This window comes from Schistocerca nitens, chromosome 7, assembly GCF_023898315.1.
Source record: "Schistocerca nitens isolate TAMUIC-IGC-003100 chromosome 7, iqSchNite1.1, whole genome shotgun sequence".
NCBI lineage: Eukaryota > Metazoa > Arthropoda > Insecta > Orthoptera > Acrididae > Schistocerca > Schistocerca nitens.
This window is the reverse complement of record NC_064620.1, coordinates 190,404,287-190,692,644: the sequence shown is the minus strand read 5'-3', so window position 1 is coordinate 190,692,644 and position 288,358 is coordinate 190,404,287. Positions and strand designations below refer to the sequence as shown.

At 42.0% G+C, this 288,358-nt stretch overlaps 1 protein-coding gene and 1 non-coding gene across 2 annotated transcripts; one reads left to right on the top strand and one right to left on the bottom strand.

Moving 5' to 3' along the window:
* Nucleotides 1–37,017: 37,017 nt before the first annotated feature.
* On the top strand, nt 37,018–37,092 carry Trnas-cga (transfer RNA serine (anticodon CGA)). The gene has a single exon. It is a non-coding gene; the product is annotated as a tRNA-Ser (tRNA).
* Nucleotides 37,093–135,742: 98,650 nt separating this feature from the next.
* Nucleotides 135,743–277,496, bottom strand: LOC126195061 (thyrostimulin beta-5 subunit). Its single transcript, XM_049933508.1, has 3 exons — nt 277,437–277,496; nt 229,982–230,198; nt 135,743–137,309 (listed from the first exon to the last, which is right to left on the bottom strand). Exons 2-3 carry the CDS (start codon nt 230,195–230,197, stop codon nt 137,064–137,066), a joined length of 462 nt encoding a protein of 153 aa, XP_049789465.1. The 5' UTR covers nt 230,198; nt 277,437–277,496; the 3' UTR covers nt 135,743–137,063.
* Nucleotides 277,497–288,358: the final 10,862 nt, after the last annotated feature.

Genomic DNA, 288,358 nt, shown 5'->3' with positions numbered 1-288,358 from the left:
CTCTTGATATTCATACAAGTGGTTCTCTTCTCTCCAAAGGTCTCTTTAATTTTCCTGTAGGCAGTATCTATCTTACCCCTAGTGAGACTAGCCTCTACATCCTTACATTTGTCCTCTAGCCATCCCTGCTTAGCCATTTTGCACTTTCTGTCGATCTCATTTTTGAGACGTTTGTATTCCCTTTTGCCTGCTTCATTTACTGCATTTTTATATTTTCTCCTTTCATCAATTAAATTCAATATTTCTTGTGTTACCCAAGGATTTCTATTAGCCCTCGTCTTTTTACCTACTTGATCCTCTGCTGCCTTCACTGCTTCATCCCTCAGAGCTACCCATTCTTCTTCTACTGTATTTCTTTCCCCCATTCCTGTCAATTGTTCCCTTATGCTCCCCGGAAACTCTCTACAACCTCTGGTACTTTCAGTTTATCCAGGTCCCATCTCCTTAAATTCCCACCTTTTTGCAGTCTCTTCAGTTTCAATCTGCAGTTCATAACCAATAGATGGTGTTCAGAATCCACATCTGCCCCTGGAAATGTCTTACAATTTAAAACCTGGTTCCTAAATCTCTGTCTTACCATTATATAATCTATCTGATACCTATTAGTATCTCCAGGATTCTTCCAGGTATACAACCTTCTTTTATGATTCTTGAACCAAGTGTTAGCTATGATTAAGTTTTGCTCTGTGCAAAATTCTACAAGGCGGCTTCCTCTTTCATTTCTTCCCCCCAATCCATATTCACCTACTACGTTTCCTTCTCTCCCTTTTGCTACTGACGAATACCAGTCACCCATGACTATTAAATTTTCGTCTCCCTTCACTACCTGAATAATTTCTTTTATCTCGTCATACATTTCGTCAATTTCTTCATCATCTGCAGAGCTAGTTGGCATATAAACTTGTACTACTGTAGTAGGCATGGGCTTTGTGTCTATCTTGGCCACAATAATGCGTTCACTATGCTGTTTGTAGTAGCTAACCCGCACTCCTGTTTTTTTATTCATTATTAAACCTACTCCTGCATTACCCCTATTTGATTTTGTGTTTATAACTCTGTATTCACCTGACCAGAAGTCTTGTTCCTCCTGCCACCGAACTTCACTAATTCCCACTATATCTAACTTTAACCTATCCATTTCCCTTTTTAAATTTTCTAACCTACCTGCCCGATTAAGGGATCTGACATTCCACGATCTGATCCGTATAATGCCAGTTTTCTTTCTCCTGATAACGACGTCCTCTTGAGTAGTCCCCGCCCGGAGATCCGAATGGGGGACTATTTTACCTCCAGAATATTTTACCCAAGAGGACGCCATCATCATTTAATCATACAGTAAAGCTGCATGTCCTCGGGAAAAATTACGGCTGTAGTTTCCCCTTGCTTTCAGCCGTTCGCAGTACCAGCACAGCAAGGCCGTTTTGGTTAATGTTACAAGGCCAGATCAGTCAATCATCCAGACTGTTGCCCCTGCAACTACTGAAAAGGCTGCTGCCCCTCTTCAGGAACCACATGTTTGTCTGGCCTCTCAACAGATACCCCTCCGTTGTGGTTGCACCTACGGTACGGTCATCTGTATCGCTGAGGCACGCAAGCCTCCCCACCAACGGCAAGGTCCATGGTTCAGCAGAGATATATTTCCTCAAGTGAGCGTCTAATCGATATAAAAAGAAAGCGGGAACGTTACATTACGACCACGAAAGTTAACGGTCTATGTTATTAAAATGGTCGTTTCCGCTGTCAAATTTTTATTTTTTCAATAAAAAATGTATTTCTTGATAACCATAAGTGCAAACAATGATGATTACTAATTATATGAGTACTGAGATTCCATCCAGCATCATATTACTGGATTGTGTAATGTCGCAGGTGGTGGTGTCTAAAACAGATATCAAAGAGGTAAGAAAGTATGGAGCTCTATATGATTTTTCATGACTTCATATAACGACAGAGATCCACTATAATTCTAGTTTGCAAGTCGCTACTGGGAAGAAAGAAAGCTTTGTAGTGAATATTAGCAGACGATAAGTCCTACGTAATCGAAATATTCGCCAAGGTTGGCTGCGATCTCTATTGTTAGTGCGTTTCGTTACTCGCATAATTTTCAGTCAAATCAGTGACAAGGGATGGTTCGAACTCCCACGGCTGCGAAAGCGTAACATCAGTATAACAACGCAATCGCAAGCCATATATTTTTCAACATTCCGCTGCAGAGAAAAACTTTATTAATTCGTTATTTACTCATGACAAGTTCCGTTTTGGGTGCTATGCCGATTTCAAGAGATCATGCAATGTTAATGTCGGTAAACTTCTTTTAGAATTAGGCACTCACGGTCGCCACGGTAGCTCAGAGTGTTCGGTCAGAGGGCTGTCTGCCCTCCGTAATGAAAAAAAAAAAATAATGAGTGAAGTATCCAATGATGAACTTGAAGGGGTGTCATGTGACGAGAACAATGAAGAAAAAAAGGGGGGTAGCGTTGTAAGACGTATGCTTTGCCGGCGATGGGCGAGGCATGACAGAGTCTCTGACCAGAGAGTAGTATGTCGTTAGTTGTTGCTTGTCGCTAGTCTGTGCTTGTCTGCGCGGGTCGACAGTCGGCTTGAGTAGCGAGTCGACAGTAGTCTGTAGTAGTCTGCGTGAGTCGGCGGGAGTCGGCGCGTGTCCGCTGTGTGCTCTGCTCGGGACTCTGGTCAGGACTCTGCAGGATGGGTATTGTTGTAGAAGGTAAAGAAGCAGCGTTGCGCATATCTAATAATGTATGTTAATTGTCATTTAATTTGCTGCAAAAAAATGCCCGCAATAATAATTTTTACAATATGGAGTAACTTTTTTAAAGAAAAACATTCATTTCAATTTAAAGAATATTTCCTATGCATTCCTTCCAAGAATCAAAAAAAAATATACGCCAGCATTGCACGAAGCTGTGTCAAAAAATTTCTACATAAGAGCAGTTATATTTGCAGTCTTTTCTTGAGATAAGAATTTTTGCTTTTTTATTCAGAATACAGGGCCGAAGGGCAGCGCTGCTGTCCTCATAAAATTTACCAGGTTACTAATTTTTTATTATTATTTCCGGATTTACGAATTGAATTTTGAGGTTACATTAAATGGGAATTCATATCTGCACACAGATTACAAATGGGAGCCAATTTTGTTCAGAGGTTAAAATATTAGAAAAATCATTTAATTATTAATTTTTGGGGGGTTTACGCTTGGTTCATGGTTAATGGTTCATGGTTCATGGTTCATTATGTAATTAATATTACATGTGGTTCATGGTCCATTATTTTCATTATAAATTTTTGTGTGGGGAGGTTACACTTGGCGACATCCGGCCAGGATCGTATTTCTTTGTGAATCTTCTGAGAAGTAGTCATATATCTGCTCTTATTTACTTAAATGTAGTTTGCATCTGGCGCAACGCATTTACTAATTTGTCACTCTTGCTTTCACAGATCATCGGCAATTTGTTGCTCTTTCTTGTAATTGTGTTTGTTGCATTTTGCATTGTCCTTGTTTTATTTGTGATTAATTTTGATTTGTGGAAAATGCCGCGAAAAACTGTTAACAGTACATCGCGATGTGTAATGAGTGAAATAGACGATTCGAATAATTTGACCGATAGTACTTGCGACACTCAGTGTAATGATGACAATCCTCCATTTACAGACAATCAGTGCGTACCGACAACTAATATTGATTTTGATCCTAGTGATGAGCAAACAAATTCAATTGTGTCCTCTGTTAATTTAACGACAATTGATGACACGAGAAGTTCTGTTACAATGAACACTGCCCAGCTTGATACACACGGTTTGCAAAATTTACGTAATGAACAGACAAATTTTTGTAACGAAAATGAACAGTGTAATCAGAATACCTCAGATATATTTGATTCCGGTGTAGTGACTAACAGTGCACATTCGATTAACAAACATTTTCATGAATCACAGAATAACCAAATGGTTACAGAGAACGTGACAAATGCAGATACACCAACACAAAGCATAGAAAATAGAGTCGCTAATTTTGGCTTGGATCAAATTATGGCAGTATTGCTACAGTTTAAGAAAGAATATGACAACAATCACAAACAACTTAATGAAAAACAAGACAACCTTAATGAAAATTTCAAACAACTTAATGAAAAACATGACACCATTAATGAAAAATTAGACAACAATTCCAGACAGCTTAGCGAACAGATTACAGCCATTGCAGTGCAATGTCATGATACTAAAGAACAATTACGTGTGGAAATTGAAGCTTGTGCTAGGAAAAGTAGTGAAGAAATTAGATCTGTTGCTCAAGAATTAAGGATTATGCAAACAGCTACAACAGAAACACTTAGAGACGAAATTAATGCAGTCGGTAAACAATGCTCTGAAAACACAACACAGTTACGCGAGGAGTTTAAATTAATGTCAGCAGAACTTTCGCGCACTCTGGATGCAAAATTAGACGCGAAATTCGACCAACAGAACAATCAAATTGACGAACGTTTTAATCACCACCTACAAAACAGTGAAACGCGTTACCGTAAGTTCATACAGGAACAAAATAAAGTAAAACGACAAGTCATGGAAACAATTACCGCACAGAGACAGGAAGATAAACGTAAATTGTTTACGAAAGCAAAAACATACGTAGACAACAATATTGCTCCAGTATCAGACGAAATTAATACTATAAAACAGTTGAACACCGAATTGCGTGATGAAATTTCCGATCTTAAATCAAAAACAGACAGAGTAGACTTTCAGACAGTGACCGACAGACTCGAACAATTAGAACTAACACAGGATTCCGATGTCATCAAAGCTGACATTAAAAAATTGAACGAAACCACACGTAAAATAGAAAAACAAATTAATGCTTGTGACACTAAAAACGATGATCAGGTAAAAATACTGACTGAAAAATATGATGAATTGGCCAGTCGTATTGACGTTATTGAAAGTAATAATGACAGCAAATCAGACGATACTTCATCGATTTCGTTTAATCAAACACCTGAATTCCAAAATTTACAGCAGACGATCAGTGAGATAGATTCGTCTAATAATACATTACGTAGAAAATTGTCAACTTTACAGCAAGAGGTAATAGAGATGAAAAATGTTTCAGCGTTTAATACATCACAGCAGACGCCACTTTGCGAACATTTGTCAGACTCACACAGCCAGTATAATTTAGGTAATTTACAGAGAGTACGTGAGTTAGATTCCGAACAGTCACAGACAAATAGATTATCATACAATCGTGAACCTGTTCAGACATACAGAGACGATAATTTTGATTACAAGCATTTTCTATCCGTGAGAAAATTTAAAGTATTTAAAAATGACAGAACACAGATTCACCCATTGGATTGGATACAATTTAGCTTTGCTTTTCCACCGACTTGGCCTGTAACACATAAACTTGAATTTATTTGCAGTTTTTTGGAAGGCGAACCGGCAACTCGTATGAGACCGATCGCGAGACAATGCTACTCGGTAGAAGAATTTCAGAATGCTTTTCTGTCAGCGTATTGGTCGAAGACGACAAAGCGCGGAATCAAGGATCAATTAATTAGTTTACCGAATTATGAGAACTCAAATTTTCCCAGTGTCACGCAATTTTTTGAACACATGGTCCAACAAAACCAGTACTTAAGTGAACCATACAGTGAATCTGCACTTATTCAATTATGTTTTTCTAAGTTACCACGATCATTAAGAGTGTCACTTTTAACGGGTCAGCAGAAAGAAAATATTTCGGCATTCAGAGATCTGTTACAGCTTTTGGAAGTGCAGCAATCGGATTATTCCTTCATAAACAAAAGTTTTTCATATAATGACCAAGGTCAACAAACATACAGCAGTTACGATCAGCCACGCAATTTCAATAGTAAAGGTAATAGACGCTTCAGGAACGACAACCACCAGAACTTTAATAACAGACGAAATTTTAATTATCAGTATCGACAAGATTATCAGCAATAGCGAACGCATTTTGGTAACAATAGAGGTTTTTCTCCGCAACAGCAACAAAACCAACCGGTTAGCATACCTAACCAACAATGTAATGTACAAGGTCAACCAAGCTTTAATGTTTCGCCGCGTACGCGTATAGCGTCGGCCCCAACAAATAGTAACGCACAGCAACAAGGAAATCAGTACGTACAGAAAACACACTATTTCAATTCCTATCGCAATGCACCGTATAGAAATGACTATCATGACAGATGTAAAAATAATGAGCACAATTTTCAGCGTACGTTTAATAGCAGTCAGTCTTACTAACAGCAAAATCCTCCGCAACAACATATTATCATGAATGAACCAGACAGTAGGTATCATCCCGAACGTAATACGTCAGGAAGAAATAACAGAACAGTGCAGATAGTTGAAATGCCACAGCATCCTCCCGAAAAGAATAGCACATCAGATAGAATTTGACTAGATACTGTACAGGTCGCATCTTCCAGCAACACAAGCACTACTTTTGACAAGCAGAATGTTGTTCAGGAAAATGTTATTACTTTTGACGACATCCGAGACACTCTCTTGCAGGAAAGACCAGTTATTCAAAAAACCATTTCACACCCTGTCATCGAAGTTAAAATTGGATCATCGAAATTTTCAGCAGTAATCGATTCTGGATCACCTATGTCAATAAATGAAGAAACTTTCAACGAGTGTAACAAAGAGAATACCTATCCTACGTTACCATTAGGCAAAGCGAAAGTAAAAGGAGCAGTATCTAGTAAAGGAGTGGATGTAAAATTACAGACACATTTATCATTTTGTATTGCAGGTCATATATTTCACTCAAATTTTTGGATTATTCCCTTATTGACGACAGACATTATTTTAGGTACGAATTTTCTGGTACAACACGATACCATTATTGACTTTCAAAACTCCTATTTAATGTTAAAGGATGAAAATGTACAACTGGCTTTAGAATTTCAGCACTCGTTATCTGCAGAAGAACAAACAATTAATCGTACAGAGGTCATTTCCGCATCACGTAACATAGACTGTAATTCCACATTGTTCACAGATACGTACGTACACAACTATAATACTCCAGACGAAGCCGTCTATGACGTTAGACAGATGATTTCTGATAAAGTTAAACAGAGCAGTGCAAACACAGACGACGAACTCACACAACTAAGCAAAATTCTTTTACAGCAAGCTCCAGTTTTTGACAACGTTCCTGGTACTATGTCCGGTTTTATGTATGAATTTCAAGTTAAACAGCACGACACATTTAAAGCGAAACATTATCCCATTCCGTATATTCACAGAGAACAAGTTTAGAAAGAATTGCAAGTTATGCATGACCAAGGAATTATTGAACCGGCAGTTAGTCCGTACATAAACCCGCTCCATATTGTTAAGAAAAAGGATGGTTCACTTCGCCTCGTACTTGATTCGCTTCACATCAATGACATTATTATTAATGAAACAGATCGCCCACAGACACTAGAAGAACTTCTACAAAAACTTCATGGTACTGCTATTTATTCCACATTAGATTTGAAATCGGGATTTTGGCAAATTCAACTCCATCCGAACTGCAGAAAGTACACGGCTTTTCTCTGTTTTGGTGACTGTTATCAATTTTGTAAATTACCATTCGGTTTAACTATTTCTTCAGCAGCATTTATTCGCGGTTTGAATACAATACTTCCGACAGAACTTAAAGACAGAATCACAACGTACGTAGACGACATTCTTATTGCAGAAGCTAACTGGTCTGAACACAATCTAATTCTTCAACAACTGTTACGAACTTTTCGTGCACAAGGACTCACAGTTAATCTCAGTAAATCGCACTTTGGTAAAACCTCTATAAAATTTCTTGGACATGTAATTTCAGCAGAAGGCATTACGCCTGACCCGGAAAAACTTCAAGCTTTACGTGACATTACTGTTCCTACAACGAAGAAACAACTACGCAGCTTTTTGGGTTTAATTAACTTTTTTCGTAAATTTATTCATTACTCTGCTTTAGACACCCCTAGATTATGTCAATTGACAGGTAAAAACACTATTTGGTCCTGGGATAGGCAAGCACATTCTGAATTTGTGAACCTGAAAGAAGCCTTGTTGAATGCACCACTTTTATCGCACCCAGATTTTACTAGAAATTTTTCCATTGCCACCGAGAGTTCTAACACCGCTTTAGGCGTACACATTTTTCAGGAAATTGAAGAAGATGGTTCTACAGTAATTAAAAACATAGCCTTTGCGAGTCGCATTCTGTCACCTGCTGAACGCAATTATTCTGTCACAGAACTTGAAACATTATGTGTTGTATGGGCATTTACGAGATTTCGGCGCTTTCTTTATGGAAGACATACTATCGTTTACACAGACCACAGAGCGATACAGTTTTTACTTTCGGCTAAATTCACACACGACAGATTAAGTAGATGGAAACTTTATTTACAGGAATTTAATTTTACAATTGTTCACATTCCCGGTACACAAAATATTGTAGCAGACGCACTATCCCGTTCTCTCAGCAACAGTCACCAAGACATCGCAACCAACTTCTGCAAAGCAAATTTCAGCGTCATGTACATTCAACAAGTTGCATTTGAAAATTTCATTTCGTCGTCATTACAAGACATAGCACAAGAGCAGAGTAAAGACAACGTGTGGAAAGAAATTAAACACCTTTGGCAAGATAGGAATAATGTTACCATTAGAAACCATTACACTGTATGCAATAATATTCCGCTTCGCCGCTCTCATCCTGACAGCAACAATTGGTTATTATGCATTCCTGACGAACTTGTTAACAAATTAATCTGGTACACTCATTTAAGTTACGCACATTACGGAGCCAGAAAATGTTTTCTTATACTGAGACAGAACTGCTATTTTACCAACATGGAGAAACGTATACGACGAGTTTTAGCGTCATGTAAAATCTGCCAGAAAGCTAAATCAGACACGACTTCACATATTCCTCAGTTACATCCTATTGTACCGATTAAATTGAGACATATGGTCGCTGTAGACATTTTTGGTCCGATTCCCAGAACTAATAGAAGTTTTTGCTACATCTTTGTCGCTGTTGAACTCACTTCAAAATTTGTTACCTTCACTCCGTTACGCAAAGCTACTGCTAAAACTGCTTCGAAAGCATTTGTAAAACATTTTTTATTTCATGTAGGGCATGTGTTGAAAGTAATTTCCGACAATGGATCACAGTTTCGATCTGCTATATGGACACGTATGTTACGAGCTAGAAACATTTCTCCGATCTATATATTCAGGTACCATGCTTCTTCGAACCCTTGTGAACGATTAAAGAAAGAAATTGGTAAACTGTGTAGAATATACTGCCATAAAAGACATATTGATTGGGACACATACATACTCTCATTCCAGGATGTAATTAATTCCATACCAAATGAATCTATTATGCTATCTCCGTCTGTTATACTGAAAAATGTTGAACCACCTAACAAAATTAAAGAATTAGTAACCTTTCCTACATCTCGTCGACTAAGACACCATGAAATAATTGACATTGCGCTGAACAACATCAAACGTGCCGCAGAGCGCCGGAGAAGACAGCAAAAACAGGTTGGTATACGCCGTGACTTTCACATTGGACAGAAAATATTAGTACGTACACACTATTTATTCAACAAAGGAAAGAGTAGATGCAGTAAATTTGAGCTTCTATACGCAGGTCCATATCGAATTCGCAGCATTCCTCACCCCAATGTAGTACACGTCGAAACTTTGAGAACCAGAAAAACGAAAGGGAACCACCACATCTCCAACATTAAACCTTTTATTGAATGAACATACTTTATGATTTATCACACTGTAATGCCATTTCCTAATTTTTATGACCACTTATGGAATTATATTCACATGAACACTTACTGATGATTATCGTATTTTTTCTTGGCTAGTGCCCGGCAAGATAAGGTTAGCAGGTCGCTCTTCTTGTCGTTACACATCAGACCGTGCATATTTTTCCAGATGAACTTACACATTTTATGACCACTTATGCAATTATGTTTATGTGATTACTTACTGATGATTGTCGTATTTTTTCTTGGCAAGTGCGCGGCAAGGTAAGGTTAGCAGGTCGCTTTTCTTGTCGTTACACATCAGACCGTGCACATTTTTCCAGATAAATTTACGTATCTTGTGAATAATTATGCATTTCTATCTAGTGACATATTAATTTTATTACATTCTCTCTCCATTAAAGTCTTCAATTCTCGCCTCTATTAACTACACAACATACAAGCTGAACACAAAGAAGGTCACATTTCTTGTCGTTATACACTCCTGGAAATTGAAATAAGAACACCGTGAATTCATTGTCCCAGGAAGGGGAAACTTTATTGACACATTCCTGGGGTCAGATACATCACATGATCACACTGACAGAACCACAGGCACATAGACACAGGCAACAGAGCATGCACAATGTCGGCACTAGTACAGTGTATATCCACCTTTCGCAGCAATGCAGGCTGCTATTCTCCCATGGAGACGATCGTAGAGATGCTGGATGTAGTCCTGTGGAACGGCTTGCCATGCCATTTCCACCTGGCGCCTCAGTTGGACCAGCGTTCGTGCTGGACGTGCAGACCGCGTGAGACGACGCTTCATCCAGTCCCAAACATGCTCAATGGGGGACAGATCCGGAGATCTTGCTGGCCAGGGTAGTTGACTTACACCTTCTAGAGCACGTTGGGTGGCACGGGATACATGCGGACGTGCATTGTCCTGTTGGAACAGCAAGTTCCCTTGCCGGTCTAGGAATGGTAGAACGATGGGTTCGATGACGGTTTGGATGTACCGTGCACTATTCAGTGTCCCCTCGACGATCACCAGTGGTGTACGGCCAGTGTAGGAGATCGCTCGCCACACCATGATGCCAGGTGTTGGCCCTGTGTGCCTCGGTCGTATGCAGTACTGATTGTGGCGCTCACCTGCACGGCGCCAAACACGCATATGACCATCATTGGCACCAAGGCAGAAGCGACTCTCATCGCTGAAGACGACACGTCTCCATTCGTCCCTCCATTCACGCCTGTCGCGACACCACTGGAGGCGGGCTGCACGATGTTGGGGCGTGAGCGGAAGACGGCCTAACGGTGTGCGGGACCGTAGCCCAGCTTCATGGAGACGGTTGCGAATGGTCCTCGCCGATACCCCAGGAGCAACAGTGTCCCTAATTTGCTGGGAAGTGGCGGTGCGGTCCCCTACGGCACTGCGTAGGATCCTACGGTCTTGGCGTGCATCCGTGCGTCGCTGCGGTCCGGTCCCAGGTCGACGGGCACGTGCACCTTCCGCCGACCACTGGCGACAACATCGATGTACTGTGGAGACCTCACGCCCCACGTGTTGAGCAATTCGGCGGTACGTCCACCCGGCCTCCCGCATGCCCACTATACGCCCTCGCTCAAAGTCCGTCAACTGCACATACGGTTCACGTCCACGCTGTCGCGGCATGCTACCAGTGTTAAAGACTGCGATGGAGCTCCGTATGCCACGGCAAACTGGGTGACACTGACGGCGGCGGTGCACAAATGCTGCGCAGCTAGCGCCATTCGACGGCCAACACCGCGGTTCCTGGTGTGTCCGCTGTGCCGTGCGTGTGATCATTGCTTGTACAGCCCTCTCGCAGTGTCCGGAGCAAGTATGGTGGGTCTGACACACCGGTGTCAATGTGTTCTTTTTTCCATTTCCAGGAGTGTATATCAGACCTTGCATAATTTCCATTTTTTATGTATGTATGATTGTTTTCCTGTTTTGTTTGTATGCACTATGAAATATTTAAGCTATAACAAACACCAGTTGACTTTGACATTTTTGCCTGATGATATCACAACATCGTGTCTATTTTACACTTTTTTTTTTGCTGCTACATTGTGATACTCTGTGTACATTTTTTGCACCTGCACACTGTCTATGTTTTTGACATATTACTTTTTCTGTCATGCTATGCCGTATGCTCAATCATGTTGCTATAAACCAGTTTTTATTTAGTGGGTATATGATTTAAATGCAAGACATTAATCTTTGTTCATCATTTTCAGAAAGAAATAACGTGTAAAAGAAATAAATTAAACAGAAATGGGAATTTCACCTTCGTAATGAACGAAAGAAGATACAATACCTCGTGACGAAGAGCATATGGATCAGAATTAACAAGCATTAACAAGAATATACTATACACATCGTAGAATAGCAGTCTTAACTAATTTTTTCTTTCAGAATACGAGGCGATTGATGCAGGCTGTCAGACAGAACTACACATCTTAGTTTTAGTGATGAAATATGATAGAAATAAGGAATAGTTGTATAATGAATAATGAAGTGACTTTTTTGCAGATGATAATGAATGGTGATAAATAATGATGAAGAATATGCTAATATGGATAATGAAGTTTTTCTTTACAGGTGATGATAATAATGGAGTTATGACGATATGGATAATGAAGTTGTTCTTTGCAGATGAGGATAATGTTGAAGTTTATGTATTTATGCTATGTAGTTATTGAAGTATTTGTTGCAGTTCGTTTTGACAGTATGTCTTATGTCACATGGTATGATGACTGAAGGTTTTGGAAGGGACAGCTAGAGAACATATATATTTCATACACATTTCACTACCTGTTAATTCGAAGTTCACTACTTTTCAGCATAATATGCGTTTCTTCTTTCAGTTTAATAATCCATTTTGTATATTTTGCAGGAGAAATTATTCATGAAATTAATGTGCTATAAGCAGTTGGTCATTAAACCTGTGTCATTTATGAATGTGATCACATATACTCTACTTGTTTCATAACCTTGCTACAGGTGACTCATGACGAATGAAGTTACACAACTTCATTTGCAGCAATAACTCAAAAGCAAATATTGTTATGCCCCAGTAATTAATTATCGATCTCAACGCAGTGCATTGCTAGCACAAAAAAAGGAATTCTGAGTAATGTTTCTAGTCACAGACGTTGAATACTAGTTACAGTATGTTACATTTTCAATATGTTCTATGTCACTGAAATGATCAGTTCTGAGTAATATGTTTTGAATGATGATTTCTGATGGTTTGTAACTGGTCAATGAATGCCAATAATTATTTTAAATATGTCGTATGTCACTTGAATGATGAAAAATGTTTTGTACTATTCAGTACCCTCCCATGAACCATGAACCTTGCCGTTGGTGGGGAGGCTTGCGTGCCTCAGCGATACAGATAGCCGTACCGTAGGTACAACCACAACGGAGGGGTATCTGTTGAGAGGCCAGACAAACGTGTGGTTCCTGAAGAGGGGCAGCAGCCTTTTCAGTAGCTGCAAGGGCAACAGTCTGGATGATTGACTGATCTGGCCTTGTAACAATAACCAAAACGGCCTTGCTGTGCTGGTACTGCGAACGGCTGAAAGCAAGGGGAAACTACGGCCATAATTTTTCCCGAGGGCATCCAGCTTTACTGTATGATTAAATGATGATGGCGTCCTCTTGGGTAAAATATTCTGGAGGTAAAATAGTCCCCCATTCAGATCTCCGGGCGGGAACTACTCAAGAGGATGTCGTTATCAGGAGAAAGAAAACTGGCGTTCTACGGATCGGAGCGTGGAATGTCCGATCCCTTAATTGGGCAGGTAGGTTAGAAAATTTGAAAAGGGAAATGGATAGGTTAAAGTTAGATATAGTGGGTGGTACAGAAATGTTCAGTAACTGAGCGATGAGTGCCACCAATTACTCAAATCAATTATTAGACTAGTGTAATTCTCAATGAAGACTAGTATGTGACTTAATGTCCTTCAGCTTCTGACCAAATTACAAGAAATTACTGCAATATCCGTTTGTCCTGTCTATCCTCATGATCATTGAGCACTATATTTGGTTTTTGCACTCATTCTACGTTGGTGTACCTTGCAAGAACGTGGTATTGACACGACATGCTGTCCACCACCTTGAGCGATGGAGATGCTATTATGATCCCACTGTTTGGTGTACCTAATGTACTACCAAATTCTTGTAAAATGATAAAGACATAATCAGTGCGTGTGCACTTTATTTCATTTGTTAACAAGATCAGTTGTCCTAAATATGCTAAAGACTTATACAGTGTGTGTGCACTTTATTTCACTCTATGATATGTTATGTAAAAATGCTAAAGACTTCTACAGTGCGTGTGCACTTTATTTCACTTCTTGATATGTTTATTTGTTGTAAAAAGGCTAAAGAGTTTTACAGTGCGTGTGCACTTTATGCCATTTGTTAATATGATTTGTACTCATTACGTATACATTTTGTGATTTCCTGATATGTTCTGTACTACAGGGCGTGTGCACTTTCATCATTTTGTTAACATGATTTGTATTCATTGCATATACATTTTGTGATTTCCTGATATGTTCACTACTACAGTGCTTGTGCACTTTTGTCATTTGTTAATATGTTCTGTACTCATTGTGTATACATTTTGTCGTTGCCTGATATGTTCTGTACTCAGTGCATGTGCACTATATTTTATTTCATGTTCTGCACACACACACACACACACACACACACACACACACACACACACACATATATATATATATATATATATATATATATATATATATTTCTGTGATTGTCAACTTACTTAATTAGGAAAAATTTGTTGCTCATGGCAAGTCCAACTGACTCACCATCGCTGCCAAATTTTTGCTCCCCCCAGTGGAGGGTTATGTAAGACGTATGCTTTGCCGGCAATGGGCGAGGCATGACAGAGTCTCTGACCAGAGAGTATTATGTCGTTAGTTGTTGCTTGTCGCTAGTCTGCGCTTGTCTGCGCGAGTCGACAGTCGGCTTGAGTAGCGAGTCGACAGTAGTCTATAGTAGTCTGCGCGAGTCGGCCCGAGTCGGCCCGTGTCCGCTGTGTGCTCTGCTCGGGACTCTGGTCAGGACTCTGCAGGATGGGTATTGTTGTAGGGGGTAAAGAAGCAGCGTTGCGCATATCTAATAATGTATGTTAATTGTCATTTAATTTGTTGCAAAAAATTGCCCGCAATAATAATTTTTACAATATAAAGTAACTTTTTTAAAGAAAAACATTCATTTCAATTTAAAGAATATTTCCTATGCATTCCTTCCAAGAATCAAAAAAAAAATATACGCCAGCATTACACGAAGCTGTGTCAAAAAATTTCTACATAAGAACAGATATATTTGCAGTCTTTTATTGAGGTAAGAATTTTTGCTTTTTTATTCAGAATACAGGGCCGAAGGGCAGCGCTGCTGTCCTCATAAAATTTACCAGGTTACTAACTTTTTATTATTATTTCCGTATTTACGAATTGAATTTTGAGGTTACATTAAATGTGAATGCATTTCTGCACACAGATTAGAAATGGGAGCCAATTTTGTTCAGAGGTTAAAATATTAGAAAAATTCATTTAATTAATAATATTGTGGGGAGTTTACGCTTGGTTCACGGTTAATGGTTCATGGTTCATTATTAAATTAATATTACATGTGGTTCATGGTCCATTATTTTCATTATAAATTGTGGGGAGTTTACGCTTGGTTCACGGTTAATGGTTCATGGTTCATTATTAAATTAATATTACATGTGGTTCATGGTCCATTATTTTCATTATAAATTTTTAGTGGGGACGTGACAGCGTCTTTCACTTGAGTGTGCGATAGTTCTCTCGCTCATCTCCCCTAGCTGCTTTCGGAATTGTGTTGATGACATTTTTCCGAGATTCAAATTGTACGTTGCTAGTCTCACAGATTCTACTCATCCACTTGAGAAGTTTTGTTTCCACTTCCCTCAATGATTTTAGGAATTCCGATGAAATGTTATCTATCCCTTCTGGGCTTCTTGATCTCTTCAAGTGCTCTTTTAAATTCTGACTCTAATATTGGATTTCCTATGTCTTCCATGTCGACTCCAGTTTCTTCCTATACCACATCATCGGAGACATCCTCCCCATCATACAGGCCTTCAGTGAACTCTTTCCACTCATCCGCTCTCTCCTCTAACAGGAATTTCTATTGCACTCTTAATGTTACTGCCCTTGCTTTTAATTTCACCGATGGTATATACTGAGGCAGTCCACACGACGGACGTTTCTTTTCGATTTGCTCGTTCTTGCAGCCATTGCGCTTGCCCTGTCCTGAACTTTCTAATTATTTAATTCATAAGGTATTTATATTATTTTAATCCTATTTTTGGCTCAACATTTTTGTTCTTCCTTCTTTCATCGATCAGTTTCTTCTGTTGCCTAACATTTCCTCCCAGTTACCCTCTTTGTACCTATGTTTGCCTGTACAACGTCTGTGATTACCCTTTTTAGAGATGTCACTCCTCTACATCTGACTACTGTGGTATTTAGAGAGATTCAAAAGCTTTTCATCACTGTTCACTCCTTCAGTTTCGTACTTCCTTCCACACTGATACCTCCGCACTATTCTCTTCGGTGTATTATTAACCATGACCAAACTGTGAACTGAGTCTATATCTGGTACGCCTTACAATGAACTATCTGATTTCGGAATCTGTGTCTCGCCATGATATAATCCAGCTGGAATCGTCCAGTGTCTCTGTGTTTTGGTCACGTGCCGGGTGATCAAAAAGTCAGTATAAATTTGAAAACTGAATAAATCACGGAATAATGTAGATAGAGACGTACAAATTGACACACATGTTTGGAATGACATGGAGTTTTATTAGAACCAAAAAATACAAAAGTTCAAAAAATGTCCGAGAGATGGCGCTTCATGTGATCAGAATAGCAATAATTAGCATAACAAAGTAAGACAAAGCAAAGATGATGTTCTTTACAGGAAATGTTCAATATGTCCACCATCATTCCTCAGCAATAGCTGTAGTCGAGGAATAATGTTGTGTACAGCACTGTAAAAGATATCCGGAGTTATGTTGAGGCATTGGTGGCGGATGTTGTCTTTCACCTTCGCTAGAGATGTCGGTCGATCACGATACACTTGCGACTTCAGGTAACCCCAAAGCCAATAATCGCACGGACTGAGGTCTGGGGACCTGGGAGACCAAGCATGACGAAAGTGGCAGCTGAGCACACGATCATCACCAAACAACTCGCGCAAGAGATCTTTCACGCGCCATCTGTCGGATATTTGGGAATCGTTTTTTTTTTTTTTTTGTTCTAATAAAACCCATGTCATTCCAAGCATGTGTGTCAATTTTTACCTTTCTATCTACATTAGTCCGTGGTTTATTAAGTGTTCAAATTTACACTGACTCTCTCAACCGATTATTGAATGGAGTACTCGCTATTAATAGCTGAAATTTATTCCGGAACTCAATTAGTCTTTCTCCTCTCTCTTACCTACTGCCAGTCCCATTTTGCGACAAATACTTTCTTCCGTTCCTTCCCCAACAATCACGTTCCATTCCGTCATGTTTACTAGATTTTCATATTTCTGTATACACTGTTCAATAACCTCATATGTTTGCTGTATCTCTTCATCTTCTGCTTGCGACTTGGCATGTATACCTCAACCATCGTTGTCGGCGTAGGTATATTGTCGAATCCGATGACAACAACACTATCACTGAAGTGTGCACTGTTGCTCACTCTCTACCCAACCTTCCTATTCACAACATATACTACTCCCATTATACCACTTCTTGCTGTGCTGCTGTTGATATCACCCTAAACGCCTGGCCAGAAATCCTAATCTTTTTTCCACTACACTGTATCTACATTGAACTTTTGCAATTCCGTTTTCAGATTTTCTAGTTTTCCTACTACGCTAAGACTTGTGACATCGTATGCTCCGATTCGAAGAATGTTGGCCCTTCGCTGGATATGCCGTCAGTTATTCATGGGCACCACCTCCTTGGCACCTCCTAAGGTGCCGAATAGGAACTAGTGTGGAATCTTTTTTCAGATGAAAAACCATCAAGACACATTTTAGTTACTGGTCATATGCCCTGGTGATACTCATTATGTGTTCTAATGCCTTCAGCATACCCATCCCGTTGATCATTGCTGATACCTCCGCATTTAGGGGCAGTTTCCCACTCCAAGGGCAAGAGAGTGCCCTCAACCTCTATCCGCTTCTCCGCCCTCCGTGACAAGGCCATTGGCAGAACAAGGGTGACTTCTTACGTCGAAGGTCTACGGCTGGTATTGCTGATGATTTTTATTCAGAATTTATGACCGGCTTGGTTAGAGCCCGAGACCCAGGGTGTTTTGATTAGCAGTCAAAGACTTCTCCTAGAAAAGAACGTAAATGCAAGGTCATAAATACGAGTGTTGCCCAGAAAGTAATGCACTACATATTTTTCTCAGCTGAAAATAATGCTACCAATGCGAAACGTTACGTATGAATTATTTGAGATCTCCTGAGTGAGCGCACCAAAGTTTCCGTCACTTCCAACAGATATCGTAGCTGCAGGACGGTTCGAAAATGGCGTCTGTAGGTGATGTACGTTACAAGCATTGTGTCGTCATTGACTTTCTCACTGTAGAGAAAGAAACTGTGAGGAATATTCACAAGCGCTTCTTCAAAGTCTATGGAGCATGTTCTGTCGACAGAAGTACAGTTAGTCGCTGGGCACGGAGGGTAAGGTCATCAGAAGCCGGTTCGGCGGAGATCCACGATTTGCAGCGATCGGGGAGACCATCCACGGCTGTCTCACCTGACTTGCTGCAGCGAGCTGACGTTGGCATTCGTGAGGACAGACGGATTACAACTCGTCATATGTTAATCAGCAAAGGAAGTTCACACAGTTAAACACTGTCTCTGCCACCGGGACAAGTATTGGTACTGACAGGGTGCACACGCCCTTGTTTCGCGCTGGAGGAAGGCCAAAGAACGGGATGGACATTACTTGGAAAAACAGGGTGTGTACGTAAAATACCATTCTTTTGTGTGTGATTCTCATTATGTACAATAAAGAACTGTTGAAGAAAAAAATGCGGTGCATTACTTTCTGGGCAACCTTTGTATTTCCGTGTCGTGTGGACTGTCAATCTAGATATTCAAGACAGTTTTCGGAAAAGGTGTTCAGATTCGTTTTCCGAGACTTCTAGTCTATACCACCTGCAATGAAAGCATAGACGTAGTATAGTAGGTGCATGGTTGCAAAATACTGACACCAAATCTTTACAGAATAATAGAAAAACTAGCAGAAGCTGGCCTCGGGGGAGATCAGTTTGGATTCGGAAGAAATGTAGTAAAACCGGTGGCATTACCGACCCTACGACTTATCTTAGGAAGTAGCTTAAAGAAAGGCAAACCTACGTTTATAGCATTTGTAAACCGAGAGAAAGCTTTCAACGATGGTCACTGGACTATTCTTTTTGAAATTCTGAAGGTTGCAGGGATAAAATATAGTGACCGAAAGGCTATTTACAACTTGTACAGTCATCAGACGGGAGTTACAAGAATCAAGATGCATAAAAGAGAAGCAGTGGTTAAGAAGGGTGTGAAACAGAGTTGTAGCCTATAGACGATGTTATTCAATCACTACAATGAGCAACCAGTAAAAAAACCAAAGAAACATTTGGAGTAGGAACTAAAGTTCAGGGACAAGAAATAAAAACTTTGAGGTTTGCCGATGATAACGACTCTACTGGGGGCAGGGAGTTTGCTCCCAATACCGATGAGCGCTCTTTTAAAGTAAGTGTATATGGCATCACAGCTAAATCTCAACTGATGTAATGGTTTCAATATTACTTGTTTTTACGCATTCATCAGGAGAAACATTAGACAGAAATGACCACAGAGATATGAAGTCTTAGTAGCGTCAAAAAACGTAGAACATCCGGTTCTTGTCAGTGAAGCATCAGCACAATGTTTCAGGTGTCTCACCTCTCTTTACTAGTCAAAGTAGTAGAGAGAATTATATTTTTTTAACATACCTAACACAGTAAGTGCCACATGTTCCTCGAACTTTTGAACTGACAATCCCACATTCCCTGCATTTCAGCATTACCTCTGGTGATGTGTTACAATAAAAACCCCACGAAATCAATGGATTTTGGGTTCGCTTATGAATTTAAGCAGATTTGTACTGGTAAACACTCTGTCTAGTAGTATAGTTAGGCTTTTTTTATGAACACTCCGAGTCCTTTCATGTGTGGTTTTAAATACGGTCCTTTACAATAGCTCGAGTCTCCATTGTCTTATTACACCTTTTAGCTTCACTGAGTTGTTTCTCTAATTTTTGAGCATTCGTCACTGTACGAGCTATGGCAGCAGCTCCCCCGACCAAAGAACGAACTGTTGACAGCCCTGTAAACGCTGGAATTGGAAACGGGATGATCCCAAGTGATGTCGTATGTTTTTGTAGAACCCTTGGCTTTTGAAGTGTACTGTATTTCTGCTCCAAGGCACCGCTGACTGGATGTAACTTTTTGTTATTTTTCAAACACCTTACATGTTTCTTCTGTGGTGTACAGCGATTAGATCTCATAATTTGTTGGAAATTTATTGCAGCATCTTATTTAAGTTTGGCTCACATTGCTTTATCAACTGCGAATGCTGCAATACATTGCCTTATGCCTATGTCCTATCTTCCTCATATTTGCCTAGTTGTATCAGTTAGTATTCGGTCTCCAATGTGGCGATCTTTATTTGTATATAAGCAATATCATTCTCCTTGCATGCGTTGTCTCTTATATTAATTCCCTCGTCCTATTCACACTTCAAGAAGAAAGCTGGTGCTGATGTGAAAATTACCGAACTATCAGTTTAATAAGCCATGGTTACAAAATACTAACAACAATTCTCTATAGAGGAATGGAACAACTGAACAACTGGTACGAGGTGCCTCAGGAAAGATTAATTTGGATTTTGGAAAACTGTAACAACATGAGAGACGCTACCGACGCTAAGACTTATCTCAGAGGATAGATTAATGAAAGGCTATAGCTATGTTTATAGCATTTGTAGATTCAGAAAAAGCTTTGGACAATGTTGGCTGGAATACTTTCTTCTCTGAAGGTAGTAAGTGTAAAATACAGGAAGCAATATGCTATTTACAACTTCCACAGAAACCAGCCTATCTCCAATGTTATTCAGTCTGCACGATTAGATTGGGAAATGAGCCATTAGAAGTAGTAGACGAGTTTGGCCATGTTGGCAGCAAAATAACTGATGATGGCCAAATTAGAGATAATACAAAGTGTAGACTAGCAATGACAAGAAAAATGTTTCTCAAGAAGAGAAATTTGTTAACGTTGAATACAGACTTAAGTATTAGGAAGTCCTTCTGAAGGTATTTGTCTGGGGAGTAGCCATATATAGAAGTTCAATATGGACAGTAATCAGTATAGACAAGAAGAGTATAGAAACTTCTGAAATGTGGTGCTACAGAAGAATGCTGAAGATTAAATAGGTAGATTACACGGCTAATAAGGAGGTACTGAACAGAATTAAAGAGACATAAAATTTGTATCACAGCCTGATTAAAAAAGAAAAAGATCAGTTCACAGGCACATTCTGAGACATCAATGGATCATACATTTAGGAAGGGTGTGGGGAGGGGGGGGGGTGGATTGAAGTCGAAGAGGAAGATCAAGAGATGAAAACAGAAAGCAAATTCAGAAGGACATAGGTTGCAGAAGTTATTCAGAGATAGAAAGGCTTACACAGCACAGAGTAGCACTCAGAGCTGCGTCAAACCATTCTTCAGACTGAAGACGACAACAACAACAACAACACTACAAGCTAGATGCTTTTTATCTTCGTCGCAGGTTCACAGTAGCTTTCGTAGAATTCTTCCAATAATCTGAAGTTTACCATTCGTTTTTCCTACAACCGAACTTACGTTTCGCCTAGGTACTTCATACAAGTGATTGTACCAAGCACCGCATCACTAATACTCTACTGGAACATTAGAGCACTATTTTTCACAGTCATCTGCATTAGTTCACATTTTTCTACGGTTAGAGAAAGTTACTGTACATCACGCCAAATAACAGTTGTGTCCAGATCGTCTTATATCCTCCTACAATCATCACTGACGAAACCTCCCCGTGTTCTTCAGCACCAATAGCAAACAGTCACTGATTGGGGCTCACCCTTTACGTCATTTCGTTTAGATACAGCCTAAGACCGGCTCACCACAAAGGAATTACGCAAATGGGGCTGAAATCGGTAGTTGTAATGTACGTACGCAGACAAACGATAAAAATTTCAGAAAAATTATGCAAGAGGAAGAGTTTCACAAATTGAGCAAGTCAATAATACGTTGATCCACCTCTGTCCCATATGCTAGCAGTTACTCGGTTAGCGTTGATTGACAGAGTTGTTGGATGTCCTTCTGAGGGAAATCGTGCCACATTACATCGAATTTCCACATTAGATCGTCAAGTTGATTCGAGGGCCTTACCGATAATACTCCAAACGGTCTCAGATGGGCACAGATCTGGCAACCTCGTTAACTAAGATAGGTTTTGGCAAGCACGAAGACCCGTAACAGACTCTCGCTGTGTGCAGGCGGGCATTATCTTGCTAAAATGTGCGCCCACAATGACGTGGCAGCAAAACGGGGAGTAGAATATCGTCGACGTGCTGCTGTTCTATGAGGGTGCCACGGATGACATCCAAAGTGGTCCTGCTGTGAACATAAATGGCACTGCAGACCATCACACCTGTTTGTCAGGCATTATGGAAGGCAACAGTCAGGTTGGCACCTCCAGACACGCCTTCGGCCTGGAATTTCATTGACTGGAGTAGAATTAGCTCCAGTAATAAGTTCCACTTCGAACAGAGGCCCGATGAACAGCGAAGTCGTGTCTGGAGATGCGCCGGTCAGTAGTAGGATACCAATCCGACTATCGCCCGCCATACGGCCTGACAATCAGGAGTGATGGTCTGGGCTGTCTTTCCTTTTCATAGCAGTACTCCTCTAGTTGTCATCCGTCGCACACCTACACACAGCGGTACATCGACAGCGCACACGTCAAGAGTTTCTACTGCTTGTCTTCGTACTTGCCAAACCCTACCTTGGCCATCGAGGTCGTCGGATCTCTCCCCAATTGAGAACGTATGGAACATTATGGGCAGGGCTCTACAATCAGCTAGGGATTTTGACCACGTACCGCTCCAATTGGACAGAATTTGGAACGATACACCACAGGATGACAGCCAACAACTCTCTCAATCAATTCCGAGCCGAATAATTGCTTCATAAGAGCCACAAGTGGTCCAACACGATATTGACTTTTTCAGTTTGTGAAGGTCTTTCTCTTTAATCAATCATTTAATTTTCCTGAAATTGTGATCATTTGTTTGTCAGCATATGAACGAAATATCTACCGATTTTCGTCCCATACTGGTAATTGCTTCGTGGTGCATCGTTTTTTTTTTTTATCTTAGACTGTATGTAGAGAACAAGTTATTTGTACCTTTGTGTCTGATAAACACTCGCTGTCCAAGACAACGTTCTATATCAGTTGACGTAAAACTGTTTTTGCTCAAGAGCCAATACTGGCATTGTGGAGTGGCATCAAGGCACCATATGTACCTATCTTCTTATAAAAGGTGAATAAAGAGTTTGCGTTCAAAGGTCATCCAGTACAGAAGCAGGATGTCAGTCAGGCAAAACTGCCGTGATAATTAAGGCAATCATCTCACCGAAGCTCCTAGTTGGAGATACCTGTTTGATGAAACACCGTGTCCTGCTGCGGGGCGAAGTCGGTAACTACCTGCTGCAAATCCTCGTCCAACAGGAATTGTCGACTCTTCAGAACCTTTTTAACGGGATAAAGGCGTGATAATGGTATGGGAAGAGATCAGAACTATAAGGCGGGTGCTCGAACGTCTCCCACGTGAATTGGCGTAACGTCTGCGTTACGACATTAGCGATACGGGGACGTGCTTTATCACGAAGCAGCAGCATCCCTTGTCACAGGGATTTTCGACAGTCATGCTGCCCCATAAACATTCTTCATTCTCCGATGTATGTCCAGCAGCACTTCTGCAGCCAAGGAAAGAATAACAGCATGTTTGTCCAGTTTGGACACATTTGGTCGCCATAGTTCACGTTTTCGCATTTACGGCACACATGTCGGAAAGACACGAATGTCACCCTAACCTCTGGCTAACCGCTGGCTGTATATCAGTGCTTATATACCCACATCTAAGTCACGCTACGTTGCCTCTACGCCGCAACAAGTTCCTCAAACTGATACTTTCTGATCGTCCTTTATATTAAGTGGTAACTTATATGAATTAATATGTTGTGAGCCTCCAAAACGCCAGATATTAAGGGCACGATTAGTTGGCAATCGGCGCCCAACTACTAATCGTTAGAAGTCGGCACCATTCGGAACAATTTGTGTTGACCGTTTTCTGTTTCAGATTGCTGCCACTCTTAGTGTTCCCAAAATCATCTTACTGTAATTACCTGACGAAGTGTTGCTGAGTTGTCTGTGTGGGCGGATGATAATTTGATTAATAATCGTTTTTTTACTTACGTTTAAACGCCCTATTGAGTATGAGACCCCAACACAAGAGACCCCAACACAAGAGACTGGTGAATGATCTTGAGTGCTGGTTCCTAAAGATGGGGCAGGATAAGGCTACGATTGTAGATGGAGCCATAATCAGTTACACTCGGTTACACAACAGATACGTAAACTTTATTTAAAGAAATTAAAATTTTAAAACAATATCTTAAAAGAACACAATTGACTGTATGACGGCTAAAGGTCTTATTACAAGAAAAAAAAATTGCACAATTTTGGGGCCAAAGGCCACCAACAATAACCTCAAACAACAAATGGCTGAAGGCCTGAATTAGAAGTAAAAAGAACAATTCAAAATAGCACATATTAAGATAAATACATCACTTTAAAACAAACTGTAACACGACTTAAGGCCTTTTTATAAAAGAAGTAAAATTATTATTAGGCTGGAGGCGACAAACAGTTTCAAATAACCAATGGCTGAATGCCTGAATTAGAAGTCGGGAAAACAATTCCAAATAGCACACATCTCAACAAATACTTTGCTTTTAAAACAAGTTTGCCTTAAAAAAACTTATTGTAACACGGCTGAAAGCCTTATTATAAAAGAAGTGAAATTATTACTCAGCTGAAGGCCACAAACAACTTCAAATAACAAACGGCTTAAGGCCTGAATTAGAAGTCAGGAAAACAATTGCAGATAGCACCTTTAAAACAAATACCTTGCTTTTAAAACAAGTTTGCTTAAAAAAAAAACTTACTGTAACACGGCTGAAGGCCTTATCACGAAAGAAGTGAAATTATTGCTGGGCTGAAAGCCACACCAACATCAATTAGAAAATTACAAATACCCTTAAAACAACATCACAATCTAAGGAATCAGGCCAAGCAGTTTTCAGCAAGTGTTCCAAAGGTCGGCCTGGGAAGGTAACTCAAACATAAGGCAGCCAAGAGTTGTACTCACGTAACAGGATGACAGCTCAACTAGGGGCAGCTTAAGCGCCGACCGACCGACTAACCAATCCGCCTAACGTCCGATCACTGGTACAATGATGGAACATTTTTAGGCAAGGGTAAAGAGACAGACAGCACTACATCTTCAGAAAACACCCAAGGCAGAAGGAAACACAAGAACAAAGGTAGACCTCCCAAAAAAATATACACAGTACAGTAAAAGAAGCTGTTGAACTACACGCCGTGTCAGACAGCATGAACACGACGCGGAAAGGTACACTGCCGGAAAAGTACGCTAACCTCTAGGGCAGGGAACTGGGGCGTTAGCGGCCACAAGGCAAAAAATACCGCCGGCTGCACTTCACTAACAAATTCTATGATGAATAACAAATAGAGAAAGACGGCTGCAATATTTCCTCACCTCGAAACACTTCACTCGTTGCCACCAGGCTCAGCGTCCTTCGGAGCAACAACTCACCAACAAAAGGAGAGATCTCAGAATAGTTGGGGTTATATTAGCAGTTAACTCTTTGCTCAACTTAAAAACGTCCAGGGTTCGGTGTGCAACGAAGTCATTGCTCTTGCAGCTAACCCTCCTCGATCCGGCAGTGGCAGCACGCCGCCAGCAGCCCCGGCTTGCGCCCACACTGTGCGGACCTGCTCGCTGCTGCACCCCAACCGGACTGATGTCTGTTCACCACTCCCACCAAATCCAGTACACAGACAGCATTAAAATAACTGCTCATTCAAAACCACAAGATACACTCGTATCCGGGAAAACAATTCCACCAGCAACTCACATTACTAAAACCAGTCACTGTGAAACAACATGGGCGAATTATAAATCGGCGCAAATGCAGAGAAGCCAGAAGTGGTTGGAAGACCGAATGCACGTCGTGCGCTGCGACGACCAACCGAACGACCGACCAATCGTCGTCCCCACCCAAGTCGAGACATGTGGAAGATCCCAGTGTAAATCGTCGACTGACAACTTATGGCCATGAGGTCACTTCGACGGGCGGACACACACACACACACAAGTGAAAGTTGCACTACTCGAATATCACGGTCCATTCAACTAAAACTCGCTGAATCCGGTCCTTGACGTGGTCGTGCACTCTCGCGACCACATCCTTCGTCGGACAGTGCATGTGTGTCGACAGAGGTTTGGCGGGTACTGGCTGTCCGTGACCTCACTGCTCCTCTGTCCCACTCGCTCAACACACGATGACCCTGAAATACTAGAGGCTGCTCCAGAGATGGTATCATAGTACGCGCTATCGGTAAGTGCTGCTGCTGCCACTCACAGACAGAAAAGGCCGGCAAACGTAGTAGCGCCAGTGAACACACTAAGAAAACGAGACGCGACTATCGCTATTACTATGAATGGCATCAACGCGAGCCACATATGGTTCAGATTTAAATGCCAGTTTTCCTCTACTTACTGCATTGTTTTACAAGGCCCTTAATTATTTTAACATTCTTAACATAAAATAAGTACGCCAATTGAAGATGACCATCTCTGTAATTCTCGTTCACGAATCCATGTTACTACCGTGTCAAAATTTATACCGTAGCAGCAGATCCCCGTCATGTCCACAGTATTTCCTCTCGCCCCAGAGGTAAGTATCTGACTTTACTTATCCCATGGCCGAATTAACCAAAGTCAATTAAAATTAAGCACATCTTAAAATATGACTATCTCTCCGAGTTTCTTTTTTTTTTTTTTTTTTTTTTTTACTGAGCAGGAAAAGTACACTCTTAACAAACTGGTACTGTTAGCTGACGTTTTTGGATTTGGCTTTCAGTTGCTCTAAGGGCATTATTATGAAATGTAGTTGAGAACTGCGAGCCGCACTAATTATCATATACGAAACTAGACGCATGTGACCCGCGGGCCGCAGTTTGACGATCACTATTCTACTACTTAAGAGTCTCGGACCACTGACATATCTGAGAACCTATTTCATATGCTCAGACCTCCTTTTATAAGTCTCCAGTGTGTTACTGTGTCACATGCTTTCTGGAAATTTAGGAATGTGAAATCCGCCTGCAGCCCTTCACTCATTGTTTGCAGGAAGTTGTGGAAGAAAAGGGCAAACTGAGTTTCGCACGACTGGCGCTTCTTAATCAGTGTTTATTTTAGGACAGAATCTTTTCTCCCTCGAGGGAAATATAATGCTCCTCGTAGTTGGTGCTTTTTTAAAGAGTAACAAGATTGGTTTGACCACATAATGGGCAATATGAGGCCCCATACGCCAGCGAAAGCTGAAGATCGTACAGCTTCGAAACATCGTTAGCTGTAACAAGCGATGGATTCCTGGCCCCATTACCTGCCACGTAAGCTAATTAGCGAGGGCAGACGCAAACAGCAGGCCCAGCGGTAATAACAGCGATTCCTTCGCCTGTGACCCCAGGTCGGTAAGGTCGTAATGAGCGGCAGCCTTTACCCGTGGCCCCCTGGGAGCTGGACTCATTAGGAAGAGCGGCTGGACGGCGGAGCGGCCCAGCGACCCAGCCAGGAGTGTTTTACTGCGGAACACTTTGCGATACACCTGCTGTCATAACCTCAATAGTAATGATCTTTTATCTATGGTGGAACTAGCCTTCTCATGTACGAACGACCAACCACTAGGCAGTTGAGCATCACTAGCAGACACTTTAGTGTGAACTGCTCTACTTCTTTGCCTCTACAACGTGGAAGTTTCTGGAACAGTCACTGACTCATTTTCTTTAACGCAATGAATGCAATATACCTCTTATGTGATGAGTAAATTATCCCATAACAAACTGTATCCCTGGGGTGCAATTCTCAAAGGTCTGCAAATATCAGCCTACAGCTGCCATCACTCATTCGTTGGACAGAAACCAATTGTCTATACGTGAAATTTTTTGTAAATAAGATGTTGCACATTCTGATGAACATGTGAGGCTTTCAACTATTCCTTGTTCAGTCCAATAACTTTTTTTTGCACTGCAGTAGCGTATTCATGGGCAAACACAAGTCGCTAGTGATATCAATTACGTGAGATTGTTTCAACATTTGGGACCCCTTTCAAGTAAATATTACAGCAGACATCGAACGAATTCAGAGACACAGCTAGGATCGTAACAGGTAGATATGAATGAAAGTGTAATTGTTGTAGAGGTTTCGAGGGTTTCAAATTGAAAATTTTAGAAGAAAGGCGACACAGCTAACATGATTTTTTTTTCCTTTATTGACTTTCGATTCCCCCCCCCCCCCCCCGAAGGGGGCGGCCTGGCAGCAGCTTAGTACGCCGCTGATCAGCCTAGAGAATTTAAAAAAAAAATGAAGATAATAAATAATAAAAGCAGGCGATAAAATCGGTGACTTATATAGTAAAATGGCGGAAAATTGTGGAATTTAAAACATAAAACAAAGGAATAAAATAAAATTATAAACAGCCGACCAGTTGCAATGGATAAAGAATTCTTTACCTAGGTTTCAACAAATTTAAATTTGTCTTCTTCAGAAGGTGGCAATTTTACATTGGTATGGACTGATGTATCATCGCCGTTTTTACAAATGTCGGCATAGATCCATTTGTCAAAATTAAAATATAGCCCTAGAAATAGGGTTTGTCACGTAAATATAAATTAGTACATGGATGTTGCAGAGCTCACAACCGACTTAAATGTAAAATTGCCACCTTCTGAAGAAGACAAATTTAAATTTGTTGAAACCTAGGTAAAGAATTTTTTATCCATTGCAACTGGTCGGCTGTTTATAATTTTATTACGTGGAACCGTTGCTGTTGTGCAGCTATGTTTAAAATACTGTTTAAAATAATAAAACAAAGGGTCGGTGATGCAAATAAAATACACAGGAAGCAGACAGGTAAAATAATAGACAGACAATTAAAAAACACGGCGCCAGTCTGGTTTCTGTTCGCAAGAGATATAAAACTCACAACCAGCGACAGAATGATTTTTGTTCGCAACACTTTGGAAAGACGCACAACACTGAACACTCACTTGAACACTGCACTAAAAAGTTGGCACAAATATGATACACACAGCTAGGAGCAGATGGGGGGAACCTGGACAGATGATGGGAAAGAAAAGAAGGGAGGGAGAGGAAAAACGAAGTGGGGGGAGGGGGGAAGGAGCCGACGGAGGACGAGGACTCATAAGAGAAGGGGGCTGGGCAGACGTGAGGAGGAGTGGGGAAAGGCAGAGGAGGGAAATATAAAAGGATTTGGGGGGGGGGGGGACAGAAGGGAGGCAGAGAGAGGGTAGGCAGGGAAAAAACAGGGTGGAAGGGGGGGAAGAAGGAGCTGGGGAAAGGACAGAGGGAAGGAGGGGGAGATGAGGATCAGAGTTGATTGGTGGGATAAATGGAGGGAGAGAGGGCGTCATCCGGGAGGGGGAGTTGACAGAAGCCACCTTGGGAAAGGAGATGAAAGGTGTAGAGATGGAGGGTAGGGGGGACACAACACTGGAGGTGCGGCAGAGGGCTGGGGTTTGAGAGGAGTAGAGCAACCAGGGGATGAGGCGGATAAGGCAGCGGATATGTTCGAGGAATAGGTGGGGATGGGGGAAAGGAATCAGGTCATAGAGGATCTGCGTGGGGGACAGGAGGTGTATACGGAAGGCGAGGCAGAGTGCATGGAGCTTGAGGATCTGGAGGGACTTACAGAATTTCTGGGGGTGGGGGAGCGGATATCCATGTGGGACTGGCATGACAGAGGATGGGACAGATTAAGGATTTGGTGTGGAGGACGGTAGAGGCGATCAACCCCCATGTCCGGCCAGAGAGGTGTTTGAGGAGTTGGAGGCGATTGTAGGCTTTGGATTGGATAGAGCGGAGATGAGGAATCCAGGTGAGGTGACAGTCAATGGTGAGGCCAAGGTAGGTGAGGGTGGGGGACAGACAGACAGGATGGGCGCAGATGGTAAGGGAGAAATCCAGGAGCCGGAAGGAGCGAGTGCTATGACCTACGATGATTGCCTGGATCTTGGAAGGATTGATTTTCAGGAGTCACTGGTTACACCATGTGGCAAAAAGGTCAAGGTGATTCTGGAGAAGGCGTTGGGACAGTTGGAGGGTAGGAGCAAGGGCAAGGAATGCGGTGTCATCGGCATACTGCAGGAGGTGTACTGCAGGAGGGGGGAGGGGGTTGGGTCATATCTGCCATGTACAGGAGGTAGAGAAGAGGGGAGGTTATCATGAAACCGCTTCAGGTAAATTTAGAGGACATGCATTCTAGAAAGGTTATGAGAACATTATACCACTGTCATCGTAAATCTCTCGTAGCTGTCCTAAGAATAGTGTAAGTGGGATTAGTGCATCTACTCAGCCAAACAGTGAAAGTCTATAATACGAGGGGCGCTCAATAAGCAGTGCAACACATTCTTTTCTCGGCCAGTATCGGCTGAAGAAATGAGGAATTTGTGGTTTGACGTTGGGGAATATTCCCGCTTCAGCACCTATAGATTCATGAAGTTTCGACAGGTGGCGGTACTATACGTAACCTTGAAAACGAAGTCTGTAAGGGAGGTGCGTTCCTACCAGTGAGCTTGTAACACTACTGCTCTGCTTTGCAGTTTAACCTAGTGACGACAAGGTTTATTTCTGTCACAAGGCAGCCAGAGATAACTCTACTGCGATAGTACATTTGCTAAATATGGCCTAAACTTGCAGTAAATGTTACCCACCGAGAGGAGTTCAGAAAACTGACCGCGTTTGCCTAGCGGACAAATTGGTATCGAACCTTAATTTTGTAATAATAGCTGTAGGTAGACAGCAGAAACAAATGATTTTGCAAGAAGTAACAGCAACTGAGTACTGTTAACTGAAATAGTTATACAGTCGCCAGTCTAATTAGGCATAATAATGTAAAAACATTATCGATCAAAAACCTGTTTTTACTACTTCAAAACGAACTTTCATTAAATAATGTTCTATGAAGTACAGTGAACACTCCCAAATGGACAAATTGCACAGTGGGTAGGAGCAGTTGTCACTTTAGCAGTTAAGCGGTCACAAAATTTGCAAATGAGCCCTTTCTCTTGTTTACTTTAATCATTACTTTTGCCTCTAGCTAATACAGCTTAAACTTGCCCTTCGCTACCCACACAAGAACAGCTAGCACATGATAATAATCAAGTACAGTTAATACATACGTTTACTATACAAAAGTAATAAGGAAACACAGTATACAAACCTTATACCTTTATTTCTCAGTAATCACTTCAGGATTCATTAGCCAGAAACCTAATAATCTGATTTATCCTTTTTGTCATGATGGAAAAGAAATGTGGTTCCACAAATTATCCCTTTCATTGTAACAAGAAGACTATATACACTTTCATAATTATGTAGCATTAAGTTAGAATTTGGTTACTCTTTCATCTGAGATCATTAAGTTTATGGTAATTTAACACTGTTTACCCTGACAAAAACTTCTACAAAATCAGAGACAACCTCCAGTAAAATCTTACTTCAAACATCCTCAAAACTAAGTATTTTACCATACCACTTGTGAAGCAAGTGGTTTTTGAAAACAAATTTAAAGCAGTAAATATGAGAACATTCTTTTCCAAGTTAATCTCTTTCCTAAACTGATATTTAAGTTGCAAAATATTCAAAAATAGATAGTCTCTGTTATATGTTTGAGAAACAAGTAATTCTTGGCCATGACGTTAAGTGTACTGGCATAAAACTTTGCCACACATCAATAATATGAACTGTAAAATTTTTAATGCTTTTTAATGCAAAGAACGCTCTCGGATTTCATCACTTCAAGAAGAGGATCCTACTTGGATAAGTGCATAAGATGGACACATTGTTCAAACATTTTTTGAATGCTAGCATTATATTTTCACGGAACCAAACACGGCATTACTGGTTCATACAGTAATACAGTTCTGACCTTTCGTATGTGAGATTGAAGTGGTTGCGCAATTGTGGTGGTGAGCATGTGGCGGCTAGGTGGTCTTTCCATTGACAATAATTAGCTCTAATTACCTCTTCTTGGCGTTGTTAATATCAATTTTAGAGCTTTTCCCAAATCAAGAGCACCATTTTACAGCTGTATATTAAATCCGAGGTCATTCCACTCCAATTGCAATACTGTAAGCCTCACTCGGCACCTGCACTGTTTACTCGTCAATTACTTGCTGCCGACTGACTACTGAGCTCTCTCACTTGCCGCCCAGACTCATCGCCACATCCACGTTTTCCTAGTGCGCCAACTCACTTCCGTTGCAGAGGGGAACTACTTTGGATTTCTCTTTATACAATACAAAGTCCGTAAGTACGAACCAGTTATTACATAATTGCCAACAAACATATTTTTAAAAATCTCATTACTTAAAATATTAAGAAGTAAACACAAATATACCTCATTAAATACCACTTCCCTCCAAATAATACAAAGAACTTAACTTGCAAAGGGTAAACGTATCACACTACCTCTCCACGTCTTTACAGTAGATCAAAGACATCACATAGTACAGAATATACACTTTACATGACGCATAATTATTCAGTAAAAGTTATTAACAATTGATTGTAGTGTTACAAGCTGTCACTGAGTTTCTTTTGGAGGAAAACAAGAAAATCGCAGATGTTCGTAGATACCCGCAGAATGTCTAGGGAGGCCTGCCAGTGAAGAAAATCACGGTGAGACACTAGGGGGAGCCGTCTGTCATCGTCGCAACAAAGTCGCACAAATCAGTCCGATCTTGCGCTTGCCAGCTGGCCGCACACAGTTGTGATGCCTGCGAAGTTGGAACGTGCGGACCGAGCGAGGTGGCGCAGTGGTTAGCACACTGGACTCGCATTCGGGAGGACGACGGTTCAATCCCGTCTCCGGCCATCCTGATTTAGGTTTTCCGTGATTTCCCTAAATCGCTTCAGGCAAATGCCGGGATGGTTCCTTTGAAAGGGCACGGCCGATTTCCTTCCCCATCCTTCCCTCACCCGAGCTTGCGCTCCGTCTCTAATGACCTCGTTGTCGACGGGACGTTAAACACTAATATCCTCCTCCTTGGAACGTGCGGACACTCTCATTCGAGGTGATCAATGCATCACAAACACCTCGCTGCTCAATGGAAGTCTCTGTTGGCAGTGCTGACACATTTACCACCAGTTGGCGTACTTAAAGATGTACGCCGCTGGGTTCCTCGCTGCCTAACAGAAGACCATAAAGACCAACTGAGGGATCATCCGCGAAGATTTGATTGCGCGTTACGAGGCTGATCGTGGCAATTTTTTGTCGACTATTGTCACAGGGGGTGAAACATGGGTTCATGACTTCGAACTTGAAACAAAAGGGCAATCCATCGATTGGCGCTACACCACATTTCCACCAAAGAAAAATTTCAAGGCTTCACCCTCAACCGGTAGAGTCAGGGGTTATTCAGTTTGGTGCCCTCCTTCAGGGTACAGTGATTAATCCTGAAATGTACTGTGATAGTCTCAAGAAACTGAAGAAATGAGTTCAGACTATTCGTCACCACAAAACTGCAAATGAGCTTCTCCTTCTTCATGAGAATGCAAGGCCTGAGCCAAGTCTGCGCCCCCCAGAGGAGGTCAAAACACTCCATTGGACTGTTGTTGCCCATCCTCTATATAGTCCGGTTTTCCTATCTTCCGACTTCCATCTGTTTGGCGCAATGGAGGGTGCACGTGGATGATGGGAAGGTTATTGATGCAACAGGAAATTGGTTCAGACGTCGACCAGTAGCGTCAAACCATGTGGGCAAACAGTCCCTCCCAGTAATGTGGCGCAAGGCCGTCACATTGAATGTGTTGAAAAATAGAGTTTCGTAGCCAAAGAGTGGGAAATAGTATGCCGTATTACAATCCTGAAAAGAAACCAACCCGCTTTCAGAAAAATTATGTTGCATTACTTATTCAACACCTCTCGTAGTAGCACCGAGTACCCTATACCGTGTACTACACAGCGGTAAACTCAGTGTATGCAGACTGTTAAAAAAGTATTCCATATTTTGAGAGGTGGTGCTATGAACCAAAACAAGACAGAAAGGTTCAGTAAGGATGAGCTCTAACATTCATACCTTAAGAACAATGAGCACCTGTTCATCTTTGCTCCTGCGCAAAACGTCTCTTCTGCTGCAAGCATTTTGCTATTATGAACGACATATAGAATCTATTAAACAAATAAGGACACATTCCTCTGTTGTTGTCCGCCGATCCAACATGCAGTAAACATCTGTTAGTGTCATTACAGTGTATTTACAGATCTGCGGGAGAGCAGCGCATATATTACTTCGAATGTAACCAGTTTGTGTTCTGATAAATTTTGAGATGCTTCTAATTTGTAGTTTCATCTTTGCATGCACCACGTGATCGCCAATCTGGATGATCAATTTCTCACACTGATCGTCGTTAAGCTTACCTTCACAGCTGAAATTTCGTGCAAAGAACGGGGTATTTATTATAATAAACAAGGGGAAACCACTTGAGAACTGAAACGCTGCATCAGCGTTGTTAAATTCTAGTGTTAAGTAAACAAAGCTGGTAACTTGCTGCACGTGAACACGAAATAGCATTTGTAGACATAGAGAAAGCTTTTCACAATGTTGACTGGAATACTCTCTTTCAAATTCTGAAGGTGCCAGGGTTCAAATACAGGGAGTGAAAGGCTGTTTACAATTTGTACAGAAACCAGATGAAGTTATAAGAGTCGAGGAGTATGAAAGGGAAGTAGTGGTTGAGAAGGGAGTAAGACAGGGTTGTAGGCTATCCCCGATGTTATTCAATCAGTATATTGAGCAAGCAGTAAAGGAAACAAAAGAATTTGGAGTATGAATTAAAATCCATGGATAAGAAATAAAAACTTCGAGGTTTGCCGATGGCACTGTAATTCTGTTAGAGACAGCAAACGACCAGAAAGGGCAGTTTAACTGAATTGACAGTGTCTTGAAAGGAAGATACAAGATGAACATCAACAAAAGCAAAACGAGGATAATGGAATGCAGTCTAACTGAATCTGGTGATGCTGAGGAAATTACATTAGTAAATGAGACCCTTAAAGTACTAGATAAGTTTTGCTATTTGGGGAGCAAAATAACTGTTGCAGTAGATAGTATATAGAATGTAGACCGGCATCGGCAAGATAAGCGTTTCCGAAGGAGAGAATTTATTAACATATAGTAAAGATTTAAGTATCAAAAATTCTTTTATTTGTATGGAGCGTAGCCATGTATGGATATGAAATATGGACGATAAATAGTTTAGACAATAAGAGAATAGAAGCATTCGAAATGTGGTGCTATAGAAGAATGCTGAAATGTGATGCTATAGAAGAATGCTGAATATTAGAGGGGAAGAACACATAACTAATGAGGAGGTACTGAATATAATTGGGAAGAAGAGGAATTTGTGGCACAACTTGACTAGAAGAAGGGATCGTTTGGTAGGACATTTTCTGAGGCATCAAGGGATCACCAATTTAGTATTAGAGGGCAGCGCGGAGGGTAAATATCGTAGAGGGAGACCAAGAGATGAATACACTAAGCAGATTCAGGAGGATGTAGGGTGCAGTAGTTACTTGGAGATGAAGAAGCTTGCACAGGACAGTAGCATGGAGAGTTGCATCAAACCAGTCTCTGGACTGAAGACCACAACAACAACACATGCAGTCAGATTGTATCATAGTGTCCAGAATCAAGGTATCATCGGATGCAAGCTCCTTGGCTTATGAAAAACACGTGGACATGTATTGGGAGGATAATCAATCACAGATACTCAAATATGTTTGCAGTGAGAAACGAGATATGTTGACGGAGTGAGTGAGTGAGTTGACTGCATAGTGCATCAGAGGAATGTTAAGAATGCGATTATGTAACCAGCTTCGATCTCAACGAAGTCTTTAACACAAAATTTTTAACTCTGTTTTCATAGATACGTGCTCGCTTTCCAGGTTCAAAGCTAGTTTAGCCCACGAAATCAGTAAACATTAGTTCGTGGGGTACAAGTGCCACACCAATTAAATGAGAGAAAAATCTTCCCAGTGAGCAACCACATGAATAATGTCAAGTAAAATAAACATTCTCACTAAAAATTGCAAACATGTCATGCTGCATCTACCATTGAGCCCTATCTAGCCGAGCTATGTCTAGCCGCTCGAATACATCAGACTGTTTCAAAGCCTATAGCCAGCTTGCTGATTGACTGAAAGCCCCCCCCCCCCCCCCCGATGCCGTTTAAGGCGACACGCTTCCTCCACAGTACCGCAAAGAGACAAAACCAAAGAATCTTTATGGAATTTATCGGTACTGGTTACAGAAACGTATTTGCCGGGAATCAGCAAATATCACACCGAGAGTTACTGAATGAAAATTATTGACAAGTTGAAAGAGGTCGCTTAACAAACATCTTTGACAGTGTGTATATCACCGCTACTCTCTTTGGCTTTTATTCTGAATCTTGAATGAGATTTTCACTCTGCAACGGAGTGTGCGCTGATATGAAACTTCCTGGCAGATTAAAACTGTGTGCCGGACCGAGACTCGAACTCGGGACCTTTGCCTTTCGCGGGCAAGTGCTCTACCAGTTAGGAAGGTAGGAGACGAGGTACTGGCGGAAGTAAAGGTGTGAGGACGGGACGTGTGTCGTGCTTGGGTAGCTCAGTTGGTAGAGCAGTTGCCCGCGAAAGGCAAAGGTCCCGAGTTCGAGTCTCGGTCCGGGACACAGTTTTAATCTGCCAGGAAGTTTCATTCTGAATGTTATTTACGAAGTAAATTGTGTAATGTCAACAAAGGAATCATATCAATGATTCACATTCAAACAACGTCCGTTGTGTAGATGTCTTTCTCATTCTACGTCGTTTTCTTGTGCCTTTGTCCCGTAATGGCGCAGTTCGAGATGGTAATTAACGGATTTGTCACGGTTAATGTAAGAGGTCGTAGGACGCCCTTCCTATTGCCACATAGCTAGCCCCCGTGGACGGAATTTGAGTATCTCAACTGCATACGTGTGGCGTTATTCATGTGAAAGTGAACGAAAGTTTTCCAAATGTTTTGCGAACCGTATAACTGAAGAATGAATTGGGTACCAGCCCCATAATCACCTAGTTAGATGTGTGAAACCACCTAAACATCGGCACGGATTCAATCGAGGGTTGGAGAACGTCTCCGTCCCGAAAGCGGCGATTTAACACGCACGGCTATCCCTGCAGGTTTTGGGCGGATGACTGTGGTACACTCTTGTGACGCAGAAGACCTTCAGCGTCTTCTAACCCGAAATAGCATCGAGGTGATCCATAATTGTACGTATGGTCGTGGCTATATTGAACTAAATTGAACGCTCGGACACAAACAGTGCAAAAGCGCTAAGTAAACTCGATAAGAAGGTACGTGCCTTCATCATCAGAACTACGAGAAGGGTTCAGCAACTAATGTAACACTTTCTTTCTGAAAACAGGTTGGTTCTACTCAGGATTCCAATACAACATATTATTCCCCACTCTTTTGGCTACAAAACCCTACTTTGCAACGTAATCTCCGTTCAATGCGACGGCCTCACGCATCCTGACTGGGAGGGGCTGTATGCCTGCTCGGCTGCTCGGTACTGCTTTACTGGACGACGTCGGAGCTAGCGTCTTGCTACATCAATAACCTCCCCATTGTCCATGTACTGCTTCCCGTGGAGTGCATCCTCCAATGGGCCGAACAGATGGAAGTTGGGAGGTGTGAGATCTGGGCTGTAAGGTGGATGAGGAAGAACAGTCCAATGAAATTTTATTAGCTCCTCTCGGATGCAGACTTGTGTGAGGCCTTGCATTGTCATGGAGAAGTTCGTTTGCATTTTTGTGATCTGTCCGTCACCTCGAATGAGAGTGTCCGCACGTTCCAACGTTGTAGGCGTCACAGCTGTATGGCCGGCGACACTCAGCAGACCGGACAGATTTGCACGACTTGTTGCAATGATGAGAGACGCCTATCCCAACTATTCACTGCCAGGTCTCCGTAGACACTCTGCAGGCGCCTATGAATGTCTGCGATGCTCTGTTTTTTTGCTAAAACGAACACAATGAGAGCTCTCTGTTTGGAATGCACCACATTGACGCAATTTTGAAGGATACGTATAGCGCCGCCTCCTACTGGAACATAATGAAATACAGAGGATGAAGAGGGAATATTCCACGATGTCCCAGGCCAATGTCCGCATGTTTTCCTTCCAAACCGGCCGAGGAAAAGATGTGTTGCATTACTTACTGAACGCCCCTCGTATCTACGCACAAGAATCTTCATTCCATGAAATAGACTTAGAAACATTCATCCATGCGAATTCTTCATAGTAGTCCTGTTATTGTATACAGGTAAAATGACAAAAACACATAAAATTCAATAAAAATTCTTACTGACTTTTATGCGTCTTTGTAGTAATGTCATCGTTGTGTAAAGGTAAAGAACAAAATTAAACTTTCTCAAAACTAGAAATGATTGTCTTAGTGGGATTGTCGCTATCGTTCTTTGAATAGAAATGTGGCATTTCAGTCTTTGATCGCCATTTTTTATTTTCAATGACCGGTTTCAGGCTAGCTGCCCATCTTCAAATCTGTTAGATAAAGTTAAAAATATAATTAACAAGAGAGATATAGTTACTGATAGAACTATCTTAGTTTACAAAAAGAAATTTTGGCATGTACTAAATGCCAACATACCATATATTTCAGTTACAGAGTAACCTGTCTGTACAGAACTATTGGTTCGCTGTCATAACTAAAGTAATTTTTAATCTGTTACAAACTTATATCACAGTTTGGAGAAACGTGATTAGTAAAAGTAAAAAGTGCCCTCTATCTGTAAGAATTGTGCATTTGTACTAAGATGTTATTTTTTCACCATACATATTAAAGGCGAATATATTTTTTTTAATAATAAGACGATTTTTAAAGAAATAACATATGAATAATCTTTTGGAGTGGACCATGAACTGAAATAATTTACAATACTTTTCTTTTTTTTTAAAAAAAATCTAATAATATAATTAAAACATATATATATATATATATATATATATATATATATATATATTATTTCGAAAATGTGCGTTTTCTCTTCTTTGTATTGATTGGTGGTGGAGAGGATTTCCCTACGTCAGTACGTATACAGCGCCTCGCCAAGTCCTCTTCCGCCGCGCCCAATTCACCTCGCCGCCAGTACGCTGACGGCCGTTCCGCTGCACCTGGTTCTTACTGGAGCATGCTGTTGAAGCCTAAAACATGTCTTTAAAAATCTCATAATAATTCCTGTACATAAAATCACTTGATGAGCGTGTATTTCAATATCTTCGAGCACGTTGAGATAGAGACTTTTTGGAGCTTTATGTAACACCTCCATTTCTTCATATATATTGCTCACTTCATGTTTACTATCCTTTACATGCGCTCCAAATGCTGTCAGATTGCTATGACTGCATTGTTCCCTGTATCGAATTTCAAAATTCCGCCCTGTCTGCCCTATATAACAACTGTCACATTCAGCACATTTGATCTTGTATACTCCGGAATTGTTGTATTTCATTTTTTTTGTCGTTGTTGGTTTATGTCTTAGTCTATGTGCCATTTGCCCTTTATTCTGGAATGCCATAGCGATGTTTTTTGGAAAGCATTCAGCAATTCTTTCCGACACACACCCTTTGTATATCAGGGTGACAAAGTTCTTCTTAACTTTAATTTTCCTAGTATCATTACTGATACCCGCGGATTAGTTTGTGTCCTGAACCCACTAGCTGCTGCTACTTCTGCAACTCATCTTCCTTTAGTGGCAATCGCAGGGCTCTGTTGCACATTGCATGAAAGTACGCTCTTTTATGCTGTGCCGGGTGGTGCGATGTCGCTTCTATAATGCTGTCGGAACAAGTGTCTTTTCTATAGACGCCGAGAACGTGCCTACCCCCGTCCTTTCTCACGGCCAAATCCTAATAGTTAACCGCCCCATTGTTCTCCATTTCTAGCGTGAATTGATTGGATACTGCTCGTTTAAAACTTGAATCATATCCTGTACTTCTTCTTTTTTCCTTGTGAATAATAAAATAGTGTCGTCAACATACGGTCTGTAATAAATTAACTTCTCCTTAAATACCGGTACTGGAAAAGAGCTGAAAACTTTGTTCTCAAAGTCATCCATAAAAATTTCAGCTAAAATGCCTGATAGACTGTCTCCCCTAGCTAAACCTTCATCTTGAATAAAAACCTGGTCGTTAGAGACGAAACTATTAAAACTCAATGTGAACTCTAGCATATCTACGAGTTCGACGATTTCACTCATGCTCGTTGACGTATTTATCAGGTTTTTCCTTATAATTTCCAAAGTTTCTGCAATTGTATATACAGATTTTAACTTATGGTACAAAGCCTTATTCAACAGCTCATTAAAGGCTTCCTTCCCATTACAAATAACACGCATTGGTTTGTTCTCCTTGTGCAACTTTATTTGCGCTCTCGCTTCAGGCGTTCTTGGATTCATCTTTACTAATCTAGCTTTTTCTCATGGAGTGAATAAAAATTGTATTGCTTCTACCCTAGCCTTTAAATCTGTCTCAAACAACTTTGTTAGATCCTTTTTTGATTTCTTTAATTCCATTTTCTTGAAAAAATTGCATTGTCTTATCTACATAATCTTGCTCGTAAATCGCAACTTAGGTACTGATCTTATCTGACGTAATCACAATTGCATTGTTAGAATCCAGTTTTAAGTTAATTTCTTTCACTAACCTCAGCTCACTATATATACCGTTACGTAATGTTTTCTGGCATTCAATTGTCTCTTTGGCTTTGATGGCGATACATGTCTCCTGGAATGTAGTTAACTTAGCGTCCCTACGTGCTACCTTCACTTCTGCGACCATTCTCTTGATGTCTCGATCTTGCAAGTTCGTTCGCGGATTAAGCTTACGCCCCTTATCCAAAAGCTTCTGCTCTTCATTAGAAAAGACAATATCTGTTAGGTTAATGGTTCTTTCACAAAATTTATGTACATACTGTACTTTATCTGTTTCCCTCTCTGCATTTGCTATTGCTCTACACAGATTAGTCATTTTCTTATTATGTCTCTTCATGATTTCGTCCCTATGTACCTGAATCCTTGCTTGAATCTCATTTTCAGCTTGTATAAACTGCACTGGCGACAATAGGTTACCTAACTTCATATGTAAATTGAACGTTAGCCTATTGAGATTGTCTTTCTAAATCTGCCCTGATTTGATCTCCTGTCTTATCCATGACTGTACTGCTCTCCTCTTTACTTTTCTGGCTGCGGTACTGCTGTTATATATATATATATATATATATATATATATATATATATATATATATATATATATATATATATATATATATATATATATATATAAGTTTTTTTTAATTTTAACTAGTGAAAATTATTTCAATTCACGGTCCACTCAAAAAAGATTACTCATATGTTATTTCTTTAAAAACTGTCTTATTATTCAAAAGTATATTCGCCATTAATATGTATGGCGAAAAAGTAAGATCTTAGTAAGTATGCCAATTATTACAGATAGAGGGCACTTTTTACTTTTACCAATCAGGTTTCTCCAAACTGTGACAATAGGTTTTAACAGATTAAAAATTACTTTAGTTATGACAGCGAACCAATAGTTCTGTACTTACAGGTTACTCTGTAACTGCGATATATGGTATGTTGGCATTTAATACATTCCAAAATTTCTTTTTGTAAACTAAGATAGTTCTATCAGTAACTATATCTCTCTTGTTAATTATATTTTAACTTTTTCTAACAGATCTGAAGATGGGCAGCTAGTCTGAAACCGGTCACTGAAAATAAAAAATAGCGATCAAAGACTGAAATTCCATTTTTTTTAAATTAAACTTGATAACTTGTTTATGAACTTTCATGTGTCTTTACGTTTTTTACAACTATGCAGTAATGACACTATTGTGAGGCCTTTCTGTGGACGACCGTTTGTAAATGTATTGCACGCAATGAACGTTCTTGTACGTAGATTTTTCTGATACTGACGGCATATACCTTCGAATCACTCTAAATAAGTGATACCTTAATGTGTGTGCTGAGCTCACTTACATCACTACTAAAGAGCTTGTGCTGAATATCATTTCCTACAAAACAAAAATTGTGCTGATTAGCTGTAAGAGAACAGACAACGTGATTATCAAATTGGATTAGAAAGAGTTTTGAGTCAGCAAAATAAAATGTCTATGATGTGGGTTCACAGAAAAATGAGATCATTGTGCTGATACAAAATAAAATAGCACTCGACTACACTTACGACATTACGAAAACTGCATCGTCTGATCTCGATGTTACATTTATCGGACTTAAGTGAATTGTAAACTACTACATGTAACCCGTACTTCTGTAAGAAATAGAATCTCTCATTCATGAACAGGCTGGACGAATTTGACAGGTAGATGTGTTTCAGTATGATATAAAAGTGTTCTCAGAAATGGAAATTTGGGGGGCTGGAGGGGGGGGGGGGGGGGGAGAGACACATCATCCGAACGTAAAGTACAGCTTCACGTGTCTCATATCTGAAGGGAAAATAGAAAAGAAAATGTCGAACTCGTCGGAGAAGAGCCTCGTGGTCCTAGGATCTCCAGGAGTGGCACGACATCCAAGGAATTGTTAGGTTGATACGAACAGTTGAGAACAGAGTAGAGAGATCTATGAACCTCGCTAACCTTCCGTAAAAACACCCAAAGACGAACAATGAAATCACCTCTAACGCAATCGTCATAACTTACTATTTAATGTGATCTACTTTTCTATTTTCATGTCACAACAGAAAAAACAATACGTAGTTGTTATTTCATATCCAAGCACTACATGCCTGACTTATTACGCCAACAGACTTAGTGGTATTGCACTTGTTTTCTACGAGAGTGAGACACGCACGATACGACACCAATCGGCAGGCAGCAATATTTTCTAGGAAATGGTTTTGACTGTTGTAGTAGGATATGTTTAAGAACCTTAATTGATGTCGAAAGCTCAGCTCGCTCATAACGTTTTTCATTACGGCCGCGCCAGGAATGTGTTCCACGTAAAGTGAACTATGAACTACGCTCCTGCTGCTGGCAGTACCGATCAGTGTCAAAATCGACCACAATTATAAGAGTAAAATCTGCAAAATGCTCAGTAGCACCCTGTTTTTATGCTTTCGATGTCCATTTAAGAAAGAGAAATAGAAATAATGTTTTATGTGTGACAAACGAGTGGTGTTCTGGAATGTAATCTATGTTACTATCAGCATGGAAAACGGATATTAACCGCCAAAAATCGAAAACAGTTATTGTATACTGCCTCTTTTCTAATAGTTATTTACGCTCTTAGTTCTATGAACTCACTTTTTGTCAAAATGAATTTGAATGTTGTTTTGTTATTCATCCATAAGAATCTAAATCACTAAGGGATTCTTAAGTTTTCCATTAAACAGATCTTACTTGAGTACCCTGCGGATTTAATGTTTTTCCTTAACTAATCTTCGTTGCAGTCTTATATGTTTCTCAGTAATTAATGATGTCTGATATATGTCATGTGAATGGAATTAGTCATCTAAATAAATCACCTACATTAAATATCTTACGTTGGTCCCACAGTAAGATATATTAAAACACTCAACACCCGATTTTGTACATCATTAAAGCTCTTTATATGACTTCAGTCGTGCGCTAGACTGCCTCGTTACATAGTACTATCCGTTAATCAATAAACATCAAGAAGTGTCAGACCGGAAGAAAGAAAAGTGGTAAACAGTTTTACTTTTTCCTTGGAACTGTTTGTGTTGTAGGAAATGACACCAGTACCAGGAGAAAGCAGCCCATATCGTTCTAATATATTCAGTTGTTTCTGGCAGTTGAGGCCTTGGGGTTGCTGTCCAGTCCGGAAGACGTTGCCCGATCTCGCTGTTAGGACTATACTGATGTTCATAACCTAGTCAAGAATAAGCCGCGTGTCATAACATCATATCGAGACGCTCTTGGAAGCATGCATAATCAGTACTCACCATAACATTAAACTAAGGGAACACTGCACCTTGAGGTATTACTTTCGTATACGCACTAGCAAATCACAGTTTATACTTCCTCCAGCAAAAAAATGGCTTTCTCTAGGACTCTGAGAAGTATTAGTACAAACGACGAATCCACGCTGTATAACCATTCACTTTTCGTAATGGAACAGTTCCTACACGACGAGAGTGTTCTCTTGAATCCGAAAAAGTCATTCTGTCAAAACTAGATCAATAGCTTCTGCAATATCTGTCTCGGGTTACTTACGTGTCTACATACACTTGTCCAACAAAAACAGTCAACCGCTAAATCTTTGCCTATTGGGCCCGCGGCTAGCCAAAAGTAAACAAATACCACCAAAGAGCAAAAACTCTCCTTCAGTCCATATTGAAAATTCCTGAAGACTAGAAAAAGTATTGCAGTAGTTTAGTAAATTCATGTTTTCGTGCTTTGATGCTCAGATTACTCATACGGCACATAGCAGGACACGCAGAAACATGGATCCAGAGGACTACTGTGTGCCAATGTTTACAAACACTCGGCGTGCGATAATTCTAGAATATGTTTTGCCGCGCAACAGATCAGGCATGTATCAGTATTTATTGACAAGGACAAGGACAGAAGTTGTGAAGGGCGATATATATCAAACATGCTTTCTTAGCATGGAAGACTGAAAAATGCGAGAGCTTAAGGTGATGATTGTGCTGGTGGTATCGTCGTTAGTGGCGGGTGTGGCTTCTGGTCGATGGTGGATGTCGAAGACTAACGGCTCGTTATCGGTTCGGCTGGGCTAAATTTAGCAGCACATAATTTGTAAAATTAATTAAAATTTGGACCGTCTTGGCCGTGTAGTATAGTATTCGGGCTATCGGTTACCGTTTGCATGGAAAGAGGTTTCAGTAATACGTTCCGTGTGCGTGCATGCACAGGCGCTCGAATGATCCTAATAATAGCGTCTGGAAGTATTATTTAGGTGACAGGAAGTTGTTATGGTCAGCTGTAAGCCAGAAAATACTATCAAAATAGGTGATATACTAAATCGTTTCCAGCGGTTCCGAAATGAAATATTGTAAAGCCTCCTGCGCCGTCTCCCCTTCCTCTCTCCGCAAGCGTTTTTCTTCAACACGCGGTTATCCTTATCAAACACACACATACACAAGCACCACTTTAGTTTGGATGTGACAAGAGACAGTAAAATCGTTCGAACAGTGTGTGTTCGGTTCCAGAGCCCCTAGGCCCTGCTTACACTACCGCCAAAAGTCGAATGAAAAAACAAAATAGTCACAAGCGATTTTTTAAACAGATATTAACAGAGTGTATCATAAAGGACATCGAAAACTGACAAGGGTAAAATCACACGGTAATAGAAGGAAAACCGCTTCAGAAAACAAGGGCCCGCGCAAACAGTTCGCTTTTTTGTCTCTATTATCGTATACTTGCACTCGTGTTAGTTTCCGCTATTAACAGTTATACGTGGACTAGGAGGAACATGTGGCATATTGCACGACGTACTACCGATTGTTTGCATATCGACGAAAGGGGCCTGTAACTAGGTCAGTCCTTTCATTAGATTAGTCCCTCTTCGATTTTTTTCCTGTAAAACCTAAAAAGACACTGTTTACAAGGGCATACGAACTACATCAGGTCATACCAAACGACGTATTACTGCTGCCTGCTCTGAAATTTCTAATCAAGTGCCTGAAGGTGTGTATCATCCTCTACAGGGCAGATCTGAAGCCTGTAGTCCGACTTATAACATTTCTGGCTCTTGGAACCAACGCTTTATTCCCACGTATCATCTTACTGACAGAAGGTACAGTAGGTGACACATCAAGTGATGTGAGGAAGGAACGACAGGTGCTATTGGTCGGTTACAACAGTTGTGGGGAGTTGCGCCGATGGAATGAACCTTAATAAAAGACAGAGGGGCTTATGCTCTGGTCTGTACGCCAAAACAGTTATTTTCGTCTATTCAAATTTTCAAATGTGTGTGAAATCTTATGGGACTTAACTGCTGAGGTCATCAGTCCCTAAGCTTACACACTACTTAACCTAAAGTATCCGAAGGACAAACACACACACCCATGCCCGAGGGAGGACTCGAACCTCCGCCGGGACGAGCCGCACAGTCCATGACTGCAGCGCCCAAGACCGCTCGGCTAATCCCGCGCGGCTTTCGTTTATTAATTACAACTGCAGCAACCTTCATATTATGTTCACAATAATATTGGAGAACTGCTAAATACTACACTATTCTTACATGATTAGAACGTTCTTCATTATAAACTTCTAGAACCATTTGAGTAACTAGTGAAAGGGTTTTATTACGGCCCCTTTCGTATTTTATTTCATTATCAAGTCTTATTAAAATGCCTGAGAGAAACTGTTCTGTTGTCTGATTAAGTACTTGAAGAAACTTCTTTATTTCATCTTGACATCAGCAGCCTCTTTCCTTTCCCCACGTAACCTTGAATGATCACTGTAAAGCGTCAATGCTCGGATGATTTTTGTAGCACCAGCAATAGTCAGAGAAGTTTCATTTCCTCAGAGTAAAGTAGTAAAGTAGCTTCACTAGGACTTTTCAAATACATGCAGCCGATTCTGTGCCTCCCATCTTTCTTAGTGGGTGGCTAGGTCCAGTAACGGAAACCACCCACAGCACGCTAGAAATCAGTCGCGCTCCCCAACCGTTGGCCGTCTTTTAGACACTCCGGTGCCCTCCGCTGACCCGTGAGTACTCTGTTTTTAAAAACATAGTTTAGGCGAAAGGTCGGGTTTTGTTTATGACGATCAAATTCTGATTAGTGTTAGGGAATCATTCACTTATCTCAACTACGTATTCAGAATTGTTTATTGCTTTAAATCGCGGTATTACGTGGTTAAATCTTGGTGAAATGCGTGGACTGCTAATCATGCTATGTTTCTCGGCCAGACTTGACCATGTGCCTGCAGCACTTTTGCTTGTTAGATTTAAAGATTTCCCCCGACCCTGCGCCAGTTCGCAAAGTATTAATATCACCGGAGCTACCAATTTCAGTGTAATTTTCGTGACATAATTAGATTCGTGTGATTTGAGAAATGGTCTCCGGTACTTGTTCAAATTGTGAAAAGTCTTCGACCATTCTGTTAGTAACCGCTCTCAGTGATTCATTAGTAGTATTCGTGCATGCTATTTATTGATTTTGTCGTGCGTTCATAGACATTTTTTCTTTATTATGTGCTGGTCCTCTGTGTCGATCGCCCACCAACTGTAATAAGAGAAATGGATTTTATTTTGGTTTAGATCTAACCCCTATATGTATGGAGATATTTCCAATAATAGTAAATGGTGAAATTTGATGCATTTTTGCCGAAGACTCTAAACTCGACTTCGATCCACTATAGCTTCCATATTTTGGATCATGAGGATTTCTTAGCCAGGAATAGTGAGTAGAAGCTCTTTTTTATTTCTTTCGTGCGGCTGAGTGCGTAAATTGTGTAACAGAATCATTCTTCCTTTAGAGACCCCTGGAGTCCGTGTCGTAATCCTTTCGTGAGGCATTCAAGTTGATATTCATGCACACGAAAGTGATCAACAACCCCATTGCACGTTATCTGGAAGTACATAATCAATATCGTATCCGTATCATGTTGGGAGTCATTCTGAAGTAGTCAAAATTCGATTGTGATTTATCTCCATCTATTCGTATAAGATCTGCTATTGTTCCACATAGCGAGGTGGCGCAGGTCTCGCATTCGAGAGGACGACTGTTCAAACCCGTGATCCTGATTTAGGTTTTCTGAAATTTTCCTAAATCGTTTCCCTGGATGGTACTTTTGAAAGGGCACGGCCGATTTCCGTCCCCATCCTTCTGTAATACGATTGCACCGATGACCTCGCTGTTTCGTTCAGATGGCTCTAAGCACTATGGGACTTGTCTGAGGTCATCAGTCCCTAGACTTAGAACTACTTAAACCTAACTAACCTAAGGACATCACACACATCCATTCCCCAGGCAAGATTCGAACCTGCGACTGCAGCAGCAGCGCGGTCCGGACTGAAGCGCCTATAACCGCTCGGCTACAGGGACCGGCTCCTCGATGCTTGGTCCTCTCCCCTAAGTCAACCAACCAAAATTCCACATACTTCGACTCTTGTAGCTGCCATCTATTATCGTTCTCAGCCTCCACTCATTTCTCTCTCAGTAGGCCACAAAGCAAAGCATCCAAAATCTTAAAGAGGTTCTGTTGTTCACTCAGATTTTCAGAGAAGAAAAGATTGTTCTGATGTGCGGAATTATAATGGTACTAATGTGGTCGCAGCAAAGCCATGGCGATGTCCGCTGGCACTTGAAAGATAGAGATTTTTCAAAGAAAAGACAAGAAACGTTACTACTGGCTCGCACGACATTGCACACACAATGAGCGAGAATCATAAAAAAGGGCAAGTTATCCCCTACTTCTTGAGAGATCAATGTGTTTAAATAATTCCATGCTATATTGCAAAAAGAGGTAATTTAGTCGCTAAAAACGGGATAGATTGTGCCCTCCTTAAATAAGGAAGCTCGTAGTAAGAAATACGATACATACATTTTATTTCGCGACTCATAATGTTTTTTATCGCAAGTAACAGAAATTGTTGAAAACAACACACACGTCTTTTACTTTTTTTTTTTTTTTCAAGCTCGAATTGGTCGTGAAACCCAGTGTCTCTAAATATGTCTGTCGATCGCCCCACGTAGCACTTTTAACATCTGAGCGCACAGTAAAGATACCTAGAAGAAAAGAATCTTCCGCCAAGGCCTTCGGTTTCTTGGTGCCGGAGTATTCCGAGGGATTTCATGCAGTTCACATGATTTAATTATCATGTCCGTTCTTCTTCATGGCAATGCTCAGCAGTAACCTGTGTGTGACGATATTTCTAATTACGAGAGATAACTTGTTTTCTTTACTTCTTTCTTTTTATTGTACTTCATTTCCTCTGTACGTCTGTCTTCGTTAGATTACAATATTTGTTGTTTTGTGTTCCATAGTGCGAAATGTAAGTGTCCTCTTTTTTCTTACTTTATTAAAATAGTTACATGAACCTCTTTCAATTGATTATTCAAAAGTGTCTTTCGTGAAACACGCTGTGTGAAACCAAACGTAATATACAGGACAATTGTATGATGTATGCATGACCGATATCGATAGCTGGTGGTTGGGCAGTGACACTGTGTCGGTGTGCGCGTTTCTTGTGTAATCATGCCAGACACAAACACTCGAAAATTTATGGCCGCATTCTTATTTTTCAGTCTCGTTATAAACCAAATTTCGACGCTGGCCTCACGAAACAAAATGATAGGCTGTGAATACAGTGAGATTCATTGGGTACTATGAGCAGCACTGACTATTCCTATGTGAATGGACTATGTCATGGTTATAACCGAACTGCTTTGTATATAACCGAGTTGCACGAAGTAATGTTCTTTGAAGTTATTATCTTACTGCCAGTGTCCAAAAAGGCTTGCTCATCTGTGGTAGAGAAGAGAAAGCCCTTTTTGGACACTGGTATTCAAATTTGTGTGGTTGCTAAGAGGTAATTTAATAGTGTAATGGAGTATAATGATGTAATAGACGTGCCAGTAATGGAACTAAAGATGGTGGGTCCTAATGGTAAATTAAGAACAGTTGTTAAGCGAAAAATAATTTTGGAATTTGAAACTGGGGGTACAAGTTTGGTGCACAATTTCTTGTGGTTCCTGGTCTGAGTGTACCTATCTTCATGGACTTGCAGAAAGACAATTACTCAGGAAAATCACATTCGTAAAATATTTATTTACAATGACCGGTTTTCGTAAACAGAGTTACCATCAGCGTACTGTACATAAAGTGTAAAACGTATCTCATTTGAAAACTAGCGTACACGCCATTAATATAATACATAGATTGAATTATTATTACACAAATTTCTGTACAGGTTGATATAAGTGCCAAACTCGCGCTGTAAATGTACTCAACATCTTAATTAGCTGGACAATTGACATAAGCTGCACTGACATGTCAAAATTAAGATCAGAATATGTGTTGAAAGTTAAAGCAAGTCTTTACAAAATGTTTCTCCAAGCGCATCCGTCCCGTATTACGGATCATGGAGAAAATCACTGATGCAAAAGCACCACTGAACCGACTAGCAGCGAAAATGGCTACAGGAGATCTTAATGTTTAGTGCCGCTAGAGGTCGCTTGCGTATTCATGTCACCGTCAGCTGATAATGTAAATATGTAAACCTAGTAAAATTTGGTAACTGGTATACGATTATAATTTTTTGTAGGAGGTGGAAAGTGAAATATTATCTAAAATCAGAAGGAAACAAGTAATCGCATGGAAGCAAAACTGGAAGTCAAAAAAGACCATTTGCATCTAATATTACAACCTAAATCGTATTTCACAATCCTATCATTGCACAGTGTCAGATAAAAGACAAAATAATCACACACTAACATTTATTGACAATATGCTTGCACAGAAGAAAACTAGCTGAGGATGAGATTGTGCAGTATAGAGCCCCATATGTAACTCATTAAGTAGGTGATGAAGTGACAATCATTCATTAATCGATTTTAACATCACTGTCCCCAGCAAGCACATGCAGTGGCAAACACATGACAGGAGGCAACACCTCCATCTAGATATACTACATGATATGTAGCCTGAGGTCTATGTATGATTTTGGATTTTCAACAATTGTTGTAAAGGGATACCATCAGAGTCACAAAACCAAAATAGTAGTATTACAGTGATGACAAAGGAAATTCAATAAAACACTAAAAGATTTAGATAAAATAGAGATATATTCTTAAGCATGAGGTGTAATTACGCAGTGTATTGCCTAAGGAGATAAACAAGGACAAAGGAAGTACCTATAGGTCATGGCAAAATAATACCGAATGTAACTTAGACATGCCGATGGATCTTACGTCAACTGTCCAGCTAATTAAGATACGCAGTACATTCACAGCGTAAACTGTCCACACATCAAAACCTGTACAGTATTGCGTAACAATAATTCAGTCCAGTATATATTAATGATACGTATTCCAGCTTTCATAATATGAAATGTTTTACGCTTTACATACACTATTCACACATCAGATGATGGAAACTCTGTTTATCGAAACTAGACATCATAAATAAAGGTTTCACAAATGCAGTCTTGGCAGAGTAGTTGTGTTTCTTAAAGCTGAACATTTACAGATTGCTCTACTAGTACTCAGCATGGGCAAGTTGACTATCGTCTTGAGTATGGACTGGTTAAAGGAGTGTGAAGCAAAAATTAACTGCTGGGTAAGTTTTGTTAGTTTTGGAGCGAAGGTTCAAAACTGAGTGCGAATTTTGAGGATTTGGTAATAAATAGTAACAACCTAATGTGACGAAATGAAATAAAGATGATGCTGATAGGAGCTGATTTTGGAGAATTAGAATTGAACCTGGAGCATGACTGTGATACATATGAGAGTGCGATTATACAATAATGAAAGAACCAAAGAACCTTTATGAGTTGATCCAGAAAAAATGAAAGTGATCAAGAAATGTTAATCTCCAAAAAATGGAAAGCATCTTAAGTCTTTTCTAGGTTTTTGTATTTTTTATAGAAATTTTTTGTCTGCTCAAGTCTTTAACAACCCGTATTTGAATAAGTTATCGAGTTCTAAGGTAGTTTTTGTTAGGGCAAGCAAGTATCAAAAGGCTTTTTATGAACTTAAGAAGACTCTGAAGAAGCAGATTTTCCGCCACCCTGAAAGGAAGATCATGGGACGATAGCTTTTGCAAGCAGTTCATTAAAAGGGAATGAGGAAAAATATAATGTGAGTGATTGAGATGCATTGATGATAATTTCAGGGTTCCAAAAGATCAAAGATTACCTATGGGGAAATAAATCCATCACTTAAACTGACCACAGAGCCCTTATATTTTTCAAAAAATTGAATGCAAGTTTAACTAAATGACCATTGTTTTTTAAATAATTTCAGTTTGAACTCAGATACATCAAGTGTGCTCAGAACAAGGTGGCAGATGCCTTAACCAGACTGCCACTACAAGGGAGTGATGTATGATATGAGGAGAGCGAACATATAAAACTATTTAATATATTATAAAACGAAATCAAAGGGAGAACAAAACTAAAAGTATCTACAGAAATTTGAGTAGGTATCAGAATTAGGATGAAATATGGAAGCTGACAAAAAGGAACTTTGGTAATAAGCATAGTGAACATAGATTTACAAAATATTACAAGTTATATGGTAGTCAATTGTTTAGGTGAACAAACGAAAATCTGGATGTCTGGAAAATATGCTGACCCAGTGAGCACAAAGATGATTAATCGATTACAGTCATTTTAGTTTTCGACATGTGGATCCTAAAAAGTGTATAAAGAATTTAAGAGAGTGCATAATTTTTGAAAATATGGTAAAATGGGTGAATAACCATAAAGAAACAGAAACATGTGACCAATGTCACAGAGCCAAAGTTGCCAATCACATGTGCAGACATGCATTGCAGAACGTTAAACTGAATGATTTGATGGAATTGCTAGCCATGGGTTGCTTTGGCCCTATGCCGAAGACAGAAGGGGGATCATGCCAATATTTTTGTGATGTTGGAGGCGACTATAAATTTATTAAGCTGTATCGTTTATAGAAAGCAACCGGTAGAATAAATCTGACTTAGGTAGGAAACGACTGTTCTGCGAAATTTGGAAAAACTAAAGCCGCACTTTCTGATAATGGATCACACTTTACCTGTAAGAAATGGAACGAAGGTCTTGCCAGGCATGAGTTAACGATGATAAATACTTCAGCTTATCTTCTAGTAGGAAATCCTGTAGAACATTATATGAGGGAATATGGTAGGCTGTGCTGCAAATACTGCAGCAACAGTTATAGCTCATAGGGTCATATTGGAAGGGACATTGAGGATGTAATGAATAATGATGGTCATGGTGTAATGGCTTCTACTCCTTGTCAGATTAAGAAAGGTAAAAGATCTTCGAATTTGGTGGAGGAGAAAGTATGTTTCCCTGCTAGGAACTTGTTATGTTGGGAAGAGAAAAAGAAGAGAGTGAGAGGTAGTGGAACAAACGACCTTATGAAAAGACAAATAATGTTGATATTGAAGTCAGAGATCTGTTATTAGTAACGATATATGAGAAATCGAAATAAATAATGGAATATCGAAGTGTTTGGTGTGTACAAAGGACCATTTGAAGTCACCAGTAAACCTCACACAACCACATTCCATTTAGTTTTCCCAGATTCGATGAAGATGTTTGCACTTCAGAATGTAGTAGATTTGAACCCATACAAAGCAAGAATGGCAGCAGTAAAATTGTGAATGTAATGAGTGCAATAAATTCTCAGTGTGAAGCTTGGATCCAGGAGGAGAAATGAATGAAAATTTAGGGAGTACATAATTCTGTTCTTGAAGTAAAAGTGAAAAATTTAATTATTTCAGTTTGCAAGGATATTTAAAGCAGAAGATATTTCATGGTGGGGTTAATTTACCGCTAGGTCAATGTTCCTAAATTTGTCTACAATAAGGAACTGGAGAAATAGCACTAGAAATAGTAGGAAAAAATAACATAGTAATAAGCTGAAAATCAAAAAAAGACAAGTTTTAGTACTGTCGTCCATGAGTAGATATATTTTCTCACTAACATTGTCCACATAGAATGAGTTGAGGTATTGATGAAATTTTCTCTTTTAAAGGTAAAGAATTTGAATATGAGGAATTTGGTAGTTAATGAATGTAGTTAATGAATGTAATACTTGTGATTCAGATGGTGGACCCATTTCCGATATTGGTGACCAAATTGAGGGATATACTTAAAGTTATATAGGATTTTGAGTATTGTGTATCAAAATATTAATTTGGTAGTGAAAAGGTAATCTGGCCCATGGTGTGAGATGTTTGGCAATACGATGAGACATATAATTAGTAGCTTTGGTAATCAGACCTGAGGTGTTACAGTGTACTACTCAGCAGTAGCCTCCAACAGATATGAGACAAAATAAGGAAGATGTCTGCAATGACATAGTGTAAGAGAACGTACTGTTTTAGCATGTTAAACTGCATTAGAAACTCACCATGGTTAGTACCCAGCGATTACAGAGACATATATGTGACCAAAACATTTTACCTTGAGAGGTTCTTGGGAACATCTAATGTTAAAATGGGGGACACATGTGAAGTTACTGCTAATTAGAAGAGAGAAATATTTTCTTTTCCTCTTCCTTTTGTTCTGCTTCATTTATGCTGTACACATATCTGTGATAGATTAGAATATTGGTTGTTTTGTATTCTATAGTATGAAACGAAACTTTCCTTTTTCTACTTCATTAAAATTGCTATATGAATCTCTTTTAATGGAGTATGCAAAAGTGTCAATTTTTGCTTTTGGGAAACGCGTGAAACCTAACGTAAAGTTCAGTACTGTTGTATTAACTGTGATGCGTGAGCGATATCGATAGCTGGTGGTCGAACAGTGACACTGAGTGGGTGTGCGTCATCGTGATGGGCGCGCGCGTATCGTGTAATCGTGCTAGACAGAAACACACGAAAGTTTATGGCCGCATTCCTATTTTTTCGGTCTCGGTATAAATCAAATTTCGATGCGGACGTCATGAAACGGAATGTTAGACTTTGAATATGTGAGCTTCCTTGGCTACTGTGGGCAGCAATGACAATTCCTACGCGAATGGACTGTGTTTGTCGTGGTTAGAATCGAACAGTTTTGCACGTAACTTAGTTGCACACACTATACTATACTTCGAACTTATTATTTTGTGTACATCTTAATGATCTGATGCACGAGTTACAACTTGTCTGTCGCCGAGGAGACTTTTCAACAGTGTTTGACCTCGTTATTGTTTTCAGCTGAATTGTGAATTCACGATCGAGATTGCTAAATGTGGACGGACTGCAGCTTCGCGATCGGCTAGCAAAAGTGCATCGTGTACTGTTTTAAAACTGTTTACCGGACATTAGAAACGGAAATTCCGTGTAAAGAATTTTGGAATTGTACACATATTGACGTGGGTTTACAGCGCAACAACTGCGTCTAACCAGTCTGTGACCAAAGGAGCTATACATATAGTGATATTATCCCCTGGAGAATATATTACAAGCGAGGAGACAAATCCATTGTAATTTCATGGTTCACGGAGGTGCAATAATTACACCGGGAGCATCACCGAGCCGCCGCTCATGCTACAACGAATCGTCTACAAAAAGATAAGTTGCAATGGCAAGTGCTCTCCCAAAGATTTCGTGTTGTTTCAGATTTAATTTCTGTCACTTATGTGACAAACTTTTAGCAACATTTACTTTTCTTAGAAATGAATTTAATTTCAGTGGAGCGTGTTTACCCTCTATGTCGACATTGTTGACCCACTATTAACAGTAGTTTACTACAAACGTCTCATTCGATTATTTTATTGTAGTTGGTATTGCATTAGTTTTACGTATTCCTTTGAAGGGGTATGTCTTCATGCATGTCTGCAGTGTTTTTATCGGGCGTATTTACGTGTTTTATTGTGGTATGTGGTGTATTATGTAAGTTGTGGCGTCCGTCGTGAAATTACGATCGTCGACCAATCACGAATAGGCAGCGCGTCCCCTATTGATGCAAGGCACGCTACATGTGGGGATTGTGAATCTGACAGCAGTCAGTTACGTAAACTGTGTTTAGATTCAATAAGACATCATAGTGCCACATACTCATGACCAAGTATGAGAATGTTCAACTGTTACAATTATAATAAAACAAAATTATATCAGTTCCTGCGTTATTTACGAATTTATTTTCAGGATTTTTCGTGTTTTGTGTTATTTCAGTGTCTTTTGTTAAACTCTGACGTGGTCACTTTCGATAAGTTTAAGTAATCGAAATTCACGGTCAAAGTTTGGCCAAGTAGATATCTGAGAACCATTTTCTTCACAGCTGGATGCGCATAAGAGAGACTCCTGCAGCGTTTTCGATGGGGTTGTGTTTAATCACACGTCATACCACTAGGATTTTCATTGCTTCATTCACAAGAACCGCTGACTATGAGGTCAGCATTTTTGCACAAACAACGAGCTGAAGACCAGCGTGGAGATTGGCGGAAAGCGTAGGCGGCTGTCTTATATGACGGGGCTACTCGAAAGCTGGTACCATGCTATGACAACTGTCTACGTCAGAGCGCCGACTACACTATGCGATGAAAAGTATCCGGACACATGGCTGTAAATGAATTACAATTTCGTGGCGCCCTCCATCGGTAATGCTGGAATTAAATATGGTGTTGGCCCACCTTTAGCCTTGATGACAGACTCCACTCTCGCAGGCATACGTTCAATCAGGTTCTGAAAGGTTTCTTGGAGAATGGCAGTCCATTCTTCAGGGAGTGCTCCCCTTGGGAGAGGTATCGATGTCGATGAGTGAGGCCTGGCACGAAGTCGGCGTTCCAAAACACCCTAAAGGTGTTCTATAGGATTCATTTCAGGACTCTGTGTAGGCCAGTCCACTACAGGGTTGTTACTGTCGTGTAACCACTCCACCACAGGCCGTGCATTATGAACACATGCTCTATCGTGTTGAAAGATGCAATCGCCATTCCCTAATTGCTCTTCAACAGTGGGAAGCAAGAAGGTGCTTTAAACATCAAGTAGGCCTGTGCTGTGATAGTGCCACGCAGTGCAGTCCCCTCCATGAAAAACGCGACCACACCATAGCACCACCGCCTCAGAATTCTAATGTTGGCACTACACACGCTGACACATGACGTTCACTTGGCATCCGCCATATCCACGGCCTGCCATCGGATCACCACATTGTGTACCATGATCCGTCACTCCACACAACGTTTTTCCACTGTTCAATCGTCCAATATTTGCGCTCCTAACACCAAGCGAGGGGTCATTTGGCATTTACGGGCGTGATGTGTGGCTTACGAGCAGCCGCTCGACCATGAAATCCAAGTTTTCTCACCTCCCGCCTAACTGTCATAGTACGAGGATCCTGATGCAGTTTGGAATTCATGTGTGATAGTTTGGATAGATTTCTGCCTATTACATATCACGACCCTCTTCAACCGTCGGCGGTCTCTGTCAATCAACAGACGAGGTCGGCCTGTACGCTTTTGTGCTGTACGTGTCCCTTCACGTTTCCATTTGATTATCACATTGGAAACAGTGGACCTAGGGATGTTTAGGAGTGTGGGAATCTCGCGTACAGACATATGACACAAGTGACACTCAATCACCTGACGACGTTTGAAGTCCGTGAGTGCTCCGGAGAGCCCCATTCTGCTTTCTCACGATGTCTCATGACTACTGAGGTCGCTGATATGGAGTACCTGGCAGTAGGTGGCAGAACAATGCACCTAATATGAAAAGCACTATGTTTTGGCGGTGTTTGGATGCTTTTGATCTCATAGTGTATTTAGGGAAGTAGCTGGAAGGTGTAGGTAAATGTTGCACATAAAATATTTTTAATTTTCGCTTAGGTCTCCATTTCGCAACTGTCGGAACATTAAAAGAATGGCCCTCGTACAAAGTGCCGCATCACTTCATATGTCATCGTCTACGCGCCGAATGAACCCACTAGCGAGCTAGTTCGAGCCAAACTGTTCAGTGTTAAGTGTAAGGGAGCACAGCTGAGTTGCAAGTTGATGCACCATAGGTGTTAGCACGGCTGATTCGCTAAGTATTTGCAGCAAACGCAGATTATAACTGAGTTTAGGAAAGTGTAATTTTGATTGTGAAATGTTAACAATATTTGGTACTGAGCTTCAAAGTGGAAATAATTTAATATCGAACAATACGAATTGTCAGTAATTTTGTGTGTTATTCCAGTAGGAGTACGCATCATCATAGATTTTCTTTGCTCGATTTTAATTTTATCTAAAAAAGTGCATTATACAATACATTTCTATAATTTCAGTAAAAGCGGGCTTTAGTATGTGTTTCTTGGTAGTTCCATTAAAGCCTCACAACATAGGCATTGAAATCATCTACTCGCTATCTCTGTAGTAGGACGACAACTTAATTTGATGACGCCAAGTTCTTACACATTTAAAAAACTCTATGTTTTGCTTTGACGCTCCAAGACACGACTAGGGCCTTTAAAGCCGTGCTACCCCTGTACAACTGCAGACATTTATGAGCCATATGTGGTAAAAGAGAGAAGACTCGCACTGGTGAGTGACTCTCTCAGTCAAACACATTTGCGACTGATTGATCTTTAGGATCACAGTAAGCTGGTTGTAGGCGCTGTAAAAGCAGTAGTCCCAAGCCTAAATTCGACGGACACTTGTTTTGACTGTGTTGACCACAAAATATTACTGCAGAAGTTGGACCATTATGGAGTAAGGGGAGTAGCTTACAATTGGTTCGCCTCTTACTTTAAGAACAGAAAGCAGAGGGTAATTCTCCGCAATATTGAGAGTGGTAGTGATGTTCAGTCCCAATGGGGCACTGTTAAGTGGGGCGTTCCCCAAGGGTCGGTGCTGGGGCCACTGCTGTTTCTTATTTATATAAATGATATGCCTTCTAGTATTACAGGTGATTCAAAAATATTTCTGTTTGCTGATGACACCAGCTTGATAGTGAAGGATCTTGTGTGTAATATTGAAACAGTAACAAATAATTTAGTTCATGAAATAAGTTCGTGGCTTGTGGAAAATAATTTGATGCTAAATCACAGTAAGACTCAGTTTTTACAGTTTCTAACTCACAATTCAACAAGAACTGACATTTTAATCAGACAGAATGGGCATGTTATAAGCGAGACGGAACAGTTCAAGTTCCTAGGCGTCCGGATAGATAGTAAGCTGTTGTGGAAAGCCCATGTTCAGGATCTTGTTCAGAAACTAAATGCTGCTTTATTTACCATTAGAACAGTATCTGAAATAAGTGACACTTCAACACGAAAAGTAGTCTACTTCGCATATTTTCATACGCTTATGTCGTATGGTATTATTTTTTTGGGTAATTCTTCTGATTCAAAAAGGGTATTTTTGGCTCAAAAACGGGCTGTTCGAGCTATATGTGGTGTAAGTTCGAGAACCTCTTGTCGACCCCTATTCAAAAGTCTGGGAATTCTGACATTTCCCTCACAGTATATATTTTCTTTAATGTCGTTTGTTGTTAGCAATATTAGCCTATTCCCAAGAGTTAGCAGCTTTCACTCAGTTAATACTAGGCAGAAATCAAATCTGCATGTAGAATGCAGTTCCTTGACTCTTGTGCAGAAAGGAGTGCAGTATTCTGCTGCATCCATTTTCAATAAGCTACCACAAGAACTCAAAAATCTTAGCAGTAGCCCAAACTCTTTTAAGTCTAAACTGAAGAGTTTCCTCATGGCTCACTCCTTCTATTCTGTCGAGGAGCTCCTGGAAGAGCTAAAAAATTAAGCAAATTCCGGTGTTACATTGTTGATTGTCTTCATTTAAACTTATGACTTGTCACCTGAATATGTTTTTTTTCTATATTTCATTTTATCTGTTTCTAATATGGTGTTATAATTTCATGTATTGACTCGTTCCATGACCATGGAGATTTCTCCTTAATTTGGTCCCACGGAACAATAAATAAATAAATAAATAAATATACAGGCTGTCCAGTCACATTAATGTGACCACCTGCCAAAACCCTGAATAACCAACTTGTGTAGAACGGACCGCTGCAAGAAGTGTAGGAAGAGAGTCAGCAAGGTTCTGGAAGGTACGGACAGGGATGTGGATACATACCTACTCCAGTGCAGTGGCCAGCTGCGCTTGGTTTCTTGGTTAAGGACTCATGGCGCGAACAGTCCGATCGAGGTGGTCCACAGATTCTTGTCTGGGTTTACATCCGGGGAGTTTGGTTGCCAGTGGGGTAAGATAAGCTCATTCTCGTGCTCTTCGAACCACACACGTTTTGTGCGAGTTATGAGACACTTTGTATCGTCTTGCTGGTACGTGCCATCGATCTGAGCAACAAAGAACTGCATTGTGGGGTGGACCTGATCCCCAGTGGTAGATATACACTTCTGTTGATCCATTGTGCCTTCAGGAATGACGATACCACCTAGGGAACGCCACGAAAACATTTCCCACATCATAACACCCCCTCCTCCCGCTTGCACCCTTCCGACAATTGTCGCAGGGCGTTTGCTTTCAGACGTTTCACACGGTACACGCCAATAGCCATATGTCCAATGGAGCATAACACAAGATTCATATGAAAAGGCCAACTACCGCCACTCAGTAGACGTTTAGTTACGGTACTGGTGTACAAATTCCATACTTCGTGGCCGACGAACTGCAGTCGGCGTGTGTGCATGAACCTGGCGCCTGCTACAGCGGCCCATATGGTCCAACGTTCGCCGAATGGTCGTTGAGGAGACTCTGTTGGTAGCCCCTAGGTTCATCTGGGGGGGGGGGGTATTTGCTCAACAGTTGCACGTCTATTCCCCCGTACACAACTCCGCATCCGTGATTCACCCTTGTCATCCATGGCAAATGGCGAACCACAGTCGCCTCGTCGCCGGTTTCGGATAGCGCCACTTTACCATGTACGGTTTACCTTAGCCACGACGACACGAGAACAGTTCACAAACTGAGCTGTTTCTGAAACGCTAGTGTTGCCACCGGCCGTGTCTTAGTGGTTATGTGCGTTAACTTCAAACGTAGGTGGTGGTCTTTAACTTTTTTAACGGTACATCTAGCAATATTTTCGAATCTTCGGCTGTAATGGAAGTCTATTTTAGCTTTATGTGAAACGGAGAAAACTTGAATAAGATGATGAGCCGAAGGAATGCAAGAGTTTTTAAAAGTTCAGCATTCCGTTTTTGATGAACTGTAATAGGTGTGGAACTCAACTTAGGCACACTCATTGCCAACGGTTGTAAGAGTGAACAAAGAAAACTTCAGGAAAATCTGCTAACATTGGCTTCAGCAGCTCGTTCATTAGACATCAAATCTCGACAATTGCTAATAAAATCAAATAATTAGTAGCTTTAAATTGCCTCAGCTATTCTGGATTATTCCGGGCCTGTCCAGTAGAGAGTTCGTTCCGCCAGCAAACAGTCGCAGAAAGTCCTCCTTAATCGTCATGGTACTTTTTACGAAGTGCGCTCGAGTGTCAACGAGTCTTACTAGTTCTACGTGCATTGTGGGAACCAGCAGGTTCGCTAGTCCCCGGTTGTTATCCCGTTACACCTCTTACAGATCTTGGCGGCAGCTGTTATGTAATTAAGACTGTGGCGAGATTACAAGAACGTCTGAAGGCTGTACAATTACAAATTACTGAAATGATTTCACAGAGTTGCTGTTGATACATTACTTGACATATTGTCACCAGGCTTTGTACACATATACAAAAAAAATTGTTTTGACATATAACCAGTCCCCTGCTGATTCTGCACATGTCAAGTTTCATTCACATCTGAAGGCCTTATTCACCAGAAATTCAAATTATTTGTTGGCTGAAGGCCCCAATAGTAATAACTCAAAAAACAATTTAACGGCTGAAGGCCTGGATAGAAAATTCTCAAGAACAGTTAAACTTCTCCAAGAGATACTAAAATATTTTTAAAAAAACACAATCATCAAAATTCCACTATTAAGCGACAATATCTAATTCAGAATTCTTAACACAAATTGCTTTCATGGCTCAAGGCCTTATTGGCCAGAAATTCAAATTATTTGTCGGATGAAGGCCCCAATAGTAATAACTAAAAAACAATTTGACAGCTGAACGCCTGGATAGCAAATTCTTTAGAACAATTAAACTTCTCCAAAGGTTACTAAAATATTAAAAAAAACACAATCATCACAATCTGATCAAACCAAGAGAGAAGTGGGCCTCAGACAGTGCTCCAAGGATCGGCCTGGGAAAGTAGCTCAACTTTGTAACCGATGAGACAGGCAGCCAAGTGTTGTATTGACTTAACTGGATGGCAACTCAAACTAGTGACAGTTTAAATGCAGACCAACACTCTTGCCAAATCTACCTAATGTCTGGTAACAAATACAACGATGGAATTACCCAGGCAAGGCGAAACCGGCAGACAGCACTGAGTTTTCAGAATCCGACCAAAGCAGTGCAAAAGAACAATATATCCTAACACAATCAAGGAGGCTGTCGAACTACATGCCTTAACGGACAGCAGAAGCAAGGCAAGGAAAGGTCCACTACCGCGAAAATATGCTAACCTCCAGGGCAGGTAACTGGGGCGTTAGCTGCCACTAGGCAGCACAAGGAATTCAATAATTAATAATACGAAGTGAAAGCGGCTAATTAATTTCAGCAACTCCAAACACTGCACTCGTTGCTCTTCGTCTCAGCGACTCTGCGAGCAGCAATGCGTGAACAGATGGCGTGATCTCAAAATAGTTGAGGTTTTACTACTGGGTTAATGTTCACTCAACCCTGAATCCGATGGACAACGAAGTTATGGCCCTCGCAACTATGGCCACTCGATCCGGTAGTGCCTGCGTGCCGCCAGCAGTCCTGGCATGTCCTCGCACTGCCGAACCTCACTGCTACTCCGTCCCAACCGAAATCCTGCCACACTCTGATCCAGAAAACACTTGACGCCCTTCCAAAGATAGTACTAAGGTACTAGATATCGATAACCGCTGCTGCTGCCACTCGTGGACAGACAAACGCAGTGGCGCCAGTAAATACGAGAAGAAAACGAGACGCCACTATCCCTATTACACGATACCAACCTACCTACGGCTCCAATGCGAGCCGCAACATGGCTCATTAAACACGAGAACTGATTGGATAGTGACGCCCCATAAAAGGACGCCAAGGAGACCCCTAAAGAGCTATGCATGGTATAGTCAAGAGTATTTGAGAGTGCATTGAGGTTGAGCATGGAATTCTTGAAAATCAACTTTGAACTCAATCATTTGTTTTGTTTAACACATTTCTGTTTATCTGTTTGGACTACGGTCTAACAGCTGTATCTCTGTAAACGAGAAAAATTTACATGTGGTGTATGCAGTTTCATGCGATTTAGTCTGTATCACCACTTCCTGAAATTTTAACACGTCTCTTGAAACACCTTATACAGGGTCTCCCACAAATATTGCGACAAGTTGCAGGGGGCTATAGAGGGCGTCTTGAGAAAGTAATCGAGGATAGGAAACCATGTCCGGAAGCGTCATCCAACGACACTACAAAGCGTCGAAGCTACAGGCGCCGGCGCCTGCCACTAGGCCACCCCACCGGCGGCAGTCATGAATTTGTACGCTGGCGGACCGTAGGCGGAACATCTCGCAATGTTGTTGGTTATTTAGTGATTGCAACTTATTGCCATGATTGTCAGTGGAGAAGATGGAGCTACCTGCTGCGTAGACAGGCCTTGTCTGTTATGAATGCAATGTTCTGCTGCCTTGGTGAATGACGGTTTCGCAATCGGGTTTCCAACAACAGTGTATGTTTCTGCTGTATACCGGAAAAATAAAGGAAATTTTGGGGGATTCCATGAAAGAAATAAACTGTGCAATGAAAGCGGTGTCCGAAATCGTGATCCACGGAGGCAACAGAGCATCGGGTTCTTGGTGGGTGGTGGTGGTGATGGTAAGTTCCTATAAACTGCGGATGTCATCGTTCCCTAGCCTTACACACTACTTAATTTAAGTTAAACTAACTTACGTTAAGGACAACACACACACACACACACACACACACACACACACACACACACACACACACACACACACATGCCCGAGGGAGGACTCGATCCTTCGATGAGGGGAAACCATGGCACTGCGCTTTAACCCACGCGGCTACCCCGCGATGCTTCTTGCGAGAAAAGGCCTTTCTACACAGAAATTTCTTCCGTCTTTTCCACTGGCAATCGTGGCACTCAGTCACGATCGCTGAATAACACACAAAATTGCAAGACGTTTCGCCCACTGTCCGTCAGCGTACAAATTGATGACTGCTGCTGAGGTGGTGGCCTAGTAGCAGGCGCCGGCGCCTGTAGCTTCAACGCTCTGTAGCATCATTGGATGATGTTTCCGGATTCCAATTCCTATTCTCGATTAATTCCTCAAGACGTCCTCTACAACATCTCTAAGTTTGCTGAAACATTTCTGGGACACCCTGTATATATATATATATATATATATATATATATATATATATATATATATATATATATATATATATATACTTCTGGAAATTGAAATAAGAACACCGTGAATTCATTGTCCCAGGAAGGGGAAACTTTATTGACACATTCCTGGGGTCAGATACATCACATGATCACACTGACAGAACCACAGGCACATAGACACAGGCAACAGAGTATGCACAATGTCGGCACTAGTACAGTGTATATCCACCTTTCGCAGCAATGCAGGCTGCTATTCTCGCATGGAGACGATCGTAGAGATGCTGGATGTAGTCCTGTGGAACGGCTTGCCATGCCATTTCCACCTGGCGACTCAGTTGGACCAGCGTTCGTGCTGGACGTGCAGACCGCGTGAGACGACGCTTCATCCAGTCCCAAACATGCTCAATGGGGGACAGATCCGGAGATCTTGCTGGCCAGGGTAGTTGACTTACACCTTCTAGAGCACGTTGGGTGGCACGGGATACATGCGGACGTGCATTGTCCTGTTGGAACAGCAAGTTCCCTTGCCGGTCTAGGAATGGTAGAACGATGGGTTCGATGACGGTTTGGATGTACCGTGCACTATTCAGTGTCCCCTCGACGATCACCAGTGGTGTACGGCCAGTGTAGGAGATCGCTCCCCACACCGTGATGCCTGGTGTTGGCCCTGTGTGCCTCGGTCGTATGCAGTCCTGATTGTGGCGCTCACCTGCACGGCGCCAAACACGCATACGACCATCATTGGCACCAAGGCAGAAGCGACTCTCATCGCTGAAGACGACACGTCTCCATTCGTCCCTCCATTCACGCCTGTCGCGACACCACTGGAGGCGGGCTGCACGATGTTGGGGCGTGAGCGGAAGACGGCCTAACGGTGTGCGGGACCGTAGCCCAGCTTCATGGAGACGGTTGCGAATGGTCCTCGCCGATACCCCAGGAGCAACAGTGTCCCTAATTTCCTGGGAAGTGGCGGTGCGGTCCCCTACGGCACTGCGTAGGATCCTACGGTCTTGGCGTGCATCTGTGCGTCGCTGCGGTCCGGTCCCAGGTCGACGGGCACGTGCACCTTCCGCCGACCACTGGCGACAACATCGATGTACTGTGGAGACCTCACGCCCCACGTGTTGAGCAATTCGGCGGTACGTCCACCCGGCCTCCCGCATGCCCACTATACGCCCTCGCTCAAAGTCCGTCAACTGCACATGCGGTTCACGTCCACGCTGTCGCGGCATGCTACCAGTGTTAAAGACTGCGATGGAGCTCCGTATGCCACGGCAAACTGGCTGACACTGACGGCGGCGGTGCACAAATGCTGCACAGCTAGCGCCATTCGACGGCCAACACCGCGGGTCCTGGTGTGTCCGCTGTGCCGTGCATGTGATCATTGCTTGTACAGCCCTCTCGCAGTGTCCGGAGCAAGTATGGTGGGTGTGACACACCGGTGTCAATGTGTTCTTTTTTCCATTTCCAGGAGTGTATATATTCCTGGAAATTGAAATAAGAACACCGTGAATTCATTGTCCCAGGAAGGGGAAACTTTATTGACACATTCCTGGGGTCAGATACATCACATGATCACACTGACAGAACCACAGGCACATAGACACAGGCAACAGAGCATGCACAATGTCGGCACTAGTACAGTGTATATCCACCTTTCGCAGCAATGCAGGCTGCTATTCTCCCATGGAGACGATCGTAGAGATGCTGGATGTAGTCCTGTGGAACGGCTTGCCATGCCATTTCCACCTGGCGCCTCAGTTGGAACAGCGTTCGTGCTGGACGTGCAGACCGCGTGAGACGACGCTTCATCCAGTCCCAAACATGCTCAATGGGGGACAGATCCGGAGATCTTGCTGGCCAGGGTAGTTGACTTACACCTTCTAGAGTACGTTGGATGGCACGGGATACATGCGTAAGTGCATTGTCCTGTTGGAACAGCAAGTTCCCTTGCCGGTCTAGGAATGGTAGAACGATGGGTTCGATGACGGTTTGGATGTGCCGTGCACTATTCAGTGTCCCCTCGACGATCACCAGTGGTGTACGGCCAGTGTAGGAGATCGCTCCCCACACCATGATGCCGGGTGTTGGCCCTGTGTGCCTCGGTCGTATGCAGTTCTGATTGTGGCGCTCACCTGCACGGCGCCAAACACGCATACGACCATCATTGGCACCAAGGCAGAAGCGACTCTCATCGCTGAAGACGACACGTCTCCATTCGTCCCTCCATTCACGCCTGTCGCGACACCACTGGAGGCGGGCTGCACGATGTTGGGGCGTGAGCGGAAGACGGCCTAACGGTGTGCGGGACCGTAGCCCAGCTTCATGGAGACGGTTGCGAATGGTCCTCGCCGATACCCCAGGAGCAACAGTGTCCCTAATTTCCTGGGAAGTGGCGGTGCGGTCCCCTACGGCACTGCGTAGGATCCTACGGTCTTGGCGTGCATCCGTGCGTCGCTGCGGTCCGGTCCCAGGTCGACGGGCACGTGCACCTTCCGCCGACCACTGGCGACAACATCGATGTACTGTGGAGACTTCACGCCCCACGTGTTGAGCAATTCGGCGGTACGTCCACCCGGCCTCCCGCATGCCCACTATACGCCCTCGCTCAAAGTCCGTCAACTGCACATACGGTTCACGTCCACGCTGTCGCGGCATGCTACCAGTGTTAAAGACTGCGATGGAGCTCCGTATGCCACGGCAAACTGGCTAACACTGACGGCGGCGGTGCACAAATGCTGCGCAGCTAGCGCCATTCAACGGCCAACACCGCGGTTCCTGGTGTGTCCGCTGTGCCGTGCGTGTGATCATTGCTTGTACAGCCCTCTCGCAGTGTCCGGAGCAAGTATGGTGGGTCTGACACACCGGTGTCAATGTGTTCTTTTTTCCATTTCCAGGAGTATATATATATATATATATATATATATATATATATATATATATATATATATATATATATTAATTTTTTTCCGCAGATTCGGATAAGTTTTGTTTGGGTCAACATTTGTAAAACTCTAATTCCTCTCTCTCAAAACCCACCCTATGGGGAGAGAGGGAGAGTTTAATTTTAGCGAGTCAAAATTTACGAAGAAAATAAGTATTATTTATTTATCCGTAACCATTTTCCAAGCAAAAATGAGAACATGGATTTCCTTGAATTACAGCGCCAACTACCAAGAATCAAAACAAATGTTTAAGACAAAATGTTCGTAATTTATATGTAGAATCTGATTCTGCGATAAAAAAATGGGGGTTCCCATTTGAAATTTTAAAGTTGCCTCCCGCCCGACCCCCAGGGGGTGGCTGATTTTAGCACTAGCAGATGTCCTCCTCGAAAGTAATCAACTCTGTAATCTACACATTTTTTGTGTGAAGTTTATTTTTCGAGTTGTTCTGGTTTGTAAACCTAAAAATTACACCCTTTATACAGGTGTACACAGCGTATCTCGCAAGTGTTCTGTAGCTACTAGGGGGCTGTAAAAAATCCTGAACTACTTGTCTTGTAACTTTGTTGATTCCAGAGATACGAATTTCACTACATCTGAACTTTTGTATTGGCAATCCACTTCCTCTCCTGAAGACCTGGTCAAAAACTTTTCACTGTCTACCATTGACGCAAACATGATGTTGTTAAGAACGTAGCGCAAAACTGACTTTGACTGTGCTGTACTAGCAGACATTGTAAGTACTAAGTGTCAAGCAATCCAATCCACTTGATGGACCTGAGAGTAAACATTTGGAAACACAAGGAAATTGCACACATATCATTTACTCAGTTGTCGTCAGTTGAAGGCTTGTGTAAGTACAGTTCACATCAACGAAGAGAAGGAATAACACTATTCATTTACGGGAAATGTAAAGCAGCAGAACAGTAATTGTGTTTTCATTTGTTTAGTGTCAATTAAAGCAAGTGGACGAGTTACACACCTGTACTTCGCGCTAGTACAGGACTGTCAAAGTCAGTTTTGTGTTACGTTTTTAACAACGTCGTGTTTACATGAGTGATATACTGTGATGCGTTTTTGAACAAATGTTGAGGAAGTGTCTCTATTTAAAGAAAAGCACAACTTCGTAGCCTAATGAACAAAGCTACAAGAAAGACTGCCATCCACGTCGCGTCCCAAGGCTAGCGAAACAACCATTTGTTGTACATTCTTTTTTATTTCGGTTCTGGACAAAATGTTATTAGGTGGGGTCATGATAAATGGGACGACCTGTATATTCTTCTGTGCGCCCGTATACGACACACGACTGACTCGTGTAACGTTTTTGTATCTTCGACAAGAGAGTAAAAGGACTGTGATCATTGTGTATTTGTGTGCAGTGTTGTACTGTTCCTGCCAACAGCGATGCCCGGACGTTTACTTCAGTCTCCATTTGCTCTAAATTCTAGGGAACGGCGTAAACGTAACACATAACTAGCCAAGCCTACACGTCCCGCCAAATTCAGTTTCATGTTCGCTGTGGAGTTAATTACGCCTTGCAAAGATCAACAAAAGACCAAATGCTCTCTCTGCAATAACTGATGTGTGTTCTCTTCCCGATTATCACAACAGCGTCCTGGCGAAACATAATTCAGCTTCCGTGAGCTACCTTCGATACGAGTTACAAGGACTGAATCTACATACTGTATGTAAGCTTAGTCAGTGTCTCCCGTTCACAGGAATCTGTTGCATAACGATCTGCCTTCCGATTCCAGTTTTATGGCACCATTCCATAAGATTGTTAATAAGATAAAAGCCTATGGGGCCTGAAGATGGCAATATTGAGTTGCCGAAACTGGTAGCATTTGATATACAAAATAATATAAACCAAAACATACGGCAGTTGGTAAAGTTTTTTGAATCAAGAAATACTTACTAGCCGATGTCCCCCAGGCCATAATGGACCGACAAAGACCAAACTGACAAAGGACCTCGCCTAACTGCTGTTGCTTCTCTCTACTATTCGATTCGTTATACCCTCTCCCCCATCTCTCTCCAGCATATGTTGCTCAAAAATAGTTTATAATGAATATGAGTTAGAAACTCTTGAAGATACTCTAATACAAAACAATGTTGCACTACGAATTATCCGTATGGGACCCAAAGCGGTATATGTGATGTACAGACAAACAAATGATTACAATTTCAGAAAAATTAAATGATTAATTCAAGAGAAAGTGCTTCACAAATTGAACTTGTCTGACCCTTCTGCAAGCAGTATTGTGGCTTGGCATTGATTGATAGAGTTGATAGATGTCCTCCTGACAGATATCGTACAAAATTCTGTTCATTTGGATCGTTAAATCGTCAAATTCCGAGATAGTTGGAGGGTCCTGCCCATTATGCACCAAACGATCTCAGCCGTTGAAAGATCTAGCGACCTTGCTGGCCAAGTTAGTGATCGGCAAGCGTGAAGACAAGCTGTAGACAATGCTCTCCATTTGCGGGCAGGCGTTATTTTGCTAAAATGTAAGTCCAGTATGACTTTCATACAACGGCAACAAAACGGCTCATAGAATATCTTCGACTTATCGCTGTGCAGTAAGGGTGCCATGGATGACAGCGAAAGGGGACGTGCTATGAAATTAAATGGCATAAAAATCGTCACTACTGGTTGTCAGGCCGTATGGTAGGCGACAGTAGGATTGGTATCCCACAGCTGTTCGAGGCGTCTCCAGACACGTCTTCAGCCTAGAACCTCATTAAGTGGAGTAGAATTGTGTTCAGCGATGAGTACCGCTCCGAAATGAGCCCCAATGACCGGCGAAGACGTGTCTGGAGCCCTCGGTCCGCAGTGAGATACCAAGCTGAGTGTCGCACCGCACGGGGTAGCCGCGCGGTCTGAGGTGTCTTCTCACGGTCCGCGCAGCTCCCCCCGTCGGAGGTTCGAGTCCTCCCTCGGGCATGAGTGTGTATGTTGTCCATAGCGTTAGTTAGTTTGTTAGATTAAGTAGTGTATAAGCTTAGGGACCGATGACCTAACAGTTTGGTACCATAAGATCTTACCACAAATTTACAAATTTTGAGTGTCGCTTGCCATGCAGCCCGACAATCGGGAGTGATGGTGTAGAGTGCTACTTCTTTTCACAGGAGGACCCCTTTTGTTGTCATCCGCGGCATCTTTACAGCACAGTGATACGTACACGGCACTCTGCACTCCGCTTTGTTGCCCTTCACGGCAAGCCATCCTGGGGTTACATTTCAGCAAGATAGTGACCGCCAGCACATACCGAGAGTTTCTACTGCTTGTCCTCGAGCTTTCCAATCTCTGCCTTGACCAGCAAGTTCAACGGATGTCTCCCCAACTGAGGACCCTCCAAGCAACTTAGGATCTTGAAGATCTAACAGGCCAATTGGACAGAATTTGGCACGATATCCCTCAGGATAAGACAGCCCATGGTCTAGGGGTAGCGTCTTTGGTTCATAATCAAAACGTGTTCGAATCCCTCCGCTGCTTGAATTTTGATTAATAATCAGCATTGGTAGCCGAAGACTTCCGGCATAAGATGTCACTCCTCATTCTGCCAACGGCCTTGTCAAAAAGAACGGACTAGCGGACAGAGGTTCAGGGCACTCTCTTGTCCTAGGGGTGGGAAACTGCGCCTAAAGACGGAAGAATCAGCACTGATCAACGGCATGAGGATACAGAAGGCAACGAAAACCACTGCATTAATGACACGTAACGCAAATACACAGAGCATGTGACCTGCAAGTGAAAAGTATCATGATGATCTCTCCACTGACAAGATATTCCGTAACAGTCCCCCATTCGTATCTCCGGGAAGGGACTGCCAATGGGAAGGTTACCATGAGAAAATGATTGAATAATCAACGGAATGATAACATTCTACGACTCGGGGCGTGGAATGTCAAAAGCTTAAACGTGGTAGGTAAACTAGAAAAATCAGGAAAGAGAAATGCAAAGGCTCAATATAGATATAGTAGGGGTGAGTGAAGTCATTGAAGTGAAATGGAAAGAAGACAAGGATTTCTGGTCAGATAAGTATAGGGTAATATCAACAGCAGCAGAAAATGGTGTACGGGAGAAGGATTCGTTATGAACAGGAAGATAGGGCAGAGAGTATGTTACTCTGAACAGTTCAGTGACAGGGTTGTTCTCATCAGAATCGACAGGAAACCAACACCGACAAATATAATTCAGGTATCGATCGCAACGTCGCAAGCTGAAGATGAAGACATAGAGATAGTGTATGAGGATATTAAAAGGGTAATACAGTATGTAAAAGGATATTAAAATCTAATAGTCATGGGAGGCTCGAATGCAGTTGTAGGGGAAGGAGTAGAAGAAAAAGTTACAGGACAATATGGGAAAGGGAAAGGGAATTAGAGAAGGAGAAAGACTGAGTTCTGTAATAAATTTAAGCTATTAACAGCGAATACTATGTTCAAGAATCACAAGAGGAGGAGGTATACTTTGAAAAGTATCCAGGAGCAGACACAGACTCAGATCACAATGTAGTAGTGATGACGAGTAGGCTGAAGTTTAAGACATTAGTTAAGAAGAATCAACACGCAAAGAAGTAGGATACGGAAACACTAAGGAATGACGAGATACAGTTGAAGTTCTCTAAGGCTATAGATACGGCAATAAGGAATAGCTCAGTAGCCAGTACAGTTGAAGAGGAATGGACATCTCTAAAAAGGGCCATCACAGAAGTTGGGAAGGAAAACATAGGTAAAAGGAATGTAATTGCGAATAAACCATGGGCAACAGAAAAAGTACTTCAATTGATCGTGAAAGGAGGAAGTACAAAAATGTTCCCGGGAACTCAGGAATACAGAAATACAAGTCGCTGAGGAATGAAATAAATAGGAAGTGCTGGGATGCTAAGACGAAATGGCTGTAGAAAAAATGTGAAGACATCGAAAAAGAAATGATTGTCGGAGGAACAGACTCAGCATATAGGAAAGTCAAGACAGCCTTCGGTGACATTAAAAGCAAGGGTGATAACATTGAGACAGCAACGGGAATTCCACTGTTAAATGCTGAAGAGCGAGCGGATAGGTGGAAAAAATACATTGAAAGCCTCTATGAGGGGCAACATTTGTCTGATGTCATAGAAGAAGAAATAGGAGTTGATTTAGAAGAGATGTGGGATCCAGTATTAGAATCAGAATTTAAAAGAGCATTGGAGGATTTAACATTCCATCAGAGTTTCTAAAATCATTGGTATAAGGGGCAACAAAGCGATTATTCACGTTGCTGTGTAGAATGTATGAATCTGGCGACACAGCACCTGACTTTCTGAAAAACACCATCCACACAATTCCGAAGACGGCAAGAGCCGACAAGTGCGAGAATTACCGCACAATCAACTTATCAGCTAAACAGCTCATGCATCCAAGTTGTTTACAGGAATAATATACAGAAGAATGGAAAAGAAAATTGAGGATGTATTAGATGACGATCAGTTTGGCCTTAGGAAAGGTAAAGGCACGAGAGAGGCAATTCTGACGTTGTGGTTGATAATGGAAGCAAGACTAAAGAAAAATCTAGACATTTTCATAGGATCTGTCGACCTGGAAAAAGCGTTCGACAATGTAAAATGGTGCAAGATGTTCGAAATTCTGAGAAAAGTAGGGGTAAGATAAAGGGAGAGACGGATCATATACAATATATACAAGAGCCAAGAGGAAATAATAAGAGTTGACGACCAGGAAGGAAGTGCTCATATTAAAAAGAGTGTAAGACAAGGATGTAGCCTTTCGCCCCTACTGTTCAATCTGTACATCGAGGAAGCAATGATGGAATTAAAAGAAAGGTTCAGGACTGGAATCAAAATTCAAGGTGTAAGGATATCAATGATACGAGTCGCTGATGACATTGCTATCCTGAGTGAAAGTGAAGAAGAATTACATGATCTGCTGAACAGAATGAACAGTCTAAATAGTACAGTGTATGGGTTTAGACTAAATCGAAGAAATACGAAGGTAATGAGAAGTAGTAGAAATGAGAAGGAGAACAGGGAGAAACTTATCAAGATTGATGGTCACCAAGTAGATGAAGTTCAGGAATTCTGCTACCTAGGCAGTAAAATAACCAATGACATACGGAGCAAGAAGGGCATCAAAAGCAGACTAGCAATGGTAAAAAGGACATTCCTGGCCAAGAGAAGACTATCAATATCAAATATCGGCCTTAATTTGAGAGGAAGAAATTTCTGAGAATGTACATCTGGAGCACAACATTATATGGTAGTAAAACATGGACTATGGGAAAACCGGAGCAGAAGAGAATCGAAGCATTTGAGATTTGGTGCTGCAGACGAATGCTGAAAATTAGGTTGACTGTTAAGGTAAGTAATGAGGACGTTCTGCGCAGACGAAAGGAATATGTAAAAGCACTGATAAGGATAAGGGACTGGATGATAGGACATCTGTTAAGACATGAGGGAATGACTTCCATGGTGCTAGAGAAAGCTGCAGAGGGCAAAAACTATAGAGGAAGACAGAGACTGGAATACATCCAGCAAATAATTGAGGACGTAGGTTGCAAGTGTCACTCTGAGATGAAGAGGTTAGCGCAGGAGAGGAATTAATGGCGGGATGCATCAAACCAGTCAGAAGACTGATGACAAAAAAAAAATGCCTCAGGGACGCATCCAGCAACTTTATAAATCAATGAAAAGCCGAATAACTGTTGTATGAGGGGCAGAGATGAACTAAAGTGTTAGTGACTTCCTGATTATGTGATGCTCTACCCACCGAATAAATCACCCAGTTTTTCTGAAATTGTAATAATATTTTTGTCTGTAAATGTACATCACATCTACCGATTTCTGTCCCATTCGGATAATTCCTTCGTGGTGCGACAATTGTTTTGTCTTAGAGTGTATTAACATTAATTCAACCGGTTGTATTCTTTCCTCCCCCTTGTCGGAAACGTAATTAAAAAACGCCCTCCTCCAGCATGCACACATTGGCAGCCCAATAAAATAATATAAAAATGTAACTTTTAATAATCCCAAATAATTTTTGCAAACAGCTCTCGTTTTCCCCATCTTTAAATTTAATTAAAATTGTTGCAAAATATTTAGACTGTATGCATATTGCTAAGTAAATATTCACAATACCTTTTAATCAAACACTCTCTTAATGTCAGAGATAAATTATTTCTGAGAGTTCCATTGTTTATATATCGTCTGCAGCCACATTTTGACAGCCAGCACGTTCAGGTGCGTTTCCCCTTAATTATATGTGGTATTTGTACATCCATCACATTATTCTCTACTGGCATAACTTTTTTAGTTATCGTCAGCGTGCTGCGTAGGGTTAACAGCTCTTGACATTGCCTTTAGATTGACTTCTCGTGTAACGATGTGTCATTATTAGTTTGGACAGGTGATGTGTATTAATTAGGTCGTGTAGTAGTATGAAATATAGATCTGGATCGCTCACTGCGCGGCAAATTCGCCGCCTAAGTCTGCTCATTCACCTGACTCTATTTACGTATGTATAACGCTTAAAGTAAAAAATAAACTTTAATTGCATCGTCACACTGTTGGCATCTGTCGACTGAATCCGATACTCCGAGGGAACACCCACGCCATCTCGAAGGCAGGTAGACCACTCTCTGCCATATCTGTTGCGGCCCAAGCATCCTCACAGCTGATTACGTTAACAGCCCGTACACTGTGTACAGGGCCATACTATCAAGCTCACCCGTATAAGGTCACTCACCACCATAAAAGAGCACAGTGGCCACCCTGGAGTGCTGTATGTGGTGTACAGCTGGTTCAAATGGCTCTGAGCACTATGGGACTTAACATCTATGGTCATTAGTCCCCTAGAACTTAGAACTACTTAAACGTAACTAACCTAAGGACATCACACAACACCCAGTCATCACGAGGCAGAGAAAATCCCTGACCCCGCCGGGAATCGAACCCGGGAACCCGGGCTGTACAGCTGGTGCCAGACCGTTATGTGGTCACTCACCGCTAGTGACAGTCAAATCAGTGAAGTGATTTGTGCCCGTGACGATATTGAGAACGAAGTTGCACAACTAGTTGATGTATCAACGCTGACAATACAGCGTGACTACGAAGAATGTAGGAGAGACGTTCAATGAAAAATGCGACAATTTTTTTTTCTACAAGCTGCTTGGTTTTGTTCATGATTCCAATACACAATATTATTGGCCACGCTTTTGGCTACAAAATACTATTTTGCAATATAATCTCAATGCGACGACCTTACGACACCATACTGGGTGGCCTGAATGCCCACATGGTACCACGCTACTGGTCGACGGCGGAACCAACGTCTTGCCGCACAATGACCTCCATGTCACCCACGTAATGCTTCCGGGGGAGTACATCCTTTATTGGGACAAACAGATGAAAATCGGAAGGTGCAGATGTGGGCTGTAGGATGAGTGAGGGAGAACAGTATAATGAAGTGAAATCCCATTGGCTGTGTAGACATGTGTGAGGCCTTGCGTTGTCATGGAGCAGGAGAAATTCGTTTACATTTTTGTGGCAAAGAACACGCTTAAGTCATTTTTTCAATTTCCTGAGAGTGGCACAATACACTTCAGAATTCATCGTTGCACCATAAGAGAGGACATCAAACAGAATAGCCTCGTCAGAGTCCCAGAAGACGTCGTCATGACTCACATGCTGAGGATGCGGCTTTGAACGTTTTCTTCGGAGGACAGGTGGCGTGGTGCCACTCCATGGGTTACCGTTTTGTCTCCGGTTTGAAGTAATGTCCCCACGTGTCATCACCTGTGATGATCTTCGCCAAAAAGTGTCATTATTAGAATTGTAGCGCGCAAGCAATTCCGCACAGATTGTCGTCCGTTGCTCATTATGGTCTTCTGTTAGACGGTGAGTAACCCAGCGTATACACACTATACGGTACCCCAACTGGTGAACAAGTGTGTCAGCACACCCAACGAGACGTCCAGTTGTGCAGCGAGGTGTTTAATTATGATCCATCGATCACTTCGAATGAGATCGTCCGTAAATTCCAACATTGCAAGAGCCGAGACGCGGGGAACTGGTCTGGTTTGAGCGACCTTGTTGTGATTATGACTGACACCTCTTCCGACGCCTCAACGTGCTTTTGGCCATTTCCAGGTCTCCATAGACATTCTGCAAGCGCCTATGAATATCTGCGACTCTCTGGTTTTCCACAAAAAGAGACTCTATGATAGCTCTCTGCTTGGAATGCACCTATTTTACAGACCACACTTTGGAGGCTATGTACAGCGCAGCCATCTATTGGAACTTCATGAGACAATAGGGGCTGAAGCGGAAGTTTTCCACGATGTCCCATACAAATTCCGCATTTTCTAAACCGAAACTGACCGAAAATAATGTGTTGTATTACTTACTGAACGTCAGTTGTACCTTTCGCAGTCAACTAACTCGATGCAATAACAGTGGTCAGGATCAGGGATCAGAGAATAACGTCACCATCTACTCAACGACACTCAGTTTCGAACCCGACAGATAATTATTCAGTTGTTCAGTTACACATTCCATAGAACATTTAAACAATGTTTTAAATAAATAGAATGGAACGAGTCAGTTTACACGTATATGTGTATGTGGTCAATATTAACATTAATCAACACATGAAATTTAGCATCGCAATAGAAGGTGTTGCCAAGGAAAAATGATTGTAAGTCATATTTAAAATTTGTCTTGTTACCTGTCAGATATTTCATAGTTCTGGGCTAATGCTCAAATATTTCGTTGCTGTACATTTAACACCTTTCTGAGCCACTGACAGCTTTAATAATGCGGTATAAAGGTCATTTTCTCCTGTAGTGTTGTAGGCGTGAACGTCACTGTTCTACTCATGTTGTGATGGATTATTTATGACGAATTTCATTAACGAATATATGTATTGTCACGACGCAGATAAAATGCCTAGCTCCTTGAAGTGGTATCTATGTTACAATTTTTAAGTAGAAATTTGTCAGTGGAGTAGGAGATGTCCAGGAGAAATGATTTTGAGTTAGATTTAAAAGCTGCTTTGTTACCTGTCAAACAGATTTGTTATTGGGCAAATGACTGATAATTTATGTTACTGCTTATTGAACTCATTTATGAGCCACTGGCAGCTTTAACAATGGGTAATAAAGGTCATTTTCCCTCTAGTGTTGTAGGTATGGACATCATCGAGCTACTCAGATTGTGATGGATTATTTATGATGGATTTTATTGTCGAATGTATTTATTGTGGCGATGGAGTTAAAATGCGCACCTCATTGAATAAGTACCTACATTTCGTCTGTGGGCGAATATCACATATTATTCTTACTGCCCGCTTCTGTCCAATCGGTACTTTCTTTCTAAGTGATGAGTTACACCAGAAAATTAATCCGGAAGACATTGTTAAGTGGAAATATGCACAATATGTCAAGAGGTTAATTCGTTTGTTTCCAAGGTTAGAAATTATAGGAAGAGAAAAGGTATCTGAACTTAATTGTTTGAGAAGCTCTGTAATATTCCTCCTCCAGCTCAAGTTTTCATCAATATGTACACCCAAAAATACGGAGCATTCTAACCTATTTGCTGCTCATGTGCCACATCAATACATGTATGGTTATTGACTATTTGTTGTATAGAACAGCAAGTAGTGAATGTTTTCCAAAATTTAGAGAGAGTCCTTTTTCTGAGAATCACTTAATAACTCTTTGGAAAACATTGTTTACAATCTCTTCTGTTGCTTTCTTACTGATGGAATCGCCTTCTAAGAGTATCAATCCTCCTTGCTGAATGTTCAAAGATGGCTCTGAGCACTATGGGACTTAACATCTGAGGTCATCAGTCCCCTAGAACTTAGAATTACTTAAATCTAACTAACCTAAGGACATCACACACATCCATACCCGAGGCAGGATTCGACCCTGCGACCGTAGCAGTCGCGCGGTTCCGGACTGCAGCGCCTAGAACCGCGAGGCCACCGCAGGCGGCTGCTGAATGTTAAGTAGAAGGTCATGGACATATATACATAATAGGAGTGGACCCAGAATTGAACACTATAGGACTCCCTTTTTGACTTTTCTTCAGTCACCAAAATTTTCTACCCTTGCTACTTTCTTTGAATTATTTAGCACAATTTTTTCATTCATTTTCTCAAGTATGATTCTAGCCAGTTGTGTATAAAACCATCAGTTCCACACAATTTCATTTCTTAGACAGCAACGTGATCTAAACAACCAAACATCTGGTAAAAATCACGAAACATACCACTTAGCGTTATTTTATTATTCTAGGCTTGTACTGTTTCATGAGAGTGTGTTATAAACAGCATTATCAGTCAAACAACCCTTCAGGAATCCAAACTGGGATATGGTAATTAATTTTTTTCTAGTTAAATGTGAGGCTGCACCTGAGTACATTACTTTTCGAATATTTTGGAAAATCATATCAATAAGGAAACTGGATGATAACTGTTTCAGTCTGGCTTGTCACATTTCTTATGAAGAGGTTTAAAAACTACATATTTAAATCCGTCTGGAAAACCTCCCTGTGCCAGTGATGCATTACATTTTTCACTAGGGACATTACTAATTAAGTTGGTACATATTTCCACAATTATGTCTGAAATTTCATCAACACCTCATAAGCTTTCGGTTTTTAGAGGCACAGGGTCTGCTGCTGCCAGTGAATCTCAACCAGTTTACAAGTGAGCATTCCGAAAAGAACTACATGAAACAGATTTTCCGAGTCGTACATCTGGTGTTGTCATCGCTGAAAGTGGCAAGTTGGTCGTGCAGGTGCGTGCCTTTAATGCGTCAAACAACACGGAATCTGGACAACAGCTGACTAGTGACATGCAGTGTTGTCTGACGAGTGGCTATTTATTTTCCTCTCAAGTAATGCCACACGTCCAGTGCACCGAATAGTTGCGCTAAATCAGCTGAGCTCTATCCCTTTGGAAAATTCTGACGCTAATTGTAGCACAGATTAACCGTAACAATAAACACCTAGGAAATCTGGTAACTCTACGAGATCTAATAACCGTTTACTGGTATCAGTCACATATGGTACTATATACGTTGATATACTTGTAGACACTGTTCATCACCGAATTGAGGGCATCATGAGGCCATTATCAAGGAGGGAGACGATGTTACAGCGTATTAGTGTATTGTTTCCAAGCGATGGTTGTATTTATCTCGTATGTGCTTAGAAAGCTGAGTTAGTTGTTTTTGTTTACCGGTATTGGAGGCAAAACACAGTCATTTGATAAAGGAAAGAGGTTTGTCTTTGGTTTCCCTCAATAACAATCTGTAAAGCTTTTTTAGGACTATAGAGTATTTGTGCTGATATCAAATCACCTCTTTAACACTCCCTCCAGTCCTGGCTATCACACCAACCTGGTGTAGTCTAATGGAAGCTGTAGCACTGACATATGTTCTTCGTATTCTAACATAGTTTTAATCAACGTCATATTTTCAAGCGCTGTAAGAACATGTTTTGAAGAAAATAAGTCAAATCGTCCCCAAAATCTAAAATTCAATTCAAAATGGTAATTCAGGCTTTATGCTATGTTTATAACTTCGTTCGTGACGTACTAAGGTCCACTGTGCTACACTGAACATTCGCTTTGCTAGAATTTACTGTCCTTCCTTGCTGTAACTGAAACCTCATTTGGATAACATTTTTTGTGTTTTGGATTATTTCTAACGTATTTTATATTTACAGACGAATTAGATTGTGTGATATTAATTATATGAACAATCAAGAAACTATGGAAAGTCATAAGGGGTTACAAATAATACACAAAAAGATAAAGATGATTGGAGAAATGATTAAGACCCTATAAAGTAAGTAGATATAAGATGAATCAAGGATGAAATGAATGGGGGGACTATAGGGTGAAAAAAAAAGAGTGACAGAATAACGGAGAAGGAGGGGTAATGTTGGTATTGGTTAAGATTTTATTTTTCCTTATTATTGTAATTTGATAGTCATGAATGGTTAAATGACGATTGTGTCCTCTTGAGTAAAATATTCTGGAGGTAAAATAGTCCCCCATTTGGGTCTCCAGGCGGGGACTCCTCAAGAGGACGTCGTTAACAGGAGAAATAAAACTGGCATTCTACAGATCGGAGCGTTGAATGTCAGATCCCTTAATCAGGCAGGTAGGTAAGAAAATTTAAAAAGGGAAATGGATAGGTTAAAGTTAGATATAGTGGGAATTAGTGAAGTTCGGTGGCAGGAGGATCAAGACTTGTGGTCAGGTGAATACAGGGTTATGAATACAAAATCATATTGGGGTAATGCAGGAGTAGGTTTAATAATGAATAAAAAAAGTAGGAGTGCGGGTAAGCTACTACAAACAGCATAGTGAACGAATTATTGTGGCCAAGATAGACACGAAGCACACGCCTACTACAGTAGTACAAGTTTATATGCCAACTAGCTCTGCAGATGATGAAGAAATTGATGAAATGTATGATATATTAAAGAAATTATTCAGGTAGTGAAGGGGGACGAAAATTTAATAGTCATGGGTGACTGGAATTCGAGAGTAGGAAAAGGGAGAGAATGAAACATAGTAGGTGAATATGGATTGGGGGTAAGAAATGAAAGAGGAAGCCGTCTGGTAGAATTTTGCACAGAGCATAACTTAATCATAGCTAACACTTGGTTCAAGAATCATAAAAGAACGTTGTACACATGGAAGAAACCTGGAGATACTAGAAGGTATCAGATAGATTATATAATGGTAAGACAGAGATTTAGGAACCAGGTTTTAAATTGTAAGACATTTCCAGGGGCAGATGTGGACTCTGACCAAATCTAATGGTTATGAACTGTAGGTTAAAACTGAAGAAACTGCAAAAAGGTGGGAATTTAAGGAGATGGGACTTGGATAAATTGACTAAACCAGAGGTTATACAGAGTTTCAGGGAGAGCATAAGGGAACCATTGTCACGAATGGAGAAAAGAAATACAGCAGAAGAAGAATGGGTAGCTCTGAGGGATGAAGTAGTGAAGGCAGCAGAGGATCAAGTAGGTACAAAGAAGAGGGCTAGTAGAAATCCATGGGTAACAGAAGAGATACTGAATTTAATTGATGAAAGGAGAAAATATAAAAATGCAGTAAATGAAGCAGGCAAAAATTAATACAAACGTCTCAAAAATGAGATCGACAGGAAGTGCAAAATGGATAAGCAGGGATGGATAGAGGACAAAGGCAAGGAAGTAGAGGCTTATCTCCGGAGGGGTAAGATAGATACTGCCTACAGGAAAATTAAAGAGACCTTTGGAGAAAAGAGAACCACTTGCATGAATATCAAGAGCTCAGATGGCAACCCAGTTCTAAGCAAAGAAGGGAAAGCAGAGAGGTGGAAGGAGTATATAGAGGGTCTATACACGGGCGATGTACTTGAGGACAACATTATAGAAATGGAAGAGGATGTAGATGAAGATGAACTGGGAGATACGATACTGCGTGAAGATTTTGACAGAGCACTGAAAGACCTGAGTCGAAATAAGGGCCCGGGAGTAGACAACACTCCATTAGAATTACTGATGGCCTTAGGAGAGACAGTCCTGACAAAACTCTACCATCTGGTGAGCAAGAAGTAGGAGTCAGGCGAAATACCCTCAGACTTCAAGAAAATAATTCCAATCCCAAAGAAAGCAGGTGTTGACAGATGTGAAAACTACAGAACTATTAGTTTAATAAGTCACAGCTGCAAAATACTAATGCGAATTCTTTACAGACAAATGGAAAAACTGGTAGAAGCCGACCTCAGAGAAGATCAGTTTGGATTCCGTAGAAATATTGGAAAACATGAGGTAATACTGATTCTACGACTTATCGTAGAAGAAAGATGAAGGAAAGGCAAACCTACATTTCGAGCATTTGTAGACTTACAGAAAGCTTTTGACAATGTTGACAGGAATACTTTCTTTCAAATTCTAAAGGTGGCAGGGGTAAAATACAGGGAGGGAAAGGCTATTTACAATTTGTACAGAAACCAGATGGCAGTTATAATAGTCTAGGGGCATGAAAGGAAACCAGTGGTTGGGAAGGAAGTGAGACAGGGTTGTAGCCTCTCCCTAATGTTATTCAATCTGTATATTGAGCAAGCAGCAAAGGAAACAAAAGAAAAATTGGGAGTACATATTAAAATCCATGGAGAAGAAACAAAAACTTCGAGGTTCGCCCATGACATTGTAATTCTGTCAGAGACAGCAAAGTACTTGGAAGAGCAGTTGAACTGAGTGGACAGTGTCTTGAAGGGAGGATATAAGATAAACATCAACAAAAGCAAAACGAGGATAATGGAATATAGTCGAATTAAGTTGGGTGATGCTGAGGGAATTAGATTAGGAAATGAGATACTTAAAGTAGTAAAGGAGTTTTGCTATTTGGGGAGTAAAGTAACTGATGATGCTCGAAGTAGAGAGGATATGAAATGTGGACTGGCAATGGCAGGGAAAGCGTTTCTGAAGAAGAGAAGTTTTTTAACATCGAGTATAAATTTAAGTGTCAGGAAATCGTTTCTGAAAGTATTTGTATGGAGTGTAGCCATGTATGGAAGTGAAACATGGACGATAAATAGTTTGGACAAGAAGAGAATAGAAGCTTTCGAAATGTGGTGCTACAGAAGAATTCTGAAGATTAGATAGATAGATCACATAAGTAATGAGGAGGTATTGAATAGAATTGGGGAGGAGTTTGTGGTACAACTTGACAAGAAGAAGGGACCGGTTGGTAGGACATGTTCTGAGACATCAAGGGATCACAAATTTTGCATTGGAGGGCAGCGTGGAGGGTAAAAATCGTAAAGGGAGACCAGGAGATGAATACACTAAACAGATTCAGAAGGATGTAGGTTTCAGTCAGTACTGGGAAATGAAGAAGCTTGCACAGGATAGAGTAGCACAGAGAGCTGCATCAAACCAGTCTCAGGACTGAAGACCACAACAGCAAACATCATTTATGAATGCTTATGTTTGACTTTTCATTTGATTTATGTTTCAGAGTTTTCTATCATCGCATAGTCTATTGTGATATACAGTTTCTCCTTCAGTAGAATATTGGAGAAGGAAATAACTGATTATGTTAATGATTGTGATGTTCAGAGACAGAGGAAACCTGTAGAGCAGCAATCAAATTAAATGTAATTTGGTGGCCAGCCAAATTTCCTTTTACATGTGGAATAATGGGATGAGATTGTTGCCATGTAGCTAAAAGAAAATTTATGAAAATATAATTTTATTTTATTTATTATGTGCCTGGTAGTTGAATCCGTGCAGCAACTGAAGGAAATGTCAAAGGGAGAGAAGATGCCCTACTAATTCAAAAGTAATTACAATAGGTGTGTAGCAGGCAGTGTTGTCAATCGTTAGAAACAGTGGTGTCTAATGTTTAGTATGTAGAATTGAATTAAGGGTTGTTGTTAATTTGAATTTTGTATAGATGTAATGAGCTATAGGCATGTATGAACTAGTGGTTATTGCACATTTGGATCCACATCATGTCAGTTTCATTACAGATATTGTTCATTATTTCTATGTGTATGCTATGGTATATTTGTACAATCAGTTATGAACAATAGTTATGTACATACTACCCTTCGCTAACTGTTATGTTTATATGATTGTATGACATAATCTACTTGTATAATTGCCTAGAAGCACTGGTAACAAACACTCTCTTTACATTTGTGGAGTCTCATTTCTCAAACCTTAGAAAAATTATGGAATCTATAGCGAAGTGTGTCCCAAAGTAGATACAATTTTTCATATAATGATATTTTGTTAATAATCTATACAAATCTGTGTGTGTGAGGTTTACAAACTAATATCTTTTAAAATTTCTCATGTATAATTCCGAGGGATGGACGCTGCAGCAGAGGCTGACACACTGCTGTATGATGCACAGCCTAGTTGGTCTGCTGTTCACTGGTCACATGAGATACTTATCTGGAGGTACACAGAGACTAAGGATGGCACTCATCCAGTTGCATTGCTGGTAGCACTTATCATTTACCAGTTCAGACCAGGTGCTAGTTGTGCAAATGGCACAAATGAGAGAAGGTCGATGGCCTCAGATGCCTCCACTTCTAAAACTTTGCATTATTTGACACTTGTGAAAGACTGCCAAAACGGCACTGGCACAGTCAACCAGCATTGTACACAAGAATCTGCACCCAGGTGTTTCCATGAATTTCATATTAACCCTCAGTTGTCAAAAAGTTGGGTGTATGGAAGTGTGCATAGCCTCAGTGCCAAACTAGTTTACATATGATTTACAAAACAGAACATTTAAAATTAATTTTTATACTAATGTTGTAGAAAAGTATAACTAAGAAATACTAACAGTAGTAGTAGTAGTTCTTGCAAGACTTCAAATCAATTAAGGATCAATCAGTGAAATTAGATCTTTACATTTATAATTTTATTCTGAACTTTCAATGGGTATCAAAATGTGGGACATAATATATTTTTAATGACAAATGAATTTTAATTAGGTGTATAATACTTTAATTCTTAACATTTTAGGTTTATTTTTTCATTTATGAATTATTTCATGTATCATGTTACTAGTTGGTTATTTCGTTGGGAAACAATCCCAATCACAAATTCTATTCCTTAATAAGAGGTCTTCTACTTACTTTTTAGTATCGACAGATAGAATATAGAGAGTAGCAAAATACAGAAACATGCCAGTTCAGCTTGTTATAGAGTAACGTTTCAGAGTAGTGGTCACAACCAAACTTGGCTTACACAAGTTAGGAGAGTCAGATATATACAAAATACCACCTATGATTACCTCTACGTATTTTACATTCTGAAGACCAGTTCTTATTTGTATCCAATCATGCTTTTTACCACAATAACTCGTTCCACACGCAGACTGCAGTGTGATTAATATTTCTTTAACATAATTTTTACTGGCCATACATTTTTGATTTTAGATAATTGTATGTTACTTTTAGATAATGAGCTGGGATGTCATTTTATTTTCATGTCTCTGTTTTACTTTTATGTGGATCTCCTAACTTGATGTAAGCTGAGCACACTAAACATTATACTGATATGCGATGGTTGACTGAAAAGTAATGCCTCCACCTTTGTAACTAAAGAGGACAGTGTCTGACAGTTTCTCAATTGGTACAACCAATATAGTTGCCTTGCTACCACAGTTACGTAAGGAAGAGGCTCCAGTAGAAGTAGATGTAGTTAAGATGCAACAGAATCTCACTAGGAAACCAACTGTTTCAAAAAAAGTAGAAAGTAAGAGGAAAGTTCTGTTGCAAGGTAGCAGCCATGGAAGAGGTGTGGGTCAGATTTTGCAGGAAAATTTAGGTGACAGGTACCAGGTCACAAGCTTTTCCAAGCCAAGTGCATGTCTTAGCCAGGTGGTAGAGGATATAGGTTCCTTGTGCGAGGGTTTCACAAAACAGGATCATGTGATGATTGTGGGTGGAGTGGGAAACAGTATTGATAGGGATCAGGGCTACAGTATTGAGTGTGACCTGGTGAAACTAGCCTTGGCAATGACCCATACCAATGTTGGGCTGATGCCTGTTTTTGTGTGGCATTATCAGCCCCAGTTGAACTGCCCTGTCAGGAGGGTAAATATGGATTTGGATCAGTTGCGTAGGGCGGCCACTCTGTCAGACATTGGATTGGTTCCTGTCGAGGCCATTGATAGGGGGGATTTCACAAGGCATGGCCTACACCTCAGTAGGAAAGGGAACGGTAAACTGGCAGGGTTGTTCGCGAAATCCATAAGGGGGAACACTAGTACTCATGGATGTACCTCTTTTTTAGACTAATATCAGTGTTCAGTGTTCACTTCCCCCATGAACCATGGACCTTGCCGTAGGTGGGGAGGCTTGCGTGCCTCAGCGATATAGATGGCCGTACCGTAGGTGCAACCACAACGGAGGGGTATCTGTTGAGAGGTCAGACAAACATGTGGTTCCTGAAGAGGGGCAGCAGCCTTTTCAGTAGTTGCAGGGGCAACAGTCTGGATGATTGACTGATCTGGCCTTGTAACATTAACCAAAACGGCCTTGCTGTGCTGGTACTGCGAACGGCTGAAAGCAAGGGGAAACTACAGCCGTAATTTTTCCCGAGGACATGCAGCTTTACTGTATGATTAAATGATGATGGTGTCCTCTTGGGTAAAATATTCCGGAGGTAAAATAGTCCCCCATTCGGATCTCCGGGCGGGGACTACTCAAGAGGACGTCGTTATCAGGAGAAAGAAAACTGGCAATCTACGGATCGGAGCGTGGAATGTCAGATCCCTTAATCGGGCAGGTAGGTTAGAAAATTTAAAAAGGGAAATGGATAGGTTAAAGTTAGATATAGTGGGAATTAGTGAAGTTCGGTGGCAGGAGGAACAAGACTTTTGGTCAGGTGATTACAGGGTTATAAATACAAAATCAAATAGAGGTAATGCAGGAGTAGGTTTAATAATGAATAAAAAAATAGGAGTGCGGGTTAGCTACTACAAACAGCATAGTGAACGCATTATTGTGGCCAAGATAGACACAAAGCCCATGCCTACTACAGTAGTACAAGTTTATATGCCAACTAGCTCTGCAGATGATGAAGAAATTGATGAAATGTATGACGCGATAAAAGAAATTATTCAGGTAGTGAAGGGAGACGAAAATTTAATAGTCATGGGTGACTGGAATTCGTCAGTAGGAAAAGGGAGAGAAGGAAACGTAGTAGGTGAATATGGATTGGGGGGAAGAAATGAAAGAGGAAGCCGCCTTGTAGAATTTTGCACAGAGCATAACTTAATCATAGCTAACACTTGGTTCAAGAATCATAAAAGAAGGTTGTATACCTGGAAGAATCCTGGAGATACTAATAGGTATCAGATAGATTATATAATGGTAAGACAGAGATTTAGGAACCAGGTTTTAAATTGTAAGACATTTCCAGGGGCAGATGTGGATTCTGACCACAATCTATTGGTTATGAACTGCAGATTGAAACTGAAGAAACTGCAAAAAGGTGGGAATTTAAGGAGATGGGACCTGGATAAACTGAAAGAACCAGAGGTTGTAGAGAGTTTCAGGGAGAGAATAAGGGAACAATTGACAGGAATGGGGGAAAGAAATACAGTAGAAGAAGAATGGGTAGCTCTGAGGGATGAAGTAGTGAAGGCAGCAGAGGATCAAGTAGGTAAAAAGACGAGGGCTAATAGAAATCCTTGGGTAACAGAAGAAATATTGAATTTAATTGATGAAAGGAGAAAATACAAAAATGCAGTAAATGAAGCAGGCAAAAGGGAATACAAACGTCTCAAAAATGAGATCGACAGAAAGTGCAAAATGGCTAAGCAGGGATGGCTAGAGGACAAATGTAAGGATGTAGAGGCTTGTCTCACTAGGGATAAGATAGATACTGCCTACAGGAAAATTAAAGAGACCTTTGGAGAGAAGAGAACCACTTGTATGAATATCAAGAGCTCAGATGGCAACCCAGTTCTAAGCAAAGAAGGGAAGGCAGAAAGGTGGAAGGAGTATATAGAGGGTTTATACAAGGGTGATGTACTTGAGGACAATATTATGGAAATGGAAGAGGATGTAGATGAAGATGAAATGGGAGATAAGATACTGCGAGAAGAGTTTGACAGAGCACTGAAAGACCTGAGTCGAAACAAGGCCCCCGGAGTAGACAACATTCCATTAGAACTACTGATGGCCTTGGGAGAGCCAGTCATGACAAAACTTTACCATCTGGTGAGCAAGATGTATGAGACAGGCGAAATACCCACAGACTTCAAGAAGAATATAATAATTCCAATCCCAAAGAAGGCAGGTGTTGACAGATGTGAAAATTACCGAACTATCAGTTTAATAAGTCACAGCTGCAAAATACTAACGCGAATTCTTTACAGACGAATGGAAAAACTGGTAGAAGCGGACCTCGGGGAAGATCAGTTTGGATTCCGTAGAAATGTTGGAACACGTGAGGCAATACTAACCTTACGACTTATCTTAGAAGAAAGATTAAGAAAAGGCAAACCTACATTTCTAGCATTTGTAGACTTAGAGAAAGCTTTTGACAACGTTAACTGGAATACTCTCTTTCAAATTCTGAAGGTGGCAGGGGTAAAATACAGGGAGCGAAAGGCTATTTACAATTTGTACAGAAACCAGATGGCAGTTATAAGAGTCGAGGGGCATGAAAGGGAATCAGTGGTTGGGAAAGGAGTGAGACAGGGTTGTAGCCTCTCCCCGATGTTATTCAATCGGTATATTGAGCAAGCAGTAAAGGAAACAAAAGAAAAATTCGGAGTAGGTATTAAAATTCATGGAGAAGAAGTAAAAACTTTGAGGTTCGCCGATGACATTGTAATTCTGTCAGAGACAGCAAAGGACTTGGAAGAACAGTTGAACGGAATGGACAGTGTCTTGAAAGGAGGATATAAGATGAATATCAACAAAAGCAAAACGAGGATAATGGAATGTAGTCAAATTAAATCGGGTGATGCTGAGGGGATTAGATTAGGAAATGAGACACTTAAAGTAGTAAAGGAGTTTTGCTATTTGGGGAGTAAAATAACTGATGATGGTCGAAGTAGAGAGGATACAAAATGTAGACTGGCAATGGCAAGGAAATCGTTTCTGAAGAGAGAAATTTGTTAACATCGAGTATTGATTTAAGTGTCAGGAAGTCGTTTCTAAAAATATTTGTATGGAGTGTAGCCATGTATGGAAGTGAAACATGGACGATAACCAGTTTGGACAAGAAGAGAATAGAAGCTTTCGAAATGTGGTGCTACAGAAGAATACTGAAGATAAGGTGGGTAGATCACGTAACTAATGACGAGGTATTGAATAGGATTGGGGAGAGGAGAAGTTTGTGGCACAACTTGACTAGACGAAGGGATCGGTTGGTAGGACATGTTTTAAGGCATCAAGGGATCACAAATTTAGCATTGAAGGGCAGCGTGGAGGGTAAAAATCGTAGAGGGAGACCAAGAGATCAATACACTAAGCAGATTCAGAAGGATGTAGGTTGCAGTAGGTACTGGGAGATGAAGAAGCTTGCACAGGATAGAGTAACATGGAGAGCTGCATCAAACCAGTCTCAGGACTGAAGACCACAACAACAACAACAACATCAGTGTTCAGTGAGAAGTTCAGGCAGGCAGATGCTAAAGAGGTCCAAAACTCAAGAAATTCTCACAACAGGAAAGTAAATAATAATGTTACTTTATTTAACCAAAATATTGGTGGATTAAAGAAACAAGTAGATTCTCACAAAAGTAAAGTAAAAAATAATGTTACCATTTTTCACCAAAATATCCTGGGACTGAAGAATAAAGTAGATGAGCTCCTGGTTTGTTTACATGACATTGAATCTTATAATGTAATAGATATACTACGCCTGTCTGAGCATAACATCGTGTCTGATAAGGAAAAGGTAAATATCAGTGGTTATAAACTAGCTGCACATATGAGTAGAGAGAATAAGGTGAGAGGAGGAGTTGCCATGTATGTCAAAAGTTATCATTGTGTAGAAAGCTTAGATACAAAAAATTTTTGCCTAGAGCAACATATAGAAGCATGTGCTTGTCAACTTAAACTGAAGGAGGGCCCTTTTATAATTGTAGAAGTATATAGGTCCCCTTCAGGAAACTTTCATTTATTCCTGGAAAACTTCAGTGCCTTGTTATGCTATCTGTCAGATAGGGGAAAGCAAATTATTATTTGTGGGGACTTCAATATTGATTCATTGAAAGAGTGTAATAGGAAGAATGACCTGGAAGTCTTGCTCGGTTCTTTCAGTTTGACATCTGTTATTTATTTTCCTGCTTGTGTAGTAAAGAACAGCAGCACATTGATAGATAACACTTTTATAGACCAACGTAGGTTTGAAAACATAAATTCTTGTCCTGTTGAGAATGGCCTTTCTGATCATGATGCTCAACTAATTACAGTATATGACATAGCTCCCTCCAGTAATTCAAAACTACCCTCTAAAGTTGTGCATTCAATTAATGACTCAACAATAAGAAATTTCATAGAAAATCTTCAGCAGTTAGACTGGGATGAGGTGTAAAAGGAACCTGATGCTAATTTAAAATATAAGTTATTTCCTTATACACCTGTAAGAGAATTTGAAAACTGTTTCCCACAAAAGTAGTTAAATCTAATTATAAGAAACCATCCCAAAAACCTTGGCTTACTAAAGGAATAAAAATATCTGGTAACCACAAAAGAGAACTGTATCTAACAACAAGAAAGGGTAATGACCCAGAAACAGCCAAATGTTATAAAAACTACTGCGCTACATTAAGAAAGGTTATTAAAAAGTTCAGAAGCATGTGCATCATGTCTGAGATTAATAGCTCTAATAACAAAATTAAAACAATGTGGAATATTAGTACAAGGGAGACAGGGCAACCAAGAGTATAGGATGACAGCATCACCATCAAAGCGAATGGAAACTTGATAAACAACAAGCCCAATGTCGAAAACATTTTGAATAATCATTTTGTAAATGTTGTAGAGAAAATAGGATCTAAATGTTCATTAGAAGAAGCAAGGCAGCTAATGGAAGAGGCCTTACCTGCACCATTTGATACAATTGAAATTCTACCCACCTCTCCTTCTGAAATTAGAAAGATAATAAACTTTCTCAAGAATAAAAGCTCACATGAAATTGATGGCATTTCCAGCAGGATAATAAAAGCTTGTTCCCAAGAAATAAGTGGGATTCTTAGTCACATATGTAGTAGCTCTCTGATGCAGGGTCTTTCCCAGATAGACTGAAGTATGCCATTGTTAAACCACTGCATAAAAAAGGGGTACATCTGATGTCAACAACTACCGCCCAATCTCTCTTCTGACTGCCTTATAAAAAATTCTTGAAAAAGTAATGTATTGTACAGCAGTTTCACACCTTTGAAAAAAAAATGTTTTAACAAAATGTCAGTTTGGTGTCCAGAAGGGTTTTTCAACGGAAAATGCTATATATACGCTCACTAATGAAATATTCAATGCTCTGAGTAACTGGAAGTCACCCGTTGGGATTTTTTGTGCTTTATCAAAGGCTTTTGATTGTGTAAATCATGGAATACTTCTAGATAAGCTCAAGTACTGTGGTACGAACGGGACAGTGCTCAAATGGTTTAAATCATACATAACTGGAAGAGGCAGAAAGTTGAAATAAGCAGTTCACATAATAGACAAAAAACTGGTGATTTCACAAACTGGGGAACAATCAAGAATGGGGTGCAATATGGTTTGGTCTTGGGTCCTCTGCTGTTCTTAATATATATTAATGACTTGCCATTATATATTCACGAGATGCAAAGCTGGTACTTTTTGCCGATGATACAAGTATAGCTATCACACCCAACAAACAAGAATTAACTGGTGAAATTGTAAACGATGTTTTTCAGAAAATCATTAAGTGGTTCTCTGCAAATGGGCTCTCATTAAACTTTGACAAAACACAGTATATACAGTTCCACATAGTAAATGGAATGACATCATTAATAAATACAGACTTCGATCAGAAATCGGTAGCTAAGGTAGAATATTCAAAATTTCTCGGTGTATGCATTGATGAGGGGTTGAACTGAAAAAAACACACTGAGGATATGCTGAAACGTTTGAGTTCAACTACTCGTACTTATGCTATTAGGGTCATTGCAAATTTTGGCGATATACATCTCAGTAAATTAGCTTACCGCGCCTATTTTCATTCTCTGCTTTCGTATGGCATCATGTTCTGGGGTAACTCATCATTGAGTAAAAGTGTGTTCATTGCACAAAAGCGTGTAATCAGAATAATTGCTGGAGCTCATCCAAGATCATCCTGCAGACACTTATTTAAAGAGCTGGGGATCTTCACTGTAGCCTCACAATATATATATTCACTTATGAAATTTGTTATAAAAAATCCGAACGAATTCAAAAGTAATAGCAGTGTACTAGGAGAACGGATGATCTTCACTACTCAAGGTTAAATCTAACTTTGGCTCAGAAGGGGGTAAATTATGCTGCCACGAAAGTCTTTGGGTCACTTACCTAATAGCATCAAAAGTCTGACAGATAGCCATATAGCATTTAAAAGGAAATTAAAAGAATTTCTTAATGGCAACTCCTTCTACTCATTAGATGAATTTTTGGATATAGTAAGTGGGTAATTTTCCCAACCCCACAAAAAATTAAAAATATTAAGTGTCATGTAATATTTTGTGTAATGTAATATCTTGTATAGACACCTTTTATTAACCTGACACGTTCCACATCATTACGAAGTATCGTATCCATGAGCTATGGAACAAGTACTAATCTAATCTTCAACAGTTGGCAGCATTGGTAGGTGGTAGGTACTGACTTATTCTGTAGCCTCTTCTCTCCAGCTCCAGTTGGCGGGAAGCCTTAGCATCGAATGGTTGTGTTGTTACAGTGTAAAGTATGGAACCCTGCGCAGACGGTCGGTCAATGCGATTTAAGAAATGTGCAGTCATTGAATTCTTGACAGCAGAAGGCTTAACCCCGAAGGAGATTCATCAGAAGATGAAAGCAGAATGGAGAAAGGCGTCACCTTCATTCTCGTAACGCGAGAAGAGTTCCTACATATTTCAAGTCTATGCGCTTTCATTTCAGGAGTCAGCATCTGGGGTCCCCATCGTGCACAGATCTTCTGATAGCCAAGCAAAGCAAAGCAATAATGTGACCCACAAGTTCTTCTGAAATGCCGATTGTGCTTGCAATTTCTCCCTGGGTCATACGACAATCGTCCTGAATAAATCTGTCAACATCCTGCTTGTGAAACTCGGTGGTTGCTGTTACAGGCCGTCCAACTCCTTGTTTGCCATGCAGGTCAGATGTTCCCACCTCAACATCTTAAAATTTACTCGCCCAATGACGAGCAGTACTCACATCAACACCATTACCACAAACTAGTTTCATTCAATGATGAATCTCCTTTGGGGTGACACCTTCTGCTGTCAAGAATTCAATGACCGCACGTTGCTTAACCGACCGTCTGTGCAGGGTTCCATACTTGACACTGTAACAATACAACCGTTCAGTGCTAAGGCTTCCGGCCAACTGGAGCTATAAGAAGAAGCTACAGAACAAGCCAGTACCTGCCGCATACCAATGCTACCAACTGTTGAAGCGTTACGAAGGTGGAGGGATTACTTTTCGGTCAACCCTAGTAGTTCATCTCGCTGCTGTGAGAGTACTGCAGAAGCATGGAAGACAGTTTGTCATGTTGTGGTCATTACTGTGATGCACACTCTGTAAAAAGCTGAATTGGGATATTGCCATCAACATGTATGAACCTGGATTAGACAAACTGAAAAAGGACAACTAAAATAAAAATATAAAAAGGGCATATCATTAGATACAACCATGACATGCCAAAGTTAAAATTACTAACACTTTACCACTAACACATTCAGTGAAAAGAAAAAGTTATGTAATTTTGTTAAATATGCAAATCAGGGAGTCATGTAAATTAAAAGTCCTACTGAAACATATGCATATGAGTAGAAGGGTCTCCTTTAGAAATTCATCATAACTGGTTATTGTTTCAGTTCACATGTATACTTTAAGGAGTACAGTAGGAAAAGAGGTGGAAAATATTTACAAAAGCCTACAGAAGTATTGTTCAAAAAACAAACATAACAGAATTAATGAAGCATTGAAAAATGAGCTTCTTTCATGTGATGATAGTTAATACAAGTAAAATTGAACTTAACAGTGATGAACAGGCATTACTACATAAACGGCTTGAATACAACATTACTCCTCACTTCTGTCCAAAGTAAGTTGAGGAAGTGATGACTGAAATAGCTAAAGTTAGTAGATTCAATGTGACTATCTTAGCTATTTAACTCAAAAAAATCATTAACAACCACATAAAATATAGTTAATGTAAAAAACAACGATGTGTAGATAGTTAAAACTCAAGAAAGGGAAAGATCTTATAACTAAAACTGATAAATGCAACACTGCGGTATTGCCTTAGACAGTGATTACACAAAGAAAATTGAAAATATATTTGCAACAAACGGCATAGCTGAAATTAAGAAGGACCCCAATAAAACTATTCAAAACAATGTTAGAAGTTAGAAATTATTAATGGGGCGTGGGTCATAAGGACACACCGAAACCACAATAGTAATCTGTTGTAGATGTCTCACACTTCTTCATTCAGTCATAAAGCAATATCAGATCACAATCACAATAATAAAGGCGATGGCCTTATAAAGCCAGATCACTTGGATCAATGACGAACAAATTTTTTTAACTAGAACAAGATCCATAAAAACTTAAAAATTGAATATAACTAGTTAAACTAACTCAGATAAACGCCATTACTTAGATGGAACTAATATCCCCACAGTTCCTATCAGAACTATAATTACTTCCAATCAGGTAAAGAATACATTAAGTGACAGAACACAGATCTTGTAAGATTTGGCTAGCCAACTTTCCTAAATAAAACACTATTCCTAAAAGCTTTATTACAATAAAAGTCACTTCCACTACTAAGAAGGTGCTTTACTTTGACCAAACAAATTTTCAAGTTTATTTAGGTCAGTTAATTAATCAACAATGTTGTTAAAATCATAATACTAGAACATGACTATATGACAATAGCATATTAAATGAGGCCGCTTCAATACTGCATGTGAATTAGTGATAGACGCGAGAACACCAAAGAATTTTAATCAATACAAGAGATCCGCGAGACAGCAAATGAAATAGAAATGTACTCAACTTCACACTGCAATTGAACTTCAGACACCATGACGCTTCACGGGTAGGATGGAATTACAAGACAGTAACAACATAACCCAACATCTAAAGCGGGGGGGGGGGGGCAGGGCCTTAAATAACACTCTGCCACCGTGGTACTCTGCTCCCAGTTTGCTCGCGTCGACCACACTCAATTATCTACAACACAAAACACATCAGCGGCGAAAAGTATTCTGAGGCATGAGATCTTCTATAGAGAACAGGTGAAAATAGCCTCCATGAATTACTTGGCCAGTCACGGCAAAAGGACCGCTAAAATAATGTCCTAAACTTAAAATGACAAGAATTATCTCGGAACACATTTAAACGCCAAACTACAATAATGAACTGCAAGGTAGAATGGAAGAAATATCTCTGCATGACTTGGAACGCCAGACACCAACTTACGCACTACTAGTTGCATTTATAGCTATGTATTTAGCCATGCTTCATGACGGTTTGTTGGACGTAGCCACACTTCATTCACTGCCGTCAAGTATCAAGTTACGACACCGAGTTGTGTGATAAACAACTAGAACAATTCCAAATAGTTTTTAGTACGCTGGAATGTTCAGTTAGGATGCACGCAACCCACAGAAGCAACTCGACGACACCAGTTCATTCAGCCTGTGTAGCTTGTAACAGAGTCAAAGGGACTTGTCCTTCCAAGCTCTAGGAAAACCGAATCATCATGGGCAATGGATCGGCGTTGCACGATTCAACACGCCGTAGCGGCTGGCCACGCTCCTTAGTCGTGCCGACTCGGCCTCTCCGCGTGCTGCCTACGTATATAGTCCCACGTCACTGCACCTCACACCGCGGATCATCACATAACAGTCCCAGCAGAACGCACGCGCTGCAGTTAAATGCCCGCCACCAAAGATATGAAGAAGGACAATCAACATCGAAGTCGAGTCAAAGATGAAAATGAGAATCGATGGCAACTGGCGCCAGAAACGCACCAGCTCAATTAAATTTGTGTTTTTCGAAACTGAAATAAAATTTATGAAAGTAATGAATACCCATATTCCAGAACTAGAGTGCCAAATCAAAATTCATAATAAGTGAGAGATGGTCCAGGTTATAGTTAATAACAAAATATGTCATAGCTACAAACGTAATTAGCTATAAAATACAGTTAGTGTCACTGCCTTCAATGTGGAAGGACACAGGTTTGATTCTCTGTGCTTCCATGGATCTTCAGAGGTAGGGAGATCTGGAAGGGGGGACACTCAACCTCATGAGGCCAAATGATTACCCGCTTGAACAAATAAGTAGCAGCATCATCAGGATTCAGCTACCAGCAATGACAGCTGAAGGGACTAGCAACATGTTAATCACCTGTCCCACAGTCACAGACTGAACGTCATACTGTCTTGTAGGCAGTTATAGGCCAGCGGAACAGGCCTCATGCCTAATCCAAGACTTTTGTTCAAATCTGTCTGGATGACAACTTTTTTAATAAATTCCTCAAGTTTAGACAAAATATAATATATTACAAACATCATACAACATGTCGAGGACGTCATCTTTCTCTACAAGGTAAATGAATTAAATATGATTTGTTATTCATAAGTAGTTAGCTCCATGTTTCCTAAAATCAGTCAGTTATGACAGAAAAAGACTTCTGCAACAACTGCCTTGATATGACAATCATGAAGAAAGGAAAGGAGTATGTTTTTGGGATCTACAGAAACTACAAACGCAATTATCAACTCCCACTCCTGGCATCCGCAACATTACAAGAAGGCCTAAAGCAGTTCTGTGATTCACTCTCTGATTCATCTCGCCTCGCAACAAAATGGAATAGATAAGAAACTTATTACCTATAAACACATAATTGCTGCCAATGGGTACCAGAATAGGGAAGTCACTAACACTTGTAACAAGATAAAATGATAAGAAGCAGAATGAACCACTTGAAATTGACAGTAAAATACTAAATATGATGACCCGATCTACAATAGTGAAATCTCCCAAAAATATGAATTCTGTCTCAGGAAATATAATCTAAAAATCGACTTCGAAACCTTTAATACTTTAAGAACACAACAACATCATAACCATCGCCAGAAAAGCGATAAATTTTTGAATTCAGGGTGTACAAAATTAAATATAATTTGATATACTGCATCCAAAGGATGACTGCTTAGTGTGTTGCAGGAACTGGAGATAGTCAATGACAAGCAGAAGTATTCAGGCCGTATTCTTAACGAACAAAGTGAGTTTAACCAGAACTTTTATTTCAGCACCTTTGGAGAGTTGTTCTCTTGACGAAGGGTATGGGACCGAATGGTCTGCAAGCCGCAGAAGCGCCGTGTTGGCTGTTTCCTCCTGGTCTGTTGGTGCGATTAGGTTGATACAACGGTCGACTATCCGTGTGATTTTGTATAAAGATATGGGTTGGCCTCAGTAACAAGTAAACAAAAGACCACTTGGAGACTTGTGACCTCTGTAGACCATCGAGCCAATCTATCTCCGTCTTTTCCATACGTTACCTCCAACGTTTTCTTTTACATATTGTGTACTTTGATGCCGTGTTTTCATTTGTGTCCAGTCATGCATAGCCAATGAGTAGTTTCGTGATACTTATTTACTAAATGATTATGTTAAAGAAACCAGTGGGACAATGGAGTCACGTGACTGGCCAGGTTGAACGTCCCATCTCCGATGTGAGAAAGCAGATCGAATCAGCAGGTGTGGCACAGAGAGTTGTGCCTGACCTACATGTGCATAAGCAGTATAACGTGTGTATCATATGTTACCTCTAACTATGAGTTTGATAAGTCATACATTGTGTGTCTTTTCCTGTGGCGTGTAGTTATGAAAATAAAGTAGATGAGTCGTTGTGGCATTACTAGCTGCTTGGGTTGCCAATGTCGAGTCGATTGTGCGTCTATAACTAGGGTCTTTGGTTGAGGTGTGGGACCTGTGGAGGCCAGTTGGCTGAGGGTCACGTGGTTGGCGAGCTGTAGCTTTTTGGGGACTTAAGCTGTTCAGCGCGGGCCTTGAGGAACGGCGAAAGATTAATTCCGTCGGGGGAAAGACTGGCCGGTTCGCTTAAAAATTGGTAGCGGCGGGAGGCGCCAAGACAGACGGACGTTGAGTGCACCCTGATCGGCATGTTCCCGGTCTACTCTGCAAACTTAACGTTTACGCCACCTCGAAGATCGTCTGTGTAGTTTTATAAATTATAGAGTGCAGCAATAATTCGTCCTTTTTAGATTTTATTATACAAATCCGGATTTCGGCTAGTAGCTAGCCATGCTCAATGCGATATTTTTTATTCTCAATGCATGTAGGACCCTGTTGTTCGGGCGTCAGTCACAGAGCTTTGAATACTACCGGCAACAGGGACTTACATGCATTGAAAATAAAAAATATCACATTGAGAATGGCTAGCTACTAGCCGAAATCCGGATTTTCGTAATAAAATCTAAAAAGCACGACTGATTACTGCACTCTGTAGTTTATAAGTCACATACAGTCGCTGAGAGCATCCACTTTCCGAATGGAAGGTAACCTGATCGTCTGTGTAGGTATGTTGACCACTCGATATTATAGGCCATGCCTGTGTTTCATGGAATCAGGTCTGTTATATTAATGCACATACCAGTGTTTGGGCACATAACCATCGGTTAGTGTCACTAATTCCACTTATGGTATATGACATATTTCGTGCAAGAGTGTACCAAAAAATGGTTCAAATGGCTCTGAGCACTATGGGACTTAACATCCGAGGTCATCAGTCCCCTAGAACTTAGAACTACTTTAACCTAAGAACATCACATACATCTATTCCCGAGGCAGAATTCGCGGTTCCACACTGAGGCTCCACAGCGGCCGGCTAAGAGTGTACCTCGTGACAGGTATCGTGAAGGGAATAAATTGTGAGTCGATCTGTGTAGCAGGAAGGTGATAAATGCTCATGTTTGTGTTATTGAATCAGCGGGTGCTGACATGACTGGTAGGTAATATTAATAATTATAATGACTGTTACATTTAACCTATTGGTACCCTCTTGCCATTATATATTTCCTTTTTTCTCCGCAGCCGTTCTCGTGTGAAGCTTTATGTCCGCAGATTACTATTTCCATTCGTCCGTGTAGGCAGGGCAGCTTTAGTGGCAAACGCAGCCTTCCTGTTCCCCGGACGCGGAGCAGAGGCGTGTTCGTTTGCCGGCACGGCGGCATTCGGGTCGTCGCATGGCGTCTGGGTTGGTCGGTGCGGCTACTCCTAATAGCAGCGTCGGGGTGGCTCAAGTTAAGCGGACATTGTACGTCCTGTGCTGCCAATGTTAAATTATCGAATTTTGTGACCCATTATCTTGGAAACTTTTTAACACGCCAACTTACAATTTTCCATAATTAACAACTTTCTAGATACACTGAACTAGAATTATTACTAAAATTGTAGTGTGGGGCATGTTATCTTTTTTTTTCAAACACTCAATTTTTGACAGAATTTTGTAAATAAATCAACATAAAACCAAAACAACACAAGATAATTTAATTATTCTAGTTCCATATGTGTTGAATCTCACACTTGGCATGCTGTGAAAATTTCAAATCTCCACCATCAGTACTTTTTTAGAGAATGGGTCATTTATTCCAAAAAATGTAGTTCAGAGATATTGAGGTTTAAAACTCTTTTTATTACAAATTCTTATACAGACTTACATTTCTGCGTCTTTTATGCACTATAATTGCCCTGGCCCATGGTCTGTGTCTTCTTCAGTGTCACAACAACCCAGTGCTTGACTTCTCCTTTTCTTTCTTGCTTCTTTTGTCATTTTCTGAGCAGCTAACTCTGCTTCACGTACACGAAGCTCATCCAGTTCCCTCAGTACTTTAGCTGTGTTCTGTCCAAATCTTACCCGTAACTTCTCCAGAACCTTAAGTCTTTCATAGTTCCCACCATTAAAAGTTATTACAGCATCAGACACTGCTAACGTTAGAGTCATAAGGTCAACAAATACATTTTTAGGCACACGGAACCACACAACATTACTGAACGACTCGTTAACAGTATGGATCTTCCCATGTAAACCCTTCTTTAGTAGCTCAGGATTTGTTAAATCTCTGTAAATAGGTTTGATTGCCTCCATTACTGCCAAAGAGAGAGAATGTTTATGTCTAAGTTCATGCAGGGTGCCAGAAAATTCAGGTTGCCTATATTTACACCAGGTGTCTGGTGGAGGTGAACACAGAGCATGGCATGGCTTTTCATCGCTTGATATCCGATGAAAGAAAGTGCTCCATATAGCTCCTTTCATATTCTCTAAATTGTCACAGTTATCTCTAATGGCCTTTCCATAAAATTCTTGTAATTCATCAATTAGTTTTGTGTTACCCAGCTTCGTTTTCAGATTTATTCGTAATACCAACTTCTGAGACATAGCAGTATGCAAAAAACGAAGCAATTCACAGCCTTCTAGACTGTGTAGTTCCCAAGATATGAGTGCTCAACTGTGGCAGTATATGGGTAACCGCGAAATTTCACAATCACAATCATCATTGAAAATATTATTTGAAAGTCTCACAATTGTCTGATTTTAATGTATTATGTACCAAAATATTCAGGAAAGTCCAAAGTACATTATGGAGGAAAACAGAAAATGTCACATTTCAATGAATTACATGTACTATGTACCCTTAAGTGAGACTGATCGCTTCATGCATGCCACAGCGTAGTGTCGCCGTTCGTGCGGGGCCCAGCAATTAGATCTGTTTGGTGAATTTAATGGGAGCTTTGGCGTGTTTGCCAATCCTGAGGTTTTTCATCATTATACCTCTGAAACTGTTCTTTATTGGCACCCTTATCACTACTTCTCAGCGTGCACAGTTTAAGACCTGTTACTTATCAAGATAAACTGGCGAACCATAACTTGATCCACAGTCATTAGCTATTACACTTGCTGCAAAATTTTGCTGCTCATTCCTTGTTGGCTGCCATAGCTGTCTACTGTAGCTCTCGGCTTAATTTGAATTTTGGAAAATTGTTTAGTTATTATGGATTGCGTCAACGTTCTGCTTGTGTGTACCAAGTTAAAGTTCATTTCATTTCCAGAAAGAGATTTTCACTCTGCAGCAGAATGTGCGCTGATACGAAACTTCCTGGCAGATTAAAACTGTGTGCCGGTCCAACACTCCAGCTCTGCACCTGTGTCATTCACGGGCAAGTGCTCTACCAACAATAGCTACCCAAGCATGACTCACGACCCGTCCGCACAGCTTTACTTCCGGCAGTACCTCTTCTCCTGCCTTCCAAACTTCATAGACGCTCTCCTGTGAAACTTGCTGAACTAGCACTCCTGGAAGAAAGGATATTGCGCAGACATGGCTTAGTCACAGCCTGGGAGAGGTTTCCAGAATGAGATTTTCACTCAGCAGCGGAGGTGCGCTGATGTGAAACTTCCTGGCAGATTAAAACTTTGTGCCGGACCGAGACTCGAATTCAGGACCTTTGCCTTTTGCGGGCAAGTGCTCTATCAACTGAGATACCCAAGTATGACTAACAACCCGTTCTCACAACTTTACTTCCACCACTACCTCATCTCATAGTTTCCAAACTTTTTTTTTTTTACGTTTCAGTTATCTAAAAATTTGGGCAGTTGTATATTTATTAAACCTTGCTGATGTTGGATTACGATATATGGATTGCCACTATGTTTAGATTTTATACCTTTCTAGTTGGACTGTTTGAGGGACTGAGTAGTTTGATATTTAGGGTTCTTTTTACTGATCGTTATGCATTGCTAAGTGGCCTCCCAACAACTTCAATCAATGGCACGTCTTGTGAGCAACCCCGTGATTTGGTGAATGTTATTTGACTATGTAACGGTCAGCTAGTCTTGAAATTTAGTACATTTAACAGCTTTTATTGTAATTCATTTGGTTTATAAAATTGTTTGTTGAGCCTGCTTGCAACCACGCTCAGTTGATATAACCTTTGTTTTTGGGACCTCTGTACTTCTGTTTTTCATTTCCTGTTTTTAATGGATAATTGCTAGTTTCTTAAAAATGATTTGAGTCCAACTTTATTCCTTTAATAAGTTTTTAAACTGCAATGTTATAATTATCATAAAGTAATAGTGTAAGTAATAGTGTATTACACCAAACAACCCACGGCAAATTTGTGGGTCCACCTTCTATGGTTTTCCCTTCAGCTATCCCAAACCTAGTCCCGAGGTATCAGTAATGGTCAATTACAGAGAGTCATTTTATTTTCCAGGAGATATCAGAGTGGACATCCTGCAAGTGTCTTGTAGTTTAGAGTACCGTAAAATAGGATGAGAGAACGGTTTTCAGCTTAAAAGGAAAAAAATTGGTAATTTTGAACAGAAAACGGAAATCATAATTATGTGGGATTATGGGTACTGAGTTGAACTCTGAACTTATAATTGTCTTGTGGCCTAGCTGATGATTTTATAACCCACAAGAAATTAAAACTTGGTGTTTCTGTTCACCCTGGAGTGAGCGTGATTTTTCTGTTTCTCATATTAACAGAATCTTCCGTCGGTTCTTGGTAGAACAACATTATAATAAATGAAAAGCACCAGTTTGCTTTTGTTCTACAATATTACCTTTATTGTAAACCGGTTTTCGACTTACAAGGCCATCTTCAGACAATTAACTCAGTAAATGTCTGAAGATGGCCTTGTAAGCCGAAAACCGGTTTACAATAAAAGTAATACTGTAGAACAAAAGCAAACTGGTGCTTTTCATTTATTTTCTGTTTCTCTTTATTGGTACTTTGGGTGAATAGGGAGACGTCAAAAACTACTTCAGCTGTAGGAGAATAAGAAACAAAACTTATCTGGTTCAAAAAAGTTTTATTCCGTATGAAAGAACATTGAATTTTGCATTAATTGTGATTTTTCTGATGTTTACCGAATAAAGTGTTGTATGTTCAATAACATTATTGTAAGAGTAAATTAACGAATTTCATTTGTTTATTAATACATTAAGTCACTGATATTATAATTAAAAACCACCACGTCTTTAAATATATAACTCCTAGGTCCTCCAGAAGTAATGGAGAGCTTTCGAACTACATCTTGACAAAGAAATGGTTCCTGATGTGTTCAAATAAACTTGTTTGATCGACCTTGATTTCTTTCCACAGAATAGAAAAATAACTATTACCATCTAAATAAAAAAATTTTACATGTATACAATCTAAATGATTATTTACTGTTTCATATGTTTCAGTCACAGCATAATCTTCTGAATTGATAGCATTGTAAGGTGGTTCATTTCCCCAATTTTTCTCTCCTTCTGAAGAGACTCTGGCGATTCCTATTTCTATTCACTCCACAAATTACGTAAATTATAACACAACGTTTCCAATTAGCCGAAACACAAGTCTGATTAAAGTTCACTTTAAAACTTAATCTTTGGTTAATGACTCCAATTTCCTCTCGGTGTACTTAAACTAAAAGAACAGTCTAGACTGGTACGTACAAATGAAGTACGAAGAACACAAATACAGTACTAATGCGATTTCTGTAAGGAGAGGGATTTGGTTTTTATTGTAGTCATCTACCAGTAAATTCTATTTTTTATTACAGACAAGACCCTGATAGTAATGTTCAGCTGGAAGAGTGGACAACACATCGGAGATACTCCTGGTACGCAATTGTCCTAAAGCTAATATTAAAAATAGAAGGTAAAAAGAGAGTTCGTAGTTAATGTAACTTACTGTCAAGATTATCTGACAAACAGGGTTTGCGCTATATTCCACTGGAGTACTCCATGCTTGGAATACACACGAGACTGAAATATAATGGAAACCAGTGCACTAGATTCATGATACGTTACTATTGACTGCACTGCCATTTCGAGGAGATTGTAGTCTGTAACAAAGACCTCATTTCAACCATATTCTGAGGCGCAGAATACACAGACGCCATTTTAGTAAAAAACATACTGATAGTTGTCGCCTTAGTAATTCATGTGCTGTAGGATATCATTTTAAAGTTGTAGCGGCTTTCATGAGACACAATAAATATTCATGAAAAACCGAGACAATGACGAGAGTGAGTAACCTATCAGAAGGAGACCTTCACCTCAATCTGCCTGCGTGATAACTCCAAAAGTGTATGGAATTACATTGTCTGCAGAATTTACAGTAGCCAGAAAAGTTGGCAGTTCCTACTGAACCTACAAATCAAAAGCTGATTGTAACCTGCCCAACACTTAGATAACTGTCCTCCTGAAATCATGCAACTGGTCCAAAGCACACCTAATCAGTTTACTGTCAGCAGATACCCAGACCTTTCAGTTAAACTGATTCCGAGTATCCAGTTGGGAAGTGTTCCTGACATTGATGGTGTTCATTATTGTGCAGTGCGCTTGCAACATCTTAATGTTCTAGTATCGATTGTGTGTGCTTGTGTTCGTCTCTGACCAGTTGCTCGGAGACCAGAGGATGCCTCGCAGCAGGAGTGCGAACGTAAGCAGTGGCGGACAGGGATTTAGGGCCAAGCTTAGGTAGCTATGGGGAAGGGTCTTGATGGCAACTGTGGGCTGCTGGAGGCCCGCGTTTACTCAGGAAGCATGATCGCTCCTTTGGGCCCAACATACCTGGAAAGCGGCGGCCTGCCCTGTGGAGTTCTACTGGCGCCATCACGTCAATTCGCGTTTAACTGTCAGTTACTCTACCGTCAGGGGAGTCAATTCTGCTCTCGGAACTGTTGTGCGGCCATCTGTGTAGTATGTGGTGAGGTATTTCTGGTAATGGACGATAGTTTTGATCTCAAGCTGTCCGTGAACCACTGCATCCTGCATCCTTATGGGCCTGCTCGATATCTGTGTTGTTCTTCCTATCCTCCGATGTGAGCCAAAGGGGCTCGTCTGTGTTACGATACTTATTCATGTCTGGTCGATTTCCTGAACACACATTCCCGACTAGTGTCTAACGTGTATTAAAATCAAAAAAAATTTGCTGTCTCCTCGCCTCGTTACTGCTACTCACCATGTTATTCAGCAACTTCGCTGGTGTACTGTATGTGTGCAAGTCGTCATTTCTATCATATCATTGTATAATCGGCCTGCATAGAGGGTGGTAACGTGCTCGCCTCCCATGCAAGTGGGCGAGGGTACGATTCCCGGCTGGGCTGGATATTTTCTCCGCTGGGGGACTAGGTGTTGTGCTGTTCTCATCATCATTTCATTCTCATTCCCGGCGCGCAAGTCGCCCAATGTGGCATCGACTGAAATAAGAGTTGCACTTGGCCGCCGAACTTCCCCCGGATGGGGCCTCCCGGCCAACGATGCCATACGCTAATTTCATTTCATTTTTCATTGTATAGATTACCAACCCCCCCCCCTCCCCCCCCCCCCCCATGACCCACGGACCTTGCCGTTGGTGGGGAGGCTTGCGTGCCTCAGCGATACAGATAGCCGTACCGTAGGTGCAACCACAACGGAGGGGTATCAGTTGAGAGGCCAGACAAACGTGTGGTTCCTGAAGAGGGGCAGCAGACTTTTCAGTAGTTGCAGGGACAACAGTCTGGATGACTTACTGATTTGGCCTTTTTACACTAACCAAAACGGCCTTGCTGTGCTGATACTGCGAACGGCTGAAAGCAAGAGGAAACTGCAGCCGTAATTTTTCCCGAGGGCATGAAGCTTTACTTTATGGTTAAATGACGATGGCGTCCCCTTGGGTAAAATATCCCGGAGGTAAAATAGTCCCCCATTCGGATCTCCGGGCGGGGACTACTCAAGAGGACGTCGTTATCAGGAGAAAGAAAACTGGCATTCTACGGATCAGATCGTGGAATGTCAGATCCCTTAATCGGGCAGGTAGGTTAGAAAATTTAAAAAGGGAAATGGATAGGTTAAAGTTAGATATAGTGGGAATTAGTGGAGTTGGGTGGCAGGAGGAACAAGACTTCTGGTCAGGTGAATACAGAGTTATAAATACAATATCAATTAGGGGTAATGCAGGAGTAGGTTTAATAATGAATAAAAAAATTGGAATGCGGGTAAACTACTACAAGCAGCATAGTGAACGCATTATTGTGGCCAAGATAGATGCGAATCCCACGCCTACCACAATAGTACAAGTTTATATGCCGACTAGCTCCGCAGATGACTAATAGATTGATTAAATTTTGGATGAGACTAAAGAAATTATTCAGATAGTGAAGGGAGACGTAAATTTAATAGTCATGGGTGATTGGAATTCGATAGTAGGAAAAGGAAGAGAACGAAACGTAGTAGGTGAATATGGAATGGGGGTAAGGAATGAAAGAGGAGGCCGCCTGGTAGAATTTTGCCCAGAGCATAACTTAATCATAGCTAACACTTGGTTCAAGAATCAGAAAAGAAGGCTGTATACATGGAAGAAGCCTGGAGATACTGACAGGTTTCAGATATATTATATAATGGTAAGACAGAGATTTAGGAACCGCGGTTTAAATTGTAAGACATTTCCAGGGGCAGATGTGGACTCTGACCACAATCTATTGGTTATGAAAGGCACATTAAAACTGAAGAAACTACAAAAAGTTGGGAATTTAAAGAGATGGGACCTGAATAGACTAACAGAACCAGAGGTTGTAGAGAGCTTCAGGCATAGCATTAGGGAACGAATGACAAGGATGGGGGAAAGAAATACAGAAGAAGAAGAATGGGTAGCTTTGAGAGATGAAATAGTGAAGGCAGCAGAGGAGGAAGTAGGTAAAAAGAGGAGGGCTAATAGAAATCCTTGGGTAACAGAAGAGATACCGAATTTAATTGATGAAAGGAGAAAATATAAAAATGCAGTAAATGAAGAAGGGAAAAACGAATACAAACGTCTCAAAAATGAGATCGACAGGAAGTGCAAAATGGCTAAACAGGGATGGCTAGAGGACAAATGTAAGAATTTAGAGGCGTATATCACTAGGGGTACGGTAGATACTGCCTACAGGAAAATTAAAGAGGCCTTTGGAGAAAAGAGAACCACTTGCACGAATATCAATAGCTCAGATGGAAACCCAGTTCTAAGCAAAGAAGGGAAAGCAGAGAGGTGGAAGGTGTATACAGACGGTCTATACAAGGCCGATGTTCTTGAGGACAATATTATGGAAATGGAAGAGGATGTAGATAAAGATGAAATGGGAGATATGATGCTGCGTGAAGAGTTTGACGGAGCACTGAAAGACCTAAGTCGAAACAAGGCCCCTGGAGTAGACAACATTCCATTAGAACTACTGATAGCCTTGGGAGAGCCAGCCATAACAAAACTCTACCACCTGGTGAGCAAGATGTATGAGACAGGCGAAATACCCTCAGACATCAAGAAGAATATAATAATTCCAATCCCAAAGCAAGCAGGGGTTGACAGATGTGAAAGTTACCGAGCTATCAGTTTAATAAGCCACGGCTTTAAAATACTAACACGAACTCTTTACAGATGAATGGGATGAATGGGAAAACTGGTAGAAGCCGACCTCGGGGAAGATCAGTTTGGATTCCGTAGAAATATTGGAACACTTGAGGCAATACTTTACCTTACGACGTATCTTAGAAAATAGATTAAGGAAAGGCAAACCTACGTTGCTAGCATTTGTAGACTTAGAGAAAGCTTTTGGCAATGTTGACTGGAATACTCTCTTTCAAATTCTGAATGTGGCAGGAGTAAAATACAGATAAAGAAACGCCATTTACAATTTGTACAGAAACCTGATGGCAGTTATAAGAGTCGAGGGGCATGAAAGGGAAGCAGTGGTTGGGAAGGGAGTGAGACAGGGTTGTATCCTCTCCCCGATGTTATTCAATCTGTATATTGAACAAGCAGTAAAGGAAACAAAAGAAAACTTCGGATTAGACATTAAAACTCATGGAGAAGAAACTAAAACTTTGAGGTTCACCGATGACATTGTGATTCAGTCAGAGATAGCAAAGGACCTGGAAGAGAAGCTCAACGGAATGGACAGTGTCTTGAAAGGAGGATATAAGATCGACATCAACTAAAGCAAAACGAACATAATGGAATGTAGTCGAATGAAATCGGGTGATGCTGAGGGTATTAGATTAGGAAATAAGACGCTTAAAATAGTAAAAGAGCTTTGCTGTTTGGGGAGCAAAATAACTAATGATGGTCGAAGTAGAGAGGATATAAAATGTAGAATGTCAATGGCAAGGAAAGCGCTTATGAAGAAGAGAAATTTGTGTACTTCGACTATTGATTTAAGTGTCAGGAAGTCTTTTCTGAAAGTATTTGTATGGAGTGTAGGCATGTATGCCGGCCGGTGTGGCCGTGCGGTTCTAGGCGCTTCAGTCTGGAACCGCGTGACCGCTACGGTTGCAGGTTCGAATCCTGCCTCGGGCATGGATGTGTGTGATGTTCTTAGGTTAGTTAGGTTTAAGTAGTTCTAAGTTCTAGGGGACTGATGACCTCAGAAGCCCCATAGTTCTCAGAGCCATTTGAACCATTTATAGCCATGTATGGAAGTGAAACGTGGAGGATAAATAGTTTAGACAAAAAGAGAATAGAAGCTTTCGAAATGTGGTGCTACAGATGGATGCTGCAGATTAGATGGGTAGATCACATAACTAATGAGGAGGCACTGAATAGAATTGGGGAGAAGAGATATTTGTGGCACACCTTGACTAGAAGAAGGGATCGATTGGTAGGACATATTCTGAGGCATCAAGGGATTACCAATTTAGTATTGGAGGGCAGCGCGGAGGGTAAAAATCGTAGAGGGAGACAAAGAGATGAATACACTAAACAGATTCAGAAGGATGTGGGTTGCAGTAGGTACTGGGAGATGAAGAAGGTTGCACAGAATAGAGTAGCATGGAGAGCTGCATCAAACCAGTCTCTGGACTGAAGACCACAACAACAACAACAACAGATTACCAGCCCTGATTCTCTTTTTGGCCATGGTTGCCAACCTTCTTTAAAGTGTCTTGTATTTTATTAAAGTAGAGTTCAAGGTACTTAATGTTATGATTAATTATAAACTGCCTGCCTCAAATAATACCTAGTGTCATGTTTTATCAAGATGGCGTTTATTCAATACCTGCCAGCCTTTAACTCATTGATGGTTTTGTCACTGCTTTAAAATAGTGCTTAGGTCTTAGTGTTTGCCTAATTAGCTTTATTCATTATTTTATCAGAATATTGTTTTAATGTTTTCAATGCTTGTCAAATTATATTTCTTATTTTCATATTTTAGTTGACGTGTGTGTAATTCTCTCTATATTTGTGTTACAGGACAGATTAAGCATCAGTTAATGCATTTGCCTGGAATCTCATTGTATACTTTTTCGATTTGTTGACATTCACGAAACGATTTTGTAACGCATCTATGGACAAGGTATCTATTTTCGTAAGGCAACTGGCCAGGTGATTACATCAACTCAATATCATTTGGCATTTGCTATTTTCAGAACTAGCCACCTATGTGATAATTATCTTGTCATATGTTATTTACCTTTACCGCCCGCCGGCCGGAGTGGTCGAGCGGTTCTAGGCGCTACAGTCTGGAACCGCGCGACCGCTGCGGTCGCAGGTTCGAATCCTGCCTCGGACATGGATGAGTGTGATGTCCTTAGATTAGTTAGGTTTAAGTAGTTCTAAGTTCTAGAGGAATGATGACCTCAGCAGTTAAGTCCCATAGTGCTCAGAGCCATTCTAACCTTTGAACCTTTACCGACCACCGGGCTTACTTGATTGCGTTTATATATGTGGATGCCAATTGCCGCTATTTACTTTCCTGTAACCTCTGAAATTAATCGCTTCGCTTGCTTTAGTGTTTATATGTCAGTGGCAGATAATTTAATGCAACAGATTTCTTCTGATACCCGTTTAATAAATCCAAGCAACACCGTCTAGACGCCACTTTCAGTATAAGTATAACCTGGTGTTTTGCTTGCCCATTGCGCTGTAAAGTTCTATGTTTAAGATTAAGATCCTCCAAAGTTGTTACTAATTTTTATAAATCTTGAAACAATTCATCAGTTGTAAAGTTGCTATCGTGGGGGGGGGGGGGGGGGCAACGATTAGTTCCGTTACCCCTATATTTGTCGCAAATGCTAATAAGGTTCCTTGGAATGCAATTCTGTCGAGTTAAGTTTGGACGATGTTACCGGCAAACTGTTCGTTTGGCCAAGGGAAAAACCTTTCTTATTGTTCCTAAAATTTCCTCACTATGGTAGACACTTATCATTGGTCCCTAAGCCGTTTCTACAGTTATGAAGTACAGTGAACCGACGTTCTTGAATAATCTGTTAACGAGAAGCGCCGTAGAACGATTAACAATTTTGCAACAACAGCTTAATAGTTGAATTATTCGATAATTTCAATTTAGCCTTTCTATGAGGGTCGATCTTTCTTGTTTTTAATTGTCATTTCAAGGGTTATACTTAACTATGTATTTTCTCACTGTTAAAAGTTTATTTTTTTTAAATCGCTTTTAGTACACTATATTTTGTGGACCCAATACCGTTTGTCCCCAGCTAGCTCCCTACAGCGTCAATTATGACCTTGAAAGAAAAATCTGTCGCCAATATGTTGACTATCGTAAACGACAAAAGTTTGGAGGATCCGGTTCCAATAATGTGCAGCATGAAATTACACACTATAGCAACGACAAGTGATGGTAAACTACAGATAATGTTCTGATTCATCAGTCTTCTGACTGGTTTTATAACGCAGCAAGTTATTACGAGATAACATTCGTCGCAGTAAGGCACACAGCCGTGTAGCACGGTGGCTTCAGGATGGCTATGTTTTTTCTTCGCTCTGACTCACAGTGCAGCTAACACTACGGGCTGTGTGAAAGGTCTGAAGTAACATTCAGTCGCTACGCAAATTCATACCCCCTACGAATCTAAATAAACCATAATAATTATCATCCAATTTTGTTCAAACTTGGTACACAATCTTTTGTTGTTAAGGACGGGATCCTGTCAAAATTGCAGATTTTTATCTATTATAGTTACAGAGATTGAGAAAATTACTTAAACATCCTAAAACCGACACTTATGTTTCAAATCTCAGTTAGGAATAATAACCAAATGTCTTTTATTATCATCGGAAGTCATAAAAGAGCTCACAGTATATAAAATCACTTAACTGGAATTTTCTTTTCAGAACCTTAATTACTCTGCATTATGTAGATTAAATCATTCAAAATTATTTGCTTATTAGTTTTTGGTGTAAATACATGGGAATGAATGAGAGAGTGTATGAGGGACATCGTTAAAACTTAATGTTATTTTACGTGAAACCTCACAAAATTGAACCGTGGGAAAATTCCGTTGCAACCACGATGCTGATGACGTATGTCGAAGTGTGCTTGCTTTTGTAAGAGAGCAGTCAGAATAAAAGTCTGAAGTGGAAATGTTTCTGTATTAATTTAAAGAATTTTTGCATTTCGTTCTATTTTATTAAACAATATATTAGAAATTGAAATTGTAATGACGTAAATGACTATCTGATTAGTGGTTGGCTACGGCAAGTTTTGTCTCTAGTATGATCTCGGAGGATCATTCTGATTGGTCATTCAGATCAATAGCCAATCATAATTAAGCAGTTCTCGGGTGCAGATAGATAGACAGAGAGGAGAGGAGCATCAAGAGAAATGCTCGCTAACCTTCTTCCGAGTATCACCGTGCTAGATGTCTCCGCGAAAATAGTATGTAAAAAGAAGAGTTAGTGAGATCATTTCAGATAGAACGTGTCGTGACTAAAGCGGTTTAAGTTACGAACATTTTGAGGAAAGTGTGACGTTTCCGAATTAATTAGTTGAAGTTTTATAAACGTGTGATCTTTTGGTCGTAGAGACAAATCTGCCTGGCATGTTCCGTGTTCTTTATGGAATGCTTGGGCGATCACTTCTAACATGGAAGACCACTGAAACGACCGAATGTTCAACTCGCTAGTAGTGGTGGGTCAATGGATCGCAAAATTAATCGGGTCACACTTGCAGGAATTCTGGCTGCTTTTAGGTGTGAAATATGTTGGATAAACAGTGATCCTGGAATGATAGTGCATTTGCATTATTAAATACGGACTTGATAGCCATTTCATGTGCTTTCTTATGAGTAAAAAGGCGTTAATAGAATTTTCAAATGCTTACTGCAATTAAACTGCGTTCTTCTACAGCACGAAATTTGTGAAAATGAACTTACAGGAACTGATTTGCAACTTGAGTTACGCGGCCTGGTGTGTGGACGGTATTAGGTAATGGTTTTATCGACGCTGCTTTACACTGCCTAGCGTGTATCCACTATCGTAGAGTGAAGGGACGCCGGAAGGAATAAATATGGGGTAGGTGAACTGTTCGATGAAAATGACTGAAGGAGAGTAAGGAGACGAAAGAACGACCGACCGACCCGCCCCGCCGCAGTTTGATACGGTCCTCCAAGAATTCCTCTCCTGTGGCATCATCTTCATCTCAGATTAGCATCGTAAATTATTTGCTGGACAAATTGAAAAAAAAAAAAAAAGAATGGTTCAAATGGCTCCGAGCACTATGGGACTTCACTTCTGAGGTCATCAGTCCCCTAGAACTTAGAACTACTTAAACCTAACTAACCTAAGGACATCATACACATCCATCCCCGAGGCAGGACTCGAATCTGCGACCGTAGCGGTATCGCGGTTCCGGGTTGAAGCGCCTAGAACCGCTCGGCCACCCGGCCGGCGAAAAATTTCAATCTCGGTCTCCCTCTACAGTCTTTACCCTCTACAGCTGCCTCTAGTACCATGGACGTTTTTCCCTGACATCTTAACACATGTCCTACCATGCTGTCCCTTCTTCCTGTCAGCGTTTTCCAGCTATATTTATTTGCTGGCCGGTTCTGATGAAAACCGCCTCATTCCTTACCGTAACAGACCACCTATTTTTCAACTGTCTTCTGTACCAGCACATCTCAAATGCTTCGATTCTATTCCGTTCCGATTTACCGAAGGAATACGTTTTAGTACCGTAAAGTGCTGTGCCTCAAACGTACATTCTCATAAGTGTCTTCCTCTAATTAGGTCTGTGTTTCATACTACTAGATTTCTCTTGGCTAGAAATGTCCTTTTGCCTGTGCTAGTCTGCTTCTTATATTCTTCTTGATGGGTTCATTATGGCTGGATATCCAACAAAATTCCTTAACTTCACCTACTTTGCGATCACCAATTTTGATGTTAGTTTCTCACTGTTCTCGTTTCTCCTACTTCTCGGTACTTTCGTCTTTCTTAGATTTATTCTTAATCCATATTCGGTATTCATTAGACGATTCAGTTCATTCAACACATCCCGTAATTCTTCTTCACATTCACTGAGGATAGCAAAGTCGTTAGCGAGTCTTATCATTGAAATCGTTTCACCCTGAATTTTAATCCTATTGTTGAACCTTTATTTTATTTCTGTCATTACCTCTTCGATGTTTAGAGTGAACAGTAGGGGCGAAAGATCACATCTCTGTCTTATACCCTTTTTAATCTGAGCATTTGGTTCTTGGTCTTCCACTCTTTTCCCTCTCTATTCTTGTAAATACTGCATATTACCCGTCTTTTCCAGTAGCTTACCACTATTCTTCTCAGAATTACGAACATCTTGCACCATTTTGCATTGTCGAACGCTTTTTCCGAGTTGACAGATACTATGAACGTGTCTTGCTTTTTCCTCAGTCTTCCTTCCGTTATCAAACACCGTCAAGACTGCATCTCTGCTGCCTTTACCTTCCCTAAAGCTAATCTGAAAGCCATCTAGAAGCTCCTCAATTTTCTTTTCCATTCTTCTGTATTTTATTCTTGTCATCAACTGGATTGCAAGAGCTGATAAGCTGATTGTGCAATAATTCATGCACTTGTCAGCTCTTGCAATCTTTGGAACTGTGTGGATGGCGTTTTTTCGAGAGTCTGACGGTATATCTCCATTCTCATACATTCTACACACCAAAATGAGTAGCCCTTTTGTTGCCACTTCTTCAAATGATTTTAGTAATTCTGATGGAATGTTGTCCGTCCCTTCTGCATTATTTGATTTTAAGTCATTTAAAGCTCTTTTAAATTCTCATTGGAATACTGGATTCCCTATCTTTTCTCTATCGTTTCCTGTTTCTTATTCTATCACTTTATCAGACAAGTCCTCCCCCCACAGGGCCTTCAGTTTTCCCCTTCTACCTATTCGCCCTCTCCTCCGCATTTAACAGTAAAATTCTCATTGCACTCTTAATGTTGCGCATGCTTTTAATTTGACCGCAGGGTATTCTGACTTTTGCGTATAGTGACGCATCGCTTCCGACTATCATTTGTTTTTCAACTTCTTCAAATTTTTCGTGTAGCCATTTCGCTTTAGCTTCCTTGAAATTCCTATTTGTTTTATCCCTAAGTGACTTGTATTTCTCTATTCCCGAATTTTCCTGACGAGTTTAGTACTTTTTTGTCGATCAACTGAAGTATTTCTTCTGTTGTGCAATGCTTCTTTCCACTTACTTTCCTAGTACCAATGTTTTCCTTTCCAATTTTTGTGATTGCCCTTTTCAGGAATGTCTATTCCTCTACAGACGAATTGCCTACTAAGCTGTAGATGGCACCGGCTCAACATATGACCCTTTTCCCAGCTGCACAAGAGGGACAGCATGTCTGAGAAGTGGACTGGTACGTCATAAGACGGTTTAAGTTATTTTCAAGGAAATTGTCCGCCCACGAAATATGCCACTATGTCACGGTATTGACCTCATTTGTACGGGGAGTGCAGTCCATGTGGGCGGTCACAGTAGGACCTTAAGGCATAGGAAAAAATCTCACATCACTTGTACTAACCTGGTGTCTTCAAGTAGTTTGTCCCAGCTCATTGATTGCCGAGGTGTCTGTTCTTCATCAGATACCATTGTCTGTCATTGATTGCTGCTGTATCTGACTCGGACATTCAGGCATAGGTAGATTATTAACCTTCTCACGCGTAACAAGGGATTTTGGACCCGGCAACCTTCCATTTCATGTAAACTGAAGGTGTAGTAGGGGGGGGGGGGGGGGGGGGTGAGCAAAGGAAAGGAGCTATTGCTTTTATTTGCATCGGGATTTTATGTGGAATCAGCGGCGACGAGAGAAAATGTATACTGGAACCGGATTCCAATCCGGGACTTCCTGCTTAGTAGGCAGTCGCGTCGACCACTGCGCTACCCGTACACATTGTTTATCGCACTTGCGCGGACGATCGGCACTCCTCTCAGCCAATTCCCGCTGCCACCTATCGCCACTTCGACGCAGCCCTCGCCCATGTCCTCCATGCGCGCTGCTTTGAGATTCGCACAGTAGGTCGATCGTAATTATGCGTCCGCACTAAAGATTGTGGATTCATTGCCCATAGAATGTGTCCGACAGAACGGGAACCACACATTCATATAACCCTCCATATTATAAACAAACCTGTCTTAAATTTTTTTTTTACTTCAGTTTACGTTCTGTGTGATCCTCGGAAGCAGAGTTGAATTTTTTTGGGAAAAACATTATTTGGTACAAAACAAATAAATTATTTTTCTTTATTATATTTATCGTCTTCCACGTCTAATGCTTGGCAGTAGTCTTTTGGACACTTTAGCGAAGAAGCCATATTTCTAGTAGTTTATCCACAATTGCTGTGAATGGCAAAATTAATGAAAACAATTAGCAGTTTGACACATCTACATTCAATTTTGGAAAGTCATAAGTACCCCAAAACCTACATGAAACTACAGTTAGGTCTTCCTTTGAAAAGTAAATGCAGTTCTTTAAGACGAAATTACTTAGGGGAAACATACATTTAGTTTCATAAACAGAATAATTATGCAAGATACTTGCATAATACATAATAAGATGTAAAATACAGGGAGCGAAAAGCTATTTACAATTTGTACAGAAACCAGATGGCAGTTATAAGAATCGATGGGCATGAAAGGGAAGCAGTGGAGGGAACGGAGTGAGACAGGGTTGTAGCACATCCTCGATGTTATTCAATCTGTATATTGAGCAAGCAGTAAAGGAAACAAAAGAAAAATTCGGAGTAGGAATCAAAATCCACGGAGAAGAAATAAAAACTTTGAGGATCGCCGATGACATTGTAACTCTGTCAGAGACAGCAAAGGACCTGGAAGAGCAGCTGAACGGAATGGACAGTGTCTTGAAAGGAGGATATAAGAAGAACATCAACATAAGCAAAACGAGGATAATGGAATGTAGTCGAATTAAATCGGGTGATGCTGAGGGAATTAGATTAGGAAATGAGACACTTAAAGTAGTAAAGAAGTTTTGCTATTTCGGGACCAAAGCAATTAATGATGGTCGAAGTAGAGAGGATATAAAATGTAGACTGGCAATGGCAAGGAAAGCGTTTCTGTAGAAGAGAAATTCGTGAACATCGAGTATAGATTTAAGTGTCAGGAAGTCGTTTCTGAAAGTATTTGTATGCAGTGTAGCCATGCTGAAGATTAGATGGGTAGATCACATAACTAATGAGAAGGTATTGAATAGAATTGGAGAGAAGAGAAATTTGTGGCACAACTTGACTAGAAGAAGTGATCGGTTGGTAGGGCATATTCTGAGGTATCAAGGGATCACCAATTTAGTGTTGGAGGGCAGCGAGGAGGGTAAAAATCATAGTGGGAGACCAAGAGATGAATACAGTAAACAGATTCAGAAGGATGTAGGTTGCAGTAGGTACTGGGAGATGAAGAAGATTGCACAGGATAGAGTAGCATGGAGAGCTGCATCAAACTAGTCTCTGGACTGAAGACCACAACAACAACAACAATAACTTTTATTCCTTACTTACAGCACGTACTCCACATTATCTGTAGGCAGAAAAAAGAGCATCACCTGAAGTCAGCACAAGACACGGTCAGAAGTCTGAATCAACAATTCTTGAACTGCTTGAAGATGAATAAACTCTTTTATATCAGATATCTGGCAGTGATTTTGACGTTGCCGGCCCCTGGATAATGAATCTGCGTCTTCTAGAATTCCAAGTAATGACAAATTTCTTTAGACAAGAAAAGAATAAAACCTTTCGAAATGTGGTGCCACAGAAGAATGCTGAAGGATATTGTGATGGATCTCAGTGAAACGCTGTCAATATGCAGCGGAATTCGAGTACACAATATAATGAATAGTTTATCTCGGAAAGATTGTTACAGGAGATTGTGCATTGCACTAATTTAGATGGGAGCCGTATTGCTAGTATCAATGAAAAACAGCATAATGTTAAAACAAAACATTGTTGCTTCTACTACACTAAAGCCACTAACAAGAACATTGAGAGAAGCCTAAACAAATATTACGAGGGATATTTTTTTCACATGCCTTCCGTTACTTAATAACTCTTGCGGGAAAATATGGGAACAGAGGGAACTGACACTCAACAGCAAAAAAATGTCACCAGAATTTAAGGCTTCCAAGTCCAGAGAAGCTTTAGTCACATTGTATGGTTTAGGAGAAACTTTCACACTTGTAGGTTATGTACTCAAAAAGAACATAAGTGTCATGATGCTCAGTTCTATGCGCCACAGTGCCAAAATACATAAAGGACTTGAAAAGAAACCAACAATAAAACTAAGTTGGTTCTCCTGACCAGAAGGTACATACTTACAAACGTAAGGGAGAGTTAAGAAGACAGATTTTTGACTTTTGGACAAAAGCAGTGTAGGTCTATATAGCACCCATAAATAATCTGTGTTTATTTTCGCAGCAACAGCCAAACTTCAAGGAAGGCAAATTTGATAAAAGAAGAATTTTCCTCAAGGAGTTAGGGCAAGGAATGATACAACCTCATATGCAAAAGAGCCTCAACAACCCACTCCTCTAAAAGAATTTTCTGCAAGCCATGACACGTTTTAGATTTTTGCGGCATCAGTGGGAGATTGCGGAAACTGGAAGACCGCCAAAAAGATGTTGTGTGTGCCCGTATAGATTAGAAGAGAAATTATTGAAACATGCAGTAACCCACAGAAAATTTGCAAAAATACAGTGTAATTATTTGTAGTGTGGTTTTTCGTGAGCGTAGCTTCTGGAGTAAGCCCAGTAAAACTGAATTTTGTTGTTTAATCTCGGACAAGTTATAATTTACCTCATGATACTGCACGTCATATACCAGAATAAAGGTCATAATTATACATTCTATCTTATCAAACCCATCGTAATTTGATCGCATTGCTTTAATAAATAGCTTTTTGTATTTTTTATGAGTTACAAACGCCACTCTCACCCATTTTTGCGAGTCCAACTACTCATGCTTCCAAGGATTCAGTGATGCAGTCGAAATTTCACGAGGGATTCCAGTTATTTTATTCACGGTGTCAGCATTGTCATGTGCTAACTACGATCAGCGATCTACGTTATTACGTTACAAGAATATTTTTCATGCGTAATGAGCACTAAATAACTTCCCTAATATTAAATGGGTTTGCATTGCTCGCAGACTCGCTCCAACACGCAACCGCACCGCTGCCGGCAAATTACATCCCCACGACGAAGTGCCAGCGCGGTCGCTTCCTGGGGCATTATACGTGACGCCCTGACAACGCAGAAAGTAATTAGAGCTGTTCATATCTTATTCTACAACTGTTGTAGTTATATTATTTTAATAAGTACGTCCTAATGAATTTACTTAAGAGACGCGTTTTTACCCTTTTGCAACTTTTTATTTGTCTTCTTGTTTAATTAGTGAATACATCTGAAGCTACAGGTTCTGACGCGCAAACTGTACCCCAGCAGGCACTGTCCGCGTAGCATTCTCTTCTGGTTCCACGATAGCTAACACCAGGAGCTCACCAAACTCAAGTGCTGTGTGCAAACCTACTAACGGAAACAAACACCGATCAATAGTTTTTTGTGAGGTCAGCTGCCTGCTACAGGACGTAAGGTGATTTGGATGACAAGAAATTAATCTTGGCACAAGAGCCAGAAATGTTACATTCACCGTCTCCACAATCTTCTACAACGATTACCAATTGTCAGATATATCCTGAATTCATCCGTGAAGAGAATCCAAGATCACTGATCCATGCTCTATTCAAGACGCTCTCTTACCCACTTTTTCGAGTACTGTAGTGCTGCCATTTTCCGTAATGGTCACCTAGAAGAAAAGTTTATCGTTGACTGTGTACTGTCTTCTTCGACACAAGTCTGCCAGTTGCCTCTCGAAAGGCAAGGCGAAGTTCTATTGTATTTTATTCGGAGTATCTATAGTCATAGATCGTAGAGTAGGGTTCAAATGGTTCAAATGGCTCTGAGCACCTTTGAAATTCAGAGGTCAGAGGGGCAGTTTAAACTATCGCTGCTTTAATTTCGATCCTAATGTTTTAAGTGATGTGTGTGCCTTGCGCCCGCGTTTAATTTCACATAATTCCCGCGGATTTGGAATCCCTCCCTCCGCAAAAGCGCGTCGAGCGTTACTGTCGCCAGTAAAGGGTAGGCCGGAAGAGAAGGTAGTTCCGGGCTGTGGGCGACCTGGAGGAAAGATGAGAGTGGCACGGGCGGCGAAGAGTGCAAGTGAGGCGGCTTGTGGCTGTGGCCAAGCGTCTGCCGTGGACCGTTGGCAAGAGTGGTGTTTTTGCTCACTGCGGGGTTGGTGGGGCCGAGTGTCGGTCGCAGCCGCGAACATTGCTCGTTAAAAGCTACTTCGGCAGGACGCACAGTATTCGGCGTGTCCTCTGCTACTGAAGTTGCGAGCAGTTTGTGTCCTTTGTGGCGCCGGTTTGGAGTCCGGTCCGACCTCTGCAAGTACTGGACGCGGTAGCGTCTGCTGGATGGGTTTCCGACTACGAGTAATCTTTGTTACAACCTTCTCTTGGCGATGTCTAAGCAAGCGTTTATCAATGGGCGCTGGATTTTACAAGAAATAACGGTGAGCACCCGATTATTGTGCACGTCACTTGGTGTCGTGTGGTGGCTATTTTGATTCCGTATCCTGGTTGCCTGTTGCCGTGTATATAAATGTGTTATTTATGAAGGTTTTGCCTGGTACTACTTGAGTTCAAAATGGTTCAAATGGCTCTGAGCACTATGGGACTCAACTGCTGAGGTCATTAGTCCCCTAGAACTTAGAACTAGTTAAACCTAACTAACCTAAGGACATCACACACATCCATGCCCGAGGCAGGATTCGAACCTGCGACCGTAGCGGTCTCGCGGTTCCAGACTGCAGCGCCAGAACCGCGCGGCCACTACGGCCGGCTACTTGAGTTCAGTTCTATCAATGTGTGTGGGCTTGCGGCTGTCACTATACCAAACTGATTTTAGAATCCAAGGGTATAGAATGCAGATGTAATTCTTCTGATTTACGAATTGTACTTTATATCCAGTGAAAACTGTTGAATCTAACTACTTATTTCTGAGGCATGTCTATATTTACCTGTTGGCTAGTATCACGAGCTCGAGCTGTTTACTAAATTGTGTGCTTCTACAAAAAAAATCTGAAGATTTTCTGTGATTGAAGTATGTTAATTCTTTTACCAAGTAATTAACGAGTTGTATCTGTGTTACAGGACAGGTGATTGTATATCTTGTTAACTGGGATCTTGTTAAAGATGCCTGAGTACCATGACTGAAACTGTTAGTGAAGATTTCTAGTACTGTGGTAACGGCAACCGCCGTCCTATGTTAGCAGACAAGGAGAAATTATTGCCACCACCTCCATCATTATAAATTTGAATCACTTTTGTCAGGCGTTTTGATAAATACTGGCAATAGTCGATGTTTGATATGTGTGGCATAATCATTTGATAGTATGTTTTGCTGTTTGTAATGTAAATGTATTTTTTAATAATCTTTACAAAAAGAAAGTGATTTTATACTGTTGCCCTTTTGAAGTGTTTTGCCATCAGTTGGTTATTGAAATTTAGTCTTTTCAGTCAATGTTACTATTGGATTTTTGATTTAAAAAATAAATTCATTAGAGTTTTTAGAAACGTTAATGAACTTCTTATGGCTCAGTACCATTCCACTCAACACCATCTCCCTACCGCACTTCAGTGTCCACTTTTTTTACTATCTGTCTTCACCTCCTCTTTTGTAGCAGGCTTTCCAATTAAGGCCACTCTAATAGCCAGTGCTCTGTATCACTCTTATTGTACAAGAAAATTTTTCGCTCGTTTTTATGTGGTGTTGGGAACACAGAAATTTATATGAAAAAGTTATTAGGTAACGTTCAAATGGTTCAAATGGCTCTGAGCACTATGGGACTTAACATCTGAGGTCATCAGTCCAATAGAACTACTTAAACCTAACTAACCTAAGGACATCACACACATCCATGCCCGAGGCAGGATTCGAACCTGCGACCGTAGCAGTCGCGTGGTTCCGGAATGAAGCGCCTAGAACGGCTCGGCCACCGCGGCCGGCTATTAGGTAAGGAACACGGGTATTTATGTGAAATAGCTTTTGTAGAGAGCACCAAACGAAGAAGGTAAAACGGATTGTGTTGATTCATTCCGTGGCTTGACTTAAAACCACGGACGAACTATTATTGTCTACGTTGAAATCTTATTCTTTATAAAAACATTTGTGGCTGCCCGGTTATTCAATTTCTGAGAGGGAGAAAGGTCACTAATGGTAACATTAACAGATTTTTTTCTCCTCTCGGATACATTCATTGTTGTTAATCCCAACCGCATTCTTCGGTGAGGATTGTGATCGTTTCTTCATTATATTCCATCATTAATGGACTCATACAATGCAAAGTTTTATGAACATTTTTAGCATTATTTTCGACTGTATATTTTGGCATATCTCGAAGTCTCTTTTTCTAATATTTTTATTTATTCGCAGATGCCACAAGTGACAATGAGACCCTGATCTAATCTTGAAATTACCCATCGAGACATGATGGCAGACTAAACAGTAAATACGAGACGAGTTCAGAGTGCGGAAGAATGTTGCCAGAGGTCTCTCAGTCGCGCACAGAAAGCTGGACGTCACGTGCCGTGAGCTCATAGTTACTTTAGCGCCAAATGGGTCTGAGCCGGGAGCAACGAGACAGCTGAAGGAACGGGAAAAGGCAGTGTGTGATAATCAGCAAGCAGTTGCGGCGCACAGATGTAGTGTTCTTTATTACGATATGGCTCAGTGACAACATCTGGATGACTTCAAGCGGAGAAGAAATATCGGGGAGCTGGAAGCAGGGCGACGAGAGTTTGGTTCTGCTCATGCATTGTTTCAAGTGATGCGGAGCGTTCCGGACAGACAGACATTGCTGCCCCAAGGAGAAGACGTAGTTGACCATGGACAGCTACAACAGCTTGAGACCACTACGTCGTGCAATAGGCAAGAAGTGAGCAACATAAAACAGGGTCTGTAATTGCAACCACACACGACAGGATCGCCGGCCGGGGTGGCCGGGTGGTTCTAGGCGCTACAGTCTGGAACCGCGCGACCGCTACGGTCGCAAATTCGAATCCTGCCTCGGGCGGGGCAGTAGTTCCAAGTTTTAGGGGACTGATGACCTTAGAAGTTAAGTCCCACAGTGCTCAGAGCCATTTGAACCATGACAGGATTGCCAGGCACGCAGTCTCATGCTCCGCTTTGGCTCGACGACTACATGAGGGTGAAGACCAGTACAATGCGTTCCTTTTACACCAACACATCGATGGCACAGTTTACAGTGGCGCCAAAAGTATAGGGACTGAATCTACGAGGAGCGGAGTACAGTGTTCTGCTCGGATGAGAGCCGCTTCTGCTTCAATAGTAATTCTGAATACGTCCTAACAGGGTGAAAGTTGAGAACACGTAATGCACCCAGGAACATTGTCTAGCATGATCGTTTTGGTGGTCGAGGTATTATGGTGCGGGAAGGCACGATACTGCGTGGGCGTACTGAATTCCATATGTTTGATCACGGTATACTATCCGGTCAGAGTTGTTGTCACACTGTACTCCTTCCCCATGTGCTTCTTTTCAGGGGTGAACTCGGAACTGACATAATTTTCACGGCTACAATTCGCGACAGCATCGAACTGCGCTCCTGCAGGAGCTCTTAGGATGAGAAGATATTCGGTCAGTGCACTGTCCTGCCCGTTCCCCCAACTTAAATCTCACTGGACAAACGTGGGAAGCGTTGGGGAGACGTACTGGAGCACGTCCACGTGCAGCAAGGACCGTTGAGGAGTTGTCAACCGCGCTGATGGAGGAACGGAGCGTCCTACCACGAGAAGTCTTTAGCAACCTTGTGGCCAGCATGGAAGCGTGTTGCAGACCATGCACTGCTGCCAGTTGTGATCATACGTCCTATTAATAGCCGTCTACCACGTTTCGTTATGTCCAGGGGAACATCATAAATCGCTGTGACTTCAGCGTAATATTTTCTTTGAACAAACGTGTCATTTCGGTTCGTCTCATTGCGTATTCCTTTTAGATACCTTCCGTACTATAGTGTAGCAGTTCTTTCTATGTACCGCTTACGTTTCATCGAGCTATGTTATTTAGCAGTGACACGTCATTACTTTTGCCCTTACGTTTTGACACCAGTGTAGTGGTTTCGCAACGTAGTTCCACGTGCAAGCTATCAAGACGCGTACGATAAGACTGTACATGAGAGGTAAGCCGAACACCTTTCGAAATATGCACGAGGATAATGAAGGTTTTCGTTATCAATTCCACGACTCACAACGCGACCGTAACAAATCTCCTTCCTCCTGTTTTCAGCACACAAGTGTCTGCTCACAAAATGCGTTCTACCTGACTTTCCGTTAACAAAAGCTAACGTCGCATTCCATGAAAAACTTCACTGAGGAATACAAAGTGACACAAATGTGTTTCGGAGATAAGCACTTTCCATTTCAGATATATCGACACGTTCAGTGTCTCTATGCTTCAACCAATATTTCGGCTACGGAAACCTGACATAGTGCTGATAGTTTGATGAAAGAATGATGAATGTTTATTATCATGTACGTAGCCATCTCAGCTAACTTTCAACCTTGTCATTTTGCTTGACAACGCTCGTCTCCATGAAAAAACTTCGTTGCAAAGATTTCTACTATGACATAGAAGTTATCCATGACTCCACCAATTCATTCTGACAATTCCAGAATACATTTGTATATATCGTATTAGCGTCAAATAAAAGACGGTAATAAAAAAAGAATAGCGGCATTAAAATTTACCGTGAATGGGTATCAATGATGAGATTCATAGACAACATTGTTATCTCCAGTCAAACTGATCAAGAATTGCACTATGTCAGCTTTTGGTAGCAGAAATATTGGTTGAAGCATAGATGCACTGAAAGTATCGATATATCAGAAGTAGGAATGTGCTTGTTTCCGTAACACATGTATGTTGCTTTGCATTTGAATGATATGACCTGTTTAATAATCATACATCAGGAACTGAGAATAAACCAACGATAGAATGATGAATAGCAGTAATGACATTTGAAATAATGTTAACATGAACTCTGGTGACCACGGAGCATACGAAGTTACTCACCTACCTTGGATGCGAAAAACGTATGACGAACGAGGCAACAAGGAAAGAAACGGATTATGACAGACAAAGAGAACATTCATGTCCAAGAAAAGTCTGTTGGTATCAAACAGAGTCTTAATCTGAGGAATAAATTTCTGAGAATGTACATTTGGAATACCTCATTGTATGGCAGTTAATTATGGACTGCGGGAAAACCGGAAAGGAAGAGAGTAGAAGTGTTTGGGTTGTGGTGCTGCATAAAATCGTTGAAAACTAGGTAATGGATGAGATAAGAAATGAGGAGGTTCTCCGCAGAATCGGCGAATAAAGGGACATGCCGAAAACAGTGACAAGAAGAAGGCACAGGATGGTCGACATGTGTTAAGACATCAGGGAATAACTTCCACAGGCCACGTTTGGCTATCTGCAACTGGAATACTGTGTAAACTACGAACACACATCACATGGTATCACTTCACCAAAATAGTGTCAGGAAAACTGTAGTTACATTACGAAACGACACACTATTCACATTTCAAGGTGTAGCTCTGGTCAAAATTTAAAAATATCCGTCTGTGTATGCTGGTCATCGTTAGACTTTGAGTAATGCGTCGTTTTGTAACGCAACTGAGTTTTGCGTTGTGCTAAGTTAATTAAGTGACGCAATTCGATACGTGCAGTCTGTTTTTGCAGTGTGCTCCAACTGAAAATGACCGAAGGCCGAAATATCAGCCATTCACCTCGTAAATAAATAATTTTAACGTACAAAGGCAACAATTTTGTTTTTTCAAAACGTTGTGTAGACTTTGAACACCACCCAAGGGAACACAAGCGATGTTAACAAAGTCCACAAACAATCGTCGAATTGTTAACGCCATGTACTGCTATCAAGCAACATGTACTTTGCTTGATTAATTATTTCTCCAATGACAATTATTCTAATAGTTCATTGACATTGCACATATGCAATCGATTTTGATATAAGGTAAACAATTAATCAAAATTTTAATATTTACTCTTGCATACATATTGCATAAAAGCTTTATGAGACCTGGCGGTCATGTTCTGCACTTACACTGAAACTCTCGACTTGACCACAAAATATTTATTTTATTCCTCCATAAGCTTTTTGCCATTTCGAATTCCATGAGAACTGATATTACAGAATGTGAGAAGTTGTTTATAATAGTATGACGATGCACTTCAGTACATAAAGTTTTTATTAATGTAATTGTACCACAGTATTGTTATTTTTACTATTACGGGCGCATTTCTTTGCGTGTACTATCTGATACCAACAAATTATAATAGTCTGTACATCTATCAATTGCCAGTTCCAAATATTTTGACCATTATTCCTGCAGTTGTTAAATACTCGTATATCGCTTCCGTTGTACCGGGAGGTATTTCTGCCACAGCCCGAGTAATTTTCAGTTTTGTTTCGACAGTTCGTATTGTAAGTTTTGATGCAAGGGACTGTCAGTGGTTTGCTCACTAAACACGAGAGTTTCAAAAAAGTGTTCAGAAACGCCGCTGCGTGTTGGAACATGAGAAAAACATTTGCATCTTGAAATGGCGGATTCTTTAAGCAGCAGGAGAGAACGTTCTAAGCTGAGACAGAAAGTACACTAGTGTTCTTACTTTCGGCATCGGTCTCAAGTAATAAGGATTAAAATGAAGTAAAAAAAATCGAGCCTATGGTAATACGTACCAGCTTTCATCCTTGAAGTGCAGGGGCTGCCGTAGCGCTGACTGAAAGACGTAGCTCCCTTGAAGTTCAGCAAGATAGGAAGGAAGTACCCAGTTCAAAAGCCAAGGGTCTCGTCTGGCCGTATGGGCTGCACATACAGGGTGCAACAAGTATGAGTGCAGACGTCTTTATAAGTGGTACCTTGACATACACCCCGTTGTTTTCCCTCTGCGTCAAACAGTATTCTCACAAACACCTCACAAACTTCGCAACCTGATGTTTTCTGCACTGTCGTGACTGCACCACAAGATGGACTACAACTGTCAGTATAGACTAACCACTTTACGTCCATGCTGCAACACTTGACCTGTTGAGCAGGGAAATATAAGCGTTAATGGCTTGCCCTTGCCGCGCATACTGGAGGTACAAACCAACCTAAATATTCACTACTCGTAATAGCAACAATTAATAGTCTGCAATAAAGTAAATGCAGATGTAACGTTGTTGAGTTCACTGTCCTCAGTCGCCAAAAAAAAAAAATTCTGTTACACCCGTTACACCCTGTATGTCTGTATGTCTCACTCTCCGCTACGGTGTACAGTTTGGTGATATGTTGCGGCATAAATTGTAGACACTTGCTGTATGTGTGGCCATTGGCGTTTGAGTTTACTCCAGCCCTAGAGCCCTAGTGTTCTTGCTCGGCACCGGAGAGGAACGGGGATGTTTCCTTGTTCCAGTCCGTCCGCAATGCCCCAGTTCCACTTAAACTGCTGCCAAATGAGTATCCAGTTTCTTTCCTGGTTTTAAAAGGCGACTGGTGTGGTGGCCTCGCCACACTCCCCTTCCAATGCTTAAGAAAGTCTGCTGTCCCGACAGCCAGATCAATAGCCTGGTCACGAGCTGTGTCATAATTCTTGCCTTTACCATTGAAGGATACAGGGTACTTGTCAAAAAATCGATTTTTTTATGACTTTATCAAATTCTGTAGTCTTTCGTGATTACATTGATATATACATTATAGGGTTCCAAATGAAAAATGACCTATACAACAAATTTTAAAGTTACAGTCACGTATGCCGCCACGCCCCCTTTATTTCTTTTACAGAAACCAGTATTATTTCGAAAAGAACTGTGAACTTTCTGTTTCCAGCGATTATACGTATGGTACATTGTACATGTTGGTAACAGTGCAGGTTTCTAGTGTCTGTAAATGATTATCTTTGCTAGTATTAACTTTTGTTTCGCTGAAGCAGTTTGTTCACGTGTTACTGAATGTTTATCACCCAAATACTAATATATTTGTGGGTGTACATATACTTTAGTGTGCCACGCATCAAGAAATTCAATAAAAGGAAATTCCGTAGTAACCAGTTCACAAACAAAGCAAGCCACACTGTTGAAAGTAACCTATGTATCAGTTCTTCAGGACAGAAACTCCCAAATGGCACGCCTCCTGGTGATTCAAATTTTTGTGTTAACAATGACGCTGTTTGTGGTGGATTTCTTGTTGTTGATGTGGAAATCTCATCTTCTTTGATAAAGGAAGTAAACAAAGTGATGGTGTAGCCAGGCTGGAAATAACTGAAGAACAAAGTAGTAGGAAGGATTTAGCGTCAAAATTAGTTGTTCTGTGTAGATCCTACAATAAATCAACCTTGAAAATGACTTCAAACATTGTGCATAATTCATATGATGTGCATTTGAAGTCATTGTATGCAATGAGTGCAATAGGAAAAGGAAAAAAGGCTGCTCAAACGTTTTGAGGTTTGGTGGACCTTCCTTCTCCTCACAGTAGGTTCAGCAAGTACATAAAAATACTTTTAGATGCCTTGAAGATTGCGTCTAAAGCATCTCTGAATCGTGCAGTAGAAGAAAGTGTAATCATTAGTGGAACCTGGGACATTGCTGTTGCACTTGGTGGGACATGACAACGTCGAGGACATCGTTCCTTGAATGATGTTGTAAGTGCTACTTCTCTGCAGAATGGAAAAGTTGTTGATGTTGAGTGCTTATCTAAGTACTGCCACACCTGCCATGGTAACACAGAAGGTGATATTGAACGTCAGTGTTCTAAGAATTATGATGGTGACAGTGGAGGTATGGAGCATGATAGAGCTCTAAAAATATATCAGAGGTCGGTGCCCGTTTATAACGTTAGACATAGGAAGTACCTAGGTAATGGGGACTCTAAAGCTTTCAATAAAATTAATGAGTTCAATGTTTATGGTGATACCTAGGTAACAAAACTGGAGTTCTGTGGACATGTGCAGAAGAGAATGGGTGCTACATTTAGGAAGCTACGAATAGAAATGAAAGGGAATTTACTATCTGATGGAAAATCTCTGACTGGCCAAGGCAGATTGACAGAAACTGAAATAGACCTACTTCAGAATTATTATGGTCTGGTCATTAGACGAACTGCACCTCTGAATAATGTTAGAGCAATGAGAAAAGCTGTGCTGTATGGGCCACATACTTTCATCACTTGTGTACAGTTGACCACCCTGCAATGGACTTTGCCCTAAAGGAGCAGATTCTTGGTGTGGTTACCAAAAAGCAAAAGAAGGCGGTCAAATATACCATCATAAGCATTCTCTTCCTGAGCCTGTTATGAATAAAATGAAACCAATTTTTAGAGATCTGAGTGCCCCTGTTTTACTTAGTAAATGTCTTCATTTCGGCACTCAGAATACAAATGAAAGTTTCAACCATTGCATATGGGAAAGATAACCCAAGAATGTTTTTGTAGGACTAAATACATTAAAAGTTGTTGTACTAGATGCAGTGACATGTTTCAATGATGGAATGATAGGAAGGTTGGAAATCCTGAGAAATTTAGGAATAAAATGGCGCTGTAATATGGAAGATCAATTGCTTGCGTGTGACAGACAACAGGTGCATGAAGCTGAAAGATTCGCTCTTCAAGTTACCAAAGAAGCAAGACTATGCTTCAGGAATGTTCTGAGGCACAGTTTAATTGAACTCATATCTTCATTCGCAATTTCCCAGAAGTTGTATTTTTCAGAATCCAGGTACAAATATTTCCTAAAGTTTCCATTGGTCTAATTTTTTCTGTAACTTAACAATAGTCCGTACTTATGTAATAGACGTAAGCTTTATTGCAGAATCAACTAAATTATAGAAAAAATTAATTTTTTATTAGGAAAAAATTGTAAAAATTAAAATGTAACATATTTTTTTTATCCTTGTATTATACAAATTAGATGGAATTAAATAGGTCTAGTACCTCAGGCATTATGTCATGCATATATGGTAAAAATTTGGTCTCCTTAAAATGTATAACATGGATTAAATGGTACCTCAATTTGAGGAAGCATTTTGGAAAATTTGTGTCAATTTGTTTTTAATTTTTTTAATAACCTTAAGCAGGTTCAAAAATATTCAAAACACTTCTAATTTGTTTAGAAAGTGTGCTGCATTACTTGATATCAACAAAAAATCTGTGAAACATATACATTATAAACAGTGCATGAAATAATATGTAATACTGAAGAAGAATACATAATATTGGGCCAGAAAAGTGCCCTGTATCCTTAATGTTGTATGTAAATATATTTTTGATCATCCAGAGTAAAAACTTGTGTTAAACTCAGAGGATGATCATTCAGAGACTATTACTTTCTTAACAATTCGTAATAGCTACCATCTTAGACTATAAATATACAGACAGGACATGCCCTCATTACGCTGAAACGAACATCTTGACCAGATGAAACGTGGAATTCATCTTCAGGTGGTTTACTGAACTATCATTCATCTTTCTTTACTGTAGTATCTTTAGTAAAGGATTTTTTATGGAATAATGAAGACTTGTGCAGCGTTTAATTTGGAATATTCCGTTCCACGGACAAAACTTTTGCAATTCGAAATTTGTCTAAAGGTCTTCGAAATCGAATAAATTATTTATAGGCTGAAGATTAGGAGTTGTATGATTACCGAGCACTTGAAAATGTTTTCCTGTTTCATGGTGTTTATTTGAGTATAAATATTTCAAACTAAATTATAAAAATCTTCATGCATGTGTCTCGTAAAGTAAGTACGGAAATCTGTGGACTATTAACTTCACGGTTTCCTTGCTATTCATGCTATAAAGTTCGTAATTTCTTCTCCTTAATATCAGTAGTGGCAACAGTTGTCCCACTGATGAAATGTGAAGGAACATTTGGAGCCTTCCCTTGCAAATGTTATTCGAAACGGCCACACAAAGCCATGCAGCAAATATTTTTTGCCTGAAGTCTGTGTCACTTGAGGCTTTTAGTATCGGAAGGAACTAAAATCATATTCTGCAAAATCGATTTTGTTTTTGATTTCCTTCGCATTTAGGAACTACAAGAACAACGGAGACCACAGGTTCAAAGAAATGCACAAGAAGCATCATCTCCATTGTAAATGTAAGTGTGAGGTGCGTTTCATGGGTATGAGGTGATGGATACTACAGTATGTAATAACTTCCAAAAGAGTAAAAAAAAATTCACCAAACTCATAGTTTACATTAGAGTCCTAAGGAACAGGTGAACTAAATGACGCACTAAAACAATGCACTCACTGAAGAAGACATAGCTTGTAACACCGTATAAAGAGAAGAAACTGTAAGTACAATCTTTACAGCTTCGTTCGTTATGGTTTGACCTGGCGGAACCGTCACAATAATATTGAAACTTTATCAGTTATTATGTTAATTCGAGAGATTCACCCGATTGTTAAACTCAGTGCTTGGTTTCAGCTTCATCTGAAAAATGTTTTGTCAAATCCACTTGGCATAATGTGTACCGACAGTGACTCAGCTTTATTCAGCAAGTTACGTGACATGGATGTTCGTTCCCAACACTAACACGTCCGAGATGGGGACGTCAACGCTCTATACATGTCTTTGGTGTAAGGTTGGCACCAACAGCGCGAAATTCCGCCCCAAATTCATTCAGTCCGTGCCACACAGTTGAGTAGAGTTGGCGTGGTTAAATCAATTTTACCAGTCGCTGCGGTAAGTTTAGCAGATGCAGTTATTGGTAGCAAAGTGACCTACAACCACGTATAGACACAAAAGAGAAGATTACAGTCATTAATATGCTGGACACCCGGTTTCGACAGCAGTGCCGTTTTATCGGCCTGTTATAACATCCACAACAATGACATCTTAAGAGTTCAAATTACAAGCAAACTTCAATTTCTTAATACATCCAAACAAATTCCACATAATTTTTGTTATAACAAACAATGTTTGAACATCTTACCAGCAACTATGATTACAGAGTGTCTTTAATTCTTTATCTCCTCTGTTCTCTAACCTCTGTAACGTTTCAATATTTATCTCAGTCATTAATGACTGAATTTCTTTGCATTCAAATACTGGATAGTCACCTCATTTGATTCTTGCTTTAGGTATCCAGACCATTACACACTGGAAGCGTTTTTGCTTTTGACATGGTGGCACCCTTGTAGATATCTTTGCTGAATAAATTGATAATTTAATTTTGACAATGAATTATGTCTCCCATTATTTAGCTTGCTATTTTTTCCATCCTTATTACAGAAGAACAGATTCGGAAATCCATTTCTGCAGCTACTGATTTTGAATTTAGTTACCGTTTCTCTGTCGAACCTACTGAACCATATGTAATGGTACTCCTAACTGTTGTTATCTTGTGTTAGTACCATTTCATGTATACTTATCCCAGAGAATTATACCTAATAACAGGTAGTGACCCTATTTCTTATTAGTCTAATTTAAGTGTCTTTTTCCGACCATTTCTTATTTTCCCCCTTAGGCATTTACACTAATCAGTGGTTACTATGTTGTTCCGCATTCTTACTGTTGCGTATTTTATTTTCTACCTGTCTCTTTAGTTTCACTGTTCTGGAATCTTAACCAATAGCCGGCCGCGGTGGTCTAGCGGTTCTAGGCGCTCATTCCGGAGCCGCGCGACTGCTACGGTCGCAGGTTCGAATCCTGCCTCGGGCATGGATGTGTGTGATGTCCTTAGGTTAGTTAGGTTTAAGTAGTTCTAAGTTCTAGGGGACTGATGACCATAGATGTTAAGTCCCATAGTGCTCAGAGCCATTCTTAACCAATAATATGTAAGGAATATTTATGGGCAACGTATTTGACAGAGAATATATACTAGAAAGTACTAAACTGGTAAGCACTGATTTAATTAAAAACTTTTTACACTTTATAGCTTTTTGCAGCTAGCGTTACTTAGTGTGTATTTGTGTAATTATAGCTAAACTTGGTTGTCTTATAAATTCGTTCGTTTTGCACATGCGTTCCATGTATGGCGCCTGCAAATTCTGCACCTATCGTGCCCCCCAGGGCAACACAGTTGCCTAAACCGCCCCTACGATGTAGAAGTAGACAAACTGAAGCGCCATTGGATATGTCAGTGTGTGTTTGTGCATCGGAGCTTAATTTTTCCCGTGCTACTGTAACCACCAACTTGAAGAAGCTGAGTTACGTAAACTTCCGTATGGATTCCTCAGGAAGTGAGTGAAGAGAATTTGATTATGTGCCCATCTGTGACTACTTACTGAGACCCAATCAGAATGCTCCGTTTCTCGAATGCCTGGGGAAGAAATGTGTGTAGACTGGTCGCCTGGTGTCTTTTGAGTTGACGCCACTTCAGCGACTTCCATGTCGATGGGGATGAAATGATGATGAAGACCTCAAAACACTCAGCCCCTGAGTGGAGAAAAGTTTTGACCCGACCGGGAATCGTTCATGGCATTCTGCAGCGCTGACCACTCAGCTACGGAAGCTGACGCAACTGGAGCTAAGAAGTAGGTGTAAAACAACGTCCGTAACAGTAAATCGTGGCGCAAGGCAGGGCAGCCACCACTATCGGTTTCTAAACCTGGACTGCATCCGAGAAATGTTCTGCTATGCATGTGGTGAGATTGCCAAGGCGTCCTGTATTACGAACTTCTTCCGAATGAGATTATCACTTCCAAGAACATTGTTCGCAGTTGGATCGTCTCAAGGCAGCCACTGATGAGTCAACCGGTTTTGGGACACGATGTCGCCTTTCACCACGACAACGCCAGACCACATACCTCTATGGTGACCCGTCAAAAGTTGCGTTCATTAGAGTGGGTTGTGTTATCCCAAAATCCGTAGTAGCCAGATATTGCCCCATCCGACTTTCGTCTGTTCCGTTCCCTGCAGAATTTCCTGAATGGTAAACGCCTCACCTCCTTGGAGGACTACAGACTGAACCTCGAAGAGTTCATCAATCTGAAAACACCCACATTGTGGAAGAATTTTGACAATAATGATATATACAGCTGGAAATATATAGTTTGTTTACAAAACCGATCCGCCTAATATAGTTATACGTGGGCTATTCGGAAAGTAAGTTCCGATCGGTCAAAAAACGGAAACCACTGTGAAAATCTAGTAAAGCTTTGCAATATGTGTTCGACAGTTTCTCTAGTATCCCTGTTGATTGCATCACTTCGCTCTTTTCAGTTCTGAGCGCATGGTGAGCACATAAAGATGCGTAGAAAATAGTGTCTCTCGCCAAGTATGAGGTCCTGGTGAGAGATTTCGACTGATGTTATGCAGCACACATTACAGAACTGTCATACGGTACCTACGTCGTGGCAATTCTCGGTCACAACCTGCAGGGGCAATGAAAATGCTCCTGCAGCGTTTTCGATGGGAAGTTTTTGACCACCCGCACTACAGCATGTAATTGGCTCCCCCTGTGTTTCATCCCTGATCACATTAACTACTGGCTATGAACACAACATTTTCGCACAGGCAACGAGCTATAGATGAGCGTAGAGGATTGTGGGGAAGCACAGGAGGCTGCCTTCTATGACGAGGGTATTGGAAAGTTGGTATAACGGTGCGACAGATGTTCTAGCTGGACCGGTGACTATGTAGAGAAGTAGCTGGATGGTGGATCCAACTGTCGCAAATAAAACATTGCTGATTTTCAATGTTGTTCCCACTTCGCGACCGATTGGAACTTACTTTCTGGGCAAGCCTTGTATTGTGCACGATCTTACGTGTGAAGTGTGTAAGCACAAAGGCCGGCAACCTCTGTGTCGTAGCTGTGACGTGGGGAGGTGTGTTCCCAGGCGTTCTTTGTGTCTGCTCTGTAACGAAAAGCTAACGAACTTGTGAGTCAACCCAATACTTTGCACTTCAGTAGCTGAGGAATTCTTAAGCAATGATCTCCATCACAGCCAGGGAGAGTAACTGCATAATTGTTGTTTGAATCTGACATCATTGGGAGAGAATGATTGTGTTTTTTTTTCAGTATGCTCTGCTTTAATTCTCAATTCCCGGTACGTCGTGGACGCTACAAGCGGTGATAGTAAAGCGTGTTAATTACAGTGAGTACAGTGTCTTATTGTTTGCTCTAAGCATGACTATATTTCGTGCAAAGTGCTTCTTACAAAAGTCCTTTATTTATTTTCTCATTTTTGGAGGATATTTATTACGTTTCTGCATGTGAATGGTTAGGTGATTTTCTCCCTTCCTTCTCTTTACCAAAGTCAGTCACGAACAGTCGGATAGCTTTTGTAGCCCTGCTTAGTGACGTTAATGATGTAGTGTATCTTTGCAATGTATTTAAAATATTTCCACACACATCGGTGTTACTTTCGCATCACGTTAGGCTGTGTTTAGTATATTTTTACAGAAGTATTTAGAATAGTTTATCATGACTGTATGGAATAAAAAAAAAAGCCACAAGATTGAAACGTTGTAGAACGGGATGCGTCACACAGTTCTCAAGGTGGCAAATACACGGTATGATTCTTCCGTCTAAACGATTTTCTGAAAAATCCGTTTTCTACAGAAGAAGCGCGACTGTTCCTGTTGCTTTGGGTCGCCGAGGATTTTAATATCCGAACAAAGGGAGTCGGCGCAATCCTCTTACAGATGTGCACTTCAGCGCTCAGCCCATTCATAACATTTCTTCTTTTTCTGAAGACTCTTCAAAGATCTTGCGCCATTGCTTATTCTTAAGAAAATCGATCAGTAAAAGCATCAGCGCTGGACAAAGAAAGTTTTTGAAAGGTTACTGTCAACATACCTTCCGGGGGCGAGGAAGCAGGCGGCTCAGTGAAGTTTAGTTGTATCGACGAGTGTTGTACAGGAAACAACGTGGAGTAGATTGGAAAATAGCGTTTTTAACCACATGCTATAAACAGTACTCCACTGTACATGTAATTTTCCAGAGTAGTACAATGAGGTTAAAGAGGAATAATATTTAAACATCCAGTAATACTATAAACATTTATTTATTCTAATCAGATAGCATGATAACATGATACTCTACGTGAATTAAAACTAGTTTCTATACTAAACATTCAGTGAAAATATATGGCAATAAACATACAAGAAAAGAACAGCAGTTGAGATAACTAATATACGGCAGACATAGATAAAAGTTTTGTTCAGCATAAAAGTAAGAGAGTCAATTGTAGTATTTCTCGTTTGTACTATATGCTACAGTAAAGATTCAGGAAAAGAATTCTGAAATCACCCGTCTCTTTCAGAGCAATCTGAAGCTGAGATTTTAAATTATGCTCCAAATTATTGGTAATATTTTTAAGCGTAATGCAGTTTGTGGTAAATTATATTCGAACAGTTTTCAGTTGAGACTTTTCGGGAATAATAAATTGTACATGTAACGTAACAATGTTGACTTATAATTTGAATACATACCACAGTATTTATGGACAGGTAAGTAACTTAGAGTTCTTTCATTAAGAGTTTATTGTAAAAAAAAAAAGGAAAAAAAACAGCGAGAAATCGAACATAATTTGGCAACAGAGGCAGTAAGTGAAGATGTTACATAACGGGGTACTGTGAGGTATACTCAATAAATCAACAAAAACCCATAAAGAGTTGTACAATTCATAATGACAGTTACACACGGGTTTTACGGTTCAGCGCGTTCAATAGGGACGAACAAATTATACATACTTAGGCTAATTACCAGAGGCAGATAGTAAAAATGATTTATAGCTAAGGTAATACTGAAAGTAATCTTTGGCATAAATGGTGAGAGATCGTGTCAGTTTTTAGCCATCCACCACGGTTGGGTCAGCTTGGCAGAAATAATGCATTTGTGAGAAAGTAGTTCAAAGTAGGTTACGTATTAAAGGCAATAGAAATTTAGTGTGATGTACTCTATACATAAGCCAACGGAACTTAAAAGGTGTAAGAATACATGGCTCTTGAGTCTGCCACCAGATCATGTTGTGTAAATTCCACAATATATCTCTTTGCCTACATTAGGCAGTTAGTGGTGGTTACTGTTGTGAAGTAGGAAATGCAGGTGTCCATGCTCTTCTTATGGAGGCGCATCAGAGATCGATTTGCCTCTTTAGGGGACTCAAACAAGGTGAGCTCATAGCAGACCAGAGAGCTATATTAGTCTCCTGGGAAAGGCTGAACAGAGAGGTATGTTTAAGAACATTAATGTAATAATTGTTGGCAGGTGGTTGATGAAAACCCGGATCAGATTATAGGGTGGAGGGGGGGGGGGTGGAATCACTGAAAAAATTGAAAGACCTCAGAACATTACTTTTTTTGTTTGCTAAGGTAGATGAGCCTGTACGGAACTGTGAAAGGAGAGAGAACAGAAGGGAAGGTAAACCAGCGTTAGTACGAAGTTTTGTATACGTGGAGTGGATGGCTGGCAACGCGACAGTTTGGGTTGGCGTGAACCGCTTCGCCTCTACCGGCGGCCGAGCGCTTTGAAAGGACCGGAGCGCTGGCCGCGGTAGCGCAGTCCCTCGCAGCTGGCCTCGGAGGAGCGGCAGATGGCGCACCGGCAGGAGACGGCCTCGAGGAACTCGTAGCGCTCGGTGCCGGGGGCGGCGCCCTCCTCGCAGTTGCGCAGCCGCACCGAGCGGCGCTCGCGGGCGTCGTGCAGGCACACCGGGTGGAAGCTGCGCTTGTACGGGAACCGCCAGTCGGAGATCTGCAAGCACGAGGGCGCGCCACTGTACACATGGGCCGTGTTCATAGCAATTACTAAAATAATAACAACGTTACACACCCCTCCCCCAAATCCTTGAACGCCATGGCCACCGCTCAGCTTTCCATGTCATTTAATTTTTTCCAAGCGAATCGTATACTACACTACTGGCCATTAAAACTGCTACACCACGAAGATGACGTGCTACAGACGCGAAATTTAACCGACAGGAAGAAGATGCTGTGATATGCAAATAATTAGCTTTCCAGAGCATTCATACAAGGTTGGCGCCGGTGCCGACACTTACAACGTGCTGACATGAGGAAAGTTTCCAACCGATTTCTCATACACAAACAGCAGATGACCGGCGTTGCCTGGTGAAACGTTGTTGTGATGCCTCGTGTAAGGAGGAGAAATGCGTACCATCACGTTTCCGACTTTGATAAAGGTCGGATTGTAGCCTATTGCGATTGCGGTTTATCGTATCGCGACATTGCTGCTCGCGTTGGTCGAGATCCACTGACTGTTAGCAGAATATGGAATCGGTGGTTTCAGGAGGGTAATACGGAACGCCGTGCTGGATCCCAACGGACTCGTATCACTAGCAGTCGAGATGACAGGCATCTTATCCGCATGGCTGTAACGGATCGTGCAGCCACGTCTCGATCCCTGAGTCAACAGATGGGGACGTTTGCAAGACAACAACCATGTGCACGAACAGTTCGACGACGTTTGCAGCAGCATGGACTACCAGCTCGGAGATATGGCTGCGGTGACCCGTGACGCTGCATCACAGATAGGAGCGCCTGCGATGGTGTACTCGACGACGACCCTGGGTGCACGAATGGCAAAACGTCATTTTTTCGGATGAATTCAGGTTCTGTTACAGCATCATGATGGTCGCATCCGTGTTTGGTGACATCGCGGTGGACGTACATTGGATGCGTGTATTCGTCATCGCCATACTGCCGTATCACCCGGCGTGACGGTATGGGGTGCCATTGCTTACACGTCTCGATCACCTCTTGTTCGTATTGACGGCACTTTGAACAGTGGACGTTACATTTCAGATACGACCCGTGGCTCAACCCTTCATTCGATCCCTGCGAAACCCTACATTTCAGCAGGATAATGCACGACCGCATGTTGCAGGTCCTGTACGGGCCTTTCTCGATACAGAAAATGATCGACTGCTGACCTGGCCAGCACATTCTCCAGGTCTCCGAACAATTTAAAACGTCTGGTCAATGGTGGCCGAGCAACTGGCTCATCACAATACGCCAGTCACTACTCTTGATCAACTGTGGTATCGTGTTGAAACTGCATGGACAGCTGTACCTGTACACGCCATCCAAGCTCTGTTTGACTCAATGCCCAGGTGAATCAAGGCCGTTATTACGGCCACAGGTGGTTGTTCTGGGTACTGATTTCTCAGGATCTATGCACCCAAATTGCGTGAAAATGTAATCACATGTCAGTTATAGTATAACATATTTCTCCAATGAATACGCGTTTATCATCTTCATTTCTTCTTGGTGTAGCAATTCTAATGGCCAGTAATGTATTTAATCAAATTCCTACTTCTCCTCAATCATTTACACTTCGTACCATGTAGGTAGCTGTTTTGAACAATTGGTTTCGAACCTTCTTTAGCTCATTCTCAATTCCGTTTACCGGTTGGTTATAACTGAGTGCAGCTACTCACAGATGTCAAGTGTGGGCTGTAATTATCTTATGGCAGCAAAACTTGGTATATTTGCCAATGCGGTTAAGGGGGCTAGGACGTCAAACGGGCCGACTTGGAGCAATAGAGGCATCACAGGACATTTTAATTTCCAGTGTCTATACTTTCACAAATAAATTCATAGGACTATGTCATCATCACCAGGAAGGATTCCGAATTCACACTCATTTCAGTGGAAGTTCGAAAACATAACAAAATAATTTTTTTTACATGTGAAATTTCATCATTTTTTCACTTACTTATGGCTGCCTTTGTTGCTATGGGTACACTTTTCTTCGTAAGTTAGAGAGATTCTTCGATGGATTCTGCACAACATACATACCATACCTACAGGGGTATGATTAGAATTTATTTAATTTATGAAAAAACGAATGAGCTGTTATATTTTAAACTTAATGTTTAGAAAAAACACAAATTTTATGGTTAATTACCTCAATTTTTACCACAGTTTTTAATAGATGTGGAAAATTCTGGAGTTTCATACACCTTTAAGTATGGTTTGTATGCTGTGCAAAATTCATCGAAGAATCTCTCTTACTTATGAAGAAAAGTGCACCTATAGCAACAAATGCTGCCATTAGTAAGTGAAAAAAATGATGAAATTTCACATCTAAATAAAATTATTTCGTTATGTTTTAGAACTTCCACTGCTATGCTTGTGAATTCTGAATCCTTCCTGGGCATGGTGACAAAGTTTTATGAATTTATTTGTAAAAGAATAAACACTGGAAATTAAAATCTCCTGTGGTGCCTCTCCTGCTCCAAGTCGGCCCGTTTGACGTCCTACCCCGCTTAATACTGAACCGATTTAAGCTGGAGAAAAAGAGTTCCAATTTTGACCACCGAGTCCGAGGCTCTGTACAGCACCTCCTCAACGTCTCCAGTGCTTATATTCAACAAATTGTGAAAGTGATGATTAATAATAAAATGAACGTTAACAGATCTGACACGAAAATACTGATGTCCAATCGAGAATTCTCTCGTAAACTTCAATCGTTACATCAAGAGTGCTGGGAAGAGTTGCAACAAGCCCTAGTCAGAACAGCAAAGGAAACTGTTCCGCTTCTGAACCCGAAGAAGCGTGCTTGGTGGAACAGTGATTGTGAGGCAGCAGTGAAGCAATGACAGCATGTGTGGCAGAGATGGAATGCCAAGAGAAATGAGGCTAACAAAACTAACTTCCTGGTTGCTAGAAAACACGCTGCATACGGGGAGTGAAGCGTACATTTCAGAAAATGCAGTTGGCCCAAATTGAACAAGACTTCCAGAAGACAAATACACGAAACGTCTATAGAACTTTTAAGGAAATTCTCATCAAGTACAATCCTCCAAGCCTACACTTCAAAGCTGCAAACGGGAAGCTAGCTCACAATCATAAAGACAACTTCCAGATATTAGCGAATTACTTTACAGCTCTTCTGAATTGTGAACCTCCAAACTCCACATTTCCCTTTATCGACTATGTGGAAGTACACCCAAATTCATCACTACCCACGAAAGAGGAAATCAAGCCAATTATTCACTCGCTTAAAAACAACAAAGCACCAGGGGAAGATTGTATAATTGCTGAGCTTTGGAAGTATGCAGGGGATAAGGCAGTAGATAAACTAACAGAAATTGTCAGCCAGATTTGGGAAACTGAAAGACTCCCACATGGTTGGAATTATGCTCTGATTCATCCTCTTCATAAGAAAGGCTACAGAACAGATGTAAATAACTATCGTGGTATGTCTCTCATATCAACAATCTATAAGATTCTGTCGAATGCTCTGCAAACTAGGACAGAAGAACAGCTAGACCCACAGCTGGGAGAGTATCAAGGTTTAAGGAAGGGGCGATCGTGCGTCGAACAGATAATGAACCTCAAATCCATCCTTTCGTACCTGAAGCTCAGGAATAAAAACTTTGTTGTGACCTTTGTGGATTTCAAAAATGCGTACGACTCGATTGATCGTAATACCCTGGTCAGAATTCTAGAAGAACTTGGCCGAGACAAGAGGACCAAAGCGATAACCGAGCAAACACTAATCAACACAACCTCAAAAGTGAAATTTAGAGGAGAAACATTAGAAGCTTTTGAAATAAAGACTGGAGTGAGACAAGTAGAAGGGCACTCACCTCTGCTCTTCAACTGTGCCCTCGAGAAGGTGATTCGTGAGTGGCGCAAAGAACTGGAAAACCAAGGAATTAAAAATGGTGTCAGGCTGGGTTACAAGAAACAAAATCTTGAATCGATTATATCGGTTTTACAGATGGTCTTCTAATTTTTTCTGATTCCATGGAAACAACTGAGAGACAGATTAATGAGCTTAACGTACAAGCACAGAAAACTGGCCTCCAAATTTCATTTAAGAAAACCGAGTTTACAACGAACATAAATTCATCACCAACGGATCTTGGTGGGTCAAGGCAAAATTAAATGAGCTGAAAAGTTTAAGTATCTCGGAGAATGGGTAACAGCCACCTTATCAGAGAAAGAAGCCTTCATATCGCGCGTGAACAAAATGGAAATGGCTTTCCATTTAACCAAAAACATTTACAACGAAAGATCAGTATCGTTAAATGCAAAGTTAAAGCATTACTGTAGCGTTATCCATCCAGAGGTCATGTACGCCTCTGAATGTCTAGTAATGAACAAAATAGGCCTAATCGAAAAACTGAAGGCCAAGGAAAGGAAGATTTTGAGAAAGATCTTAGATCCCACCAAAGAGAATTGGGAATATGGAAGACGTCATAATCATGAACTGTATTCCCACATAGAGAAGATAACCTATCATCCGGAAAAGGATTATGTTTTATGGACATAAGACCAGAATGAGCCCTGGAAGATTCACCAATCGTATGATGACCTACTTTCAGGAGAAGAAAACGGGCCTGGTTCACAGAGGTGGAGTAAGGTCTTAAAGAAGTGGGAATCGCCCATGATGACATCTTGGAGCGTGTCCCACTCAAGGAGAAGCTTATGGCGTGGCAGGGTTTCCAAGAAAAACCAAAACTAAAAACAGGAAAGGCTTGGACCCAGGAGAGGAAGGATCAACACCGAGAACGAACGCGGGAGCACTGGGCAAACATCAGAACACGTAAAGCAAGACAGTAGAAATAATGTGGTCCGCAGATGGCCTATATGAAATGAATGAATGAATGAATAATCGTTATGCCTTTCTCACTTGTTTGACCTTTTCTGCTCTAGTCTCATTCCTAACGCATTACATATGAAAATATTTCTGCATGTGTTTATTGCATTTACAGCAGCAGATTTGCACCTGGTGACCAAAATTTGGAACTTTTTGCGGCGTAAATCACTTCCGCAATAGAAAATATACCACGTTTCGCTTTCTTACGAAAATTACAGTGTAAAATGGACATCTGTGTGTAGCTGCACTTTAATTATAACAATCCAGTATGTTGCTAAAGGGCTAACATAGAGCACGGTGCACGATCCCAGTTGCATGTTGTCTGTCCTGCAGTGTCCAGGAACAAAGAAATTTGATTTTCATATTTTTAATAAACCTATTGACTGGATTTAAAAATTTAAAACCGTGTTATAATCTACTCATTAAGATGTACAGGGGTTGAATAATATGGAGACACCATAAGAAATGCGTGCTTGTACATAAATAAAGATGCTAGCCTAGCCCGCACGTTGTGCTATTGTATTTGGCCATGAACGGCACCCGCGCAGTGTACTCTACGTTCCAAGTGTCAGTCGAGGTCAGAACAGTGTTCTGTGTCGTTGCGAATGCACTATTGCGGAGCTAAGCGAATTCGAGTGAGAGAAAATTGTTGCTACTGGTATGATAGGTGCACCCGATAACCAAGGTAGCCAAAGTGATTGGTGTTTCAAGAGGCAAAAAAAGAAAAAAATGGAAAGCATCATCTATAAGAACATCTTTTTGCTGTCGTATCCTGTTTCCTTTCCATTTTATTAAGTAACGGATCTGAGGATGATGTACGATGACATACAAATGAGTCGAAACTGGTTATCCAATAAAAGTATAAAGTGACGTACATTATGGCTTTTTCTCTACAGGCTGGTGCAGTTATTGTGTCCTCTGGACACTATGACTTCAATTGTGACCACCGCACATCCTATACTGTCCGCAAACTCGACTCCACTATCCTGTTGCTTCCCCCCTGATCCTCAACCCCGGTACGCTGCCGGGCCTATACCCACACATTCCAAGAACTCCAAATCTATACACACTTTACATCATCTCCTAATGAAACTGCTACCGCCTTCCTGTCCCAGAATCCATGACGATATTTACCCATCCTGTCAATTATAGTTCTTCCCCACATATTCCACTCGACGTTAGGACTACCCCTTTCCTCCCCATCCCTCTTTATCACTTTCCTGTTCATACCATGGTCATGCCTGCACCCCAATCTCCCTTTTTATCCCCCCACACTCGACTCCTATGATTATATCCACACCATGCAACGGTACAGAACTCCTAGTGTTTCCCTTCGGCTATCTTTTTTCTCAGTACAGGTCATTTAATTTTTACTTAAACTTAAGTGCTTTCTTTTTTAGATAGTGTACTGTCTCCAGCGTCTTTTAAATTATTTTTTACTTTTATTTTACCCTCTGCTCTTTCCATTTTTCATTGAAAACGACAAAATTAACAGTTTAATTTTATATTAACACCAGTCATGAAATTAATCTTTTTACAAAACTGAAGGAACGTTTATTTCTATTGCTGGCTACTTACCTCCAACCCATATGGATCGAGGGGCAAGAAACAATAATCACTAACAAGAAAACACTGTTAATGAGTCGCACCTACTGTATTAAGCCCAAAATATGTTCAGGATTGGCCCCTATTAAAATTTTAGTAAAGCAGGAGTCATTCACAGAAATGGGAGTTTTCACCGTTCCTTTCGTTTATGAATGGCAATGACAAATCTATTCAGTTTTTATGACAACGCTTTTCTTATTTATTTGAAATTTTAAATAATTTCAAACAAATCAATACCATTCGTGCATTGTCATTGTGCAACTCACAGTTCCGTCTCGCAACCTGTTACGCACAGACATCCCCGTGTGACATTGGCGCGCCTGCGTTGTATTCATTCTTTCAGAACGTTCCATCATCGATGTTCCCCACTGCAGCCTTGACTGAATGAAACGCCCACCTCTGCTTGGGCGTTATTCGCATGCCTTGTAACGCCTTTGTCCCTTTGTAACTTTCCACCGCAGCATTCCATATGGCATCCATTAACAGCTCTTCCCAACGGCTATCTATACACACTTCACATCATCTCCCAATGAAACTAATACTGTCTTCCTGTTCTAGGGGACTGATGACCTCAGATGTTAAGTCCTTGATTGGAATGGACTTGTTCCATTTGTAAGAGTTAACAGGGGCGGAATTTCGAGCGCAGCTTCGTTCCATTGCGCAATCAATGCCACCGTTAAAACGCGAGAGCTCTTGCACTTTTGCGTTTGTGACGGTAGTTCTGAACCGATATATCATGCAGATGTGATATACTATAAGAAAGTGAAGTACAGAAAATTACATCAGAACTCAAAAAACATTGCTACAGCAATGCAGATTTTTGTGTACATTTACGGGTACTGCACGGCCAGTATGGAACGTATTATATAATTAACAGATCCTGAAAACTATTTCATAATTAGGGGGTGGCCGTTTGCCAGCAGCAGTAGCCTCAGGCGAATACCAAACTATTGCTACACGACCGTTACTATGCACAATACTCCTAAATCATCGCCGGCCGGAGTGTCCGAGCTGTTCTAGGCGCTTCAGTCTGGAACCGCGCGACCGCTACGGTCGCAAGTTCGAATCCTGCCTCGGCCATGGATGTGTGTGATGTCCTTAGGTTAGTTAGGTTTAAGTTGTTCTAAGTTCTAGGGGCCTGATGATCTCAGATGTTAAGTCCCATAATGCTCAGAGCCATTTGAATTTTCCTAAATTATCTACTGGACAACGTCGAAAGCTCCTCGAGTATATTTTCCTTTGATGCTGTTACAGTAGTAAAGTAGCAGTGCTAGTCAATTCGAACGAAATGCTAGCACCGAAGAATGCTGGCGGAAGACGACGCTTGGTGCATGTACTGTCAGTTGGCGGTCAACAAAACATTTGTAACTTGTTTTTACAGTCGCAGGCTTTCACGAACAATTCTTGTTGGATAAAATCAAACCACATACACACTATAAGGCAACAAAAACAAAGCACCACGAAGAAATTATCTAAATGCGACGGAAATCGGAAGATGTGATGTACACGTACAGACTACAATTCAGAAAAATTGGATGATTTATTCAAGAGAAAGACATCCAGAAATTGAGCAAGTCAAGAAGCGTTGGTCCACATCAGACCCTTATGCAAGCAGTTATTCGGCTCGGCATTGACTGATAGCGTTGTTGGATGTCCTGTTGAGGGAACTCGTGCTAAATTCCGTCAAAGTGGCGTGTTAGATAGAATCACGAGTTCGTTGGACGGCGCCGCCAATAATCCTCCAGAAGTTCTCAGCTGGGGAGAGACCCAGAGACCTTGATTGCCAAGTTAAGGTTTGGCAAACACGAAGACAAGCAGCATAACCTCTCGTGACGTGCGGGCGGGCATTATCTTGCTGAAATGTAAGCCCACGATGGCTTACCGTCAAGGGCAAAAAAAAAAAAACGGTGCGTAGAATATTGTTGACGTACTGCTGTGAAGTAAGGGTGCTGTGGATGACAATCAAAGGGGTCCTGCTATAACAAGAAATGGCACTCAAGACCATCACTACTGGTTGTCGGACTGTATGGCGGGTAACAGTCTGGCTGGTATCTCGCCACTGTCTAAAGCGCCTCCATACGCGACTTCAGCATGGAATCTCATTGATTGGAGTAGAATTGTCTTCAGTGATGAGTCCCGCTTCGAAATGAGTAGCGATGACCAGTCCCGGACAGCGGTGGGAACCAACCTTATTGTTGCCTGCCTCATGACCAGGCAGGCAGGAGTGACAGCTTGGGGTGCCATTCCTTTACATAGCACGACCTCTTTGATTGCCGTCCGCTGCTCCCTTATGGCACAGCGGTACGTCACGATAAAGAGCTTCACAATCTGAGCAAGTCAATAACGGGTTGGTTCACCTCTGGCCATTATGGGATCAGTTATTCGGCTTGCCAACAAAACGGGGCGTAGAATACCGTTCACGTAGCGCTGTACCGTAAGGATGCCGCGAATAAAGAAGAAGAACCGACTCACCATGAAGGAATTATCCAAATAGGCCGGAAATCGGTAAATATTATCTAAGCCTCCAGACAGACACATGATTACAATACCACGTTTTGTTGCCAAGCCGAATAACTGCTTGCATAAATGCCAGAGATAAACCAACGCGATACTGACTTGCTCAGCTTGTGAAGCTCTTTATCTTCAACAGGTCATCCAATTTTTCTGGCATTGTAATCATTTGTCTGTCTGGAGATTTACATAACATTAACGATTTCCGTCCTATTTGAATAATTCCTTCACGGTGGGTCGGTTCTTCCTCTTCATCAGCGGCATTCTTACGGCACAGTGGTACGTCAACGAAATTTTACGCCCCGTTTTGTTAACAAGCCAAATAACTGCCTCCATAAGGGCAGAGGTGAACCAAAGCATTATTGACTTGCTCAGTTTGTGAAGCTCTTTATCGTGAACAGGTCGTCCAATTTTTTTGACATTGTAATCATTTCTCTGTCTTTAGGTTACATAATATTTACCGATTTCCGTCCTATTTGGATAATTCCTTCAAGGTGCGTCGGTTCGTTTTTTTTTTTAATGTATATGGGGTGTTAGGGGTACAAGTGCAGATATTTGTATTGGTGAGAACAACATTACATCAGTATTTACTTCATTTGCAGACAAATAATTATTTGCTATTAGAAGTAGTATGTTTCTACGCTGGTTAGTATCACCAAGTACATGGGCGAGAGAAAGCCATTAATGTTTATTTTTCTCTGTGCAGCAGATCTGGTGTTGAAATGTGGATACTTGGCCACAAATCGATTAGTATATACTGACAGGCGTAGTCCACTTAGTGGTGTAGTCATATATATACATTCAACGATATACGGAAGCCTAGCTGCAGTTGACTGTTTCTCGTACCATTCGATACCGAAACAGTAGAGGAGTAAGTAAAAGTAATACAAGAAGTACCCTACGTCATACTGCCTAGTGGAGATAGAGATGTGCGACGAAAATATAATCACAGAGTATGGTTCCAGAATTTGTTCGGTCTTCATACACACTGATGAGCCAAAACATTGTGACCACTTCCGGCCGCGTGGTTGAATGCCTCTGGTGTTCTTACGGGCCCGTGGCGCAGTAAGGAAAATATTTAGGCGGAAAAGAGACGAATGGGCAGTCATTATAGCGAAGATACAGGCCGCAAATGCGGAAATCCACTGATATAAGCAGTTTTGATAAAGGGCACATTGTTATGGTGTTGCGGCTGGAAACAAGTGTCTCTAAAAGCCTAAGCTGGTCGCCACTGGCGTACTACTGTCTTGACCACATATCGAAAGAGGTTGGATGATGGTGAATTAACGATAGGCCGTATGATACTGGACGACCACGCCTCATCACAGAACGTAGAGCTCGGAGGATCCCTCACTGTGTAATAGAGGATAGGCAGCGATCTGTGGCAGATCTGACGACAGAGTACAATGTTGGTGAAGGCGCAAGTGTTTCGGAGCACACCGTTTAAAGGCCTTTGTTCAGCACGGAGCTCCCTACGTGTTCGTGTGTTCACGCAACGGCATCGTCAGTTGTGACTGCAGTGGGCACAGCATCTCTAAGTTTTCACCGTGGATCAATAGAAACGTGTTGCCTGTCGAATGAATCACTTTTCTTGACACCAAGCCGATCACTGCTTCCTTACACGCCGTCATCCAGGCGAATGACTGCACGAAACGTGTGCATTCAGTTGGGCTTCCACGGGATTTGTGGTGGTAATCTAAGGCATCACGATAGCAGTGAACATTATTGCGGACCATCTGCATTGCTTCATGCTTGCAGTTCTCCCTACAACGATGGCTTTTTCTAACAGGATAACTGTTCGTGTTGCTAGGTCAGAATCTTGGTACAGTGGTTTGAGCGGCACTATAATGAACTCACATTGATGTCTTGACCAGCAAATTTGCCTGATATGTACCCATTGGAACACATATCGGGCGCTAGCTGCGTGCCTGCAAACCACCATCCAATATTTACTATTAAAAACAGTCTTGATCGCGATTCGTTTATTAAGGTGACCGGTTTCGACCACTACTGTGGTTATCTTCAGACCATTGAGTAGGAACCTCTTTCTGCTGGAGAAGAGTAGTGATTCTCCAGTAGAAAGAGGTTCCTACTCAATGGTCTGAATATGACCACAGTAGTGGTCGAAACCGATCACCTTAATAAATAAATCGTGATCAAGACTGTTTTTAACTGTAAATATTTGTAACACATTGATCACTGTCACTCCCACAATGTATTCAACAGTAAACCATTCCGTAATTATGGGAATTGCTTGACCTGTGCGTAGCCATCTGGTGTCACTTATTTCTGGAATTTTGTCAAGAACTTGTAGACTCCATAGTAAGCAGAATCGCTGCTGTATTCTGTTTTCGTAGTGGATCAACACTCTATTAAACAAATGGTCACGAAGCTTTGCCTCATCGGTGTATGCTTTTGAATTAATGGATGATGCTTTTGGCAACACATCCACGAGAAAGACACCGTCACTATCCAAAAGTAATCTCTACCAAAGGTAGATGGCAACTTTTACTGAACTGAAAGTGAAGTTACCAGTCTACTACCTGCTACTATGTGATCAAAAGTATCCGGAAACCTATTAGTCGTCACCGATAAGAGTGTGTCCACCCTTCGAATTTATAGCGGCTTGAACTCGGCTGAAGACATTTTCAAGGAGATATCTGAATGTCTGTGAAGGAATGGCAAAAGGAAACCAGAGGATGTAATGTTGTTGGACGCTGGGGCTTGGAGCGAAGTCGACGTTCTGACTGTGCCCAAATGTGTTCCATTGGGTTTAGGTTGGGATTTTGAACAAGTCAGTCAATTTTAGGAATGCTCGAACAGTCCACTGGTGTACTGCGTGTCGAAAGTGTCGAACAGGCACAATATTTTGGTGATCAGACATGTCGCCATCGTCAGGTGCGCTGACGAACTGGCGACATGTCTGATCGCCGAAATATATGTGCCCGTTGGACACAACTGATACGCACTACACTCATGGACTGTTCGAGCAAGAAATACGCCGGGAGAAACTGAAGAATCACAATTTTAGGTATATTCTTATCCACAAACCAATGTCTCACAGATTCTAGTTTACGACATCGTCCATTGTCATGTTAACAAAACCATCGTTCGCTACTATACGCAAAAAGCATTGTTGTGAAATGTGTCCAAATCCTTCCGTATTTATTGTTTTCATAAGCGAAATAAGGGGACCACACGCTAATCACGGAAGACACCACATCCTCTGTACTTCACTGCCTGCACTACATGTGATGGTAATTGAAGTTCTCCTGGCATTCGCCAAAACCAGGCTCTTCCATCGAATTCCCGCAGGGCATAGCGTAGTTCATCACTTTAAATCACTCGTTCCGTCATTCTCCGTCCATTGGAGTGAGTCTTTACACCGCCTAAAGCGCCGCTTAAAACTGACTACAGAAGTGTGTGAATTATGAGGAACTGCTCGACCGTTGTACCCCACATTTAACTCAGTACATACAGTCATTGTGGTAGCTGGACTACTGATGGCACTTTGGCAATCACGAGAGATTCCTTCCGCTGACTTCATTAATTTTTGACAACATCATCGGAAATTCTCGACGATGCCTGTACTTCAGTCCATGAGGTCAGCCTGGTCTTTGGTTTCCCTGTAGTTGTTTCCTCGCGTTTACATTTCACAGTCACATCACCAAGCGTCGACTTGGATAGCTTTTGAAGGGCAGAAATGTCCTCGATGCGTTTGTTACGCAGGTGACATCCATCAGGTAGTCCACGTCTGAAGGCACTGAGCTGTCGTGACGGACACATCAAATGACTAGCGCTCGTTCGAAGTCACTGACCTCTCCTGACCGCACCACTCTGCTTTGTTGCTTCTCTACCCACTCCACAATACTCCCCCGCCTTCTCTTACAATGGATGGTCCGCTTCTCGAGACATCTGAAGGCCAGTTCCGCTTGCCTGTGGATGTACGCATACATTTAATCAGATAATGTGACTTTCATTCACTAATGAATTAGTATCATTTTACTTCGTCGGAAAAATCTATAACTGTCAAACTACCATGAACATTATAATTTGTAAGCCATCCCTTTTTAGTATCGGGTAGTTATAACTAAAGTGCATCTACTCGGACAATTCCAGTGTAGGCCTTAATTATCGTATGGCAACGAAACTTGGCACATATGTCAATGCGTTTACGCGGATCCGATGTACTCTGGAAAAAAAATAGTTTCAATTTTGGGTAGCAGGTGCAGATTTGGCACTGTGAATTCAGAGTCATGTATAAATATCTGTTTATGTAATGGGATGTGGGGAGAAAAGTCAAGTAAGTGAGATAGGCATAACCTAGGTTCTGTAAAAAACTGCCCCTTACACAATTTATTCAGTATGAGTAACGGACACGTCGACGACATGCTGCATCCGTAGAATAACGTGATCAAAAGTTGCCCATAGCAGTTCCAGTTGGATCTGAGCAACGTGTTCCTGTATACTGCCCTCGATATCAGCTAGAGACCGAACGAATCTCTGGTAAACTTGCACTTTTAGATAGTTCCAGAGCCAAAAGTCACGCGGATCCAGATCGGATGATCTTGAAGACCATGTATGTTGAAAACGTATGGAGCTAAAACGTTGGTGGAAGGTTGCACTAAGCAGATCTTTCACCGGCCGAACGACATGAGCTGTTGTCCTGTCTTGCATGAAAAAGTGGTTTTCACACAGTTATGCTCCTCGAAGGTAGGACTTACATGCTGCACAAGGCGGTCACGATAATATGCAGACTTCACGGTACTCCAGACAGTCCATTTTGGTGTATTCTCTTCAAAGAAGAACGAACCGAGAATGAAGGCGCTTGTGAATCCACACCACGCACATCAGGGGAGTGCAGTGGCTCTTCGTGCACAGTAAGCGGTTTAACAGCACCCCAAAGTGAGCAGTTCTGTGTATTCACTGCCCCTGTAGTGTATAATGTGCCTCGGGACTCCATACAATATTTACGACGCAATGTTCCTTCGGGCATGCCCTCGACTCTCAATAAAAATTTCCTTCTTCCACGAGAACTGCGTTAAAGTACCAGTGCAGGCTCTGACACGTGGATGGCCGCATATGAAAGTTTGGGTCTGATCGTGATTCACGTACGGTTGGGAGAAGTGGTTAAGGCGATCGGTCGTGTAAAGCGGGAAACCTGTTTCGAGGCACAGTCCGGCACAAATTTTCATTTTCGTCATCCCAATATACGGCCGAAGGAGCTTCATATTCGCAACAGCAAATACATTTCCCACAGAATTTCCCCCGGCCATATTTCATGAACTTCCATCCGGGCCAGAAAATGAAGAGCAAATTCAGAACGTTGCTGCGGATCATGTCGTTTCAGTTGCCCCACTGTATGGATCTTGTACTGGTATCAGTGTAAAACAAACCGCAGAAGTTTCTGTGTTGACCATGGGATGTACAGTTCTTGTGACACTGCACTATCCAGGCGTGCTGCATGGTCAGTTACAGGTACAGCAACTTCGTGAGTAACTTCAACCGGGATGAGCCGCCTTCCTCTTCCACGTGCCACATCAAGCTCACTCGTGTTTTCGAATTACATTATCTTCTTCTTTAAACCATGTAATGACATCCGGCCTCTCCTCAACATGTCAGTCGGCGATACTCTCTCAATGCAGCTCTGTAAATGCTACTGTTCACGTAGAACAGTTTCTCAAACAGTCCACGGTCTCTCTTCTAGATGGCCACACTGTTCATTCACGCTATAGCTTGTCACATTTCGGCGTGGATGTCATACCAACAGTGCAAAGCGTCAGATGTGCACCTAATGGACAAAATGGGAACTTTTTTTTTTTTCCAGCGAACATCGGTTCCACTCAAACGGATTAGGAAATCTACGCTGCCACACGCTAGTTACAGCCCACACAAGACATCCGAGACTAGTTGCACTTTACCGAGCGAGGTGGCGCAGTGGTTAGCACACTGGACTCGCATTCGGGAGGACGACGGTTCAATCCCGTCTCCAGCCATCCTGATTTAGGTTTTCCGTGATTTCCCTAAATCGTTTCAGGCAAATGCCGGGATGGTTCCTTTGAAAGGGCACGACCGATTTCCTTCCCACTCCTTCCCTAACCCGAGCTTGCGCTCCGTCTCTAATGACCTCGTTGTCGACGGGACGTTAAACACTAACCACCACCACCACTAGTTGCACTTTCATTATAAACACCCAGTATAGACTGTGTCAGATGTCATGGCCTATCTCCTAATATAGTGACAGACTTCCTTTCTCCCGGCGCAGTGCAGCACCTAGACGTGGCATGGACTCAACAAGTGGTTGAAATTTGTTTAAAACTTGGGCCCATAGCTTCGTGGGGTCAGCGCCACACTCGAACCCGACATCATCTCTTACCAACTGATATCCGTACTCATCTGATCAGGTCCTAATTTTCCGCAACTCTAGTGTGCAACATATGATCACGAGCCCAGGAGAGGAGCTGCAGGCGATTTCATGTTCTTAGCAGAGGCACTCGCGTCGGTCGTCTGCCGCCACAGCCCATTAACCCTAAATTTTGCCACACTGTGCTAACGGATAAGTTCGTCGCACGTCCCACATTGATTTCAGAGGTTATTCCGAACAGTGTTGCATGTCTATTAGCACTCAAACTCTACGGAAACGCCGCAGCTCTCGGTCGTTAAATGATGGCCGTCGGCGACTGCGTTGTCCACGGTGTGAGGTAATGACTGAAATTTGGTATTCTCGACACACTCTTGACACCGTGGCTGTCGGAGTATTGAATTTCCTAACAATTTCCGAAGTGGAAAGTCCCATCCGTCTAGCTCCAACTACAATTCCGCGTTCAAACTCTGATTATTCCCGTCGTGCTGTCATAATCACGTCGGATAAATTTTCATATGAATCACCTGAGTAAAAATCACAGCTCCGCCAGACCACTGCCCTTTTATGTCTTGCGTACGGCCGGCCGTTGTGGCCGAGCCGTTCGAGACGCTTCAGTCCGGAACCGCCCTGCTGCTACTGTCGCAGGTTCGAATCCTGCCTCGATGATAGATGTGTGTGATGTCCTTAGGTTAGTTAGATTTAAGTAGTTCTAAGTCTAGGGGACTAATGACCTCAGATGTTAAGTCCCATAGTGCTTAGAGCCATTTGAACCATTTGAACTTAAGTGATAGAGACACCAAGGCTTTCATTGCAGTACAAATCAGTAAGCCATATGGTGTTCCTTTGCAAAAACTCGAGTGTGTAGGACATGCCTGAAAAGGATGGGAACACGTCTGTGTAACCTAAAAATCAAGCTTCGTTACACAAAACTGTCTGATGGCAAGACAATAAAATGTGCTGGAAGACTAATGGACAAAGTAATTGATGAATTGCCGGAATATTATGGGGAAGCCATTAGAGATAACTGTGACAATTTAGAGAAGCTGAAATGAGCTGTGTTGAGCACTTTCTTTCATCGAATATCAAACGATGAAAAGCCATGTCATGCTTTGTGTCCACCTCCAGCAGACACCTTGTGTTAATATAGCCAAGCTGAATTTTCTGGCACCCTGCATGAATTTACACATAAACATTTTCTTCCTTTTACAGTAATAGAGGCAGTTAAACCTATTTACAGAGATTTGGGAAATCCTGAGCTATTAAGGAAGTGTTTACTTGGAGAGACCCAGATTGTTAATGAGCCCTTCAATAATGTTGTGTGGTTGCGTGTGCCTAAAAATGTATTTGTTGGCCTTATGACTCTAAAGTTAGCAATGTGTGATGCTGTAATAACTTTTAATGGTAGGAACTATGAAAGACTTAAGGTTCTGGAGAACTTACGGGTAAGATTTGGGCAGAACACAACTAAAGGACTGCGGGAACTGGTTGAGCTTCGTGTACGTGAAGCAGATTTAGCTGCTCAGCAAACGACAAAAGAAGCAAGAAAGAAAAGGAGGAGGCAAGCTCTGGGCTATTGTGACACTGAATATGACACAGGCTATGGGTCAGGACAATTCTAGTGCATAAAAGATGCAGAAGTGTAAGTCTGTATAAGAATTTACAATGAAAAGAGTTTTGAACCTCAATATATGTTGTTGTTGTCTTCAGTCCTGAGACTGGTTTGATGCAGCTCTCCATGCTACTCTATCCTGTGCAAGCTTCTTCATCTCCCAGTGCCTACTGCAACCTACATCCTTTTGAATCTGCTTAGTGTATTCATCTCTTGGTCTCCCTCTACGATTTTTACACTCCACGCTGCCCTCCAATGCTAAATTTGTGATCCCTTGATGCCTCAGAACATCTCCTACCAACCGGTCCCTTCTTCTTGTCAAGTTGTGCCACAAACTTCTCTTCTCTCCAATTCTATTCAATACCTCCTCATTAGTTATGTGACCGACCCATCTAATCTTCAGCATTCTTCTGTAGCACCACATTTCGAAAGCTTCTATTCTCTTCTTGTCCAAACTATTTATCGTCCATGTTTCACTTCCATACATGGCTACACTCCATACAAATACTTTCAGAAACGGCTTCCTGACACTTAGACCTATACCCGATGTTAACAAATTTCTCTTCTTCAGAAACGCTTTCCTTGCCATTGACAGTCTACATTTTATATCCTCTCTACTTCGACCATCATCACTTATTTTGCTCCCCAAATAGCAAAACTCCTTTACTACTTTAAGTGTCTCATTTTCTAATCTAATTCCCTCAGCATCACCCGACTTAATTCGTCTACATTCCATTATCCTCGTTTTGTTTTTGTTGATGTTCATCTTATATCCTCCTTTCAAGACACTGTCCATTCCGTTCAACTGCTCTTTCAAGTCCTTTGCTGTCTCTGACAGAATTACAATGTCATCGGCGAACCTCACAGTTTTTATTTCTTCTCCATGGACTTTAATACCTACTCCGAATTTTTCTTTTGTTTCCTATACTGCTTGCTCAATATACAGATTGAATAACATCGGGGACAGGCTACAACCCTGTCTCACTCTAGGAACTACATTTTTTCCATTAAATTACACGTTTTCTAAAAAAATAATTATGGTAGAGACATGATATTTTCACAGAATGCCAAGTGTGAGATTCAACACCTATGAAACTAGCATAATTAAAATATCTTGAGTTGTTTTGTTTTTATGTGCTCAGAGCCATTTTTGGTACTGTCCTTACACATAAGGTTGGTTTGAAAACCGTAAGTAAGCGTAGCCAGCTATTAAAGGCGGCTCTGCTAAGTTCTATACACTTCTTGTGAGAGACGGCGGACGTGGCTCGGCTGTCGGTGTCGGCGCCTGTGGCGCCGCGGCGGGGCAGATAACGCGCTAATGCCCGCGGCCGACCACGACGCCCACGTCGCGGTGCTCATGGCGGTGATCCCGCCGGCCATAAGGCGCCCGCACTGCCGCCTTTGTGCCCGTAAAGAATGGCCCCCACGTGGGAGGGGCGGGATTGCTGGTGGGGGGGGGGGGTCAGGCGGGCGGATCACGGCTCTCCTCTTCATGGCGCTCACGTGCCGGCTGTTAAACAAAGTCTCTCATTAGCTGAACTGGGTCCTCCATCACGGCGAAGGCTACGCTCCTGTACCGTGTCATTTCATTACGATTTAAAGCCCAACTCTAACGTTCCCACCGCCCATTGAAACGTGTGTCCACGTTGCATCTGCTATATGCCGCGGATGCAGAGGAAATAATGCCGACGAGGTATCGACAATTCGTTCAGTAGGGTTGGGTTCTTTTGGGGGGAGGAGACTAGACAGCGAGGTCATCGGTCTCATCCGATTAGGGAAAGACGGGGAAGCAAGTCGGTGTAGTGTCTCTTCTGCAATATTCACCATTATCGAGGTGAAACATAAATAAATATGACTGTTTGTGACTCAAAATGAACTGCAAAGATCGATTCATCTGCGAAAGGTAATAACACTAACTGTAAAAATATGCAATATAGATCGATAGATGCAGAAAAGACATTATTTTTATTGTATGAGATTATAATGTGTAAGTATTTAAAAGAAGTATTATTATCTTTCTAAGAGTATAAAACACAATGCAATGCTCATTCTTCTGACTAGTCTGTTTTGTTCTGTTCGTTCTGGTGTTAGCTGGAATAAGGCACGCAAGATATTGTGTTGCGCTAGCATTTGTTTCCGTCGTAACGTAATTCCAAATATTTAATTGTGTAAACTGTGTCCTAGTAAGAATATACTAGTATAAAGTGATCTCCGTGTGTTATTTCAAGAACCTAGACCACATTTATCTTATGAAAAGAATATTTAATGAAAATTATTAGCATGTTTCCAGCTGCTGCGGAGCGCGTAACAGTGATCTCTGACTGTTAACAATTAGCAGCCATTACGCGGTACATTTAAAAATATTTTTTCACAGCACAATGTCTGATAGCCGGAGCGGAAGAAATTATGTAAAAATATTCAGTGAGATTAATTGAAGGAATCCAGTGAAATAATTTTATTAAAACTTGTCTATTTTCTGTGATAGTAATAATTTCAGATCAGTGAACTGGAGCTGAGTAATTCTACGCTATTGCATTTACAGTAATTTGTAGGGAGCCTGGCGCTCGATAAAACCAGATATAATACGTAATTGGCAACCTACGAAATTCATTATTTTGCTTATTATATCTCTTTTGTATTTTTTTGAAAGCTAAACGTAAAAACTAACTTCACTAAAAATCGGAAACAGATCACGATAAATCAAAGGACAAGCAAATTTACTAGCAGAGTGTTTCCTCTAAAATATATTAGTTATACTTTTGTTAAGAGATACAATATCGGCCGTCCCTTTCAAAGAAACCATCCCGGCATTTCCATGGAGCGATTTAGGAAAATCACGGAAATCATAAATCAGGATGGCAGGACGAAGGATTGAACCCGTTGTTCTCCCGAATGCGAGTCCACTGTGCTAACCACTGCGCCACCTCGCTCGGTCCCGTTCAGTAGGTTCCGTAAAAACAAAGGAGTGGGGTACCGCAAGAGGCTCCACCTTTGATCAACTGACTGTACTGTCTGATAAAAAGTACCCAGACACCACTATGTGTAAGGAGTTAATCACAGATATTTATCCTGAAGAAACTGATAGAACATAGGGTCTTAAAAAACAAAAAAAAGTAATAATCTCCTTGAACTTCACAATGCCATGTGACTCCATCGACAGACAGACTCTTGTTAGAACAGAGGACTTGATGGAACTACACGAGAACTCATAAAAGAAATTCTGACAGACATAAAAGCAAGGGTGAGATTCAGAGGAGCACTGTCAGAAGAATTTGAGACCAAGACTGGTGTTAAACAGGGAGATGGCTTGTCACCATTGTTGTTCAATATAGCACTGGACGAACTGATCAGGGAGTGGAGAGCAATAAACGAGGAAATGGGAATATCAAAGACCCATGTGGAGGACAAAAAGGACAACAGGGCTCAAGTGGACTGCCAAGCCTTTGCAGATGACATAGCAATAGTAAGTGAGACGGAAGAAGACGCAAAGACACAACTCGACAACTTAAGTAAGGTAGCCAGAAAGGTGGGACTGAGGATCGCCTATAACAAGACAAAGACATTAAACACCACTGCAGACTGGGAAACACCGGAAGGCACTGTGCAAATGGTGGACAAATTTAAATACCTGGGAGAATTTATAACAGGAAGGAACAGGAGCAAGGAGGGAATAACAGAGAGGATAAAGAAGATGAGGTCCGCCTTCTGCATGACGAGAGAGATATATACAATAAAAAGAATATAGCCACAGAGGCAAAGATAAGCCACTACAAGGCAACACTGAGGAATGCAGTATTATATGCTGCTGAGACGATGACAATAGGAAGAAATGGGGCAGAACAACTACGGAAAGAAGAGAGAAAAATACTGAGAAAAATACTAGATCCCAAAAGAGGTAGAGAGACGTGGATGCGAAGCCCTATGGAAGAATTGTGCCAGAATATGAGAACAATATCCGGGGAAATCAGACTCCAAAGGGCAAGGTTTTCTGGGCATGTAGTTAGGATGAGTATGGACAGAATGACGAAGAGAGTTTGGGAAACAACAAGGAGGACAAGGGAAAAGACAGGAACCAAGTGGATTGTTAAACTTCGGAAGGACTGGCTGGAATTGGGGCTCAAGGTCATAGGAAAAGAAAATTGGAGGAACAAATATACACCGACAAATATGCCGGAGATCAATGACAGAGAAGAATACACGAAAAGATTAGAATGTCACCAGTGGAGCCGCCAGGAGAAACGGAAACTGAAGATCTCGGAAGAAGAGCGGGAGAGAAGAAGAGAAAGAATGAAGAGGCTCTGGGAGAAGAAGAGGAAAATGCAGTCCACGAAGGGGCTACCCATGGTCCTACAGAGGCCGTAACGCAAGAAGAAGAAGAAGAAGAAGAAGAAGAAGAGTTAATCACTGGATACAACGAGAGGTGAAACCACCAGTATAAGAGGACGAGGGGAGAATTGGGTCGCTGGTAGAGAAGCGCTAATAGCAGAATTGGGTAGTTCAGGAGAGATCAGCGAATTCGAACATGGACTGGTCACTGGATGTCACCTGAGTAACAGATTCACCAGGGACATTTCAACCCTACTAAATCTTCCCAAATCGACTATTGGTGATGTGACTGTGAAGTGGGAAAGCGAAGGGACAACCGCAGCTAAACCAAGGCCGAGCTGAGGTCACGTACAGACGGATGGGGATCGTCGAACGTTGCGAAGGAAAGTTATAAAAAATCGCATGAGATCTGCGGAAAGGATCACTCGTGAGTTCCACAGTGCTATAAACATTCCAGAAGTCACCGTGGCTGTGGCTGCGGAGTTACTAAGAATGAGATGCAATGGTCTTGAAGATCCTCACAAGTCACAAATTTCTTTATTCAGCGCTAACCGAAGCTTGGGATGATTTAAAGAGCCACGCTAATGGACAGTGGATGATTGGCAATGAGTGATCTGCAGTAATGAATCACGATGTACCCTCTGGGAATCTTATGGAAAGGCAGATGCATGCAGAACGTTACCTGTCGTCTTGTGTACTGTCACTATGAAGTACGTAGGACGTTATGTTACGATATGAGAGTGATTTGCGTGATTAGCTTGCGGCTCGCTATTGCTCTTAAGAATCCTATCGGTTGGTCAGCCGCGTGTTGGCGTCGACTTGATGGTCGGTACGAAACTCATCGAAACTTTGTGACAAAACTACGCCACCTTTCGGTTAATCATCAGAGAAGATTTCATCACTGGAAGCATGCATTCACATATAACATTTTGTTCCGTGTACGGTAGAGGAACAGCTCGGAGATGATTAATATATCAGCACGACAACGCACTCTGTCATAATGCAGCATCAGTGAGGGAATGGTTTGTGGACAACAAAAGTCCTGAAACTGATCGTCCGGTGATTACGACCTGAACCCAATGAATAACCTTTGGGATGAGTTAAAACCTTTCCTGGGTTGGACTCTTGAGGAAGAATGGGCTTCCATTCCCCCACAGATAAACTCCTCATTCAAAGTGCGCTCAGTAGAGTTCAAACCATAATAATGCTGTAGCATGGTCATTGCCCATATTAATGTCCTTTAAGAGGTACCTAGATAACTTTTCATAACATCAAGTGCATGTATGGTCATCATCTTATGTATATCACCAATAGTCACACACATTTCCTCATATTTCATAAAACTGCAATGGTCACCAGTGGCGTCAGGATTTCTTTTTTTTTATAGTGTGGAAGCTGAGCAGGTGAGATGGTGATGCTACTGGTGCAGCAGACCGAGCTCAGGAGCTGGTGCGGCGACCTGTCATATGCTGGTTTGGAAATGTATTACTAGCGGCGCCGTCTGCGGCAACATTGCACTCCTGGGGTGCCCCAGGTACCGGATGTGACACACGGTATGACCTGGGTCTGATACTCTATCGTCTGCACCAAGTAGTAACTTTAAAAATTTGTAGGCACACTCCGAGAGTTGGACCCGCTGTGCGACACAACTGCTGGTACGTTTCTAGATTTTGTTCTGTCGGTCCGCCTTTACACCTTGTGGACCATACATATTCCAAAAATCACCACTGCCACACTCACCTGCAATATGCTGAAGATACAACCTATGTAACAATCACACCCTCCAAATTCACAGAAAGACCAGTAACTATCTCTGGCTGCATCACTAGTAGTCACCGTGTTCAGATTTCTTATCTACAACCAAGTGATTACGACTGAGACTTGACAAGAATCTAACATGATATGCAAATCTTTACATCAAACATACGGCCCAAAATCGTTTTAAACTACTATGGAATCACGCCTGGGGTTTCCATCCTTCTATCAGTATCCTTACATCAAACACACGGCCCAAAATCGATTTAAACTACTATGAAACCACGCGTGGGGTTTCCATCTTTCTATCAGTATCCTTACATCAACCACACGGCCCAAATTCGATTTAAACTACTATGAGACCACGCCTGGGGTTTCCATCCTTCTATCAGTATCCTTACATCAAACACACGGCCCAAAATCGATTTAAACTACTATGAGACCACGCCTGGGGTTTCCATCCTTCTATCAGTATCCTTACATCGAACACACGGCTCAAAATCGATTTAAACTACTATGAGACCACGCCTGGGGTTTCCACCCTTCTGTCAGTATCCTTACATCAAACACACGGCCCAAAATCGATTTAAACTACTATTAGACCACGCCTGGGGTTTCCATCCTTCTATCAGTATCCTTAACTTGAACCCCTCATCCACCCCGTCATAACTTACGCCGACATTGCCTGAACCTCCATATCTTCTAAACTTTGCAAATCCCTTGAAATCCTAGAAAGACACGCACATCAACTCATCTTCCACGTCTGCCTTCCTTCCCCAACTAGCATTTTATACCAACTCATTCTCTTCTCCTCTCAAAAGACCTTCTGACGCATTAAATTATTTCTAAAGCATCCAAAATCACAGATAACGTTACATCCATAGTTCACCTTCAATGAACCACCACTATCCTACAGTGAAATCCATCCTGGAGTTACCCTTCTTTCCATCACTAGTCAACAATACTCAGTCTCATTCCTTCCTTCCCTTTCCTCCTCCATACTCCCTCTGCAGTTTCACGTGAATCCCATTGCAGTACTCAACACGCCCCCTCCATAAACACGATCATTTCCATGCGTCAACGTTACACCATAGCAGCCTCAACATCTTGTACTAAATTTTAATTTTTTGGCACATTTATGTAAAAATCTCCTTCTTCTCCTCCCATCATGTATCACGTAATTTAAACTGCCCCAGTCACCGATTTCCATCCATCTGTTTCGTGGTCTTCCCGTCTGTCTTGTTCTCTAGGTTCATAGGAAAGAATCTGTTTTAGAAGCTATTTCATGCATTCTGTCTACATGTTCCACCAGCTGTTTCTGTTTAGATTTACTTCCTTGTGTGCTGAATAATTCATTCCTGATATCTTCACTTCTGAAGTGATCTTCTCTGGCGCTGCAGTCCGGAACCGCGGGACTGCTACGGTCGCAGGTTCGAATCCTGCCTCGGGCATGGGTGTGTGTGATGTCCTTAGGTTAGTTAGATTTAAGTAGTTCTAAGTTCTAGGGGACTTATGACCTAAGATGTTGGGTCCCATAGTGCTCAGAGCCATTTTTTTTTTCTCTGGTGAGCTACTTAACGGTAAAAAATCTCATTTCCGCAGTCTGGACCTTGCTCATATCATTTTGCGGAGGAACCCATGTTTCAGATCCAAAGGGATCCCTTCCCTTACTTTATACAACTTCACCTACGTTTTTTGTACCCTCGCTAATGGACGGGAATCTACATGTAGTAAAATAATAAAATATTTCTCTCTGTTGATCTACATATATACCATACATGATATTTCAATTGCAAGTCATGACCAGGCTATGTACGTAGAAACTAAATTGAATTGCAGACACGCCACTTCTTTGTCTTATGCCTAGTGTTGTTGTTAATTGTTGACGTAAGTTATCTCTATCTTCAATTGCAGTTAAAAATATACAAATTATAAAAATTTTCTTTTATGTATGTATTTTTAAGAATAAAATTCATTTCACCTACTTCATATAAAGAATTTGTTAACTCTGTAAAAGAAGTGTTTCAGTAGTAAAGAATAAATGTACTAAAACTTCATGACTGATGTGGCATTTTTCATGAATCTCAGTGTTTATGTCATCATATCTCTTGAACTATGAGTCGTACAATGTTATATTGGTGTAGGTACATTAGGCGGCATACGAGTATGTGGATACTGTCTGCGAAATACGTTAGGAATAGAGTTAGTAGTAAAGAAGTAATAAATTTAAACGTCATGCATGATGCGACAATTTTCCACGCATATCACCGTTTATGACTCCTGAACTATGATAGGTTGGTGGTTCTTTACCTGGAAGCGATTGTTGTCTGACAGTAAGGGATATGTGTACCAAATCTGGTTCAAATCAGTCCAGTGGCTTAGGAGGAGATGTGGAGCACACACACACACACACACACATACATACACACATTCATTCTTACAATATGTATGGATTCCAGTGTGTAACTCGCTTACGTATCCTTACAGCAGTGCACCAATACCCAATCGATGAATGGAAGCTTTCCTTCTATTCTGTTAAAATCGAAATGTATTTTATGTTCCTAAATTCTGAGTTGTAAATAATACTGACTTCGTTTGGAAATGTTTTTCCCTAGCAGACGTCAGCACTGAGATCACGATCACACGAACAGGGGAGAAAAGGAAGACTCAATAGATTCTTTGCGCAATTGTCATTATTAGTCCAATAGTTATTTTTACGCTCGAGTCCATGCTCACAAATTATTGTAAAACGTAGCTTTTCCTAAATTTATACCAATTTTTTATTTCTTCTGCTTTTTTATCAAACAACTTTACACGAAACATACCTTATAAGTGTCACTCTGCTAAGCGCAAGTTCTGATTCACACATCCATACAGAATAATGTAACATGTAACATTCTCTCAAATTTCCGTCAAATGACGTAATATCGTACCTTCACAGATGGAAAGTTCTAAAACCATAACGAAGGAATGTGAATGTGATCACCGTATTAAAGCACACTTAATAAATCATACTACAATAGGTCAGCATATGTCTTGAAATAATAAAATACACATGGCATGGATATCACATCTGGCATATTTACATGCAGATACAAATTGCATTTTTTGCTTTCAGGATATAAACCTGTCATCTCTAAACCTATGATAAAGCCGGTATAGGGGAATAAGTTACTTGCGAAACGATGATTGATAATGCCCAAATAGGTGAAATTAGGTGGTTCTTGATTTAATAAAGTGTTTGTTTCAAATGAAAACAGCTTCAGGCAGGAGATATAACATCATACACGGAGCGACAAATTAACAATATTTTTGTTAACAATTGTACAAAACTGTTTGACATTTAAAGTTCTGATAACTATAATAATTCTGAAGTATAGCTGTGCCTGTAGATTTCATGAATATGTTCTGAGAACATATAGCAGCTCGTATACTATTTTATATCGTCCCACTTTGTTCCTCTGTATCAACGTAATGGAAGTGAGAGAGTAGACTTAGATCAACACACGTGAATGATCAGGCCGCTTTGTAAATTTGGGGGGATTAGAAACCTAAGGTGGTTCTGTCCAGACAGATTTGTAGGCACTGTTATCCTGCAGTGATTCGGAAATGACATCTCTCACTATCTCGTCCCTCACATAGGAGGAACAACCAACAAAATTCGTGGAGAAATAAAGACAGTTCTTTGATCTCCGTCTGTGGATGAGGTTCCCACATGAACTACAGACGGTGCTAAGTGGTGGCGCCGTAAGGAAGAAGTTCTCCTGTGATGTAAGCATTATAATGCACGAAGAGCTGCAAGAAGCCCTCTTTCATCATCGATCACAATCTCTGGGTGTCTTGCGCGACAACCTTGAAATAGGTTGGCCGACCTATCACGCCGTCTGGAATAAATACGGACTGCAAAGTGTAGCCATATGGCCATCACGTCGAGACAATTTTTGAAAATATCCATCAGTTCAGGTCGGTTTCTCAAACACGCTTGTATTATTGGATCCTGTAGTAAATGCTACGATAGAAGTAATGTATTCATCTTCTGCATAATTGGCTGGTAAAATCTTTAAGCTGACGTACTGTAACTGAATCGTACTGACATAAATAATCATAATTTCCTTTCAAAAATGCATAAAGTCAACGTTAACCAGTAGTAGATGGATGGTTGAATTTAACCAAACAGGAGGCTCTGGGTGAACTATTAAAGGTTGAAACATTTAAGACATCTGGCAGTTTAATTGTTTTATTCCACCAGTCACTTGTGCACTATCTGCTGGTTTCGGGCAATGACCACTATCATGTACTTCAAAAATCGATGTACACGAGCGTCTGATGAAGAATTTTGGTTACATTACGTTGTTATTCCAATGTCTGCAAAGTTTTTTTGAGCACTTAATAATGTCCACATGCTGATATCAGCAGACAGTGCACAACTGAATAACGAAATTAACAAATTTTCTTGTTAGTATTTTCAGCCATAAGAACAACATTCAATTGTATTTTGCGACAAAATTTTGTTGTTGCTTTTAACGAAACTTATTTCTCCATAATAGGCTTGTTGTTGTGGTCTTCAGTCCTGAGACTGGTTTGATGCAGCTCTCCATGCTACTCTATTCTGTACAAGCTTCTTCATCTCCCAGTACCTACTGCAGCGTACATCCTTCTGAATCTGCTTAGTGTATTCATCTCTTGGTCTCCCTCTACGATTTATACCCACCACGCTGCCCTCCAGTACTAAATTGGTGATCCCTCGATGCCTCAGAACATGTCCTACCAACCGATCCCTTCTTCTTGTCAAGTTGTGCCACAAACTTCTCTTCTCACCAATGCTATTCAATACTTCCTCTTTAGTTATGTGATCTACCCATATAATCTTCAGCATTCTTCTGTAGCACCACATTTCTATTCTCTTCTTTTCCAAACTATTTATCGTCCATGTTTCACTTCCATACATGGCTACACTCCATACAAATACTTTCAGAAACGACTTCCTGACACTTAAATCTATACTAGATGTTAACAAATTTCTCTTCTTCAGAAATGCTTTCCTAGCCATTGCCAGTCTACATTTTATATCCTCTCTACTTCGACCATCATCAGTTATTATGCTCCCCAAATAGCAAAACTTCTTTACGAGTTTAAGCGTCTCATTTCCTAATCTAATTCCCTCAGCATCACCCGACTTAATTCGACTACATTCCATTATCGTTGTTTTGCTTTTGTTGATGTTCATCTTATATCATCCTTTCAAGACACTATTCATTCCGTTCAACTGCTCTTTCAAGTCCTTTGCTGTCTCTGACAGAATTACAATGTCATCGGTGAACCTTAAAGTTTATATTTCTTCTCCATGGATTTTAATACCTACTCCGAATTTTTCTTTTGTTTCCTTTACTGCTTGCTCAATATACAGATTGAACAACATCGTGGAGAGGCTACAACCCTGTCTCACTCCCTTCCCAACCACTGCTTCCCTTTCATACCCCTCGACTCTTATTACTGCCATCTGGTTTCTGTACAAATTGTGAATAGCTGTTCGCTCCCTGTATTTTACCCCTGCCACCTTCAGAATTTGAAAGAGAGTATTGCAGTCAACATTGTCAAAAGCTTTCTCTAAGTCTACAAATGCTAGGAACGTAGGTTTGCCTTTCCTCACTCTACCTTGTAAGATAAGTCGTAGGGTCAGTATTGCCTCACGAGTTCCAATATTTCTACGGAATCCAAACTGATCTTCCCCGAGTTCGGCTTCTACTAGTTTTTCCATTCGTCTGTAAAGAATTCGTGTCAGTATTTTGCCGTGACTTATTAAACTGATAGTTCGGTAATTTTCACATCTGTCAACACCTGCTTTCTTTGGGATTGGAATTATTATATTCTTCTTGAAGTCTGAGGGTATTTCGCCTGTCTCATACATCTTGCTCACCAGATGGTAGAGTTTTGTCAGGGCTGGCTCTTCCAAGGCTGTCAGTAGTTCTAATGGAATGTTGTCTACTCCCGGAGCTTTGTTGCGACTCAGGTCTTTCAGTGCTCTGTCAAACTCTTCACGCAGTATCATATCCCCCATTTCATCTTCATGTACATCCTCTTCCATTTCCATAATATTGTCCTCAAGAACATCGCTCTTGTATAGACCATCTATATACTTCTTCCACCTTTCTGCTTTCCCTTCTTTGCTTAGAACTGGGTTTCCATCTGAGCTCTTGATATTCATACAAGTGGCTCTCTTTTCTCCAAAGGTCTAATTTTCCTGTAGGCAGTATCTATCTTACCCCTAGTGAGATAAGCCTCTACTTCCTTACATTTGTCCTCTAGCCATCCCTGCTTAGCCATTTTGCACTTCCGGTCGATCTTGCCTGCTTCATTTACTGCATTTTTATATTTTCTCCTTTCATCATTTAAATTCAATATTTCTTCTGTTACCCAAGGATTTCTACTAGCCCTCGTCTCTTTACCTACTTGATCCTCTGCTGCCTTCACCACTTCATCCCTCAAAGCTACCCATTCTTCTTCTACTGTATTTCTTTTTCCCAATTCTTGTCAATTGTTTCCTTATGCTTTCCCTGAAACTCTGTACAACTTCTGGTTTTGTCATAATTGGCTTAGGCATAAAATATTTCTTTATTTAAGACAACCGGTTTCATCAGACTATGCTGTCGTCTTCAGGTCAAGCGGATAAAAATAGCGCGTTATAAAAATTTTGTCATTGCTAAGATATTTAAAACATAGAGCACCTAGTGTAAAAGGCTATGTCCATATACACATTACTCGCAGTTGCTTGTTGCACCGTACAAACACTGTACACAATACCACAACTGTGTAGATATACTGAACATGTGAACAGTTCTGTACCGTGTTTGTAAGATGCAACAAGCAACTGCAGGCAATATATATGTGGACATAGACTTTTACACGAGGTGCTTTATGTTTTAAGTGCTTCAGCAATGATAAACCTTTTATGATTTGCCATTTTTATCCACTTGACATCTTGTGCGTGAGGTCAGCGTAAAATGAACATGTTTTACAACAACAGATTTTAAGATCTGAAGATGACAGCCTAGTCTGTTGACACTGGTTGTCTTAAATAAAGAAATATTTTAGGAGATCTTGGCTGTTGAATGGTTTTTAGGAATTAAACAGATTTTCCCTTTAGTTCCCGCAAAATGACAAAATTCAATCAAACTATCTGCTTCAATGCGAATGTATTGTTTTGAGTCGTTTTAAATTACGTGTATAGTGTTTCATTGCAGCGACTTTAGATTAAAACTTATTTTTATTTGTAGTATATACCTTATCAATAACTAACGTAAGTGAACTTAAAATGGTTGACATAAACACTATGCTATACCATTATGGATTTCTAAGGTTTGTTGATGGAAATTCGTCGTCGTAGTTTTGATCAGGAACCCATGTCCGAGATAGTACTGTTTTCGTGCTAGTAAGTTTGAATATCGGATCACTTTCAAGGCTTCCGCTTCGAGGTACGTACACGGCGGAGACAATGAACTCTGGCCAGTGTGCTGTACAGGAGGCCATGACATGGACAGTGTTTCGAGTACTCTTCGTCAGATTCTCTTCTATGTGACGAAGAACGTCCTCTTCAAAGCTGAAAGTGTGGCGAATCCGTGGAGTAGACTGCCTATGTTACTAATTGCGAATCTACCAGTTTATCATAGCTGTTGTTGCAGCCGGACGGCAGTGCTGCCTAACGTCATAATTACAACGGGAACTGACGACTGCTCCCTCTTCTCAGTTTGTGTGCTCGTCGTGAACCAGGAGCTCTGAAAATTATCCGATCTTCAAATTTATTTTATATCCAAACTCTACTTCCCAGGACACGGGTTCATTATGAAAATTTTGTCTACTAACTCCTCTCTAGAAACCCTAGAAGACCGTAAAAAATGTCTATTGTTACACAAATAACATCTATAAAAATTATTTCCTTTGCGAAACTATGTTTCATGAAAAAATAAATACAAATTACAATTGCGATGCGAAAGACGATTCGTTGATATTCTTGTTAAAAGGAAAAAAAAACTGGTCAGGTGCGAGTCGGTTCCATACAGATTTAATTATATATATCGACAGTTTATCCATTCCGGGAATCGAGGATACTGACGATGTTTGCCTATTTTCGACGTTGATACTGGTAAGATATCGGTCCGAGGGATTCCAAGACTTTCGACAATTTATTAATCACAAATGACAAAAGAAATAAAATATTTTATTCTAGTAATATAAATCCAGATTAATAGTTTCGGACTTTTCCCTTCACTTGTACTGTGAAATCTTACTCCTTGCCAAATGTCATTACCCTAGGTCAATGAGAAGCACGCTGTAGATTTTCATGGGTGAGTTTGCGAGTATCAAAATACCTCTTTTCGTTGCTCAGAAAACTTATTCTTAACAGTCGGACAGACGTACAGACAGACGGACAACAAAGCGATCCTATACAGGGTTCCGTTTGTACAGACTGATGCACGGAGCTCCAAAAACTGAAAGTGGTATTCGATTAAAAAATTTAAACACCCGGTGATGGTAAAGTAGTTTTAACCTTCATAAAGATTCTACCGCTGTGAAACCACCCCACAAGAAAACTAATGTCATTCGTAACGTTCCTGAGTGAACACTAAAATCTTGCGATTTTGGCTGTCGCTACTTTCTTGAGCAAAACATTGCTGGGAATTCTTGTTGGTTCATGTAAACCATGCGTAATCCAGTGGCAACATTCATAACGAACGAATAAACTAAAATAGATGCGTAATTTATCTCAGCGACAGGAAATTAGTTGTTACGGCCTACGTGCGTTTTGAACTGGTATGAGTATATGAATGGAAACTTAGTCAACTACGTTATTTTTATTACTACAGTCATTCACATTTAGCAAAACCGGAGATCACTTTCCCGCCCAATTACCCTATTTTCAAATGGTTCAAATGGCTCTAAGCACTATGGGACTCAACATCTGAGGTCATTAGTCCCCTAGACTTAGAACTACTTAAACCTAACTAACCCAAGGACATCACACACATCCATGCCCGAGGCAGGATACGAACCCGCGACTGTTGCAGCAGTGAGGTTCCGGACTCAAGCGCCTAGAACCGCTCGGCCACAATTGCCGGCTACCCTGTTTTATTTTTGTTTAATAACCTGAAGTGAATGCCAGGACGTTTCCTTCAAAAAGCCTGCTACCAACACACTGATCCATTTCTGATCCATGTGTGTCCCTTCTTAGCATTTAATCTTTGTGTTTCAAATTAAGTGACATGATTTACGAATTTGAAAGTGACGTAAGTGAGAATCTGACACCTTTGAGAAACACACCCAGTAAAATAAATTGGTGTGTATTTAGAATGAAAACAGAAAAATGAAAAAAATTGGTAGCAACATCTAGATATTACATAAAACAAACTCTTAGATTACTGAAGGGCTCACGGAAATCAGATAGACTCTGAAACATTGATATTTGGAAGGAGTCGAACATCTACAGCTAAAGAAATTAAATTGTGGACAACAGTCTATTATACATACTATTAACTAATGCATACTACGTTCTTAAGAGCCAAATGTAATCTATCGAACCTGCTTGCAAATAAAAGTTACATTTTAAGGAAATGCATATACTTTGCCACCAGCTGGCGGCATTGATCGACATCTACAAAGTTGGTGTTGATTAACAGTATATTTTTTCAAGTGACGCTTCTCTCAGTGTGACTCTAAATCGTAGAAAACAACATTTTGTTTATTGACTTTTTCGTCTCACTAGGCTATTAGGAATACTGACCAATATATAGATATTAACTGAAATTTTGTTGACTGATTTATTAACAAAGAAGTGCTCTATTGTCAGCCTTCCCCATGAATCGAAGAGCACTCTGTAATCAGAAACATGTATCAGCCTTTCTTATTTTTCTTGTTGGCAAAAATTTTTTCCGCTGCTGTGAAATTACGTTATATATTATTTTTGGTTTATATGTAGCCCTAAACCTTAAGCGTTAAATTTACTTACATTCGCCATCTGGACGTATAGCGTCAGTGAGCGACTACAGAGATTATCAATCAGTGCCCAGAGATAGTATTTATCGGCCATAATGGTTTCGATACTTTTCAGTAGCCCAATATATGTGAGTATTGAGTGTAACCACTGCGGTTGAATTTATGGTCCAAATTGTACAGGTGGCAGAAAATCCGAAACTATTATGAGTTTAGGAACCAGTGGGGGTGACTTACTATTTCAGATGGTACGAAATCTCGAATTATCTGTGAGAAGTGGTTATGGTTCACAACATGCAGCGTCGACGTTCGTACGTATTTATTTAATATATAAATGCAATGAAGAAGTAATGTTGGAATTGGAGATCCACATGGAGAATAAATGGGAGGAAACAGAAGGGGCCACAGATGAGTGAAGTTGATGAAGAGTAGATACTGTAATATCCACGACACTATGTTCAAGCCACAAGATGTTAAAATGAACTACGTGTACAAACGTCAGCAAATATTATCGATACTACGTATAAAAAGACTGTATCGTGTAAAAGTTACGATAATTATTTCATTATTTCCGTAATAATTTAATTTCTGTATGAATTATAACTATTATCAGAGAACTACATTCATAGACAACGACAATTATAATCTTTTTTTTTTTTTTTTTTTTTTTTTTTTTTTTTTTTTTTTGTGATAACTCTGGTTCAGTTGTTCTTCCTGTGCTAACCGATGAACTGTTCGGACGTGAGACGTGTGAGGTCTGTAAAGAGAAAACCTGTAATTATATATTGTTAATTATTATTTGAAAAATAGAGTCGCTATTGCCTAGACGTGGATTTGTATTTATTTCAGTTGTAATCCAATCTAATTGATGTTTCTAAGTGTTAATTTTCAGCTCCGCAATTAGGAGCGCAGCCATTAGCGCTAGTAACTTACAGAGGAGTTTACTAGTAGCTGGTATAAAAAACATGACGTAATTTTCGTTGAAAATAATTTTAAATGCTAAAGAATAGAGATAAAACACTTAAAGTGTTTTATCTAAATATATTAACTTGATATAAAAGGAATCGAGAATAACAATAGACAAATTTACTATCGTCTGTCTGCCGCCATCTTAGCAAAATCATCTTCGCGGCAGTTTTGAATCGAGAATTTTAATAAACATAAATGTTGTTAGATATAAACGAATAGAAATAATGGAAATATATGTGCACCGGTGGTCCCGAATCTACTTTAAAAGACAGAATTCAACTCAGATTGTATCTTTAAAAACAGTGCTCACAGCACGTTACGTAATATCAATATCTTATTTGCTGATATATGAAGCCAAGTTATTTCGGACGATTTACAAGAAATATTTTAATAGGAGACATACGTCAGTTTTGTGTGCGGATAGTATTTTGTGACTAAATGTTCCCTTTGCTAGAGAAAAGTGCTTCCATCTTCAGTAACAGTTGTGTAAAATCTGATAAACGATATGCAATTTAATGCCACTCACACGACTTTACAGACAACATTTCTACACAACGTCAAGTGGAGATTTCTTTAGCAGAGTGACAAATATTAGCCGGGATAATCATTTTTGAGATCAAACGAATTGTTACGCTGACAATAAATAACTGGATTTATATTTTCTTGATCTACCTGAAGTATCGTTTATAAGTAATTAAAGTCACGAAATACTATTAACCGGTTGCGCCACTATACCTTTTTGCGCCCCCTCGGTTCAACTCATTTACTCTCCATTTAGATCTTCATCACACCACCTGTATTTCATTTACATATCAGCATAATTAAAACGACATAATACATATATGACGAAACACAGACGAACAGAACATTTTTATATCAAATGAAATTTCGCAACACTACTTATATAAAAACACACTGAAACACGTTTAGGTATAAGTACGTAAACAAATATGGGTGGTACTACATTGTGTCGTGTTTCATTTCAGAAAATGCGTAGTGCTGTAAATCGACGTCAGATTACGGAAAAATCTGCAGTGTCAAAAAAATGAATATCTCAAAAATATGCAAGCAGACAACATTTTCCTGGTGCAGGCGAAAATCAGACACAAAACCCTGTATCACACATCGATACTTTCACATTTAGAAAACAAACCGAATTGTAAATATGTTTTATTACCGACTACTGACGATGCTTTATACCAATAAAGCAAACGCGTGTAGTCATAATATAATATACGTACATTCCTGTGGTTGCAAATTCGGGTTTAAATACCTTCAATAATTGTAGAGCAAGTACGGGCACTACTTTCTTTACTGAGTCGTTAGTCTTCTTACTGATTTGAGCACGAATGCTTCTCTTGCACCAATTTCCTCGTGTCAGAGCACCACCTGCAAACTACGTTATCAGTTATTCTTCTCGAACACTTTTTACGATCTTCTATACTTACCCTCTACTATTACGGAGGTCATTCCCTGATGCCTTGGTACATGACACATCACCCTGTCCTTTCTTCTTGTAGTGTTTTCCATACGTTCCTTTCCTTACCGTTTCTGCGGAGAACCTCTTCATTCCTTGCCGCATCAGTCAACCTAATTTTCAACATTTTTCTGTAGCACCACATCTCAGAAGCCTCTATTCTCTTTTGTTTCGGTTTTCCCACTGTCCATGATTCACTATTACACAATGGTGTGGTCCTTAAGTACATTCAGAAATTTCTCCCTCAAATTAACACGTATATTTGAAACCAGTAGATTTCCCTTGGCCAGGAGTGTTCTCTTGGCCTGAACTATACTTTTTATGTCATCCTAGCTCCATACGTCATGGGTTATTTTGCTTCCTAGGTATCAGAACTCCTTAACTCGTCTATTTCGTGATCACCAATTTTTATGTTAAATTTCTTGCTATTTTCATTTATACTACTTCTCATTACTTCTGTTTTTTTTTTAACTCTCAATCCATATTTTGTACTCACTAGACAGTTAAGTAAATTCAGCAGATTCTGTAATTCTTCTTCACTTTTACTGAAAATAGCAATCAGCGAATCTGATAATTGATATCTTTTACCTTTCTTTTATGTTCATCGTTGCTTCTTCGATGCTTGAAAAACACAGGCGAAAGACTTAATACCTGTGTTACACCCTTCTGAAATTCAGCGCTTCGTTCTTGGTCTACCGGTTAATGTGCCATTTGTTTCTTGTACATATTGCATTTACACGTCTTTCCCTATAGCTTACTCCTTTTTTTCTCAGAATTTTGATCTTGCGCCATTTCATATTGTCAGACGCATTTACTACAACGACATATCCTATGAGCGTATCTTGATTTTTCTGCAGTCTTGCTTGCATTATCAATCACTGTATCAGAGCTGCCCCTCTGGTTACGTTTCCTAAAGCCTCTCTGGTTGTTTCCTAAGGCCAAACCAGTCGCCATCTGCGGACATTACTGGCCCCACAAACGGTGGATTACCACATACCGTATTTTTTGACGTATGAATTTAACAGGAAGGTTAACGCCTGCTTATGAATAAATCGTCTCCCATCCAACAACATCTCCTCAAATTTTATTGCTCGAAAAATTCTGTATGAAGATCCTTGGACAGCTCTCTGTAACTCTAACGAGCAAATTTCCCATACGTTCCTGTCGTTCCTGTCCCAGGCGGTAATTTTCTTCTAATTCGAATGAGACATGGTGCGTAACATTCCTCCGTACATTCGTTCGTCTGTACCGTGACTACACCCTGCTGTCTTATTAACTGCATACATTTTTGTCACAATAAATGCTTCACATTCTAGAATGGGAAACTGTGATAAACCTTTGCCGTGGGCACATTACAGATGACTGGGTACCGATTACCAAGGTAGCACAGCCAACGTCAACATGCTAAGCAGTTCTTTATTGCGAAACAGTAACTGTTTATAATAACGTGTTTCAGAAAGATTGCGCATTCAAAATCTTTCACAATCAAAAACGCTCATTTCCGACCATAGAATTCCGAATCTCAAAGTATTCAGCTTATGATCGACTATCATAAATACAATATTTTGAACCAAAAGGTAAGGGACACTATGCACTGTGTAAATAGCTCTGCTTCGTCACCACATTGCTATGTGAAGCCTCTGAGTGCCAAGGACCGGTGTATAACAGTGCAGTCTAGGTCTTCTGCCAGTGGTGTACATAGCATTTGCGCCAGAGAACGGAAAGCTTTCCTCCTTCGACCAGTGAAGGCAACTACCTGTTGCCTGGCGCAGCTGCTGGCGTCCTTTCTCTTGGAACTCAATTGATACAAAGTTTCTGTTTCTCATCTGGCGCCGGTCTCTAACATAAAGTCTGAACAGGCCACCACAAGGAGGCTATTTGGCAGTATCATTTCTAACTTCTGCTCAGCATCTGATAGCCATCATGTACACCTGCCCTTCTGAAGGAACCAATTTCCCTCAAGAGTTACTGGTTTGTGTTATTCTCTAAAGTCTTCTCTTTTAATCTTTTTGTACGACACATATTTCCCTTGGGCTTCCATGGCGTACACCTGATACGAATATTGCATTTGTTTCAGAACTACAGAAGACATACTGAGGTGCCAAAGACAGTGGTATGGGCATGCGTATTTAAATACAGAGTACGGCGCTACGGTCGGCAACGCCTATATAAGACAAGTGTCTGGAGCAGTTGTTATATCGGTTACTGCTGCTACAACAGCAGACTATCAAGATTTAAGTGAGTTTAAATGTGGTATTGTAGTCGGCGCACGAACGATGGGACACAGCATCTTCGAGGCAGCGATGAAGTGGGGATTTTCCCGCACGACCATTTCAGAGTGTATCGTGAATATCAGGAATCCGGTAAAACAACAAAACTCCGACATCTCTGCGGCCGGAAAAAGATCTTGCAAGAACGGGACCAACTATGACTTAAGAGAATCGTTCAACGTGACAGAAGTGCGACCCTTCCGCAAATTGCTACAGATTTCAATGCTGGACAATCAGCAAGTGTCAGCGTGCGAACGATTCAACGAAACATCCTGGAACAGGGCTTTCGGAGACGAAGGCTCATTCGTGTACTCTTGATGACTGCACGACACAAGGCTTTACGCCAAGCCTGGGCCCGTCAACATCGACATTGGAATGTTGATGACGGGAAACATGTTTCCTGGTCGGACGATTCTCGTTTAAAATTCTATCGAATGGACGTATATGGGTGTGGAGACAACCTCATGAATCCATGGATCCTGCATGTCAGGAGGGGTTTGTTAAAGCTGGTGGAAGCTCTGCAATGGTGTGGGGCGTGTGCAGTTGGAATGATATGGGACCCCTGATACCTCTAGATACGTCTCTGACAGGTGACACGTACGTAAGAATCATGTCTGATTACTTGCATCGATTCACGTTGAATGTGCATTCCTACGGACTTGGGCAATTCCAGCAGATGAAAGCGATACCCCATACGTCCAGAATTCCTACAGAGTGGCTCCAGGAACAGTCTTCTCAACTTAAACACTTCCGCTGGCCACCAAACTCCCCAGACATGAACATTATTGAGAATATCTGGGATGCCTTGCAACGTGCTGTTCAGAAGAGATCTCCGGCCCCTTGTACTCTTACGGATTTATTGGTCAGACGTGCAGGGTTCATGGCTTTAATTCCCTCTAGCACTGCTTCAGACATTAGTCGAGTTCTTGCCACGTCGTGTCGCGGCCCTTCTGCGTGCTCGCGGGGATCCTACTCGCTATTAGGCAGGTGTACCAGTGGTCTGTCGCGAACTCCTATCCCCGGACGTGCCGCTCCCTGCGGCCCTTGTGGAAGGGATGATTATTCCTATTCACAAACCGTCCGGTGGCTCACGACTGCAGGACTACCGCCCGTTGACACTATTGAACTGCGACTTTAAGATCTTTTCTCGACTGAAACTTCCTGGCAGATTAAAACTGTGTGCCCGACCGAGACTCGAACTCGGGACCTTTGCCTTTCGCGGGCAAGTGCTCTACCACTGAGCTACCGAAGCACGACTCACGACCGGTACTCACAGCTTTACTTCTGCCAGTACCTCGTCTCCTACCTTCCAAACTTTACAGAAGCTCTCCTGCGAACCTTGCAGAACTAGCACTCCTGAAAGAAAGGATATTGCGGAGACATGGCTTAGCCACAGCCTGGGGGATGTTTCCAGAATGAGATTTTCACTCTGCAGCGGAGTGTGCGCTGATATGAAACTTCCTGGCAGATTAAAACTGTGTGCCCGACCGAGACTCGAACTCGGGACCTTTGCCTTTCGCGGGCAAGTGCTCTTTTCTCGACTGTTGGCGGCGCGGATACGCCAGACCCTACGAAATGTTATCTCACCCGATCAAACGTCATTAGGAGGCGACAATAATATTCACACAGCACTCAGTGAATATCGTGACTTGATCTCACTGGCGAGGGCATGTCGTCTGAAGGGTGCACTGGCGACAATCGATTTTAGTCAAGCTTTCGACCGAGTGGACCACAACTATTTGGAAGCGGTCCTCCAACATATGCGATACCCACAGCCATTCGTCACTGTCGTCATGCGACTACTCCGTGGCGCGACGTCCAAGGTGATCGTCAACGGCCGACCTTCGCGGCCCCTCACCATTTCTCGATCGATACGCCAAGGCTGCCCTCTGTCCACTTTACTTTACGCTGTGGCCCTGGAACCTCTCCTCTGCGGCCTGCGCCAACGACTAACGGGTATGACGTTACGAGGCCACACTTTCCGATGTAAAGCGTACGCTGACGACCTGGTGATTGTCATCCGCAACGGTGACGACACCGCTAGCGCACTAAATTGGATAACGAAGTATGGCATGGCCACTGGTAGTCGTATCAACGTCGCAAAATCGGTGGCGATGAACATCGGGGTCGGATTGTCTGAGAACAGTGTCACCCTCTTACAGCTCAGAGATAGTTTGAAATGTCTCGGCATTGACTTTACAGACGATATACGACGGACCGCTGCTCACAACTTTCGACGGCTTTTACGGAATGTTCGGACTGGCATTGCCAACAACCGCCTACGAGCCCTGGACATCGTCCAACGGACCCAGTATGTTAACACACATTTAGCGTCACGCATTCCGCAGATATTACCTATACCGGTGATGTTAGCTCGCCGTATACTTGCAGCTTTTGGGTCCTTCGTGAGTTCAGGAATGCTTTTCAAGATAAAATATGAGACTCTCACCCTTCCCCCGGATCGGGGAGGGCTTGGCCTTTATCACGTTTATGACAGAGCGGTCGCCCTATTTGTGAGCACATTAGTCAAACTATGGCACCACCGTCCGGACAGTCTGACCAGTTTGTTAATAGAAGAACTAGCACCGCCCTCCCTGTTGCCGCCTGTGCCGATACACCACGTCCCCTCCTCGCTCTTCTACATCGGTGTCTTTTACCTCGAACTCAGTTACGTTCGACTTGCCTTACCAGCGACTCAACTGGCGACGGCAAAGGCGGTTTATAGGGTCCTGCAACGTGGACGACCCGATAACGTCGTGGAGAGGAAGCACCCGAACGTCAACTGGCGAGTAGTGTGGAGGACAATTCACCACGTAACACTGGACACTGACGTCACGGCGATGTGGTATATCACTGTCAACGGTAAGCAGGTGACCAGATCAAGGCTACATGCGATCCACATGGTAGACTCACCCACGTGCACGAGCTGTGGCGTTCAAGACGACGATGAACACCGTCTTAGCTGTGGCGAGTCTACGGCAGTGTGGCACTTAGTGAGGCAAATGTCAGCATACTTCCTTCGTGTAACGCCGAATCATATCGACCCCAAGACTATCTTACTCCCGGATGAAACGTATTACCCACGCACTAAAACTAATGCAATGACGTGGCTTCGTGGACATGCAGTGCATTATTTGTTTCAAGACGGCACTAAGGACACTCTAGACTTTTGGAACTATTTGCAGGAGCGACATAGCAAGATCCTCCGTAACCCTAAGTATCGACAATATTTTTCCAATTTTTTGTGGAGTGCGTTTCACGACCCTCCACGTAGCTGGAACATCACGGGTAAGAGCAGCTAAAAGTACAATACGATGATAGAACACTACACGGTACAACGTGGGATCTACTTTCATCATTACGAGAAGTCATACCTGGATGATATGGCAGATGGAGAGTTTCGTTGTGAACCCTCACACTCTGTAGCAGTATTTGCCCCATTTCCTCTTTTTGTCCCCGGTGCGAAAAGGTCTTCGCAGTTTCAGTTTTCCCATCCGGTGCAAGATGTAGCGCTGGTTAATGGTGGTATGGATTCCACCCTTCAGTTTTGTTTCATAGTTTCCTTCGCCCCGCACTTTGCTCTCTTTCTTTATGCCTTTTTCTACAACTGTTAGCGTGGTTTTAGTTCTGTGCGTCCCCAAATCGACGCAAAGAGTGCAAAAAAAGAAAAAAAAAAAAAGTGGTCTAGGGGTAGCGTCTTTGATTCATAATAAAAACGTCTTCGGTCCCGGGTTCTATCCCCGCCACTGCCTAAAATTTGATAAATAATCAGCATTGGCGGCCGAAGACTTCCGGCATAAGAAGTCTGCCTCATTTTGCCAACGGCCTTGTCAAAGAGGGTGGAGGAGCGGATAGAGGTTCAGGGCACTCTCTTGTCCTAGGGGTGGGAAATTGCCCCTAAAGGCGGAAGAATCAGCAACGATCAACGACATGAGGACGCAGAAGGCAATGGAAACCACTGCATTAAAGACACGTAACGTGTATCCACAGGATATGTGGCCTGTAATTGAAGAAGTGTCGTGATGATCTCTCCATTGGCAAAAGATTCCGGAATAGTCCCCCATTCGGATCTCCGGGAGGGGACTGCCAAGGAGGAGGTTACCATGAGAAAAAGGTTGAATAATCAACGAAAGGATAACGTCTACGAGTCGGGGCGTGGAATCTCAGAAGCTTGAACGTGGTAGGGAAACTAGAAAATCTGAAAAGGGAAATCCAAAGGCTCAATCTAGATATAGTAGGGGTCAGTGAAGTGAAGTGGAAGGAAGACAAGGATTTCTGGTCAGATGAGTATCGGGTAATATCAACAGCAGCAGAAAATGGTGTAACAGGTGTAGGATTCGTTATGAATAGGAAGGTAGGGCAGAGGGTGTGTTTCTGTGAACAGTTCAGTGATCGGGTTGTTCTAATCAGAATCGACAGCAGACCAACACCGACAACGATAGTTCAGGTATACATGCCGACGTCGCAAGCTGAAGATGAACAGATAGAGAAAGTGTATGAGGATATTGACAGGGTAATGCAGTATGTAAATGGGGACGAAAATCTAATAGTCATGGGCGACTGGAAAGCTGTTGTAGGGGAAGGAGTAGAAGAAAAGGTTACAGGAGAATATTGGCTTGGGACAAGGAATGAAAGAGGAGAAAGACTAATTGAGTTCTGTAACAAGTTTCAGCTAGTAATAGCGAATACCCTGTTCAAGAATCACAAGAGGAGGAGGTATACTTGGAAAAGGCCGGGAGATACGGGAAGATTTCAACTAGATTACATCATGGTCAGACAGAGATTCCGAAATCAGATACTGGATTGTAAGGCGTACGCAGGAGCAGATATAGACTCAGATCACAATATAGTAGTGATGAAGAGTAGGCTGAAGTTCAAGACATTAGTCAGGAAGAATCAATACGCAAAGAAATGGGATACGGAATTACTAAGGAATGACGAGATACGTTTGCAGTTCTCTAACGCTATAGATACAGCAATAAGGAATAGCGCAGTAGGCAGTACAGTTGAAGAGGAATGGACATCTCTAAAAAGGGCCATCACAGAAGTTGCGAAGGAAAACATAGGTACAAAGAAGGTATCTGCCAAGAAACCATGGGTAACAGAAGAAATACTTCAGTTGATTGATGAAAGGAGGAAGTACAAACATGTTCCGGGAAAATCAGGAATACAGAAATACAAGTCGCTGAGGAATGAAATAGATAGGAAGTGCAGGGAAGCTAAGACGAAATGGCTGCAGGAAGAATGTGAAGACATCGAAAAAGATATGATTGTCGGAAGGACAGACTCAGCATACAGGAAAGTCAAAACAACCTTTGGTGACATTAAAAGCAACGGTGGTAACATTAAGAGTGCAACGGGAATTCCACTATTAAATGCAGAGGAGAGAGCAGATAGGTGGAAAGAATACATTGAAAGCCTCTATGAGGTGAAGATTTGTCTGATGTGATAGAAGAAGAAACAGGAGTCGATTTAGAAGAGATAGGGGATCCAGTATTAGAATCAGAATTTAAAAGAGCTTTGGAGGACTTACGGTCAAATAAGGCAGAAGGGATAGATAACATTCCATCAGAATTTCTGAACTCATTGGGGGAAGTGGCAACAAAACGACCATTCACGTTGGTGTGTAGAATATATGAGTCTGGCGACATACCATCTGACTTTGGGAAAAGCATCATCCATACAATTCCGAAGACGGCAAGACCTTACAAGTGCGAGAATTATCGCACCATCAGCTTAACAGCTCATGCATCGAAACTGCTTACAAGAATAATATACAGAAGAATGGAAAAGAAAATTGAGAATGCGCTAGGTGACGATCAGTTTGGCTTTAGGAAAAGTAAAGGGACGAGAGAGGCAATTCTGACGTTACGGCTAATAATGGATGCAAGGCTAAAGAAAAATCAAGACACGTTCATAGGATTTGTCGACCTGGAAAAAGCGTTCGACAATATAAAATGGTGCAAGCTGTTCGAGATTCTGAAAAATGTAGGGGTAAGCTATAGGGGGAGACGGGTCATATACAATATGTACAACAACCAAGAGGGAATAATAAGAGTGGACGATCAAGAACGAAGTGCTCGTATTAAGAAGGGTGTAAGACAAGGCTGTAGCCTTTCGCCCCTACTCTTCAATCTGTACATCGAGGAAGCAATGACGGAAATAAAAGAAAGGTTCAGGAGTGGAATTAAAATACAAGGTGAAAGGATATCAATGATACGATTCGCTGATGACATTGCTATCCTGAGTGAAAGTGAAGAGGAATTAAATGATCTGATGAATGGAATGAACAGTCTAATGAGTACACAGTATGGTTTGAGAGTAAATCGGAGAAAGACGAAGGTAATGAGAAGTAGTAGAAATGAGAACAGCGAGAAACTTAACATCAGGATTGATGGTCACGAAGTCAATGAAGTTAAGGAATTCTGCTACCTAGGCAGTAAAATAACCAATGACGGACGGAGCAAGGAGGACATCAAAAGCAGATTCGCTATGGCAAAAAAGGCATTTCTGGCCAAGAGAAGTCTACTAATATCAAATACCTGCCTTAATTTGAGGAAGAAATTACTGAGGATGTACGTCTGGAGCACAACATTGTATGGTAGTGAAACATGGACTGTGGGAAAACCGGAACAGAAGAGAATCGAAGCATTTGAGATGTGGTGCTATAGACGAATGTTGAAAATTAGGTGGACTGATAAGGTAAGGAATGAGGAGGTTCTACGCAGAATCGGAGAGGAAAGGAATATGTGGAAAACACTGATAAGGAGAAGGGACAGGATGATAGGACATCTGCTAAGACATGAGGGAATGACTTCCATGGTACTAGAGGGAGCTGTAGAGGGCAAAAACTGTAGAGGAAGACAGAGATTGGAATACGTCAAGCAAATAATTGAGGACGTAGGTAGCAAGTGCTACTCTGAGATGAAGAGGTTAGCACAGGAAAAGAATTCGTTGCGGGCCGCCTCAAACCAGTCAGTAGACTGATGACCAAAAAAAAAAAAAAAAAAAACAGTTTCTCTGTCTTTACAGTGTAATTTGCTAAACGAGTCACCGGAGACCATGGGTCTTTCACACCAAAATACTCAGAAAATATTCTGAACAACCGCCAGATTTTTGTTAGTTGACTTTGTGCTCATTGTCTATTCAATGTCCTCAAGTTCTCTAAAGAACAGATAGCCACTGTACCCTTTCAGAATATATATGAGATGAACAATACAGTTACGTTATGTGGTATCACAAGAACATTAACCTAAAAGTACCTAGAGAAGTAACTTGTTTTATTTGACAATAGTTTAAGATGTAACAAAGTGAGAGCGGCCATAAAGTTTCCGTAAGAATTTTGTAGGGAAAATTAGTTTTCTGTTACGGGTGCAAGTGCTGCTACGATAAGAAGAATACGCTACAGGAGAGGATTTCGTAAGGGGCCGCATGAAACCAGTCAGAAGACTGGTGAATAAAAATCCTCCTAATCCTGTTCGATTCTCAGGGTGCTGCAGATCACCAACAGACACAGGCGGTGGATAGGAGTTTGATCAAACAATCGAAATCCTAGAGATGTCACAAACTATGGTCAGAGTCACAGCTGACCACCAAATATCAGGAAAGATAGTTAGGTGCATTTGCACCGACTGTTCAGAAAAATGTCCCGTGGTAACGCCCCATAAACGGCATTGGTGCCCTGGTTCGTTATTGCACCAAGAATGCTGAACAGCAGTGGACTTTGTTTGCGACCTGTTCATGATGGCAAAAGCCCACGGAGCCATGGGCGCAGATTCATAAAATTTTGCTGGGTCCTTCCTTAAATCTGTGAATGACGGACTCATTTACAAATTATTTTTGCCCTTATACAATGCAATTCAACATGACGGATGCGGAAGTCTGAGTGCTAACAAACTTTGGCTTAATCTGTGGCCTTCGCCAGACAAAACAATTGTAAGCAAAACTTAAATGCACAGTTAAGTTTCGCATGATGTGTCATCGTCTAGTAACACAGCTCGATGAATCTTGGACCATACGTAGAAAAAGTTACTACAGAACAGTGCAGAAGTTAACTGAAAGCAAAACGTAGTCACACAAGGAGAAATGCCACTTTCATTCAAAGAAAGTAATTGCATTGGAGTCACAGTCTTTCATGATAGTCCCTGGACATGACAAACGGCGGGGCGTGGCTCTTAATTGGGTGTCTCATCACCATGTAAGCTCTGTAGGATGCTCCCATGGTGGACACAAGGTTTGTAAGGAGTTCGCGTGATAGGGCGTTTCATTCCCTCACCAGCGCTGATGGCAATTGCTGGATGATCACTGGTGCGTGTGGACGTGTTTCAATACGTCTCCCCAATGCATCGCCGGCCGCTGTGGCCGAGTGGCAGTTCTAGGCGCTTCAGTACGGAACCGCGCTGCTGATACGGTCGCAGGTTCGAATCCTGCCTCGGGCATGGATGTGTGCGATGTCCTTAGGTTAGTTAGGTTTAAGTCATTCTAAGTTCTATGGGACTGATGACCTCCGATGTTAAGTCCCATAGTGCTCAGAGCCATTTGGCCCCAATGCATCCCACACGTGCTTTATAGCATTGAGGTAGGGGAACGGACAGACCAGTCTATTTGCCGAATATCTTCTCGTCCCTGGGTGCATTACATGCATTACATACCCTCCAGGTTTCATACAGCAATGTACTCGCAAGTGACACATCATGCGAAAGTGAGTTTCGTCCTTAAGTTTTGCACACCAGTGTTGTTTTTAACAATTTTCCTCAATTAGGATCAAATAAATTCCAGGATTTTATCCATGTGAACAGCATACAGCATGTGACAGTGCAGTTCCATTCCCAAAGCAATTCTGAAAAAAATGATCAGCGTCGAATAGCAGAGGTTGACAACTGTAAGAGAAGCATCTTCAGAAGCCGACTTCGCTGTATTCCTCTCCACTTATGGCAAACACAAATCAATAAGAGGATCCTGGCTGGTACACAGCCTTCAACTGGGGCCGCTGCTCCACCTCCTGCATCGTCAGATGAGGCTCGTAGGCGTAGAAGATCGGTCAGGCGCCGCAGTGTGGTTGCACCACTTCCAAAAGAAGACAGCGTAAACACCTGCAACGGTCAAATCAACATACAGTCTCTCCATGCACAACACTAGAGACCGACCGACAGACCACAGAGGACACTCCACAAAAACTGCTACCGCTGTCACACACGCCACCAATGACCCAGATCACTGTGACAATCTGACCTGCAATTCTAGCTCCTGAGCTAGTCGCTGCCCATGTCTCTAACGGACCTCGCAGACGGGCATCTCTTGTCAAGACACAGACTAGTAGAGGCAATGTGGTGATTTGTGATTTAGTGGGTATCCCACCAAGGAGCAGCATGAGTGACGATGACCTCCGCCTGAAGGACGGCCGGATGGACAGTTCCACATTCCCAACACAAAAGCACGGTCGCGACGTCCTCTGCCATGAGAACAGCCTTCCCCATCCCCTGCCCGGCCAAAACACCCACCGCCGTACACGCAGCGTAACTGCAGCCCTCTTCTGTGTTCCAGACGACAATATCATGTAATTTTTCACGTGCCAAATCCTATGGAGAGATTTTTAGTATCCGGCCGCACTATCGATGCTGCAACGCCAATGATATCTATGCAGCTGATGGTGGTCGTACAACAGGATGTAGCACGCCGCCTTACGAGAAGGAGGCGAAATTTCATAAGCCACATTTCCTCAGATATAACGGTCAAATCGTCTTGTACAACAAATAGACGATTTTAACTAAGGCGGTACCGGTCACTTGTGGTATTAAACCTTCACACTACCAACCTACGAATCTGCTGTACTGATTCTAAGATAACAAATGTTGCTAAGGTATTCGGACTTCAGCTGCTGCCCCTAATTCCATTATTGGTAATTCTGACGGTCACAAGACTCGATAAAAAAAACTGGTGTTTGACGTTAATAAACTCGCATTATACCACGAGCCAACATCCTGCGTTCAGCATTGTAATTTATTTTTGTGCATTCGTGCACTTAAACTATGATTGAGAGCCAAAATTAAAAGGTTGTCACACACAAACAACGAAGTAATGTTGTGGAAAGTAAATGAGATGCGAGAGCACCAAGATTCTCTCAGAATTATTGAGATATACAGGTGAGGCAGTCACGACAGAACTTGTTCTAGCGTAACCACAGGCTCCGGAACGAAGAGGAAGAAGGAAAGACAAGAGAAGGCGATGAGGAAACGTCAGGCAATAGCCCGCTGACAAGGACCACGTCTCGCCAGGAGCGACATCTGCAATAAGTGAATATGAAAGCTGCTCCGGTCAGTCTCGGCCAGACATTAGCGTCTAGATCGGTTCCGTATACGGACATTGGTGGACTGTTGTAGACCGGCACTTGCATAGCAGATTGTAGTGATCCGTATCAAGTGCTTACTTGGACTTTGTCTATAGCGAAGACTATTACTGTTTGCATGTCGCTTGCGACACCCATGTAACTCCAGAATTAAGTATTGTCAATTTGCTTTATAGAAATAAAACTGCTAGTGTTATTTGTTTGAGTTGTTGTATAGCATTCCGAGAACGCAGCATCCTTTAGGCACCCTACAAGCGACGAGTGGGCAAGATCCAACAGAACTATTTCAACTTGCACGCAAGATGTAATCGACAGGTGAAATGCCTTCAAGCTTCAAGAAGAATGTAATAATTCCTACTTCAAAGAATACATGGGAGATAGATGTTAACAATGAAGAACCATGGTTCCTAAATACTGAAAATACTGAAACTTCCTGGAAGATTAAAGGTGTGTACTGGACCGAGACTCTAACTCGTGACCTTTGCTTTTCGCGGGCAAGTGCTCTACAATCTGAACTAACCAAGCGCAACTCAGGCTCCGTCCCAACAGCTTCAATTCTGCCAGTACTTCGTCTCCTACCTTCCAAACTTCACAGAAGCTCTCCTGCGAACCTAACAGAACTAGCACTCCTGGAAGAAAGGATATTGCAGAGACATGGCTTTGCCACGGTCTAGGGCATGTTTCCAGAAAGTATGGAAGGTAGGAGACGAGGTACTGGCAGAATTGAAGCTGTGGCGACGGATCGTGAGTCGTGCTTGGGTAGCTCAGATGGTAGAGCACTTGCCCGCAAAAAGCAAAGGTCCCGAGTTCGAGTCTCTGTCCGGCACACAGTTTTAATCTGCCAGGAAGTTTCATATCAGCGCACACTCCGCTGCAGAGTGAAAATCTCATTCTGGATACTGAAACGACTGTTTACAGAAGAATGGAAAAACCGGTAGAGACGAACGTCAGGCTGTACTGGCTCTATGATGTGACTTAGAAAGCAGACTGAAGACTAGCAAAAGTATGCTTGTAGCAATTTTAGAATAAGCTTTTAACAGTTTGACTCGAATACCTTCTTTGAAATTCTGATGATAGCAAAAGAAAAATACACGAGAAAATTTGTCTACAGCTAATACAGAAATCAGACTGCACTTATAAGAAATGAAAGAGAAGTAGTTGTTCAGATGGGAGTGAGACTATCCACTATGCTATTCAGTCTGTATAATGAGCAAACAGTACAGGAAATCGTCATCGTCAGTTACGAATGTGATGGGCACAGCGTCACTGAGCTTTTCACCTTGGATCAACAGAAACTTGTCACCTATCGAATGAATCGCATTTCTTGTTTCACCAGGTCCTTGTATGTCGTCATCCAGGCGAATGGCTGCACGAAACGTGCACTGCGCGACATATGCAGGCTGGTGAGAGCAGAATGGGGTTTATTGAGTTGGGCTTCCATGGGACCTGTGCTGGTAATCGTAGACATCATGACAGCAGTGAAGTACGTGAACATTATTGCGGACCACCTGCATAGCCTCATGGTTGAAGTCTTCCCATACGGCGAGGACATCTTCCAGCAGGACAACTGTCCATGTCAGAATCGTGCTACAATGGTTTGAGGGGCATTATAGTGAACTCACATTGAAGTTTTGGCCAGCAAATGCCCCTGATCTATAGCAATTGGAACACATATCTGGCGCCAGCTGCTTGCCTGTAAACCACCATCCAGTAATTTGCGGGAATTGCTTGAGCTTTACGTAGACATCCGATGCCACATACTTCTGGAATTCTGTCAAGAACTCGTAGAATCCATGCCAAGCAGAGACTCTGTTATATTGTGTTTCAAAAGTAGAACGACACGCTGTTAAGCAGGTGGTTATAATGTTTTTGCTCATCGGTGTATCTGCATCAGTTAGACAAACACCACCGGCCTCTCGGCACACCGCTAAAGCTATATTAGGCAAGCAATGACCGGAAATCCAGGGTAGCAAAGTTACGTGAACGTGACTCTGGTCGCCCGATTGCCCTGTTGCTGTTGCTTGTTCGGCGCAACGTATAATATCTGTTGGGCCAGAGCCGACGGGCGCGCAGCTCGGCGGCGCCGATTTCCCCAGCGGGTAGGCAACTGGGCGATTCACCACTCTCGCTGCCGCCCCCGTTTCCGCCTCGGGAGTGTGCAAGCAGGCGGCGCCGAGCAAACAGAAACAAACTAGCCGGCCTAAGAGGCCCGGACTGAATTAACGCTGCGGCTGAGGCCACACCGCACCTTATCTCCGCCTGACGGGGACGGGCGCGGCGCCCGCCTCAGAATGGAGCCTCGCTAAATGAGATTTTTCCCACAGAACTTACACCGAGCAAGCGGCTCCTGATACGAAGCCTACGTAAAAATGTGTGATTGCTTCTCGAGTAATTCCCTGTTCCTCCGGAATGAAACAGCTTGTGGGAACGCGTTCTACATAAGACGTACCGAGATTGTTAGTTTCGTTCATCACGTACCTAGCAACCTAGCTGTAGGCCAAGGTCACATTAATATGTACATCATATAAACAACTTATTATCAGAGCTACATTTCTGACTTATCTGTCGCACAATGGGATAGTGCTATATTTCTCCACTGTACACTGCCAGTCATTAAAGTTGCAGCGCCAAGAAGGATAGCAAGTAACGAAATTTATGTGATCATATATTTACAGTATTGCAATACTGACCCTACGACTTATCTTAGAAGCTAGATTAAGGAAAGGCAAACCTACGTTTCTAGCATTTGTAGAGTTAGAGAAAGCGTTTGACAATGTTGAGCGGAATACTCTCTTTCAAATTCTGAAGGTGGCAGGGGTAAAATACAGGGAGCGAACAGCTATTTACAATTTGTACAGAAACCAGATGGCAGTTATAAGAGTCGAGGGACATGAAAGGGAAGCAGTGGTTGGGAAGGGAGTGAGACAGGGTTGTAGCCTATCCCCGATATTATTCAATCTTTATATTGAGCAAGCAGTGAAAGAAACAAAAGAAAAATTCGGAGTAGGTATTAAAATCCATGGAGAAGTAATAAAAACTTTGAGGTTTGCCGATGACATTGTAATCCTGTCAGAGACAGCAAAGGACTTGGAAGAGCAGTTGAACGGAATGGATAGTGTCTTGAAAGGAGGATATAAGATGAACATCAACAGAAGCAAAACGAGGATAATGGAATGTTGTCGAATTAAGTCGGGTGATGCTGAGGGAATTAGATTAGGAAATGAGACGCTTAAAGTAGTAAAGGAGTTTTGCTATTTGTGATGTTTTATAGGTGTATGGGGTACGAATTTTAATACACGTTGCCGCACATCCTTGGCGGCAACAATGGATCTAAACAGTTTGTGTCCAACTACGAGCCAGATTCCATCAATCGTTGGCAAGTTGCGACGTGCCAGTGACCAGATGTTTCTGGTCGACGAGAGATTTGGAGAACGTGTTGACCATAGTATCGAGCTGGTTATCGCAGACGACAAGCGGTCTTACTTTATTTTGTCGAAACATGCCACTGAGATCATCGAAGATAGAGTACCGGCCTTAAGACGACATAAATATAGCAGATGCTAGAATGAGATTTTCACTCTGCAGCGGAGTGTGCGCTGATATGCAACTTCCTGGCAGATTAAAACTGTGTGCCGGACCTTTGCCTTTCGCTGGCAAGTGCTACTTCTCTGAGAATTTTGAACGTCTTGCAGCTTTCTACTGCCCGACAAATTCTATGTACGTGTCTTGATTTTTCTTCAGTCCCGCTTCCACTATCAACCGCAATACCAGAATTGCCTCTCTGGTGCCTTTACCTTTCCTAAAGCCAAATTGGTCGTCATCTGAAGCAATCTCAATTTTCTTTTCCGTTCTTCTTGTATTATCCTTGTCAGCAACTTGGATGCATGAGCTGTTGAACTGATTGCGCGATAATTCTTGCAGTTTTTATCAATTGAAAACATAATGTTTGAAATGAGTCCGTGATCATATTCTTGCAGTCTTCGGAATTGTTTGGATGATACTTTTTCGAAAGTCAGGTGGTATGTCGCCAGACTCATAAACTCTACAACCAACGTGAATAGTAGTTTTGTTGCCACTTCCCCCAATTATTTTAGAAATTTTGATGGAATGTTATCAATCCCTTCTGTCTTATTTGATCTTAAGTCTTCTAAAGCTCTTTTGAATTCTGATTTCAATACTGGATCTCCTGTCTCTTCCATATTGCCTCCTCGTTTTCCTTCTATCAAGACATCTGATAAGTCCTAACCCCTCATAGAGGTTCTCAATGCAATCATTTCACCTAACTGCTCTCTCCTTTGCATTTAACTGTGGAATTCCAATCGTATTCTTAATGTTACCACCCTTGCTTTGAATTGCACTGGATGTTGTTTTGATTTTATACACTGTGTCAGTCCTACCGACAATCATTTCCTTTTCGATTTCTTCACATTTTTCATGTAGCAATTTCGCCTTAACTACCTTGCACTTCCAATTTATATCATTCCTAAGTGACTCGTGTTTCTGCATTAGTGAATTTCATTCAACATCATTATGGACACGAAAGTCGCCGAAGTGGCGTCAAATAATAAGGTCTGCATCAGGCGGTCGAATATGCCAAATGGGCACTCCCGGCTAAAAATGCCATGTGCCGTTTTCATTTTTTTTATCTCCTCATTACGCGGACATTTAAAGGCCGGAAGCTCTGTGGATTGGAAAGAGAATTTAGTTTGACGTTGACCTACTTCGTACCATGCCCATTGATATGTATTCCAAACCAACGTAAAAGATATAGTTTGCGCTGTAATTTATCTAGCCAGCTCATGACTAGCGTTGAGTAGATCTCCACGACGCGACAGGAGCGGGAAAAGGTGGTACGTTTGTCTGTGAAAAAAAAAAAAAAAAAAAAAAAAAAAGGTAAGCTCCTTCGCGAAGTAACATAACAGGCTTTTAGCCTAAAGAATTAAACCGTTCATTTGGGCAGACAGTAATTACTGAGTGAATGAGCCTCCTGAAATATGGCAGCACCAGGGGGCGATAAAGCGCGCCGTGGGATTGTGGGAAGCTGGCAGAGCGAGCCGCATAACACTGTACGCGAGACGCGGGTCGGGAACGCAATTACGCTAATTATAATTGAGTTGGCTGCGTGCTCGTAGGCCGGAAGGCACTAATTCGATTCCCGTCTGACTCTGCTATTGTGCGTGCGTCACGCAGTGTTCACTTTCTGCGGAAGCAGCGACCGGTTCACCGTAAGAGGGTCAGACGATGGAGAGTCCTGGAATCCGCGGTCGATGAGAAGCGAATCATCTCGACGTTATCGGATGGATGCTTCAATGCTTCGTTAAAACACTGTGTCGTGCCATTTAGAGCATAATGAGGAGAACAGTAATTGGTTTACATGTCATAAGCGTATTGTGACTGCGGGATTGTTCTATGGAATTCACACTGCGTTCGAATGCGCAGGTAGCAGGGGTCGTGCATCAGACTATAGGTATTTCGTTTCCAGTAAATTATTATTCATTTTTCCTTCCACTTACATAGTTTACTTGCACTCTCAATGAAGTACAATTGACTATAACAAAAAAAAAAAAAGAACAACGATTTTATGACCTTATTCAGCCGGAACTGCTGAGAAAACCAAAATTTCAATGTCAGTACCAATCTCCATCTTTCGCACCTCACTGTTAGACGTCATTAACCTCTTTCATGAAGTAATGAAACACATATTACAGTTCCTAAACGACCTAGCAGTAACAGAATGGCCGATGCGCTGTACTAAGCGCTGTCACGAACTAGAAGTTATTTGATGCAGAAATCGAAATCTAAGAAACTAGATCGCTGATGAAAATTTTGAGTGCACCTCTCCGTCGTATTACTGCTCATTATTCAGATAAATAAAATCTTACATGTAAAAAATATCAGCAGGCAGTCTGATAAAATAATACTGTATCACACACAGTTGTCTGCAAGATAACGATATACAATAATACAATAATCCTTAAAAGCTGTTTTCCTTGGGACACAAGGTATTTTATCCGCCTCCCACTACAAACGGAAACCAGATAACAATATCTGCCACAGAATTCGCCAGATTACGTCCAAACCTACACGGACAGCTCCAAGACACTGCCTATTAACAAACACTACATAGAGGTATGCTACATCTAATGAAGCGTCAAATTCCACCGTTGAAATATCACCGATTCGAGAAGCGGTTGCCAATCGAATACGTAACAAATTTCAAAATTTCCTAATCTTAACACACTCGAAACGTAATCTATAAAGGAAAGAAATCTGAATGTGACAGCCCCTGATTATATAGAAGACATACTGTGTTTGATTCATACTGCAAGGAAAGGTGACACTGACGTGAACATCCCGTGGACCATTGGAGACTCAGGAGTCACTGGAAGTTAAATATCTGACAGAAATGCTAAATAAAGTATAAATCAAAGCAAATTACAATAAATTATGCTCCCATGTAGTGACTTTATACGGAAAATACTGGAACAAAATCAGGAAAAATGGAATTGGCAATTTCTGTAACAAAAAAGGAGATTTATGCTCATATTCAGCTTGAACTGCTGAGAAAAACGAAATTTGGTGGAGCGGAACTAGTACCAGAGCTCCATAAAAAGAATACAGTTAAGACATGGATGTTACCCTAACCTGTAAAATTAATGTTGTGGCCTCATCAATGTGCATTCATGACAGTGAAGTAGCCCGTTGAAATCACGTAATACTAATGTATACTGAATATCGAACACAGCGAAAAAAATTACGCTATAAGCATAATCCGCTAGAGGTATGATTACTATAACCATTACACCCATTACTGTCCTTTCAAGCACGAGTGAGATACAGATCACACACAGGACAGAAATCTACCTAAACGCTCAGACCTGAATAGTTCTATCTGTATATAGAAAGGTGTATAAATATGTATGTAACATGAAAAATTAAAACTTGCGTCATACTCTGATGCATAAACAATGCGTATGTGGTGCATTGGTAGATAACACTTAAAAATAAATGAAAGAAGGCAGCACAGGTGACACAACCGATCTTCAGGACGCTGGAATTAAATTTAAAACAAGTATTTTTATTCAGGTTATCCCTGATTTCCCCGAATAATTCCGCAGAAATGAAAGGAGTTATCTTTAATAAGGCTTCAAATTACTACGCTATCCCTGTCATATTGTAACATGAATCACACCGACCTTCAACGGTCGTTACATTCTACCTGTTCCGTTCTTTTCTTCTGAGATCGTGAAAATAAAACTGCAAATCTTCAGTTACAGGTATTATTTCAAGATGATTCTTAATTTAATGATAAGACAATTTATACATTACCGTCTAAAGCACTCTTTTCATCTCCTATCACAGCGATTTGTAGAAAAAGTCTCTAGCAATATAACATATAACATTGAGTGTGTAAATGTACTAAACGCATTAAAACTTAATTATAATCATTCCATCTACGAATCATAGTTCCATAACCCGCAACAGTATCTATTGTAACTTTGATTGATACGAACTTGGTATCTACTCCAAGCAGTAGCCCGATTTCCCGGACAACTTTGTGGAGGTTTCCATAAGAATATCGTTAGAAGTTCTGACAGTACTTAAGGGCGTAGAAATACGTGTGCATCGTAAGTTAGGGCCTTCACTAGTGACACAGCAACAATATCCAAAAGTTCTAGAGTAGAAAAATGCATAAATGCTTTGTGAGATGTTGCGGACATTTTTTATTGCATTCAAAAACAGATATTAGTCTTGAACACAGTATTTATTAATTTTGTACTGCCTTACGCCTGTCGGGCCTGCACCATTCTCAAAGGCTCTACAAGAGAAATACATGAAAAATTATTACATATCAAATTTTCTTCCTGTTGTTCTGTATATAACTTTGTAAATTTTGTTTTATCTTATGGTTGGAATACTTACATACTGATTTTAAAGTGTTTATGTGTGCATTAATGGATAGTAAATCAGGCATTTATTGTAACTTATTATTTCACTGAAGAGATAGATGTTCACTTATTTTAATTACAATGCGATTATTTGACGCAATCTTGCGATGATAATTTTCACCAGTGTCCTTAACACCACATGGATATCTGTTAGATAATACACTGAATGATGTAATAGATATAATAGAAAGTTACTTGTCATTTAAAACGACATTGTATCGATCAACTGTACCAGTACTTCTGTATTTCAAAATATAAAAGGTTCATTAACACTGTATAGTACCGTCATCTGGTGACTTCTTCATCTAATTTTTCGATGTATGCTGTGAGTCACTTTGCAATCAGATGACATCGAATGATGTAGATGAGAAACTTTGTATCCATGTTTGACAAATTCAGTGTCGTTTTACGTAAGACTATGTTATAGATATTATGGTGAGTTCTATTTCCCTTTTCTTCGATGTGCATTTTGTGTACGGTTTTATCTACGTTTTCCAGTGAGTGCTTGTGTCTTAAATTTAAGTACCTTTGTATATAATTGTAGCAATGTATTTTTACTGATGAACTTTCATGTAGTTCTCTTGTCAAGACTTTGAGAATGGAATAAGGACAAAATGCGTAAGGCAGTATAAAATATACAAATAACAGTGGTAAAAAATAATATCAGTTTCTGAGTACTACGGTAAATGAGCGTTTGAGTGAGTCACTGAGAATGAGAACCTTTATCAGAGACTGAGTCTGTACTTCGCATTACTTTCTTAAGATCAGTATTGTTGTATCAATGTAATTAATTCGAAATAATGAAATAAAACAGGGCGCAATGCTAAAATCCCATAATGTTTCCCAGATCCGTACATCTGAAAACGCATTTCTGCGCCTCCTAGTTTCTGGTTTTGTACTGCTAGCGGTCATTTGTGAGTTCCATCGCTCTCAGGTTACTTACAGGTCCTCGTACTTCCTCTCCGTGCTGATTCTCATAAACGTAAGTACAAGAATTTGTTTTATTCGTGGATAAAGGACAGATACTCCATGAGAGGTAGAATCGGCATGCTGCTGACGTGGGACTGTATGTATCTGGCTCTGGGCCAGGATAGCACTTGTTGCTACGACTCCAGAGACTTCTAATGCACCACCGGTTGCGCCTGCCGATGCTGGTCAGGGCAGAGCACCGGGAAGTACAGCAAGGTGGATAAAACTAAACACAGGCCTCTTTGTCTCTGTTTGATCCGCCTGTATGAGTTTCTACCTAGCTACCACTCTCACAGCAGCAATGAACTGCAATTTTTAATCTTTATAATTTATTAGGAATGACGTTTTATAATACAGGGTGAACATTAATAAAACCGATAATCTGCAAAGACGGATTTCTGACTGGAAATTAAGGAAAAGATGTCACATGAACATGTGTCCGGAATGTATCGTTGCCACGGTAGATAGTGCTGACGAATGAAAGTTCCTGCCGTGTGCAGGCTGTGGCAGTGTGATTGACGCAGCGTGCTGTAAGTAGCAGAATGGTTCGGCATCATGTCGGGAAGAAGCCGAGATGGTATTTGTGTACTGTCAAGCAGACAAGTCGAGAGGGACAGCGGCTACACAAACACCAACGACATCACACAACATTCCAAGCCCTTTTTGGGTTTTTTTGTGATTATGGGTCCTTTCAGACAGACGAACCAGCAGGGAGGTGGTGGACTGCGCATACACCAGATTTGGAGGACCGGGTTCTACACGATATTTGGACGAACCCTAGTACGAGTTCCGGGACAGTAGCCCGCTAACGTATTGTGAGCCAAAGTAATTACGTGTATCTGCATGATAACCGAGTGCATCGCATACCATGGGGGGCTCTTTGAAACCTGTTGTCGCGTGGATGCCATCCAGCTCTGAACTGCGCTCCGGGACTATTTGTTGTCGTTGCTCGCACACCGTCCATTTCCGGACACTTGTTCATAGTATGTCCACCCTGTGTAAATAACATGAAAGCATCACGTTCCTGAGCAGTGGAGATACGATGTACCTCAGCCGTAACTCACTAATGACAGAAATCAGTTTCTCCCTTGCGACAAAAAGAACTTCGTAGGTAACGATCTATGTAGTTGCGGACCGGCTACCATATTATGAGTAGTTTTCGAAGAGGAGTCTTGAAAAAATTCATTAACGACTGAAACCCATCCACTGTAGAATTAAAATGAACGAAATGAACCGGAACTGATTTCTGTTTCACCATTTGTTCAGATAACTTATAAACCCATACTGTTTCGAAATTTGTTAGCTCGTCCTAAAGCGACAAACATTATAACATTCATGTTCTTGTTTCATATGTATATATTCATCCATTCAATCAACCTTTTCACATGAAATAATGAACACACAGAATTCCAGCAGTGGACAGTAAATCATTTTGAACAGTGCTACGAGGTATTATGACGAAGGTAGTTCAGTAGTTTATCACACAACGAGCCTTCCTAGAACCGCCATATGGCTAGAAGCGCGCATGGGCCGCTGCATCAAGGCAGCAAACAGAACAGATAGGAATTAATAAAATCAGTAGACAGGTTCAGCTCCCTCTGATAAGGAACAATTGACCGTTGAATACATAATTTCTCTAACATTCCTATTCAGAGTTCCATGAAAATTCACAGTTCACACCATTAACGAAAGTTTCGAGAGAAAAGAAATATAGCACACTGAAGAACCAAATTCTGGAAACAGATTTCGGTTGCCGTCATTTTGAAAGGAGTTGATAATTTACACAACATGGCGGTGACTGTTAAAAACTAATAAAGTTTTTAAAAGGTCATTCTTCTTCCTCGTGGAGGCTTAGGGATACAGTGAGAAGCGCCTTCCCAACGATGGAGCTGATAAATGTGTGTGAAATCTTGTGGGACTTAACTGCTAAGGACATCAGTCACTAAGCCTACACACTACTTAACCTAAATTATCCTAAGGACAAACACACACACCCATGCCCGAGGGAGGACTCGAACCTCCGCCGAGACCAGCCGCACAGTCCATGACTGTAGCGCCTGAGACCGCTCGGCTAATCCCGCGCGGCCCACAGACCTGTTAATCATGGGTACTGTTAAGTCGTAATTATGTCGCAGAGAGACCTGTCCTGAATACAAGCTTTTCTTTCGATGACGCCCAGTTCCCGAGAAAATCAATCTTCAATTTTTATGTGTACCCCCTGTACCTATAACGGTAGGCACGTTTTGATCGAGCGACCTACCAAGCTGGAGGTACGCCTTCAAATCACACCTGTGTGTCATTTTTTTGCAATTTCATCCTACAGAATATCACTAAATGCAACATTATTCAAAATCAGTAATTTTCGCAGTATTAATTTCATTAATCAGTCATACAGTGGTGGTAGATGCATGCAGCCAGAGGAGAGAATAATGTCATGCCACCAAGATCACTGTTCGCGTGCCAAATTCTTGGCCGTCCCTGCCTTAGATGGTCCGCATTGGCACACCAGTAAGTAACTTCACTGATGGAGTGGCCTTGTGCGCGTCCAAACACGATATTTCCTTCCTGCCGTTCTATTAAGTCTCCATGTCGACCCACGTCAGGTTACCCCACAGCCTGTTACCAAATATACACAATCTACAGGGCTCCAAAGCAAGCAGTGCTGTCTTTTAATAGGGTTATATACTGAAGCGCCAAAGAAACTGGTATAGGCAAGCGTACTGAAATATGCAAATATCTAAACAGGCAGAATATGGTGCTGCGGTCGGCAACGCCTATATAAGACACCAAGGGTCTGGAACAGTTGTTAGATCGGTTACTGCTGTTACAGTGGCAGATAATCAAAGTTTGAGTGAGTATAAATATGGTGTTATAGTCGGTGCACGAGCGATGGGACACAGCATCCCCGAGGTAACGATGAAGTGCGGATTTTCCCGTACGACCATTTCACGAGTGTACATTTAATATCAGAAATCCAGTAAAATATCGGATCTCCGACATTGCTGCGGCCGAAAAAAGAGCCTGCAAGAATGGGACCGACGACGACTAAAGAAAGTTGTTCAATGTGACAAGTGTAACCCATCCGGGAATTGGTGCAAATTTCAATGCTGGGCCATCAACAAGTGTCAGCGTGCGAACCATTCAACGAAACATCATCAATATGAGCTTTCGTAGCCGAAGGCCCATTCGTGTACCCTTGATGGCTGCACAACACAATGTTTTACACCTCGCCTGGGCCCGTCAAACACCGACATCGCATTGTTGTTCACTGGAAACTTCTTGCCTGGTCAGACGAGGTCTAGTTTCAGATAGTACTGAGCAGAAGGACGTGTACATGTGTGAAGACAATCTCATTAATCCATAGATCCTGCATATCAGCAGGGGACTGTCCCGCTAGTGGAGGCTCTGTAATGGTGTGGTGGGTGTGCAGTTGGAATGATATGGGAATCCTGATACGTCCGTCTAGATATGACTATGGCAGGTGACAAGTACGTAAGCATCCTGTCTGATTACTTGCATCGATTCATGTCCATTTTGCGTTCTGACGGACTTGGGCAATTACAGCAGGACAATGCGATCCCAGAATTGCTACAGAGTGTCTCAAGGAACACTCTCCTGAGTTTAAACATTTCCGCTGGCCAGACATGAGCATATCTGGGATGCCTTGCAACGTGCTGTTCAGAAGAGATCTCCACCCCCTCGCACTCTTACGGATTTGTGGACATCCCTGCAGGATTCATGGTGTCAATTCCCTCCAACACTACTTCAGGCATTACTCGACTTCATGCCACACTGTGTTGCGGCACTTCTGTGTGCTTGCGGGGGCCCTACATGATATTAGGTAGGTGTACACGTTTCTTTAGTTCTTCGGTGTATTTATCCCCTGAGCTTACCACCGCAGTAGCACCACCAGCCAGTTGGAACGCAGCACTACGGCTACTCCCGATGACGATCTGCGGAGAGGACCACTGGCACTGCATCGAACGGAAGTCGTGCTGGTGGGGTGCGTGGCCTTAATCCTGTGTAGGGCCGCGCGATGGGAGGCTGCAGGCGAGGGCGGCATATAAGCCCGGGGCTCTGCGTAATTGAAATTAATGGTATGACCTGCTTACGTCACCGCGTTCTACCTGCTGCTACAGGTCGCTTTATGGCCTATAGGGAAAGCAGAACTTGCTCTCCAACGCTTGTCTTCGTCATTCTAATCTGACAATGGAGACAGTACAATAAAAGTGAACTGAGCTAAACTTTTTAAAAGTTATGAAACATTCTTACAAAAGTAGTAGTTTAATACCTAAGGAAACGACATCACTTGCATTTGTATTTCGTTCAGATCGGAAGCATGTCTCACAACCACAGACTGTTAGAGGAGGTCCAAATATCAACGAGGGCCTAAAATCGGACTAACAAGTTTTAAAGCGCAAAGAGGCGCTGCCATCACGCAAGTAGAATACGAAACAGCGATATGGTTCAAGCTTGTCGCTCTGTGAACATTTCAGCTTAGTGCTCTGTTGTGTGTGAATAGAATGAATGAAAGTTTGTTTTCTACATCTACATCTACATCCATACTCCGCAAGCCACCTGACGGTTTGTGGCAGAGGGTACCCTGAGTACTTCTATCGGTTCTCCCTTCTATTCCAGTCTCGTATTGTTCGTGGAAAGAAGGATTGTCGGTATGCTTCTGTGTGGGCTCTAATCTCTCTGATTTTATCCTCATGGTCTCTTCGCGAGATATACGTAGGATCCTGTAACGAAGCGCGCTGCTCTCCGTTGGATCTTCTCTATCTCTTCTATCAACCCTATCAGGTACGGATCCCACACTGCTGAGCAGTATTCAAGCAGTGGGCGAACAAGTGTACTGTAACCTACTTCCTTTGTTTTCGGATTGCATTTCCTTAGGATTCTTCCAGTGAATCTCAGTCTGGCATCTGCTTTACCAACGATCAACTTTATATGATCATTCCATTTTAAATCACTCCTAATGCGTAATCCCAGATAATTTATGGAATTAACCGCTTCCAGTTGCTGACCTGCTATTTCGTAGCTAAATGATAAGGGATCTATCTTTCTATGTATTCGCAGCACATTACACTTGTCTACATTGAGATTCAATTGCCATTCCCTGCACCATGCGTCAATTCGCTGCAGATCCTCCTGCATTTCAGTACAATTTTCCATTGTTACAACCTCTCGATATACCACAGCATCATCTGCAAAATGCCTCAGTGAACTTCCGATGTCATCCACCAGATCATTTATGTATATTGTGAATAGCAACGGTCCTATGACACTCCCCTGCGGCACACCTGAAATCACTCTTACTTCGGAAGACTTCTCTCCATTGAGAATGACATGCTGCGTTCTGTTATCTAGGAACTCCTCAATCCAATCACACAATTGGTCTGATAGTCCATATGCTCTTACTTTGTTCATTAAACGACTGTGGGGAACTGTATCGAACGCCTTGCGGAAGTCAAGAAACTCGGCATCTACCTGTGAACCCGTGTATATGGCCCTCTGAGTCTCGTGGACGAATAACGCGAGCTGGGTTTCACATGACCGTCTTTTTCGAAACCCATGCTGATTCCTACAGAGTAGATTTCTAGTCTCCAGAAAAGTCATTATACTCGAACATAATACGTGTTCCAAAATTCTACAACTGATCGACGTTAGAGATATAGGTCTATAGTTCTGCACATCTGTTCGACGTCCCTTCTTGAAAACGAGGATGACCTGTGCCCTTTTCCAATCCTTTGGAACGCTACGCTCTTCTAGAGACCTACGGTACACTGCTGCAAGAACGGGGCCAAGTTCCTTCGCGTACTCTGTGTAAAATCGAACTGGTGTCCCATCAGGTCCAGCGGCCTTTCCTCTTTTGAGGGATTTTAATTGTTTCTCTATCCCTCTGTCGTCTATTTCGATATCTACCATTTTGTCATCTGTGTGACAATCTAGAGAAGGAACTACAGTGCAGTCTTCCTCTGTGAAACAACTTTGGAAAAAGACATTTAGTATTTCGGCCTTTAGTCTGTCATCCTCTGTTGATGTTTTCCGTCGATTCGAGGTACGTGTTCTCGATTTTATTATAGGTTACATGTACGCAGAAGTCATACAGCTATTTCCCAATCATCTTAAGTGTACTGTATGCTTTAAACTCTTTTTAAACGTGTTGGATAAGCTTCGCTTTCATCGCCTATGGAACCACAAAACTGAAAACAGTCGTTGGTATAAACTAAAAAAAGTTCTTCTTAGTCTCATTTCTTTCAGAATCCCTAGAAATGTGCCTAAGTACTTCAGAATGCCTAGAAACAAGTTTGAGTACGTTAGAAAAGACAAAAGAATACAGTTTCTTTTACGTATGGACGCAATTCTCGCAGGCTCCAGCCGTCAATGTTGGTCCAGCCAACCACAGCGGTAGATTATGCTTCACGCTGTGATTTTTACACTGATATGTTGGCAAGGATGGTCAACGACAACGACAACTCAGGAAGGTTAATTTTTATTGACGAAGCAACGTTTCAAACTAGTGGCAAAGTTAATAGGAGCAATTATTTCTTTTAGGAAACAGAAAACCTTCATTTCTCGCTCGAAAGTGAATGAGTTCCGAGGAATGTCGGGAGAGAAGATATACGACACCTATTTTTCACGGAGAAAACCGTCACAGATGTGCTACCGTCAAAAGATCACATTGTCACACCAAAGTCGGCAACGTGTATCGGTATCAGAGACATTAGTGATGTCTCGTTGCAATCGGCTTCGACAATGGGACGCGCTCATGAAACACGCCGGCTCTCTCAGCACCGCAGCGCCATCACACGGAGTTCGATGCAGACCCGAGCATGGAAGCAGCCAACATCATCTACTTAGACTCCAGTGCTATTCAAGTCTCAGATGGAACTGTACTTGTGTAAATGTTGAACTTTTACTTAGAGAGAAGTTTTTGCAATTGTGTGCATCAAGTGATGCTTCATTGTTCAAACACAGACCTAAATATTCGGCTTATTCCTGTTGCAATGATTGTTCAACGTTAAGTAAACAGTTTTGTCATTCTCGTAATATAGTGCACTAATGTTTCGTATGTTGTAGTTACGATCACCCATCTCTCAGAGCAATCAAACGACCCACAGTATTGACTGGACGTTTGCAGCTTCTTCACGTCGCAACCAGAGGCATTTGCTAGTGTGGAATGCATCAGATGTCAATGCACACGTCATGTAATTCGTGTAAATAACTGTGCGCTGATTTGCGTACGCGGTGATAGCGCCGATAGCAACTCATATGGGTTTCATAGGATTTACATCAGGTGAATTCGGTAGCCGAGACATCAACGTCAGCTCACAATAATGCTCCTCAACCACTGTAGCACAATTCTGCCTCCTAGACAAGGACAGTTATACTGCTGAAAGATGACATCGCCATCAGGGAATGTATCAAGCATGAAGGAACGCAAGTGGTTCGCAGCTGTCAGCATGTTTTTGATTACTATCACAGATCCGATGGAAGTGTGGGAGAATGTTTCTAACAGCATAACACCGCTCCCTCCAGCCTGCGTATGTGGCGCGCCGCACGTTCTGAGCCGCTGTTCACCTCGATGACGGCGTTTGAGATAACGACCATCAGCCTAGTGCAATAAAAATGTGATTCACCTGAATAGCCGACACGTTTCAATTGATCGACGGTAGAGCCCCGACGGTCCCTTGCCCACTGCAATCATACATAACTGACGATGATAGAATAAGTAGGTCTGGTCTGTTGCGGAGCTCCATTTTCAACAATGTGCGTTGAACGGTGTGCTTCGAAACACTTATGCCTGCACCAGCGTTGTGCTCATTCGGCAGATGTCACAGATCACCGTCTGTTATACTTTACAGATCAGACAAGATTCTCAACCACACGTTCTCTGAAGAACCGTGAACGTCCTATCATTTAGAGCCTACTGCTTTCACTTTCTACCACTTTTCGTAGATGCTCAAGAGAGTATCACATGAATATTCGACCACCTTCACCGTTTCCGAGATACTCGTCCACAGGCTCTGCGAAATAATAACCTGCTCTTTGTCAAATCCGCTTATCTCGGTAGATTTCCCCATTTGCAGCCTATGTCAACGCTAGGGTAATCCCCCGTTCGTGTCCGCTCCCCTTACATATTTTTGTTACAGCGTCTGATACCCGCAACGCTACCAGGCAGCATCCAACGTCGTGGTCGGCAGTGTTCATAATGTTTTGGCTTGTCAGTGTACATCGCATGCCAATGATAGCTTTTCGTGGAGGCACATAGAGAGCTGTCCTCACGTACTTCAACTGCTGTTAAGGATGTTGGGTTAAAATTGTATTTCATTGAAACATTCAGAATATCTTGCCTTAGCTACTATAACAGAGTTTTTGGTTAGAAGAACTGTTACTCGCTGTACCGTAGTAACGCTAAGTTCCACAGCGTGAATGAAGAAGATGACTGACAGCTAGTAAAACATATATACGAGGTCTCATAAAAAAACTCCGGAAAATTCGTAATTTCGCACCAATGGTATGTTGGAGGGAAATAGGGCTAGCATTCCTGCACTCGCCTGTGTTTATTGTGTAACTGCTGGAAGTTTCATTTTTGTGTCTCTGTTAGTTATTGTTTAGAGCTGTACTGAGTGGAACGTTCTGTCGCACAATGTGCGAATTGCGAGATGGCAGAGATAGTGGAGCAACGCCACTGCAGTAAATTTTGCGTGAAACTCAAGAAAACCTTTACAGAGACGCACCAAATGATGCAGGAAGCCTACGGTTATCAGCGCCTACACCATAAGAATGGTTCACACGGTTTAAAAATGGCAGGACGAAAGTTAAAGATGACTATCGTTCTGGACGCCCTTCGACTTCTACCGATAACGTTCATGTCAGAACGTCAACGAAATTGTGCGTGTCAATCGAAGGCTGACCATCCGACAGAGTGCTAAAGAATGTAGCATTTCAGTTGGATCATGTCAAAATCCTGACACATCTTGGAATGCATCGTGTTGTCTCCAAGTTCGTCCCGCAGGTTTATGAGTCAAGACCAGAAAGACCTTCGTCTCGCAATTTGTGAAGAGCTTTAGGATCGCGCAAACGAGAACGAGATGTTCCTTAAGAGAATCGTAACTAGTGGTTACTAATGTTGAGACCAAGTTCAGTCTTGACGATTGTTCGAGAATGATTCTCCAAGACCAAAAACAGCTTGTCAGGGTAGGTCAAATATCAAAGCCATGCTGACAGTTTTCTTTGACTTTGAAGGATTAGTTCATCATGAATTCATGCCACAGGGACAATCTGTCAATCGATGGTACTATCGGAACCTGTTGCGATTTCTGCGCGAAAATGTGAGAAGGAAACGGCCTAATATGTGGCGTATCAATTCATGGCATCACGATAACGTACCCGTACTTTCATTCCTGTTGCTGCGTGACTATTGCACACAAAACCAAATCAGTGTCCTGCCTGATTCTCCGCTCTCTCCAGATCTGGACCCTGCGGGCTTTTTTTAAGTCCAAAGTTGAAACCCCGTTGAAAGAACGAAGATTTTCAAAGGTAGACAATATAAAATAAAATTCGCATACAGCATTTCACGTGATCCAGCAAGAAGCGTACCAAGACTGCTTTCAGAAATGGAAACGGCACTGGGAGCTGTGCACTAATTGTGGAGGTGAGTATTTCAAAGGATACCATGCACAATAAGCAAAGGTAAGCATAGAAAAATTTTGTGGATAAAATTTCAAAATTTTTTGTACAGGCCTCGTTGAGGTAACCATAGCAAGCCATGCTAATGGTTGGTATTGTTTTTGTCTCCGCTCATAAAATGATAACAGGACACAACCTCGCATGTTTCAGAAATACATGTTTCCGACAAAAAAATTATAGAGGAAACACGGTAAAGAAAGTACTTTACCGCCGTTCGGAATAAGAACGAACACGCGCAATAAGATTTTGTTTACCTTTGCAATTGTGTATACAACAGTCCCGTGCGAAACTTGGTTTCGCTTATATTGATTTAGCAAATCAGCCTCTGTTTTTCGTGAGTGACTCTTGATTTTTATTTCAGACTGTACAAAAAGTAGTAAATGCTATTCAGCAATAGTTAACTCGCAAGTCTAGAAATAACAGTCGGTACAGGATTGCCTCCCAATGAAAACGAGATTGCAGCTTCGCGCCGAATGTTGCACAGCGTCAATAGCCAGTGAGAGTAAAAAGAAATTTCATTTTGCTGAGGTTATTTACGTCCCATTCAGCCCTAGATGAATCACCGGCACAATAACCGGAAACCTACGCATCGCAGTGGTGAGCCGTCTTTTTCCGACGCAGATAAAGGAATAACAGATTAAAGTATTTGCACATCCATCAGATTGCTAATTTCTCTCTGATAGCTCTAAGCGAGTGTCTTCTGGAAACAAGATTATCCTATATCGGCTCAGACGTTTTTATAAAATTACACGCTTTCAACAATAGGACCACGGGCGATCAATCACACTCGAACCTACTAAGAGTCATGATTGAAGAAACGATGAAGGTAGCAAATCTTGCAAACGGCCTCTACAACGAAAAAAAATTATCTCGGTCCTTGTAATGCACTGCATTTTTCATTAAGCTACCGGTTTCAAACTCGTTCGCACATCGTCTCCAGGTGTAGAAGTTGTGCTGCCACACATATTTTGTTCTAAATGGTGCTCTTTAGCACAGTACTGCGGTGTAAAAATAGTATGATACAACTGCCTAGCGACCGATACTGTTTTTTATGGCTACTATATCTCTTCATATTGTGTCATAATAGAAGCAATGCAAATATTACAATGAAGCGCTAAAGAAACTGGTGTAGTCTTGCGTATTCAAATACAAAAACATGTAAACAGGCAGAATACGGCGCTGCCTGGAGCAGTTGTTAGATCGGTTACTGCTTCTAGAATAACAGGTTATCAAGATTTAAGTGAGTCTGAAATTGGTGTTGTAGTCTGGGCATGAGCGATGAGTCACAGCATCTTCGAGATAGCGGTGAAGTGGGGATTTTACCTTACGTCCATTTAACGAGTGTACCATGAATATCAGGAATCCGGTAAAACTTCAAATGTCCGAGATCGCTGCGGCCGGAAAAAGATGCTGCAAGTACGGGACCAACGACGACTGAAGAGAATCGGTTAACGCGACAGAAGTGCAACCCTTCGCAAATTGCTGCAGATTTCAGCGCCGAACCATCAACAAGTGTCAGCGTGCGAACCATTCAATGGAACATAATCGATATGGGCTTTCGGAGTCGAAGACCCACTCCCGTACCCTTGATGCCTGATGAAAGCTTTACGTCGCGCATTGTTCAAATGGTTTAAATGGCTCTAAGCACTATGGGACTTAACATCTGAGGTCATCAGTCCCCTAGACTTAGAACTACTTAAACCTAACTAACCCAAGGACGTCACGGACATCCAAGCCCGAGGTGGGATTCGAACCTGCGACCGTAGCAGTAGCGTGGTTCCGGACTGAAGCGTCTAGAACCGCTCGGCCACATCACCCGGCAGTCGCGCATGGACCTGTCAACACTGTCATTGGACTATTGATGAGTGGAAACATGTTGCCTGGCCGGAGGCGTCTCGTTTGAAATTGCATCGAGCGGATCGACGTGTACGGATACGGAGCCAACTTCATGATGGAGGGTCTGTAATGGTGTGGGGCGTGTGCAGTTGGAGTCATATGCGACTCCTGATACGTCTAGATACGACTCTGATAGGTGACACGTACACAAGCATTCTAACTGATCACGTGCATCCATTCATGTCCATTGTGCATTCCGACGCACTTCGGTAATTCCAGCATAACAATAAGACATCCCACACATCCAGAATTGCTACAGAGTGTCTCCAGGAATACTCTTCTGAGATTAAACACTTCCGCTGGCTACCGAACTCCCCACACATGAACATTATTGCGCATACCTGGGATCCCTTTCAACGTGCCCTCGTACTCTTACGGATTTGTGGAGAGCCCTGCAAGATTCATAGTGTCAGTTCTCGTCAGCACTACTTCAGACATTAGTGGAGTCCATGCCACTTCGTGCTGCGGCACTTTAGCGTTCTCGTGGCGGCCCTGCACGATATTAGGCAGGTGTACCAGTTTCTTTGGCTCTTCAGTGCATATTCTTTCAAAGAACACACCTTCGAGATCAGCATTTTATTGATGGTTGACAATATACACGTGGTGACAATTATTGAATTATGTGAAAAAGATCGTCATAACTCCGCTCGGTTTGCGTTAGGACGTTCAAAACAGCACGGCTGGCCGAGTGGTATGACGGGAATTAGTATGCGCATATCTGGTTTGCTTTAGCGACGAAGCCCACTTTCATTTGATGGGTTCGTCAATAAGCTAAATTGGCGCGTATGGGGGCTGAGAATCGGCATTTAGCGATCGAGAAGTCTCTGCACCCTCAACGGGAGACGGTGTGGTGTCCTACGTCCAGTCTCGGAATAATCGGTGCGATATTCCTTGATGGTATGGTGACTACCGAATGGTACGTGAAGGTTTTGAAAGATGATTTCATCCTCATTATCCAAAGTGACTCCGATTTCGGCTATATGAGGCTTAAGATGGAGCTCGGCTCCATCTAAACATGAGAGTGTTGTCCTGTAGGAGCACTTTCAGGACCGTATTCTGGCTCTGGGGTACCCAGAGGCCACTGGCTTGGGCCTCGATTGGCCGCCATATTCTCCGGATATGAACACATGCGACTTCTTTTTGTGAGGTTATATTAAAGACAAGGTGTACAGCAACAACCCCAAAACCATTGCTGAGCTGAAAACAGCCACTCAGGAGGTCATCAACAGCATGGACGTTCCGACACTTCAGCAGGTCATGTAGAATTTCGCTTTTCTTTTGCGCCACATCATCGCCAGTGAAGGCAGGCATATCGAACATGTCATAATCGAAATCCGAATATCTGTAATGGTGTTTACATGTTGAATAAAGTGTGCGCTCGCCGTAGTTTATAACTAATTTACGGTTTTTTCTTATAGTTCAATAATTGTTACCATGTATCTTTATATGCAACACAAATCTGTTACTAAAAGAAAATCTTCGCGTTGTAAGGTACTTAGTTTCTCATATAATCATCAGTTCTTTGTTGTACTCGTATCAACAGAGTACGTCCTCATGTTACTACTCTAATGAACGTTCTGTTTAATCATACTGAAGTCAGTTGCATACTGGTAGCGAAATCATGATCTGTTTTATAACTGCTGATTTTCAGTTTATGCTATGGAAAGGTAAGTTCCGTATCCATCTAATGTATAGCTCTTAAGTATTTCGACATATTTTCCATGGTCAACTTGGAAACTTATTTGTTTTAACCTGTGTTGAATTGGTCGTTTATTCTTGGTGACCTAAGATGATTGGTACGAGCGAAAGCGGTAGAAAATAAATAGTAAGCTTGTACAGCTGATGGTAAACACACAATTCTTCAAATTCCTTTCAGTTGTATCGAATCATCTCATTAAATTGTAAGTATATATGACATTATAAAAATGTGTTACTTTTACCACATCCTTGAATACTACTTCACTTAAGACCTTTGAAAGCACATCAGTTCTTTTTCTAATATGTGTTGCCTGTTGTATGTATTACCTGACCTTTTACGGTGTATTAAGCAATCTTTTGAAACTCCTCGCAATATGCTAGTTGAATGAAACGAGAATATAATCAAACCTGTTTCGTTTTCTAAGCGGAAAAAACTTACCCGATGCCTATAGCGTATTGCCACTGCCATCTGGCATTTTAAGAATTTATACAATCTGAATGGTCTCTTCATAACAGTGAAATATTTCGCGGGAGTTTTCTGCTTATGTTTCACTTCATAATTTGCTGGCCATCTTGTTATTTAATTTCTTTACTTTAAAAACTAATTCATTTCTCGCGTTCTATAGTGTTTCAGTAATAAATAGTAATAAAAGTGGCACTTTTTTTGCTCTAGTTCCAAATAAGAATAATGTTAAACGTGGTGTCCATGTTGCTAACTGCTTGCATGGAGGCTACATGAGAGTAAAAACGGGACGTTTTTCCCCTGAATTTCAGTGGACCTAATGCGCTAAATAAGTATTTGATTGCTTGTTTAAGTATTTGCTATCTCTCTAGAATACAAACAACGCATTCGAGCATCACCTCACATTTCCAAAGGCCGCCCTCGCTCCATGTGAGTGCTACCTGCCGTGCTGTCGCATCCATAAACCTGTCGTATTTCTGCCGTTGCGTGGCGTACTGCGGCGCCGAGCACGCTGAAATAACGCCTTGTTTTATGGCCCTCGTCTCTAGAACACGCCTCTTTTTAAGGGCAATGGGTTTCTGGGAGCGTTGCTGTCGCTTCGAAGCAGGTATCGTAATTGGCAGCAACGGAATACATTTCGATCGTGAGGGCGCCCACGCGCTGCGTAGCGACCGTTGGAACGCAGATGTCTGTTGTATACACTTATGTTCAGAAAAAAGAGAACACGTTCTTATTCACAGGACATATACGTTAGTATATCCTGTAGAAATGATTAGTGTTTGAACCATGTCAGCCAACGGGTTTAAGGTCAACATCGATATCGTGGCGAAACACCACGTTAAAATGTGCTTGCGGTTCTCGTTGTCGCTGTAAACCGCATGTAATGGATCAGTGTGACTTCAGAAGACGTGCAGGATGCCTCGCAGACGTATGAGCGAACCTTACCGACAAATCAGTGATCTTGAAAGAGGGCACATTATTGTCATCAGAAAATGTGATGTATCATCTGGGAAATTGCTGCTCGTGTGGATAAAGTGTTTCGGTAGTGCAACGGGTGTATGCCGAGCGGTTCTAGGTGCTTCAGTCGGGAACCACGCGGCTGCTACGGTCGCAGGATCGAATCCTGCCTCGGGCATGGATGTGTGTGATGTCCTTAGGTTACTTAGATTTCAAAAATTGTTCAAATGGCTCTGAGCACTATGGGACTTAACATCTGAGGTCATCAGTCCCCTGGAACTTAGAACTACTTATACCTAACTAACCTAAGGACATCACACACATCCATGCCCGAGGCAGTATTCGAACCTGCAACCGTAGCGGTCGTGCGGTTCCAGACTGAAGAGCCTAGAACCGCTCGGCCACCCCGGCCGGCTTAGTTAGGTTTACTTAGAACTAAGGGGACTGATGACCTAAAATGTTAAGTCCCATAGGGCTTGGAGCCATTTGAAGGCCGTAGAACACGAGAGATGGGTAGGACAGATCTGTGTCCTCCTCGGCTCTGGCGCAACAGTGGAGCACATCGTACACTGTCAGTCGTGACAGTCCGTAGCCGTTTATTACGGCATGGGTTACGTGCTTGTTGTCCATTTCTCCACAGACTGGTGGCAGCAATGACACCAGATAGTGTTTTAGGACAAATCCAGGTTATGTTTGTTTGAAAATAATGGCCGCATTTTGGTTCGTCGCGGACAGGGGGAGCGGCATCACAATGACTGCATTCGCACAAGACATACAGCGCCAACTAAGGGCCTTGTGGCGTGGATTGCTATTGCACAAATCAAAAAAAGTTTTGCATCACTCCGGTTCCCAGAACTCCTGAAGATAGACGTTGACTGTGGATATTGTATCACAGACACGGTCGTTTTGACTGTTCAAAGTTGTCACTAAACCCGCCCAAAGATGTAAACAACCATGCATGAGCAGCGCCTATTAGACGGAGGGGGTCCGACAGGCGATCAGTTCCAGTCATTCCACCAGGAAGGAGGTACACGTCTCGTGTCGCCTTAGCTCAACCATGCCTAGACGGTCAATACCGCTGTTCGATTGCGTCCGCATTGTTACTGTGTGCCAAGAAGGGCTCTCAAGAAAAGAAACGACCAGGCGTCTCAAAATGAAACAAAGGATGTTGTTCAGACGTGGAGGAGATACAGAGAGACAGGAACTGTCGATGACATGCCTCGCTTACGCCGCCCAAGGGCTACTACTGCAGTGGACGACCGTTACCCATGGATTATGGCTCGGAGGAACCCTGACAGCAACGCCACAATGTTGAATAACGCTTTTCGTGCAGCCACAGGACGTCTTGTTACGACTCACACTGTACGCAATAGGCTGCAGATGTCAACTTCACTCCCGACGTCCATGGCAAGATGGGTCTTTGAAAGCACGACACCATGCAGCGCAGCACAGATGGGCCCAACAACAAGCCGAATGGACCGCTCTGGATTGGCATCATGTTCTCTTCACCGATGAGTGTCGCATATGCCTTCGGAGACGCGTTTAGAGGCAACCCGGTCAGGCTGAACACCTTAGACACACTGTCCAGCGAGTGCAGCAAGGTGGAGGTTCCCTGCTGTTTTAGGGTGGCATTATGTGGGGCCGACGTACGCCGCTGGTGGTCATGGAAGGCGCCGTGACGGCAGTATGATACGTGAATGCCATCCTCCGAACGGTAGTGCAACCACATCGGCAGCATACTGGTGAGGCATTCGTCTTCATGGACGACAATTCGAGCTCCCATCGTGCACATCTTGTGAATGACTCCCTTCAGGATAATGACATCGCTCGACTTGAGTGGCCAACATGTTCTCCAGACATGAACCCTATCTAACTTGGCTACGATTGATTGGAAAGGGTTGTTTATGAACGACGTGATCCACCAACCACTGTGGGGGATCTATGCCAGATGGCCGTCGAGGAGTGGGACGATCTGGACCAACAGTGCCTTGATGAACTTGTGGGGAGTATGGCACGACGAATACAGGCATGCATCAATGCAAGCGGACGTGCTACTGGGTATTAGAGGTACTGGTGTGTACAGCAATCTGCACCACCACCTCTGAAGGTCTCGCTGTACGGTGGTGCAACATGCAATGTGTGGTTTTCACGAACAATAAAGAGGGCGGAAGTGATGTTTATGTGATTCCTCCAATTTATTGTAATTCGTAACTGTGATCCCTAAGTATTTATTTAAATTTACAGCCTTTAGATTTGTGTGATTTATCTTGTAAAAGAAATTTAGCGAATTTCTTTTAGTACTCATGTGGATGAGTTCACACTTTTCATTATTTAGCGTCAATAGCCACTTTTTGCACCATAACTTGTCTAAATCAGTTGCCCATTGGTTTTAATCATCTGATAACTTTACAAGACAGTAAATGACATTATCATCTGCAAACAATCTACGAGGGCTGCTCAGGTCGTCTCATACGGCGTTTATGCAGATCGGGAACAGGAGAAGGCCTTAACACTTCGTTGGGGAACGCCAGATATCATTTCTGTTTTACTCGATAAGTTTCCACCAATTACCCCGAACTGCGAACTTCCTGACAGGAACTCACGAATTCAGTCGCACAACCGATGCGATACTCCATAGTGAAGCAGTTCGATTAGAAGTCGCTTGTGAGGAACTGCGTCACAAGCCTTCTGAAAATGTAAAAATACGGAATCAATTTAACGTCCTCTGTCAATAGCACTCATTAGTTCGTGAGAATAAAGAGCTATTTGTGTTTCACAAGAACGATATTTTCTGAATCCATGGTATTTGTCAATAAATCGTTTCCTTCGGGGTAATTCATCATGTTCGAACACAGTATATGTTTCAGAATCCTGATGCAAATCGACGTCAGTGATATGAGTCTGTGATTTTGTGGATTACTACTATTCCTTTCTTGGCTATTTATAGGACGTGTGCAGCCTTACAGTTTTAGGTACGAATTCTTCCTCGAGCGAGCGTTTGTACAACATCGATAAGTATGGACCTATTCTATCAGCATAGCCTACGCTGAAAGGAACCTGACTGGTATGTTATCTGGACCCGAAACTTTACACTTATTAAGTGATTTAAACTGTTTTGCTACAACGTGGTTATCTACGTGTAACTTATTTATGTTGGCAGTTGTCCTACATTAGATTTCTGTAATATTTACTTCGTCTTTTATAGTGAAGGCCTTTCGAAAAACCGTGTTTAGTAACAATAGTACGAAGCATTCGACTGACAGGATAAATGACATGAAGCTTGGCGCTAGACTTGTTAGAAAACTTTGTGCGACAAACAAAAGCCCCCACGTTCTGTAGAGGTCAGAGCGACTCCAACACATTGCCGAGAGCGGCTAGAGAGTAGCGCGGTCTGCTGTGGAAGTTAATTGCATTCAGTGCGCGGCCCCGCTCCCCACAGCCACGCGGTTAATTACGTGTTTTGACAAGTGAGGGCTGCTTCATTCTCCACATGACGCGATTTCACAAAAGCCAAGCGATGCTGTCCACGCAGATCTCGCACAACTTTTTTTGTATTTTGCAACAAAAAGCACTGGCGTTACTTTTCGCCAAGCAATTAAAATGGAGTGAGACGGAAATGACATTATCGCTGCGAGGCTGATGAAAACACAGCCGAAAGGCTTATCACAATATTTCCGTTTCCCTAAGACCACATTTTCCGAATTGTTTAAAAAATGGACTCCTTATTATCTACACAATTTCCATGCGCAGCATCGCACATTATATAAGAGACACTTCGTTATTATTATTCTCTAAGAGTTATGAAGGTCCCTGAGAATCCCTAAACAATAGTGTATTATATTACACTGAGGTGACAAAAGGCATGGTGTAGCAACGTGCCCACACACAGGTGGCGATAGTATCGAGTACACAAGGTATAAATGGGAAGTCCATTGGCGGAGCTGTCATTTGCACGCAGGTGAGTCATTTCAAAAGATTTCCGACGTGATTATAACCCCACAACGAGAGTTAACAGACTTTTAAAGTGCAATGGTAGTTGGAGCCAGATGCATGGGGCACTCTATTTGGGAAATCGTTAGAGAATTCGATATTCCGAGATCCACAGTGTAGCCGCGCGGAGTGGCCGCGCGGTTTGAGGCTCCATGTCAAGGGTTGCGAGGCCCCTCCCGCCGGAGGTTCGAGTCCTCCCTCGGGCATTGTTCTTAGCATAAGTTAGCCAAAGTAGTTTAAGTAGTGTGTAAGTTTAGGGACCGATGAACTCAACAGTTTGGTCCATTAGGAGTACACACACACACACACACACACACACACACCACAATGTCAAGAGTGTATCGAGAATACCAAATTTCAGTTATTACCTCTTACCATGGATAACGCAATGGAGGGTGGCCTTTACTTGTGTGTGTGTGGTTTGAGGTTTTCGGGCGCTAAACAGCGTGGTCATCAGCGCCTTTACTTAACGACCGAGAACAGCGGCGTTTGCGTAGAGTTGTCAGTGCTAACAGACAAGCAACACTGCTTGAAGTAACCGCAGGAATCAATTGAGACGTAAGACGAACGTATCTGTTAGGAAAATGCGGCAAAATTTGGGTATAAAGGGTTATGGTGGCAGACGAGCGACGGGAGTGACTTTGCTAACATTACGACATCACCTGCAGCGCAGTTTCAGGGTTCGTCAGCATATTAGTTGGACACTAGACTACTGGAAAACCGTGGCCTTTTCAGGTGAGTCCCGATTTTAGTTGGTAAGAGCTGCTGGTAGGGTTCGTGTGTGACATAGACCCAACGAAGCCATGCACCCACTTTGTCAACAAGGCACTGTGCAAGGTGATGGTGGCTCCACAATGGAGTGGGCTGTATTTACGTGGAATGGACTGGGTCCTCCGGTCCAACTGAACCGATCGTTGACTGGAAATGGTTATGTTCGACTACTTGACGACCATTTGCAGCTATTCATGGACTTCATGTTCCCAAACAACGATGGAATTTTTGTGGATGACAATGCGCCTTGTCACTGGGCCACAGTTTATCGCAGTTGTTTTGACAATTCGAGTGAATAATTTGACTGCCCAGATCACCCAACACGAATCCCTCTAACATTTATGGAATGTAATCGAGAGGTCGAGAGGCGAAACGAAAGGACGTCCGATACGACGTAGCAAGTATCCCATGACTTTTGTCACTTCAGTATAAGGCCTAACACTGATGTTAACCATTTCACCGGTGGAGAGCAGACCACATTTGCACTTGCGACCACCCAAGGAACATCCAAAACAAAATGTCCATTTTCGTAAAGAGACCATATTTTACTCGACGAATTTGTCTTCCTAAAAGAGCCTAAAGCACTGTGAAAGGCTTGCCGTCGGGTGAAAAAATATATGGCGGAGGATGTCTGAGACTAGGATTTTTCCTAGGATAAGAAGTACTGTCTCTTTCCAACCTCTTTAATGCGTTATTCACGATAAGAGAAAAATAAATCACTAGAGACATGCCTGTCTACAGGATAATCGATGACAGGATTCAGATTTTGAATAACAGTTTCGGGTTCAAGTGAATGCTCTTCTTCTATGCTGTAAGACTTGTGGCCTAAAAAAGTACAATGTAAAAGGCCAAAAATGGCACTGAGCACTATGCGACTTAACTTCTGAGGTCATCAGTCGCCTAGAACTTAGAACTAATTAAACGTAACTAACCTAAGGACATCACACACATCCATGCCCGAGGCAGGATTCGAACCTGCGACCGTAGCGGTCGCTCGGCTCCAGGATGTAGCACCTACAACCGCACGGCCACACCGGTCGGCGTAAAGGGCCGCTATGTATTAATTTTTCTTTCTACCGTTCCGTAGCTAGTAAGATGTATTACTTCGATTTCAAGCTGTGCTGTATTAGTAATCAACTCTTCAACAGCACGGAAAAAATTTACCTTCTTCCACTTCCTATTAGTATTTCGACAATAGCGTTGCACCATAAAGAGCGATGTCGATTTCTACTCTCGTCAGTCGTGTAGTCTCTAAGCTGGATGCAGTCGTCCACCCTGTTCCAGAGGAAGCTTCTCGGCCCGCAAGGTCTGGGCATTCACAAAGGCTGGGTTTGCTGGTACTTGGGAGCTCCAACGTTAGGCGCGTAATGGGGTTCCTCAGGAACATGGCTGCCAAGGAGGGGAAGGAAGCCAATGTGCAATCCGTGTGCATAACGGGGGCAGTCATTCTGGATGTGGAAAGGGTACTTCCTGATGCCATGAACAGTACAGGGTGCAGCCAACTGCAGGTGGTGTCTCATGTCGGTACCAATGACGTGTGTCCCTTTGGATCGGAGGAGATTCTCTCTGGGTTCTGGTGGCTAGCGGAAATAGTAAAGACTGCCAGTCTTGCTTGCGAGATTAAGGTGGAGTTCACCAACTGCATCATCGTCGATGGAACCGACTGTGGTCCTTTGGTGCAGAACCGAGTGGAGGGTCTGAATCAGAGGCTCAGGTGGTTCTGTGACCGTGTAGGCTGCAGATTCCTTGACTTGAGCGATCGGGTGTTGGGTTTCCGGGTTCCTCTTAATAGCTCAGGAGTCCACTACACACAGAAATTGGCTACACGGATAGCCGGGGCTGTGTAGAAGGGTCTCAGGAAACCACAGAAAGGGCGTCCGTCTAAGAGGGGGCATCCGTCTAAGAGGGGGCAGGTAAAACTCAATAAGGTAGTTGTAGAAACGATAGGTATTGTAGTTCTAAGTTGTCGTAGCTGTGTTGGGAAAGAGCCAGAGCCCCAATCCCTAATAGAAAGCACTGAAGCTCAAATACTTATAGGTATGGAAAGCTGGCTAAAGCCGGAAATAAGTTCAGCCGAAATTTTTTCAAACAACCTAACAGTGTTCAGAAACGATAGGTTAAATACAGTTGGTGATAGAGTATTTATAGCTGTCAGAAATAGTTTACCTTGTAGTGAAATTGAAGTAGATAGTTCCTGCGAAGTAGTGTGGATAGAGATTATACTTGACAATCTGACTAAACTAATAATTCGATCGTTTTACCGATCCCTGACTCAAAAGATAAAGTTGCTGAACAGACTCAAGAAACCTTGAGTCTCATTTCAAATAGGTACCCCAATCTTAGAATTATAGTCGGTGGTGACTTCAATCTACCCTCGATATGCTGGAAAAATTATGCATTTAAAGCCGGCGGCAGGTATAAGACGTCGTCCCAAATTGTACTGAATGCTTTCTCAGAAAATTATTTTGAACAATCATTTCATGAACCCACTCGAAGCATAAAGCGTTGTGAAAGGATACTTGACCTCTTAGCAAAATATAATCTTGGACATATGGGGAGTATCATGACGGATACAGGGATTGGCGACCACAAGGCAGTTGCTGCTAGGCTGGGTACCGTAACGCCTACAACCATCAAAAAGAAAAGAGAAGTACATCTAGTTAAAAAAATACTCTTAACGCTTTTTTAACAGGCAGTCTCCACCCCTTCCGTTCTGATCATGAAAGCGTTGAGAGATATATACCATATAAATTAATAAGTGATGGTACTGATCCCCCATGGTACATAAAACGGGTCAGATCGCTGTTGCAGTGGCAACGAAAAAAGCACGCCAAATTCAAAAGAACGCGAAATCCCCCAGATTGGCAAAGTTTTGCTGAGGTTAGCGCGTACTCAAATGCGAGATGCTTGTAGTAATTTCCACAACGAAACTCTGTGTCGACATCTTTCAGAAAACCCAAAGACATTCTGGCTATACGTAAAGCATACCAGTGGCAAGACGCAACAATACCCTCACTGCGCGATAGCGAAGTGAAGTCACTGATGACAGTTCCACTAAAACAGAATTATTAAACACGGTTTTCCGAAACCCTTTCACCGAGGAAGACGAAGTAAATATCCCTGAATTCTAACTAAGAACAACTGCCAAGATTAGAAACATAGAAGCAGATATTATCAGTGCAGCAAAACAGCTTAAGTCACTTACTAAAGGCAAGGCCCCCGGTCCAGATTGTAACAGATTCCTTTCAGAGTGTGCTGATACATTAGCTCCATATTTAGCAATCTCACAGAAAGCTCTCTCACAGAAAGATCCGCACTTAAGACTGAAAAATCGCTGAAGTCACACCAATACCCAAGAAGGACAACAGGAATAATCCGCTGAATTACAGGCCCATATCACTAACGTCAATTTCCAGTAGGGTTTTGGAACATATACTGTGTTGGAAGATTATAAATTACTTCGAAGAAAACGATTTATTGTCACATAGTCAGCGCAGATTCAGAAAATATCGTTCTTGCGAAACACAACGAGCTCTTTATACTCATGAAATAATGAGTGCTATCGACAGAGGATGTCAAATTGATTCCATATTTTTAGATTTCCAGAAGGCTTTCGACACCGCTCCCCACAAGCGTCTTCTAACCAAACTGCATACCTACAGAATATCGCCTCAGTCGTGTGACTGGATTCGTCAGAAAGGTCACAGTTCGTAGTAATAGACAAAAGTCATCGAGTACAACAAAAGTAATATCCAGCAACCCCCATGGAAGTGTTACAGGCCCTCTATTGTTCCTGATCTATATTAACGGCATAGGAGACAATCTGAGTAGCCCTCATAGATTGTTTGCAAATGATACTGTCATTTACCGTCTTGTAAAGTCATTAGATGACCAAAACGAATTGCAAAATGATTTAGATATCGGTATGGTGTGAAAAGTGGCAATTGGCCCTGAATAAAGAATAGTGTGTGTTATTCATCTGAATACTAAAAGGAATCCGCTAAATTTCGATTACGCGGTAAGTCACGCAGACCTGAAGGCTATAAATTCCTCTAAATACTTAGGGATTACAATTACAAATACCTTTAATTGGAACGATCACATAGATAATGTTGTGGGTAGAGCCAACCACAGACTGCGATTCATTGGTAGAACACTTAGAAGGTGCAACATGTGTACTAAAGAGACTGCTTACACCACGCTTGTCCGCCCTATTCTGGAGTACTGCTGTGTTGTGTGGGATCCACATCAGGTGATACTGACGGATAACATCGAAAAAGTTCAAAGAAGGGCAGCTTGTTTTGTATTCTCGCGAAATAGGGCAGATAGTGCCACAGACATGATACATGAAATGGAGCGGCAATCATTAAAACAAAGGCGTTTTTTGTTGCGATGGGGTTTTCTCATGAAATTCCAATCACCAGTTTTCTCCTCCGATTGCGAAAACATTCTGTTGGCACCCATCCACATAGGAAGAAATGATCATCACGATAAAATAGGAGAAATCAGTGCTCGCACAGAAAAATTTAAGTGCTTGTTTTTCCCGCGCGCTGTTTGAGAGTGGAACGGTAGAGAGACAGTTTGAAGATGGTTCATTGAACTCTCTGCCAGCCAATTTATTGTGAATAGCAGAGTAATCACGTAGATGTAATTATAGACAATTATTTCTGGGATATTACGTTCATTAATTAGCTTGAAAATGGTAAAAATGTTAAATGTTATGCACGTTCATTAAGTCGAACTGAATGAAAGAATACTTGCGAACAGACCTGGATAACTCACCCCCTCAAATGAAGGATGCACGTTCACATAATATAAATTTTGCAAGTCGCCGACATGAGAGAAGTACTACTTGTTGCAGAAACTCTTGCTGTTCACTAGTGTTGGTGGTCTCTGCGTCTATTCCAATAGCTGCAGAACTTTATGGCCTGAACTTACCGTGAGACCAATGGGTAATAGTCTGACTTGATGACACAACAATCTTCTGAATATTGCCATCGATTCCTACAATTTTATCATGGAGCTCAGTGCGAAATGCAGTTCGTTTGAGATATTTGTACAATATGACATACGTGCATATCTCATGTAGTACTATTCTCTGAAACGAAGTGCATTCTGCAGTGCCTCTTTTATCTGACGATGACTCTGTGAGAGTCGAAAAAAAAATTACAACAGACATACATGGATATTGTGCAGAATACTTGAATCACTCTTTGATAATTGAATGAACTCATTAGAGGACGTAGTTTATGACTGAAAAATGGAATATGTCAAGAAAGTACGTCGTTCTGACTTAAAAATAATTTTTAACTGTGAAATTTATTTTGGTCAATGCTCACAAGTTTTTTAGGGATATCCCACTTTCGACTAACCGATGGCCACAATGGAGCATGAGTATAATATTTCTTTGCAAATAAACAATTTTTTCAGCCTTCAGTTGCAAGGTAATTTTACTCGTTTACCTAGGTTTCGATTCCAGTAATGGAATCTTCTTCAGAACAAAAAATTAAATTATTTTGTGAGCCAAACACTGGCCATGTCACAGATTAAAAATTGAAACAATAAAGACGCATAATCATAAGATTATGTCAGTCACAATTAAAACCATTAAGGCGAACGTAGACGGAGCTACGCCGGCCAGAAATCAGGACCACACGAAAGCGGCTTGAAAAACCTTATGATTATGCGTCTTTATTGTTTCAATTTTTAATCTGTGACATGGCCAGTGTTTGGCTCACAAAATAATTTAATTTTTTGTTCTGAAGAAGATTCCATTACTGGAATCGAAACCTAGGTAAACGAGTAAAATTACCTTGCAACTGAAGGCTGAAAAAATTGTTTATTTGCTGTACATTTCACAGTTGCTGACACGCTGCAATATGTTAAAGATGTATAATATTTCTTTGCTGATGATTGTGTCGAAGCATTCTAAGTTTCAACATTTCATTCAGGCTGCTACCAGAGGACTCTAGAAGGAGACTCATGGACAAGTTGAGTTTTAGCTTGTATTGAGCGCCCGTCAGCAAAGAAATCTATGCTATGCTGACAAAGACTCTACTGGTGTTCCCATAGGAATAAATGTTGTAGGATTATGTGCAGTGGCAAGGGGTAGAGGACTACGTGGTCTCAAGCCATAGCGGCAGTCTGACGCGTCTTTCTCTATCGTGCAATTCGGAGTGTGCGTTGATCATTCAGCGTTCTTATTCATGTCAGTTTCTATACGCTGAAAGTCCGTAGTCACTGTAGCGTTTATTGTGATTGTCATTAAGCAAACACGACAGGTTACGCGTCAAGAAGCGACTGTGACAGTTTTCCGAGAATATCAATGTATCAGGGAAGAGTCAGACACGGAAGCTGTGACGTAGTGTGGCGAAGCCGCAAACTGTACTCTGTCTGTCCTCACAGGACAGTTCACGCAAACGCCTTTCTACCTGCACTACAACCCAACGGTATTGCCTCGATGGATATAACTGTTTGCGTCAGACTACCGAACTTGTTGAGTAACCATCTGGGTACGCTGTGTGCTGTTGGCAGCCTTGCCTTTACATTAGCAGGGAGGATGGTGGTTCAGATCGCCGGATCACCAGAGTCTGGACCGATGTCCTGAATTAAATTCCAAACCTCCACGTAGCGTCTCATGAAATGAGGCAATGTACCATTTTGCGTGCGATCCGTCCGTCACTCCCTTCTCTCATCATCATCCATCACAAACATGACACTACACCACATACATACCCCATTACAATCACCTACTCTTCTCAGACACACTTAAACACACAACTCTCAGACTCCGTTAAGGAACCGTGCCGCTGTGGGCGAAGGATAGGAAAAACTTTTCCAATTAGGTAGTTGAATCAGACCTGCGGGATCTTCCAGCCAACCATTCCATTCGACTTTACTCTCTTTTTTACTTGCGCACCACTTTAGCAAACTATATCATTCGACTTCACTCTTTCTTTACTCAGGCACCATTTTTAGTAGACGAAACACATGTAGCCTTTAAAAATTATTTATACGAGCGTTGACTGAAACAAACTTTACAGTTAAAAGTCTGTCAGTGATTTCTGTCAATAAAATGGCAAATATTAACAAAAATAATTCTTTCTTCTAGCTTCGTGGTTCTACTTCGTCTCTTAGGCTCCTACTGTTGCTACAGTACTATATTACAGAAGTGCCTTCCCTTTCCTCTTTTTTTTTTGTTAGTCATCAGTCTTCTGACTGGCCTGATGCGACCCGCCCGCTGCCACGAATGCCTCTCCTGCGCCAACTTCTTCATCTCAGAGTAGCACTTGCAACCTATGTTCTCAATCCTTGCTGGGTGTATTACAAGATGTGTTCTCCTCTACAGTTTTCCCTTCCTACACCTCCCTCCAGTAACATGGAAGTTATTCCTTGATGTTTTAGCAGATGTCCTACCATCCTGTCGCTGTTTCTTGTTAGGGTTTTACATATATTTCTTTCCTCGCCGATTCTCAGGAGAACCTCATTCCTTACTTATCAGTCCACTTAATTTTCAACAGTCTTCTGTAGCGCCACATTTAAAATGCTTCGAGTCTCTTCTTTTCCCACAGTCCATATTTAACTTCCGTACAATACTGTGCTCCAAAAGTACATTCTCAGAAATTTCTTTCCCAGATTAAGGTCTTTATTTGATACTAGTGGACTACCGTTAGCGGGGATTACCACTTTTTCCAGTGCAAGTCTGCTTTTCATGTCCTCGTTGCTCCGTCCGTCATGGGTTATTTTGCTGCCAAAGTAGCGAATTCTTTAACTTCATCTGCTTCGTGATCGCCACTTATGATGTTTAGTTTCTCACAGTTCTCATTTCTGCTACTTCTCATTACGTTAGTCCCTCTTCTCAGTCGGTATCTTTTACTCATTACACTCTGCATTCCATTCATCAGATCCTGTAATTCTTCTTCATTTTCACTGAGGATAGCAACGTGATCAGCAAATCTTATCATTGATATCCTTTCACCTTGAATTTTAATTCCCCTTTAGAACCTGTCTTCTGTTTCCGTCATTACTTCTTTGGTGTGCAGATGAAACACTAGGAGAGAAAGACTACATCCCTGTCTTACACCCTTTTAATTTCGACACTTCGTACTTGGTCTTCCCCTCGTATTATTCCCTCTTGGCTCTTGTACACATAATATATTACCCGCCGTTCCTTACAGTTTACCTCTATTTTTCTCAGAATTTCGAACATCTTTCACCATTTTACATTGCCGAACGCTTTTTCTTGGTCTCAAATTCTTTGGAAGCGTCTTGATTTTTCTTTAGTCTTGCTGCTTTTAGCAACCGCAACGCCAGAGTGAACCTATCTGCTGCCTTTATCTTCCCTAGAGCCAAACTGATCGTCATCTAACAGATCCTCAGTTTTCTTTTCCATTCTTCTGTATATTATTCTTGTCAACAACTTCGAAGCATGAACTGTTAAGCTTATTGTGCGACAGTTCTCGCACTTTTCCACATTTATGTGGATGATTTTTCCTCCGAGAGTCAGGTGGTATATCGCCAGATTCATACGTTCTACACACCGACGTAAACAGTCGTTTTGTTGCCACTTCCATCAATGATTTTAGAAATTCTGATTGTATGTTATCTTTCCCTTCTGCTTTATTTGATTTTAACTCTTACAGAGCTCTTTTAAATTATGACTATAATACTAGATCCCCTATCTCTTCTGTATCGACTCCTGTTTGTTCTTCATCACATCATCAGACAAGCCCTCCCTTACCCGGAGGCCTTCACTGTAATCTTTCCACTTATTCGCTCTTTCCTCTGTATTTAACAGTGGTATTCCCATTGCACTCTTGAAGTTACCGTCCTTGCTTTTAGTTTCAGCGAAGGTTCTTTTGACTTTTCTATATGCTGAGTCAGTCCTTCCAACAATCATTTCTTTTTCGATTTCTTCACACTTTTCATGGAGACATTTCACCTTAGCTTTCCTATACTTGTCATTGATTTCATATCTAAGTGACTTGTATTTCTGTATTCCAGAATTTCCTTCTTTCATCGATCAACTAAAGTATTTCTTCTGTTACCCATGGCTTCTTACCAGGTACCCTCTTTGCACCGACGATTTTCTTTCCACTTCCTGCGATTACCCTTCCCAGAGATGCCCATCCCTCTTCAACTGAACTGTCTGCTGAGCTATTCCTTTTTGCAGTATCTATAGCCTCAGTAAGATGAAATGTTGAAATGTGTGTGAAATCTTATGGGACTTAACTGCTAAGGTCATCATTCCATAAGTTTACACACTACTTAACCTAAATTATCGTAAGGAATAACACACACACACCCATGCCCGAGGGAGGACTCGAACCTCCGCCGGGACCACCCGCACAGTCCATGACTGCAGCGCCCTAGACCGCTCTGCTCATCCCGCGCGGCCTCAGATGAATGATGATTAGTGTTTTAGGGTGCACAAAAACGAGGTTATCAGCGCCCGTCGGCCTCAGTAAGTTGACACGTAGTACTTCATTCCTTAGCGCTTCCGTATACCCATTCTCTCCGCATTGGTTCTTCCTGTGTATTCTCTTAAACTTCGTATTCCTCTTTATTGTGATCTGAGTCTCTATCTGTACTTGGGTACGCCTTAAAATCCAATACCTGATTTCGGAATCTCTGCCTGACCGTGATGCATTTAACCGAAACCTTCCCGTACCTCCCGGCCTTTTCAAAGCATTCTCCTCCTCTTGTGATCTGTAACAACAACGACTCTGTACTATTGTACACATAAGTAATTCTCTTCATCTGATTTTACGATAAACTTGTGTAATTGATGTTCTGATTTCATTTCTTTTTGTTTCATGCCATTATGTTAAGAAAACTGTAAATAAGTTTCAATGTGATTATTAATGTTTATGTCAAATGTCAAGTAATATTGTAATAGAATTGAAATGTAACAAATGTTGAAACTGTTGTAAGGAGTTTAAAATTGTAACTGTGCATCTGGTTCATACGTAGGCAATGTGTTAGGATATGTAGAATGCAAAACATCGGGTGAATACCCGGTCTGTCAGGGAGCGGTAAAAGGTGGATGGCAGGAGAGCGCAGGAAAATGCGCGCGGGCACTGCACGGCACAACGGGCTCAGTAGTAGTTGGAGTTTGGCACTGGTTTGAGCAACACCTTCTGGAGCGAGGAGGCTCTCCTGGAAGACATAGCTTCACTGAGCCTCGGGTATGCCGTTCCAACGCCCACACAGCATAGCAAAATTCCATAGGCACTAAATGGAAAAGTATTGCTACGCTAAGAAGAAATAAAGTGCCGATACGTCAAGAGCCATAGCTGTGATTGTACGTGTGCTCTGTGCCTCGACATCTTGCCGCCCGCCAACCGCCGCATCGATACTAACAGGTTGAAACTTTTAGTACTGTATTCGTATGGATCAGAGAGTGAACTGTGTTTGTTTGGTGCAATAACAACCTAAATTTTACCAGAACTTTTCCATCATTCAATTATCCTCACAACTAACCTAGACAGGGTCCTTTCCAAACGTTGTGCAATCCAAGTGTCCCGAAATATAAATTAAAAATTGTGTTAATAATAATTATTTGCAGAACTAGCTATATTAGAATGGTTTTTAAAGAAATGTTTTGTTAATGAACCACTAAATGAATAACGAAGGCCTAACGAAGTCGAAAGATAACTTTAGTATTGATATAGTAATGAAGTTTATCATTTCGAGACAGATTTAAAGGCATTTAAATGAGCAGTAAATCAGATGAAAAGAGTACTAACTTATATACTGGAAATCTTGAATAAATAATAAATTCAGTAATCATTTTTTAAAAAAACAGCGATCATATCATTTTCAGTGTCCTCCCTTCATTCATTTGAATTCTGAAGTGTTCTAAATCGGTTTGCCCCAGCAAAAGTTAAAGTCAATATAAAAGTCAAAATTTATGTTTTATCTTTATCAAAATTGACATTTTGTATGTGGCATGAAAGCACAATTTCTAGGGTAACCTATGCCCGATTTTAATAACATTAACAGACAGTATAAAGTTTTGTAGTAAACATTATAGTGTAGTGTTATGTATTCTTGATTTTCCATATCAGCACAGAACGTGAAACTATCAGTTCAATAGATTTTCTGGTTCTAAAATTCAACTATATTATGCAGTGTTACAACTTGTTGTTTTGCATGAATATATACCAACTTGTACAGGGAAGAAACTCAGTTAATGACTAATTAGGCTGACGACCGTATTATTGTCACATTGGTAGCATATTCCGGTTTGCTTTTGATCCATCCTGACATGTGATTGCATTTAGAACTTACTTGACGGATCATTGTTATTAGAGAGTGGATGTAAGTCTGATTTGCCACCATTCAGGTACACACGGTCCATATCTATGCGAAAATCCTTTCTCATAAGGTGAATCCCGCCCACTTACCATAGCACAGTCTTTAAAGAGTACTGTGTCAGGGATTACAGATTCTTGAACAGAGTATTCGCTATTACTAGCTGAAATTTATTTGCGAACACAATTAATGTTGAAACATCCTGGACAATTAATGTTTCTTCTCACTCATTCCTGCTATGAAACCCATACTCTCCCGTAACGCATACTTCGACAGCTTCCCCTACAACCGCATTCCGATCGCCAATGACCATTATATTTTCATCTCCCTTTTCGTACTGAATTACCAGTACAGTATCATCATATCCTTTCTCTATCTTTCATTTTCGGCTTCCGACGGCGGCATGTCTACCTTAACTACCATTGTCGGTGTTGGTTTGCTGTCGATTCTGATGAGAACCACCTTATCACTGAAGTGTCCACATTAACTCACTCTCCTATTCATAACTAGCCGGCAGGGGTGGCCGAGCAGTTCTAGGCGCTACAGTCTGGAACCGAGCGACCGCTACGGTCGCAGGTTCGAATCGTGCCTCGGGCATGGATGTGTGTGACGTCCTTAGGTCAGTTAGGTTTAAGTATTTCTAACTTCTAGGGTACTGATGACCTTAGAAGTTAAGTCCCATAGTGCTCAGAGCCATTTGAGCCATTTTTTATTCATAACTAATCCTACTCCCGTTATACTATTTTCTGCTGCTGTTGATATTACCCAGTATTCTTGTGACCAGATATCCTAGTCTCTTTCCATTTCCCTACACTGACCCTCCCCCCCCCCCCCTAACTCTCGGCCTTATATCTAGAGTGGGTTTGTGCCTTTCCCTTTTCAGTCTTTATAGCTTCCCAAACACGTTTAAACTTCTGACATTCCACGCCCCGATTCATAGAACGTTATCCATTAGTTGGTTATTCCGTCATTTTCTCGAATCACTTCCCCCTTGGCAGTCCCACCCCAAGGACGAGAATGGGGGTCTATTTCGGAATCTTTTGTCAATCGAGAGATCATCACGACACTTTTTCAGTTACAGGCCACATGTGCTGTGGATACACATTTTGTGTCATTAATGTAGTTCCATTGTCTTTAGCGTCCTCATACGTCGATCATTAGGTTTGACCCGTGGTCTAGCGTCTTTGATTCATAATAAAAACGTCTTCGGTCCCGGGTTCGATCCCCGCCACTGCCTAAATTTTGATAAATAATCAGCATCGGCGGCCGAAGACTTCCTGCATAAGAAGTCAGCCTCATTCTGCCAACGGCCTTGTCAAAGAGGGTGGAGGCGCGGATAGAGGTTCAGGGCACTCTCTTGTCCTAGGGGTGGGAAATTGCCCCTAAAGACGGAAGAATCAGCAATGATCAACGACATGAGGATGCAGAAGGCAATGGAAACCACTGCATTAAAGACACGTAACGTGTATCCACAGGACATGTGGCCTGTAATTGAAGAAGTGCCATCAACGAAAGGATAACGTTCTACGAGTCGGGGCGTGGAATCTCAGAAGCTTGAACGTGGTAGGGAAACTACAAAATCTGAAAAGGGAAATGCAAAGGCTCAATCTAGACATAGTAGGGGTCAGTGAAGTGAAGTGGAAGGAAGACAAGGATTTCTGGTCAGATGAGTATCGGGTAATATCAACAGCAGCAGAAAATGGTATAACAGGTGTAGGGTTCGTTATGAATAGGAAGGTAGGGCAGAGGGTGTGTTACTGTGAACAGTTCAGTGACCGGGTTGTTCTAATCAGAATCGACAGCAGACCAACACCGACAACGATAGTTCAGGTATACATGCCGACGTCGCAAGCTGAAGATGAACAGATAGAGAAAGTGTATGAGGATATTGAAAGGGTAATGCAGTATGTAAAGGGGGACGAAAATCTAATAGTCATGGGCGACTGGAATGCAGTTGTAGGGGAAGGAGTAGAAGAAAAGGTTACAGGAGAATATGGGCTTGGGACAAGGAATGAAAGAGGAGAAAGACTAAATGAGTTCTGTAACAAGTTTCAGCTAGTAATAGCGAATACCCTGTTCAAGAATCACAAGAGGAGGAGGTATACTTGGAAAAGGCCGGGAGATACGGGAAGATTTCAATTAGATTACATCATGGTCAGACAGAGATTCCGAAATCAGATACTGGATTGTAAGGCGTACCCAGGAGCAGATATAGACGCAGATCACAATATAGTAGTGATGAAGAGTAGGCTGAAGTTCAAGACATTAGTCAGGAAGAATCAATACGCAAATAAATGGGATACGGAATTACTAAGGAATGACGAGATACGTTTGAAGTTCTCTAACGCTATAGATACAGCAATAAGGAATAGCGCAGTAGGCAGTACAGTTGAAGAGGAATGGACATCTCTAAAAAGGGCCATCACAGAAGTTGCGAAGGAAAACATAGGTACAAAGAAGGTAGCTGCGAAGAAACCATGGGTAACAGAAGAAATACTTCAGTTGATTGATGGATGGAGGAAGTACAAACACGTTCCGGGAAAATCAGGAATACAGAAATACAAGTCGCTGAGGAATGAAATAAATAGGAAGTGCAGGGAAGCTAAGACGAAATGGCTGCAGGAAAATGTGAAGACATCGAAAAAGTTATGATTGTCGGAAGGACAGACTCAGCATACAGGAAAGTCAAAACAACCTTTGGTGACATTAAAAGCAACGGTGGTAACATTAAGAGTGCAACGGGAATTCCACTGTTAAATGCAGAGGAGAGAGCAGATAGGTGGAAAGAATACATTGAAAGCCTCTATGAGGGTGAAGATTTGTCTGATGTAATAAAAGAAGAAACAGGAGTCGATTTAGAAGAGATAGGGGATCCAGTATTAGAATCGGAATTTAAAAGAGCTTTGGAGAACTTACGGTCAAATAAGGCAGAAGGGATAGATAACATTCCATCAGAATTTCTGAAATCATTGGGGGAAGTGGCAACAAAACGACCATTCACGTTGGTGTGTAGAATATATGAGTCTGGCGACATACCATCTGACTTTCGGAAAAGCATCATCCACACAATTCCGAAGACGGCAAGAGCTGACAAGTGCGAGAATTATCGCACTATCAGCTTAACAGCTCATGCATCGAAGCTGCTTACAAGAATAATATACAGAAGAATGGAGAAGAAAATTGAGAATGCACTAGGTGACGATCTGTTTGGTTCAAATGATTCAAATGGCTCTGAGCACTATGGGACTTAACATCTATGGTCATCAGTCCCCTAGAACTTAGAACTACTTAAACCTAACTAACCTAAGGACATCACACAACACCCAGTCATCACGAGGCAGAGAAAATCCCTGACCCCGATCAGTTTGGCTTTAGGAAAAGTAAAGGGACGAGAGAGGCAATTCTGACGTTACGGCTAATAATGGAAGCAAGGCTAAAGAAAAATCAAGACCCTTTCATAGGATTTGTCGACGTGGAAAAAGCGTTCGACAATATAAAATGGTGCAAGCTGTTCGAGATTCTGAAAAAAGTAGGGGTAAGCTATAGGGAGAGTCGGGTCATATAGAATATGTACAACCACCAAGAGGGAATAATAAGAGTGGACGATCAAGAACGAAGTGCTCGTATTAAGAAGGGTGTAAGACAAGGCTGTAGCCTTTCGCCCCTACTCTTCAATCTGTACATCGAGGAAGCAATGATGGAAATAAAAGAAAGGTTCAGGAGTGGAATTAAAATACAAGGTGAAAGGATATCAATGATACGATTCGCTGATGACATTGCTATCCTGAGTGAAAGTGAAGAAGAATTAAATGATCTGCTGAACGGAAAGAACAGTCTAATAAGTACACAGTATGGTTTGAGAGTAAATCGGAGAAAGACGAAGGTAATGAGAAGTAGTAGAAATGAGAACAGCGAGAAACTTAACATCAGGATTGATGGTCACGAAGTCAATGAATTTAAGGAATTCTGCTACCTAGGCAGTAAAAAACCAATGACGGATGGAGCAAGGAGAACATCAAAAGCAGACTCGCTATGGCAAAAAAGGCATTTCTGGCCAAGAGAAGTCTACTAATATCAAATACCGGCCTTAATTTGAGAAAGAAATTTCTGAGGATGTACGTCTGGAGTACAGCATTGTATGGTAGTGAAACATGGACTCTGGGAAAACCGGAACAGAAAAGAATCGAAGCATTTGAGATGTGGTGCTATAGACGAATGTTGCAAATTAGGTGGACTGATAAGGTAAGGAATGAGGAGGTTCTACGCAGAATCGGAGAGGAAAGGAATGTATGGAAAACACTGATAAGGAGAAGGGACAGAATGATAGGACATCTGCTAAGACATGAGGGAATGACTTCCATGGTACTAGAGGGAGCTGTAGAGGGCAAAAACTGTAGAGGAAGACAGATATTGGAATACGTCAAGCAAATAATTGAGAACGTAGGTAGCAAGTGCTACTCTGAGATGAAGAGGTCAGCACAGGAAAGGAATTCGTGGCGGGCCGCATCAAACCAGTCAATAGACTGATGACCAAAAAAAAAAAAAAAAAGTCATGCCTGATTCTTCCACATTAAGGGGCAGTTTCCCATCCAAAGGGCATGAGAGTGCCCTGAAGCTTTGTCTTCTCCCCGCCCTCTTTGACAAGACGGTGGGCTGAATGAGGGGTGGCGTATTATTCCGTGTCTTCCGACCGGGACCGAGTGTGTTTTGATTACTAATCAAAGACCCTACCCCTATTTCAATAAATGTGCCTGGTAAATAGACGCATTTAGGAATTAAATCACTTTTCTACAAGAGGCACTGTTGCGAATCGCAATCTGAGCTGCGACTTGCAAACGTTTTGGGCAGTATCTGTTTTGAGTCAGGGCAGTGCAGACCTCGTTGGAGTCGCAGCGCCCCCAGCACGACATGACGTTGATGACGTCCCAGCAGGCGCGCCCGTCGGCGTCTGTCTTGGTGACCTTGTACGTGTAGAGGCGGCGGTGACACTCCAGCGTCGACGCCGGGTCCATGGCGGCGTCGGCCACCGCGGCGGCGGCGGCAGCGGCGGCGAGCAGCGCCGAGCACACGTACATCAGTCGGCAGTGGGCCATCCTGCAACATCCAACACGGGGCCCACACCGCTGTAGTAGCTGATCATACCGTCTAGCTAGCTACGAAATGCATTACATAACACTGAAAGTACAGTGACGGAAAAGAAATCGCAACACCAAAACGTAATTAATGTAGAGGAATGAAACATTTGGAATACTAGGTAACATTTTTAAGTGATTAACATTACGTGATCACGGGCTAATGTAAGCGGGAGATAAGCCACTGAAAAATGTGAAATGCTGGCGCATTAATAACCGGTGTAACCGCCAAAAATATGAATGCAAGCATGCAAATGTGCATGCATTGTGTTGTATAGGTGCCGGATGTCAGTTTGTAGGACGGAGTTCCATGCTTGTTGCACTTGGTCGATCAGTACAGGAACGGTTAATGCTGGTTGTGGATGACGCTGGAGTTATCGCCCGATGACGTCCCATATGTGCTCGATTAGAGACAGATCTGGTAATGGAGCAGGCTAGGGTAACAGTATGTCGACAAATAGCGGTATGTGGGTGAGCGTTGTCCTGTTGGAAAATACTCTCTACAATACTGGTCAAGGTTGGAAGAACAACAGGTCGAACTAACATGTTGACGTATAAACTCTCAGTCACGTGTGATAACTATGGCAGTGCTCCTACTGTCATACAAAGTGGTATCCCAGGCCATAACCCAGTGTGTAGGTCGATTGTGTCTAGCACGTAGATATGTTGGTTGCAGGCCCTTTATTGGCCTCCTTCTCACCAATGCACTGTTGTAACGGCGACCGGAACAGTCGTAGCGTTGTAGTGACGGAAACGCGGCGGGAGAGGACGGACATGACCAACGAAGGACCTTATGACAACAACAAGAACGGACAACAGAGTTACGAAAACCAAGCAAGACAACCACGCGCCCTCGTAAAGAAAACACGAAAGTCAATACGCTGTCTAATGCGGGGTGATATGTCCTGAGACGTACGCACGGTTAGACTGGCAGGCTGAGCTTTTTTTTCTTTTGTTTTTTCCTTTATTGATTTTCAATTCCCCCCGAAGGGGGGCGGGCTGGCAGCAGCTTAGTACGCTGCTCTACAGCCTACAGACTTTTATTTTAAAGAACGGAAGAAGAAAAGAAACAAGAAAAACAGGCGATAAAACGGTGACGTCAAGTGAAAAATGGCGGAAAAATGCGGAAAGTTAAAACAGAAAGCAAAAGGGGTTGGCAACGTTAATAAAAGACACAGGAATCACACAAGTAATATAGTACACACACAATTAAAAAAACATGGTGACAGTCTGGTTTCTGTTCGCAAGAGATAAAAGGCACACCCAGCGACAGTATGATGGCCGGTCGCAACACTTCTCAAAAAACACAACACGGAACACTCACTGTAAAACATGCACTGTAGAACACTCACTGTAGAACATTGCACGAAAGTGGCGGCACAAAGATGGCACTCCCGAGCCAAAGGCTGATGAGGGAGGGGGATCTGGAGGAGGGGGAAGAACAAGGAGGGAGGAAGGAAAAAAACGGAAAAAGGGGGGGGAACCAAGGAGGGAGAGGACTAATAAAGGGGGAGAAGGGCAGATGCGAGAGGGAATGAGAGGAGGCAGAGGAGGGAAATGTAAAAGGACTTGGGGGAGAGAAGGGGGCAAAGAGAGGGGAGGTGGGGAAGAAAGAGGATGGAAGCGGGGGGAGAGTGAGCCCAGGAAAAGGACGGAGGAAAGGAGGGGGAGTGAGGATCAGAGTTGATAGGAGGGATAAATGGAGGGAGAGAGGGCATCATCCGGGAGGGGGAGTTGATGGAAGCCACCTTGGTAAAGGACATGTAGGGTGTAGAGATGGAGGGTAGGGGGGACACAACAGTGAAGACGTGGCAGGGGGCGGGGATGAGAGAGGAGAGGAGCAACCAGGGGGTGAGGGGGTTCAAGGCGGCGGGAGGTGTAGAGGATGCGGATATGTTCGAGGAATAGGAGCAGATGGGGGAAAGGAATGAGATCATAGAGGATCCGCGTGGGGGATGGGAGGCGTATACGGTAGGCGAGGCGGAGTGCATGACGCTCAAGGATCTGGAGGGACTTATAGAATTTGGGGGAGGGGCAGATATCCAGGCAGGACTGGCATAACAGAGGATGGGACGGATTAAGGATTTGTAGGTGTGGAGGATGGTAGAGGGGTGCAACCCCCATGTCCGGCCAGAGAGGAGTTTGAGGAGTCGGAGGCGGTTGTGGGCTTTGGATTGGATGGAGCGGAGATGAGGGATCCAGGTGAGGTGACGGTCAATGGTGAGGCCAAGGTAGGTGAGGGTGGGGGACAGACAGACAGGACGGGCGCAGACAGTAAGGGAGAAATCCAGGAGTTGGAAGGAGCGAGTGGTACGACCTACGATGATTGCCTGGATCTTGGAAGGATTGATTTTCAGGAGCCACTGGTTACACCATGCAGCAAAAAGGTCAAGGTTATTCTGGACAAGGCGTTGGGACCGTTGGAGGGAGGAGCGAGGGCGAGGAATGCGGTGTCATCAGCATATTGCAAGAGGTGCACTGGAGCGGGAGGGGGGGCAGGCTGAGCGACAGGCTGGCGCTTAAGTACTCAATCGGGGACGCCGCTATTGGCCGCTGCAACCACGTGTTTCACTGTGGTGCCCTCACTCTAAATGCGGGCCAGGAGGTGCGCGCCGCCACAGCTTACGGCGCGATGGTACAGAGAGACCTCTATGGGTCTTCGACGTCCATGACGTCTGGCGGGGATTCAATTTCCGCGCCGCGCGGTACCAGTTGCACGGCCATCATTGTCACGGAGGTAGAATCAGATTTCATCAGGAAACGTAACCCTGCCATCAACGAGCTATCTCTTGACACCGCTGAAGTCTAAAATGGCGGTGGTTTGAAGTCTCTGGAATGCACACTACAGGGCGACTGGCTCGCAGCTGTTCTTCAGGTAACCGGTTTTTAACAGTTCGTTGTGTCACTTGGGTGCCAACTGTTACTCAAAATTCTGCTGCAGATGCGGTACCATGCGCCACAATCATATGGCGAACGTTAGTCTTCCTTTTCAATAGCGCCATTTGGCCGTCCAGAGCCCGGTCTTCCCCGTCCGTGTCTTCACTTGACCACAGGTGCCAGCAATCAAGTAGAGGGGCTACGTTCCTGACAAGTCCTCCTACAGTGTCGCAGAAAGAACGACCAGCTTCTCGTAACCCTATTGCACGACCTCTTTCAAACTCAGTGAGGTTTTAATAACGGCCTGAAAGGCATTCTTGGCTAACTTCATCTCATCACGTCCAGTCTCAAAAGTACTAAAGCTCATGACCGTTACAGCGTGTTTTTAAAGCAAACCTGATCTTTAGCGTCATAGTGGCGCCACTAGCCTCTCTTATGTAATTGGTGCGAAATTTGAATAGACTACACCTTTCAGATGTAGAAACATGCCTACCAACTTTATTTTATGTCGCACAACCCCTTCATGATGTCACGATTTTGTTCGTCCGTGTACGTTCTATACAGGCTAAACCACCGAGTTCTGACAAGTTAAATAACAGACAAAATTTTCTCGCTTTAGGAGCAACGTCATTAAAAAAAAACTTGAGCCTTCGACAGTTGTCATCACCATCATCATCATCAGGAGTAAAAACTATTTGCTACTGCGGCTGTTTTTCTTTTCTCTTTATTGTTATTTCAGTTCCTCACTAGAGGGTGTACTGGCAGCAGATAAATCCGCTCTTCAGTCAAAGGTTTTACATGTCAAACAAAAGTTATAATACAGAAGGTGTCCCATTTTTCTTGACCACCTCAAATACGTCTTTTTCCTAAAACAAAGTAAATAAATGTAACAAGCAAATGTTTAGCTACGAGGCGGATATTAACCAGCATGTCTTTCTTGTGACGGTTTGTTACGAAGATATGAACAGTAGTGCGCCTTTTTTTAAATAGCATTTGCAACAGGATGGTAGGTGTACAGATGGCGCCTGCTGCTTTTCTTGTATGTAATTGTGAACTGTTCTTTGCTAAATGGACCTGCGATAAACTGTGGTTATCTTCACCAACGTCAAAGGATAGTCATTGCAGATTTACTTTCTGCCTTTCCCTGGCCCTTTATGGCCATATACAAGCATATCTTAAATTCGTAGGTAAGAAATAATGTGCTCTGGTTACAGCCTTACACGAACTGGCATCTTGTTGCACGATATATATATCCGAAAAGTAGAATAATGTGCCTTGAAGATTCTAAATCGATGTGAAAAACTGCTGGTATTCCTGCCGCGTGCTTTTAAAAGATTCAAGGATTCACAGTAATAGGTAGTCTCTCCAACCCAGGATTCATTGAGTGTTCCGCTAGGTTCTTGACCTTTCTGCTTGACCCGAGTTAGCATTTGGTATTTGGTCACTGGCTCCTAAGCATTGCCCCTGCACTCTGCGCGCTGTCTCGCTAAACGCAGCGGAAATTTCCTTAGCTACAGGAAATTAGCGCAAAAAGCAGAGAAGCTCAAAGCAGACGCTGTACCTCCATGTCTTCTCCCCGTTTCGTATCTTCCGTCCTGCAAAACGCATTCAAATGGAGCACTAAGCTAGTTACACAAATTATACTACGTTTCCAAACATCTTTGAACATTCACTATTTTTCTGCCTAAAACAGTCAACGACGTTACTTTTAGCACAACCTCTCTTGTTAAACTCATAAAATCCCACCCACCCGTCCTAGCCTGCTTACATTTTTCCTTCCCGCCTCTCCCCCCCCCCCCCCTTTCCACACTGTACTCTTGATATGTAGTTCTGACAAGGGAAACTCCTCATCGCAATCCCAGCCTCCCTGCCTACCCCCCCCCCCCCCCTCACCCCAGTGGGTATCCCGTCAAAAACTGAAAACAGCTCAAGCTTGAAAACAGGAACAATGTGCACTGAACTGTGAAAAAAGATCGAAGTAGAAACGGTGTACGGTCCAACGTCAAGACATGCAAGTGAATTGAAAGAGCCGTGGCTTGTGGTTATGTGGTCACGGTGTAGGTTTGCAAAGGGGGAGATTCGTGTTCAAATCTCTCTCGTGCACCATCTTTTTCTTTTTACTAAATTATGCCGAGCGGGCTAGCCGCGTGGTCTCAGGCGCATTGCCACGGTTCACTCGGTTCCTCCGTCGGAGGTTCGAGTCCTCCCTCGGGCATGGGTGTGTCTGTTGTCCTTAGCGTAAGTTAGCTCAAGTTAGATTAAGCAGTGTGTAAGCTTAGGGACCGATGACCTCACCAGTTTGGCCCCATAGGAACTTACCACAAACTTCCAAATTTGACTAAATTATGAACTTTCCGTCCGGTCACTGACGTGTCTGTTCGTTGTATTCAAATACGTGTCTGTGTCGTGGTGTAACGTCCGTTTGTAACAGACAAGTGTAGGGAAGGGACCTACAACGAAAGTTGATACTGCACAACTACTGTATTAGCAGCCGAAAGGAAGTAGCTCACGAATGGGAACCGGAACGTTTGATTAGAAAGCGACAGGTCAACCGAATCCTCCACCCGTAAACACGTCTGGTGTGTCACACACGACATTGGTGACAGTATGTGTTTCATATGATAGGAATCTCTTGTATGCCCGGTGAATGAATGAGATATGCCTCCTTGCTCGATTTAGGTGTTCATATGAATGTGGATGTCATCACTCCCAAAGAAATCATGAAAACATAATAATTTGTCACATAAGCTGCAACCAATGACCGTAACAATTTCACAATCATCAGTTTTTCTTGTGCTCTGTCAAAAAATATGTTTTAACGTTTTTAAAGTTTTCCACATGAACACCATCAAATCCTGTGTATGTCCATGCAAATCTGAACATGTTCCCGAATTTCTGTCCTGTATAGTGTCTACGATAAAGGAAAATCTTTGTTCGCGTAAGGAGCAATCACACGTTCATTAAACTCTGTCACTTCGTTTCTCCATTTTGCCTGACGCATAATAATTCACTATGACATCAGAGGTTTCCATAAGTACCGTATTCACTTGTTGCTGAACTTCTGTCCAAGTACACGATTTTTTTTGCTGCAAACATAAGTAAAACGTAGGTAAAAGAAAATCTGTTTTGTTAAGGACATAGTGCATGCAGTAACGGTGGGAAGTGGCATGCAGCTGGTCTACACTCTACATCTAGTGTTGTCGTCTCCAACTAACGATAACGTGAGGGTCTATTTCATTTCTTAGTTAAAACGGGACTGATCTGCGTTGATATGTGCGTCCTCATACTGTTGGAATTTGACATTAACTGCTGTAACAAACTTCTTGGAACATTCTAGAAGTTCCTCGAGTTCATCGGCATAGCTTTTGCTTACATATTTGCTAATCTTCCTGCTCGCAGTTTTGTATTTCCTTTTGAAAGTGAATAGCCAGTGAGGCGAAGCGTAAAAGGCCAGACCGATTTCTTTAGCATGATGCAATCCCCAAATTTGTAAGTCTGTACCATCTACTGCGCTTAATTAATTTCTACCTTTGCCTTCATCCCTTTAAACTTCTTTAATTTAGTTATAAATTCACTCCTTAATCTATGCATAATGGACAGAGTAAGGAATGTAGAGATTAGAAAGGACCTTAAACAAGAAAGTATGAGAGAAGAAATTGAAAGAAAGAGATTAAGATGGTATTGGCGTGTTAAGAGGATGCATGGGCAGACACTCCCCAAAAGTATGGAAGAACTAAAGATGGATGGGGAAAGACCTAGAGGGCGCCCAAGAACACGGTGGAAAACGGGAGTGAGAATATCTGAGGAAAGGAGAGGTGTGACCTGGCAGCAAGTGGAGGAAGAAAAGTGGTGGGAGGACCGAGCCAAATGGAGAGGACTCATCAGCACCCAGACACGGCAGTAGCTGGAGCGAGATTCGGATATAGATAGATAGATAGAATCTATGCTTGCGTCTTTTAATCGGCTTGGACATTACTTTATATAGGAGCATTTCCTACATGTATCCCAACGAAATGCCGTTAGATTGACGTCACAGCATTTGTTCTTCGTGTTCTTCTTACGGATCAATAACTTTCGCATCATCTAGAACATACCGCCCCGCAGCAATCAGCAACCTGTCTTACTCACCACATATACTATTTATCAACAAATGTAGAAAATCCTCATACAAATATTGCGCAGTCATCCGATTCCTTGAGGAACGTTTAGATTTCTTAATGTTTGGAAAATGTACATGGATCTTGTTATGCAAGTCGCGAGCAATATTTGCTGCATTCATATTCCCCATGGAATATCACTCTTGTATTCAACACTTTCACATCCAAAGGCACCAAAAATCCACTGCCAGACAGGCAGCTTCGTTAACAGGAATCCTGTCTCTGCAGTGTACAGCAGTCAACTGACATCCGCCGTGTGTTTGTTTCAGTTTTTTTTTTCGATGTTTGTTTAGACATAGCGTCCTCATACCACTGATCGGTTATCTTGCGTCAGACATACAGCATAAAATCGGGGTCCGAACCACTAGTAGGTTTGTATCTGAGATCTTTTGTTTTTCACCGATGCTCGACCCTGAGATCCCGGGATTCAAGGTCACCAGCCCCCAGATATACGTACCTCCTATCTGTTCTATACAAGTACCACACGTTATGGCTCTTGTGTTCCGTTTCCGCACTTTTGACTCACGAGTTCCTTTCTTGTAACTTTGTTTACATTCGTTTACTCGTTGTTTCCATTTCTGTGAGATGTCTACGTGGCACCTCTCCTGCTCTCGCTATTCATCACATTTACTTGCAACGGTAATACAGGGTGTTACAAAAAGGTACGGCCAAACTTTCAGGAAACGTTCCTCACACACAAATAAAGAAAAGACGTTATGTGGACATGTGTCCAGAAACGCTTAATTTTCATGTTAGAGCTCATTTTAGTTTCGTCAGTATGTACTGTACTTCCTCGATTCCCCGCCAGTTGGCCCAATTGAAAGAAGGTAATGTTGACTTCAGTGCTTATGTTGACATGCGACTCATTGCTCTACAGTACTAGCATCAAGCACATCAGTACGTAGCATCAACATGTTAGTGTTCATCACTAACGTGGTTTTGCAGTCAGTGCAAAGTTTACGAATGCGGAGTTGGCAGATGCCCATTTGATGTATGGATTAGCACGCGGCAATAGCCGTGGAGCGGTACGTTTGTATCGAGACAGATTTCCAGAACGAAGGTGTCCCGACAGGAAGACGTTCGAAGCAATTGATCGGCGTCTTATGGAGCACGGAACATTCCAGCCCATGACTCGCGACTGGGGAAGACCTAGGACGACGAGGACACTTGCAATGGACGAGGCAATTCTTCGTGCAGTTGACGATAACCCTAATGTCAGCGTCGGAAAAGTTTCTGCTGTACAAGGTAACGTTGACCACGTCACTGTATGGAGAGTGCTACAGGAGAACCAGTTGTTTCCGTACCATGTACAGCGTGTGCAGGCACTATCAGCAGCTGATTGGCCTCCACGGGTACACTTCTGGAATGGTTCATCCAACAATGTGTCAATCCTCATTTCAGTGCAAATGTTCTCTTTACGGATGAGGCTTCATTGCAACGTGATCAAATTGTAAATTTTCACAAGCAACGTGTGTGGGCTGACGAGAATCCGCACGCAATTGTGCAATCACGTCATCAACACAGATTTTATGTGAACGTTTGGGCAGGCATTGTTGGTGATGTCTTGATTGGGCCCCATGTTCTTCCACCTACGCTCAATGGAGCACGTCATCATGATTTCATACGGGATACTCTACCTGTGCTGCTAGAACATGTGCGTTTACAAGTACGACACAACATGTGGTTCATGCACGATGGAGCTCCTGCACATTCAGTCGAAGTGTTCGTACGCTTCTCAACAACAGATTCGGTGACCGATGGATTGGTAGAGGCGGACCAATTCCATGGCCTCCACGCTCTCCTGACCTCAACCCTCTTGACTTTCATTTATGGGGGCATTTGAAAACTCTTGTCTACGCAACCCCGGTACCAAATGTAGAGACTCTTCGTGCTCGTATTGTGGACGGTTGTGATACAATACGCCATTCTCCAGGGCTGCATCAGCGCATCTGGGATTCCATGCGACCCAGGGTGGACGCATGTATCCTCGCTAACGGAGGACATTTTGAACATTTCCTGTAACAAAGTGTTTGAAGTCACGCTGGTACGTTCTGTTGCTGTGTGTTTCCATTTCATGATTAATGTGATTTGAAGAGAAGTAATAAAATGAGCTCTAACATGGAAAGTAAGCGTTTCCGGACACATGTCCACATAACATATTTTCTTTCGTTGTGTGTGAGGAATGGTTCCTGAAAGTTTGGCCGTACCTTTTTGTAACACCTTGTATATCCTTACCACGTAACTTACAACTAATGTATAGCGTGACAATTGCCAAGATTACGGAAAGAGAAAAGACACGCCAGTGACCAGACGAATAGTTCATAATTTCGTGAAAAAATAGATTACGAGGGCGATTAGAACGTGGATCTCCGATTTGCAATCCAATACAGTGCCCACAGAACCACGACGCCTTGGCTCGTCCAGTTCGCTGGATGTTGCACGTCTTGAGCTTGGACCGTTCACGGTTTTTATTTTGCTTCTTGTTTCACAGTTCAGTGCACTTTCTTCCCGCTTTCATGCTTGATCTGCGTTCAGTTTTTGACAGGCTATCCAGTGGACATCTTACCACTAAATATCAGGGGTTGCGAAGGGCAGTCTCCTGCCACACCATTGTAGACGTGACGCCACCAGCAGTCGACCAGTGGTATGTTCGCCCTGAAGATGGCCCCTGCGATGGGCTGTAACCGGTCGGCACTAAATAAATAAAAAAACGCGATTAAGACTGTTTTCTTAATGCTAAGTTATTTAAAGGTTGTCGGCGTACTGCCTCTGAATTGGTCGGTTGGCGTGGACTAGCGAGGAAGGACAGGATAGTCATCACTCACCCGAATATTGCCGACACACACGTTTGAGTGGCAACGACCTTGCTTGGCCGTTTGGTCGGTCGTCTGATTAGACGGCGTGTATTTGGGTCGTCCACCGCTTATCGGTTGTCTGTGATCCGTTCTCGTTGTTGTTCCAGTCTCCGCTTTTAGCATTGTTTGAGTTTTGGTGCAAGTGCGGAGCGGAACTGATCTTGATCATTGGTCTGTTGACTGCCTGTCGGTTGGGTTCCCAGCGGATTGAAAATGGTTGGGCCGACTGCCTGTCTCACCTAAGCGAGTGTTAGTGTTTAAATTCCAGGCCGACCCTCGAACATCTGAGCGCCCTTGTGTGTACTGCCCTATTTTTTTTTAATTTGTTCTTGTTCTTTGTACTTGTATGGCTTCTAGCCGATCTTTGTTTTAAATCAGAGTTGTTTTGCTCTTAAGGCCTTCAGTCTAGTTTAAAGTACTGTTTCACGTTTGCCCTTTGCCAATTTAAAAAAAAATTAATGTTGTTGAATTTTTAAGTCTTGGGTTTGAGTTGTTATGCTCTTAAGGCCTTCAGCCTAGTTCAGAGAACTGTGTCACGTACGGCCTTTGGCATTTTAAAAATTTTAATGTTCATCAGGTTGCCTTCCATTCCGAAGGCTGTTGCACGCAGCGACTGTTAAATTGACTTGTAAATGATAGATTTCAGCTATCAGTCCTCCTTTTGAAATTTTATTGGCAGATCTAGATTTCAGCTAGAAAACTAGCCATTCTCAATGCAGTACCATTTTTGATCAATGCATGTAATGCCTGTTGGTCGGGCTTCATCCACAGTTCATTGAATACTAAATGGGAATGGCTAGTTTTATAGCTGAAATCTAGATCTGCCAAAAGAATTTCAAAAGGACGACTGATAGCTGAAATCTATTATTTACAAATTTTAATGTTCTTGAATTTTAAGTCTTGGGCCTTCAGCCGATTTGGAGTTTGAGCTGTTTGCTCTTACGGCCTTCAGCCTAAATTAAAGTACTGTTTCATGTAAGTCCTTTGGTATTAAAAAAATTAATGTTATGGATTTTTAAGTGTTAGGCCTTCAGCCGATTTGAATTTAACTTGTTTACTTCAGCCTAACTAAAGAACTGTTTTAAGATAAGGCTTGCCTTTTAAATTTCTGATTATGCTTGCGTTTTAAGTTATTAGCCTTCAGCCGTTTTTAAATTAAAGTGGCTTTCAGCGTTAATTAAGTACCAAAGATTAAAGCTGTGTGTTTAAAAAAAATTTTTTTTGGGCTCTTGTAATGTTTGATCAAATAATAAAGTTGTATGTTCGAGTGTAACTGACAGCCCCTTATTTTGGCCCCTTTCCACAATTTATACTATCTGTCCTGTCCTGCGGGTTAAGAGGGGCGTTTCAAAAGCTGTTAGAAACGGAAATGAGATACGCATATATAATATAAATAATAAATTTCTAACTGTGATAATATGCTACAACAATTCAGTTGCAACAATTGTATAACATTCATTAGCAAATATAAGAAATGCTGAAGACGAGACAGTGGGCAGAACCAATGGGTTTGCTCTATAACTGAAATACGAATAGCGGAAAGTTTTACGACATCGGCCTGCTGGCTGCTCATAGAAATTATATGAAACAATTGGAATAACTGGCTGAAAACTATTTTTGAATGAATCTTCCATCAATATTGTCAGATTCATGATGTTAATAGGAAAACGGTAGTATAACGGGAACAATTAGTTAGCCGTTACATTTGATCGACATTCGTCTAATATTAAAATTATTAATTAACCTTGCCTACGTTGACACAGGACCTTGGGAATGCAACATCCAGTTAAAGCAGGTCCTCTGATAGACGGACGTTGTATTTAATCTTTCTCCTAACGCTGAAAATTCGTTACTTTTCACAGAAAAACAGGAGAACCTACTGAAAGGAAATTACGAGGGCTATTCGGAAAGTAAGGTCCGATCGGTCGCGAAATGGAAACGACTATGAAAATCCGATAAAGCTTTGCACAGATGTGTTGGGTAGTGTCTCTAGTATAACCCCAGTTAGCATCACGTCGCTCTTCTCATTTCTGAGCTCGCAGTGAGTGCGTAAAGATGTCTAGAAAATAGTGTCTGCCGCCAAGTACGAGGGCCTGGTGAGAAATTTCGCCTGAAGCTATGCAGCTAACATTACATAACTGTCGTGCTGTTTCTTCTTCAAGACAATTCTCAGCCTCATTCTGCAGGGGCAATGAAGATGCTCCTGCATCGTTTCAATTGGAAATGTTTGGTTACCCACAATACAGCCCGTAATTGTCTCCCTCTGAGTTTCATCTCTGCTCACACGAACCGCTGGCTATCGGACCTTACTTTCCGAATAGCCCTCGTAGTTATTAGGCAGGATATTTAAAGAATACAGTCCAAAGTTATCAAGACAAACTATAAAATTATTCCCTTCAGAAAAAAATAACCTTTTAGAAAAAATGTTTATAGCGAAATATGATTTTATATGTTTTAATTATCCAGTACTCTGACAAATAAATGTATTCTACCGCCTACACCAGTTTCTTTGGAGTATTTTCACCCATACGTTACAGTTTCACCGTATTTTTGTTTCTTTTGCGCTTTAATGAACTCAGTTCGTAAAGGCCTTTAACTAACATCTGTCTGTCTACAGAGCCTCATTAATGGCGAACGCTAAGCGGGGCTGCTGCCTCACTCCAAACGGAAAGTCTTTCGTTTTTTCTTTCACTGCTCCTAACATGGAACGAACAGGTTTGGCCTCTTTATAAGCTGATTACGTTGATGGGATATTTCTCGAGTGCTTGACAGAACAGCGTAAGGAAAAGTTCTTTTTGAAATAGAAATTTTCCAGGCGGAACCCAGGTTAGCAGCAAAAAAATATCACAAAACATACGCTGTTAGTTCAATGTCGACATAAATTTCCAGGTTTTGTGCCAGGAATGAGCATATGATTTGTTTAGCATATAAACCATTCACAGAAAAAGATCATACATGAATACTGTAAAATGTCGGTTATCTACAATAAATCAAAAGGTGTTGAATGCAATTATTTCTCTTTCCAGAACAAAGCAAAATACACATACGGATAATGAACAGTCTAACCGTACATCGGCGTGGGACGTTTGATTAACATCCCATCGCACTCGGAAGCCACAAAAAAAAAATGGTTCAAATGGCTCTGAGCACTATGGGACTTAACATCTATGGTCATCAGTCCCCTAGAACTTAGAACTACTTAAACCTAACTAACCTAAGGACAGCACACAACACCCAGCCATCACGAGGCAGAGAAAATCCCTGACCCCGCCGGGAATCGAACCCGGGAACCCGGGCGTGGGAAGCGAGAACGCTACCGCACGACCACGAGATGCGGGCCCGGAAGCCACATTTCCATTTCACAATTGAACGTTCTAAAGTTGTTTCTAATAATCGACATATGGACACGAGACCCAGTACACTAGATTGAAACGTAACTATAGAGAACAGTGGTGTTCCAATAGTGTGTTCTGAAGCGAAAGATATTAAAACCGCTAATGCATTGGATATCACAGGTTTATCAAAGTCAACGCCGAACATACACGAAAACACAAAGTATTTTAGATTACGGTGCAAAATATAATCTCCACTCAATTATTTTAATTATCTAAAAATTTTCCTATATTATTTTCATTGGTCATGAGACTTAAAGAGCGAAAAACAACGGAAAAAGTAGCGGACAACCTTACTAATATGTACCTCTTCGATTTTGGAGAGTATTTAAAATAAAATACGCCCTGAATTTTTAAAGAACTGAACTGCTCCAATAGCGTATGATTTGCCAAATATGTACACACTTACTCTAGTTGACTGTCGCACTCCCACAAGTGATGGGATTTAAGTCAGAAGAACTGGAAGGCCAGTCCATTCGCTGAATATACTCTTGTTCCAAGCGCTCATCAACCTCTGCAGTTCACTACGGACGCATTATTATTTATAAAAACCAAGTCAGCGCCGAATATACCCCTGAAAAGACGCATATGGGGCTAGAGTCCAGTGTGACAACCACACTGGCCAGTGTGCACTGTGTTAAAAAATTAAAGGCCACTACACCCATAAAATATTATACCGCCCCACACCATAACACCTGTGCGACCAAACAATCATGTGCGACAGCATTCCTGGGTGCATTACGTACGAACATATAGCGATATGTGGGAGCAAGTAATGTAGCCGGGAACATTCTCGAAGATGATTGTCTCTGAGGTGTATGGTGTAGAGAGGCTTGGTGTTGCATAGGTGTACCAATCTCCAAATCTTTGCTTAACATGGGCCAGGAAAAATAAATAATGCTGCAGGTGAGGCATTGGGCAGAACCAACGGTTTCGTTCAATAACTGAAATACGAATAGCGGAAAGTACACTTGACAGTCAACTTTGGCACATTGTATCTCTTCCCCATGCGCGTTTTCCACGTATGCATTCATCCCTGGCTTCATATTTATGTATGAGAATGTGCGAGCACATTGAACTGGGTAGGTAGAGGTGCTCTTGGCACGAAGAGTATATTCGGTGAATGGACTGGCCAGCCAGTTTCCCAGACTTGAATTCCATGGAGCACGTTTGGGATGCTTTGCAGAGGCTTAATCTGGTGCATCCACATGTACCAGTGACCACACAATAGTTGTCACCAGCTCTGGTGGAGGAATGAAACGCTGTATCAAAAGAATTCCTTATCAGCACTGTTACGTCTGCCACAGACGGCCCCTGCCAACAGACTACACTCAAGACACTCCTGTGTACCATATAACATACACAAGCACTTGCAGGCGCAACCAAGAGGAAAACAATTCTTCAAATAAAACAGAACTTGCTAGATACTAATGAGAACCTTTTTCTGCAGAGGTCGCCTCACAGATATAGGGAAAGTTGGAGTACTCCACCGGCCTCCGCCGGTTTTATAAGGCAGCAGTACAGCCAGTTCCTCACCAAGCTAGGACCAGCTCCGACAGACCTCACCGACGCTCTTGATGAATGGTCGCTTACAAGTTGGCTCAAATGGCTCTGAGCACTATGGGACTTAACATCTGAGGTCATCAGTCCCCTAGAACTTAGAACTACTTAAACCTAACTAACCTAAGGACATCACACACATCCATGCCCGAGGCAGGATTCGAACCTGCGACCGTAGCGGTTTACAAGTTATTTATTTTTGTGTGTATATAGTGATTGTTCTAGAAGTGTAGTTTAGTTTCAATAAACGACATTACACTGAGTTTTCTACAATACTGAGTATACTCCAAGCACTGTGGGCAGAACGGTTGCACGTTGCAGAACGTACACTGCCGTCCGTAGTGATCATGCTACTTAGTAAGAACCATGTCCTGCTTCTTGCAATGTACAGAGGACCCATCGCAGCTCGCGGTGGTTTCATTGTAATTATTGTCTTTGAATAAAAGTGTCATTTCTGATCGTGTCATTGTATATTTCTTTTATTTCCTTCAGTACTATGCTGCAGTAGTTCTCTGTGCGAATGGTCTAAGTTTCATCGAACTATGTTACTTGCCAGTAACACACCAAGCGACAGTTACTTTCGAAAAATGGTTCAAATGGCTCTGAGCACTATGGGACTTCTCATCTGAGGTCATCAGTCCCCTATAACTTAGAACTACTTAAACCTAACTAACCTAAGGACATCACACACATCCAGGCCCAAGGCAGGATTCGAACCTGTGACCGTAGCAGTCGCGTGGTTCCAGACTGAAGCGCCTAGAAGAGCTCGGTCACCGCGGCCGGCTAGTTACTTTCGTCCTTAAGTTTTGCGAACCAGTGTAGTTATTTTAATTACTAATAACAGTTACTGACACCCTGTGTACCATATGAAAAAAAAAACACCGTGCAAAATATTCGTTAAATAATCTTAATTAATATCGTATTAATTTCACATATCTGGAAGCAGGACAATATTCGTACCATTAACGGATGAACACTGCGAAAAAACAACTGTAGTATGTCACAAAAGTCACGAAGATTACAGGTATGCAAAATCGAAGAAATATGCGCAGGTGAGGAGAAAAGTACAAGGCTGCACTGGGTAGTCAAAAGATTGTTGACTGAGATAAAACGTATCAAGTCAGGATTTCCCACTGACAAACTACGCTGTGGCAGTGGCTTCCTAGGAGGTGCGTCAGTTCTCCTAGGTCGGGTGGCTAAGCTGACTGAGCGGGAGGCAACAAACTACTTGGCGAACAGCGCCGGTGACCGCACGGCCGAAACTACTTGCGGGCAGGAGCGCGCCGAAGGGGCAGAGCCAGTGGCCGCAGCCCCTAATTGCGCCTTAATAGCCGACAACCGAGTTACGCCCTCCTGGTGGGCCTCGATTGGCCACTGCGACAAGCTTTCAGCAAGTAGCATCCAGTAGCTTCTCATTTACTTGTCATCCGAGGTGATTACTAGCATAAGGGTTCGGAAGCGTTGGAGCAGTTATTAAAGAATCTAACCGCCCGCTATGTTCGTCACGAGAATGAGAAGGTAATGCGAGCCACTGCCGAAGTTAGTACTCTGTGTCTTGACTTCCGGACGACATTCGATACTTTACCGCACAAACGTCTAATAAACAAAAGATGGGAGTGCAGAATATGACAGCAGTTTTGTAACTGCACTGAACAGATTTTCAGACGTAGACCCCTTCGAGGCCAGTGCATTTACGTAACGTTTTTCCAATGAATGATTTCTGTGCCAGAGGTATGAATCTGTTTATGGTCGTCACAAGCGCTTCATTGAACTCCCTAAATCGGTTAAGACGTGTTAAGGTTCAGTTCCTTTAAACGGGCACGGTCGATTTCCTTCCTTAACAGTCCACAGTCCGAGCTCACCTTTAATAACCTCATTGTCGAAAGGACACCTTCATAAGTTTCTCCATTCATTTCCTTATTATGGGAAAATGTATCAGTCACAAAGCGTGAAATCTGGTAAATGCAGTGAATGTTACAACAATTCCCAGTTCAAATACAGTTTTTTCAGTGTAGTCACTGTTCTGATGAAAAATTTCTTTTACAGTGGAAGCCTCTTTTACCGTTTCAACCGACCTGGTACCTGTTATAAATAATGTCATATACTTGTCCGAACGAACACTGCTTCGTTCTTCTTAACTACATAGGCACTGCAATATCGTATTTATCCGCCGATACCAGGTAGTGACTTGTATTTAAAATGTCCTCCCCTGTATGGGAATTACATAATGTGTGTACGATTACAGTTTGTGATGCATGAACTACGGCACATGGGAGTTAAGCCCTGGCCCTGAGCCGTTAGCGGACAGTCAAAGCAGTGAAGGCGATCGCTCGCGTGAAGCAGGAAATCCGGATTCGAGACCAGGTCCGGCATAGATTTTCATTGTCGTCATACCTTTATGTGGCTGACGATTGTTCGTATTCGCTATTGCGAATACATTCCCTGTATTTCATAACGACTGCATTCACCGCTGTGCCTGTTCCTTCGGTCATGCATGTCCGGAGGAACATTACATCGTTCTTCTTATCAACAAAGGCACTGAGTTTTACTACTTCTTTTGAAAGCCATATTGTTCGGGCCTAACAGCTCCGTCAGTTTCCAGAGGCTGCTGGGTGCGTTGGAGCACTACTCTTTCGAGGATTTTACTCATTCTAATGGGCAGCCTGATCGGCCTATAGTTGGTAGCATGCCTGAGGTCCTTTCCTGGCTTGGGAAGGGCACAGTACTGGCCACCTTCCATTGCGCTAGGAAGAAGCTGAACGACAAACACTTGTTAAATATTTTTGTCAGAAGAACCAATGGTTTTCGCGGAAGTTGTTTTAGATGTTGTTATGCAGCCTGTGCCTGGAACCTAGGTGCCATTCCTGTTACGAATGATGTCGATTTCCGTGGGAGTCGTGAGTAGTGGTAAGCTGTTTATCAGTTGTCTCCGGAACTCGTCAAAGCAGTGCAGTGTTTGTTGTTCCTCGCGTCGTTCGTAAGCCTAGAGGTCGTGGTTTGAGAAAGTACTTTGTGCTCATATGTCTCAGCGAAGGCCTCCGCCACCTGGACGGGTCGTAGACCAGTCCCTGGGTGATGGCTAGGATTCTTTTCGGTTGAGGAGACATTCCCAGTGCTTTCGTCAGCTGCCACTCTTGTTTCTGCTGGAGATGGAACTCCTCCGTCATATCCCTCTATATTCCATGTTTCCACTCCGGACCAGAGTTCTCGCTGGAGCTTGAGTATTTCTTTCCTATATAGTCGATTTCAGTACGTCTGAACCTTCACTGGTATCAGATCTTCTGATGATGTAAGTCCAGAAGCAACGGCGAAAATTCGTCCGGTGACGGTGTAGCAGCTACAGCGTTCGTAGTGGCGTGACGAATCGCTGTTTGGATCGTCGTAGTGATTTAGTCGATTGCTGTGACTACGTCCTCTGTCAGTCTCAGGTTTAATGTGGGGCGAATAGTTTGCGTTAGGATCCGTCTATACTGGTCCCAGTCCATTACCTTCTTGGTCCGATCATTGGTGGGTAGTGATTCTGTGCAGGACTGCTAGCACTGGAAAGTGATCAGAGATGAAATCGTTGTTTTTCGTAAGTTAAGTTTTCGCCGACACATTTTTGGTAACGTCAATGTCAAGGCTATCCGGACGATGTTGACTGTTGAATAGCACGTAGGTGGGGCCCCGCGTGCCCTGTATTTCCAGGGCGAGGTCTTGTGCCACCGCCAGGAGTTACCGTCCATTTCTTTTACTCCTGCGCGAGTGTTAGTGAAGATATTTGGCATTAAAGTGCTTATCAACGAAAATCGAATTCGTAAGCGAGGTGCTTCCACCTCTTGCTGGAGTAGGTCGTTTCGTGTGGCGACATGATAGCAGTGGCGGGTGCGTGAGAGAGCGGCATAAGAACATGGTCGCACCGATCTTCACCCCCCCTCCTCCTCCCCCCCCCCCCCCAGCCACCTCTGCCCTGTTGTGCCTATCAGTCTGGAAGGATACGATATTACGCAGTCGGAAAATTTCATTCCCATCGATACCATGAAGTTGTGTTTCACTTAGAAGCAGAGCTTCTCCAGTGTGCACACTGATAAATTGCTCCACTTCGACTTCTTTCCGTTTTATACCGTTGTCATTTAAAATTACTACGGTTATATCTAATAAGTAGATGGGCAATCAGTCGCGTGTTGCCACGATTCCCTCCATCAGTGTCATTATTTTGCCCATGGCTGCTGTTGCTTGTTTTATTTTGGTGGACGTGTTTTTGATTTATGAAGTGGTGTCCAGTTTGAAGAATCTCGTTACGAGCGACATTATCTGTTTCATTGCCACGCTGGGTGAGGCGTCGACGGTGGGACTGCGTCTTTTACGGCTTTTGCCGTTCTTGAGACGGAATTCCGCCCCCCCCCCCCCCCCCCCCCCGATGAACCATGGACCTTGCCGTTGGTGGGGAGGCTTGCGTGCCTCAGCGATACAGATAGCTGTACCGTAGGTGCAACCACAACGGAAGGGTATCTATTGAGAGGCCAGACAAACGTGTGGTTCCTGAAGAGGTGCAGCAGCCTTTTCAGTAGTGGCAGGGGCAACAGTCTGGTGATTGACTGATCTGGCCTTGTAACACTAACCAAAACAGCCTTGCTGTGCTGGTACTGCGAACGGCTGAAAGCAAGGGGAAACTACGGCCGTAATTTTTCCCGAGGTCATGCAGCTTTACTGTATGTTGGGTAAAATATTTCGGAGGCAAAATAGTCCCCCATTCGGATCTCCGGGAGGGGGCTACTCAGGAGGACGTCGTTATCAGGAGAACGAAAACTGGCGTTCTACGGATCGGAGTGTGGAATGTCGGATCCCTTAATCGAACAGGTAGGTTAGAAAATTTAAAAAGGGAAATCGATAGGATAAAGTTAGATATAATGCCAATTAGTGAAGTTCGGTGGCTGGAGAAAAAAAACTTTTGGTCAGGCGAATACAGGTTTATAAATACAAAATCAAATGGGGTAATGCAGGAGTAGGTTTAATAACGAATAAAAAATAGGAGTGCGGGTAAGCTACTACAAACAGCATAGTGAACGTATTATTCTGGCCAAGTTAGACACGAAGACCACGCCTACAACAGTAGTGCAAGTTTATATGCCAACTAGCTCTGCAGATGACGAAGAAATTGAAGAAGTATATGATGAAATAAAAGAAATTATTCAGATAGTGAAGGGAGAATAAAATTTAATAGTCATGGCTGACTGGAATTCGGTAGTAGGAAAAGGGAGAGAAGGAAACATAGTAGGTGAATATGGATTGGGGCTAAGAAATGAAAGAGGAAGCCGCCTGGTAGAATTTTTCCCAGAGCATAACTTAATCATAGCTAAGACTTGGTTTAATAATCGTGAAAGAAGGTTGTATACATGGAAGAACCCAGGAGATACTAAAAGGTATCAGATAGATTATATAATGGTAAGACAGAGATTTAGGAACCAGGTTTTAAATTGTAAGACAGGGGCAGATGTGGTTTCTGATCACAATTATGGAAATGGAAGAGGATATAGATGAAGAGGAAATGGGAGCACGATACTGGGTGAAGAGTTTCACAGAGCACTGTAAGACCTGATTCGAAACAAGGCCGCGGGAGTAGACAACATTCCATTAGAACTACTGACAGCCTTGGGAGAGCCAGTCCTGACAAAACTCTACCATCTGGTGAGCAAGATATATGAGACAAGCGAAATACCCTCAGACTTCAAGAAGAATATAACAATTCCAATCCCAAAGAAAGCAGGTGTTGACAGATGCGAAAATTACCGTCACAGCTGCAAAATAATAACGCGAATTCCTTACAGACGAATGGAAAAAGTAGTAGAAACCGACATTGGGGAAGATCAGTTTGGATTCCGTAGAAATATTGGAACACATGAGGCAATACTGACCCTACGACTTATCTTAGAAGCTAGATTAAGAAAAGCCAAACCTACGTTTCTAGCATTTGTAGACTTTGAGAAAGCTTTTGGCAATGTTGACTGGAATACTCTCTTTCAAATTCTAAAGGTGGCAGGGGTAAAAAACAGGGAGCGAAAGGCTATTTACAATTTGTACAGAAACCAGATGGCAGTTATAGGAGTCGAGGGACACGATAGGGAAGCAGTGGTTGGGAAGGGAGTGAGACAGGGTTGTAGCCTCTCCCCGTTGTTATTCAATCTGTATATTGAGCAAGCAGTGAAGGAAACAAAAGAAAAATTCGGAGTAGGTATTAAAATCCATGGAGAAGAAGCAAAAACATTGAGGTTCGCCGATGTCATTGTAATTCTGTCAGAGACAGCAAAGGACCTGGAAGAGCAGTTGAACTGGATGGACAGTGTCTTGAAAGGAGGATGTAAGATGAGCATCAACAAAAGCAAAACGAAGATAATGGAATGTAGTCGAATTAAGTCGGGTGATGCTGAAGAAATTAGATTAGGAAATGAGATGCTTAAAGTAGTAAAGAAGTTTTGCTATTTGGGGACAAAATAACTGATGATGTTCGAAGTAGAGAAGATATAAAATGCAGACTGGCAATGGCAAGGAAAGCGTTTCTGAAGAAGAGAAATTTATTAACTTCGAGTATAGATTTAAATGTCAGAAAGTCGTTTCTGAAAGTATTTGCATGGAGTGTAGCCATGTATGGAAATGAAACATTAACGATAAATAGTTTGGCCAAGAAGAGAATAGAAGCTTTAGAAATGTGATGCTACAGAAGAATGCTGAAGATTAGATGGGTAGATCACATAACTAATGAGGAGGTATTGAATAGGATTGGGGAGAAGTTTGTGGCACAACTTGACTAGAAGAAGGGATCGGTTGGTAGGACATGTTCTGAAGCATCAAGGGATCACCAATTTAGCTTTGGAGGGCAGTGTGGAGGGTAAAAATCGTAGAGGGAGACCAAGAGACGAATACACTAAGCAGATTCAGAAGGATGTAGATTGCAGTAGGTACTGGGAGATGAAGAAGCTTGCACAGGGTAGAGTAGCATGGAGAGCTGCATTAAACTAGTCTCAGGACTGAAGACCACAACAACAACAACGAGACGGTATTGGTAAACGCTACTCTCGATTGCCTGCGAGGTCTTTGCTGGCGCTCGTAGTGTCAGAAAATGCTTAGCCGTTGACAGTTATATGCTGTTGTTGGACGTCGTTTGCGTACGTCATTGACGTTACTTGATACCATACAGGATTTGAGTATTTTCTGATTTTTGGGCAACCAGTCCAGTTTGTTGGATGTCCTTGTTTGCCTCATAGAGCGCAAGGTGTCTTTTCTTCTGCGAGCAGTTTACACATTATTGATGCATGGGGGCCACTATATTTGACGCATCTACGCGACAGATGGCTGTACTTGGCAGTATGTCTCAGCCTTTGGTAGTTATTACGTAGTGGCGACCGATCCTTTGGCCTGTAGTTTTAGAAGCGTGCCTTAGTGTAAAATAAGTAGCGGCTGATTTTTTTTTTTTACTTTAGCGAGTGAAAGCACAAAAATTGGGATGGGTACCAGTTTCTGCATCCTTTCGTTCCGCTTGCTGCACTGGTGGATATTGTCGACCTGGTATCACCTTTATGTAAGTGAATCATAGAGAACCTGTGTTGGCACAGTCTCAGGGAATGCTTTAATTACGACTTTGAAGGCGCGCTCTTCCTGAGGCATAGCTCCCGACTGTTAAATGGATTCTCGGATGCTGCGCCTCCTCTCCTCGATTTGAACGCCACACTAGGTGAGAGTAACGCCGGTAGAGGTGGCGTTCTGAGTTTCCGGCATTAACAAGCCACTTTGTTATTGTTGTAGGTGTACTGGCTTGCTATCCGCGTCGTCGAGCTTCCTTGCGAACTGCGCAGTTTATGGACGACGCCTGAAGTTAGGCCACCCGCAAGACGCGTGTGTACTGCGGTTGCTGGCCAGCCGAAATGTTGGAGCGGGCACCAATATCTGCCTAACCATAAGCGTACAAATGAAGGGCTTATTTCAATAGTGGTACAAGTCCACTACCTCCACTTTTCTGCCTATAATGCTTCTGAAATTAATGATCCAAAGAAACAGAAAGAAAGGTTCATCTCTAGCAAGAAGCCATATGCTTGAATATTTCTGGTATCTCCACTGCAGATTTTTCAGTGCTCATTTAACTTTAGGTCTCTGTATCCCAAAATGAACAAAAATGGACTTGTACCACTATTGAAATAAGCCCTTCAAATCATAGAGCCTAACAGCTCGTCCCAGCTGAATGCAGCCAGAAATGAATCAAAATATATCTCAACGATACATAATTGATTGACTATTTATACAGTGTAATAGGTGCTTACGTACTGGTTTTAAAGTAATACAGAGGCGTCCAGGAAAAGTAGACCCTCTTTGACTGTTAATATCTTGATAACACAATGACACATCGTTGTAATTATTCTCAACAAATCTTGGTGCGCATTATCCAGCAGATGACAGTACAGCAATGCATGAAGTAAGATTGTCGTTCAAGCAACGCAAGACCATATTGAAGTGCTACTGGAAGTACGAGAACACGATGGAGGTACAAAGGCAATGGGGTGGTGTGTACAGGACTCACCCACCAACAAGTATAACAGATTCTCATATTCGGGATAGATCTGAAGCCAACGGTACCGTTCGCAGGAGAGCTTCTGTAAAGTTTGGAAGGTAGGAGACAAGGTGCTGGCAGAAGTAAAGCTGTGAGGACGGTGTGTGAGTCGTGCTTTGGTAGCTCAGATGGTAGAGCACTTACCCGTGAAAGGCAAAGGTCCAGAGTTCGAGTCTCGGTCCGGCACACAATTTTAATCTGCCAGGAAGTTCGAGTCCATGTTTTGTCAGATTTCAATTTTGGCTGTTCGACGCAACCAAGTTGCTGTTGGAGTTTATTCTTGACCAGAATGAGTTCACGGATATCCTTCACTGTTACCCCCCACTTCCTACAGGTCTCTCTGTACCAAAGACTGGGGCGGTTCCTTAGGGTACAGGATCTTGGGGAAGTACAGAAGGATCTTCAATTTCAAAGGGTGCAGTACAAACACAGGAAGAGGGTACACTTAGGAAGAATCAATATTGTTGTTGGAAACTGTCGTAGCTGTGTTGGAAAAGAACAAGAGCTTCAAGCGTTAATAGAAGGCAACAAATCTCAAATCGTTATAGGTGGTTAAAACTGGAATTCATTTCAGCCTAAGTTTTTACAAATGCTTCTGGGCCAGGTCGTAGCAAGGTTCCTTTCAGAGTTTGCTGATACAACAGCTCCATATCTATAATTCACATACAACCAATCACTTTTTGAAAGACCCCTACCGAAATATTGGAAAGTTGCAAAAATTCAGGAAGGATGGATGAGATACAGTTGGTGGTGGAGTGTTTGTTGCTGTTAGCAGTAGTTTACCTTGTAGGGAAGTTTAATCCGATGGTTCGCGTGTGTTAGTATGGGAAGAGGTTATACTTAACAAATAAATTAATCATTGGTTCCTTTTACCGAGCTCCCTCCCCCCCCCCCCCCCCCCGCCGACTCATTGCTGAATAGTTGAGTGTCATATTCAATAGGTACCCCATTCACACAATTATAGCTAGTGATGACCTCAGTCTATCGTCAATATGTTGGCGAAAATGCAAAGTACATTTTTAAAGTCGTAAGTAGGCATAAATCGTTACGAAAAGATACTTGACCGCTTAGCAACAAATAATCCTGAGCATATAGAGAGTATCATTACAATACAGGGGTCGGTGACCACAAATAGCTGTAGCAGACTAAATACTTTAACATCCAAACCCACCAAAAATAAACACAAAATACATCTATTTGAAAAAGCAATTAAAAATTCGCTTGACACCTTCCTAAGAGACAGTCCTTCCAGTCCGACTGTTTAAGAGTAGACTAGATTTGAGTTAAATTCAGAGGAATAATATCGACGGCAATATCACAAATCTGCCATCTTGCAGCATATGGCCTCGAGATCGAAACCGGTTGCCATTTTTAATAAATGTGCTATTGCGACTGTTTCAATTTTATTTTAAAATTTCTCAGAGAAGATCTGGAGTCCCGTTTGCGTTGCTTTTGTCTTCAGCTCAGCGATTTGTTTTGCAGCTGTGCCTAGCGAAACAGAAAAAAATTGCCAGGTCATTGATAAAGGCCTGCAGTCAACTCTCAGATTCATGTTTCTCTACCCAAGCCTGATTCCATTATCTCACCTTCTGTCCCTCATTCCTTTTCACCACTTTCTCATGTACACAGCTGAAAATCAGTGGAGAGACTTCACCCTCTTGCCGGACTCCTGAGTTGATATCAAAATGATCTGTGCTCTGTTCCTCAAACTCTATTTTGGAGGCTATATCAGTAGGCGTCCGTTGGATAATAGTCGTTGTTTTGTTTTCTGAACCCAATTCTTTTAGTATTTCGAGAAGAGTTATTCAGTCAATTAAATAATCCGAAAACCTGCAGTGACGTTTACAAGTTAGTATAGTGTTTGCGAGCCGTAGTTTGTAACTAATTTACGTTTTCGTTAATATAGTTCAATAATTGTCACCCTGTACATCCCTGAAAACAAGAATGACTGTTTGTTTCCTTATCGTATATTACTAGTTAGTGTACCACCCTGTCATGTGCTGGAGAACATTTTTAAAATGTTTTGTATTTCTGCGACCCCTTTTACGAACAGTATGTCCCTTGCTGCACCTGTCACCTATTTTTGGAAGCAAGTACGTCTGTGAACAGTTTTTTTCAAGAGTAAAGTACACAAATAGTAAAAATAGAACCGAAGTGTCTAATGAACACCTTTGGAACACCTCGACAACAACAGACACCTGATATTGATACATCTCGAATTTAAAGTCTCATTAAATCTTTGGTTTGTAGTTATTTATACGTAAATTATTAATAAAATTGCATATGAGGAGGACAGAATGAACCAGGCCTGAGCCTCTTGAAAAATGAAACTTCACTATGTGCTGACTGAATACAGCTAGGTAAATTTTCTGGTGAAATGGTTTGTTGATGTTTCAACAGATGGCGCTGTAATATAAGAATATTTTAAATCATTAAAAACCTATTGATATATAGATTTTTCCAAATCTTTATTTTGCTCTCCTGTAAAATTTTGCTTCCTCTGGCTTAGGGTTAAATCAATCTAACCCCTTCATGCATAAAATGTCAAATTAATTGCATCTTGCTTGTTTAGAATAAAGAATCGTAAATTACACTTTTGAACAAGGCTGTTATTCAGCAACCGTACACTAATTTCAGCATGCGATTAAACAGCCAACCGGTTGCACATAAACGGTAGGTACACTGACCTAGGTTTCCACACTTACTAGCGGTGTCTTCATCAGAATAAATGTTGCTAAATCGTAGAATGACATTGCTAAAAAGCAATAGTCAGAATTTGGAGCAGCTATGCTCCTGTCACAAGTGAAATATAACGTTCTAGCCTTTACGCGTGTGCCCAGCTGGGAACATCATCAGTCTGATGTTGTTCCAAACTGGGCACACGTGGCAAAGGCTAGAACATTATATTTTATTTTTTTCAGGAGCACTGTTTTTCAGCAATGTAATTTTACGATTTACCAACATTTATTCTGATCAACACACCCTTAGTATGTGTCAAAAACTAGGTCAACGTACCTACTGTTTAAGTGCAACCGGTTTGCTGGTTCATCCTATATTGAATCGTAAATTACTCGACTATAAACCTCCGACCGTCCCTTTTTGTTATTGTTAGTGTTAAATATATTATACGTGGCCCAGAAATACTCGTCTTCTTCCAATGTGCCCCAGGTACCTCTGATCTGAAGACAGAGTCAGTGCCGCACAAATATGTCAAGATAAATAGCTCCGGAGACGAGATATTCGCTCCGGACCCAATACTTTCCGCAGAAAGGTCCGCGGACGGGAACTCGCTTTTGTTGGAGAGCGTCTGAGACGCCAGTCTACAATTGGATCAGCACGGTCGAACAGGCGTCGCCTCGAACGACCCCTCTATCGCTCACGACCCGGACTGTCGACGGCGCGCAAACACCTTGGGAAGCGGAGCCGTACGCGCCACTGTCTGCAGGGAGAGCGGCGCGTTCTGTAATCTCATTTGTCAGCCGAGCCGGCACTCAGGACCTGCAGCGGACAGACGGGCCCCGCCATTCACGCGGCCTTTTGAGCCGGCGCCATTCACACCGCCGGGTCCGAGCGCCGCTGGCGCGGCAGCCGGCTTAATCGCCGCTGCAGCTTTTTAGCGGCTCTGCGGCGCGCTCGAGTGTCGCTGCCCGGTCGGGGCGGCGCTCGTAATGACAGCTCAGTGTGCGGCCGGCGCGAGTCGAACGCCTGTGCCAGAAAGCCGACTCCTGCTCTCTGCTCCCGCGGCCAGTAACATTTCACGCCTGTCGCACATTTACATAAAATCTGCGAAAAGAGGGGTGGGCGCAATGAATAAGAATACTTCCAAACACATACGTATACACACACACACAAAGACACACACATACATTCACTGTAGAGCCAAGGAAACTGGTACACATCCCTAATATCATGTAGGACCCCGCGAACACGTAGAAGTGACGCAGCACAACGTGGCATGGACTCGACTATTGTCTGAAGTAGTTCTGGAGAGAATTGACACCATGAGTCCTGCAGGGGCCGGCTATAGTGGCCGAGCGATTCTAGGCACTACAGTTTGGAATCGCGCGGCCGCTACGGTCGCATGTTCGAATCCTGCCTTGGGCATGGATGTGTGTGATGTCCTTATGTAGATTAGGTTTAAGTAGTTTTAAGTGCTAGGAGACTGATGACCACAGGAGTTAAGTCCCATGGTACTCAGAGCCAATCCTGCAGGGCTGTCCATAAATCCGTAAGATCACTAGGGGGTGCAGATCTCTTCTGAACACCACGTCACGAGGCACCCCATAAATGTTCAATAATGTTCATGTCTGGGGAATTTGGCGGCCAGCGGAAGTGTGTAAACTCAGAAGAGTGTTCCTGGAGCTACTTTGTAGCAATTCTGGAGGTGTGGGGGTGTCGCATTGTCCTGTTGGAATTACCCAAGTCTGTCAGAATTCACAATGGACATGAATGGATGCAGGTGATCAGACATGATGCTTACTGACATGTCGCCTGTCAGAGTCGTGTCTAGACGTATCAGGAGTCCCATATCACTCCAACTGCACATGCCCTACATCATCACAGAGCCTCCAGCAGCTTGAACAATGTCCTGCCTACGTGCAGGGTCCAGGGATTCACGCGGTTGTCTCCATACCCGTACATGTCCATCCGCTCGATACAATTTGAAATGAGACTCGTCCGACCAGGGAACATGTTTCCAGTCATCAGCAGTCAAACGTCCGTGTTGATGGACCTAGGCGAGGCGTAAAGCTTTGTATCGTGCAGTCATCAAGGGCACACGGGTGGGCCTTCGGCTCCGAAAGCCCATATCGATGATGTTTCGTTGAATGTTTCTCACACTGACATTTGTTGATGGCCCAGCACTGAAACCTGCAGCAATTTGTGGAAGAGTTACACTTCAATTGTGCAACAATTCTCTTCAATAGTTGTCGGTCATGTTCTTGCAGGATCTTTTTCCGGCCTCAGCAATGCCGGAGGTTAGATGTTTTTCCGAATTCCTGATGTTCACCGTACACACTTGAAAAGATCGTACGGGAAAATCCCCATTTCATCGCTACCTCGGAGATGCTGTGTCCCATCGCTCGTGCGCTGACTACAACACCACGTTCATACTCACTTAAATCTTGGTAAGCTGCACTTGCAGCAACAGTAACCGATCTAACAACTGCACCAGACACGTATTTTTATATAGGCGTTGCCAACCGCAGCGTCTTTGCACTCAATAGAACATCCTTCATCATAATCAAAGTCAAGAGTTTCGTGTTATTATTGATAAACTCGAAACTTTTTTATGAATAACAGAAACATGTTTTATATAAGTGTGGTGTCACCGCCAGACACCACACTTGCTAGGTGGTAGCCTTTAAATCGGCCGCGGTCCTTTAGTATACGTCGGACCCGCGTGTCGCCACTATGTCATTGCAGACCGAGCGCCGCCACACGGCAGGTCTAGTCTAGAGAGTCTCCCTAGCACTCGCCACAGTTGTACAGCCGACTTTGCTAGCCATGGTTCACTGTCTACATACGCTCTCATTTGCAGAGACGACAGTTTAGCATAGCCTTCGGCTACGTCATTTGCTACGACCTAGCAAGGCGCCATATTCACTTACTATTCTGAACAGATAATATTGTGAATCATGTACCGTCAACAGCGACATTTATCATTAATGGAGTAAAGTTAAGTATCAAACTAATTATGTCCGCTTTCTGAATTCTCATTCCTTGTCATGTTCCAGACCTCACGTCAGTATAGTTCTTCCCTCCTCACGCCAGCCTGCGTGAGCTAAAACGCGTGCATTTCGGCCTCCTCTAGTAACCCGCTGTTGGCTCATCTGCCAAAACAACAATAAGTTCGACGAAGTATCGAAACGGTGCCTGATATATTTTTGTTTTGCGGGTTTTTTTTTTAATTTTACCTCCTTGTTGTTGAGAAAAATGTGTTTTCTAGCGCTGCATGGTAAATCTGTATTGTTGTTTCTTTATTTTTACAACATTCCTCTGTTTCACATTACAGATCAGCCACTTTCGATTAAAATCTGAGTTAGTCATTGACAATTTCACTTTAGCTACAAATACTGTTCATTCTTAAGTAACAGGCAGCAGTCTAACTATGTACAATAAAAATGTTCTGTAGGTCACCGTGTGCCTTATACATCCTCACTCAGTTTCTCTGCGGTTCACCGCTTCCGCGTTTCAGGGGAATCCAGTAAGACATTGATAGCATACATAAAGAAAGCGTTCGTTATGAGGTAAACGCCGTTAGGTATGCAACAAACCTAACGTGTAGGTAATGTGGGTACGACCATAACTGACCAAAGATAATGGTAAAACTACTGTAGGAAAACTACGACGTCCTATGGTAGCCTACGGTAGTCTTAAAAACTCCGCTTAAAAACAATATCCTCAATTGCTTGTTTTGTGTATTCCTGTCTCCGTCTTTCCTCACAATTACTGACCTCCACAGGTCCCTCTAGTACCATGAGCATAACGCTGTAACACATGTCTTACCATCTTTCTTCCTGTTACTAATGTCCGCATGTTCTTTCCCTTCCCAGTTATGCTGCGGCCAACTGATGTGTTATCCCATGCTTCGTATTTACCAACAATGATTCCGCGCGGCTTTCAAAACTCACGCCCACGATCAAAGACTCAATCCACTTTCAAACGTTAATTGGAGAGCCTCGCATAAGGTTTCACAGAAAAGTGTCCTGCCACGAGTGTTAGTGCTTAAAGCTAATTGGCAAGGTTGGACTTTTCACATCAATAATCGAATTATTTGTGTTAGCCACAAAGCGAGATGAAGACCTGACCAGGCAGCAGCACCTTCATGTTCACGTCTGGAAAACTGTGAGGAGAGGTGGTAACAGCATACACTGAAGTGCTCTCACAAGACGATGGTTCTCACGCGATACATATTTCCAAGCGAATACCCTATATAGCACAATTAAACATTGACCGACATTTATTTTGACAATATTTTTCGCACACAGTTGCTGTGACAACATTTATACGCGTTGTAATATGTACGCATATATGTTTCTTCTGAGTGAACCCCCAATCGCTTTAATTCTGATGCTCCACTTTTTCGTAGGAACCTAACGTAGTAAACCGTTTCTTAAACTGTGTGGTCTTGTTCGCAAATAATGGCACATTTATTCTGGCATCTCTCGAAGTCAAATCCCAGAACAATATCAGCGTTTCGATACTAGTCTTGAAGTCCGGGTTTGTAAAGTTTTCACAAAGTTTTATGTTTTGTATTGTTCATAATGTCGAGGAAACACCTGTCTACTAATACATTTGTTCATATCGTCAACTGAATATTTATTGTGAGTAGTTTGCTTGTTGTTCGAATACATCCATTTCCTTCTTGTGCGTTCCGACAGATGTAAGCTATGTGGCCAAAGACCTGCCTCCAACTCTCTTCAGAACATATCATCTGGTCCTCGTAAGAAGTGGCGGTGCCATCTCAGTCTGTATTCCGTTATCTTCTCCGCAAGGAGTGGTTTTTCATTTAACCTCTTATGTAGTCATTACGGACCGTCGAGGGTGGTTCACTATGGTCATTATGATACGCTCGCATCAGCTGAATGTTGTTTGTGCTTCAGTGACATCTTCACAGTCCATGTATCAAAGCCTTGGATAGTTGTTAGTTCAATGGTTGTTTTGTGTACTCTACCCTTGGAACGAAAAGGCATTTTTTTTTCCTGACAACCCACCCGTGTTACGTGTGTTTTATACCTATTGGCGTTTACCTCATAACCATCGATTTCTTCACGTATGCCATCAGTGTTTTGCTAGATCCCCTGAAAACAGACAGAAGTGAGCCGTCTAGAAACTGAGTGAGGATCTGTAAAGGGCCGGGCAACCTACAGAACATTTTTGTCCTACAAAGTTATCCTCCTGTCTGTTACTTAAAAATGAACAGTATCAGTAGCAAAACTCAAACTCACAGTGTCTAATTCAGATTGTAATTGCAAATGTGCGTGTTACAACGCCACATCCGGGAAGGAAGATGCGCCGGCCCCGGGTCGAGTTCGTCCAGTGGATAAACGACGAGGATCGGTGTGCCAGCGAGCCTGTGTGTGGTTTTTGGTCGGTTTCCCACATCCCACTCGGTGAATACCGGTCTGGCACCTGCGTTCCGCCTCAGTTACACGAGTCGCAAACATTTCGAAAAATTTCCATCGTCTCAATCTGAATAACACTAAGCGCAGACATTTGGGGATATACATATTCCCTTATGTAGGGGTGGGGGGGTAATGGGTGGTGACAGGAAGGTCACCTTGCCACCCCATTAAATTAACCACGCGAGATCCGTTACTAATCATGAGGAACCTTGCAGAGGCTGGCAAAAGGCACAAGAAAAATAAGAAAAAAGAAGAGGCAATTTCTAGTGATAACGCGCCATTAATTCCACGAAGCTCTTATTTGTTGACTAATATCTGTATCTTTTATAACTTGTTCATTCTATATTACTAACGCTAGAAATACTACCCGACAAAAAAGAGAAGCACCGAGACCACAAGATCAGATAGATGTCAATGTAACTTCGTACATGTACACACCATCGGCGGGTACGTAACTGATTAGAACAACAATGCTCTCTGACATAGAACTACCTGGAAGAGAATAAAAGGGGCGTGAACGGCATCATCTTTTGAGTGACCACTGAAGCACGCAGGGATGTTGCGCACTAATGTGACACAGCGCTATCTGCGCCTGACAGAGTTTTGAAAGGGGCCTCATGATGGTCTCGATTTGGCCGCCTGGTAGAATTACGCAATATCTACATAATATCGCATACCCTGTCAACATGTGAGTATCATTAGGTCTCATCCTCCCCTTATGGTGCTTCACTTTTCTGATCAGGCAGCATATTCGAATATCCTGATCCTTATTGAAGTTTTGTGCGTATTCTTCTAGGCGAATTTTTGCGTTTTTACTAGATTTATTCCCTCCATCTTCCTTCCCTAATCCAAATGCGTGTCCCGTCTTTAGTAACGCCATCGCAAGTTGCATGTTAAACCGTAATCTTCCTTTCTTGCTTCCTTTCTACGAAGTTGCAAAAAGAATTCTGGTGTAACGTCGCTCATCAGCTAATGTGTTGCGCTCAGATTGCACTGTTCACTGAAGCTGGCGTTTCGGTGCTCCCGACTGTCCGACCGAATAGGACGGCGGCCCTTAGCGCGGAACGACTCTTCGGCCTGTTCCGGAGGGCGGGGAAAGCAGGTGCGTTAACGCCAAGAGCGATGCGAAGGCGCCTGCCGCAACCGGCCCTCGGAATCGATTCCTCTGAGATTGGTCCGGGTCATCGCCTCGAGAAACACAATTTCCGCCGTTTGCCTCAGGTGGTCCGCCGAGGGTTTAGGCTGTTGCTATAGGACGATGCAAGGCCGTGCTGACCTCTATGATTCAAAGTGGCTAGAGTCCATCCACTGTGCCTCGAGTAAACCGTTTCATCTTCCATTCTCCATTATTTTCGAAGGTGAATTCTATCTGTGTGTTCATAACTGGTAAAACATTTGTTTTGCAAATACAATGCGCAAAAACTTAAGGATTACTTTTTCGAAAAACCATAGTTGTGTCCCGTTGCGACGCGTAAGTCGGAAATTTGGCGCAAGGGTGCTTACATCCCTCCTATGTAAAGGTGAAAAAGGGTGGCGCGATGCGACATCACCCGCGGACTCTACGATGCTTCAAACCCCAATGTGTTGACTTCGTGCTGTCGCCATGTGATGTTCAAAAAAATGTTCAAACGCCTGTGAAATCTTATGGGACTTAAGGTCATCAGTCCCCAAGCTTACACACTACTTAACCTAAATTATCCTAAGGACAGACACACACCCATGCCCGAGCGAGAACTCGAACCTCCGTCATGTGATGTAAGCAACTTGATTTACACTATGTGATCAAAAGTATACGGACACCTTGGCGCTCTCATCGGTAATGCTGGAATTCAATATGGTGTTGGCCCACCCATAGCCTTGATGACAGCTTCCATTCTCGCAGGCATACCTTCGATCAGGTGCTGGAAGGTTTCTTGGAGAATTACAGCCCATTCCTCACGCAGTGCTGCACTGAGGAGAGGTATTGATGTCGGTCGGTGAGGCCTGGTACGAGGTCGGCGTTGCAAAACATCCCAAAGGTGTTGTATAGGATTCAGGTCAGGACTCTGTGCAGGCCAGTCCATTACAGGGACGTTATTGTCGTGAAACCACAGGTAGTGCATTATTAACAAGTGCTTGATCGTCTTGAAAGATACAGTCACCATCCCCGAATTGCTATTCAACAGTGGGAAGCATGAAGGTGCTTAAAACATCAATGTAGTCCTGTGCTGTGATAATGACACGCAAAACAACAAGGACTGAAAGCCCCCTCCATGAAAAACGTGAACACACCATAACACCACCGCCTCCGAAGTTTATTGTTGGCACTACACAAGCTGACAGTTGACGATCACCGGGTATTCGCCATACCCACACCCTGCCATCGGATTGCCACATTGTGTACCGTGATTTGTCACTCCACACAACGTATTTCCACTGTTCAATCGTCCAGTGTTTACGCGCTTTTCACCAAGCAAGGCGTCGTTTGGTATTTACCGGCGTGATATGTGCCTTATGAGCAGCCGCACGACCATGAAATCCAAGTTTTCTCACCTTCCGCCTAACTATCATAGTACTTGCAGTGGGTCCTGATGCAGTTTGGAATTCCTGTGTGATGATCTGGATAGATGTCTGCGTATTACCCATTACGACGCTATTCAACTGTCGGCGGCCTCTGTCAGCCAACAGACGAGGTCGGCTTGTACGCCTTTGTGCTGTACGTGTCCCTTCACGTTTCCACTTCACTATCGCATAGGAAATAATGGACCTATGGATGTTTAGGAGGGTGAAGATCTACCGTACAGACGTATGACACTAGTTACCAAATCAACAAACCACGTTCGAAGTCTGTGAGTTCCGCAGAGCGCACCATTCTGCTCTCATCACCATGTCTAATGACTACTGAGGTCGCTGATATGGAGTACCTGACAGAAGGTGGCAGCACAAAGAACCTAATATGAAAAACGAATGTTTTTGGGGGTGTCCACATACTTTTGATCACATAGTGTATATAGAAGGAAACGTCGTTAGCCGATACGAGATGAAGTTATGCTTCTTTTGTTTAGTGAGGGAAAAAAATAGATAAGCTGCAAACTTACAACGGCTTAGGAATAAAAGGAACTTTAATGATTCAGAAAGTATCAGAAGAGCTGTATGGACAATATTTTTCGTAAGTTATCGACTGATGAAGACCCACAACACAGCCTTTGCTCAAGCGGTCCTGAAAGTTGGTGCACGTATAAATGGGCTTATGTTCTGACGAAAATGATGAGCATAAAGAGCATATACACTCTTTACCAATAGCAGTTATGAACACAATTAAACCTTGTTGATAATGATCTACTCAAGAAGTGCAAAACTCAAAATCTCAATGAAAGTTTGAACTGTGTAATTTGGAATCGTCTACCAAAAACGTACACTACGAAACTTAAAAACTCTGTGTGTTAGATGCTGTTGTGTTTTAATGATGGGGTATCAAGAAAAATTTAATTACTGGAGAGACTAGGAGTAAATGCAGGTGCAAACACACGACTGGCGATATGAGATATCGGTTTTTCAAGCATCATAAAGCAGACATAGCTGCACTCAACTCCACAGAAGGAGTGAGAAAACGAAGAAAAGCCAAGAATAAAAGAATAGAAGACGCTTACGATACAGATGATGTTGCTTATGGCGCATGAATATATTAATTGTAAAATATATTTACAATCTGTAAATAACACACAAATTTAAACCAAGTTTTCTCGAAACCAATTTTTTTGTCCTGTACGTGCTGCGGCTCGCGTTGGTGCTGTATGTAGGTTTCCGCCCTCTGTTGGAGGCCAAACGGTATCGTTTAGTTGGCATGGTTCTTCTCGTGTTGGCTGGCGCCACTCGGTTTCAAAAGCGTTGCCTGTCCGCTAGTGGCAGCAGCGGCGGTTATCGATATGTACTTAATGTTGCCCTATCTTTGGGGCGACTTCGTTGTTTTTCCGGGTCGTGTGAGTGGACCAGTTCGGTTGGGGACTCAGGAGGAGGCAGGTCTGCGCAGTGCCAGAACAGGCCGGGACCGCTGGCGGCACGCATGGACTGCCAGATGGAAGGGCTGTGGTCACGAAGGTGCACGACATCGCCGCAAACCTGATCCAGCAAGCCTTAAGATGAGTGCATTTCAATCCAAGTAAACAAACCTCCAGCATTGTGATATCTCGCGATTCTCCAGTTACTTTAGTTCGTGTTGCTACTCGTAGTGTCGCCGAGGTGAAGAGCAGCGGGTGGAGTGCTTTCTACTTTGGTGGTAGTGGTTCCTTTCTCGTTCCGGGTAGACGATTCCAAATTACACAGTTCAAACTTTCATTGAGATTTTGAGTTTTGCATTTCTTGAGTAGATCATTATCAACAAGGTTTGATTGTGTTCATAACTGCTATTGGTAAAGAGTGTATATGCTCTTTATGCTCATCATTTTCGTCAGAACATAAGCCCATTTATACGTGCACCAACTTTCAGGACCGCTTGAGCAAAGGCTGTGTTGTGGGTCTTCATCAGTCGATAACTTACGAAAAATATTGTCCATACAGCTCTTCTGATACTTTCTAAATCATTAAAGTTCCTTTTATTCCTAAGCCGTTGTAAGTTTGCAGCTTATCTATTTTTTTCCCTCACTAAACAAAAGAAGCATAACTTCATCTCGTATCGGCTAACGACAGTCACCATCTCCGAATTGCTATTCAACAGTGGGAAGCATGAAGGTGCTTAAAACATCAATGTAGTCCTGTGCTGTGATAATGACACGCAAAACAACAAGGACTGCAAGCCCCCTCCATGAAAAACGTGAACACACCATAACACCACCGCCTCCGAAGTTTATTGTTGGCACTACACAAGCTGACAGATGACGATCACCGGGTATTCGCCATACCCACACCCTGCCATCGGATTGCCACATTCTGTACCGTGATTTGTCACTCCACACAACGTATTTCCACTGTTCAATCGTCCAGTGTTTACGCGCTTTTCACCAAGCGCTTTTCACCAAGCAGTATTCTCGGGACTTAGTACAGACCGCCAGTTCCGGTTTTGGAGTATTGTTCCATCGTTGCATTTGGTTTATCGGACGTCAGGCAGCTTCAGAAAGATTATCATTAGTCATTCGTTAGACTGCCACTAGTCTGAGTTACCATCTTGTGAAGTGAATGCAACTCTTGGCTGCCTATCTCATCACTCGCGGAATGGTTTGTTGCCGGACCTTCTCAGATGTCGATTCATGGAGCACCGTCTGTGGTCCCTTGTGTTACAAAGTTTACCATCATCTTATTTCAGCTGTTTGGTGCTTAGCTGCTTGTTTTTTAATTAACCTTTGCTACTGTATTTGCTGTTTTACAGTGAGTTTCATACTAACACTACTGGCTCCACGGAATTGTCGCCTCACCTCCACGCCGCCCACCTGCCTTTGACCTTTCGGTAACGCTGGACGTGTCTGGAGACCAGGACTAGTGCCGCCTGCAGAAGTTGGCCGTGCGACCGCCCTTGCTTGTTGCCTGTCGGGCAACTTCCAACACGCCGCTAATTAGACTGCGTGTTGAGCATATCCGATCCTGATCCTGCGCTGTTGGGTCAGCACACTCTCGCCTTTCTACACTTAAACAACGGCGTAAGGGAACTGTCATCCATTGAGAAGTAGCTGTACGTATCAACAACTCAGTATCTAAGGTTTTTCTTTTTTTAATATCTTTAATCATTATCTTGGAGATGCAAGCTAGCAACTGTCAACACGATAGCAGACATTTGTTTCTTCACTCGACACATTTAGGACTGAAGCAAATGAAACAGAAGCCACATCAAAATAGAAAGATATGTAGCGAAACGGCTATCAAATATTAAAATGAAATATTGAAATAATTTTTTTCCTTCTTGCTATTACCTGTTACAAACAAACGTTCATGTATTAAGTATTGTGCACTGTAACGGGTCGAATTACTGACCGTCTGTGAAGATTGATATATGGTCGAAACTGGAAATGGAAAAGATGGTAGCAGCTAAATTCAGTATTGAAAAAATAGCCGAGTTCAATGTGAAAAACCACATGATTAATTGCAGTAAACCAAATTATAACACTGGCGCATTGTTCTTTATTATTAACTAACGAATCTGGCAATGCTTCGCAGTTGCTAAATATGTATGGGACTTGCATATATGAGGGTTGGCAACTATTTATTCACAACCGACGCAATAGTGTTACATGTTTTCACCTCTTACTGTCCTTCAAAGAGTCACCAGCGTTGTGTAGAACCCGTTGCCAGCGATGTGGAAGGCGTAGTATACCGTTAGCAGATCCTGTTCTGTTGATGGTGGGAATGGAGCGGTCTACTGCCTGCCAAATCTCTGGAGCAGTTCTGAAGCATATCCCACCAAGTGGTTGTTTCATCTTCGGAATCAATTAAAAGTCATAGGGACTTAAGTCCGGGGAGTATAGTGGATGGTACAGTGCTTCCCAGTCCCATCGACCGAACAGAGCAGCCACAGCTTGCGCTGTATGCACCCGCGCATTGTCGTGTAAAATGATGGGTGGGTTGCGCAGAAAGTGTCGCTGCTTCTTTCGCAAAGCTCGTCGTTTTTGGAGCATCAACTGTGATACGTCTAGATACCACTCCGACAGGTGACACGTACGTAAGCATCCTGTCTGAGAACCTGCATCGATTCATGTCCATTGTGCATTCCGACGGACTTTTTCAATTACAGCAGAACAATGCAACATCCCCCACCCCCACCCCTCCCACCCACCCCCACCCCCCTCCCCCCACCCCCGTCCAGAATTGCTACAAAGTAGCTCCAGGAACACTCTTCTGAGTTTAAACACCTCCTCTGGCCGCCAAACTCCCCAGATATGAACATTATTGAACATTTATGGGGTGCCTTGCAACGTGCTGTTCAGAAGAGATCTTCAGCCCCTCGCACTTTTACGGATTTATGGACAGCCCTGCAGGATTCATGGCATCAGTTCCCTCCAGCACTACTTCAGACATTGGTCGAGTCAATGCCACGTCGTGTTGCGACACTTCTGCGTACTCGCGTGGGGCCCTGCGCTATACTAGGCAGGTGAACCAGTATACACCTACGTGCAAAATTTGTAATCCGCACTGGAGCACTGTAAATGTCGTGCCCCATTTTTATCCACTGTGGGCATTCGACCCTATAACTGCGGTTAAACAACGTCGATTACATGGGAAACATACACGTCCCTTTGTAATCTTTTTAACTTTTTTCCGTCGCATAAGACAACTATCGCATCACTGCACGCTTATGACTTTCATGCGATAACCGCCCCAACAGAGGGATCGTGTTTCTCCATTACACTTGTTTTAATTTCGTCTACTCTCTCTTTTGCCACCCGGGTTTTAGTTTCACCAGGATAGAATCTCTTCGCCCATATCCTCGAACGGAAGCACTCTACCTCGTTTTACATTTCTTCTACGCTCCCCAATTCAGATTATAAATTTACAGTCATTTGATCAACACTGAAAATCTTCAAATTTCCTGCACTTCCCGAAAACGTGCTTCAAACACCTAATTGCTTCATCCCTGATTACCACCGTTGTGATATGTCACGCTTAGACCAACACACCGTACCAACAATACACTACACTTTTTCCACATCCTGCCCCAAAGAAATTTAAACAATCTCCCTATACCCGATGACGAAACTTACCCACTTATGTACCCAGCCTAAGAATTTACACAATACTCTTCTTTCTTTTGTAGGCCAAGACTCCACTCCTTCCCATTCTTCTCTTTTCCTTGCAACAGCTTCGCTCAGATTCTCATTCCCACTATTTTTTCCCAAGTTCTTTATCGAACTGCCCTAATACGAAAACACTTTTCACTGCTTACTTATTTTCCGACAAGACTCGTTTCGCATCCATCCTTCTGGAAAAGTCCGAAATTCACGAAAATCAAACAGCAGTAACTTCATATTGTATGCCATCTGCAACCAGTGAGACTCTGATGATACTAGAATGAGTGAGCATAGCACTTTAGAAAGAAACAAGATGCATCATCGTGTAAGCACTGCATTTAGATAGACCTTGTTCCTCAGGTGTGTAGAGGTGCCTCGACGATTCGGTGTCATCTCAAACGTGCTGGACTGTTGCCACTCAAAGTATTAAGTAGACTTCCATTGCTAAGCAGTTCCAAACGCGCAGGCATCAATATGTATGCGAAGGTTGCCGCTAACACCCTCTAACCAAGACAAAGTTTGTAAAAGAAAACTTGGTCCGTAGTAGGTTCTAACACAACCATTTATTTAGATAGTCCGCGCAGCTAATTTCGACCCTAAGTCACTTGTAAGCACATGTTTGATGTTACATACTATATACTGCAGTTATCATACAAAACAAGACGTCATATTACATAATTACTCAGAGTACAGTTGCCAATACATGACGTGTGGTTGTAAAGTTTTTGTTACAAATTCATTCCTACTGTAATTATGGAACTGACGTCTGCTTTTCTACAGTAAAAGAATCTGATTATTTCAATATTTAATATGTAATATCAAACACGAGCCCGAAAATCACTTATAGTCGAAATAAGCTAATCACACGATCTAAATAATGTTTACGTTACAGTCTGCAAGAGGCCGTGTTTTCTTCTATACAGTATTTAAAGGCTGAGGATCCTCACAGAAACAAAAATTTCAGTATGAAATGTTTTTGGACTAATCGCACTCCAGTCTTTGCGTGTATATGTGTTGCAGGCTACTGGAGGGAGCGTAACCTGGCTGCCACCATTGTTGAGCGTCATAGCGGGAAGAAAAAAGTACAGGGCATTATTGGCTACAACACGCTGAGGAGCAGATTTCTTCCTGTGAGTACCATGACCCCTGTCCAGGCGGTGAATAAGAGTTGTATCTGAAGTATAGGTAATGTTTGAATGTAGTGGTTGTGAATATAGTGTGGAATCATGTTTGTGTTGTATCATGTGGGTGGTGCTGACACATACCAACAGGTTTAGAATAGAAACAAGAAATTCGCCCAGCTTAATTTCCGAATCCATCTGACGGAGCGTCACGTAGCCTCATTCCACGGGTCACTACAAAGTGTTTTGGGATTTAATACCCGACATTGGTTTACAGGAACTTTACACAACCACTTGCCCTCCCTTAGCTAGTCAAGTGCGAGCAGTGAAAATTACTTCACCCACCGGGATTGGAAATGGCTTCGTTCTAGACGAGCGCTCACAAATATACGTGCGTTATCGACCGAGGCTAGGGAGGCGAGGCCGGAAAGCGGCGAAACGCGCTATTGCTTATATGCATTCATGACTCGTTGCGTAGAAGGGCAATATGAATAACGAGCATTGTGTGAGGGAAGTTCTACTGTTATAAATATTGCTCTTCGTTGACTGCTCTGCATGTCATTTTCGTCAGTAAAATGCAATTGGCGCGAAAAATACAAGCCTTGTTCGATAGATGTATTTGCCTCCATGGTTACACATCCGTGGAACTTGTCAGTAATCGAAAGTATTGTTATATTAACGGGCAGCAAGTTGTTGGCCAGGATGCTTCACTCACATCCGTTAAAAATTAAATTAAATGTCGTATGACATTGTTGTCAGGGAAATCCCGCGTGGTGGGTTCAGTCGCCTCCCGGAAAGAGTTTTCTTCCTTTGCGCACATCGGTCCCTTTCCTTGCGGATTAGTGAGAACTGAGTCGTATGTGCATTTGTGGAGTGTAGGTAAAGTTAATAGATGATTATACAGTGCAGTTCTATATTGTTTTGTATGGTGATGAGGAGAGACGGGAGACTGTGAAATCCAGTGCCTGCACATAGACCACTCCTCTCGAAGTTGGCCTCCGAGCTTAATGTTCCCCTCCGGTGGACGGATCACCATCAATCAACAGTGTCACATTCCCCCACTCCGTGAATGTCCGCCCCCGGTAGCTGAGTGACCAGCGCGACAGAATGTCAATGTTAAGGGCTCGGGTTCGATTCCCGGCTGGGTAGGAGATTTTTCTCCGCTCAGGGACTGGGTGCTGTGTTGTTCTAATCATCATCATTTCGTCCCCATCGACGCGCAAGTCGCTGAAGTGGCGTCACATCTAAAGACTAGCACCCGGCGAACGGTCTACCCGACGGGAGGCCTAAATCACACGACATTTAAATTTATATACTTCGTGAAGCAAATGTAGAGGCTTGGAATTTAATACAGGACATCGGCGCAAAGTCTGGTGATGAGGGGATGTTTATGCCACCACCTTTCCTTTTGCCGGCCAAACACTGGCAGTGAAAATTACATCCACCACGAACATTCGAACCAGCGTACCTCCAAGCCGAGCGCCGCCCCACTCCTCACCCACAACGAACTCCCTCAAATTTCCCACGGAAAACGCAACTGCCGCCGCTCGTTTGTTTCACCCCAGATCACTAATCCTTGTGCTCTGACGCGCTCATACCACGACGTAGCCGCAGTCTTAGCTTAAGCACTCTTCACATTCTATCCCAAAGAAACTTTAACCAGCTTCCCCTATCTGGTCGACAATTCCAACCACAGATCTACTATCCATTATTGATTTAATAGAGTCTACCCACCATTTCTGATTTAAAGGAATACTACTTTTCCCGGCTGCTCTATGCCCCTCCCATTTCTCTGCCTTCCTTTCTTCGTGACAGTCTCAGATCGTACACTAGCGACAATGTTAACTCAAAAGAATCAAAACACAGGGGGCATTTTATCTTCTGAAAATAACTCAGAGAAAGTCAATGATACTTTCACTTACAAACCGTACGATATTTACCACATTTTATTTTTTAATCACTGTTTTATATTCCTTTTTAAATATCATGCTGGAGTGCTACTGCTGACAATCCGTCGCCGTGAGACGAAGGTAAAGGGGGGTGAAATAACAAAAATAGGAAAAATCTTTTTTTTCTCACTATCTCACAACAGACCTTCAACTAAATAACTTCATTTAGCATTCCGCACTTTGATAACACTGTACTTTAATATCACTGAAAGTTGACCATGAACTTAACAGAAATCCTTCTCCTATTGATCATCAACTCGAATTGGTACATGTCATTTGTTTGATGTCCTGTATGTGTTAATGCAGCCTGGTCCTAAACATATCACTGGAGTGGTAGATTAAGTGTTACCTTACTATAGCTCTTTGCGTGTCACGACAAACTGGAGGAAGTTTCTCGGCCCAAATTCATGTTTTTATGGTGAAATTCTGGCAGTTTGCATGCCTTTTTCTTGTTTTGAATGTCTTCTCAGTTTCGAAGCTCCTGCAAGCCTGCATCAAGATGTTTCTTTTTTTTACAGACGGTAGTAGATTGAAAAAAGAGACTGCGGCCCTGGATCCTGGCACGCTGTTACTTTGTAAGTCATGAAATCAATGTTCTGCCTTCTACCATTGTCAAAATATGTCCCCTAATCTTCTGTATAAATCTTTGCATGCCAAAGATAATCTCATGTTCTTCTAGGCCTGAATAAAGAAATGTACTTGTGAGAACTATTTGCTTTACCTCAATTACTGTGCCTGGAAATTGTCTTCCCTGCTTCATTTCCCTCAAAGGCTATATAATTTTCATCCATAAATACGAAACAGGAGTGAAAAAGTAAATTTTTCCATGTTCCCTTTCCCCAGCCATATCTCGAGTTCTTTTTCACCTTCCTGTAGACCATCAAAGCTCTTCACGCAGAATCGCTGGCAGCATGTCTAAAATATATAACATTTGCAGTACTTTTCCGTCAACATCTGACTCATTGTACGTCAATCATTGAAATCACTTTCTCAATGAGAAGCAGCAAAAATTACTGTTCTACCTTATTCAGATTTTAATATGAAGATTAGGGTGCAAAGAGGAAGGGATTCTGCCGTGTTCTTTTCCAAGGAGTCATCACGACATTCGCTTTAAGTGACGTTGCGAAACAATACAACACATACATCTGGATGCGATAACGGGATTGGAATCGGTGTTCGCTCGACAGCGAGTCATCAGATTTCATTACTTTCCGTTTAATCAATTCGTAATATTGCAACACGTTCTCAGTGCGTCTCTAAAGGTTTTCAGGATTCGACCGTAATTTAGACGAACTATCCAATCTCTAGAGATCGGAAGTAAGGATGAAGTTTTTTTCCTTTAGCGTATTAAGAAGTCTGTATTACAGATTCTCCTCCGTTTCGACTTTCCAGCCTATAATCATTTTCTTGCTGTAGTTTTCGTGAGTAATCGATCAAACGTTACTTACTTTCAAATATTATGGGTCTGCTTAATTTTCAATATCCGTTTCACTATTTGTAGCGTTCCCAGTGTTCTATCGTCCAGCTTTTCGGAGAAAACCAAGACTCACACATATCTCCAAAATTCTTTCTTAATATAGTATCATTACTGTTAGCACTCACATTAAAGGACAAAAACCTACATGTAACATTACCGTCGTAATTTGTTGCCGGGTCCTCCGAATAAAAACTTCACCTCAAAATGCTATGATTTATTCCTTCCTGGAAAGCAGTACGGAAAACTGCAATCTCCATTGAGTTGCTCTTTAACTTTTTTCTGAAGAATCTTGAAAATAGGAATACTAATATTCAATAGTGATTGGATAACATTGTGAATTCTCATTTCCATTCACTATCAATGTTCATATCATTATTCAGTGATCTGGAGAAACATCAGTTGGCTGTGACGGATTGGGATGTCAGTTCACTGTATTCATTTCAGGCAGAATTATTCTAAATTAGCAAGTTACTATAATTAATAGACAAAGAAATCCGGACCTCTTCAGATTTCACCAAGATTCTATTCTCATCTGCTACACTTCGATGTAAAAAAATCTGTGCTATTATAGAACTAAATTTGGAATGACCTTTGGAATTCGATGCAGTTAGTTAAGATTCACAAAAGTGTTGGAAATAATCCTGTCTTGTTCAGCAGATACCACTAGCAGTTACCTGTTCCAAGAACAGTAGCCTATTTTGCACAAGTTACAGAACTAGTTAAAATTACAGTTAAACAGTTAAAAATTAACTGTAATATTGTGGCCATAAACGCTATTGCGTCTATCTCTTCAACAGGTGATAAGCTGAGGATCTGTGTAGGAGCACTCCACACAGAAATTAATGTTCTTCTAGCTCGTCTTTCGATAGGAAGTGAGAAGGATTGTATTAAAACCTCGATTAAAACATTGCTTTTTGATTTGCTATAAAATGCTCAACCTATTGTGCTTACAGGCTGATGGTGAATTCGATCAAGACGGAGTGTGCATCATTTTCAGTCTCACAGCAACTTGTAAACAATTAAAATCATAAAGTAGCTGTGTGAGAGAAGTTGTCTCCCATGTCAAAAGTTGGATAAATTGCATTCGATGTAGGAATATTTAACCTCATAGCATTTCGTCACCTTGAGAGGTAACAGAAAGTTTCTTACTTTAACACACAGATACGAAATTTTCAAGTGATGGCAACCTAAAAATGGTATAACGTACCCGTTAACAATTTTAGACACCAGTAGAGTCGTGAGGAAAGTCTGGCAGTTCCTATAAGGTATTAATCACATAAAGAGATCGGGTATGTGGAAGGGAGTAGAGTAATAGAATTTTAAAAGGCTTGCATTATATTATCCTGGAAAACTTTTGGTTCCTTTAAACAGCAGAAACATAGTTCGCCCGAAATTTTGTGCAAGAGAGGGAAAGTTTTAAATCTAACAGAAGTGCTCTTAATTTCGCGTTATAAGATGGTGGCTGACGAACACGAAATCCGGACTCCGGACGATAAAAGGCTGCTACATTTTATTTTTCTATTACTCTCACTGAATGATGATATCGGATATGATTTCTTCGTATGTTTCTACTTCTACGTTCACACTTAGTTATTTTTGCTTATACAAAGTAACGGTATTACCAATTACGAGGCAGTCTTCGTATACGTTCCAGATGTATTATGGATCGCGGAAGGTAACATAACGTCATTTAATTGCATCCAAACCAGCCATCTGTCATAATTGGAGAGTTCACTCAGCACAATTTATCATACATATTGTAATTCCTAAAAATATAGTGTGGAAGCGAATGTTAACGTGTGGTATAAAAGCGAAGATATCAACAATATTTCAATTGATTTTAAATACTGATGTGTCAGTGAAACCCGCAGCAGTTCACTACTAAAAAGCTAGATGGCACCACGTAACAACACAAGGTTCCTCACGATAATGGAGGTCGATCTCGTCGCCTTGCGTGAAAATTTTTGGGTTCTTCACATACTTCCCCTCTGTTACGGATACGAGAATTCCAAAAAATAAACTTTGGGTTCTTCACATACTTCAGTTCTGTCACCGATATGAGAATTCCAAAAATAAAATTCCAAACATGAAGGAGACTAGGTAAGCAGTGATACGAAGTTACTGAATTTTATTCATCAGTACCTATAAAAATTACGAACTGACCAGAAATTGACAGACAAATGGTTTACGGTTTTGACACTGTAATTGTTAGCCCTCTAATAAGACATCAGTCGTAAACTTGTTTCCGTATAAAAATAGTTTACTAAACAAGGTAAGACTAGAAGAGATAATAAATCCCCTGCTTTTGAATTATGAACAACACACCAGGCGATTACGAGATGCTCCACAGTATTACATGAAAGTCTTACTGCGATAAAACTATGCGAGACATAAACTTACTTTAGTTTTATAAAAAAAAGCCTGCCATTGGCTGCTATAGAATTTAGTTCGTTTAACTTACTGATCTCAATCACTGTGCAGAATTATTTTGTAAATAAAGCGAAAGCTATTAAATAATTTTCAATTTCAAAGAAATATGTTTATCATTTTGTTCTTCTACGTTATAAGATTGTAAAAAACGTTACCAAAGTATGAAATATGCACATGGGATGATTACCATCATTTCCTGGTTATTTTTCCACTTAGTAACAAACAACTCTAGGAAACTATGTGACATTGAAATATAGACGAAATAAAAACATCTTTGACTGAGAAACAGCGAGTGCGTCTTAGCTTAGTAAGGAGAAACAGATACTGCAGAATTAATACATTTGTATTTGAAAAGTAAATATGACATTCTCATGTGCGTTCCCTTACATGCGTTCGCTTTCAGCACTGTTCGGACATGCAGCCAAACTCTCTAGATGAAGAAGAAATTGTATTATTTTGATGACACGAATTGAAAGGGACTTTTGTGACGTACGTATTGTAGACACGATCCTCGGGTCAATCATATAACGTTATGTATATTTCACAAACTCAGTATATTTGGCGGGAAATACAGAAATGTCAAGAGTGTAGCACTGAAGAAACCAGAAGGAATCATTACACAGGCGCAAAAAAAATGCTACAAACGTGTCAGTATCAGCATTGGACTGACTCGTAAACCTGATGAAGGGGGTAACAAAGTGGGAAAAAAAATGACTTAGGTAGACTTAGAGAGAGACAGAGATAGACACAGAGCTAGGGAAAGGGGTGACTCTCTGATATGTGTAAATATGATTTCAAAATGTATCGTAGGGTAAATACTTTAATGAAAGCATCATTTAGATTCGAGAAAGGTGTCGTGTATTGAAGAAGGGTAAGGAAGGGAAACTGGGAGGGAGGGATCAGGTCAACGAATTTTTAATTTACAACTTTGTACAATCGGAACGGCGTAGCAAATAATACGCATAGCCACGTAGCCCACAAACTCACGTGCTCTGCTGGCGATTCGTGTGGGCAGACGGGTGCAGCGGTGGATGCCTTCCTAGCGACGCTCGAGTCGCACTGACGCCGGGCGCCACAACGCCGGCGAGTTTTGGCGCCTCTCTCCCCACCACGGCACCCCGCGCCGTAGGGGTGGCAGCGGCGTCCTCTTTGTGGGGATCTCTCGCTCGCCATTGGTTGGCGCAGTGCGCGCGCGCCGTGACGTAGTCCCAAGCCGTTTTTGGCGGCGCTACGGGCAAGCTGCACGCTCGAAAGGGTCCTAATTAGACGACCTGCTGGGGCGGCGTGATATTTGGTATTTTAAACTTTCTTACGAAGGCAACGTCTTGCCATATCTTAGTAAAATGGTCTGTCTAGCAGTGAGATGCACGAAAATTCACCCTCAAGAGCTGACAATCGCTTCATAGTGTCTAGTGTGACGAATGGCAGCTTGCTGTAGATGTGGAAAAATGTAAATGAAATAATTCTGATCAGAAACACGTACATAAAAACAAAGTTATTTTGTGGCCATAACTAGGTATTGCTTCCGACAAAATCACTCGATGTTTAAAGAATACAAAAATACGCATTAGTCACAGGAGGACTAACAATCTGCGGTGAGTACTGAGACGTGTACCATGCAAATTGGAGCCCTTTTCGCAATCAATAATCTACAAAATAAACTGTGAAGAATGTTCAGAATTTTATGTTGGACAAACAGAAAGGAAAGTTAGTATACAATTTAAAAGACACACCGCAATAAGCGACAGTAGCCCATCCACCTTTGCTGCACACTTAAAAGACACCAACCACAAAATACCTAATAATGATGAATCACTATATATATTACGTAAGTCACAGAAAGGTAAAACCATGGATATGATGGAAGAAATTGAAATTTACATCCATCCAAAAGATCTGTCAGACGGAGTTTTAAATTAACAGAAAGATCTGAGGAATGGAAAATTCTTGGACATTTTACCAGTTCTACGACGAAGCGATATAGAACCATAGAAAGTATAACTATCGCAATACTTGTTAACAAATACACTACTGGCCATTAAAATTGCTACACCATGAAGATAACGTGTTACAGACGCGCAATTTAACCGACAGGAAGAAGATGCTGTGATATTCAAATGATTAGCTTTACAGAGCATTCACACAAGCTTGGCGCCGGTGGCGACACCTACAACGTGCTGACATGAGGAAAACTTCCAACCGATTTCTCGTACAGAAACAGCAGTTCACCGGCGTTGCCTGGTGAAACGTTGTTGTGATGCCTCGTGTAAGGAGGAGAAATGCGTACCATCACGTTTCCGACTTTGATAAAGGTCGGATTGTAGCCTATCGCGATTGCGGTTTATCGTATCGCGACATTGCTGCTCGCGTTGGTCGAGATCCAATGACTGTTAGCAGAATATGGAATCGTTGGGTTCAGGAGGGTAATACTGAACGCCGTGCTGGATCCCAACGGCCTCGTATCAATAGCAGTCGAGATGACAGGCATATTATCCGCATGGCTGTCACGGATCGTGCAGCCACGTCTCGATCCCTGAGTCAACAGATGAGGACGTTTGGAAGACAACAACCATCTGCACGAACAGTTCGACGACGTTTGCAGCAGCATGGACTATCAGCTCGGAGACCATGGCAGCGGTTACCCTTGACGCTGCATCACAGACAGTAGCGCCTGCGATGGTGTACTCAACGACGAACCTGGGTGCACGAATGGCAAAACGTCATTTTTTCGGATGAATCCAGGTTCTGTTTACAGAATCATGATGGTCGCATCCGTGTATGGCGACATCGCGGTGAACGCACATTGGAAGCGTGTATTCGTCATCGCAGTACTGGCGTATCACCCGGCATGATGGTATGGCGTGCCATTGGTTACACGTCTCGGTCACCTCTTGTTCACATTGACGACACTTTGAACAGTGGACGTTACATTTCAGATGTGTTACGACCGGTGGCTCTACCCTTCATTCGATCCCTGCGAAACCCTACATTTCAACAGGATAATGCACGACCGCATGTTGCAGGTCCTGTACGGGCCTTTCTCGATACAGAAAATGATCGACTGCTGACCTGGCCAGCACATTCTCCAGATCTCCGACCAATTTAAAACGTCTGGTCAATGGTGGCCGAGCAACTGGCCCGCCACAATACGCCAGTCACTACTCTTGATGAACTGTGGTATCGTGTTGAAGCTGCATGGGCAGCTGTACCTGTACACGCCATCCAAGCTCTGTTTGATTCAATGCCCAGGCGTATCAAGGCCGTTATTACGGCCAGAGGTGGTTGTTCTGGGTACTGATTTCTCAGGATCTATGCACCCAAATTGCGTGAAAATGTAATCACATGTCAGTTCTAGTATAATATATTTGTCCAATGAATACCCGTTTATCATCTTCATTTCTTCTTGGTTTAGCAATTTTAATGGCCAGTAGCGTATGACTGTAATTCGAAAGATCACGCAACCACGAAGCACATCATGAATGGTTTTACTTAGTTTCCATGCTCTTCAGTACTGTTTCAGTAGAATGCTGTGATCGTAAGGTCTTTGTAACAACTGTTCAGAAATGACGTGCTCCCACAATATTAGAATAAATATTTCCTACTTATTTTAAGGAAAATACGTACAGTCATATTTAGACCAATGAGGAACGATAATTAATTACAATTTATAACACAGGCATCTATAGTTTAATTAACAAATATATGTAAAGTAATAATAATTATTCTAGTGTAAGTTGTTTAAAAACCATCGACCTTATAAAGAGCTTTGCAGCAACTGCTCAAAAGTATCGTGCTCCTGGAACAGCGAAAAACTATTTTTAATTTATTTTGTGACATTTACATGCAGTAACACGAACAAGGTCATACATGGCACGATATACCATTAATAAAAAAATGGCTCTGAGCACTATGGGGCTGAACATCTAAGGTCATCAGTCCCCTAGATCTTAGCACTACTTCCTTGTACGTCTACTGCATCTTGTTATTCTTTTTGAGTCACTTCTGATATAGATAGTGATGTAGCTATGCTACCCGATACCTTTCAGGTTACAGTCGTGAGACTAGTTAATAATGGTAATATTTTGTCATCCTTTGAGTATTTTTTACAGTGATATGGACAAGTGCTTTCTAAATAGATATCCATTTCACATAATGTGGACAATAAAAATTTTAAATAAATTTTTATGTTAACTGTGTGTCAAATTAGTTAAAAGCTTATGTTCCAACTCATATCCCTTTGGTTCTTTTTCCACATAAGCACAAAACTTACACACAAGTAATTTCACTCATACAGGTATTGTTGGCCCTCTTCTAGTAGATTTCAACAGCTTTCTAGATGACTGGTTGTTTGAAGCGATGAAAACACTGTTGTAACATCAAACACATCACACTTATTCTTGAATAAATTGGGGCAACTGGGCCAATGTTAACAGTCTGTGTATTCCTCAACGCTACATGAAATGTTGGATGTTCGCACCTTTTCAGCATTTTTTAAAATGTATGCAGTGTGTAAACGAACTATGTATACATTTTTAGACTTATTGAAGGAGATAAAAAAATACTTTTGTTCTGTGACACACATGTCACAGATGCACTGTGTAGCTGCTAGGGATCCCTTATGGATTTGATGCTGGACTTCCTTTAAGCCAACTTTTGTAGTCAATAGCCACAATAGCCATGTCTTAGAGTCTGAAAATTCTAAGACAACTCGTGCATTCCACCATCAACAGAGATAAAGATGGGGGCTGGTATTGTTCACAACTATCTGATTGGACTGCATCTTCTGACTAACACATTCGGTGAAGGAGATTACCGTATCTTTCACCGTAAAGTACCACTGGAAACTTTGAAGAACGTCCCAGTAGCAGTCGTCGATTATAGGTACAGCGTGGTTGAGTCCCACTACATTTCGCCATTGATGCCAGAGAACAGCTAGACCATGTTTTCCCCAATATATGGACTGGGAGTGGTGCGCCAATAATGTGGCCACCACGTTCTTTTTTGTGTGGAGATAAGAAGCGTTTGGGGTATGAGACAACGACAGACGCTCCAGAAGAGCTAGTTGCTCCTTTGGCTGAAATTGTACCCATTATTCGTCAAACATCTGATTGTTTTCAGCATGTTAGATAATCATTAGCACACAGATGGTTGTGCATTAATGTCAATGGCCAACACATTCAGCAGCACTTCTAAAATAAAATTCATCACTCAATTTGAAATACATCTTTGAACATCACAGCGTCAAAGGTTCATGGCCCCTTCTGGTGAAATGGTGCAACTGTGATTATTTTTGTAGCATAAAAATTCTATGGTACAGGTTGCAGAAAAATCTGTTACCACTTTCAGAAGTGTTCGGCTGAATGACCTCTATAGTGGGTGGTGGACCTGGGCTACTGGTAGTCATGGAGTCCTGTAGTTCACCACCTTACACATGGTTGTAGTGGTGTGGTGGGTGGATACAAGTTGGCTGTCTGACATCCCATCATGAAAACTGTGTTTCCAGATAATCTATTATTCCTTAACAGACTACAACAGTACTAGACGGCAGCTGTTGCCCCGAGTTTCAAGCCAGACTCAGTCACCAAAACATGTTTAGTTGATAAATGGTCTGTTATCACATTCAGCACGTGGTGTCCTCCTCAGCAACAGATGGTGGCTCGGTGAGGCGGTGTAGTTAGCACTCCAGCAGTGGTGCTGACTCTTACCCTACTGCAGGGCTGCTTTGGTGACTTGTAACAGTGGTAACTTGTGCCCACACAGGTGAAGGAGGACAGGAGGAGTCTTTCCTCGAACAGGACCACGAACAGCAACAGCGTTTGTTTGCTCAAGTGGTGGTGGCTCAGCAGATAGATGGTCTATGCACGAACTGTAGCGCCCTAGAGTTGACAAACAACTGTGGTCAGAGGTCAGTTAGCATGTGGCCTGGTGGTTGGAAGGCAACAAGTAAGCAAAATTAAGACTTAGTCTGGACAGCAGACATAAAGCTAGTGGAGGTAGCCTGGCAGCAGCAGCTTGCTGACGCATCTCAAATTTTAGACTGTTGTATACCTAACTTCGTAACTGACTACTGCTGGCGACTGCTTGATGCCTGTCTAAAATTAGCATCGTATATGCAAGCTTGTGTATTGCAGCTGGGAGAGAGCTGCCCCAGTGGTATGCAATTTTGCCTACATCAGGGGAAATTGTACCACAGCGGGAAGCATGCACCCTTAGCTGCAAAACAGGCCCACTCCACATTGTTGACAGATCTCCATCATAGTGTGGCCCACTCTGCATTGTTGCCAGAACTCTTCCCCCTCTTCCCGCACCCTCACCATTCTTCCCCCTAATCCTCTAGGCCAATTGTGAAGCCTAAAAATGTTGGGAGAGCATTCAGATTTACCCCATCTCTCCCATCCCCTGGTTGTCAGAATCGTCAAGAGTGTTCTGTACACAATAATGAAAAAGGTTCATCATGATGTGCCAGAAACAGCGATCAGCCACGAAACCCCACACAGAGTAAGATAAAAGTGAGTTGGGGCTTCATCCCACTAGTTATTACCCAATTATTCTGCTATAATTTACTATCCATTACTCAATTAGGACTGTCCAGGAACCCCTATAGTTATATATAGGGTTTTTCAGAAGTGATGGTCAACAATTCACACACGAAAAGGGCAGGCTAAAAGTGACTAAAAAGCTCCAATAAATATGGGTCCACAAATCAACCACTGCTGAGGTATCTCATTAGTTCGAGTTGGGAACCAACTGTAAACGCCCCTTGATATCGAGGTATTTACATTGGTGTCACAAGGTTTGGGATCGACTATCTGCTTGTTTACACTTGTGCAACTACTTCCCTTTCCCCCTTGTGCATTGTACCATAGCGGCCTCACAATCAGTTAATAACGTGAGGGCGCCATGAACAGATGTCACAACAATGAAGAGAAAGCTGATATGAACTTCATGTATGGCATAGTGAATGGCAGTGACCTTAAGGCTGCACGATTTTATGAAGAAGCTTTTCCTCTCTGCAGGCAGCCTGACGGTGTGCATTTACCCAATTACATCAGCGCCTTAGAGAAACTGGGAGTTTCACACACAATGCACGAGAGGGTCGACCCAGATCCATAACACGTGATGTTGAGGAAGATATGTTTGTACAAAAACGTCTGAGTACTTTAACCAGAAGGAATGCTACCCAAGAGCGTGTCATGAGTCATAGCAATGTGTGGTGGATTTTATATGGACATTAAGGGGTTGATATTTGGTTCCTGTTTCACGCCAGATGAAAAGCGGCGAGAATCACTGTTCAGACTATGCCTGGACTCGTCCGTGAACATAACCTGGGACCACTGTTCCAATGACCATGTACTGTGTTCTTGACACCAGGCTTTACGGGCTCTCCCGTGACCAGGGCTCAATGGAATGCTCCTTGCAAGTCTCTGGGCGAATAAACCATGTCTGTTCAGTCGTCTGTAAACTGTGTGTCTGGAGACAACTGTTGCAGTGGCTGCAGTAAGGTCCCGAGCAAGGCTACCTGCAGTACTCCGTGGCCGTCTGCGGGCACTGATAGTGGTTCAAATGGTTCAAATGGCTCTGAGCACTATGCGACTTAACTTCTGAGGTCATCAGTTGCCTAGAATTTAGAACTAATTAAACCTAACTAACCTAAGGACATCACATACATCCATGCCCGAGGCAGGATTCGAACCTGCGACCGCAGCGGTCGCCCGGTTCCAGACTGTAGCGCCTAGAACCGCACGACCATTCCGGCCGGCCCTTGATAGTGAGATATCGGTCTTCTTGTGGTGTTGTACACTGTGAACGTCCCGTACTGTAGCGCTTGGACATGTTTCCTGTCTCCTGGAATCGTTGACATAGTCTTGAGACCACACTTTGTGGCACACAGAGGGCCCGCGCTACGACCTGCTGTGTTTGCCCAGCCTCCAGTCGCCCTAGTATTCTACCCCTCATAATGTCATCAATATGTGTTCTTTGAGCTATTTTCAACACGAAGTCACCATTAGCAGGTCTGAAAACGTCTGCACGCTTACTCGCTGCAACGTACTCTGACATACACCAACACACATCTGCGTATGTGGAGTGCTGCCAGCGCCACCGTGCGACCAACACAGGTCAAAAGCACCGCATGGTCATACCGCGAGGTGATTCAAACCCGCAAACAGCCCACCAGAGCGTTGTTTCTCCATGTATCAGCATTATCCTTAATTTATGGGCATGACTGTAGATAGAAGGGGGGGGGGGGGAGAGTGAAGTGAAACTAAAAGAAGACAAGGATTTCTGGTCAGATGAGTATAGGATAATATCAACAACAGCAGAAAATGGTACAACGGGAGTAGGATTCGCTGTGAATAGGAAGGTTCAAATGGTTCAAATGGCTCTGAGCACTATGGGACTTAACATCTATGGTCATCAGTCCCCTAGAACTTAGAACTACTTAAACCTAACTAACCTAAGCACAACACACAACACCCAGTCATCACGAGGCAGAGAAAATCCCTGACCCCGCCGGGAATCGAACCCGGGAACCCGGGCGTGGGAAGCGAGAACGCTACCGCCCGATCACGAGCTGCGGACTGAATAGGAAGGCATTGAGGAGGATGGGAAACTGTGAAAGTTCAGTTGTAGGGTTGTTCTCATCAGAATCGATAACAATCCAACATGAACAGCGCAAGCCGACATGAAGAGGTAGACAAAGTATACGAGAATATTGAACGGATAATTCAGTACGTAAAGGGAGATAAAATTCGAATACTTATGAGGAACTGGAATGCGGTTGTAGGATCCGCTGTAGGATTCGATGTGAACGTCAAGCGTATCTCTTGGTCCCTTAGTAGTTCCGTGTTCCTCTTCCTTGCGCAATTATTCTTCCTGACTAGTCTCTTAAAGTTGAGCTTCCTCTTCACCACTACTAGACTGTGATCTGAGTCTATGTCTCCTCCTGTGTACGCCTTATAATCCAGTAACTCATTTCGGAATCTCTATCTGACCGTGATGTAATCTAGTGTCGTTCTCATCAGAATCGATAGTAAACCAACATCGACAGTGCAGCACGACGATGAAGAGGTAGAGAAATCACGTGAGGATACTGAACGGGTAATTCAGTACGTAAAGGAACATGATAATGTAACACTCATGGGACAATGGAAAGCAGTTGTAGGGGAAAGAGTAAAAGAAAGGGTTGCTGGAGAATATTGGCTTGGTACTAGGAATGGGACAGGAGAAACACTGCTTGAGTTCTACAATAAATTTCAGCTAGTAATAGCGAATACTCTGTTCAAGAATCATAAGAATAGGTGGCATAATTATAAAGGCCTGGAAGATACAGGAAGATTTCAGTTAGATTACATCACGGTCAGACAGAGGTACCGGATTATAAGTTGTACCCACGAGCAGACATAGACTCAGATCACAATCTAGTAGTGGTGAAGAGGAAGCTCAACTTTAAGAGGCTAGTCAGGAAGAATCAATGCGCAAATAAGATGAATACTGGACTACTAAGTGTGGCGTGTGTGTGTGTGTGTGTGTGTGTGTGTGTGTGTGTGTGTGTGTGTGTTGCCTCGATGGAAATGGATGTTCAAATCTGGTTGACACAGGTCGGCGTCCGTCGATTGCGACAGCTCCGATCTGTAACTATTAAAGCAAACTCCTGGTTTTGTTTGGTTAGTTTCAGATACTATTTCCCTTTAACAGATATCCGCGTATCGATGGAGCAGCACGCTGAAATGTATAAGCGGCCGTCACTTCTGATCGAAGCACCGGTGTTCAAAGGATGCCTGTCTTTCTTTACTGCTACACACAGCGACTGCACCACTCGGTACCGCAACCGCTCCCTTTATCTGAAACAGTAAACCAAATATCCTTCGCGTATTCGTGACGGGCTCATAAGCTTACACGAAACTTGATAACAGTAGTTTTTATGCCAGGTTTGCAAATGAAAGTTCAAACGTAGATAATATGATATCTCGAATTACAAGTTCCACCATTCAAGCCGATGCTTCTTTATAGTCTTGCGAGGATGTTGATTTGTGAAGTATTATAGCGTCGTTAAGGCGTCGCTACGGTGCTAATTCAACAACTCCTACGTCGTAGATCCAGAGATAATGTATTCTCTAAATAACGTACAGAAAGCGTCCTAATACAATGTTCAATTACTATTCCCTGTTAATAATGTCACTCAATCGCCTTTAGCTTCGGCGTTCTATCAAGAAAATAATTATTCACAGTCACACAATAAAGTTCAGTTAAATGATGTAGACGACACGAAATATTAAAGTTATAACTGAGTTTATTGAACTTCTGAATTATCTAACCACTGCACTGAAGCTACGATTTACATCAGCATTTCTGACATTGACTACAGCTTCCGACAACAAGGCGTACCTGTGAATTCTTCATGATTGCGTGTATATGTTCCCTACTCAAGCCTATTTGTAGAGTGTATGTCAGCGTCTAGTACATTGCTATGTCCTTCAATATTCGTGACGATCACAGATCACGATGACTAAGTCTCAGAAATCATTAAGTATCACAAGAATTACTTTTCCGTCTCGTATAATATATGTTCCGTTGTCTGAATAAACGGTAAATGTTCTATCACTTTTCTTCAGAACTTTGTAATACGTCAAAACGATAATTTAAAAACTTTAAAATTCTAGATCGGTCTGAAACAATCTAATATCGTTTAATCAGGGTGCTTCTATCGTGACGCCCACAAGAGAGCGAATTAACCTCTCCACTGAGGTAGTCGCAGTGAACTTACAGCTCCATGCGGATACCACTCTTTCCTTGGATAAATGTTATCTCTGATCGCTTTATCTCGTCTGCATTTGAACCTTCGTAAGACGTGTATTTTGAATTCTTTATTTAGAGTTTCATGCTTCGTAGATTAAGTGATTATCTGATAGTCTTTCATTTAGTTCTTTCCGTGGAGTAGATGTTTTTAGTTTCCTAGGATTTCTGTTGGTCAATCTTTCAATAGTGTTAATATTTTATTGCCAGTAGCTACCGTCAAGGTCAGGATAACTAATTTTTATATCTTTTGCTGTCAAAAGGGATGTCATTAGGGGCTCTGTATTTGGGGTTTTACATAAGGAACGAAGAGATACACCTGAAGTTTTCTAAGGCTATACCTACTCCGATTATGAATAGTTCAGTAGGCAGTTGAAGAGGACTGGACAATTCTAAAATGGGCAATCACAGAAGTTGGAAAGAAAAAAAATAGGAACAAAGAAAGTAAATTGCGAAGAAACAATGGGTAACAGAAGAAATACTTAAGTTTATAGATGAAAGGAGGAAGTACAAAAATGTTCAAGGAAATTCAGGAATACAGAAATACGTGTCACTTAGAAATGAAATAAAACGGAAGTGCAGGGACGCTTTGGTGAAATGGCTGAACGAAAAATGTGAAGAAATCAAAAAAAAGTGACTGTCGAAGGACTGACTCAGCATATAGAAATGTCTAAACAACCTTCGGTGAAATTAAAAGCAATAGTAATTAGACTGTTATATGCAGACAAAAGGGCGGATAAGTGGAAAGAGTACATTTAAGGACTCTATGAGGGGGAAGACTCATCTGATGAAGTGATAGAAGAAGAAATATAACTCTATAAAGAATAGATAGGGCATCCAGTAGTAGACGCAGAATTTGAAAGAGCTTTGGAAAGCTTAAAATCAAATAAGGCAACAAGAATACATAGCATTCCAACAGAATTTCTGATCATCGGGGGAAGTGGCAACAAAAAGACTACTCACGTTAGTGTGTAGAACGTATCAGTCTGTTGATGTACTATCTGACATTCGGAATAACATCATCCACACAATTTTGAAGAGGCGACAAGTGTGAAAATTATCGCCCAATCAGCTTAACAGCTCTTGCATCTAACTTACTGACAAGAGTAATTGAA

What these genes read in the sequence shown, in the direction of transcription:
- LOC126195061 (XM_049933508.1), bottom strand. Translation starts at nt 230,197, where the DNA reads ATGGCCCACTGCCGACTGATGTACGTGTGCTCGGCGCTGCTCGCCGCC. An exon ending in GGCGCTGCGACTCCAACGAG is followed by an intron (nt 137,310 to 229,981) that starts GTCTGCACTGCC and finishes TCGTGCTTGCAG; the next exon opens with ATCTCCGACTGGCGGTTCCC.